The sequence below is a fragment of the Meriones unguiculatus genome, chromosome 9, assembly GCF_030254825.1.
Source record: "Meriones unguiculatus strain TT.TT164.6M chromosome 9, Bangor_MerUng_6.1, whole genome shotgun sequence".
NCBI lineage: Eukaryota > Metazoa > Chordata > Mammalia > Rodentia > Muridae > Meriones > Meriones unguiculatus.
This window is the reverse complement of record NC_083357.1, coordinates 47,491,664-47,741,227: the sequence shown is the minus strand read 5'-3', so window position 1 is coordinate 47,741,227 and position 249,564 is coordinate 47,491,664. Positions and strand designations below refer to the sequence as shown.

Here is a 249,564-nt window from a genome sequence, read left to right as displayed (position 1 = left end):
CAGAAGGCCTCAACTTTCTACAAAGAGTACATATAACCAAGAAAAGCTGGAAACAAAAGAAACAGGCCTTCCCCCAGGAAGAACACATCAATTGGTCATCCAGTAGCAACCCCGAAAACATGGACATACAAGTAACCTTACAGCCGGAGCACTATGTTTGTATTTCAGTGTGAGTGCTCTAGACACTGTGGATGATGTGACTGCAGGTAAAAGCAACCCCACATCAGAGGCAGTGCTCTGTAGGGATAGATGAAGGACATTTGCTTCTCATGAGCCTGTTTTTCACAACTCTTGTTTCTGGATATGTGTATTTTATTTTATTTTATTTATTTATTTTTTTACAGATCAGGCTTTGGACCCAGAAGCATTTTAGTTTGCTGCCTTTCTTTCCTTTTTTTTTTTCTTTTCCTTTTCTATTCTTTTCTTTTCCTTTCTTTACCTTTTTTTTTGTCCCAGTAGGCAATCCTCTCCCTCCTCTCCTCCCAGTTTCTTCCTCTCATCTCCACCACCCTTCCCCTGACATCACTACCTTTCTTCTTAGAGAAGGGGAGACCTCCCATGGGTATTAACCCACCTTAGCACATCAAATAGAACGGAGCACATCTTTTATTTGAGGCTAGATAAGGCTGTCCACTCGGGAAAAGTGATGCAAGGGCAGGCAAGAGAGGCAGAGGCAGCCCCTGCTTCTCCTCTTAGAGGTTCCACATGAGGACCAGGCTCTACATCTATGCTCTCTTGCTGGTGGTCCAGTTTCTGTGAGCCAGTTGATTCTGTAGGTTTTCTTGTGGTGTCCTTGATCCCTCTGTCTCTTTTAATCCTTTCTGCCTCATCCATAATATTCACCAGGCTCAGTCTAATGTTTGGCTGTGGCTCTCTGCATCTGTTTTCATCAGCTGCTGGGTGAAGCAACTCAGATGACTTTTATGCTAGCCTTCTGCAAGTATAATAGAATATTATTAGTAATGTGTAGTAAGTCTTTCTCATGACATGTGACTCAAGTTGGGCCAGTCACTGATTGGCTGGATGAAAGGTTTTGTGTGGGGTTTGGTCTTCCTCTCCCTCCACTGGAAGTCCTGCCTGGCTACAGCAGGTGGCCATTTTGGGCTCCATATCCCCCACTGCTAGGAATCTCAGCTATAGTCACCAGCATAGACTCCCAGGAGCCTCCCCCATCCCAGAGATGTCCCCTCAATGGTTTCAGTTCTCTCTCCCAGCTATCCCATCTTCCCCACAACTGATCCTACCCCCATCCCCCTCCAAACCCTCTCTCTCACTCAGTTCACTGCCTCCATCTACTTCTGATGTCTATTCTGGCTGAGTATTATTTCATTGTGTAAATGTACCACATTTCTCGTATCCATTCTTCAGTTGAGGGACATCTAGGTTGTTTCCAGTTTATGGCTATTATAAATAAAGCTGCTATGACCATAGTTGAGCAAGTGTCCTTGTTGTATGGTGGGGCATATTTTAGGTATATGCCCAGGAGTGGCATAGCTGAGTCTTAAGGTAGAACTATTCCCAATTTTCTGAGAAACCTACAGATTTTATTGCCAGAGTGGTTGAGTATGTTTGCACTCCCACCAGCAATAGAGGAGTGTTCCCCTTTCTCCACATCCTTGCCAGCATGTGCTGTCACTTGAGTGTTTGATCATAGCCATGCTGAACAGTATAGGATGGAATCCCAGCGTTATTTTGATTTTAATTTCCCTGATGACTAAGGACACTGACCATTTCTTTAAGTGCTTCTCAGCCATTCGAGATTCCTCTCTTTAAGAATTCTCTGTTTAGCTCTGTACCCCATTTTTATTTGGGTTATTTAGTTTGTTGGTATTTAATAGAAATTAAGTTCTTGATATAATTTGGAATTAGCCCTCCATCAGATGTAGGATTGGTGAAGATTGTGATATTGACAGTGTCAAGAGGTCCCATCTGTTAATTGTTGATCTTAGTGGCTGACCTGGAGACAAATGCATTCAAGGCAATTCCCTCCATCAGATGTAGGATTGGTGAAGATTGTGATATTGACAGTGTCAAGAGGTCCCATCTGTTAATTGTTGATCTTAGTGGCTGACCTGGAGACAAATGCATTCAAGGCAATTCTCTTCTATTAGATTACTGCATCTGATTTTATGTTGAGGTCTTTGATCCACTTGGACTTGAGTTTTGTGCAGGGTTAAAAATATGGAACTATTTGCATTCTTCTATACCCAATTAGACCAGCACCATTTGTTGAAGATGTTTTCTCTTTTCTGTTATATGGTTTTGGCTTCTTTGTAAAAAATCAGTTGTCCATAGGTGTGTGGGTTTATTTCTGTGTCTTAGGTCCTATTTCACTGATCAACCTGTTTTTATTGCAATTGTTCTGTAGTATAGCTTGAAATCAGGGATGGTGATACCTCCAGAACTTCTTTTATTGTAAGGATTGTTTGAGTTATCCTGGGCTTTTTATTTGTCCGTATGGAATTAAGAATTGCTTTTTCAAGGTCTGTAAAGAATTATGTTGATATTTTGATGGGAATTACATTGAATTGCTTTTGGTAAGATGACCATTTTTGCTATGTTAATTCTACTGATCCATGAGCGTGGGAGATCTTTCTATCTTCTGATATCTTTAATTTCTTTCTTCAGGGACTTGAAGTTCTTGTCATACAGGTCTTTCAAATGCTTGGTTAGAGTTACAGTAAAATATACATTTTATATTATTTGTGTCTATTGTGAAAGATGTTGTTTCCTTAATTTTTTCTTCAGTCCATTTATCATTTGTATAAAGTAGGGCTGCTGATTTTATTTTTAGTTAATTTTGTATCCAGCTACTTCACTAAAGGTGTTTATCAGCTGTAGACACTAAAGGTGTTTATCAGTTTCCTAGTAGACTTTTATGTATACTATCATATCATCTATGAATAGTGATACTTTGACCTCTTCTTTTTCAATTTTATTCCCTTGATCTCCTTTAGTTGTATTATTGCTCTGGCCAGAACTTCTAATACTATATTGAATAGATATGGAGAGAATGGACAGCCTAGTCTTTTTGTTGTTTTTTAAAAAAGGGGGGTGGCTATATTATATTTATTATTAGCCCTAAGATTATCACGGCGTATTATTTAACCTGCTATTACAAATAATGAGACACAGACACCTCTTAGATTTATAATTGCCTTATTAACCTTGGGCTGAACATATATTTCATTTACACTGTCTCAATATCCTCACCATCCATTTCCCAGCCCCCGTCCAATGCCATCCACCCTAATCCTCCTCATTTGGAATACCTTTCTTTCATAATCCCACGTTAGTTGCTTATATTTTCCATTTAGGCCTTTTCGCGCCATTATTGGAGTCCTTCCTCTGCCCACATGGTGTTTTCTCCAAGCTAACCCATCCTGGCGTCCTCCTCCTTCCTCTCTTCCCATCTATCTGTTCTTCCCATGATTCCTCGTGGGATTCTCCCAAGCCGGGAACATTAGCCATGCCTACCCCTACTGCCCTGCCCAGGTATAGGCTATTTAGTTAGCTGATAACTATAATGATTTAGGAGGTTTACACAGAGAGGGTCAGTAATTAGCATCAGACCAACCTCCAACAACTTGTCTCTGATTGTAGTGGAATTGCATTATGTTTCTCTCCATTTAATTTGATATTGGCTATTGGCTTGCTGTATGTTGCCTTTATTGTGTTTAGGTGTGTACCTTGTTCCCCTGATCTCTTCAAGACTTTTAACATGAAGGGGTGTTGGATTTTGTCAAAGGCTTATTCAGCATCTAATGAGATAATCATGTGGGTTTTTTTCCCTTCAGCTTGTTTATATAGTGAATTACATTGATGGATTTTCATATATTTAACCATCCCTGGAATGAAGCCTACTTGATCATGGAGGATGATGTTTTGTGTTATTGATTATTTTATTGAGTATTTTTGCATCACCCTACATGAAGAATATAGGTCTCTTTCTTTGTTGAATCTTTGTGTGGTTTTAGGTATCAGGTGCTATAGCTTCATAGAATGAGTTTGGCAATGTTTCTTCTGTTTCTTTTTGTGGAATAGCTTGAGGAGTAGTATTGGTATTAGCTCTTTTTTGAAAGTCTGGGGCTTTTTTTTTTTTTTTTTTTTTTTTGGTTTAGAGACTTTTGATGACTGTCTCTATTTCCTTAGGAGGTATAGGCCTATTTCAGCTGTTTACCTGATCTTGATTTAACTTTTAAGTGGTATCTATCGTGAAAATCATTCACTTTGTTTAGATTTTCCAACTTTGCGGAGCACAGGCCTTTGAAGTAAGACATAATGATTCTTTGGATTTACTCAGTGTCTGTTGTTATAGCCCTCATTTCATTTCTGATTTTGTTAATTTGAATACTGAATCTCTGCCTTTCACTTAGTTAGGCTAAGGGTTTTCCTATCTTACTGATTTTCTCAAAGAACCAGCTCAAGCTTTTGTTGATTCTGTGTATTGTTCTCTTTGTTTCTATTTTATTGATCTCAGCCATTAGTTCAGTTATTTTCTGCCATCTGCTCCTTTTGGGTTTGTTTGCTTCTTTTTGTTCTAGAAGATTCAGGTGTGATTTTAAATTGCTAGTCTGAGATCTCTCCAAGGCATTAAGTGCCTTCATAAAGAATTTTCTTCTTACCTCTGCTTTCATTGTGTCCCATAGGTTTGGATATGTTGTGCCTTCATTTTCATTGAATTCTAGAAAGTCTTTAATTTATTTTTTTTCCTGACTCAGTGGTCACTGAGTAGAGAGTTGTTCAGTTTCCATGTGCGTGTAGGCTTTCTATTGTTTCTGTCATTGTGGAAGTTCAGCTTTAATCCATGGTGGTCTGATAAGATACAAGGAGTTATTTCAATTTTCTTCTATCTATTTGAGGCTTGCTTTGTGACCAACTGTGTGGTCAATTTTTGAGACGGTTTCCTGAGGTGCTTAGGAGAAGGTGTATTCTTTTGTGTTTAGATGGAATATTATGTAGATATGTTAGGTCCATTTGATTCATAATGTGGATTAATTTCATTAGTTCTTTGGTTTCTGTCTCCATGACCTGTTCCTTGATGAGAGTGAAGTATTGAAGGCTTTACTATTAATGTGCGGGGTTTGATGTGTGATTTAAGCTTAGTAATGTTTCTTTTATGAGTGTGGGTGCCCTTCTATTTGAGATATAGATATTTAGAATTGAGACATCATATTGGTGGACTTTTCCTTTGATGCGTATGAAGTGTCCCTCCCCATCTCCTTTGATTAATTTTGGTTTAAAGCCTATTTTATTAGGTATTAGGATGGCTACTCTAGCTTGCTTCTTGGAAAACCTTTTTCCAGTCCTTCACTCTGAGGTAATGTTTATCTTTGTTTTTATTGGGGAATTGAGTCCATTGATGTTGAGATATATTAGTAACCAATTATTGTTAATTCCTGTTATTTTGATGTTGGTGGTGGTAGTGTGTGTTTCCCTCCTTTGGGTTTTGCAGGTGTGGTGTTATTATTTCCCATGTTTTCTTGGGTGTAGTTAACCTCATTGGATTGGAGTTTTCCTTCTAGTATCTTCTATAGGGCTGGATATATGGATAAATATTGTTTAAATTTTGTTTTGTCATGAAATATCTTATTTTCTTTGTCTATGGAGATTGCAAATTATGCTGGCTATGGTAGTCTGAGCTGACATCTGTGGTGGCTTAGAGACTGCACTATATGTGCTCAGGCTCTTCTGGCTTTTAGAGTCTCTGTTGAGAAGTAGGTTATAATTCTTATAGGTCTGCCTTTGTGTGTTACTTTGGCCTTTTTCCCTTAGTGCTTTTAATATTCATTCTCTGTTCTGTACATTTACTATTTTTCTTATTAAGTGGCAGGAGGATTTTCTTTTCTGGTCCAATCTATTTGGTGTCCTGTAAATGTTTAGTATATTTATAGTCGTCTCTTTCTTTAGGTTGGGGAAGTTTTTTTTTCTACGACTTTATTGAAAGTATTTTCTGGGCCTTGGAACTGAGGGACTTCTCTTTCTTCTACTCCTATTATTCTTAGGTTTGGTCTTTTCATAGTGTCCTAGATTTATTGGATGTTTTGTGTTATGAACATTTTAGACTTAATATTTCCTTTGACAGATGTATCAATTTACTCAATTTACTTCTATGGGTGAGATTCTCTCTTCCATCTCTTATAGTCTGTTGGTGATGCTTGTGTCTATAGTTTCTGTTCTCTTCCCTAAGTTTTTCCATCTCCAGTATTCCCTCAGTTTGTGTTTTCCTTATTGCTTCTATTTCCATTTTCAAGTCTTGAACAGTTTTATTAATTTCTGTCACCTGTTTGATTGCATTTTTTTTATTTCTTAAGAGATTTATTCATTTCCTCTTTAAGAGCCTCTGTGATCTTTATGAGTTTTAATTTAAGGTCATCTTCTTGTGCTTTGGCTGTGTTGGGATAACCAGGGCTTGCTGTAGTGGGATAGCTGGGTTCTGGTGGTGTCATATTGCCCTGGCCCTTGTTGTGTTCTTACACTGGCCTTTAGCCATCTAGTTGTCCATGGTGTTTGTTGGGTGTTCCTCATACCGCCTTTTGGAGGCAGACAGAGCCTTGGGCTTAACGATGGAGCTCAGGGAACAGAAGGCAGCTCACCTCTGCTGGCTCTGCCCCAGGTAGAGCTGGATTTTCCTTGAGCCAGGCAAGGAAAATGCCTGGGGCCCCGCAGGCCTTCCTTGGATGGTGGGCAATAGAACTGGGGTGGGGGGCAGTGTACAGCTCACCTACGCTGGCTCTGTCCCAGGTGGACATGGCAGGCAAGGGACTGGATGCTCCTTTAGTCCAAGGGGCCTGGCAGTTCCTGGGACCCTGCAGGTGGCAGATGGGGTTCAGGGGAGAGAGTGCATCTCAATTCTTACCTCTGAGGGTTTTGTTTCACTTTATTTCCAGTTTTGCCTCAGTTTGAGTCCTCTTTAGTGATTCCATTTTACTTTCATGTCTTAAACTGTTACATCATTTCATTCCACTCTGTTCTTCAGATGCCATTAAGAGATTTATTCATAATCTCTTTAAGGACCTCAAACACATTCACAAGAGCTTTTTGAAGTCTTGTGCTTCAGCTCTCTCACATTTCTCAGGGCCTATTGTAGTACGGTCACTGGGTTCTGGTTGAGGTATATTGTCTCTGCTGTTACCGGGATTTGGTGCTGGTGTCTACACATCTGCGTTTGGGATGACTGTGACTCTAGGTGTGGATAGCTGCTCTGTTGGGTGACTGCTCCATTCCTTGATTTCTGTTTCTGTTAGAAATATGAGGTAAGTATGGGTTGCCTGGTAGGGAGTGATTCTAAGTACCTTCTAGGTATGGATACTGGGAATCCCAGGTAGGTTTTGGGAGCTGAATGAGGATGGACCCTCATTCAGGGTAGCTGAGAGGGTCCATAGAAAAGAGGAAAACTGTGTCTACTGCAAGGCTCAGAATAGTCCCCAGGGTTTGGAGAGAAGACAGGGCCCTGCAAGTGCTCTTCTACAGGCTGGAGAGATTTTAGTTGACAACAAGAAGAGTCAGAATCACCTACCTGAGTCCGGGCTTTGTGTGGCAACTGGGGAGTCCTACTTTTACATTCAACCTTTTGGTGTTTCTTAGAAAAATGTATTTTCTGAGTCTACCTTATTTTATATATTTTATATAGAGAACATGATGACTTCCTATTCCATTAATTTTTTTCTGAAAATAGCATAATTTCAATTATTATTTAGGGCTGAATAACATTCTATTTTGTAAGTATATAATATTATAAAATTATAATATATAGTATATATATTATATAATCATAAAATTTTATGTGTTTACCTGTTCATGCACATTTTGACTGATTCTTTAACTTGCATTTTCCTTTATTTGTTAAGAGATTTATTCATTTCCTCTTTAAGAGCCTCTATGATCTTTATCTCTAATATATTCTAACTTTAGTTCTCTTTCATGACTCTGTTTTTTATTTATAAATACAAGGTCTCATGTAGCCCAAGATGGCCTCAAACTCACTATTTATCTGAGGACAACCTTGACCTCCTAATCCTCCTGCCTTTGAATATGCTGGAGTTACAGGTATGCCACCATACCTAGTTTTTGTGATGCTAAGGATGAAATTCAGGGTTTCATGCATGCTAAGCAAACATTATACCAACTGAACTACACCCAAAGCACAACTGGCATATTTTTGATAAATTTTCAAATTGTTTCTCATAATTATATTACTAATGAACTTTTCCACCAATAGAGTACACATATTTCTCCATCTCATCACACACCCCTACAACCTCATCAGCATATAAAGGATTGGGTTTCTCTGTGACATTGTGATGTTTGTGTTTACATGAATATGGGTGTCTAGTTTTTATTTTTAAAAAACACTAATTGGGTATAAAGGAACTCACACACAGCTCACAAAGAAACTTCCCACTAACATAAACCTTACTTATCCATTCATTTGTTGATAGATGCCTAGGCTGGCCCTGTATCTTAGCCCTACAGGTTCACGGGACCCTCAGAGACCACCAGGAGACGACTCAATGCAATTGCAAGAGAGCTTTATTACGAGAGCGATCAAACTCAGGACCCAAGTCTCTCTCACACAGCAGTAGAGAAGTGGGACCCCGAGCTCTGGGTAAACAGGATTTTTAAAGGGAAAGTCTGTGAGCCGGGGGTTTCCATGGCAGCAAGTAGGGGGGCACAAGCCTTGGCGTTACAGAATTGGGTGAAGTTTAGCAGGGCGGGATGACCTTTTCTGAGGCACATAATCACAATGGCTAAGGCATATAATCACAATGGCTATTTTTCTAAACCATATCTGAAACATTGGGGAGAATTTTCCCACCCGATTCTCAACCGATTCCCATTGATTATTGCCAGGGAGTTTGTCTCTATTTTCTATGAAGCATTTATTCTGTTATATTTCCTGGAGGCTGTTGCTAGGAGAGTTAACTTTGTTTTCTGCCAGGTGTATATTCTGTGATATTTCCTGGTACCTGAATTAAGTTCCCAGTCAAGATCTTTATTTTAAAATGGATTTTTATTCAGGCTATCTTAAGCTCTTCAACAGGAGACACGGATAAGCAGGTGTCCATTGTTGAGCTTAGTCTCATTTTTTTTTAAAATAAGTACTCATTGATAAGCTAAGATTTTAGAACTTCATATCTTTGCTGCATCCCAAGTAGTCTAGTGAATTGTGCTTTTGTTTTCATTTGATTCAAGAACTTTAAAATTTTCATATTGATCTCTTCATTGATCAATTGGCTATCATTTGCCTTGATGTGTTTGTATAGCTTCTGTAGCTTCTCTGGTGATTTTTAGTTTTACTCCACTATGATCTAATAAGACACAGGAAATCTAGCTCCTCTTTAGATAAAAATAAATCTGCCTTATGACCCATCTACATCACTCCTTGGCATATACTCGGAAGACTCAACATCCTACTCCACAGATACTTGCTCAGCCATGTTCATTGCTACTGTATTCACAATAGCTAGGAGATGGATACAATGTAAATATCCTCCAACAAACAAACAGGAATAAAAATGTGGTACATATACATCATGGAATAGTATTAAGCAGCAAAAAATATGAACTTTGTAGGTAAATGGATGTAATAGAAGATCATGTTAAGTGAGGCAAAAAAAGACTAAGAAAGACAAGTGTCACATGTTCTCTCTCACTGGAGACTCCTGGCTCCAAATCTTCAGATGTGAGTATATATCCTGAAGTAAATGAAGAAATCAGGAAAGAAAGCAGAAACTGTTGGAGGCAGGGTGCAATAGGGAGTAGAACATCAAGGTACATATTTTATGATGGGAAAATGAGAACTATGAGTGACTCTGATTAAGAAAGGGATGTGGAGATAAATACAGAAGAATTGAGAATAAAACAACAGTAAGGATATAAAAAAACCCTATAATACGCATAAATCTATATATAAGTATACATATACAGTTTAAATGAAGACTTAAACTGACAATGTTTCTAGACCACCCAGCAAAATCCCAACACCAAGCATGAGAAGTTCAGTTGTTGGTCAGGGTTGTTCAAGAGACTCCTCAAAGCTTTACAGACTATTGCTATTGCCTTGATTGTTCTCCAGAAATGAAAGGTAAGTTCCTATTGCTAAAGACACCATGCACTTCAGATGTGGGGCACAGAGGCCCCTGAGCTAGAAATAACGTGAAATATACCTCCTCTCACATACACCCAAAGGCTCGATGCAAGTTTCCAAAGGAGGGAAGCAGCCAACAGTTCTATCCAGCTATGGTGCCTATGAATGGACCACAACATCATCATGATATAACTCTGAGGGTACAGTAGTGGCGCACATACCTCAGCATTAACCAACAGCTCTCTAATTGGATTTAAGACCCACTCAAAAAGAGGAAAGTCATGCCTCGTACTGGAAACCCAGCCAATTCCACAGGGGTGGTAAAGTAATAGGAATTGGAAAAGAATCTACAGTTGCCATTTACTAAACTAGCATAATTCCTAACTAATTCTAAATATTTGTCCTTATACCTACAAATATCTATAGTCCTTATCTCTTATCAAGAAAACTTCTCTTTCTGGGTTTGGTGGTGCAGGCCTGTAATTCCAGCACTTGGGGAGGCAGCAGCAGGTAGACCTCTGTGATTTCAATGTCATCCTGGTCTACAAAGCAAGTCCAGGAGAGCCAAAGGCTATAAAGAAAACCCCTGTCTCAAAAAAACAAAACAAACAAACAAAACAAAACAAAAACCCCTTTTATTTGCAACAGAGAGAGACCATTGAAGAAAACCACAACCAATCAAAATGCAGAGTTATGGAGCTCAGTTCCAATGGATACAGCTACAAAACAACTCCCATACATACCAGGCAACATTGGGGAAGAGGAGTGAGAAAGACTGTAAGATCCAAAAGGTCAAGAAATTTGATATAGGATTGTGTCTCCTAGGAATGTCATAAGTTACACCCTTAAAGTCTCATCAGCATGACTGCATAACATGAGCTGAACAAAGACAAAAGCAATAAACATGTTAACATGTATGGGGGGCACTGTGTAGGTCTCAACACTACACAAAGACCTACAATCAACTAAGAAAGGCTGAGTGGGAGAAATAGTCTTCCCCAAGGAAGAGTGTACCAATGGTTATCCAATACTAAAAGGTCAGCCCTGAAAATATATATACAGGTAATATTATAGAGACTGGCCAGAGTATAGTTATATATTTAGAAATATACATGTAAACGTATATACATATAGACATATGTAAGAACAATTAATGAAAAAAGGCCATAAATTTGAAAGAGAGCAAATGGAGTATATGAGAGGCTTTGTAGGTAGGGAGTGAAAAGGAGTGTTGTAATTACATTGTAATGTCAGAAATAAAATACATTTAAAAAATGAAATTGGAACCAAGTGTACTTTATTCAGGACATCTGAGATTTAAAAAGAAAAAAAAACAATGCTTCTTTTCTATCTTGTAACATTTTTCACAAAGATGTGAGTTCAAACTATTTGTATGGTATCTCAACTCTCTCTGAAATAAAAGAAAAAGAATTGACTTCTGCTCACAACGTTTTCTGTCTTGGAGCAATTTTCATTGCCTACTAAGTAGAATGTGTATTCTACAGCTTTGGGTTGCAATATTCTGTAGCTAGCTGTCTGTTAAGTCCATTTTATTCATGATATCATTTAAGTCTGAAGTTTCTCTGCTGAGTGTGTGTGTGTACTTCAGCACATGTGTATACATGATCTACTCATTGATATGAGTAAGTTGTTGACACTTCCCAGCTTCACTTGTGGCTGGAAGGGTGGGACTACAGAACAAAATTTGCAACAGTCATTTCCATCCTTATAAAGGGGTGTTTTCCTACAGACATTCTCTTATCCACCAACATAGTGTGGGGAATATCAGTTCTCATGGGTAAGATTTTGCCTCCTTGCCCTGTGATCAAAAACTTGGTTCTGCCTATCTAAATGTCATATGTCTCTCTTTTTTTCTGCCTTTCTGTCTTTTTAAGATGCCTCAGAAATCTAACAGAAGCCACCCACTATTTTGTATTTGTACCCACTGTTACAGGGAGCCCACCAGAGAGCTACTCAGACACAGTTTATAGCCAATTGAAAGTCTTTATTCAAGCTGGCTGGGACTATACTGGGGCATTTGGGACCCAAATGTAGCCTCAAACACTTAAAGCAAGGACTTTTTTTTTTTTTTTCAATGCAGTTTATTCAGGAACCTTGAACAATCATTGGACCCTGGAGAAAGCCAGCCCACAGCTTAAATAGCCTCTGGGTAGCCAACCCCAGTGTGCCACGTGGGCAATGCAGATAGGTCCACATACATGGAAGCAAGCCAGATTCTCAGCCTTAGCCAAATGTGGAGTTGTTTGTGACAGAGAGCACTAAAGCAAGGACTTTTAAGGGCAAAAACCACATCTTGTTATCTCACTCTGTAGCTGTGTGGGGGTGGGGTATGCAATCAAGCAGTTTAACAGAAGTCAAAGCAAGCAGTTAGCTGGACAGGGAGGTCTGCACAAGTAACCAATTTAACAGAGCCAAAATAAGTTAGCTGGGGCATCTTGACCTTGGGTTTCTAGAGTGGAGTTGGGTAATTTCCCATGGGATTTTTCATTAAGGAGGTAAAATTCTAGTCAAACTTAAAATGGTATCAGCAATAGTACAATATGGAGGAACTCTGCACTATCTTTCCCTGTCACATGTCCCACTGATTCTATGGACATGAGTCAAATCATTGACTCATCCTGTTCTGGGGTCAGGGGGCATAGCTTGTCCTAAAGAACAGTAGTTTAACTGAGTTTATTCTCTGTTTGATGTAGTTAGTAATGAAGTTGAGGATGCAGGGCCTACCAATAGCTTTCTCAGAATAAGAATCAATGATCCAGCTAATGCTGGTCCATTGGGACCAGGTGAAGAGAAACTGATACAATTATCTGATCTATGTCTACATTTTTAACGGTTTTTTTTTTTTAATGACGTGGCAAGGTTTTTCCAATTATTTCTGATTGGTTGGCATAGGCAACAAATTTTGCCTAAAGCCATGCAAAGCCCTCCTTGTTTCATAAAATAGGAGTTCAGTTCTGTAGGAGTGCCTCTGCAAGAAAGTCACCTCTGCTCCCCTGACTAGAAATAGAATTCCTCAAATGGTCTAGCTCTATGTCTATCTGGGAACTGAGTTCTCTAAAGTTTTGGTCCTCAACAATCAAGGCTGAGGTGCCTATAGCAGTTGTACTGGCTTTTCCTATCCATACTAGGATCAGGAGCAGAACAGGGGCCCATCTGGCTTACTTTCATTAACCCGGAGTCAAGACCAATAGGAGTGTCTTAGGATCACTATTGCTGCAATGAAACACCATTACCAAAACAACTTGGGGAGGAAAGGGTTTATTTGTCCTATACTTTCATCTCATTGTTCATGGTTGAAGGAAATCAGGACAGGAGCTCAAACAGTATAGGAACCTGGAGGCAGGAGATGATGAAGACCATGAAGGGGTGCTGCTTATTGGTTTGCTCAACCTGTTTTCTTATAGAACCCAGAACTACCTGACCAGGGGTAGCCCCACCCACAGTGGGCTGGACCCTCCCAATCAATCCCCAGCCAGATCTTATGGAGGCATTTCTCAGTTGAGGTTCCCTCCTCTCTGATGACTCTAGCTTGTGTCAAGTTGGCACAAGTGAGCCAGCACAATGAGCTTTCTCTTCTTCCACATTGTGGGCATAAACTGGGGTGGGGTGGGTAACATGGATCAGTATACACAGAGGGAGAGTATGACTTTCCAGTGAGTTGGAGGAGACACATTTAGTACAACCATTCGCACAAGCAAACCAGATATCCTCAAAGGCATGGAAAAATATGTAGTCCTCTAACCTAGCATTGGTTTGGGTGCATTTGAGCAAGCATTGTAAGGTGAGAGAGCAAATTATAATTTGGGGACTTGATGCAGGTACCTTATATTTGTCAGGACAATTTACCACTGTTAGGATGTGCATAAAATTGCAATCCCTGAGCTGGGTGTGGTGGTGCATGCCTGTAATCCCAGCACTCAAGGAGGCAGAGGCAGGTGAGTTCGAGGCCAGCCTGGTCTACAAAGTGAGTCCAGGAAAACCCAGGCTACACAGAGAAACCCTGTCTCAAAAAAAAAATGAAAATGAAAAAAAAATATTGTAATCCCTGAAGGCCCCCTTTTTGAGCCAGTCTTCTTCAGAACCTAATTTCCTGACCCCCATCCCTCTCCTTGATCCATATCGCTTCACCTGTGGAAGGAGCATAAGAAACCAAAGGTCCACTCGAAAGGGTTTCTCATCCCCAGTTTTTGTGAGGTCCCATATCCAGGCTTGAGCCTATGACGAGTATGTATCTCAGGTTAGTAAACTCTGGCTAATCTTCTCTTTAAAAGGTATGAGGTGCAAGTGACAACCCATGTGTCGTCATCTCCAATGGCTTTTTGTTTTAAGTTGGGAGTTACAAATCCAAGGCATGACACCAGCCACCAGCTGGGGTGGTGAGGATGGCCCTTTCAGATAGGTCCCAGGAGACAGGCACCAATACTCTTTATCCAAACCTAGTCTCCTGGTTAGAACTGGTAGGTGGGTTCAGAGATGAGAGATGGCAGAGTTCCCTTCACAGTCTTGTCAGTGGCCTGGTGAACTGCCTGAGAAGCTTGCACGGACTTGAGAAGACAGTGATTAGAAGATTCTGACTGGGGAATATTTTGGAGTTTGGGGAAGATGGGAGGTGGTCTCTCAAACATAACTTCAAAAGGAGTAACTCCTCCCAGTAAAGAGTACATCAGGCCCTGAACAGTGCAAAGAGGAGGAGATTGGCCAAATTTTCAGCAGTTTCCAGAAATGGTTCATGCCCTAAAGATACTTTGTCAGCTTCTTCTACCAGCAGGGCAGTGGCTGCTATGAGCCTTATACATGCTGGCCATCTGGCTGTGACCAGATCAAGTCTTTTGGACAGGTATGCCACAAGTCTTTTCCAGAGTCCCAGGATTTGCGTAAGGACCCTTTTGGCAATGCCTCTGGCCTCATCCATGTACAAATGGAACAGCTTAGTGATACATGGGTTGGGCAGGGCCGGGGCAGACACCAGGGCTATTTTCAAGGCATTGAAGCCCACTGCTTATTCTCAGTCCATTCCAAACGCTATGTATCCCTGGTACTGGCATAGAGGGGCTTGGCTATCTCAGGAAATGCCATTTTCTTCACCTGGTAGCATCTGACCGCCCACGGAAATCCCTGCACTCCTTTTTTTCCATGTGGGAGCACGGATCATGTACACACTGGAGCAGGATGCTCTGTGGATATTTTTGTTTAAATCCAACAAGACTGCACTCGGGGCTTCGTCAAACAGTGTCGGTTAGTTTTTGAACCCTTCCTTGTGGTCTGTTTCCCTATTTACTCTTCTCTGTTTCCCCAAGGGCAGTGATAACCACACAGGAGAGATTCTTTTCCTGTCTGACTTTGGCCCACTCTCAGCTGCTGTAAACTTTGTGAGCAATTTCCAAAAGTTGAGACTTACTCATCCCTTCAAATCCCTCTCATTTCTGGGACTTTCTCCTTATGTCTGGGCCAGCTGCATGACAAAGCCAGCATTAATGACTCTCAGGTTTGGGGGACATCTGGCTCTGTGAGGCTAACTACCCAACATGCCTCACAGAGCCTTTCCAGAAGCCCAGTGGGCAATTGGTCAGGTCCTTGAGTGACCTGACTTACCTTGGATGAGTTGATAGGTCTTCTGGCTGTCATTTTGATGCTTTCAATGTTTGGTGAAATCTTCCAATGTCCCCTTACCTTTGCTGGTATTGGGGTCCTGGGGTGAGGTGGAGCATGGAAGGATTCTCTCAGTCCAGTCCCCCGCATCTGACAGAGTCCTACTGCTGGCCCCAGACACAACTTCCACTTCAGCAAGTTTCGGGCTTGCTCCTGCAGGTATACATGGTGACCAGGAGCTAATGACATTGATCCCAAATCAGCCTCTATGTGTAGAGAACAGTTTCCACCAGGTGGTAAGGGCCTGTGGCTTCTCCCAAGCGAGACAGTTTGAGGTCCAGCTGCTTACAGGTTGAGGGAGCAGAAAGAGAAAGAGTAGGTGGCTCAGGGAAGTGTTTCCTCCTCCTCTACACACTCTGCTTAGACAGTAGCCCTCCACCCCTACACCAGGAGAGGTGTGTGTGTGTGTGTGTGTGTGTGTGTGTGTGTACATATATATATATATATAATATATATATATGGACTGTATATACACATATATGGACTGTACTTTGTTTCTTTAATTTTGGCTTGAAGTTTATTTTGTTGTACATTAAAATGGCTACTTCCTATTCCTTGTTCCTGCTTTTTGATATATAATGTTTCAGTTTGATTTTCAGTCTGTGTAAACCTTTGTCAGCAAGGTGTGTTTCTTGCCGGCAACAGATGGCTGGATCTCGTGTTTTGATGTAACCTGTTAATGTGCGTCCTTTGACTGGCATTAACCCTTAGGGTTATTGAGAGAGGTTTGATGGTTGCTGTTAAGTTTGTTGGTTATTGCACCCTCCTTGGCTTGGTGTTCTATGCTGCTTTCTCACATATTCATTTTAGGACTCTGTTGGCTTCCTCAGTTGGCCATGTTTGATGCTTTCCTAGCTCTCAGGGATCGAGTGCTTTTATGGGATTTGTTCTTTCTTACACTCTGTGTTGAGCCTCTGTTCCTTCTCTTTCTGCAGAGTTCCTTCAGGAATTCTGTGACTCTAACTTGGCGGTCATGGACAGCTTCAGCTCCTGTGTATTTGCAAATGCTTGTCTCACCATAGGTTTTAAATACGTCTTTCTTGGATGGCATGTTGGTTGGGAGTTATTAACTCCTTTTCAGAGCTTGGTACACATCACCCTGTGCTTCCCTGGTTCTCAGGTTTCTGCTGACAAATCTTTCATTATTTTGATGAGTTTGCCTTTGCAGGAAGTGGGCCTTTCCTCCCTCTTTGTGTTTTTAAGATTGGTCCTGTGATCTCTAATCACTTTAATGATGCTGCTGTCTTCAGGAGGTCCTTTTCTGGTCATGCCCATTTGGGGCTATGAATTCCTTTTGTGTGTCCATGTCTTTCCCCGAGCTTTGGAGGTCTTTGTCATGCCTGGTTTTCCCTTTATTGCTCTTTGGCTATAGTGGCTTCTCAACCTCATCTTCTATCCCCAGAACTCTTTCTTCTGCTTGATAGCAGAGGACCAAAGTTCTGTGATTGACACTTTCCACCAGCTTTCATTTGGTGAGCTGATCTTTTCATTTTCAGCCTTTGAGTTTGATTTTTAGTTTTCTTGCTTCATTATTACTTCATGATGTTAAATTTCTCACCCATTTTGTTAATATTCTCATCCACCTTTTTGATTTTCTTATTTAGGTCCTGAACTGAATTCCTTACTTCATTTATTGGCTTGTTTCTTGTGGAGACACACGATATCATATGACTCTAATCTTCCATCACCTTCCTCTGAAAAGGTAGACTCTCAAGTTGGGACAGAAAACAACTGTGTCTGACATTTGAACATTTGTAGATTTATGCCTGTAAACTAGGGACATTTTAATGCTTATTTCTAAATGTGTCAACATATCAAAATTACAATATCAGTGCATAACATTCATTTGTTTGGCCAGAGTCCTGGCTGCATAGGTGGTATTATTTGGTGTTAGATAAAACAGTATGCCTGCCATCAGCTTTTCCTTAGTGTACCCCTGGACCATAGTCAAAGCCCGGGAGCTTCCTCCATGGCACAATTGCAAAACTTCTGTAAACTTCTTGAGCCATGTGTGCTCTTGGAGAGTCCAGGAAGCTGTGACTACAAAGCTGGTGGCCGGCCTGTGAGGCAGTTTCATGGCTGCCTCCAGTGAGCGTGCTCTCCTGTATAGTACTGGGTATATCACACTCACCCTCACATCATGGCAAGCGTCCTTGAGTGGAGACCAACCTCACATCGCATGGAGCTCTCTTTGCCCAGCCTGTATGGCATCAATGGGCAGCTCATATCTACCAAGTAATTTTGCAAAATATTGGCCCCATTGAACTGGTCTTCAGAGTTTTGGGAGCACCATGCCAAATAGACCAACTATCAGGAATACAGTGTGCTCACCGCAAAGCTGCACAGGACAGACCATGGGAGGAAACAATGAAACAGCAACTTCAAGGTGTCTTCAAAGCTAAAGAGCCAGTCATGGGCTCTGAGTGGACACATTTCCAGAGGCCACAAGCAGCACAGTCCCTCCCTGCTGTGAAGGAGCTACTGACCTGAAAACCACTTTCATCTGAGACTCTTCAACTACTGATGCCATACATAAACTTTTTCTTATCAATCTCCTCGTGTTGTGTTGAATGTATGAATGTCTTAGTGAGTATGTAGCTGGCTTGGGATACAGTTTATTAAATAAAAGGAAATGCGTTAACAGTAACTTGGACCCTTCATGCTTAAGTTCTCAAAGTACCTTTTCCTGGTTCTGAGTTTTCTGTGGTTTCACTGATCAGCTCTGCATGCATGAATAGGCTCTGTCTTTTCCTTCCTTAAAGTATACAGTGTTTTCATATCAGTGTAGCCATGAAATTCCTGCTCAGTTTTGAATGTTATATACTCCGTAAGTGTGCTGAATTACCCTAGAAAGTTCTACAATTTAAATATTAATAATTAATTGATTGATTGACTAATAACCAGACAAGTCCTGATGAGGATGAACTAGAAAGAACCCAGTGGGCTTGGATTAGAAGCAGCAGTAAGAATACATGGTTTTCATCCATCTTGCCTCCTCCTAGTACTCCAGCTCCAGGCTCCCATTGGTTTTCAGCAGCCACCTCCACTCACCATGGACTCCCAACTGCTCCTGTGCCACAGATAGATCCTGCTCCTGCACCAGCTTCTGCAAATGCAAAGAGTGAAAATGCACCTCCATAAAGAAAAGCTGCTGCTCCTTCTGCCTGGTGGGCTGTGCAAAGTGCTCTGAGGGCTGCATCTGCAAAGAGGCTTTGGACAAGTGGAGCTGCTGTGCCTGGAAGGAGTCCCCACAACTCTATGAAATTAGAGCAATATGTAGAAACCTAGATCTTTTTAAACCCTGACCTATTCTCCATATCTCTTTCTATAAAGCGCGTAACTGAAAATAAAAGCATTGACTTGAAAAAGCAAACAAGCAAAAAAAAATGCATGTTTTCCAGTATACTGTCATACAGAGATACAGACTAAGTCTGTATTTCTGCATACACCCCAATATTTCCTGCTCTGTTCACTTGGGAAGTTTGTGAATGCTTACAGTGTCCATAGCAACATGGACACCTTCCCCAAGTAGTATCCAGATTGTGGGGTCACAATAATAACCCACTAATGATTCAGAGATTCTAGGGAAATGGCTGATTCCAGGGCTTAGGCGGAAAAAAATAGAACCTTAGAACATGTTGCTGTGCTAAAAGGAAGAAAATCCTCTGAGAAAAACAAACACAGGCTGTCAGGTGGTTCAGTGGGTAAAAGGCTTGCTGCCAAACGTGACAATCTTTTGTTTGAGCCTCAGGACTCACATGGTGGAAGGGGTGAACCGGTTCCTTGCGTTGTCTCTGATGTTAATGTATGCCATGGAGGGAGCATGCTACCCCTTACATGCACACAATAAAAGAGCTTAAAATGCAATCAAATTTCAAAAAGAAATCTTTTACATAGGAGGACTCCTTGGGCTGCTGTGGGTGATAGTGCAGAGCTATGCCACCTCTGCTGCAGGCACTCTCTGATCCATTACAGCATTACACGCACTAGCTAAGAAATGAAAACAAAGTGTCTAACACTCAAAAGTAGATAAAGAAACCACGAGGTACTATATAATTGTAAAAAGAATAATGCATTCATTGTGTTTAAAAGCTACGTAGAATCATTTTGAAATGGACAGCAATGGGGAAATGTCAGGCATGTAAAAACCTTCCTGTGCAGCAGGCAGAGGAGAGACGTGGAGAAGCCGTTCCCTTCAGAGCTGCAACACTTACACCTGATCCGTAGTGGTATGCCTACAGGACATCACGTTTAATATTTACATGTCAAACTCTTTTGGGGGGGGCATATGCTAATGAAGAGGTTTTCTATCTATTGAGACAACCTTGTACTAGGAAATACAGGCTCTTGACTCAAATTTAAAGAGAACATTTAGAACTAAGTTGCCCATGACCTTTGATGTCCTACTTGTCAGACAGCTAAGTCAGCATCTGGACTCCATTGCTCATTGTTTGCTACATAAGTTCAAATAACACTACAGACCTCTCTCAGCCCTGGTGGAGTACTGGTCCCAGGCCTGTTTCTATAGATACTCAAGTCCCTTGTGTAAAAGGAAGTGTTTTTATATGACCTTAGCACACCATCCAATGCATCTTACATAAGCTTAGAGACCACACTGAAGCAATGTAAATAATTGCTGTATTGTGCTGCTTATGGAGTAATTACCAGAAGGAGAAATGTGTGCCTAGTACACAAAAAAGTTCTCAAGTATTTACAGCACTGGGTGAATGCAGAAGAACTAACTCCCAGATAAGGAGGAGAAACAGCATCATTTCCCAACATGGTTGTGTCAACTGCCACTGTCACTATGATTGTCATGGCAAGAATTCAGGAAAGGTTTTGGGTTCCAGGAAGAAGATACAGCATAGCTTGGTGCAGGCACAAGCACGCTGTGTGTGTGTGTGTGTGTGTGTGTGTGTGTGTGTGTGTGTTTTCCAGGAAGGAAGCGCACAGGGCATGACAGTTCTATACTTCTTCCTTAATGAAGAATTGGTTGATTTGGCCGGAAGGGTAGGAAACAAAGGTAGGCAAAAAGTGGGATGGTGGGTGAGGTTAGGCAGGTCCCTGTAGAGGGGGTCGACCCTGCCCGTTTCCAATCTCACCCTCAGGGGCTACACCATACTCACAGGCCAAAGCCCAGGACCAACATGAGGTACAGGTCATTACGAGTGTGTCCTTGGAGGTATGGACAGTGAGGCCCATGGCATTCCAGGTGAGGCACAACAGTCCTACTGATGGTCGGTGAGAGACTGGGTCACTCTCGCCTCCCTGCTTCTTCCTCCAGTAGGAAACCATTGGGGCTGCTCTTTAGCTCTGATTTGCAAGGCATCTTGGGAAGGGACGCAGTGACAGCCCAGTGTTCCCAGGCCCTAGCCCCTCCTCCCTCCCCCCACTTCCCATGCCCTGTGCTGCCCTGGCTGTGAACTTTTTTTTTTTTTTTTTTTTCTGGGAGATGCTTCAGTAAAAGAGAAAGAGTGTTTCTTGGCTGCCAGGCACCACCTCCTTGCTGTCCTTTTGACAGCCAAGGTCACATGCTCCTCAGCTAAAGATTGGGCAAAAAGGACATGCCTGAGACTACTGATGTGCCAGCAGGAACAGTGTCTTTCCCAGCGTACCAGAGCTGGGAGAGGGCCTGAAGTGGGGAGGCCGACAGACATGGGGGTGGGCACAAGCCCACACTATGGTTTCTGACTTTGTTTATGGTTTTAGTATTTTTCTCACGGTAGAAACCTTATGTTACTTTCAGTTAATCAAAATAATATGCCAGGGGCTACGGTGATGGCTCAGCAGTTAAGATTTCATACTGTTCCTGCAGAGGGTCTGATTTTGTACTCACAACCGTCTATAACTCCAGCCCCAGGGACACAGGCCCCCAGTGCCACTGTACTGACATGCACAACTGTCCCCACCGGAGACACACATACACGTACACACACACACACACACACACACACACACACAGGTAAATAACTAAAGGTATTTTTTAAATAATATGCTAAATATCACCGACCTTTGGATTTTTAAGGGTTTGTTTAGTTGTGTATTTGTTTGCATATATTATTTGTATATTGTTTATATATATGCAGTGTGCACCACCAACGCTGTCCATGAGGCGATTTGAAAAGAGATTCTCAAATCATCTGAGGCTGGAGTTACAAGGGGTTGGACCATCCGTGCTGAGAACCAAACTCAAGTCTTCTCGAAGAGTAAGAAGCTCACATCCCCAGCACCTTGAAGAAAATTTAAAGGCAAGCATGTTTGCACACATTTGTCCTCAGCACTCAGGGGGACAGCCTTGAGTTCTATGCCAGCCAGGGCTACACAGTAAGACCCTGTCCCAAAATCAAAAGAGAAGAGAAGGAGAGAGAAGTTTATTCATCTAAAAAAGAAGAATAAGATATGTCATTTGCAATATATGGGATGCAGCAAACTTGGACCATCATGTTAAGTGAAATACGCCACATTCAGAAAGAAAAATGCAACATGTTGCTCATCTGTGTAACCTATGTGCAGAACTATATGATACACATGGTGCAAAATCAAAAGGAGCATAACTTGCCAGGAGGTGGTAGTGAAGGCCTTTAATCCCAGCACTCACGTTCAAGGCCAGCCTGGTCTACAGAGCTAGCTCTAGCACAGCCACGCCTGCACAGAGAAACCCTGTCTCAGAAAGCCAAAAAGCTAAAAAGCCAAAAAAGAAGAAAGAGAGAGACGGAGACTAACTTGGGAGGAGAAAGGAGACTAGTGAGAGGAGGGACAGGAGAGGGTAATTAAGTGTGAATGTGATCAAATACATGATGCACTTGAATGAAAATGTCATTGTGAACTCACCATTTTGTTCAATAAATATACTTTAATAAAAATTATGAAACTTACCTCTTATATTATAAAATATTATCAAAATTATAAAATTTCCAGAGCAATTACACAGACTTAATATTTCTTTTTTTTTTTTTTAAGATTTATTTATTTATTATGTATAGTGTTCTGTCTGCAGGCCAGAAGAGGGCACCAGATCTCACTAGAGATGGTTGGGAGCCACCATGTGGTTGCTGGGAATTGAACTCAGGACCTTTGGAAGAGCAGATGGTGCTTTTAACCTCTGGGCCATCACTCCAGCCCTTAATATTTCTTGTATCACAATAAAAAAAAAAGCTGACTGAAACAGATTTCTGCCCATCCATTTCTTGTTTGAACCGTTAAGGAAGTTTTTAGAGTTCTAAAACCTTGTGGAAATGAAACATCCACAGGCTTAATGTCTCAGTCTCACTGTTCCCTGGGGCTTCTGTTTATATGGTAGAGAATTGTTTCCAGGGCAGGCTACACTTCACAAGGCTTTGACAATAGTATAATTAGAACTTATAATTTAAGCCAACAGTTTGTGTGAGTTTCATCTTTTAAAATAGGATTGTTTCGCTTATCTTCAGCCTTAATAACAACACTTAATTATACACTTAATTATATAAAAAAAGCAACGTGTTTCTCGATGCTACTGTGCAAAGGCCATATTGCACGATTTTTTATTTTTGTACTTAGTAAGAAGACTAAAATTTATTGTCTGAAAAGATTAACTAGAATTTTTTAACAAAATTGGATTGGTTCTGCTCTTCCCCAACCTCCTGTGTTTTCCTAAAACAGACCATGGCTCTCAAATTCTGCCTGTAACAACAAAGAAGTCATAAAGTGTTCAGCCCAGTGTTACTTCAGAATAGAGAAAATGAACTTTAAACCACTGCTTGGCTGAGCCTAGCTATAGGCCTGCAACCCGTGCTGCCCAATATGCTGAGGCAGGGGGAGACTAAGTTCAAGACCTGTCTGGGCTACAGAGTGAGTTCAAGGCCAGCCAGACCACCGTAGTGAGACCCAGTCTCAGAATATGTGGTAAAAAGAGAACTTGGGTTGTAGCTCAGTGCAGAGTGCTTGCCTAGCAAACACAGAGCCCTCAGTGCACTCCCCAGCGCCATGGACAGAACAGAACACAACACAACAGAACAAAATGTTAAATGAAAAATAAATATATAAAAGTAAATGAAGGCAGGACCCAAATATGTTTTTCTGCTACTTTGGGCTTTTCAGACCTCCTTCCTGCCATGTGGCACCTGCCATCATGTGGCTGAATTCTGTGCTTAACTCAAGTAGCACACATTTGTTTTGTTTTGTTTTGTTTTGTTTTAAATCCTACTCCATTTCTTCCCTAGGCTGCTGCTGAGATTGACAGCTTGCCTGCCCTGTAGCTTTCTCTGAACACTAATCAAGGACCTCAGACATCTTTGAGAGTGAGTTTTAAAAAAAGTAAACAAGTGAAAGTAAAACAAACCAACATGTTTATTACAATGATACTCGCATATAAAAGACAACTCATGCCACTTTTTACTGACTTTCTATTCACTTTGTATCCCAGCTGTAGCCCCCTCCCTCATTCCCTCCTAATCCTGCCCTCCCTCCCTCATCTCCAAGTCCACTGATAGGGGAGGTCCTCCTCCCCTTCCATCTGACCCTAGCTTATCAGGTCTCATCAGGACTGGCTGGATTGTCTTTCTCTGTGGCCTGGTAAGGCTGCTCCCCACTCAGGGGGAGATGATCAAAGAGCCAGCCCACAAATTCATGTCAGAGACAGTCCCTGTTACCCTTACTAGGACACTACCCTCACTTGGACACTGAACTGCCATGGGCTACATCTGTGTAGGAGTCCCAGGTGTTCTAGGTTATCTCCATGCATGGCCCTTGGTTGGAGTATCAGTCTCACAAAAGACCCCTGTGTCCAGATTTCTTGGTTCTGTTGCTCTCCTTGTGGAGCTCCTGTCCCCTCCAGGTCTTTCTATCTCCCCCTTCTTTCATAAGATTCCCTGCACTCTGCCCAAAGTTTGGCTATGAGTCTCAGCATCTGCTTTGATACCCTGATGGGTATAGTCTTTTAGAGGCCCTCTGTGGTAGGCTCCTGTCCTGTTCTGTGTTTTCTCCCTCTTTCAGTGTCCATCCCGTTTGCCTTTCTGAGTGAGGATTGAGCATCTTATCCAGGGTCTTCCTACTTGCTTAGCTTCGTTACTGACTTTTTGTAATTTAAACTTTTAAGCTGTTATTCATTCTATAGATTAAATGAATTCCTGAAGAATACTGACTTAGTCTAACAAAATTGCCAATATCACAAAAGAACTGCCAGCAGTTATTCATCCAATCCCTTCCTTGCCCTACAAGTGAAAAACAGTATCCCTAATTCATTTCCAGCTATGCTCACAGCCCAGGTTCTACTTTGTTATGTCCAGTGATGCTTCATTGTCAGTTAAGTCTACCTTTGACCAAGGCAATATATGGATATGCAAAAGCCAATTTATGCATCCAATTGGCTCATAAAGGAAGTAAAGTACTGCCTGCTTATTTATGCTACAAAAACCACCAAAGTATTTCATTCCCCCCTCCCCTCGCCAGGAAAAGGTGTTAGAGCTCCCACTCATGACAGGCACCTTGATTCCAGAATCCCTCATAGGGCTCTCTACCTGGTGCACCTCCTGACATCCCTGAGGACTTGCCTTTGGTAAGGAGCGGATGTTTTGCCATCCCCATTCTTCAGCCATTTTTAGAGGAACACCCCTCACAAAAACAAATAAGCAAAAGCATGGGGAGCCTTAGAAATGTCACCTTGGGAACCAAAAGAATTGTGACCTGAGCGACTTTAATATCTGCCACTGTAATCACTTTTCAAAATACGATTGCAGGAATGTGTCCCTTGGTGTTTCACCGTCCACAAAGGTGATCAAACATCACATATTTCAACATGTGAAGTGCAGCCAGAGCTCCACTAAAAACCTCTAATTTACGGTAATAAAGGTATAGAACCAAGCAAGCAACACTTGTTTGGCGTGCCTTTAACCGCTACCCAGAGAAGCAAGTGCTCAATGAGTGCACAAAGAAAACAGTGACAGTAGAGACAAAGATGGAGAAGTTTCTCAAAAGGAACCAGTGCTGGCATGGACACAGCACTTGTAGAGGGTCTAAAAGACTGAGCGTCCTTGGTACCATATGGAGAAAATGACAGTTTACATGACTGACTGAGTTCCGATGGTGTCCTCATCGAACAGTAAGGGAGCTTAGCATTTAAGTTTGAACTTATTAATGTTATTCAACTTTCTCAGGAAGACTTCCACATAGACCTCATTTACATACCATAATGTTATCCATGCTGCAGCAAAGTACAGAACACTGTCCATTTTTAAAGGACAAATAGCATTCCATTGTGCAAGGAAATCACATTTGCTTTATCCCTTCATATGCTGATGGACATCGATTTCAAATCCGTAAGTTTTCATAAATGTCTTCTATTCTCTAGGTATAACATCTGTGGGAGACTAAAGATAACGCGAGTTCTTATGTTGCAGGGTGAAATGGTATATGCATGTTAATTTGATCTTGTTATTTTTCATGTTGTTAAATTTTGTTTATTTTCTTTTTGGTGTTTCTATTTGTTGAGAGGTGGTTTTAAGTCTTCTACCATAATTGTGGATTTTTCAGTTTCTCTTTTCAGTTAGACTTTTTGTTGGTTCATTTAACTTACCTAGTAGCACGTTTTACATTTTATGTGTATACATTTAGAAATTTCACTTTTGTCATACTCACTGACCTTTATTTCCCTTTGTCTTTTGTGTGTACAGGTGTTTTAACTGCATGCATGTCTGTGCACGTGTGTGTAGTGCCTGTGGAGGCCAGAAGAGGGTGATAGATCCTTTGGGACTGGAGTTATGGACAGTTCCGAACTGATATATGGATGGTGGGAACCGAATTTAGTTCCTCTGTGAGAGCAGACTGTCCTCTCTAAACCACTGAGCCATCTTTTTTTTTCTTTTTGCAGGAACCTAGCATTCCAGACTCTAAGAAAAACTCAGGGAGTCATAGCTGTTTCCTGCTGAGGAGGGTCTTCGTTGAAAAGGGTAGTTGTGTCTGTTAAAAGGGGGGCTGTGTGTCCTGTGAAGAAGATTGTCCTCTGGACACTTAGGAGTTTAAGCTATGATAATGGATCATGTGATTGTTGTTCTGCATTTCTGAAGATTTTTGAAAAGTAATTGTTAGAAAAGCCCATAACCAGATTTGGTTACAGAGTAAAACTGAGAAATTGCTCTTGGGGTGGGATGGGGTGGGATAGGGTAGGGTGAGGTGGGCCGAGGCAGGAGAGGATTGGAGCTGGGAGAGACAAAGTGGGCCTGTGAGAGGAGGTGGGCATAGAGTTGATTCAAGGTGATAGAAACTAGTTCCTTTGTCAGGAGTGCTGAACCGTGATGAGCCAGCAGAAGCAAGGGGAGTTACAGAACATCAGAGGAAGGGAACAGGAGGAAATAGAGGACTAAGGTAAAGAACTGTATCTGTGGGGAAGAAAGGGATGAAACTTGCAGCCTGTTTCTCCATGTCCCCTGAACAGTCTTTTTTTGCAAACAAATGGAGCTGTTATAGGGGGAACTATTGGGAGAACTCACATGAAACATTTTTATTTGGCCATAGATTGAAGGTCAGTAAGTAAAACGTACGTAAAAGAAATGAGCAGGAGGATAGTAAGGAGGAATGAAGGGTAGGAGCCAGTGGGAGGGAACCAGAAGCCCCCACACAGGAGAAGGCTTAGGGTTGAATTTTTGTCTGGCCCACGTCTCCAGGGACCCAGCTCAAACCTGTCAGGATTTGTTGGTACATAAGTTTCATCATTCTCGGAGGAGGGCACAAATTTTTTTTATTTTATTTTGGTTTTATTTTATTTTGTCCTACACAGCTGGATCTAGTGAGGCCTACACATACACAAAAACCTACAACTGGAATGAAAAGCAGCAGGCTTCTCCCACCCTTGTTTTGTAAGAAGGCTACCATGCAACTTACTCTAGTGAAACTGTGCCCCATCCAATGGAACTACTTGAGCCTGGGGATGTCTTGCCACTCAAGTGCATTGTAAATTTAACCCATTTTACTCAGGCAGTAATTTTTTATAACCAGTTTTTTTAAGATATACCTGATTTTGACTATTATTTTACATTAAATAAACTTTAAGTTTACTTTAAACTTGTTTTGAGTTACTTGCTCCAGGCTTAATTTTGACAATATATTCAGAAGGCTATATAACGAGCTATATAAATTGTTCTCTTTCTCCAATCTTGTCTCTGTAAGTGAACTATGTTTGTACTTAGCATGACATACCATTACACTTGGTTACCTTAATTATCTTTAATAATTTACAGTTAGTAACTTACTGTAAGGATTTTATAATTTTATACCTTAGTTAAGTTTGAGCCTCAAAAATTATATTTTGAAGTAAAGATCCTTTAAAATAAATTTTAAACCACAAATACAGTCCACAAGAGACCAGGTTTATTTTACAAAAAAAAAAAAAAAACAAAGCAAGAGTTTTTTATGACTCAGTTTCTCCAAACAGATAAAGCTTAACAAAGTTAGCAAAGACATAAGTGATCAGACACACATCTTTAAGTCATTGATCAGACATACATCTTAAGTTTTTGTTAACCTGAACAGACCATCATAACCTTAAGAATTTATAAACTATACTCATCAAACACATGCTGTTCCTAAGTACTATATTCCATAAGCCTTGTTCATGGTTTTGTCCTCATCTGCTATTTTTTACTCTCAGAACAAAAATCAATCCGAATCCAAAATCCCAATCCAAAACATCCAAGGATGTTGCCTCCTTATTGTAGGAAAAATAAAATAAAATAAACCAAACCTCATTTATTAGACAAATGAGGCTTGGTGTTGCCTCATTTGTCTAATAAAAAAGGAGATAATAAGCAGAGGGTTTAGTAGACCTGTGAGTTCTATGGGTGCCACAGTAGTTCATTAGTAGCATGTGGTCTCTGAAGAAACTCTTGCATTTGCTGAGACATATGCAAATATATAGAGAAGTATATTTTCTATTATTTTTTGTTAACTATAGCAAGTAACTAGATATATTCCAAATGTTCCTGTGTTCAAATAAGTATATATCATCAAATAGCACAAAGAAGTAAAAATCACTTAACTATGGCTACAGCATCAATACCAAAGATTCCCACTTGAGTCCTTTACTAATGATGTACTCCCTTAACGTTCAGCTTTTGCCTTCCTGACCAGAAAGAAGTTTCTGTGGTTTGCTATTTGTATTTCATGTTAAGGTATCAAATGAGTTGGTGATGGAAACAGGCCTCTGAGTCACTGGGGAGGGAATATCTAATTTCTGTTTTTAATGTGCATGTGTGTGCTGTGTATGATTGTATGCTACAAGTGTGCAGTGTCCCCAGAGGCCAGAAGAGTTATCAGATCCCTTGAAGCTGGAGTTAGCTATGGGTTGTGGTGAACCACCAGCTGTAGGTGCTGGGAACCAAACTCAGGTCCTCTGGAAGAGTAGAGAGTGCCCTTAAATGCTGGGCCATCTCTCAGACCCCTGGAGGCTTCATTTTAAGTCATGCCTGGGACACTTTAAAAAAAAAATCACTGGGGGCTGGAGAGATGGTTCATTGTGTAAGTGCTTTAGATATAAGCTTGAGGGGTTCCTGTGGAATCCCTGAAACGCACACAAAAAAGCCGGCCTAGGTGAAGCTACACAAGCCTATAATCACGACAGTGGGAAATCTGAGACAAGAGGATGGGTCTCTAGAGATTGCTGGCCAGTCTAGGCAATTAGTGGCTCCAGGTCCAGTGAGAGACCCTGTCTCAAACTAACCAACAGATGGAGGGCCAGAGGAAGACAGCCGCTGTACGGTATGCATGCTCGCGCGCGCGCGCGCACACACACTCGTTAAACACTCATAAGAGCCGATAACTCAGATTTTCCGGGATCCGCTGGCTACTCTATTTGACCCTCCCAGTTCTCATTATAAGGGCTTGGTAAGAAGCAGAACCTAATCCCCTGAGATCCGCCCACCTCGGATGGCCGGGTTCCGACTGCCCTTCTTCCTCCCTCGTCCGCTCCGCTTCCACGTTCGCCCCTCTCTGCCCAAGTCCTCCATCCTAGTCCCACCCCAGGCTGTGCACTTGCGGTTCCCGACCAAGAAAATTTCAAGCCCCTACTTTCTGCAAAACAACCACTGGACACAGACAAACCTACACGGCTGCACGAGGCTGATGACTCAAGCGCCTCCACCTCAGTGCTCCGGGCTCTGACGTACACCAGGCGCCGGAAGCGAGGGGTCATTCTTGGACGTCATCTTGCTGCGCGGAACGAACGGTTGTTGACAGGCCGCAGAGGCGGCTAGAAGGGAGCAGCGGGATCCTATCATGCCTAACTGGGCGAGCTGTCCTGGGCCGAGGCCTCTGGGCTGGGGATGAAAGAAGCGGATCAGATGCAGAATCTGGAGGGCTCCGGGGCCGGGCGGTCAGTGGGTACGCAGACGGGCAGCATGACGGGTGAGTGCGGGGCCTTGCTTCCCGCTCGTCTTCCCTCCCGCCCTGCCCCTAGCTGGCGCCCGGGCTGCCCTGTGTCTCCCTCCCTCTCGATACCCTACAGGCACTGTGTCTCCCTCCTTCCCCTCTGTCTCCCGCCGAATACCCTGTCTTTCCCAGCGCCTCTTGCCAGGCCTTCGGCTCCCTGTTCTCCTTGACAGTCGCGTTTCCCAGGCTATGCTGCCCAGACTCCACAGGTCGCGTCCTGCCCTGTATTCCCGATGGCAGGACCCAGACTCAGTATCACGGAGCTAAAGAGCCTGAAATTGTGCTTTTGCTTTGATTTCCAAATAACCCGCACGTGATGCTTCCCTCAAGTTTCAACTTATGATTGAAGATCAGGCTCGTACTAACTATTGCCCCTTTAACAATGCCCTGTTCCAGCGGGGGTAGGGTTGGGGACCTTGCTTCCACGACCAGTCAGAGTTGAGGACTTGCCTCATTCCCCCCCCCCCCCCCGAGCTTCTGTGTCAGTTGTATTATTTTACCTGTGGGGTAAGCTGGAGAAAAAAGGAGCCAACTTTGGAAAGAGCCACCCAAGGTCACTGAAAGTGAGGTTGCTAATGAAGCTACAGATTCGGATTCTCCTACTCGCCAAGCCATTTGTATCTCACTAGTGGCTTTGAGCTTAGCTCCCATGATACTGCTACTGAAATTCTGAAACGCTTGCCTTCTCTTTTGTAGGTCAAATGCCAAGGCTTTCTAAAGTCAACCTTTTCACCCTGCTCAGTCTCTGGATGGAGCTCTTCCCCGGAGTAGAAGCCCAAGGGCAAAAATCTCAGGTATAACTTGTTTCTGTAGACAGTGTTTACCCTTGGAAAAGCTGTAGTCTTAAGTTTTATTTCATAGTAGCCATCATAGTAAAATCCAGCAGGTTAGACTTGAGAAATAGCTTCACAGCGTGTTTTGTTATTCATAGTAAAATCCAGCAGGTTAGACTTGAGAAATAGCTTCACAGCATGTTTTGTTATGCTCATAACCCACAGAATAATAGCTCATGTTTTCATGATGAAAAGTTACTCCTGGTGTATTCCGTGATTATCAGATATTAATAGTTTCCTTTAGAGACATTTAACAGCTTAACATGTGCATTGTAACAGTCAGGTTTGTTAGTAATTAAATACGAAATTTGAAAAACCATTTAGCTTTATTATCCACATTCGATCTCATTGTAATTCTATTTATACACTTATAAATTGAGTTCTTTTTGATACACAAGTTCTTTTAATTAGTGAAGTGTAATGTATAACTTTCCATTATGAAACTTCCTCATTCTGATAAAGAAAACTGAGATAAGGCATTCTGATTAAAATACTTCCATGTAAGTTTTAGAGTTGCAGCACTTCATTAGAAACAAGGGTTGATTGAACTTCTAGACTTTTTAAACAAAGGGTTCTCTTCTGCCTCCTCACCTGAGATTTTTGGCATTCATCTGACAGACACCATGTAAGTTTTGTTTGTTTAAGTGAAATACGTTGGTTTTGTTTTAAATATTTTTTTTCAAAAACCTGTTTGGGAATCTGATTCATTCCTGTATCAGTTTAAGGCTTTTAAATTAAAATCTAACTAGACATAGAAATAATTACAAGGGGCATCAAAATAAATCCTTCTTTTCTGAAAGCCAGCCAACTTGAAAAGAGGCTTGACCTAGGAAAGTTTACTACTTCTCTCTCCTGAGCCCTCCCTGTCACAGTTCACTGTGTTACTGTCTTCCCAGCTGCACTTACATATTTCCCACTATCATAACTGTCAAGCCACAGTGACAGGCTTTATTTCTTAGCTGTAAGCCCTGGGACCCAAGGCACCAGACTGAGGAACCCTCAAAGTTACTCTAGCATTGTGTGCTAGTTTGAGAACTTGATTATAATTTTTAACATTGTTCTGTATGGAAAATGTATTTTAAATACTAGACAACATGAATCATTATCATTATCACCTGTTTGTCATCTACTGTCAGAAAAGTGTATGTGGATATTAATTTCATTAGTTTAGTTTGGGTATCATGGCTGCTGCAGAGAAGCAAAACAGTGATAGAGTTGGGGAGGAACAGAATGAAAGGAAGCACATGGTGCTCTGTTTTCATCTTTTTTTTTTTTAATTGAAACTGAAGATAATCCAGTAAACCCGCAACATTCAGACTACATATGCTTTCAGGAGGGTTCTCTTTGTTCTAGTTAATATACTTAAATAATTTTTCAAATTTTCTAGCCTCCTTTCTTATATAAACCAGGACTACATGCCTAGTCATGGCACTGTCCATAGTAGACTGGGCCCTCTTATATCAATCAAGAAAATACTCTAAAGGCATGCACACAAGCCAATGTGATAGACACAATTCTTTAATTGAGGTTCCCTCTTCCCAGGTGTCTCCAGTTGTTTCAGGTTGACAAAAACTAACTACACAAACTGATAGAAGCTCCAAGATTCAGTTTGACATGTAGCTGCTTAAAGTATTTCTGTGAGTTACCCAACATATTACTATGAGTATATTTTCATTATTGTAAAATGAAGAAAAATCCTTTCTACCACCTAGAGACTGTTGACATTTCTATTTTGTCCTTTTTCTTTTTTCTTTTACTTAGTTGAGATATTTAATTCTGGATCTTTTTTTTTTTACTAAATATAAAATACATATGCTGTGGTGTTATTTGTGTGCATGGGAGCAGCAACTTGGCCTAGGGTTTTAAGAACAGCCAGTGGTTCATAACCAGCTTGCCTGGGTTCACATTCCAATTCAAGCTCTTGCTACTTTGTGTAACTTTGAATAAATTACTTTAGTTTCTATGTCAGCTTCCATTTTAGTACAGTGGGAAATCCCTAGTACATATAATAGGTTTTGTTTTGAGGTCCTGGCAATTGAACAAGAGCCTTGAGCATCAAGATAAGTGCTCCAGACCCTGAGCACACTCCTAGCCCACCATGTGGGATTCTTATAAGCCATGAATGCATTGAAGTCATAATGGTCCTAGTGCCTCGCACTGTTTTAGACTGTTTTAATTATGATTTTGGTAAGTTGTATAGTGCTCTATTATATTGATGACTTTCATTTTTTATTTATTAATATTTTGTATTAATTACAGTTTATTCAGTTTGTATCCCAGCTGTAGCCCCCTCTCTCATTCCCTCCCAATCCCACCCTCCCTCCCTCATCTCCCATTATCCTTTCCAAGTCCGCTGATGGGGGAGGTCTTCCTCCCTTCCATCTGACCCTAGCCTATCAGGTCTCATTAAGATTGCCTGCATTGTCTTCCTCTGGGTCCTGGCAAGGCTGCTCCTTGCCAGGGGTGTTCAAAGAGCCAACCACTGAGTTCATGTCAGAGACAGTCGCTGTTCTCATTACCAGGGAACCCACTTGGATACTGAGCTGCCATGAGCTACATCTGAGAAGGGGTTCTAGGTAATATCCATGAATGGTCTCAGAAAAGACCCCAGGGCCCAGATATTTTGGTTCTGTTGTTCTCCTTGTGGAGCTCCTGTCCTCTCCTGGGATGACTGTTTTCATTGTCACTTTTGCAAGATTTAATATTTAATATGTTTGTGAATGTGACTGGTGTCTGAGTTCTCCTGTGCTATCAAATGCTTACATTGTTCCGCAATAAAAACAATTTTAAAGTGTCTAATCAATGATTGAAAAAATTGTCTATGAGAGTTATGATAAGGCTGTGGGCAATTAGTAAAGAGTTTTAAAATAGAAGTCGGAAACCATCAATATGGCTGACATTTCTGAAGACTTTTCTTTCCTACTGGTTCATTATGTGACTCTTTAAAAGTAGACATCCCTTGCTTTTCTCTAGACGCCCGAAGTACCTCTCTCACTCAGTTCTGCTTAGTATGAAGTTTGTTACCTTCTTTTGTGGTGTATGGCCTTCCTGGGCTTTTCTAGAACTGAAGCAGTGTAGCGTTAAAGTGATGACAGTGATTTGACTTACCTAGGAATAGCTCTGTGACCATGATTGAATTGTTTTAATTTGTTCCCATCACAATTTTCCTCATTTGTACTATGGAAGTAATAGCTTTTATAGAAATAATTAAATGAAAAACTCAAACCTTTTCAAAAACTTTCATTAAGCTACAATGAATGGATGAATCAATTAGAAAGAAAATTATTTTGAAATGTCAACTATCTTCTTGGTACTTCTATTCCACACTTTTTAACACCCCACCCCCAAGCATAGACACTTAGGAGACATTTGATACCTCTTAAAAACTCATTTCTATAATTAGCATTACTGCAATCACCCTCACTCTTCACCAACCCCATCGTGTCTGGTATCTCTTGCGCTGCTTGAACAGAGATCTCATTCCCAGCCTGTAGGGGTTTATAGCCTATTCTTTGGAAGTTGTTCCATTTCTGAGAGACAGCATTTGTTTTGTAAGGGTAAACTCAGCATTCACCAACATTGCCGTTCTTACTTTAAAACTGCCACAGTTTGTTTCAGCTACTTTGGGTCTTACAGGTTTCTATAACACCACCTCATCATTCTCTTGCCTGTATTCAAAAGTCCTAAGGTCTGTGAGGGTTGCTTCCAGAGCAACTAGCTAGGCCAGTGGCTGGCATCGAACAAAGGGTCTGTAAGCACTTACCGAACTAATGGTTAAAGAGCCAAGCTCTGTTACATTCATTCATTCATTCATTTAATTTTTGTGTGGATGGGTGTTTTGTCTGCATGTATGCTTGTGTACCACATGCTTACCTGGAACCCGTGGAGGACAGAAGAGGGCATCAGATCCCCTGAATTGGAGTTACAGATAGTTGTGAGCTGCCATGTAGATGCTGGGAATCAAACCTGGGTCTTCTGGAAAATAAGCCAGTGTTCTTAATTAGTGAAGCATCTTTTCAGACCCTAGCATCCATTTTAAAACTTCTATTTTGCTTCAAGTTTAGAGAAGACATCCCTATATTTTTATTACTGCCATAAAATTATCATAAAGTTGACGACTAAAACAAAAATTTTATTACCATACAGTTTCGGAGGTCAGAAGTCCAAAACAAGCAGGGCTGATTTTTTCCTGAAGGCTCTAGGAGAAAGTATATTCTTTGCCCTCTTTTAGCTTTGGAGAATGCCTGCATTATTTGGGTTGTTGGGCTTTTCTGATTTCAAAGCCCTTTGATGGCCTGTTGATTCTTCCTCATGTTGTATCTCTCTGACTCCCCTGCTGCCCTCATTTGCTTACAGTGGCTCCTGGGTAACATTGGGCCCACTGGATCATCAGTATGTTGTTTTATTTCAAGACAGATGGTGCATATCTTTACACCCACCTGTAAAATTAACCCCTTTTAACCATATAATAGCATAGCTGGAGAGACAGGGTCAAAGAAGTCCCTGTGGACACCACTATTCAGCCTACCATAATCCATATGTAATGCCTTTGATTCATAATTCTTTTATCTTCTGGACTCTATTTAGTCCTTCACCACCTTTGGACTTTTCTATTGCTTAGAACTGTCCTAACTCTGTGACTTCAAAATACAGTTTCAAGCTTATAAAGGCCTTCCTTGCTAGCTTAGATGTAGCCTGAGTCTACCCAAACAAAGTGAGACATTAATACAGAGCTTCATAAGGGGGAAAATGATCCAGAGGGATCCAGCCCTTAAATACTTACACATAGAAATTCATCATATTCATCATTTTCTCTCAATCTGATTCTTATTAGAAAAATGAAGAGGAAAACCGTGGTCCCTTAGGAGATAATGAAGAATTGGCCAGAGTATCTACTGACAAAAAACAGGTGAATTGTTGTGATTTAAAAAAAAAAGATTTATAAGTTCATAATAACAAAGCAAAAGGAATGGGATTAAATTCTGCACAAGACCTCCATGTTCAAAGGAGTTTCTCAGATTTCTCCATAAAGGCCTCTTGTGTATTGACAAGTCTGTGTGTCTTTCCTGTTTGAAAACTTCCAGTGGAAGTACTCTGTAATGTTCTTTATTTTAATTTTCGAGTGTAACTTCTAATCAGATGTGTTGAGCAGTACCCCTGCAGGTTCTTTCACATATGTGTATCTTGGTTCTTATGGCAAGAATGCAAAGCCTGGTTGCTCTTTATCTGGGTCATTTCTGAAAAGTTGAGGGTTGAGGTAATATCTCCCTTGGGGACAAACACCAGATTGGTTCATTGTTTGCATTGAAACACTAGGATCCTAACCGTGATGTTCCTCTCCTAATATCATAGCCCACTGTGTTTCCAAACTACCATTGGGTCCCAGCTGCGTTCCTCCCTGTGGGGTGGAGCGTGTGGACCACCACAGACATGCTTCTTACCCTTGAGATGCCCTGGCCCACGAGCCAGGAACTTCATGTCTGAATCACTGGCAGTCAGACCAAAAGACAGATTTCGTCCTCTGTCATTCTGCCTGGGATTTCCTTGTCACCCTTAGCTTTAGTTTCCAGAGATGGTTGTTATCATATGCAGAGCACAACATGCGTGTGTAGTTTGAGAAGAGTTGTTATTTTGATGCCTGTATTTGATAAGTTTCCTGATTAGTGAGTGAAGGAGCCTCTTCACTGTCTGATGTGATTTAGAAATAATTTGCCTTAGAATGCTTAGATGCTTTCAGCATAAGAGAAGCACAAGGGAAAATTTTAGCAGATCACCTCAGGAAACACACTGACTGAATGAAGCATATGCAAAAGGTCCTGTTCTATCATGGTTTACTATAAAACTGACTAAAATTACATAGAAACTTGCTGAGATGTGTGTGAAGTGAAACAAAGCCAGGGTCCAGAACAACAGTTCCCAGAAAGTCAGTGTGCTGGGGCTGCAGTGAGTAGAAGTCTCAGGTGGAGTACAATTTGGGCTTCCTGTTTTGTTTGTTTGTTTGTTTGTTTAAATTTGGGGTGAAAAAACTACATGTCAAACTAGATATTTATGAAAAACTCCATCGTAAACTAGATATTTTGTCCTTATTTGGAAGGGAAATGAATAGTGGGGATTTTCAGGAGGGAGCGGAGTAAATTTTGATTTTTCGAGACAGGGTTTCTCTGTGCAGCCCTGGCTATCCTGGACTTGCTTTGTAGACCAGGCTGGCCTTGAACTCAGAGTTTTACCTGCCTTTGCCTTTATGTGCTGGGATTAAAGGCATATGCCACCATGTTTAGCTATTTTTATGTTGTTTTAAAAGGACTCAAAAAAGTGATAAAGTTGGCCTGAAGATTATTCTAAAAAGAGGTTGATAATGTACTTCCTGTATCTTGAGTGTTAGAGACAGCTGTTTGTTTCTGGTTTATTTCTGTCTGCTGACAGTGGGAAGTCAGTGTCATTCAGCTGGGTTGCAGCCACTCCACTGGCCAGTTTTAACAGCACCAGCTCTGGTACCTAGATCCTTGGATAAAGCGTTTTTCCTTGGTTGCTTTCTAAAATGAACAGTTTTGCAAACAGACTTGTTAGAAGGAGAAAATAACATACACTTGGTATTCGAGGGCTGCACAATTCTAGAATACTTTGGGATAAAGAGGGGAAAGGTTACACAGTGTAGATTTGGAATCAAACTCATGATGTTTTAGTTTGAGCTTCTGCCTTAGTATCCATGCTATCTATTCAGCCTAAGAACTGCAAGTTAGGCCAGGTGGTAGTGGTGCATGCCTTTAGTACCAGTACTCAAGAAGCAGAGGCAGGTGAATCTGTGAGTTTGAGGACAGCCTGTTTTACAGTGTGAGTTCCAGGACAGGCAGGACTACATAGAGAAACACTGTCTTGAAAAACTAAAGAAGGAAGAGAAGGAGGTGGAGGAGGAAGAGGCGGTGGAGGAGGAGGAAGAAGAAGAGGAAGAAGATGATGACGATGATGAGGACCAGAAGCAAGTTAAGGCTGTCCTGTGCTATATAATGCAATCTCAACCTCAAAAAAAAAAAAATGTAATTTTAGAACTGAGATTGTGTCTGCTTTAGTTTGCCATTATTATCTGTGGATCCTTCAGAATTATGTTTAAAACCCATTTTTTTTCCAGTTTTCTTATTTTTCTTTTATACCTTATTTTTCTTAATACCATTTTGAAGCTTATAATTAAGTAGTCCTAGCCTGTATGGTATAATAAATAAGTCCACTGACTTGGATTTTGGCCTTTATCAGGTTAAAGTGAATTGAAATTTCACTAGAACAAAGTAATAATAGTTACATATGTAACTGATTAGTTAATAGAGCCTTAGTTTTGAAAGTTTCTCATCTAAAATCAATATGAAGCTCTTAGGAATTCTTTGTGTACCTAAGTAGAAATCCATTTTTTATGCAGACTTTTTAGGTAAGAACTAAGCATAGCTTTCATCTCATTAGAAAACCAAATGTTACTCATAAAAGCATGTAAGATGTTATAATTAATAATTTATTATTTTATGTCTTAATTAGGTGAAGAAAACTGGTCTTGTGGTGGTGAAAAACATGAAAATCATTGGTCTTCACTGTTCTAGTGAAGACTTGCATACTGGGCAAATTGCTCTTATTAAACATGGGTCCAGGCTGAAAAACTGTGATCTTTACTTTTCAAGAAAACCATGTTCTGCTTGTTTGAAAATGATAGTAAATGGTGAGTACAGATAAGGTGTTGCTGGGCATTTAGCTTCTTTTATCTGAGAGAAGATGAGGGAACACATCTCCTAAAAACACAGATAATGTGGGAGTGGAAACACCTGTTTGAAGACCATTTAACACGTCATAAGAGGGAGTGTCTGAAAGCAAGAATTCTGGATGAGCCTTGCCCTCTAATCTGCTAAATATCTCTTGGTAAATTACAGGTTGATGCCATTTTATAAAGGAATGCCAAACTTTCAGTGGCTTGAGACTGTGTATCACCCTTTCAGTCACAGGTGCTGCTGAGCAGCAGATTGTTTTGTCCACGTGGTTGGTTTATAGGATGAGGCATTGGTCTTCCCCTGCTCTCATCATCCTAAGGCCTCACTTGAGTCCTCTGTCCAGAGAATGCATATCTACTTAAAAATCCTGCTTGGGAAGGTTGGCTGGGCTTTGTAGCTCAGTGTTGGAGTGCTTGCCTAGCATGGATGAGACTCTGTTTTTTTCCAGCATCACAGAAGAAATAAAAAACCATGACTTGGAAGTCACATACATTCTTTCTGTTGGTTTCCATTGTGGGAGCTGTAGGCTCTGGCTGGGCAGCTGTCTTCCTGACCTAGTTTCTTTTCTGTTTCTGTGATAAACACCATGACCAAAAACAGCTTGGAGAAGAAAGGGCTTAATTGGCTTACAAGACCAGATCAAAGTTGATCATGAAGGGAATTCAGGGCAAGAACTTGGTCCAGGGGCTGCTTACTGCCTCGCTCTCCATGGCTTGTTCTGCTTGCTTTCTTACATGACCTAGGCCCAGGGCTGGCACCATCACAGTGTCCTGGGCCCTTACACACCAATCATAATCAAGAAAATGTCCCACAGAAATAACCTACAGGACAGTCAGATGGAGGCGGTTCTTCAATTTCTTGAGATTCTTTCTTCCCCAAATATGTGTGAGTTTGTATTGAGTTGAAAAGAACTAACTAGCACACTCCCAAAGGTTACTATAAACCTTAGAAGAGTACACAAAATTTTACTATGTAGACACCTAACTGTTCTAATTCTGCTTTGTAGATAGGCAAATATGCAGATGATGGTATCATTTTAAACAATGTATCTTACACATGGGTACCTGGTAACTGTAGAAGAAAGAAGACAACAAATAGACAACCTTTCTCTCAGGGGTTGCTTGGTATCAGATGAGTGACACAGGCTCGAAGTGATGCAGGAGGTGTCAGTGATCCTGCAGGATGCTGTGTTTTGAAGGCTGCAGCACAAGCTGGATCTTCATGGCTGTACTAGTTACTGTTTGTTTCTGTGATTAACTACCATGATCAAAAGCAACTTATGGACAAGCTTATTTTGGCTTGTGGGACCATTGATGGTGAGGGAAGCACAGCAGCAGGCAGGCGTAGTGGCAGGTAGCTAAGAACTGGAAGTGCAGTAATTCTGCCTAAGCCCACCTCAGTGAGTTAGTTCCTCCAGCAAGACTGTACCTTGTAAATATTCCATAGCCTCCCAAAACGGTGCCACCAGCCAGGCTAAGGGCTCAAATATGTGAGCTGAAAGGAGACATGTCCCATTAAAACCACCACAGTGGGTTGGCTGTAGAGCAGGGGTCCTCATGGAGGCATGCAGCAAGCTTCAGCATTTGATTCGGAAAGGTCATCTTGCAGACTGGTGTCAGATGGAGTGTGTCAATCTGTCTGTCGCAGCTTCTGTGGAGAGCTTGGGAAGACTGGTAGCCCTTGGTTTTGTCTTACGGAACAAAACACGTAAGAAACAAGAAAAGTCAGCTGTTCCATTAGCCCTTGGCTGAACACACGTCATCTTAGTGGTCTGCTTGTATGAGAGCTGGTTATAAAGTAATTCCTACAAATCACAGTGGGACAGTTGCCTTAAGGACCATGTAAGGGATTGAGTTTGGAGTGAACTGACCTGCTTTCCTCATGTGTCCTAGTTCGGTTTTCTATTGCTGTTCTATTGCTTATGAGCCCTTCCTGTTCTTGTAGGGAACCCAAGGCCAGTTCCAGCACCCAAGTTAGGTGGCTCACACCTGCCTGTAACTCCAGCTCCAGAAAATCTAGCACCCTCTTCTGACCTCTGTGGGCGCTAGAACTGACATGTACAAACAAAATAAAATTTTTATTGCACATAAGTGAATAAAACAAACATTTTAATCTTGTTGAGATGAAATTACACAGGATACTAGCAGAAATTTTTCTGTTGTAAAATATTCATATTTAACAAGCATTTGGTGCTTACATAGCAATTTCATTCAACCTTATAAGAAAATTAAAATACTTTTTCATGTTTGTTATCCAGTTCCTTTTCTTTTACAAGTTGTCTATTCATATTTTTTCTCCCTTACGGTTTTATTTTTATTATCAGTATGTATTCTTATTAAAGAGATAATTGTGTTTCTATGCAGTAAAGACTACTTACTTACCTTTCTGCTGTCAAACTGAATGAAAGTATTCCTCAAGTTTGTTTTCTCTTCAGTTCATAGGCTTTTACAAGATTGGTGTTACCCCTTTCATCATTTTATGTTCACTTGTGAATATTTTTCTTTAAAAAATTCTTTGTAGTTAACAAGAGCAGTGTGTATAAAAATACCATGATGAAACTCGTTACTTTGTATGCTAATTTAAAAGTAGTTAACAAAAACAAGGTTAGAGAAAATAAAAGCAACACTTTTTAAAACAGAGACTTCTTGGTGGGACTCTGATGACTGTGAGGTGCTCCATCACATGTTTCCTATCTTGGTCGTCTGGATGAGGACTCACATTATTTATTTCCTATTGTGGTAGCTTAGAGTTGTTTTTAGTTCAAAGATGCTGCACTAAAGCACGGACATTTTTCTCTCTGTAGAAGGTGGCTTTTGAGAAGAACTCTGAATCTGGGGCAGGAACATTTTTAGTGCATAAATGACTTATAATTATTTAGAATAAAGACTCTAGGCCTTACTAGTATTAGCTGTAACATTTCCAGAGGCAACCATGGCAACATGGAAAACCTTGTGTATCATGCTCATGCTGAGCTTTCAGTCACACTTAGCAAATCTGGGAGTTCTACAGTGCCACTCAGGCTTTGTGAAGGGTTGGTGAGCACTCTCCTGAAAGGGCCAGCTAGTCAATATTTCAGGTTTTGTAGGCAGCGTTGTGGCAGTCAGCTTTGCCGTTCCAGACCACTCAGGGCATATGTAAATGAATGGCTGTGTCTTTGAATAAATACATCTGAAATTTTAATTTCTCATCTCATATAGAATATTCTCCTGTAAAGCCTGTATTTAATCTATCAGCTGAAAAAGACTATTTGTAGGCCCATTTTGGCCTGTGGGTATTTGTTAGCTAACCCTCAGTGACGGTGTAGGTAGATGTCTATTTCAGGGTCAATGATAGACTGGATTTAGATAGAAAACCTCTCATTTAGCCAATAGCAAACCGTGACCTTTTCTATTTTTATATTTTAGCTGGAGTTAACCGAATTTCTTACTGGCCTGCTGACCCAGAAATAAGTTTGCTCACCGGGGCTTCTACTTCTGAAGATGCAAAGCTTGATGCCAAAGCAGCTGAAAGATTAAAGTCCAACAGCCGAGCTCACGTGTGCGTCTTACTGCAGCCGCTGGTGTGTTACATGGTGCAGTTTGTAGAGGAAACCTCTTACAAATGTGACTTTATTCAAAAAACTGCAAAAGCACTGCCGGGTGCTGACACTGATTTTTATTCTGAATGTAAACAAGAAAGAATAAAAGAATATGAAATGTTATTTTTGGTTTCAAATGAAGAAATGCATAAGCAGATACTGATGACTATAGGTCTGGAGAACCTGTGTGAAAACCCCTATTTTAGCAATCTAAGGCAAAACATGAAAGACCTGATCCTACTTTTGGCCACAGTAGCTTCCAGTGTGCCCAACTTGAAACACTTCGGATTCTACTGTAGCAACCCAGAACAGATAAATGAAAGTCACAATCAGAGTTTGCCACAGGAAGTTGCAAGGCACTGCATGGTGCAGGCCAGGTTATTGGCTTATCGAACTGGTGAGTTCAATGCTTAGTTCATAATGGGGCTGAATGGCTGGGTTTAAGTGACACTGGAGTAGGGTTGCGTCATATCGGTGACAGGGTTCCTTGACCCCTCAATACCAAAGTACTGCTGTTCCAACAATGTAAAGAAGCTAGCAGAACCCTATGGATTCTGTGTTCTTATACTCAGCACTACATTAAAACCGGGACCAGGAGACTAAGCCCCTTTTGCTTCTTGCATGTATGATTCCAGGATTCACTAAGTCCCAAAGTAAAGATGATACAAAAAGAAAACCAAAATCTTTTATTTTTATGTATGCCACAGTTTTTTTTTGTAGGATTTTAATTTTAACGTACACTAGTGTTTTGTCCGTATGTATGTTTGTGCATCACTTTGTGCCTGTTGCCCTCAGAGCCCAGACAAGGGTGTTGGATCCCACGGAACTAGAGTCATAGACAGTTGTGAGCCATCATGTTGGTCCTGGAACTCAAACTCAGGCCCTCTGTAAAAGCAACAGGTGCTCTTAACTGCTGAGCAATCTCGCCAGCCCTTGTATTCTATTTTTAATAAACACTTAGCATTCTGAGGATTTAAAACTACAAATTTAGAAGGAAAGAAGGTAAAAATAGGGCCTTTGGGTTGTGTTTCTGTCAGCAAGTTAAGCACTCAGTCTTACTCTGCTGTACACATTTGTAAAAGGAAAATGTTATGTTATGTTCTCTATTTTGGAAAAATGTATCATCTGAACATTATTTTCATATCTTACCTAATATAATGTTTTCCAGTGTAGAATTACCAACTTTTAAAATTCAACTTTGAAATAAGCTGGGAAAGTCCAGATAGGAGAAACGGCAAAGTAAGACTTATTTGGAACACATACTATAATAGGAAGGAGTTGTTTATTTATTTATTTATTTGTTTGTTTGTTTGTTTGTTTGATAGGGTCCTTTGCAGTTCAAGCTCCCTGTGTAGCTGAGGATGACCTTGAACTTATGATCCTCCTACCTCCACCTCCAGTATTCAAATTACAAGCATGTACCTCCTGGACCTGCTTTATGTTGTGTTGAAGAGGAAAGAAACCTAGGGCCTCATGCAGGCTAGGCAAACACTAGCTACTGAGTTACCACCACTAAGCTACTTCCCTTGCCCAGACAATTTCACTTATCCCAAGAAAGGAGAAGAGAAGGGTGCTCAGAAAGGCCTGAACAGATGGCACTGGTCTTTTAAAGACCTCAGGTCGAGTACACAGAATGGATGGTCTCAACCAACAAGTACAGAATCTATAGGTCTGGAGAACCTGTGTGAAAACCCCTATTTTAGCAATCTAAGGCAAAACATGAAAGACCTGATCCTACTTTGGCCACAGTAGCTTCCAGTGTACTTGAAAGGTACAGATGTTCTAACCTACCGGGATCTAGTCAACTGGCTACAGCCTAGGCCTTTAGAAGTTCTGCAAGGTGTTCTGATGCTCAGCAGAGTTGATAATCATTTAAAGTCTTTGTGTCATAGAGTTTATATACTGTAAATTACAATTGTAATATACATATGTCTACTCACTATTCAGTTTTATACATAAATCCATGCAGATACACTTGATATAAAAGGTTTTTCAAGGAAACATTTTTGACAGTGGGTCTTTTTGCAGGGGAAGGTTCTGGAACTCAACTCCTAGTTAAGGTGCAACTTGACTGTTCTGCCCATGTGAGCTCTACCAGGGGAGAATCACTGGCATAATTACCATCTTCCCTAAGAACTAAAGAGTGTTTATGGCATGGGCGAATCTTTCCATTCCAAAATCAATGCTTCGGGGGCTGGGTGGGTGGCTCAGCAGGCAAGCATGGGAACCTGAGTTTGGTCCCGAGCACACCCCACAGGGTGTGGCTGCAAGTGCTTATTCCAGGGCTGCCTCGATGGCCAGCTAGTCCAGCCAATCAGTAAGCTCCAGTAAGAGACCAAGGCTCCAAAAGTCAGGTGAAAGTGTTAGAGCACAAACATACCCAACATCGGCATCTGGCTTTCAACAGACACACAGTCCCATATATACCCATATACACATGGGCACACACACACACATGGGCACACACACACACACACACGTAGGTCATAATCATTAAAGCCCTTGGGGCAAGTGTAAAGACGTTTGGGGATGTTAAATAAGATGTGCATGTGCTGCTCTGGCAGGCACTCCCCACAGTGCTCGGTAGACATGCTGTTGAGGACAGAAGTAGACAGGAATAACCCCCAAACTGTTGTGATTTGCTGAGGCAGATGTTAGTGTGTCAGAGCACCAGAAGTGCAGGTCCCTGGCCCTGGCCTCCTTTCTCTGGTTGATCAGCCTTCTTATCAGGCACCCAGCAATTTTGATCAAGTGTTCAGTGGAGCACACTTAGGTCCACACCAGTGTCAGCATAGAGCTATAACAAAAGCTGACATGTAGGTGCCCGCTTGCTAGCTCAGACAGTAAAGGGCCTTTGCCAAGCCTGCCAGCCTAAGTTACAGCCCAAGCCCAGCATGCTGGGAAAGAAGAGAACTGCTGCATGTCTTCTTGACTCCTCCAAGTGCACAGTGACACGCAGATAAACACAATGTACATGCATGCACACAAATATTTTAAAAATTAGAGAAAAAAATAGATGTGCCTGTAGATATGAACTTGAGACTAAATTCTCTGACTTCAGGTGTCAACAAGCCTCAGGAATCTGTTTGGTCATAAACTAGCCTCTCCTTCAAAGCTGTGCAGAAAAAAAAAAAAAAACTTAAAAATAACCAGATTACAGACAACAATTTCATAAGAATTACAGATAAAGTACATGCCTTTAATCCTACCACTCACAGAAGCTGAGGTAGGAAGATTGCAAGTTCAAGGCCATCCTTGGTTATCTATCAACATCCTGTCTCAAAAACAAGACAAAACTGAAAAACAAAATTCAAGAAAAGTAATGAGCTCGTATAATTAGCCTTTGCCAACCACAGAAGTGCTGCCTAAGGGAAAAATTTTGTTTCCTTCTTGACAAGGGCCAGTCTACCCCAGACTAATAGCAGCTCCAAGACCAGAATTCTAACACAAGAAAGATGTTGGTGCATGAGAAATATTTGTTTTAATTTATGTATACATTAAGTCCAGCTTTGCCTAGGTTTTTATTTTGATGGTGATTATAATATTATAATTTCCACCACTGCTGTAAAAATGAGCATAAGGCATTCATGTATATTACTTTCCTGCAAAGATCTAGGAAGGAAGGAAGTGTTGCTACCAAATCTCTTCCCCCAACACTAGAGAAGACATTACCATATAGCCCTCAGTGTCATAGTCACCTTCTCTGAGCTCGGCTTCCTCATCCCTGCCACACCCCATTCAGCTGCTAGCTGCTTGAAGATGGGACTTTCATTCTGTCCATGGCCCAACAGCCAGCCTTTCACCACACTTGGTACATAGACAACACTCAAAAAATAGAAATCATTTTTAGGGAATTCTCACTATCAGATAGATGGAGAAAAGGCAACGAGGTTGGGTTAAAAGAACTAATAATTGCATATCTAGAAATGGAAATTTTAGTTATCAGTAGGTAAAAATGAGATCATGTATAAAAATATACTTGCACAGAAAAATACATGTTTTGTACTATAATTTTGAAAACCTGAATATGCTTGAATTGTAAATAAGAAATTTTATTGCATAACTATAGTTTTAAAGTTAACTTTAAGGCACCCTGGTTTTTAATACAATAGTGGCAGGGCTTTTCTCTGTATTGTCAATAATGGAAAAGTAGATGTTTGAATGCGCTTTCATGGGAGAGCTTCAGCTTGAAGGAAGGTATAAGGGAAGACAGTTCTGTTCAGCCCTCAGCAGTGTGAATGGCCCTGGCACAGATAATTTTGATTTCTCTGTAAATGTACCTACTTTTTTCCCTTGCTGTGATTTTTGATAAATACTATGGTTTTCTAATTCATTCAATTTTGTCTTAGAAATTTCAAACTCACTCTAATGTAGAAAAAAAAAACCAACAAGACCTTCACTTGAACTCCTTTTTAAAAACAATTTCTATAAAGTCAATTTTCCATGATTGGAGTGTAAAAAAATGTTATAAAAAGATAAACTTGATCTTAGCAAATGGTTAGCCCACTAAATTCTTCTTTCAGGAACTTTTTTTTCATTCAGCTTCATCGTCTGTTAGAAGTGGCCGTTAGATCCTGACCTGTTGGGGGAAAGTGAGTGAGGCTGGGCTGTTAGTTACAGCTCGAGTTGAGTGTGTCACTGCCACTTGAGAAACTGCCACAGGGATGCCATGCGTGAGGGTGGTCCTGTCTGGTTACTTGGTGCCTCATTCCTGTATTCTACACCTGAGAGGGTTTGTCCTGAGAGTGTTGTGTGGTTGGGGCAAGATATTGTTGCGGCATTTATGATGTGTGTTACGATAAGTATGTTTTTGTGATTTGGGAAGTATGGACTCACGAAGCTGACAGCGTTGACCTTTACTGAAATAAACATCCTGTCTTTCAGAGGATCATAAAACAGGAGTTGGCGCTGTCATCTGGGCAGAAGGGAAATCTGTAAGTATGAAAAGCATTATTTAAATATTGAACCTGGACTTTGTTCAATCAGTCTTTGAGGTACTGCAGTTTGATTGAGACAGGGCTTTGTTGCCCAGACTTCCTTCAAACTCCTGAGCTCAATCCATCATTCCCTCCATCATCTGCATGGTAACAACTATAGCTCTTGCCTGTGAGCTATTTTACTGTACTTGCTGGCTGAGATTAATGCTTTTGTATTAATGTCTTATATTAAGTTGTATAAACCTCTGTCCCTCCATCAGAAAATATTAAGGTTCATCCAGTTAGCAAACATTCATTGAATACCTTCTGTGCATTGGTTGGACACTGCCACCATGAGCACTGGACAGTTTAAATTCTTTCCATTACATTTTCTTAAAAAGAGGAAGGGGTTTATTTCAGCTTCACTTTCAGGTCACACTCTATCATTGAGGGAAGTCAGGGCAGGCCTCAAAACGGGGCTGAAGTAGAAACCATGAAGGAATGGTGCTTACTCCTACCTTTCTGTCTCATGCTCATCTAGCTTTCCAGTATCACCCACCTAAGAATGCACTGTCCACAGGGGGCCTTCTCCATCAATTAGCAGCCAAGAAAAGGTGCCACACACAAGCCCATAGAGCAGTTTGATAGAGGTGGGTCTTCAGCTGAGGTTCATTCTAGATGATTCAAGTTGACGGTAGAAACTAACAGTGTGCTAGGCCTCTCTTTAACAAAACTCTTTACAATCACTATGCTTTGTCATCTGCACTCTCTTTACCTAAAACTTTAAACTCACTCACTTTCCAGAGCTTCATATCTCTTCTACCCTTTGCTCACCCTTACTGGATGAGCAGTAAGTAGTGAGCAGCAGCCATTACACAGCTTGAATGCTGTCCTAGCTTGAAACACCCTCTATCAAACAAGTTATGTATCATGTCTTTGACTTCAATGTCAACCAAGTTCTCAGGGTATGGGAAGAATGTAGCCAGACTGGTTTTCTACAACATCACATTAATAGCACATAGCTCATCTCCAGAAAGACTTCTTCATTCACATGAAGTCTTATGAGCCAGGCTTTCACTCCCTAGGTTTTTCATAGCACTTTTATCTTCCAAGGTCCCACCAGAACAGCCTATCAAGCTCTACTTACAGTATCCAAGGAGTTTTCTGAGCTAAGTTATAAACTTTCCCACAGCAACCCAACTTTAAAGGCCTAAGGACCATACAGTTGGGTCTGTTACACCAATGGACCTAATTCTCAGTTCCAGTTCTCTGAATTACACTTTCCTTTAGGAGGGGCATGCATGTCAGAAAACAACTTTTGATAGTCGTTTCTGTCCTTCCACCACATGGATCTCAGGGACGGCAGCAGGTGCTTAGCTGGCTGAACTATCTCACCAACCCAAAGAAGGGGATTTAGATACCACAGTTCCTGTGTTCATGGTCTCATAGAGAGTTGAAAAGACACCAACATGTAAGTGTACATATGACTGATATTGCAGGCACCTGTGCTCGGCCTGAAGCAATAAGAGAGATACTTATAGAATTTTGGAATGCTGTTAGTCTTGAAGAGTGAGTGAGAGGTCATCAGAGGAAGTCAGGTGGGTCAGGAGGAAAACATACAGAGGCAGGCATGGGAGAGACATGATGGTAAAATAGATGTGACTTGGCATGCTGGGTGCCAGAATCATGTAATGTGAGCAGAGCATGACACTGGGCCATGAAGCACTGTGGATCTGTGAAGAATGTGGACTTTAGTCTTTAGGAGTGTGCATGCTCCATTAGTACTAACCAGTGGAATTAAAAGCCATCCACATATATAACTTTAACCTTTCTAGGAGCTGCGTTTAAAAAGTTAAATAGGTAAATGATGAAGAAAAGAATTGGAATCAACCTAAGTGTCTATCTGCTAATTAGCAGATAAACAAATGCACACAAGCATAATGCTATTCATCCATGAGTCTTGTCATCTGCAGCAGTGTGGATGGACCCAGTGATCGTTGTGTTAAGTGAAATAGGCAGGCACAGTAAAACAGCTCCATCTCACTCCTGCCTGGTGTACATGGCTAGAAACAGAGACAGGGAAGAGGAATGTGTGGGGGATGCATGAGATGGACTGTGAGGACTAAGTTACTATTGGACAGGAGTAAAACAGGAGTAAGGAGTGCCAAGCTCTGCAGAGCTTGTACACAGTTCATTGGCTAGAGGATAATCAAGAAGGAATGAGCGTGAGTGTTGTCACCATCAACAGTAGTCATCAATAGGTAAGTTTAATCTGACTTTAGCATCACATCTACCCATAGACAGGAATCAGTTAAAAATAAGCAAAATTAATATTTGTATCTAGTCAAAATATCAAAATATTTCTACATATAAACAGCATAAAATGATTAGTGAAATAGTCCACATTTTTATATCAAACTACTGTGTATATTTTATACTTGCAACACCTAGTTTAGACTAACCATGTATGCCTGCTGGCTATCGTGTGGGACAGTACAGTCCAAGAATATTCTAAATGAGAAAAAATGATTTGCATTAGGAAAAGAAGTTAGACAAGGAAACAGTGATTAGGTGAACGAAAGGGATGATGAGAACTCAAGAGTTATGGATTAGGAGGAAGGAGAATTAAGAAGCGTTTAATAACCGCACTACTATAAGCCTACATTTTCCTTCAGCCAAGTCACGTGACTCTGCCTCTGCTTCAGTTTCACAGGCTCCCCAGTGCAGTCTAGCCAGCATACCGCTCACTGTCTTCCCAGCAGCTCTTTCAGCAGTGGCCACACCTCACTCCGGGTATTCTAGCATGTGGTAGTCATCTTGTGATTCGGAATTCACCTTCAAAATCCCGTTTCCTCTCCACCCTACCTGGTAACTCCTGCTAGAATAGGCTCTCCAACAAAAGTTCTCATGGAATTTGGTATGATTCCTACATGACACATACCCCAGTTAAAGTTGTGGCCAGTCCCCAGCTGCTCCAGCTGAGGCTCACGCAGGTTGCAGCTGTGTCATGAGCACTGTCCCCCCACCCCCCACCCCATGGCTGTTGGTTAAGTGGATGCCCAGCAAGCCTTTTGGCATAGCATCAGGTTCTACACTGCCTTGTGGAGAACTGTATCCATTACCTCGAGAATAGAAAGGCTGCATAGGAAAGACATGCAGAAAGACGAGGTTGGTTGCAATTCAGCTGTGTTATGTACACTGTGACCCGGAACACTTAATCATTTTGACCTTGGTTTTCTTACAGGTGAAACAGGGACAGTGATTACTCTCCTGGTAGTTTCAGGGTTAGGCAATGAGGCAATGCTAGGAAGACTGTTGTATTTTAGAAGGTGCAAAGGTCTGCATTTTTGAGGCCCCATTTTGACCTCTAGTGAGCACTTGCATACATTTATGCACAAACACAAATCTATTCAAAAAGAAATGAGATCCATGCAATGTTTGACGTTTGGTGAATAACGATGAAACACTGATGTAGTATTTTACAGCTTTTGTTGGCTCAGATAACAGTAATTCTTGTTAAGCTTTCTAGTGATATATCTGTTGTTGCTACCACTTGCATACTTAGAATAGGTTGATGTGTATATTGAGATCTATAGATGTCTATCATAGATTGAGATCTATAGCATATTCTAAATTACTATAGACACTGTCAGTGATCAGTTGTCATCCCAGTAGTTGATAAAGCATTGATATTAACACTATTATATCCTTGACTAAGAGAAATAAGAAAGAGGCAACCACGTGATTTCTGTGATCGTATGTACACAGAAGAGATACTCAGAAACACGGAAGGTTAAAGGAAAGTACATTTTTTATTTTCTAACTAACTCACACAGCAGCTTTTTAGCCCAACAACAGAAATGGTTCAAATATTTTTAAATTTTTTGACTTATTAGCCAGTAGTGCAATACAGAGGGCAAGGACACCTCGGGCACTTCCAAATGTCTCTGTGTGCCTCACAGTCTGATGTGAGCTGTGGCGGGGGAGGTTGTAGGCAAGTGTAAAATGTGGCTTTTCATTCCTAGAATTTATTATCTACTTAGAGAGAACTGTCTGGAGCAAGTAAAATGATTCATAAGTTAAGGACAATGGTATTAACTGCTAACATCAAAGAAACCCTGAGATCCTATCTGAGGAAGACGTCCATAAAATGATCAGATGCTCTATTTGTATTAAATTGTTTTGTTTGTTTACTTGTGGTAGGGAGTGTATCTGTGTCAAGATGCACAACTATTTTCTCTTACCATGTTGATTCCAGGATGGAACTCAGCTCACCAGGCTTGGTGGCACATGCCTTTGCCAGCGCAGCCGTTTCTCCAGTTCACACCTTGTATTTCTCGATGGTTCCATTTGTTATAGAAGTGGAGTGAGTCTTCTTTACATGAAGTATGAGGGCAAAGTGCCTTTCAGAATGCTGAAACTCACACGGTGCTTCTAATGACACTTGCAGAGAAGCTGTGATGGAACTGGAGCGATGTACTTTGTAGGATGTGGTTACAATGCCTTCCCTGTTGGCTCTGAGTATGCTGACTTCCCGCACATGGACGACAAGCATAAGGACAGAGAAATACGGAAATTTAGATACATCATACATGCCGAGCAGAATGCTTTGACATTTAGGTAGGAGATATTTTTAGCCTTCTTTCCTTGAAAATATAGTAGAATTAGTTGAAACTATTTTCCTTGTGTTGTTATTTGTTTCCTTTAAAAACCCTAAGAGATATTTTCAGAAATAGAATTTTGATAAAGCTTGGTTCTGCTCCTGTACTAGAGGCTGTGTATGGTCACAGATTCCCTAGCTCTTTCCATTTCTTCAGAAATTCTTTCTTCTTACTCTATCTGGTATGAAAATACTGGAAGTTTGTCCTAAGAGACTTGCCCAGGTATGTCCATATTTGGATGTTAGAATGTTTTCTAAGTTTAGAGCACATCTGTTATATATATGAAATACTGTCTTGGTTAAGGTTTCTATTGCTGTGATGAAACTTCATGACCAAAAAGCAAATTGAGAAGGACGGGGTTTATTTGGCTTACATTTCCACATTGTAAGTGACTTCCACACTTCCACTGATTCACTGAAAAAAGTCAGGAGAGAAACTCAAACAAGGCAGGAATCTGGAGGCAGAAGCTGATGCAGAGGCCATGGAGGGGAGCTACTTACTGACTTGTTCCCCATGGCTTACTCAGCCACGTTTCTTATAGAATCCAGGACCACCAGCCCAGGGTTGGCCCCACCCACAGTAGGCTGGGTCCTCCCCAGTCAGTCACTAATTTAAAGAAAATGCCCTAGAGGCTTGCCTACATTTTCTCAACTAAGCCCCCTCCTCTCCAGTGGCGCTAGCCTATGTTGAGTTGACATAAAAGCAGCCAGCACAAATACAGACTTTATTCTGAACTAAAGTGTTTTAAAGAGCCTCTGTTTGAGAGGACCAGGGCAGGATGTCAGCTTAGGATAGTGTCTTTTATATACGACAGGGAAGTTGCACCCAGGAAGTCCCAACAATATTGCTGCCTAAGTGAGGCCTGAACAGTTATGCCACCAACTGACATGTCAGTTTGGATGGGGAAATTCTCACACAGCTTCACCCCTAGAAGAGCAGCAGCAATTGATAGCCGCTGAGACACGAATCAGTCTTGTCCAGTGAGGAGCCATGATGGGCTAGCCAGTCCTCAGAGCTCAGCACCAAACACACGTAAGCGACACTGACTGGTCTCGGCAGGTTGTTTATAAACACATGCACACACCCATATAGTCAAAGAATAAGAGACTGTCGATTTGAGGAATGGGAGGAATTGGAAAGAGGAGGGGAGGAGAATGCAGTAACTGCAGAGCTCATATATGAGATTCTCAAAAGAAAGTTTACAGAGTGCTGTTGGAGATTACAGCTAGAACTCCCTCCTTCTGACGTCAGCTTGGTTTAGTTTGCTAAACTCCTCCTCAGCACCTGCCCTTAAGGGGTGGAGAGAGTACTAAAGCCTGCGTAGAACTTGGCTCCTTTCTCAGGGTGCTCCAGTGCAGGGCATGTTGTATTAGTTATTTTTCTTGTTGTCTGACAAGAAGCATCTTTAAAGAAAAGGTCTATTGTGGGCCACAGCTTGAAGTGGCACAGTGGATTGCTGTGGGGAAGACATGGCGGCAGGAGCTCAGGCAGTGTGTGTAGCCAGGAAGCAGAGTAGGCAGAAAGAGGTGGGGCTTGGCTATAAAACCTCAAGGCCCAGTGCCAGTGACCAGCTTTCTCCAGTGTGAAACTTTGGAAAAGTTCTACAACTTTATGAAGACATGAAACTCACACCATACATGCGAATAGGTTCCATCCTCCTAACATGAGGGGTTCTATGGATGAGGCAGAAAGTTGTGGCATCCAGCTGCTGTGGACAAGAGGGTACTAGCTGGAAAAGCTATCTGAGCTGAGCTGGAGAGGATTGCTGGGTCATGGCTTTGAGGAGAAAACCGTCCTTGCTTCTGACATGCGCTGCCTTCAAGAAGAGGAGCTTAGAGATGTTCATAGACTAGAATGTAGCTATGAGACGAGTGCGGTGGCGGGGGGTTGGGGTAATGGTGAGCCTTGAGGGAGCTTTGTGGGAGGCAGTTGTGGGGGTAGAGACGGTGTGGTGTTGATAGAGCCACACTGCACAGACTCCTTAGGTAGCAGGTAGCATGTCTGCATAGGGCCCCTGCATCAGCTTCTGCTGTTCTCGGCTTGAGCAGCAGCAAAACTCAGCTAGCAAGATAGAAACAGAAGGTGCATAATGGAGGACAGCTGGCCGAGAACAGTTAGCACGCAGGGCCTGGAGGGCCACACAGCCCTGCAGCCACGCTCGAGAGGAGAGCTGCCGCTGTGCACACCAAGCACACTCTCGACTCCTCCCATCTGCCTAAGTGCAAGTTTACTTGCTGTGTTCTGTACAAAGGTTTGAAAACGTCATTGCCCACTTAAAAATGTTATGACTGAGGAAAGTTAAGAGAACTGTAGCTCAGAACTGGGCATTAGTACTTATTCATTAAGAAAGCATCTAACAATGAATGGCCAAGTTAGAGCTTAGGCTTTTGGCTGCCACGGTGGCCTAAGGACTAGTCAGACAGTTCCTCGGCTCCTGCGGAACAGAACTCTATTCTCCAGTATCACAGGGAAGTGCGTATGCAGAAAGGGCCTCCCCATGTGCATCGTCCACTTCTCCCTCCTCCATCCTCTGTCCTCAGCTACTTCTTAGCATAATGTCAAAAATACCAATGCAGACAATGAATTTTAGTTATGATTGTCATATTTTTGCCTATTTTAAACATGTGCTAATTTAGCAAGATATGGCTGAGTCATTAATAGTAATACCGCAAATTTGTTTTGCAAAACCTCAGCTTTAAAGTTTAAGGATTTCTCTAAAAATGAACTTGCTTTTTCATAACATCTTTTGTAATATTTTATAACTTTGTATAGGTGTCAAGATATAAAGCCAGAAGAACGCAGCATGATTTTTGTGACAAAATGCCCTTGTGATGAATGTGTGCCTTTAATTAAAGGTGCAGGCATAAAGCAGATTTATGCTGGGGATGTAGATGTTGGAAAAAAGAAAGCAGACATCTCTTACATGAAGTTTGGGGAGCTTGAAGGTGTTCGCAAATTTACAGTAAGTACATGCCCTTTTCCCAAGGTGTACTTCCTGCTTGGTAACCTGTGGAACATTGTGAACTAGTGATTTTTATTGTTTTTCGGAATATGAGTGAGTTATCACACTGAGTTTATTTTTATGTGTACAAGTTTAAACTATAAATGTTCAGCCAGGGATCACTGCCCTGCACATGCATTTACAACTTGAGAGTTGTGTATTGGCTTTTGAAGTCTTAATGCGCTCAGGGGGCTCACCATCTGTCCGGCTTGAAACGGTGGATAGAGGTACAGCCAGTTTTACTAGTCATGCCGTACAAACTCACTGCACACATATTCTCATGGGAGAAATCAGAGAAAAGGCACTGTCTCATGCTTAGGGTTTTTCTAAAGGGTTAGAGGAGGTTTATGGAAACACAGAACTGTTAACATACTTCTTTCTACTTAGACTTAAAAAAGGGTTTTACTTTGGAATATTTGCAGGCACACAGATAAGTTGTAAGAATTCCACAAAAATTTTTCCCAGGGGTTGCTGGCGTATAGATCATCCTCTGATTCCTGATAGAGCACAGAGTTAAGAAGGAAGGTGAGACTTTGCTGCATCGAATGTGCGGTTCCATCCGGGGCCCCTGTTTATCCCGGTAATGCTGTGGAAGGCCGTCTTGTGCAGGATCGCTGATTCCTTTTTGTGTCATCCAGTACCCTAATCCTGGCACCCAATGCCTCATTAATAGACTAGATTTTTAGTGAGTATGAAAGTTTATAAAGAACTGTATAGAAATTTCAGCTTTATATTCGTATTTTATAGCGTTTGAGCATGGGGGAATCAAAGCATACATGTACTGTATACATATGTGTGTTATAAAAGCAAAATGTGCTCACCATAGAAGATTAGGAACACTCCAAAAGTATGTGTCATTCTATAACTTATACCACGGGTCAACATGTTGCTATATTTTCTGTGTTGTTAAGAGTTCCTAAAAATTATTTTTAATAGTCAACCTGAACACCTAGCTTATATAATTATTTCCTTTGTTGGATAACTACATTGTTTCCATTTCTATAGCTATAAAAAGCCTTTCAATAATTATTTTGAAATGAAAGTTTAGAGAGAGTTACTGCTTTTTACTGTTTTGCTCAACTTAATAGATTATGGTGTTTTGGTGTATTTCATATATGCCTTTATTGAAAATTGTTTATTTAAATCTCATCCACCCTCTATAAATTCATCCTCAGGTGTGTGTGTGTGTGTGTATGTGTGTGTGTGTGTGTGTGTGTGTGTGTGTGTATCATGTGTGTGAGCTCACCAATGAATGCCCATATAGACTGATGGCAGCTCTCTCTCTCTCTTATTCTCCATCCTGGGGCGCTTACTGAATCTGGAGCTCGCCATTTCATCCAGACTGCCTGGCAGAGAGCCAGAGGCTCCACATGTCTCTTACAGGCAGCGCTCATCACTGTGCCTGGCATTTCTGTGGGTGCAAGGTTGCTGAACTCAGGCCCTCCTGTTTATATAACCAGAACATTACCCACAGAGCCATCTTCTCACCCTCTGTCTCTTTCTTGGGGCTAACCTGAGCCATCCTATTTTTATGTGACCAAAGTTGGGGCCACATTTTCATTCTTTAGTGCTCAGACCTTCTTTAGTTAGTATAAAACTCAGTAGACAGGATGGGGAGGTACATCAGTGGGGAAGAGTGCTTGCTATGCAAACATATGGACTTAAGTTTGGATCTCTGGAATTAACGTAAAAAACAGGCATTATTGTGTGTGCCTGTAACCACAGACCTGGGTTGAGGAAGAGATGAAGGCAGGAGGATTGCTAAGAATTGCTGGCTACCAGCCTGGCTGAAAAATGGAGAGCTGCAGGGTCAGTAAGAGACTCTGTCTCAAGGGAATGAGGCTTGTCATCACTGGCCAATAAATGGGCACACACACATACCCCACCACCACCACCACCAACATCATCACAGACATCTGGTCTGTCAGAAAGATTTCTGCAGCAACCAAGGCACCTTCATGGAGCTCAGTAACAAAGCCAAGATGATCATTGTGGTCCTGGGCACCTAGAAGTCTCCCCATGACCAATCAAAAAGGCCGTGAAGGTGGCCATTAATGCAGGCTATGTCCACATTAACTGAATATGCTTATTATAACAAAAATGAAAAGGGAGAAGCCATCCAAAGAGAAGGTTGTGGAGGGAAAGGAGCTCTTAGTTGTCAGCAGGCTGTGCTCCCCCTGCGTTCTGAGAGAACTGCTGAAGACCCTTTGCATTTGAAACTGGGCTGTTTGTACTTCTGTCTGACTCACAGGGACTTGAGCCCACAAAGGAAGTATTCTCCCCAAATGATAGACTCCGTGTTCTCACCAGAAAGACAACTTCTTGGATGTGTGTGAGGCCAGGAAAGAACTGGTGAACTGAGACTTAGTGAAAGCCCCAGGTGTCTCAAAGTTCAACCACTTCCAGATTGAAAGGTTCCTGGATAAGCCTAGAGTGAAACATAAAACAGGGGCCACCCAGGCTGACTGCCAGCCAGACCTCAGCCAGACAGGCTGGTCTAGTGCCGCCACTCCAGGGGCATCAGCACCACAACCTATGTAGCCCCTGGCTCCAGACGGGCCTTGGCCAGGCCAGAGGACCACTGAGTACTAGAGGATCCCAAGATTGAAGCGACCACTGCAAAGCAAAAGAAAAGCTCAGCCCAGGTTCTGATCTGGTTCCATATCTAGCAGAATGTGGTGGTGATCCCCAAAGCTGTGACACCAGCACATATACATGAGAACTTTGACTTCCAGTTGAGTGACAAGGAGATGGCCCCCATCCTCAGCTTTAATAGAAACTGGAGGGCCTGCCTGCTGCCTGAGACGGTGCCTAGAAAAGAATGTCCCCACCACACAGTGTTGGCGCCAAATCACCTGATGAGAGCGCCTGGTGGCTCCCTCTCTGCTAACTTGCTCTTCTCTCCTCTCCAGTCATTCTGACATCACGCTGTGGTGGCCTTGGTGGAGGACAAAAATCTAAGTGATGCTGTATCTGAATTCCCGTGCTGAACCACAGCAAGACTGCTGCAGAGAAACGTGACTCAGAAACATTTCTTGCACTAATAGGATCTGACCAAATGTTTGTCAGACACCAGGAACTCTGTTAACACTGGGAATATAAAGATAAAATTATAAAAATAACAGTAGTAAGAAACATGGAAAACAAAAGAGAAAACCACCTCAGTAGGTCCTGGAGCAAGACAGTCTGTGGTGTTCATGGCCAGGCAGCCTAATTCTGTCTGACCGATGTCCCTGGGAGCAGGAACAGTTGGCAAACATTTCTAGTCTTCCATTTATCAGCTACAGAATGAGTATAAAGGATTCTTAGAGCCCCTTTCTTCTCTGAGGATTCTTCTCTGATTCTGATTCTGGATCCAGGTAATCTGTTAGATCAGATTGAGGATCATTAAGGTCATTGCCTTAGTAGACATGGAGATTGACACAGACATGCTAACTCCATTTCTTATACTTTTAAAAGCTCTTTTGATATTGAAAAGCAAGGTACTAATATGCTGTTTATTAACTCATTTTAAGTATATAATTTGTATCTCCTACAGTGGCAGTTGAATCCATCTGAAGCTTATAGTCTTGACCCAAATGAGCCTGAAAGGAGAGAAAGTAAGTATTTCTAAGTATTCTTTTGAGACTACGGTGCTGAGGAGGGAGGGGTAGCGAGTGACTTTTTAATATCAGATGCAGGATATTCTTTTCTAAAGATCAGATTCATTCCTTCAACCAGTCCGTAAGTGTGTGCTGTTATGTGAGGGGCTGTGCGAAGTGCTGCTTGCTCCAGTAACATAAATGACCATGTACAAAGTGAAGCTATAAGTTGCATTTGTTAGAAACCTTGAGCAACAGCATTGTCTTATACCAGCGCAGCCGCTTCTTGGGAATGAGAGAAAACTGTGGAGAGGGCCAGGTGATGAGCGCCCTCTAGAGGAAAGACACAGTGGCCAGGCTGTCCAGAGAGTGGGAAGACTGTTTATGTCAATACCTTAATCAAGCAAAAATTACAAGGGCGTCACTAGTCTTCATAGTTGTTATTTGCATAGTAAGAAAAATGATACTGAGTGCAATATGTCTTTGAGAGTTTTTACAATTCCATAAGTGCATAATTTTGAACATGATGCTATGCAGTTTTATTTTAAAATAGTGGCTCAGTTGTGATTGTTGGGGTTTTAAGTAAATGGAAGTCTCCTGTATATTTTCTTAAGAGCAGCAATAATTTGATTATCTCAAAAAAAAAAAGAAACCAGAAATACAAAGGTCTCTATGAAACATGAATATCTCATTTATTATTTAAACCCTGGAAAAATACATAACTACTACATTTTCTTTTTTAAAATTTATTAAAGAATAAAAAAATAAAAGATATGACACTGATCAAAGGTGTTTAAGGGCCGGTGAAAGTGTTGTATGGTCAGGAGAGGGGGAGCGTGCTCAGTGTAGAAAGTGAGAGTGTTGTGTGTTAGGAGAGGAGGGTGCTCAGTGTGGAAAGTGAGAGTGGTGTGTGGCCAGGAGAGGGGGGAGGGTGCTCAGCATAGAAAGGGAAAGAGTTGTGTGTTAGGAGAGGGGGAGAGTGCTAACTGAGAAAGTGAAAGTGTGTGTTAGGAGAGGGTGGGAGTGCTCAGTGTGGAAAGTGAGAGTGTTGTGTGGTCAGGAGTGGGGAAAGTGCTCAGCGTAGAAAGGGAAAGTGTTGCATGTTAGGAGAGGGTGGAAAGTGCTCAGTGTAGAAAGTGAAAGTGCTGTGTGGTCAGGAGAGGGGGAGAGTGCTCAGTGTAGAAAGACACACACGTTCCTCTATCTTTGTTGAAATTAAGAGCATCTGTCCATCAAAAGATCCTACTAAGAGGGTGCAAAGGCAAGCCATGGAACAGAAGACATGCACCACTTAAAAGCAGCTAAGGGCCCGTGTCCGTTTCCCACACCTGCGTCTCAGGAGGAGGAGGACCTGCTGCCGGGGAATCCTGGGAGTGGAGGCCAGGACAAGGAAGGCTGCTGGTCTTCAGGCACTGTCCTACCACCAGTGTTTGCTTCTTTGTGACAGTTCATGAAGCTCAGCTTATATTTTGATGCATTTTTAAATAAGAATTTGATATTAATAAATAGTATGGTTATCTCCTTTTCAACCACGGAACAGCTTCATAGTGTATAATTTACTTACCATGAATTCACCCCTTTAAAGAACAGAACTCACTGGCCTTTGTGCATTCAGAGCTGTGTACCCATCACCACAGTGTAACTTCAGAGGGTTTGATTACTCTACAAAGAAATGTGATGCCCATTATAGTTGCCCTGTCCTTCCCACCCCCAGCCCCAGTCAACCCCAGCAGCCTTACAGATTTGCCTCCACTGGCCATTTAATATGCATGGGCTCATATGGGGTGTGGTTCCCTTTTAAACTTCAATTCTGTTAAGAAACAGGAGAGTCAGAGAAATGAAAGCTAAACTTCCACTCTTGCCACATGAAGCTTGAGTCCTGGCCATTTCGAGCTGCCCAGTTGTCGATATGGGAAGGGGCAATCTCAGTGACAGTGGCCAGAGCACACACAGAAGGGAGGTGGGATCCTGAGTGACCTTCCCAAGAACACTATGCTTTAGAAACAGCCCAAGTAAAGCATTATTTTAAACATACTAGACTTCCAAGATAATAAAGGGAATTCAGGGACCCATATTCCCCTCAGAAAACAGAGGAAGAATCTGTGTGATTAGCAAAGTAAGCGAAACCAGTGTCAGAGGAGACCCAGGACAGCCATAGACGTGGCCACACAAGTCAGTGGGGGTCTGCTGAAGGTGGAGAACTGAGCCTGAGGCCTCCCTTAGGTTTCCAGCTCCTGAGGAGGCCTCAGGCTCCTGCTCAGGTGTCCCCAGGGCTCCCACAGCAGAGGCAAGTGCAGTTTACTCAGAGAGGATGTTCATCAGTTTAGAGCCACAGCGTGTATGTGACAGCATAAATGAAAAGCCACAAGCGTGGAGGGTGAGCCCCACGAATGGAGTGAATAGAAAGCTCGCTCACTGCACTAACTGCGCTGTTAGGCAGTCGTCTGTACCAGAGCTACCAAACAGATAGGAAAATGTAAGTGAAAGAGCCCATTGACAGGGCTGGAGAGATGGCTCAGAGGTTAAGAGCACTGGCTGTTCTTCCAAAGGTCCTGAGTTCAATTCCCAGCAACTGCATGGTGGTTCAGAACATCTATAATGAGATCTGGTGCCCTCTTCTGGCCTGCAGGCATACAAGCAGGCAGAAAGAACACTAAAATAAATAAATTGATTTTTTTTAAGAGTCCATTGAAATGTGAAGCCACATGTGGTGGCATATGCATCTACTTTCAGCTCCAGGGAAACTGAGGCAAGAGGATTGCAATTTGAGGGATAGCATGGGTGGTAGTATGAACAAATTATTATGAAAAGGGATCAGACAATTTTGAAAATGGAATTTGGAGAATTGAAAAACTGGTTGTTAAACAGTAGGTGAAGTAAGATGCTGTTTTATAATAGGCACATGTTAGTACTTAAGGGACACAGCTTAACAATACACTACCTGATCCCTACTTCATGATGACAAGCTCTTACCTCACTAATGCTCAGGACTAAATCCCAAGAATTAAAGATTGGGGAAAAGATAATTTAGAAGGTGGGTTTTCTATAGAAAATTATAAATAATTTTATGACCTGGAGTAATATATTTTATTATATATTATATACTAATATATAGTATAGTACACATGTACAGATAAATGCTGATTATAAAAGAAAATAATAAATAATGGATAAATTAGGATACATTCCTAGCAAAGACTTCACCAAGCACTATTACAAAGGAAAAATTAAAAAGTCGGGCATGGCTTCCAGTTCCCCTTGGGAAGATGACTCTGGGAGTTTTATCCAAAAGCTAGAAGCACAGGCTGGGAGGGAACTTTCAGGCGGTAGGTGTGTTCACTGGGGAGTCACAGGTGTGCGGTTATGCCAAGCTCACTGGGTTCTGTACACATGTAGCTTGTGGTGCCATTAAAGCGGCTAGTAACCAAGAGCTGGGAAGAGCCTGAAGCTCATGCTTCTGAGAAGGCCAACTTCCTGTCCTTGGAGCCTGTGAGTGCGAGACCCAGTCTCACTGCTCACAAACAGTTCACGCCTCTCTCAGGAGGATAAGCAGGTATATTTTGTCCCTTCTAGATGAATAATGACTGCTGCACACTCCTCACCCCAAGAAAGTTCTGTGAGTTATCTGCTGTCCACAGCTGAGTGAATCCAGCTTTCAAGGCTTACTATCTGTGAGCTGTGTAGAATCAGTACAGACTGAAAGCATTTTAGAGTGTGGGATGTTGCGATGGGTGAGAAGTTGAAGGTGGAGGGAGATAAAATGCACATTCCTTTGCCATAAGCATGGTTTGTCCTCCCAGCCTGAATGGCGAGAAAAGTCCCCATGGGCTCTGTGTGTGCTTCCTGACATGAAGTTATTCTTGCATGCTAGACGGTGTATTGAGGCGCAGGTCTACAAAGGAAGAGCAGCGCAGCAGCAAGAGGCCACGTCTGGAAACCCGCTCTGCAGGCCGGGCTACACTGCAGTGACCTGTGTGCTGGCTTACTGCACCTCTCAAATTCGAATGTGGGGTTGTGAATGACAGAAAAGCTTTTACTGGGCTGAATTCTAATGAGCCTATGAGTGATGCTCTCAATGCGTTTCGATGTGTTGCTTCTGAGCATACCAGGTGTTCTTTCCTTACACTAAATAGGATAGCAGCAGCATGAGACCAGTGGAAAACTGACAGGACCTTTCGCTGTTCATCTGAACTCTATGCAGCTAGTTTCAAAAGGGCTCATTCACAGAAGGGGATCTTTTGACATACAGCAATTCCTTTGACTTACAAGGATGACAGTTGGTAAACTGCTCCAGGAAATAAAATGACCTGGCCATCTTTTAAGACTCCATGTGTAGCTAACCAAAAGGCTGAATTACCCTGAATCCTTCCAAAATCTGTTGAAATTGACTCAAAGTTGTGTCCATTCTCTACTTCGAGTATGTAATATAAATTGCCTGGGGATTTATGTCAGTCATGCAGTGTTGTGAGAGCACGAGCATGGCCCCAAGTTCCCTCCCTAGCACTACAAGACAAATAAAATGTTAATCTCATCTAAATGTGTTGTTGTTGTTGTTGTTGGGGTCTTGACCTTTAGCCCGGGCTCTTCTCAGAAATCACCTTGTAGTGCAGACTAGTCTCAAGCTCACGGCTGGTCTTCCTTCCCTGCCTAGACTCCCAAGTGCTCGTTCAGACTCGGGCACTGTCATGGCCAGCCTCTCGAAGTTCCCAAGCGCTCGTTCAGACTCGGGCACGCCATGGCCAGCCTCTCGAAGTTTTGCTGTATAGGTTCACATTAGCTTGTTGGACCATGGTGCAGTTATGTCACTGGTTTGGGTGGTGACAGAACGACACTCTGAGGCAGTTCTGATGTTTGATATCGCCAGTGGTAACTAAATGGTCACTAGTGGTAAGCTTCAAATTTGATGATTTAGAACTAGGAAGATAGCCCAGTCAGTAAAATGCTTGCCTTTCAAGCATGAAGACCTATGTTGAGTCCCCACAGAACCCAAATTAAATTAAAAGAACAAAGCTAGGCACATTGGCACACACTTAGATCTCTTGGGTTTGCTGCTGGCCAGCCTAGCCTACATAGTGAGTTCTGGACCAATGAGATACTATGTCTCAGAAAACCAGGTTGCTAGCACCTGAGGAACAACAACTCAGGTGCAAACTGATCATGATATGAATACAGAAGACTCATTTGACCATTAGTACCAGCTCCTGCACACCTCCCAGCCCTACACCTAACCACCTAACATCAGTGCATCATGACTTTGAAGTTGAAGAGAAGGCATTTTAAGAACATTTGCAAAGCTCAGAAATATCCATATTTAAGATAAAAATGAACATCTCCTGAGTGGGTGGATGAAGAGTGGGTCTCTGATTCTTGTGTCTTCTCTTGGGGCTCTTTTCCTTCTGTTGGTTTGCCTTGTCCACCTTCGGTGTAATGGTTTTGTTTTATCTTATTGTATTTTATTTTGTTTTTAAAATCTGATTATTTGAAAAGAGAAAGAAAAAGGTGCCAAAATTAAGCCAGCAATAAAAAAAAGTCACCATCTTCATTCTAAATTTGATAAACAAGACAAGCTTCCAATTAATTAAGGAAATTCTGTGACAAGCCCTTCCCCTGGCCAACAATGAGGGGAAATCAATACAATTCTACAATTCAAATGAGGACAACTCATTATGGATATTCCTGCTGATGTAGTCACTGGTTGAAAAGTAAAAGAAGCTTTATTTTTAAACTCATAATCAAAATGTCCAAATTGTACACACAGATATATTTGGCCCTCTGCCATGGAGCTCTTATTGGGAAAAAGCATTCAGACTCCTAAAGGTTTAAATATCTGTCCAAGGGTTATTGATTCAGATTCCCAGGTGTGATGGCATTGGTAGATGGGGCTGGAGAGATGCCTCTGGTTAAGAGCACTGGCTGCTCTTCCAGAGGACCTGAGTTCAATTCCCAGCATCCGCATGGCAGCTCCCAGCTCTCTGTAACTCCAGTTCCAGGGGATCTGACACCCTCACACAGACATACAGGCAAAACACCAGTGCGATAAAATTTAAAATAAATTATTTTTAAAAAGCCCTCCATCTACTGCCTAAAAAACGTTTACACAACTGCTTTTATTGTTTTATGTGAATCCTAATACCACATTGACTGGTCATACAGTACTTTAGTTATGAAACAGAGATTTGAATGCTTGACATGGATAAAAGAGTCAGTTCCAGGGTTGATACCTGTGCTGATACCTGTGCTCGTATGTCAATCATTGTCTTGAAGTACAGGTCTACTAGCTGGGTCAAGGTGGAGAAGCCAGTTCATGGCTTTGATATAGGGACTGTGTCTCAAATATGACAGAGCTCAGAATTTCTTTTTTTCTTTTTTTTTTTTTTTTTCAATGCAGTTTATTCAGGAACTTTGAACAATCATCTGACCCTGGGGAAAGCCAGCCCACAGCTTAAATAGCCTCTGGGTAGCCAACCCCAGCGTGCCACGTGGGCAATGCAGATAGGTCCACATACACGGAAGCAAGCCAGATCCTCAGCCTTAGCCAAATATGGAGTTGTTTGTGACAGAGAGCACTCGCCATCGGGAAGGTGGAAGGCGGAAACCAGCTCCATCTTTAAGGTGCGGCATTACGCAGCTCTCTACAGTTCCCCCTTTTTGTTTTAGATGCATCAGGCAAGAGTAGAGGTCTGATCTCTGATATTAGGAATAAATTGGGACTTTGTACCGATGTTCCTTTAGGTGTCATCCACCCAAAGAGCATCAGACCCGTCCGATACCTTTTTCTCAGAGACAGGACCTGGGGCATCAACCCGCATGCAATCAGACATGCTCTTCTCTGGGTCGAAAGCAACTGACCCTGAGTGCAGTGCTTAGTCTCACATCCTGAGCGTAACATTTTAGCTCCCATGCTTGGGGAGACTGTCCTGCTTCAATGGCTGTAAAGGCCTGAATGATCATGGCTGCATTACGCTGTTGTGAGACTCTAATCTTGCATATACACCACAGGCAAACCAAAGAGACCAACACCAGAAGGCCTGCTAATGCTCCCATGCCCGCCCATTCCTTCAGATGATTCATGGCTGCAGCAATCCGTGATGATAATCCTGTGGCTAGTCCCGCGTCCACTCTGGTAGAATATATCGTGACAATGGCCACTCTCAGCTGCTCCATCATAGTATCGAATTCTCCAGTCCAATTACCTAAAATATAGCTCGACAATTGTTTAGACAGATTTGCAGCACAGGAAAAATTCTCATGTTGTATGCTAGTGACTCAAAGTCCAGCATATTTTCATTGACAGCCAAGTTGAGCGATTTGCCATAGGGTATCAATTTGCTCCTGCATGAGGTCAATCCTCTGATTGAACACAATCAAGCCTCCTTTTAGTTGAGCATTAATTCCTTTTTGTACATCTAAGGCATGAGCTACATTGGCTAAAAGATTATTCAGGGTCTGAGCAGTCTGCACAGCATGACTCATGGCTAATGCCCTGGTGGTAGCTCCAACAGCTGCCAATGAGATGGCAGTAACAATGGGGGCTGTAATTCCAAGATCCCTTTTCTGTCTGAAGAGAGTCATAGCATGAGGGGCATCAACGGGCACAGGCACCCAACGAGGCGTGCGAATAACCAGGGCATACCTAAATTCACTAGCATTCCAGCATTGGGCAAAAAAGCAAGTATCATTACCACAATTACTTGGCTCTATCTGGCTAATAATGAATAAAAATGGGGGATATAAACAAACAGGTGTGGGCTTATAGGAAATATTATGAGAAGCCTTAACCCCCTCGTTGGAACATCCTGCATCAGTTCTAGAACTAGCAGTGGTGGTGTCCGAGGTCTGAGTAGGTTCAGGAGACCATTGCCCCCAGGGGCGAGACCTGCTCCATGTAAATTGACTAACTCCATGTTTTCCTCCACTTTTGAAAGTCATTTAAGGTTCTTAAATTATTTTTTCCTTTTTTTTAAAAAATTTTTCATCAATTACACTTTATTCATTCTGCATCCCCCCATAAGCCCCTCCCTCCTCCCCTCCCAATCCCACCCTCCCTCCTCCCTCTGCATGCATGCCACTCCCCAAGTCCACTGATAGGGGAGGTTCTCCTCTCCTTTCTGATCTTAGTCCATCACTTCACATCAAAAGTGGCTGCATTGTCCTCTACTATGGCCTGGTAAGGCTGTTCCCCCCTAGGGGGAGGTGATCAAAGAGCAGGCCAATCAGATTATGTCAGTCCCTCTTCACATTACTATGTAACCCAATTGGACTCTGAACTGCCCTGAGCTACATCTGTGCAGGGGTTCTAGGTTATCTCCATGAATAGTCCTTGGTTGGAGTATGAGTCTCTGGGAAGTTCCCTGTGTTCAAATTTTCTTGTTCTGTTGCTCTCTTTGTGGAGACCCTGTCCTCTCCAGATCTTACTATTTCCCAGTTCTTACATAAAATTCCATTCACTCTGCCCAACAGTTGCCCATCAGGCTCAGCATCTGCTTTGATAGTCTGTAGGGCAGAGGCTTTCAGAGGCCCTCTGTGGTAGGTTCCTAGGTTGTTTCCTGTTTTCTTCTTCTTCTGATGTCCATCCTCTTTGCCTTTCCGGATGGGGATTGGACATTTTAGTTAGGGTCCTCTCTCTTGCTTAGTTTCTTTAGATGCACAGGTTTTAGTGGGTTTGTCCTATGTTGTATGTCTATATGAGTGAGTATATACCATGTGTGTCTTTTTGCTTCTGAGACAGCTCACTCAGGATGATCCTTTCCAGGTCCCACCATTTACCTGCAAATTTCATGATTTCCTTATTTTTCATTGCTGAGTAATATTCCATTGTGTAGATGTACCACAATTTCTGCATCCATTCTTCAGTTGAGGGGCATCTGGGTTGTTTCCAGCTTCTGGCTATTACAAATAAAGCTGCTACAAACATGGTTGAGCAAATGTCCTTTTTGTGTACTTGAGCCTCTTTTGAATATATGTCTAGGAGTGGTATGGCTGGATCTTGGGGAAGCACTCACTATTCCTAGTTGTCTGAGAAAGCGCCAGATTGATTTCCAGAGTGGTTGTACAAGTTTACATTCTCACCAGCAGTGGAGAAGGGTTCCCCTTTCTCCACAACCTCTCCAGCATGTGTTGTCACTTGAGTTTTTGATCTTGGCCATTCTGATGGGTGTAAGGTGAAATCTCAGGGTTGTTTTGATTTGCATTTCCCTAATGGCTAGTGAGGTTGAGCATTTCTTTAAGTGCTTCTCTGCCATTCGGTATTCCTCTACAGAGAATTCTCTGTTTAGCTCTGTTCCCCATTTTTTAAGTGGATTACTTGGTTTGCTGCTTTTCAGCTTCTTTAGTTCTTTATATATACTGGATATGAGTCCTCTGTCAGATAAAGGGTTGGTGAAGATTCTTTCCCAATCTGTGGGCAGTCGCTTTGTTTTGATGACAGTCTCCTTTGCTTTGCAGAAGCTTTTCAGTTTCATGAGGTCCCATTTATTGATTGTTGCTCTTAGAGCCTGTGCTGTTGGTGTTCTGTTCAGGAAGTTTTCTCCTGTACCAATGAGTTCTAGGGTATTCCCCACTTTTTTTCTAGCCGATTTAATGTGTCAGGTTTTATGTTGAGGTCTTTGATCCACTTGGACTTCAGTTTTGTGCAGGGTGATAAGTATGGATCTATTTTCATTTTTCTACATGTAGACATCCAGTTGGACCAGCACCATTTGTTGAAGATGCTATCTTTTTTCCATTGTATGGTTTTGGCGTCTTTGTCAAAGATCAGGTGTCCATAAGTGTGTGGGTTTATTTCTGGGTCCTCTGTTCGGTTCCATTGATCCACTATTCTGTTTCTATGCCAGTACCATGCAGTTTTTAAAACTGTTGCTCTATAGTATAACTTAAGATCAGGGATGGAGATACCTCCAGAAGATCTTTTATTGTAGAGGATTGTTTTAGCAATTCTGGGTTTTTTGTTATTCCATATGAAGTTGAGAATTTTTCTTTCCAGATCTGTAAAGAATTGTGTTGGTAATTTGATGGAATTGCATTGAATCTGTAGATTGCTTTTGGTAAGATGGCCATTTTTACTATGTTAATCCTGCCAAGCCATGAGCATGGGAGATTTTCCATCTTCTCATATCTTCTTCTAATTCTTTCTTCAGAGACTTGAAATTTTTTTCATACAAGTCTTTGACTTCCTTGGTTAGGGTTACTCCGAGGTACCTTATGTCATTTGTGGCTATTGTGAAGGGTGTTGTTTCCCTAATTTCTTTCTCAGCCCTTTTGTCTTTTGTATACAGGAGGGCTACTGATTTTTTTGAGTTAATTTTGTATCCGGCCACTTTGCTGAAGGTGTTTATCAGCTGTAGGAATTCCCTGGTAGAGTTTTTGGGGTCACTCACGTATACTATCATATCATCTGCAAATAATGATAATTTGACTTCTTCCTTTCCAATTTGTATCCCCTTGATCTCCTTCAACTGTCTTATTGCTCTAGCAAGGACTTCCAGAACTATGTTGAAGAGATATGGAGAGAGTGGGCAGCCTTGTCTCGTCCCTGATTTCAGTGGGATTGCTTTAAGTTTCTCTCTGTTCAGTTTGATGTTGGCTATAGGTTTGCTGTATATCGCCTTTACTATGTTTAGATATGTGCCTTGTATCCCTGATCTCTTCAATACTTTAAACATGAATGGATGTTGGATTTTGTCAAATGCTTTTTCAGCATCTAGGGAGATTATCATGTGGTTTTTTTCTTTCAGTTTGTTAATATGGTGGATCACATTGATGGATTTCTGTATATTGAACCACCCCTGCATACCTGGGATGAAGCCTACTTGGTCATGGTGGATGATATCTTTGATGTGTTCTTGTATTCGGTTTGCGAGTATTTTGCTCAGAATTTCTTAGCTGCCTTAAATAGAAGAAAAACTAGCTGTTTAAGAACCTTCGCTTTTTGATGCAATCATAAACTTGGGATGAGTTTGAGTGAAACAGTAGGAAACTATGCTCACAGGAAATAACAGGGAAGACCCCTTTTGATGGTGGTCACTGATCTAGAAAGGTCAACACCCATTCCTCTCCTAGGGAAAATGCACCAACTTATTTGGGTGGAGGAATGGCCCCTCCTCAAGGAAAAACTGTCTGTCCTACAAAAAATACCATAGCAGGCATATTGAGCCATCTACTAGCTCTTGGAGTGCCCCCTTATTTGTTGTAAAAACAAGAAACAATTTTTTTAAGTTTTTTTCAAGATCTTGAAAATAAAAGTTATTTAACCTAAAAAGAAAATCAGTTAACTATCTGATTCTGATATCTAGAAAGGTGCCTAGCATAGCACAGACACTCAGTAAAGTTAGTTTTTAAAGATGTATTTTGGGGGTGGAGAGAAGGTTCAGCGGTTAAGAACACAGGGTGCTCTTCCAGAGGTCCTGAGTTCAATTCTCAGAAACCACATGGTGGCTCCCAACCATCTATAATGAGATCTGGTGCCCTCTTCTGACCTGCAGGTATACATGCAGAAAGCACATTGTATACATATTAAATAAATAAATAAATAAATAAATAAATCTTTAAAAAAAAGACGCATTTTGTGTATCTGGGTGTTTCTCCTACATGCATGTATGTATGTGCTAAGAGTTCAGAAGAGAGCATTGGATCCCCTAGAATTAGAGTTATAAATGGTTGCACATCACCATGTGGGTGCTGAGAACCCAATGCCAGTTCTCTGCGAGAGCACAGGTGTTCAGGATGCTGAACCATCTCTCCAGCCCCCTCAATCAGTGTTTCAGATTCTTTGGGTGACTTGCTAGACCACCTGGACTTCACAGATGGCTATGCAAGAAAAGCTCCCTAATCTCAAGCTGCGAATAGTCCAGTAGGAGATCTAGCTTGGAACTGGTGGTGCAGAAAACAGCTGGCATATAGGCCCTGGCCAGCAGCAGCAGCAGCAGCAGCTCCCGACACTTATTTAGAGACTTGCACTCTTGGAGCTCAGCCCAGAACCCCCAGGGCCAGCAAGCCAGATTTTCAAGGGTGCCCCAGAGGATGCTGGTGACCTTCAAAGCTGAGAGCCCACATTGTGGGTGTAGCTGTAGGAACAGAGGTGACAGAGGAAGGCAACAAATGTTGGGCTGGGGGATTGGGAGGCCCTTGTAGACAGGGAGGTGCTGAGCTGTCTCAGAGTTCAGGAATAAGACGCTCTGAGAGGACAGGCACAGATGGCCTCCAGTAAATGGGCATAGAAAATGGCTGGGCAGCACTGCAGGGCCTGGAGAGCTGTGCCCAGAGCCCATCTGGGTTTGCAGAAGCCACGTGTTGACTCAGTCTCCAAAGTCCCAGACCGGAGGCTTCGTTTGGTCACTGCAGAGATCAGTGTGAACCAAGCAAAACAGTGTCTTCGCTGCTTCCCAAGAGGAGAACAGTTTTAAAAGGATCTTCAGGAGAGAGCACCCCTGCCTGGGTGGTCCATGTTCGTCAGCCAAGTCGGCATGGTCTCTGCGTTGTATTGGATTACTACTGGAACTTTGGTTTTTGACTGTGGCTTTTCTGTTTTTTCCCCTCAATTTATCAAGTTTGAAAATATTCACTCATAAGGCTACCTTTTGATACATGAATGGTTCTGCCTTAGGATCAGCCACAATAGCTTGCTTTTGACACACTTTGGGGCACATTCCATGAAACACCAGGTTTTAGGAGTCTTGGTATTACAGGAGAGCAAGGAAGGCACTTGCCACCTTGAGTTGAATCCCTAGAACCCAGCAGATGAAAGGAGAATCAACTCCTGCAAGTTTTCTTCTGGCCTCTAAATGAGCACACGTGCACACAAACACATGCGCACACACACACATACACACAGTGAGGGGACAGAGTTTATCAAAAGAGTATTGGTAGCAGTGATAGTTGCCACATGGCACTGAACTGAATTGAGCATTTTCCTAAGGGGAGGAGACTCTGCAGCTGCTCTAACCTGGAGCCTGGGTGGCAGCTGGGCCCAGGGGAGCTGGGATGGACCAGGGGTTTGCAGTTTTCTGGCTCCTCTGTGGCCCAGAAGAACCCTCGTTGAGCACTGGGCCTACTGAGGTAGGAAGTGTTCTCACTTGAGTCAGGAGGACCTTGAGGGAGACACCGTGTGGTGCCCGCTTCTATCCCATCCCCCTTGGAACTCCATCTGGTTCCAGCTCTGGGTCACATGATATTCACTTACAGAACTTCAAGTGCCCAAGTGCCCAGCCCCATGATAGGTGCCCAGCCCCATGATAGGTGCCCAGCCCCATGATAGGTGTCCAGCCCCATGATAGGTGCCCAGCCCCATGATAGGTGTCCAGCCCCATGATAGGTGTCCAGCCCCATAATAGGTGTCCAGCCCCATGATAGGTGCCCAGCCCCATGATAGGTGTCCAGCCCCATGATAGGTGTCCAGCCCCATAATAGGTGCCCAGCCCCATGATAGGTGCCCAGCCTGATATGCGACTGAGTCTAACTGGCTTTGAACAGTTTTCAAAGAGACAAAACAGAAATCTCCACTCACAAAGTAGAGTTGAGAAAGTGTGATTTGCTCACAACAGACCAGGCTGAAAGCAATCTTTATTTTCCAAGGAGGCCAGTATGCCTTCCCTCCAACACGTCAGAATTCAGCTTTTTGCTGGTGTACACACACACAGACACACACACACACAACCTCGATCACAGTGTCTTAGTGCGTGGTACCACTGGCATGTGGGTCCAGGTAGCTGTGTCATGGGCCCTCTGAAGTTCTGGAGCTGTGCTTTGGGGACCACCCTTCCTCACCCACCCCAGATTCAGGTGTTACCATGTGGAATCTTAATTGTATGTAATTTCCAGCTTATGGAGCTGATTTTGAAAGCAACTGAATAGAAACTATCAGTATTTGACTGGAAAAAAAAAAGTTAGACCCCAGGACCATCTCACTCTGTGGGACCATGGAGCTGGAGCTTTTCTGTAATTTATTAAACTTTGAGGATAACGATTCCCATTGTGTGATGTTGAGGAGGTTTTTTATGAACTAGGTTTGGTGTGGAGTGGTGAAGACAACTGACAGAGGCAGAGATGAGAGGAGCTGCCCAGAGGGCTACAGACTAACCCAGCTGCTCAGAAGAGACGGAGCTACTGAGCAACCTAGCAGGGACATTGTCCACCCTGTCAAGTTACCCGAGGTTGCGTAGCATGCTCCAGGTTTCCGGCTTTCACTAGCCACCACCCATGCTGGGATGGCCATTGGTGATACAGTTGTCTTTGAGTCGCTTCTTCTACAAACCATGCTTCTCCCTCATTTCCTGTAAGTAACCCCAATAAACTCATTGGCTCACCAAGCTGTTGGCATCTGTACTTTGTTGTCAGTTCTGGAGAGAATGAATGTCATTCAGGTCTCCCTAGGAACAGCATCTCACAACAACCTCCCTTCAGACAGGCTCTCTAACTGGCTGACGCTCACAAATTAGGCTAGCCAGCGAGCCCCAGGGAGCCTTCTGTCCTTGCCACCACAGCGCCGAGATTACTAGCATGCACCATTACGCCTGGCATTTGTACATGGGTTCTGAGGTTCAAACTCATGTCTTTCGACTTTCAAGGTAAGTGCTTTCCCACCGGAGCCATTCCCTAGTGCCATCCTGGTTTCCTCTCTCTGCCCAGACAGAGGACTGCTGAGAGGGGTACAGTGACTGGATGTCTCCAGGCTCTTGTTCTCCTGAAGGCCTCCACCCTCACACTGCAGCTGCAGTCTCATTTGCGTACTCTCAGAAATCCCACGCAAATGTAGAGTGTGTGTGCGCGCTGCTGAAAGGTTACATCCACGTCTGAGGAGAAGCCCAATGTCGCCAGCTAACAAGAGTCTACCCACCCTCACAGACAGGCAGAAAGCCACATTTGAGATGATTATATATATGGCAAGGATAAATCTCTCTTTCTTGACTGAAGTTGCTGCCAAAGTGACAGGTGAACCCCAATTCCTGTCTCTGCTCCCTCAGGGTTGGCCGGAAGTAGAAAGGTAGGCAGGCATCCAGATGCCCACCCAGGTGTTCTCTAAAGAGCCTTTCAAGACTCTCTGGAGCAAGCAAAATAACAGTTGAGTAAATGTGCACCATTCACTGCAGTGAGCATAGTTTGGTTTTGCTTTGAAGAGCTGGGGCTGGATCCTGAGGCCTCACAAACAAGCACCATTGAGCTACATCCTGACGACCCACCCTCTTTACCTTCCATAGCGCCTGCTGTCTCCCAGGGGAGTTGCTGACTCTTGTTACATACATGCTAAAAGAATCAGTTCAAGTACCCAATGCATTTATCATAAGCATTTATGTAATTATCCTGTTTATCTATGCCTTTCCTAGAATTGAATAGAATCTTCCTACATGGATAGACTACACACTGTTTGCTTCTGTGGCCGCTTGCTGAGTCTCATCTAAGGTTTTTCTAAAGCCAGATTTTTTTTTTTTTTTAGAGTAGTAAAGCTTTGGTGAACCCAGGGGATATCTTGCTCACCCTGGGGCATGCATTCATGTGGGCCACTGACATCAGCTAGCCAGGGGTTAGCACAAAGGACCGCAGGGGTTCTGGGTGTAATAATTTTCTATTATTGGCGATCATCCTGGACTTTGCTGGAGTGCAGCTCTACCCACCAGGCGCCCTTTGCATCAGCCAGAAACATCCAGAAGAGCAGGACCCTTACACGGAATGCTGTGCTTGGTGAGGGCCCTGTTCAAGAAGCAGTGGATAAATACACCCATCCCTGTGTGGCCATCTCTTCGGGTCTTCTCCAGGTGTGACTGGTCACTCAGGCTAGGTTCTAAGGCTCTGAGGAGGAAGCATGCCTCCCCTTTTAAAATTACACTGGGATGGACCTCTACACCAAATTGATATTTCTGTGGAGTAGCCTCGCCCCATCCCTCCCTTCTCCATCACTGGTCTTTAGCAGGGACACAGGCCTCTTTGTCTCATTCTCTACCACATGACTACCCATCAGTCCTTGAAGATGGTCTCTGTGTTCCACCATCCCATGACAGCCTCCCACCCATTCTGAAGGCTCACCATGTCTGTATGCAGAAGTCTGCAAAGTGACTGTAAAGGACTTGTCACTTCAGGGGTTTCATTCCACAAGGCAATGTAGGGGTAATTTCCAACCTAGTCAAGGAGATGGAGCCTCAGGACAATGGATGTAACCGCTGTTGGACTGCACAGCCCCTGAACCTACTACCCCAAATTCATAATCTGCATGGAGGTCATGACTCTTGTCCAGCCTCTCCCTCTGACGTCACCTTTCTTCTCATGTGGAACCGTTTCCTATGTGAGATGATCCCAAGTTTTACCTTTCCTGCTTTCACACTTGTCTTAGTCACTGTTCTATTGCTGTGAGGAGACACCATGACCATGGCAACTCTTATAGAAGAAAACAGTTAATTGGGGATGGCTTATAGTTTCAGAGGTTTAGTCCATTATCATCATGGCAGGGAGCATGGCAGCGGGTAGGTGTGGTGCCTGAACTGAGAGAGAGAGGGAGAGAGAGAGACAGAGAGACAGAGAGCGGGAGGGAAGGAAGGAGAGGGAGAGAGGCAGAGACAAAAATAGAGACAGAGACAGGATCTGGCATGGGCTTTTAAAACCTCAAAGCCCACCCCTAGTTCCTCCAACAAGGCCACACTTAATTCTTTTCAAATAGTGCCACTCCCTGATGGCTAAGCATTCAAATATATGAGACTATCGGGGCCATTCAAATCACTACAACACTGTTCACCAAAGTGCTTTGTCAGTGCCTCCCTCAAGAGGCAGTGCAGATTTCTCCATCCTTGACTTTGTGGTCAACAGCAAGAGGCAGAGATGACCCAATCCAGTTCTGAGATCAGCAACCCGTAGGCTTCTCATTGCTTTCTGTTTGAGACAGGGTCTTGCTGCATATATAGCCCGGGCTGACCTTGAGCTGGACATCCTCCTGCTTCAGCCTCTTAGTGCTGGGATTGCAGTAGGGCATCCTCAGGCAGGCTCTCCATTCATTTGTTTGCACTGCAGCTGCCGGCAGACACTCAGCGCTGTCCAGGCTACTGAGCTGGAGAGCCTTCCTGGGCGTGAAGTTGCTGTGCTTTGGGGAACTTGTTTTGTGCCACTTACTCAGCTTTCAACAAGCAAATCCCTGCCATATTCCTGTCCCTTCCATAACTGGAAGCCCGGGCTGGCTTGCTCGGCACCCTCACCTTCATTCACTCACAATGTTTTCCACTCCTAATAAGTCAAGCCCTCCTGGTCCCCACAGCCTTTCCCCATGGACATCTCTCACTTGCCAAGGAGACCCCTGCCGCAGGTTCTTGTTTCCCACTGCCTTGGTCCAGCGCTGCCCCATCCCCACTCCCCAGCTCCCTGTCACACCCATGTGTCTCTTGCTTTGTCTTCTTCCACACCACAGAGTAAACGGCCACTGGGCAGCTCCTTCAGAAGGGTCTGGCCACTGGCTAGAGAAGCGTGAGTGTGCGGGACGGGAATGACCTGGATCTAGATATGCAGTTACTGCGAGAGTCCAAGCGCAAGGTGACACAGACTGGCAAGCACAGGGGCCAGCAGAAGCCCTTGTTAGAGTAGCTTAGGGTTTTCCACCTCGTTTCTCTGTTTAGTTTTTATAGTGCGGGAAGGAGCCCGGGGCCTCCAGCATGCCAGGCAAAGTGCTAAGTGAACCATGAAGCTACATTCCCAGCTTAAGGGTTTTTGATTGAGGACCCAGGAATGCCACTGTGTTTTGACCCGTGGTCGCATTTTACCCAGTCTTGCAGCTTGCTTAGCTCCTTGTCAGCTTTGCTACATGTGCTGCGTGAGCAGACCTTGCTGCGTGAGCAGGCCTTGCAGAGTCCCAACATGCAGTCATTTTATCAGTGGGTTTCAGCTCAGCCACACAGATCCTGTCACCTACAGAGTCCCCAGGACTCCAAAAAGAGCATTGTTTTAGCCAACAGAGGGCAGCATGGTCCAAAAGTTGAAGGCGAGGCCATTTGGAAGAGTGACTAACTTGTCTTAAGTATCACTGGAAGATTCTGGAATGCAGATAAGAAAGGGGAGGTACAGCTCTGCCGAAACCCTGGACCCGTGAGAGCCTGCGAACCATCGACAGGCAGGTGCATCGTGAGCTCCGAGGTCATGGGACTCTCAGGAGCCTTGGAGATGAAGTCGTCAGGGTGTACAGATTCTAAATGCAAAGTCAGGAGATGCAGACAAGTGAGGGAACATTAGTGTGCTGTCACTGGAATGTAGGATCAAGGAGGGTGCGAGCTAAGAGGAGACAGGGCTGTGCCAAGAGGCTGCCTCTGGGTTGGGATGTGGCTCAGTTAGCAGAGCACTTTCCTGGCAGGAGTTCCCTGGCCTCAGGTTCCACCCTCAGTACCACAGTCTCTGTGGGTGGCAAGGGGAGAGGGTCAGGAGGCCATGGTTGTCCTGAGCTACCTAGGGCATCTGAGGCTGACTTGGAATCCATGCCACTCTATCAAAAAGAAAGGCTGATTCTTTCCCTTTCCCCGGGCTGGCATGGGGTGTCAGATGGGCACAGGACATGATCCCCTGCAGAATGTCACCTGCTGTATCTGGCCACACTGAAGGCCGGAAGGCCAGGAAGAGGATGTCAGGAGGTGGGAGGGTAGCGAGGGTGGGTAGTGGGCTCCTCCAAGTGTGAGGAGGTGCAGCTCAGCACTCACTGCAGTGTTGAGGGTAGAAGCAGGGGTGGGGCAGGCAGGCTGCAGACAGAAAGGTTTTCAAGGTGGGCTCCAGTGAGCCAAGTGAAGCGCAGAGGAGAGGCTAGTGAGGTCAAGCGGATGCCTACGGACCCCAAGGCCGACAGGGCTTCGGAACAGGGGATAGGTGTGTGTGACACGGGGACAAAGGGGCAGTGCAGGAAACAGAAGTCAGTCGGGAAGTTTTGCGGTTTGAGTAGGACTCTCAAAGGCTCAAGTCCCAGGCCAGCAGTGTGGGGAGGCGGGACTTCTGGGAAGGGACTGGATCCTGAGGTGCTGATCTCATCAATGGGTTCACCCCTCCCCCCAATGCCCCTCCCCCCACACCAACCCCTGTCTCTCTCTGCTTCCTGTGAGGGAAGCCTTTCCTCTGTGTGTCCTTTCAATCGTGTTTCTGCCTTGCCTCACACCCCAGGGATTTTGTCACAGCGAGGGAAAGCTGACTAACACAGGGGTCCACTGTGGGCCCACTGTTTTAAATCAAGAGTTTGGGATTATGGTCAAGCATACGAAAGTGCTGACTGACAGTCGGGAGGAGAGGGCTCGAAAACAAGATGTGTCCAGAACACATCTGGTACAGGAAGGCCTTCTAAGGAGGAGCAGAGAAGAGACTGACACTCACCTAGAGGTGGAGACACAAGGAAGTAATGTAGGGACAAAGTACTTGCCCTAGTGCTGCTGGGATGGTGCCAGGGAATAGCAAACCTCAGAAAGAGGAGCGACCTTTCACAGTCTGGGATTTCTCACACGGAGAGAAATGTGGGTGGGCACAAACACTTTCATTATGCTGATACTCAATTGACCTAAAGGTGCAAAAGAATAATTGGCTGGGGTCGTCTGGCACAAGTGTATGGAATAATACATAGCACGAAGGTGCATGTTAAATAGAATTAAATAACAGAAATATCCAAGAGATAAAACAGGTCACAAGGCAGTGATACAGCTCCGTGCTAGAGCGTGTTCTAGCTCTAGAACATGTGCGTGGCCGTGGGTACAGTCTCCTGCTCTGGAGACCAAATAAAGCATACTGAGTCTGTGTTCATATTTTGAACATTTCTATTGCTATTTCATATGCTGTGTGGCTTGTCCATTTAACTAATAGCCAATGATCTTAGTGTGTTAATTCACAGATATGTGCAAGCACCACCATAAGTAGTTCAAAAATTTGTCACGTCAATGAGAACCCCCCATACACACCTTTAGCTGTCTCTGCCCACACCGCTGTCTCACACTCTACCCTCAAGCCTCAGCCAGCCCAGGAGCTTTCTGTCTCTAGATGTTTCTATGTCGGACTTTCTATGTGAACAGTGTGTAGCTGTGTGTTGACTGGTTCTTCCGAAAGTGAAATTCAGCTATAAAAGGAGCATATCATTTGTTTATCCTAGTCAGGTTTCTCTCTCTGTGTGTGTTCTTTCCTTCCTTCCTTTCTTTTTTATTTAGATGCTTGATTGTTTTCTAATGAGAGAGAGCAAGAAAGGATGTGGATTTGGGATGGTGGAAAGATAGGGAGGACCTGGGAGGATCTGGGGGAGGGAAGTCACAATCACAACATAATGTATCTATTTTCAATTAAAAAAAAAAAGACGTAAGGTTATGCCATAGGTTCTGCCTTCATACACGGCTGCGGTGCTGTTGTTTGGCCTGTTATCCAGGTTGGTGCAGGGAAGGTCCTTACCAGGTGCTACTGGCTTGGCAATGGACACCGCAGCCTCTAGAGCCTGTGAGCTGATGCATTTCTCCTCCTTTCACACGACGAGAGCTCATGTGTTCTGCTACCAAAGCAGAATATGGGTGAAGACGGTGATCTTTTGTGTCTGGCTTCTTTCACTTAGCGAAGACTCACGTGGTATGGAATAGACCTGTGCATCATTTACTTCAGCAGCTGGGATAGTTTGTGTGGCTACAGTAGATTTAGCCCATTTACCAACAGACTGCCCTCCTCCCAGACTTTAGCCTATCAGAATGCCTCTCTAAACATTTCCTCATATGAGTCCCTGTGTGGCTGTGTACATCTGGGAGTGAAGCTGCTGAGCCATATGATCAGCACTGTGATTCACCGTGGGGGGAACTGCTTGGCTGGTTTCCATCACGGCACATCCTCACCCACAGCGTGAGTTTCAGCCTCTCTGCATCTTCCTAATGGTTGTTACCTAGCAATTTGATTCTAGCCATTCCAGTGAGTATTAAGCAGTCTCTCCAGTATCTTCGATTTTAAGTGTGTGGGGTTTGTTTGAGGTCAGCCTGGAATTCACTATACAGTCAAGGCTGGCCTCAAACCACAAATCAGACTTTTTGTCCTTTTTTTATTTTTGTTTGATTTGCATTTAGCTCCCTGGGCTCTGGACCTTTTAATTGTGACCTCTCCCCTTGCTGTCAAGCAGAAAACAACACCAGCCCGAAACCCTTTTCTCCTTGCTTTCTTAAGAGCAAGGAGAAAAAGATAAAGAGTGGGAGATGTGGGAACAAAGGCTGCAAGAGAAGTAGGGCCCAAAGAAGGCTGTGTCCAGCTGTGAGTGTCACCACTTGTCCCTTCCCAGGTGGCTGAGCAACCCAGGCCAGCTCCTGGGTTGCTTTCACCTCTCTGACTCCAGGGAGGAGAGGGGACATTCTTAGCACTCAGGTACTTTTGCTGCTCTGTCCTGAAGTAGGTAAAGATAAAGATAAAGAGCTTTCTTTATCCCAGCAATAGAAAAGGCAAGACAAAGAGCCAGCCTACCTCCATTCCACAGCATCCTTTATCCCTGCCCCAACATTCTTTCTGTATGTGACCATGTTTTCAGTAGACAAAGTTCAGAGGTAAGCATGGCTGTAGGTGGGGTCTTCAGAGGCCACCAGGAGGGGAACTAAACGGACACTGAGAGGAGGTTTGTCTTCTTCTTTTCAATAATGTGCCATTGCATACTGGTCATGGGAGGTTAGTAACACACTTCTCACCACGTGACACATCTTGCCAAAGAGTGTCACCATTTATTTAGAGCTGTGGAAAGAGCCTTAACGATGGGGCCTGAGTCTCTGGATTCAGCCAGAGTGGGAAAATGGATTCTAAGAGTTCCCAGGTGTGTGTGTCTGTGTGTGTATGCACAGATGTATGCATGCATGAGTGTATGTATACATTGTTATCCTTGTGTTTCCATCCCTTGCAACTTGAAAAGGTCTTGTCCTACAGAGGTCCGTTTACCACTATGGTTTGGTGCTCCTGAGCTAAATAAAGATTCCTTTAAGATGAGTCAGAGTGCAAACCCTTCATAGGTTGCAGAAGAATTAGGAGGGGCAGGAAATCTCAACTTTGAGGGGGTGAGCCTGCAGGATGGTGGAGCAGGAAAAGGGCTGGTGGGGAACTGGCAATGGAAGATGTCCATGCTGAGAAGCTCAATAAGAAGCAGGGAAAGGCGGAAGGGAGAGCCTCGAGGTCCAGGCAGGTGGGGTACTGGACTATGTGACATGTCTCTCCCAGCCTGGATGAGCTGAGGTGATGAGGGCACATAGAAAGCGGCTGCCTGTAGACTCAGTCTCTGCAAGGACAAATGGAAACCAGTTATCAGCTAAAGAATCTGAGTTGAGGTCTCAGAGGATCGAGGTCACTGAAAACATGCAAAAAGTGTGGAGAAGCAGAAGCTGGCTGTGTCGTGAACACGCCCACCGTTTTCTGTTTCCTTTGGGGCAGGTCCTCCTTTTTCTAAGTGAGCAGTTTCTTCTAAACTAGACTTTGAACAACCTGAGCAGGAGGGAGGTATCCAGCTCCAGCCTCAAGGGCTAAGACTGATTGCCTTTGAGCACAGGAGTGTGGACAGGACCCCAGAGCCAAACAGACCCCTCAGGGCAAAAGGTGACCTGTCTTTGTGCCCTGCTAGAACTGGCACCAACCAAGCCACTTACCCACCTACTTCAGGACAGAGCAGCAAAAGTACCTGAGTGCTAAGAATGTCCTCTCTCCTCCCTGGAGTCAGAGAGGTGAAAGCAACCCAGGAGCTGGCCTGGGTTGCTCAGCCACCTGGGAAGGGACAAGTGGTGACACTCACAGCTGGACACAGCCTTCTTTGGGTCCCACTTCTCTTGCAGCCTTTGTTCCCACATCTCCCACTGCTTATAGGGCAGACCCAGCCTCACTGTCACCCCGGCACCCCGGCAAGCTGAACCCTAAGGATTTCTCATTTTATGGCAAACTTGCCTTCTGAAGTTCATAAGGACCTCGGAGAGGAGACCCTTTCACAAGGCCTTGCTAGGAAAGGGATAGCATCTGGCCCATGGGGCTGGGGCCAGAGAGAGACCCTTTCCCATATGGAGGTTCAGGGGTGCTGTCCACCTTCCTTGCTTTGGCCTTTTCATCACGTACATTTCCCTGGCTGTGGGCCACATGTTCCACCTGGATTCAGATGGGCACAGCAAATTGACAGCTGGGCAAAGTTGCTGTGCCCTGCTCAAGGTGAAGGTCATAGCTGAAGCTGCCAGGGGCAGCCCAGCCAGCTGTGGGTGTGCCCTGTTCTTTCCTCCCACACCCCAGGCAATACAGAGTCTCATTCATCCAGGCAGGGCAGGGCACAGCCACGTGAGTGTCACACTCTGTGCCTGGAGAAAGGGCAGAGGCTTTCTTTCCTCACAGAGACAACAGTCTGCAGTTAGGACTTTGCCCTTCCTCTCAGTCCTGGGTCAGGAGGGCAGGCTGGGGACACAGAGAAATCCTGGTCTGTGGTCAACTTCTCTGGCATGCTGACACTGCTTTTGTTGATTTTTTTTATTTTTTAATTTTTTACTGGTTTTATTTGTTTGACAGGGTCTTGTGTGTATCCCAGGCTGGTCTTGAACTTGCTATCTAGTTGAAAATGATGACTTTTTGATAGGACTACCTCCGCCTCCTGAGTGCTGAGGTTACAGGCATGGACCACCATGCCTGGTTGATGCAGTGATTAAACCCATGGTTTCCTGCTTCTTAAATGTACTAACTCGGTTTCACCCCTTCCCCAACACTCCCTTTTTGAGACAGGTCTGTGCTGCCCAGGCTGGTCTGGAGTTCATGAACTCAAGTGATCTTCCTGTTTCAGCCAACAGTCAAGGCTGTAGGTGCGGACATGGCCTGTGTATGCTTTTTTTCTAAATGTTAACCCATTTTGTGTAGTGATAGGGTTACCAAGCCTTTGTTTAGCATGGTTAGCACGACAATGTTGCATGTGCGCAGGTCTGGGAAAGCCCCAGATGCATGGCTTTCAGCAGCTAGGAGTCGACCCGGTATAGCTAGATCTGGGCTCCTCTCTTCTTGAAGGGCCTGCCTGGAAGGGAGGCGGAGGCCTGGCCTTCTGGGGATCACCCGTCTTCCACGATTCTGACTCTGGGGTTAGAACTGGCTTTGATCCTGGCTCTACTGCCAGCTGTCTGATCAGGGCCCTTCACCCTTCTGAGGCTACGTTTGTTACCTGTCACGGGAGGTATGGCTATGTCTACAAGGCCCAGCATAGACAGGCATAACGCTGCTGTGCTTTAATCATGGTAGTCAAACACAGACATTCTTCATATTTCAAAAGCCAACCATACTCCTAGTCAGATCCATTTTCAGTCTATTCCGTTAACTCAGGCTGACCAAATGTAGCCTTCCAAGGTCTCGAATGCTTCAGACCTTTATCCAATGGTGAGCTCTCCTTAGGAATGCCAGTGAGAAAATGGTTGTACTCACCACAATGCAGGTAAGCAAATAAATAAATAAATAAATAAATAATAATAGTAAACAATAAGGTGCTAATTGCCTTCAATACCTTAAACTAGTGTGATCTCTTAGTGAAGCAACTATGTTTTCACACTGAAACAGTTGAGTGGAGAGTGTGAGGGGAAGGGGACCTGCAGGAGGGGGGTGGGAGGTGAGGGTCAGGGACATAATCACAGTGCATGATACACACAAGAGGATGTCACAATGAGAGCCATTATTTGGCACAGTGACTACAAACTAAAGACAACAGTTGTGGTGGGTTTGACTTCTATTCTCTTTATTATAATCATTCTGAGTCCTGTGTACTTTTCAGGTGTGGCTGCAGCCGCAGCAGCTGTGTCTGCTGGGAAAGGCTCAGCAGCCAGCATGGCGAGCCATGGAGACTTTGAGGTGCTCACACATCATTCCCCAGAGGCACCACAGGATGCGAAACGGCTGAGGCTGGGAGTCAAGAACATTTACAAGGGGCGTGTGCTGCTTCCCAGCTTTCTCCAAGAACAGTTGTAACATTGGGCAGATGCCTGGCTTTAGCCCAGAGCCTCATCCCCATCCAAGAACACCATGATCTCATTCCCACTGGCCACATTCCAGGACTCTGACTCTGGGAACCTCCCAGGTCTCAGCAGGAGAACACCATGTGGCTCTCAACACCATGGCCTTTCTCAGGTCAGCAAAGAAACTGGGCCTCAGGTGGCTCTGGGTGTCTGTCTGCCACGTCCCTCCCTGGAGCTGGAGAAATTTCTTACCACCTCCATATCTATGTTACTGACAGTGGCTCCTAATTGAAGCAGCCACCGTGGACTTAGTGCCTGCTCGCTGGTGCTTGGCCCTGAGATGTGAGCTGGGCCTCCTGATGCAGTGCACAGGATGGCCGCACTGGGGCCTCAGTGTGGCCTTCAGGCCTTTTCTGTTTAAGGACAAGAGCCCAACTGCTCAAATAAAGGAAGAAGAATGAGACTGAGAGTGTGTGGTAATTTTATTTATTTTAACTGTGCTTCTTGTTAAATATGACCTTCTCCACATTCAAGTCTTACAGCATTTGCAGTGACATCGTGGCGGTGAGCTCCAAGTATCCCCTTCTGAGTGAATAATTTATAAACTCACATCAACACCCCAACTACCTCATTCACCGCCTCTCAGACTCTGTAGCTTTCTGCCCAGCAGGTACACAGCCATGATAAAGGGATGCTGGGAAAGAGCCAATTCAGATCCAGAGAAAACAACTGTTTTTAACTGAGATAAAATCAGAATATGTCCTTGCTTGTGTCCCAATATGCTATGGAAACACATACACCATTTTTTCTCAGGTAATCAAATAAGCAAAGCTAGAAGGGTCAAATTCTAAGGGACTCTGTACTATTGGGGAAAATTTTAAACTAAATCTGATTCCCATGACGGAAGGACGTAGGTCACCGGGGGCTGCATGGGAGCAATACAGCTGAACCCCATCGAGAAGCAAAGTGCCCTTCCAGGGAATTCTCCGGTGAAAACCCACTACAGACATTTATACCGGAGAAAATACTTCCCTTCCTGTCTCTGGGTGGAGATATATATAGCCAAAGACAAGAAAGACAGCAGTCAAGTGCCAAGGAAATTCAGGACATGAAGAGCAAATAAGCAATTGTAGCGTGAGTGCCTGGGAAATATCCACCTGAATGTCTGAGGATGAAGACAAACCATGGCCTTACCCCATGGCCTTACCCCATGGCCTTACCCCATGGCCCTCACCAAGAACAAAGCAAGACAAGACAAACAAACAAACAAACAAACAAACAAACAAACAAAAAACACCTTTCTGTCCCTGTTAAGGGGATACAAATGAACATCTTTGTTATTCTAGCACAAAAGAGGGTATTTGGGACCAACTTTTTAACTGCCCATTGACGACACTGATAGGCAGTCACAGAATGACAGTTTATTACAGAACACACTGACAAGAGAGAACCTTTGGTCATTTGAAAACAATTTTTATGCATGACTCACTTGCCTCTCTGCTGATGGAAGTCTACTACAACCTTCTAGCCCCATGGTTCGTGATTCCACCTCCCGTGATCCTGCCTCTCAAAACAGTCACCCCATAACAACAGCTATTAAGGAAACATCCTCATACTCACTGACCCTCCCAAAGTACCTAAAGCACATCGGTGACTACCACCACTTGTTTGCAAGTCTCCTCTGAGTGAGCCACAGCCCATGAGTGTTCTCTGACCCTGTGGCCCTTGTTGGTCTAACTTGGTCCTTAACTGCTCCCAGCCTAGCCCTCAACAGTTGGAATGGGCACGGGCCCTGGAGCAGGCATGGACACAATGAGAGACAGTGAGCAGAGATTGAGCTGAGAGTTGGGTACCTGCTCCTCTGGAAATTAAGAACCACTTACTACAGCTAGGAGGTAGCAAGCAGGGAATGAAAGTGCACTCAGAGCAGATAATGCAGCCCTGTCTCCTATCTCTTCAGTAACTGAAAAGCCTGTCTAAATCCCTCCCCACTGTCTGTCTCAAGAGACACTTATGCTCCTACTTGATGGCCAGGGTGACCCAGGGTCCAGCTCTGCAGTTACACTTGCTTTTATCAAGGTTTAATATAATGGCTGATTCCACAAGCAATCACAGACTTGATTAAAATGAATGTATTACTCTAGGTTGATTTTTTCCATTCAAATATTTATATTCAATCTACCTTAAACAATCGATTGAGAAAAACAGGACCTTCAAAGCCTTCCCAAGAGCAGAGGCCCTGAAACAACACTGTACACACTGGGCAAGGCAAACGGCTGTCAGGGCGGGACCCATCTTCACGGGGCTGCTTTCTTCAAGTCTCGAATCTGTTTGATCAGGTAGTTCTTTTCGTCAGTGAACTGCTCATCATCTGTCCTTTCTTTCTGGAAGCTGCTCAGAAACTCAATGAGTTTGGGCTGATTTTTTAACAGAATCTCCACGATAGGCTGCGTTTTATGGGGGCTGGCCACAAACACCTAGAAAAGAGGGGGAAACATTTGACCAATGCCTTGCTGAAGCGATCTGTAAGTGACAGGAATATGATCACCTGCCTTGGGGACTGTGCTCCCTCAGCAGGCTCTAAGCAGCACAGGCTCCCCTGAGAACACTCAGGAAGGAACATTCTCTAGCACTGCTACCCATAATAACTCCACCCCCAGAAGGACAGCAGCCCACACTCCCATCCAGCAGGTCCAGACCACAAAGTGCTAAGGATCTGGTCATTGGCCTCCTGGCTACACAGTATAGCTCCCAGTAGTCAGTGGAACAAAGAAACCACAAGGGTGATTAGTAAACACCTCGACAGGGGTGAAAATGAAAATAGAGAAACTGCACTCAGGCAAATCATTATTTTTTATTAATTACATTAAATGCCTACATTCAGAAGAAAGTGCTCCATTCAGTAAGCTAGACTTATACTATAAGGAACTAGGAAAAGCAGCAAACCAAAGCAATAAACAAAAGGAACAGAGACAGGGGAGTTGCCATGGAGAATGATTAATGCCAGAAACTGGCCCTTGGGATGAACTACTTTACAAGCCTCTGGCTAGACTGTCAGAGACTTTGGTTATGAGAAGCTAAACCTCAATGGAGAATGGCTGACGTCTGAGTAGTGCTGCAATGCAGATGATGCACTAGTTTCTTGTCTCAGTGCTGTGGAGGCAGCTGCACCCACAGCCATAGTAAGACAGCAAGGCAGGTCAGCCCCTCTATCCTTTCACCCAGTCTCTGACTCCAGCCCATTGAAAGACACAGCCTACATTTACCTCAGCCAACCTAATTCAGGGAGGCGCTCGCTGATGTGCCCAGAGCCTCATCTCTTCAGTTATTTCAGCCCTGTGAAGTGCACAGTCAATATTACCCAGCATGGACAATTAAGAAAACTCTCAAGAAATAGAAAAGTTCAACAAATCTATTATAAGATAGATATCAACTCAGCAACTAAAACCCACAACAAAGAAAAGTCCAGGCTAGCTGACTTCCAACAGCAAATTTCTACCTAACATTTAAAGAAAAATAAACACTAGCGTTTCTCAATTTCTTCAAGGGAGGATCATTCCAGTCCATTCTATGAGGCCAGCAATACCTTGACATGAAAGCCAGATAAAATAATGAAAGAGCTCTCAAAGGGCATGTCCTTTATGAATGAAAGGGTAATCCCTAAGAAAACACCGGCAAAGCAAGCACACTGTATATTCACAACTGCATATTCAACAACCATGAGGGACTTAGTTACACATAACACAGTCAGTGAAGTTCCAGATGTATTGTTTCCCGTACAGATTCATTTACATCCTAACCCAGAGCATCCAAGGGTGCCACTTTCTACAGAAACACGGACATATACACCAGGCTAAGTCATACTGCACTACAGGACCCCAGTCTAGGACTTGTGACAGAGAGATTCAGATAAGGAGGTACGTAGGCATGCAGAGAGGAGTACATCACATGAAGTCAGGGAATGCAATGATGTGTCTACAAGGAGAGACTGCTGGTAGTCACCAGAAGCTAGAAGGGAGAGAGGACTGAAGATTCTCCCTGAGGCCGTCTAAAAGAATCAGTTCTACTGACACCTTTTACTTGTACTTCTGGTCTGCAGAACTGGGAAAGAATACACTTCTGTTCTGTCTGGCCCTCTGTGGTACTCTGTTATAGCCCTAGGAAGCTAATGTCACAGTGAGTGACATGGTCATCCATTGTTTCAGAATTTGACAAAATTCAATATTCTTAAGATAAAAACCATTCCACAGGACAACTGAAGATCTATAGGCAAAAAAACACATAAAAGTTTGGACCTCACCTCACGCCTATACAAAAAAAATCATTAAAAAATGAACCAAAGGCCTACACGTAAGAGCTAATAAGATGTGTGAAGAAAACTACAAAGGACAAATTTACAACCCTGCCTACGAGAACAGAAGCTGGATGAGCTCTGCTAACACGCTTCTCCAAAGCACACTGTTAGGAGGGAGCAAACACCTGCAAGACACAGATCTGACTGACCTCAGGTCTAGACTACAGAGAGAACTCGAACAACTCAGCAACAAAGCACAGTCCATCCAGGAGGCCACAGGCTTGAGTAGAGCTTTCTCCAAACAGGAATAAATGTGACCAGTAATCCAGGAAAGAAGAGCCTTCAGGCAATGTGGATCACAATATGTAAAATGAAAACAAGTATACCACTCACAAGTGGCCTCGACAAGCTAACGCACAGCAGTGCAGCAGCTGTGCAAAAGCCTGGCATCTCCCTGGGAAGCTAAGCAGCGAGTGACTGAAAAATCCTGCCCAACACAGGGAAAGGGTTTGTTCAAGTACACACCTTGCCCCAGTGTCCACAGCAGGAGTAGTCACTAGCCTCACATGGAATGGCCTGAGTACCCCCCACCTGAGGAATGCATGACCACAGGGTCTGTCAAGGCCATTACAAGGAACAATATGTGGCTCAGGCCACAACATGGATTTTACTCCATTTATACAACCTGTTGAAACAGGCAGATCCCTGGAGTGAAAGCAGATGGAGGCTGCCAGGTGCTGCTCAGAGGCCGGAGAAAGACTGCTTAGGGGCGCAGGGTTTTTTCTGGGGTGCTAGAATGTGTTGCCATAACCCCTCAGGGTGACAACACTAAACACTGAGCTCTGCCCTTTAAAATAGTCAGCATGTGAATTTTTGTAGACATGGATTTTGCTACAATAAACTTAAAGTTGTTACTTACAAAAAAGGTACTTCAGGCTGGTTTATACTGTTACACAAATGCCTGCTGTTCACAGAAGATCTCTGAGTATGGTTGGAATTGCCACATTCTGGCCTTTTCTGGTTGGCATTTTATAAGAGAGCTGCTGAAGTACTAATTACAAATTGCCTGGCATTTTGTGGCAACTACACAAATAGCTCACAAAAGCGCTGCTTAAAAATGAAGAAAAGGCTAGGTACACTGGGCGAACCACGCTTCTTTCAGAAGCCTGGTAGACATTACAGGCAGGCATGCTGGATGAGCTCCAAAGCCCACACCCCATACCAAAACCTAGCAAAAATGTTCAGGTTGTTTGCAAGCTTACACATTCCCCGGTAATTTTTGATTTTGTTCATGGGAAACTGTTCACTGGCCTCTCATACTGCCACTGAGGACTTCCTGGGTAGGTGGCAGGACACTGAGTTGCCATGAAAGAGGCCCCACAGCGGAAGCTCACTGCTGACTGACGCACACAGACAGCTGTTGCTGCTCCCCTCCTAAAACATGCTATTTTAAAAGAACTTCTAAACAAAAGAAAACAGCTTGTGGCTTTCTGAACTGCTATCTTATTGCCTGCATTCCCCAATCTATATAACAGGTCTCAGAAATGTAATTTATAGAGTTTTCAAGCATAGAGAAAAGGCAGTCACCACAAATATTTTTAATCCAGGAAACAAAATATTTTGTTTTCTATTCAAATGCTTTTTAAAAAAATTAAATCTTGCATACATCTTTACTGACCTCATCTAAATTCTTTTTACCAGGAAGGATTTGAGCTGATAAGGCATGGGAGGGCTTGCTCCAGCTCTGTTGTCTGTTGGAATAACTTTGCACCTGTGACATGGAGTTGCCCAGGTACAAGTTCATTCCATAGAAGTGTAAATAAAGTAACTGGTTCACACCCACACACCCACACACCCACACACCCCACTACCACCAGTACCAAATGGTAATCTCAGGGACAGCTAGCTTGCTTCTGTTAAAGAATGACTGGCCAAGCTCTACAAGGGAGGTAACCATGCCATGGCTAACTAGGCTCATTGAACACCAATGCAGGAAGTGAGGGTAGCAGAGGCCAGCAGGCTCAAGTTGAGGTTCCTCTTAAGATTCCTAGAACTGCTTGTAACCCTTCTCAATGACACTCTGTTCTGTACTGCTCTGATATGGGGTGCAGGTGAGAAACCTGGGAAATAATATGAAAGGAAGGCACTTACAGGGCTGGAATTAAGCTTAGTGGCAGGGCACTTGTGAGCCCCTGGGTTCCATCCCAGCACCACAGTAAATAATAAAAAACCAATCCTCTGAACTCCTCTACTCGGACATAGTAACTGTGAACGCTGGTCATACAGCCTTCCATTTTAAAGAAAACTGAGCTTGAATGTTTTTACACACTGGTCTATATTCTGTTCTTTTATTTAGTTTTCTTTTTCTTTTTTTTTTTTTGTACCAGGGGTTGAACCTACGACCTTACACTTTACAGTCAAGCACTGCACCACTGAGTCATATCTCAGCCCTCTTTTGCCCAGTTAGGCCTTAAACTCATGATCCTCCTGGTCAGCTTGTGGAGGTGCTGCCATTACAGACCTGGACAGAATCTTTGTCTATTAGGAGTTGGTCTCCATGTGAACAAAAGTCAGGGTAGACTCTGGGCTCTGGCCAGCTGGTTTGTGCACACTGTATGTTCTCATCATTACTCGTCTGGGAGACTGCTTGCTGTGCTCTAGGTGAGGCTTAGAGTGCTCAGGCAGGAGCTGGCTACAGGCTGGTGCCACCTGTGCCATGCCACATGCAGGCAGGTGATGCCTTGGTTAGATCTGTCTGCTCTTAGCCACAGTCAAGAGCAAGGAAGGGGAGAGTTATGCTCAAAACATTCCTCATCTGTGCAACAGTTTCAAAAGTGAACACACATCAAGAACCCAGGATCTCTCTGACTTTTCTTGTCAAGTTTTCCAGCATTCTTCATACTATCCTTGAATATTTCTAGGAACTTCCTTAGGGATATGGAATATATGAATTTGATTTATACAAATCAAGCCTTGCAGTTTTGTAGAATGGATATCGAGTTTTCCGATGCCATTCAGGTTTTAAAATTTTTAGAACCAGTTATATTGAGACATGATTCACATATGAAGTAGTCTGCTCACTTAACATATATATGTACACACACATATATATCCCAGTGATTTCTAGTATGTTCACAGTATGTGTTATTACAGTCAACATGAAGACACTTTTGTCATCCCAAAGGAGCCCAACACCCATCGGCAGCCACACCTACTGTGCCCCACCTGCCATCTACCTCCCGCAGACATTGCATATCCCTGGCCTCCTGTGAATCAGTACAGTGTTCTCATGACTTATCCATGTTGTGGCATGCATTAGTTTTTCACACACTCTGACTGTCAAAACATAACTGAGTTTTGAGAAGGATTAAAGGATGCAATTCCTGCTTGTATGTTTGACAGCCACTGTAATTTCTCACTACTTTATTGTTACCACTTTTCTTAAATTATCACACAATTGTTTCCCCAAATACCTGATGTCACAGTAAGGCACACGAGGAGATGAAGTTCAGTGGTACTGTGAATGCTAATAAATTTGTCCTTGAATATCCCACCAACATGGCGTCCTCAGCCACAAAATGAGGGTTCTTCAACTGCTCAACCTCAGGAGGCTGAGGGGCACGGAGTCCTGCCAGGGAAGCACTAACACAGAGGGCTGGGATGCTGGTGTTGCCCTTGCCTGGGTTTCTGACACATCTTGGAGATTTCACACAACTGCTCTCCTGACTGTCGCCACAGGACTTCCCATGTTGCAGCTGCACTGTCCAGGGCCACAGACTACCTGAAATGGCATCTCACTCGAGTCCCTGAACTCAGGCAGGTGATGGAAGGGGCACTACTAACCTGCAAAAGCATTCCTAGCAGCGTGCCCCACACACTCTGCATCTTTATAGGGCTCCTTTTGGGGGGGGGACCATTCACAAAGGCATGAAGAAGTCTAGGACTCTGCTTTTCTATGGAGCAAAATATTATTTTTGGGAAGTAAAAAAATCAAGTGCTGAGGTGCAGGTAGGCCCAGTTTACACACACACACACAAGTAAACAAGTGACCAGCTATTTTTAAATGTTCCTACTCTGTCCAATGACTAGGGGAACCAAATTCGGATTGTCTGGGGGCCGAAGCTATTTCTAGTTTGCCATGTAATAAATCTTTCTATAATCATGTATTTCTGAACAAAATTAAAGAACACTAGCTCACATCTCATATGACAGGGTGCACACTTGCAGGCACAGGGTCGTGTGTCACACAGCTTTCTGCACTGTCATTCCTCAGGGCTGTCACTCTGATGGTTGGTGTTTCCTGGAATTACACATTCACACTTTTTGTTTCATTCTATTTGTTTACTTCTTATGTGAAACCCAGAGAAGAAAGTTAGGGAATAAGAGCACACGTGTCATCTCAGATGCACACAAGCTGCACATCGCCAGCCTGGCTTGCTTTTAACCCATCCCTTTTCTCGCCTGAGATGATCACTCTCCTATACCTGTGTCTGTTTCTTTAACACAGGCAGCAATACAGCAACTGCAAAAACATGAGCCTAGACAAAGTCAAGTTTCCACACTTAAAAAACTCATGCTCTTCACATGTGCTGATTTCATTCACTCTGTCTGAGGCTTAGCCACATCTCAGGCTTATGATCCAGCAAGGCAGACCTCTCTACCCTGTTCTTCAAAATGGCCACAGGTGACCTTATGTCTTCTTTACCAAGCAAAGTTTGAATCAGCTTGTAAAGTTTCGGAAAAAAATCTGTTAGGATTTCAAGTGGAAATAAATGAAACTTGTAAATTAACATTTTAATTATCCTGGTGGCCTTTTGAACAATAAATATCTGGTAGCAGAAACACTAAGTTTTTAACTTGTGAAAGCAACTATAAACTTATAAACTTGCCTTATAAATTGCTATGTTCTTCACTAACAGACAAAGAATTCTGTCCATGAATATACACTTTAAGAGCAAAAAATTCCCAGAGCTCACTGAGCTCTCATGCGTACCGCAGACATCAATTATGAGAAGATATTTTAATTTGAGAATGACTCTTTATCTCACTGCACGGTACTGGGGTGCAGGCTCTCTTGTTGCAAATGTGAGATTTATGAATTTATAAATTCATATGTAAAGGCCAGAAGCAAATTTTCCCAACTGTAGCTAGCACTCAAGTAATGGTTTAGATTACTAGATTAGATTAGATTACTAGAGGAATATAAACTAAGTTTTCAAAACAAAAAAGATTGTTTAATTTTCTCTTACATGAAGGAAAGGAAAAAGCAGAGGTCTTGCCATTTGAAAGTTGGTGAAAAACGGATTCAGGCATCAGCTCTTTACCTTAAAGACATGGAAGGCTTCGAACTGGATGTTGGGGCTTTTGTCTCGAAGCAGATTCATCATCAGCTTCAGGTTCTCCGGCTTGCTGATGTACTTGGTCATAATGGCGAAGTTGTGGCGGTCCAGGATCAGCTCACCTAGCAGCTGCAAGAAGACACGAAGCCAAAGCCATTATTTGAGTCTTCAAATCTAGCTCAGCAAAGCTGCATGAGAACCCGAGACTGCATGAGAGTGAAGAGCTGTGAGGCACGTACAGAAAGGCGACGCCAGGCATGGCAGCTGTTGTTATTTCTTTAGTCTTTCATATGTTTTTGTTAATGTTCGTTTTCCAGTCACTCACTGACAGCCTGATCTACATCTATGTCCATCACCTTGCTTCCCAGCCATGTACCACTCTTAAAACTTTCAGGCAGAACACTGGCTGCAAAACTTCCTGTAACAAAACTGACTGCAGTTTCCCTTCCTCTCCTGAAGGAATGCACCTTCCGGTTTACCGGAAGTGTTTGTGTTAAATAAGTCTCATCTTTTTATCAGATTTATTTGCTTTGTCTGATTGCAAGCGTGTGTACAGTGTACATGATTGCTGCCTACGAAGGTCAGAGGAGGGTGCTGGATCCCCTAGAAGTGGAGTTACAGCTGACATGTGGGTCTTGTGATCAAACCCGAATCTTCTACAAGAGCAATATATACTTTTAACCACTGACTTTTATTTTGAAACCTGATCTAAAGTCAGAAAAATAACTGAACACCCTGAATCTACATCAAATATGCAGGAAGGTTTTTAAAAATTGCATAGTGGTGTGTGTTTGTGTGTGTGATAGCAAACACATAGGGCAGAGAAACTGGTGGCAATCAGTTCTCTTGTACAGTGCTAAGTCCCTGAAATTAAATTTGGGTCATTGGGCTTTGTGGCAGGCATGTATACCTGCTGAACCATCTTAGGGCTCAAAAGTTTTATAAAAAAGTAAACAGGGCTAGAGATACAACTTAAGTGTAGAGCACTTACCTAACATGTGTGAGACCCTAGCCTTAATCTCTAGCATGGAATTTTTAAAAAGTACTATCAAAATATTTCCTGGTGACAAATCGATGCTTCTGAAAAGGCAACATTACTTTGAAGCGAAGTTAAAATACTCAAAGTGAGAACAGTTGCAACTTCTCCAGCAGTGAATGCACCACTGTCTCTACAACCTCCCTCTTCTAGCAGCACAAGCTTCTACCACTAGACAGTTAAGAAGCGCACCGCACAATTTACATGGAAGATGCCCCTCTCACTTTCTGGATTGTTCCTGAAATCCTAAGAACAGCATGCTTACTTAATGGACAGATGGTTAAGAAATCATGGATGAGAAGAAGAAAGCATAGCAAATAGCAGCTAGGTCTCTCAGAACAGAATTCTAGGTGTATGTGCGGGTATTATGGGAAGAGTTGTCTGTTAGGAGACAGCCATCTTGCTTATTTTGTCTAGTCAACAGTAAGAAACACACTCGTGATAAGAATTAGCCATTTGCCGGTCCTGCTGCTTACCGTCCTGGTGAGGAACTGTGTACTTAAACTTTATTGGAACCTCCTTGTCCCTGGAAAGCTGCCAGGGCTGTCCTGGAAGCTGCCTGTGTTCCTGGTTTCCCGATCACACAGCCTGTTCTCTGGCCACCACGTTTGGGGAGGTCTGCAGGATGCACACTTAGTTCTCTTCTTCCAAACCATCACATCTTTATCAGTGGGCACAATTCTAACACTGATGTCTCCTGTAGTTTTCTGTCTGGTGTACAGACCCACCTAGATATTGCTGGCTGATTAACTTATCATCTTTAAACCCCCTGTTTTTTTCCTTGTTGGTAACACTGAGCCCTGTCAGCTCCTGATGTCTTCCTAAGCCCATTTTCCCTTGTTTGTTTTCAGAGCAAATTTTTCAAGGTTTGCCAATTTTCCTGTTTTCAGTGACTCTTGAAAATCCAGCTCCCCATCTTTACTACCAGTTTCCTTATTCCAAGTACTCCCTCTCTTCTCAATGAATAATTCCAAAATCACAATGATCTCCCTCAGTCCTTATTAGTCCTGTCTGCTCAGCAATTAAAATGATATTCCTGAAAATCTACTCTACTTATTAATTCTACTTATAAAGCAAATTAATAAATGTCTCCTTTCCAGGAATTTAGGGGGGAAACAACTCGTTAGGATGGCATTTTGAGTCATGCACAGGGAATCATCTCTGCATCCTCCTTCATTTCCTCACTGTTTTTCTCTTAAATTCTGAGGAATACTATCACTCCTCTGTCTGTCTGAACTGTTACCTCTCATGTCTAGTTCTGAAGATGTGCTGAGGGCACCCCTCCTCCTGCATTTGCCTTTGGGCTCCTACTTGTTTCCGGTATACAGAATTTCTATGAATCTGCTGTAAGGGTAAGCCACAGAAGGCATGTGGCTACCTTAGCAAGTAGGATCTCCCTCTCCTCAAAATCCAGGAAGGCATTGTATTACAGCATGAGTGTAACCCTGTGAAAACTATGGGAACCCTGTGAAAACACGACTCTGAAGGTTTAAAGCCTACCCTAGGAACACAGTTCAGTACTGGAGTGGTCACCTGAGTCATTCAGGGTGAAAACAGAACTCCCTGCTCCCACTTCCTGGTTCACCTGAATTCCCAGCACCATTCCTTGCACTTCCTGGTTCATCTGTACTCCCAGCACCCCACCCCTGCCCCTCACTTCCTGGTTCATCTGCACTCCTAGCACCACCTCCTGTACTTCCTGGGTCACCTGAAAATTCACCCAGTAACACAGGGAGCTGTTTGTCTCAGCAAATTATTTTTTATTTTTAATTTTTAAAAATTTATTACAATTTATTTACTTTGTATTCTAGCTGTAGCCTCCTCCCTTATCCCCTCCCAACCCCTCCCTCTTCTCCTCCCAAGCCCCCTCCCCAGTCCACTGACAGGGGAGGTCCTCCTCCCCTTCCATCTGACCCTAGCCTATCAGGTCTCATCAGGACTGTCTTTCATAGTCGTCCTCTGTGGCCTGGCAAGGCTGCTCCCCACTCAGGGGGAGGTGATCAAAGAGCCAGCCACGGAGTTCATGTCAGAGACAGCCCCTGCTCCCCTTACTAAGAAACCCACTTGGACACTGAGTTGCCACGGGCTACATCTGTGCAGGGGTTTTTATCTGGATATTTGAACTTCTTTTATCTCCCAAAGAGGCTTGCAAAAGTTCTCAAACAAGCACTGCTGGAGAGAGAGACAGGAGTGTTGCCTTCCTGAACACTTAGCTCAAAGGGCTTCTCAGCTTTCAAGATACCTCCTTCTTAACTATAAAGCCCACAGAGCTTTGCATCTCTAAAAACATATATCTGTCTACCCAGTAAACACACAATAAAATAATGTAAGACAAACAACATAGTAACAGAGGAAACTTCATGCTGTGAAATGCCTGTGTGGCTTTATTTCTTGGTCTTCTATCCCATTCCATGGGTCTACTTGTCTGTTTTTATTGCTATAGCTCTGGAGAATAACTTGGAATATGGTATGGTGATTTTTCTGGCTTCATTCTTTTTCCTCAGTGTTGCTTTGGCTATCTGGGATCTTTGGTGCTTTTATACAAAGTGTAAAGTTGTATTTTTCTATTCTGTACAGAATGAAGAAAATGTGGTATACATACATAGTGGATTTTTTTTTCCTTGAGGCAGTATTCCAGGTTGGCTTAGAACTCATTATGTAGCCAAGAATGATCTTGAAGCTCTGATTTTCTATCTCCCTAGAGCCAGGATCACAGGCATGTGTCATCACACCTGGATTATGTAGTTTAGGTAACTGAATGCAGAGCTTTGAGCACATTAGGCAAGGACTCTACTAAGTTATAAATCCTGCCCTACAGTGGAATTTTATTTAGTCATAAAGAAGAATAAAGTATGTTTTTTTTTCCTGAAAATGGATGCAAATGGAGACCTCCATAAAAGTAAAATCATCAGAGCAGAAAGATAAAAGCCACCAGTTTTCTTTCATTCATACAGACACATAAAGTCGCTTGTATGCATATATGCCATGAAGATGAAAGCCAGGACTAGAAAACTAAGGGGAGTAGAGAGAAACAAATACGGTCAGAGTATATGATATGCTAGCATGTAAATATATTTATGAAACCTGTACTACATAAAGTATGCTGCAATAAAGTTTTACATAAAAATTTACAAACATACAGATTTTTCTTTCTTTTTTTTTTTAGTGAGGAATTGTTGAAGTTAGTTACATTTATGAGTTCAATTCAGATTAAGTCATTTCAATTTTATCCTCTGCTCACACAAGCTTCAAACATTAGCCAGGTGTGGTGGTGCACACCTTTAGTCCCAACACTTTGGAAGCAGAGGCAGGTGGATCTCTTGTGAGTTTAAGGCCAGCCCATTCTACAAAGCAAGTCCATGACAGCCAGGGCTACAAGAGAAACTATGTCTAGAGATAGAGAGGAAAGAGAGAGAGAGAGAGAGAGAGAGAGAGAGAGAGAGAGAGAGAGAGAGAGAGAGAAAGAGAAAGAGAGAGAGAGAGAGACCCAGTTGTGGAGACATGAAACAAGTTCAAGGCCAGCCTAAGCTTCACAAGGAAACCCTGTCTTGAAACATAAGGGACTGGAGTATAGCGAAAGCAGCAGAGCACTTGGATAGCATACTCAGAGCTCTGTGATCCCAGAATCTTATACTCATACACACAATATCCACGACCTTGAGCTCAGTATGCTCCATAACTGTGACTACTATCTTTCCTTCTTGAACCATGTTCAGAAATATATTTTTTAATTGAGCATGCTCAGTAATATACTCAACCCCTAAAGTGCTTTGCTATATGGAATAGCTTAGATTTCTTTAATTCAATGAGCGCATTACTTTGGAACAACTCCTGTGTTCTCAGTTCTGCAGGTAACAATATTTTTCTATTCTTCTAATTTGGGAGGGCTTGCTTATTCAAGCTTAGTAGTAAGATGTGCACAGCATGTTTAGTTTTAAGTTTTTTGGTTATTATTTTAAACAGCAGTGACAAGGACAACGGTGAAGCAATGCAGTGCAATACTAAAGCATCACAAAACAGGGTCATTCTAAGTAAATGGAACACATCTGCATTTTACTTAATCATGCAGCTAGTGTAATTAAGAGGTTCTCCTCTGAAATGTGCTATTTTAATGAAATTGACCAGAGCCAAAAACAAGTTCCACCAAGCTTCTTTTCTAATAATAATTTTTCTTGCTAGTTAGTAATTAAATGCCAGGATTCCGAAAGGTAAGAAATAAGTTCCTAAGCTCCAGCACATGAGAAAAAGGAATGTCTCTCTTAATTACTTTTTATTGGCACCAGGACTCTAAGCATTCCAAGACCAAGAAAGTCTAGGAAACTTTAGAACATGATTGGAGAATGCAGCAGGTAGCAAATACTTTGGAATCAGAAAATGGTTTAGCACTTCAGCTAGTTCGTATCGATGAAGCTGTTTGCCACTGTAAGTGTCTAACGTCTCATTTCTTACAATTACGGGATATCACTGACTAAACCACACGGTCCATAGTTGCGCATGTGATTATCAGGACAGTAGCTACTGTGACCACAGATCTAATTCCTTGAAGGAAACCAAGCTTGCATCAGCAGAGTTCCCCCGAGTAACTCTTCTCTTACATAGAAGGGATCCAGCAGTGTTGAATAAGCCTGATGGTAACATGTGAGCCCGTCCAGCCATTCACCCTTAGCTCCCTTGCATCAGGTGATGGATGCTGCACCACTGCAGCAGCATCTCTGCCTTATTGCCCAGCACTCCAAAGGCAATTCTCCTTGAATCACCTTTTTATAGTTCTGCACTTTGACACATACTTTAGTCTACTCCTCCCGCTCCCATCTAACTAATACTCTACTTTATTGTGTCTGTCTGTCAAATCTGAGATACCTGGACTAGAAAGGAATTTAACAAGAAAAGCAGGTCTGAGTAGGTTAATGAAGAACAGCAAACAAGCCTCATGGGAACACAGAAGCATTTGTAAATAAGTAGGAAAGGGAAAGTTGCAGGTGTTTCTGAATTAGGTACAAAGGTCTGCTCCAGGTCCAAAGAGAAGAACCTCTGGGTGGGAAAGGGCCCTGGGGCACCAAGCACAGAGAACTTGCCCACTTGTGCTGTCCAGAACTCCAGTGCTACACGGACAGGGTCTCCTCTCAGGGGCAGGCGTGCGCTGCTTGCACCACCTTCATCAGCCCTCTCGTCCCAAGTCTACCTAAAGGACATGGATCCCTTTCAGAGACTGAACTTGGAAAGGTGATTCTGGTTAATGACTAGCAATATTCACGTGAACCTAGTTTGATTCACTGAACAAAGGTCAGACTTCTGGGCAGGGATATAGTACAGTGGCGCTTGTTGACTGAGGCCCTTGGGGTTCTATCCCCAGCACTACAAAAACAAATAAATTAATAATAATAATAATAATAATAATAATAATAATAATAATAATATGCCAGCAGTTCTTTCCATAGTAAGGGTCTGGCTTAACCACATTAAAATATGAACAGGGAAAGAAGACAAGGTGGGCCAAAGCCAGCTAGAGAGGTGACAATGGAGATGTGGGCAGGGAGACAATCTGTTAGTTAAGAAGGAAAGACAAGAAAGGCCAAAAAGAGGACACTAGCTTTCTGACAGCCTGAGGTCTCAAAGACAGGAAAACACTGGCTCATGTTCTTGTTACTGCTGAAAATGGTACAAGGATAAATGCTAAAGACCACACCCTCATTTTTTCTACTTCATTTGGTTCAGTCACTTAGTATCATAGGAACTCTACTTTGGCTTAGTCACACTCACACTGAATAGCCATTTCTCACATGCTGGCCCTTGGGGCACTCTCCTCAATCTTTACTATTTCAACGCCACCTCCCTCCAAGGCCTCTCTTCTACAACACTGATAAGCTCCTCTGGCTGTCCTTCTGATTGTTATATAGGCCTAAAACTGTGGCAGTGGGGTTCAGCTCAATTTTCTTAATAATTGGCTCTGTGACAACTCTGTGTGTGTGTGTATGTGAGATACACCCCTCCCACTTTTATTCCCTACTCCCACCCCCCTCCTATCCTCTTAAGCCCCATTCATCCCCACAAGTCCTTTTCCACATCCAGGCCTTTTTTTTTCCTGTGGCTACTCAGTTTAACCAGGGCATCTGTAGGCTTATGGGTCTGGTGCCTCCCAGTAGAGTTTGATGGACTCATCACTGGGTATATAACTAAGACAAGGACTCCTTGGTCAGAATTGCCAGTCATGAATAGCTAAGCAGGGAGCTTCAGCACATATCTGGACATAGGACAGGACAGTTTTGAAATCACTGCTCTGCCTGAAGGTCAGTTCCCTGCATCCCTGGCACAGCACAAAGTTTCTCTCAATGGGTCACCTTCCATTGGCTTCTATGCAATGGGAACTCAATAACAAGTGGTGACTGGCTGAATGAAAACTGACCTGCCAATTATATCAGAAGTTGGGACAGTGATAGCATAAATATAGGGGACAAAGCATGACTAATGCAAAACCACAGGAAAAGAAATAGAAAGATACAGACAAAGCAGACTTAGTCCATCACCTTAATTTAAAATGCATCAGACTTTAAGAACATATGTAGTGTCATTATCCTGACGTCACAAGTGAGCTGCCCAGCAGCTGACAGATATACACACTGCACAGCTAACATAGGATTACTAGCTGACAAAAAGTGTGCTGAAAATCCGAGTGTGATCTGAAGGACAGAGGTGCAGCGCTAGTCCACACCACATCATCAACACTGTCCCACCTGTTCTTGCCCAACCAAGAGCTGCTGTTTCCGAGCAACTTTTTCTGGAGGGGGGGACAGGCACTTAGGGCGCAGGGCTGTACTGTGTTGTCTCTTGAGCATTTCCACTGGCAATTTATGGGGATGTAACTTTAGACAGCGACTGCCTATTGGTCTTACACCGTATTCAGACTCATTTTACATTTTCACACTTAGGCCTCTGCTCAAAAGCCAACTGGTAGAGAGGACTTGCTGCCATTCCAGCTGCTCTGGCACACAGCTAGCCCCAGACATGGCTTTCTTTCCATTGTATGAAACCTTGCCCCAAAGAACTGTGACTCTTTGTTAACTAAGGCTTTCTTTCGTAGTGGGAACATTCCAGATTCTACTGGAATGTGGCCTCAGTCTGCTAACCTTCCCTTTCAGTGCTTAGCACACCTGAAAGCCACCAAGCAGGCTCACCTGCTGTGTGATGCAGGTTAGTGTCTGCTGGCTGAGTGACCATTCTCCTTGCCGCTGCTTTCCCCAACACTTCACCAGCATTTCTGATCATTAAGAACCAGCTCCCTGTGTGTGTGTGTGTGTGTGTGTGTGTGTGTGTGTGTGCATACATGCGATATGTGTATCATGAAACCAGTGTAGAGTTCAGAAGACAATCTTGGGTCTTGGTCCTAGCCTTCCATTTTGAGACAGGGTCCTTCTTGTTCGCAGCTATGAATAGAAGTCCCAAAGCAATTCAGCTCTCTAACCTCCATATCACAATAAACAGTTGTTTTCCAGTCAATACTTTTAAAGAGTTTATCATTTACTGAACTTAAAACCTTCAGGGGAACTTAAATGTTCACAGGTGTCCTACTACTAAGCTGTCTTCTAACCTAGTTGAAATTTAAAACACTACGCTTTTTCTGGCATTGTCACAATAAGTCCCAGCTGGCCCACAAGCTTCCTATGAGTCTCCTAGCTCTGGTTCCTACCCTCCTACCTCTCTGTAGGGACATGCTAGAATTATAGACACATATCCCATCGCGTTCTGCTTTTTTCTTTTCATTTCTTTTTTTTTTTTTTTGAGACAGAGTTTCTCTGTGTAGCCTTGGCTGTCATGGACTCCCTTTGTAGACCAGGCTGGCCTGAACTCAGAGATCTGCCTCCCTGAGTGCTGGGATTACAAGCATGCACCACTGCACTCAGCTCACATTCTGCTTTTTTAGTTTTAGTTTTATATGTATGGGTCCTCCTGGTGCCCTTGGAGGCCAAGAGGCTATCAGATCCCCTGGAATAGGAGTTACAGAGGGTTGTGAGCTGCCATGTGTGTGCTTGGACTTGAACATGGGTCCTCTAAGAAGAGCAGCCAGTACTTTCGATCACTGAACCATCTCTCCAGCTCATGCATCCTGCTGTTATACGGGCTCTGGATTACCCTCAGAGACAGCTCCTCAGTCCTGCTTTGCTTTCTTTCCCAGCCAACTATACCTTATTTTAACTTCTTTCCAGATTCTGTTCCAGTGAAGTTCTGCCAGCTTTTATTTTATTTTTTAGCAAGGTTTTATTTATATAATTAGACAGTTTCTTCATATAAGCACTTAAGTCCCCCTTACCTCTTATTGTGTGGTACTGAGCATCAAACTCAACCTTTGTGCATGCCAGTCAGGTGTCCTACTACTGTACTGAGCTGTACCTTAGCTTAGCTGATGTTTAAAACACCATTCTTGAGAATAACCATTTCTTCTGCTTCTTTGTTATACATGTAATTTGAGCATTTGAAGTTAAATAGCAAAGCTGTGGCTAAACTATGGTTCACAACAGTGCTTGGGGAATGGAACCTGGCAATGAAATGTGGTTGGCAAAATGCACTTTAGGAAAGTCTGTTATAATCCTGGGAGCGAAACGCATCCCTTAACATAGATGCCCCATGGTATTTCAACTCTATAAACACTATATCATACCTAACAGTTGTTGCTCCCATTCAAAAATACTAGGTTTATCATCTTCCAAACTTAAAGCATTGAGGGAACTGACAATTGGTGTTCTGTGTGCTGTACTTTGGAACTGTCACTTCCATGAGTGTCCTGCACAGAGATGCAGGAGAGGCACTAGACTGGCTCATTCTGCCTTTTGCTTCTACTGACGTGATTCCTACGGGCTCCCCTGAGCCTGCCTGACAGTCACTCCCATCTGTCACCTGCCCAGCTTCTCTTCACCTCTAAGGAGATCCCCAGGAGAGAACCCCGCAGTTCTGCTTAGTCAGCTTGGGTGTGGTAGTGAAATATCCCACACCTGAAGTCAGCATGCGTTACTGTTTTTGTTATTTCACTGCAAAGCTCAATCAGAGAATAAAGCCCACCCTAAACTTACTTTTCAGATTAAAGAACACTCTAAGTTTTCTGTATTTACTTGTGCAGAGTGGATACTGTGTGTTAACAAGATGTCAGCTTAAAGGGCTTAAAGAAATCTGGTATTACCTTTAAAGATTGTCTCTTTGTCACATAGTTCTCAGATTGCAGCAGTTTCTCATAGTCTTCAAAAATCTAAGAAAAGAAAGAAAGTCTGTAAGAACGGCAGTGTATCCTCTGCAGCAGGAGTGTGCTCACACCTTCAGAAGGTCCCCTCAGATCCAGCCCCACCACCACTCACAGGGAGGTCTCGGCAGCTCACTACTGTCCTGGACACAGAGAGGATCAGGATGGGGAGGTGAAGGGACACAGGATACAGCTGCTCATTACTTTTACAAATTAGAAATTGAGTTGAAAGATGAAATAATTTCAAATACTCCAATAATTCATTCTGATAAAACATTTATCTTCAAGATAACCTGTTCTAAAGAAATCTATCTCTGTACTTTGGTAGCTGCCCACAATTTGGGAAAAGAATGAATTACAGTTATAATGAATCCATAATGTCAGCAGGTGAGGCTTGGGTGACCACTGTCAGGCAATGAACACATCACCCCTACTGGCCTGTGGGGCATTCATGCATTCTCACAAGCAGCCATGACCATGACCCTGGGCATGGATCTTCCTGCCTCTCAATGTAGTCATTGGTCATGGGCTGGGCCCTTTGGGAGCACAGATTATAGCAGCTGGGGAAGCTTGGTACCTACTTCCCACCATTTGTGGGCACGTTGCTCAGAGAACACTGCAGGTGGAGGAGCAAACAGCTAGAAGCAAAAACGCTCAGAGACAGAAGAGACAGCCTCAGAGTGCTACATGACAGGCTTTTGTGCACACCCACCAAAACTTGCAATTTAGAATTGAGAAGTACAATTATGCAGCTCAGACTAACGTCACAACACTATTCTTCTTCATAAGACCTTTATTCTACTCTTGAACACAGGGAAAAGGCTACAGCTCAGATAGGAAGGCTCTCCCTAAAGGCTTGTATGTTGAAAACCTGGCCCCCAGCTTGCAAACACTATTGAGAAGTGATGGATAAGAGGACTAACTTCATCAATAGTTGATAAAGTCATAGTTGAATGAATTGTTAGGAGAGGAGAGATAGGTCACCAAGGGTCATGATCTCTCTCTCTCTCTCTCTCTCTGTAGATATGTGTATGTGTGTGTAGTGTACATGTATGCATGTTTACATGTTGATGGCTGTCTTCTTTGTTGCTGTACAGTATATATTTAGATATGGCATCTATTTGAACCAAGAGTCTCCGGACTCTTCCTCTGACTCCTGGCTGCCATATAGGATATCTTTCCTTTACCACATACTTTCCAACATGATGCACTGCCACACAATAGGTTCAGAAACAGAGCCAAGTGACTATGGACTGAAAACATATTCCATAATAAAGCTTTTCTTCTTCCAAGTTATTTCTCTTAGATATCTTGTCACACAACAAAAAGATGATCAACACATGGCATTTTATAATCAATATAGTCACTGGACAAATTATGTTAATTGTGAATTTAAAATATAAGTACAGTGGACCCAGGATCCCCTAGTTCTTTTCCATTGTTCCTTTCAGCCTTTCCTCCTAGCCCATCTCCATTCCTTTGTGTCTCCCACCAATGCCGAACACTTTCTACTGTAGCCACCCCATATGGCTAGGATTCAGAATGGGCAACAGCAACCAAATGGAACACCCACCCTAAAAAGATGAATAAATATCTACACCAAACACATATCCTTCCAGTGCTAGGCAACGGGCAACCTAAATGCAGAGCAGTAAGCCTCTATCCTGGGCATCTAGAACTGCAAGTTTTGGCTTTGAAGGACACAGGTCCTTAGTTGGCAGTCTTGGAACTACAAGCCTCTGAGACTGCAGCCCAGTTCACAAGCCTTCTATACTCCCCACTTATATGTGGTTTCCATCTAACAGAATAAAAGGAGCCCGTGAGTAACAAGAAAGATGTCTTAAAACCATTTACTTACAGTGTCATAATTTTGTTCTAAGAACTCTGCTACCAACACTTTATGTCTGGTTAACAAATCCTAAAAGAGAATAAGCAGTGAAGAAAAGTTACTACAACTAGTGAGCTTTATAATTCATCAAAACAAAGGAAAAACTTTGCCTCTATAGGTTGACAAAGTTGGAAAAGAACATTTTCATTTACACCATAAAATTATTTCCATCCCCACTTTAAGATCTGAAGCCCAAGTTTGATTCAGGTTAAAATAATGGTGAAACACTGTGTGTCAAGTCTAGTGTTTTAAGTAGTAAAAACAATTTAAGTGTTTAACACAACACCTAGGAGGTAACTTTACAGAATATTTCTATATTGTTTATAATAAACATTCAAAGAAAGTCTGATGATCTTTAACAAAGGTCAGTAACTGATCTCCACCCCACACACTACAGAGGCTGGCCTCCAACTCCTGCGCTCAAGCAACCCTCGTGCCTCAGCCTGAGGATAGGGGTCACAGGCTTCAAAAAGAATTCTGAACGCCATAAAGCCCGACCCCAAAAACTAATATGTGAGATTTTTCAAGCATTCTGATTTTTCATTATTTTTCTAACCAGAGTGTGTGTGTGGTGTGTATGGTATATGTACAAGCATGTGCTCAAGTGCATCTATCTGTGTATGGGTGGGAGCCAGAGCATGATGTTGGGTCCTGCTCTGTCTCTACTTTATTGCTTTGAGACAGGCTCTCACTGAACCTGGTGGCCAACAAGCACCAGTGATCTTGTCTCTGCCCTCTATAGTACTGGGGTTAACAGGTAGCTGTGTGGCACACCTAGTTTTTGATGCTCTTAAAATGCTGGACTATTTCCAGCCCCGTAGCACCTGGACTATTCACTTATTTTTAACCTTGTTATGATTATTGTGTGTGGTTTGGGAAGAGGCAATGTGTCACGGCACTCAAATGGAGAGCAGAGACAACTCTGCAGAGCTACTTCTCTCATCCCACCCCTAATGGGTTCTGAGGCCTGATCTCAGACCAGGCTTGTGTAGCACCTGATGTACCTACTGAGCCATATTTGCGCCCCCCCCAATATGGAGGCAGCTGGAGTCTGAAGCACAGCACCGCCTGCTTGCTCACAGGCGAATGGCCCATGAGGTACACACCGCCAGCTCCTAACTTACAGAATGGATCCTCTCAGAGTTGAGGATCAGTCTTACCTTACTAGATACAAACTTGCTGAAAACTGCCAAAAAAAAAAGTATGAAGGAGCTTTTGATTATCTTTAACTCACACCGAAATCATATCCCTATTTTACTTCAATGTTAGAAAAAAAAAAAAAAGCCGCATTTAATCCCTTTTATATACTTACAGGCTAAATACCCAACTTAGATATGTGAAAAATTCAATTAAAAATAAGAGTTTTTTAACCTTTGCAGAATAAAGTCTAATTCATAGTTAATTAAAATTTCCCTAACACATAAAGAAGAGACAGGCAATGGAAATGGCAAAATCCACCTACTTCTACTCTGAACTATTTTTTTAGATTTATTTTTATTTGCATATGTGTATGTGTGTACGTATGAACATATGTGTAGGTGGGGCAGAGGGTGGGGAGAGGGGAGGATATGTACACAGTTGCTGTGTGACCAGAAGAGGACAATGGATCCCCTGCAGCTAGAGCTACAGGCTGTTGCAAGGTGTAGGACAGTATGCTTGAAATTAAACTCAGTTTCTCTGGGAGATGTCATCTGAGACATCTCTCTAGCCCCATTTATATTTTCTACTTTAATAACAAGCAAATATAAGTATTTAAAGTATTTTGCACAATTCTTTTGAGTTAACTTTTTTTTAAGGTGTAAATACATGTATTCTATATAGATGATACTCTTAAAATACTGTGAAATGGTCCAGTGGTTTGCTATGCTTTGGTCATTTTCTCCATGGTGCTGAGGATCACCCACAGACCTTGGACTAAATGTCTCCAAAGGGCCCAGTGCAGTGTTGCTGCCTGAGCTACTGGGAGGGAGAGGCAGCGTTTCTTATTTCTGGAAATGAAGTCTTACTATGCTGCTCTGGTGCAGGCTGGTCTTGAGCGCCTAGGTTACAGTGACCGTTGAGGCTGGGACCATAGGGTGTCTGCACAAGAAGCTCAGTTGGAAGAAGCGAGGGCCTTGAAGGGAATACTGGAGCTCAGCCTTCCCAGCTCTGCTTGCTTCTTGGTCTACATTAAAGTGTGCAACATTGGTCCATCACACCCTTCCCGCCAGGAGGCTCTGTCTCACCACAGGCTGTGTTCTAAAACTCTGAGCCAAAATGAGATTTAGGTTGTGTACCTCAGGTATCTTGTCGCACTAAGCTGGAAGGTAACATGACTCAGTCAGGTCACTTAGCGTAGGAATTACCTAATATATCTGCTTCTCTGAGTGATAACAAAAATATACTCTTACTGATTGTCAGAACAAAACACACTGCTATTAACAAGCATCAACATGCTCTATAATAAACCTTTGCATATCTAACTGAAATCTTGTATCCTCTGACCAACTCTTACTGCAGGATCATTCTGTTTTCTGCGTCTATAAGTTCAATATCTTTAGATTCCATGTATAAATGATACCATGATCTGTCTTCCTGTTGTGTCTTATTTTACTTGACAACTTTTGGGAGTTGCTTTTTTTGTCTTCCAGCTTTGTTTTGAGCAGTACTCTCTCTTGTTTCTGCCATCGAGCTGCATATCCAGGCTAATGGGCTCAAGCTTCTGGGTGAGTGTTCTGCCTATGCCTCTCACCTCACTACAGAGGTGCTGCAATCACAAATGCATGCTACCTCATTTGGCTTTTTATATGGTTTCATTCTGAGGGATGAAATTCAGGTTGTCAGGCTTGTGTGGGCCATCTCACCAGCCCATACATCATTTATTTATTCTGTCTGTCAGTGGAAACTTAGGTTGATTCCTTTTCCTGGATATTAGAACAATGGTGCAATAATTATTCTTCAACACATTTGCTTCATTTTCTTTGGCAATAGCCATGAATGAAACTGTTAAGTCTTAATGATAATCCCATTTCACATTTCTGAGGCACCATACTGTTTTTGACAGTGTACTAACTTTACCTCATATAAACAATATGCAACAGTTTAGTTTTCTCCACATCTTTGTCTCATGTAGCCAAGGCTACCTTCAAACTCACTAAGTAGTTGAGATTGGCCTTGAACACCTGATCCTCCTGCTTTTACTCCTAATTGCTGAGATGACAGGATTGTGAAACTCAGCAAGGTTTGGCCTTTTTCTTGGAGATGAAAGGAGGCTTTTGTAGTTTCATAATTTTCAAGTTCAACCACAATGCTATGGTTGTGACCACTGTGCTGGGATTTGGAGACATGGTATTATTTTTCTTAGTGGAGCAGAGAACTGAGAACTGTCCTGGGACTGGGGTTTTCAAGGAGGGAAATGTTGTATGAAGGCTCCACTCCTAGCCTGGTGGAGGTCTTTTCGCTCCTGTGTTAGCATCCAGGAGACAGGATGCTGTTACACAGCATCTGGGGCAGTCCCTGAGTGGACACGTGAGATCCTCATCTGTAGCTGCCCCTCCCCAGTCTGGTGGACGCCCCTGAGCAGCTTGTGGAATTTCCCATGCTCAGTGTCACTGTGGGCTACAGCAGACACTGTAAACTGTGCACCTGTGGGGACCCTCTATCCACTACACTAGTCATGACTGTGAGGACTGGCTTTCCCTGGGAAGCCAAACAGCATTTGGCAGATCATTGCTGTCCAGGAAAGTTTTGCCAGATTTGTATTCCCAGAAACAGAAGATTCAGGAGGGGTTCTTCTAGAAACAGAACCTTCAAATCAAACAGGCAAAATAAATTGAAATTAACTAAAAGAAAAAAGGAAACTATAAAAAATAGGATGAAATTCTGCTGCACAGACAATGGTATAGGTAGTGAACAATGTGTCTGTCTGTCTCTCACATACATCTGTCCTTGAGTGTGTCTATGATATACACATCCACGCATACTAAAATTGAAGGATCATATCACATGTACATGTTTATGTACACATACTTGTTAATTTATTGTAGGTCATAATATGGAGTGGGCAAAAAAAAATGTGCAAAAACACTAGTGAGGATCCTACCTAAAAAGGAAACAGTAGAAGAATATAAAGGAAAAAGAAGTGAAATTTTAAATAAAAAAAGATACTGAAGTGAATTCTTTCATCCTATTTCCTAACCACCTGGTTTGACAGGGCAAAGTTCTTCACAGTATCATTATTAAGCTTTTAAAAAAATGCTATTTTCATTTTTAATGAATCTTCTTTGGAGAAAATGTGGTGCTATGACAATGACACCTGTCTGCAGGAACAGTGAGGAGGTGCCACCTTCTGAGGTGTCTCCAGATGAAGGTGACTGCCAGTTCCCAGAGGAGGAAAATAAAATTCAAAAGCTCAAGAACACAAAACTAAGAGATGGCAGAATGGGCCTTCAATCAAGTAGACTCCTGGAGGGAGACAGCAAGGAGTGGATGGCTACAGGGAACCGTTAGAAGAAGACTGTACTACAGAATAGAACCTGGAGACAGTACCACTGGGAATGCAGCAATGAAGACATGAGGGATTAAACTGGACAACAATCATTCTAGAGCAAAACACAAGGGAAACAAGGTTAACTCTCCCCACCAAACCCAAAGCAAATAAAACCCAGCCAAATAAACTCTCTGAGACCTGCTACTTAAAAGGAAAACAAAGACTTGTGGCTACAGTTTCATCCTCAATTCTGTAAAAAGACCACCTGCAGAGGCCTCTGCTGACTCTCTGCTTCTATTCCCAGGGAACTAAGCAGATCCTGATAAGAAAAGGTGCTTTCCTCCTTCCCGTGGGTTTCCTGTATCCCATTTCCATCCCTAAGTGTGAGTTTCCAACACTAAGGAGCACATTCTATCCAGAACCTCCCTCCATGGCAGGTTCTCAGAAGCACTCCCTACCAGGCAACCCAGGGACCATTCTCCTAAGAACTAGAGAGGGCAACAGAAACCAAGAAAAAAGCCACCCAACAAAGATAAGACCAGACATCACACCAAGAATTGCAATCATACCAAACCCAGATGTCTAGACGCCAGTGTGAAAACAGAGTATCAGCTGGATAATATTCCTCCACTAGAGCCCAGCAACCTTATTACAGCAGACCCTGAGAAATGCAATACAGCTTAAGTTCAAGATAAGGACCTCAAAACAGCCTTTATGAATATGGTAGTGGTCCTTCAAGAGGAAAAGAAGAAAGCCCTTAAATCAAGAAAACACAAATAGTGGAAAGGAATGACAAAAACAATTTAAGACTTGCAAGTAGAAACAGAATGAATAAAGAAAACCCAAACCGAGGGAAAACTGGAAATAAAGAATTTAGGAATCCTAACAAACCTCAGAGACAAGCCTCACCAACAAAATACAAGACATGGAAGAATCTCAGGCATTGCGTACAAGGTACAAGAAATAGGTACCTCGGTTAAAGAAAACATTAAGTATATATATAAAAAAAAAAAATCCAGGCACAAAACATCTATGAAATATGGAACATTATAAAAGGACCAAATCTAATAATAGGAATAGAGGAAGGAGAAGAAACCCAAATCAAAGGCACAAAAACTATTTCCACTAAAATTTTCCCAGACTGAAAATGAAGATATCTATCAAGGTAAAAGAAGCATACAAAACACCTAGTTGACTGGACCAGAAAAAAAAAAATTCACACTAGTACATAATAAAAACACCAAACATACAAAGAATATTAAAAGCTGCTAAGGGTTTCTCTGTCATTCAATATTCCTCTATTGAGAATTCTCTGTTTAGCTCTGTACCCCAATTTTTAATTGGATTACTTGATTTGTTGCTTTTTAACTTCTTGAGACCTTTATATACTATGGACATTAGCCCTCTGTCAGATATAGTGTTGGTGAAGATCCTTTCCCAATCTGTAGGCTGCCGTTTTGTTTTGAAGACAGTGTCCTTTGCTATACAGAAGCTTTTCAGTTTTATGAGGCCCCATTAATTGATTGTTGACAGAGAAACACTAGTCCACTAGTGAAATCTAGTTCCCTTCTCAAGGAGCTCCTTGCATTCTCCCTTGAACCCTCCTTGTTAAAAAGGGTCTCTGGGAGTGTGGATTATAGCATGATTATCCTTTTCTTTATTGTTAATATCCACTTATAAGTGAGTGATACCATGTTTGTCTTTCTGGGTATGGATTAGCTCACTCAGGATGTTTTTTTTTTTCTAGTTTCATCCACCTGCCTGCAAATTTAATGATGACATTTCTTTAACAACTGAGAAATATCCATTGTGTAAACTTACCACATTTTCTTCATCCTTTTTTTTTTTTTCATTTGAGGAACATCTACACTATGTGCAGTTCCTGCCTATTAAATCACTATGACCATATTAAGTAAGTGCCCTTGTGGTAGGATGGAACGTCCTTTGGGTATATGCCCAGGCATGACATAGCTGGGCCTTGAAGTAGATTGATTTCCAATTTTCCGAGAAACTGCCCTATTGAACATGCTCCACAGAATTATAGGGTCCTCGGCAGGTAGAATTTTTTGGGAAATGTTAACATATGTGGTCCTGTTGGAAGAGGTTTGTCATAGTGGATGGACTCTGAGGTTTCCAAGGCCCACATCATTCCCACTTAGTTCTCTCTGTTTTGATGAGAGCTCAGCTGATGTTTCAGCACCATACCTGCTTTCCCATCACTATGATACCTACCATGGTATCCATGAACTCACCCTCTAAAACTGTAATACTAAAATGAAATTTCTTCTGTTATAGGTTTCCTTGTCCATGGTGTTTTGACATGGCAATAGGAAAGTAAACTACACTTATCAGAGAAGAAGGTTTTGAAACAGATAGGGCCTGAAGCCAGAATATCTGGGATCAAACTCTAGCTCTGATTTTACTAAGTGACCTAGATGATAGATTACATTATTTATTTGGTTTCCAGTTAAATCATTTGTTAAAAATTGTAAAAAAAAAAAAAAAAAAAGAAAAAAAAAGAAAATGAAGTTATGAGATAAAATCACTGATTTCTCATGTATATTAGTCATTTTTAATTTTGTAATTAGATTTTATTAAAGACATTCCAAAATGAAAAAAAAAGGCTGCTGGGGTAAATATCTAATAACATATAAAGGCAAATCTATTAGAATAACTTTTCTTTCTTTTTTTAAGATTTTATTTATTTTACATGTATGAGTGCTCTATCTGCATGTGTGCCTGTCGGCCAGAAGAGGGCAGTAGAGGGTATAGATGGTTTTGAGCCATCCTGTGGTTGCTGGGAATTGAACCCAGGATCTCTGGAAGTGCTCTTACTCACTGAGCCATCTCCAGCCCTAGAACAACTTTTCAATTGAGACTCTAAAAGCCAGAAGGGCCTGGATAAAATTTCCACAAACTCTAAAGAGAACACAGATGCGAACCCAGACTATTATACTCAGTATAACTTTTAATTAAAATACAGAAAGGAAGACAGTCTTTGATAAAAACAAAATTTAAGCAGAATCTATGTACAAATCCAGCCCTAGAGAAGGCGATTGAAGGAAAATGTCAATCTGAAGAGGCTAAAAATATCCAAGAAAACCCAAGAAATAAATATTTCCAGATCAGCAAATAAAAAATCCACACCATAACAACAAAATAACAGGAATCAACAAACACTGCTCATGTTAACTCTCAATATCAATTGTCAATTCTCTAATTACAAGGTACAAACTAATATAATTGATGAAAAAACAGAATCTACCCCTCTGCTATATCTAAGAAACATACCTTAACATCAAGAATAGACATCATCTCAGGGTAAAATGCCAATACTCTTCAAATTATTCCATAAAACAGAAACAGAAGAGACACTGCCTAATTCTTTTTATGAGGTCACCACTCCCCTGATTCCTAAGAAAGAGAATTACAAGCCAGTTTCCACTTATGTCGATGATGCTGTTATTTAATTTTGTAAGTATATGGTTTTCTAAAGCAACAATATTGAAGGTGAATGACTCACTGAATATGTAAGTTCCAGTAGCTTCATTTGCAAATTAGCTATACTGTTTTCTGACATGCTCTCTGAACATCCTTCTGATGGTAAAAACAGAGAGTAGAATTGCTGTTGGGGATTGAAGGGAGAAAAGGGAAGGTTAAGTAAAGAGTTTTATTTTTGCAAGATGAAAGGTATCTGGAAAAGGGTGCTCTAGGACTTATGTGGCAAGAAGGAAATGTGCATTATATCATGATTAAAACAATTTTAAATTAAAAAATTAATTTAGGTGAAATATATTTCCCATGTAACAACAAAGGAGGCAAAAGATAATAAATAGAGATGATTATACTGTCAAAATACAAAACAACAGATAATAAACACAGAAATGATTATACTATTAAAATACAAAATGTAAATACACACAGATGGCCAATAATATCAAAATGATACTATATTTGCTTTATGTTACCCCATGGAAGTGTGATACTGATAGAGTGATGTGATGTCTTCCTATTCCAGATGCCTCTATCTGCCTCCTTTCCTCACCCAGTTCCTTTCTGGAGGCAGCCTCTGTTGCTGGTTTCTACACACCCCAGCTACTCTGCACATACGCCCAAAGGGGGAATTATCACCTTAAGCTGCTGTTAATGTTCAGCAGTGCTAGCACATGGTAATATGTTCCTTCTGTCTCCTCAATGGACTCATCAGAAACCATTCCACTGAGCTTGTGCTAAGTTCTTTGAATACTTCTCTGCAATGTAAAGGCTCACCTCATCTCATCCATGGCTGGCTATATTCAGGCTTAAGGAGTAGAAGTGCCTCTTTAGAGTTCAGTCCACATGAACTATATAACCTTTCTGATTTAGAAAAAAAAAAATTACCTTAAAAGTAGCAAAGGCATCTGAAGCGATATCAAATGTGGACAGCTCCACATACTTGAAGAAATCTCTGAACTGATTAGAAAAAAGGATGATTTTGGCAAGTGGTTCATGTCGAATACATTCTCTTAGCATAATCCCACAGCGTAAGGCAATCTGTGGGGCTTCATAGCTAAAGTACAAACAAGAGAGAAAACAGAACAGTTATCCCATTAACAAATCTATTAATGGATCAAAAGAACCAGCTTTCAGTTCTGATAAAAGAAACACAGACACTATTTGTCACAGTTCATTCAAAGACCATTCATTCAACCCACTGCTATGTGCTGGGCACCATTCCAGATGTTGGGGACACAAGAGCAGACAGGCAAAGGTCACTTAGTGTTTTAGTAAGGGTGTGTTTGTTGGAGGAAGAGGCAGAATAGAAACAGTATAAAGGTCATTTCCTATATTATGAAGTGCTGTGAAAACTGAAGGCAGTAAACTGAGAAATGCAGAGTGACTATTTACATGTGTGCACGTGAAAGAGTATTAGTGAGTATTTTTTATTTAGACTGAAGGAAAAGGTAAAAGTTTCAAGGCAAAAACAACCTCCGTGAATCAGAGGAGAAGATATGCCAGCATGGTGGGCTGGAGGAAGCAATGACTAGGAGTGACAAGAGGGCAGGGCAGGAGCAGATCATATATACATTTGAAAGCCAAGGCAGGCAGTTTGGTTTTAAGTGTGATGGATAGTTTAAAGCAAGAAATTAACACATCCTAATTTATGTTTTAAATAGATGGCTCTGGGGTGGGAGTGACCCAGTGATAGAGCAACTGTCTAGCATGTTAGAGGCTCTGGGTTCAATTTCCAGAACCAACAAAAACAACAATACAATGATCCTGGTTACCCGGGAATAAAGAGCAGACTGGGTGGCTAGAGTGGAAGCTGGGAAGCAGGTGAAAGTAAAAAAGGATGGCTAGCAACAGTAAGAATTGCCTAGTAAGCAGCAGAGGCATGACACAAAACTGTAGGTAGATGCTGGCAATGTCTAAAGGAAGAGCCAATAAGACTTGGTAGTACTGGAGGCGGGGTTAGTGAGGAATGAGTCCAAGTTGAAGGTTTAAGAATGAGTCCTGTGCTTTTAGTTTAACTGGGGGATGGAGGTATCATGCATAATCTGATAGAGAAACAAGTTAGTGAAGAAGTTAAGAAATTGCCATTGAAAACAAACGGGACAGACATCGGAAGAGGGAAAAAACAAGCAACAGGACAGGAGCCTAACACAGAGGGCCTCTGAAAGTCTCTACCCAGCAGGGTATCAAAGCAGATGCTGAGACTCATAGTCAAACTTTGGGCAGAGTTCAGGGAACCTTATGAAAGAAGGGGGACATAGAAAGACCTGGAGAGGACAGGGGTTCCACAAGGAGAGCAACAGAACCAAGAAATATGGGCCCAGGGGTCTTTTCTGAGATTGATAGTCCAACCAATGACCATGCATGCAAATAACTTTGTACAGATGTAGCCCATGGCAGCTCAGTGTCCAAGTGGGTTCCCCAGTAATGGGAACAGGGACTGTTTCTGACATGAACTCAGTGGTTGGCTCTTTTAGCACCTCCCCCTGAAGGCGGAGCAGCCTTACCAGGAAGACAGTACAGCCAGTCCTGATGAGACCTGATAGGCTAGGGTTAGAGGGAAGGGGAGCAGGACCTCCCCTATCAGTGGACTTGGAGAGGGGCATGGGAGGAAATGAGGGACAGAGGGTGGGGTTGGGAGGGAATGAGGGAAGGGGCTACAGCTGGGATACAAAGTGAATAAACTGTAATTAATATATAAATAATAAAAAAAGAAATTGCCATTGACCATCAACATTAGTTTGGAGATGGCTAATGCCTAAGTAGTGATGACCCCCTGTCAACAGAGAGTACCCATCTTGAATTAGGGAAAGAGACAGAAGAGAATTATATATATATATATAGATAGATAGATAGATATAGATATAGATATATAGATATATAGATATGGTGATCTGAAAGCAACAGATGAGTTGCAAAGACAGTAGAGGAGATCACTAACGAGATCACTGAGATCATCAAGTTGAATTATGGCTTCTAGAAAAGCCCACTAGAGAAACACGGTATCTACTGTAGAAACATAGGAAGACTGCACACCAGATCTGCTTCATTTCAAAATAAGAAGTCTTTCAAATGTCAAATTCAGCATCTGAATGAATACAGGACTGAGTTGTAGTCCATTGTGTGATAAAATGTCAGGAAAATGGGTAACAGCCCAAATAAGACAATTCCCGTATTGAATGATGTAATGGACAACTTTATGTTAAGTGCATGGAGATAAAGCAAAGGTAGCTGTAACTATAGAACATAAAGAAACAGAGTTAAAACAAGATTCTACCATGGTTTTAAACAGACTGATCACTTTCATGTCAATTAAACATAGTACTAGATTTGTGGTTTTAGTATTAGGCCTAGAGAGAAATATAACTCTAAATGTCTCAGTTCTTGAGAAGGTCTTCTAGCACAATGTTCTTGGAAGACACGATAGTGTGACATCCACAAAAGAACACAAAATTTGAAAGGGGATCTACAACTTCCTGTTTTCTAGCTCTAATTGTGCCAAAGGCGTTTTGGTTTTGATGGTGGATTAAGTGCATAAAACATATTTGATATAGAAACTACAAATTTAATGTGAAGTTTCACAACTTCTATTGTGAATGCCAATTCTAACTATATCGAATTTCATTAAATTGTATAAATTTGGGGTCTGGTTTGTTTTGGTGTTTGCTGTTTTTACTTATTTTAAGTGCTTTTATAATATAAAATTTACCTTAAAAATTTAAAGAGTATAACATAAATTAATTTGTGGCAAAAGACTACATCTTCAATAAATGAAAAAAAAATGTCTGAAAACAAAAACTAAATAATTCTTAAATAAAACTTCGAAGAGATAGCTCAGTGGTTAAGAGGACATACGGCCCTTGCAAAGGGTCTGAGTTTGGTTCCCAGGATCCCTGCCAGATGGCTCAGAACCACTGGGCAGCTCCAGGGGAGAGCCAGCACCTCAGCCACAGGCACCTGCACTTGCGTGCACCTTCCCACACACAGATGCACGCATAAACATGAATGATAAGTAAATATAAGAACACCCAAAGCATTAAAAGTTACCAAAATTTACAAACCACTAATGATATCATTTTGTTGAGTGATAAAGGACAATGTACTCTTTTTCATATATCCACATTATTTGTAGGAAATTCAGACAGGAAAACAAGATTCTCTTTACTACACATTAGGAGGTAGGCTACTTTATAACATTTAAGTTTAAAAATACAATAGAGGAAATAGCAAAATATGTTCAGGGTGATACACTAATTTATTTTCATTTATGCTAAATGATAACCACTATTTAGTATTATTTTAGTATTCCCTTGTTAGCTTACAACAGCACAAATACCAATATATTCAGATAGACATAATTCTCTTTAGACTATACGGAAAACCAATTTATGTTAGCAATCTCTTTTATGAAAGGAATTTGAAAATCAGCCTACTGGAATTCACGATATTAGATATAATATAGGAGGGTTATTAAAGATATAAAGAGGGGCCTATTTTCTTAAATGTCAAGGAAAAACAGCAATTATACTTATCTAATTATAAATAAGAGTATTAAAGATACTATAAAATAGCCTGGCAGTGGTAGCATATGCCTTTAATCCCAGCATTTGGGAGGCAGAGGCAGGTGAATCTCTTGAGTTCAAGGCCCTCCTGGTCTACAGAGCAAGTTCTAAGACAGCCAGTGCTGTACAGAGAAACCCTGTCTCAAAAACAAAACAAAACAAAACAAAACAAAACAAAACAAAACAAGAGGCTGTAAAATAAAGGCCATTGGCCTAATGCAGTGACGTTCAACCTTCCTAATGCTGCAACCCTTCAATACAGTTCCTTGTGTTGTAGTGACCCTAATCATAAAATTATTTTGTTATTATTTTATAACTATAATTCTGTTACTGTTATGAATCATAATATAAATATCTGATATCCAGGATATCTAATATGCGACCCCCAAAGGGGTTGTGACCCACAGGTTGAGACCTGCTGGCCTAGAGAAAGAACAAGACTAGATAAACACAGTACGCAGAATAATTAAAATCTACACTCACTGGCTAAGGTACCTGTGGGCCTTCAGGCCACCAGTTTTATGTCCCGTCTCAGTCCTTGTATCCCCAGGGGATGAAGTTCTAACACATGGCATGTTCCTCATAGACTTAGCACCACTAACGCATCTCTCAGCACTAGTTCAGTGCCCAGCCTTTGTACTCTCCCTCCTTTGTACTCCCACAGAGCTGTCCCTGACCTCAGATTAGTGCTTCTCTTATTGCACATCATGTCACACTGTAGAAGTCACTACAAGTCAGGTCTACCACTTCATTTCAAACAACTTAGTTTCTGGGGATGTGTCTCACTCATCCTTTTACATTTTACCTATTCTTCCCAGTCCCCAATGGGTATCTAAGACCTAGCATGCTTTTTCAGTGTAAGCATATGATGAATGCAATGAATCTCAAAGTCAGGCTTATACAAAGGAGGATGATCCCCAGACAAGATCTCTCTTTCTTGAGTTTAGTTTCTGAGCTGAGACCATCTATAAAAAGTTTCCACTCTAAATTTTGGGTATAATTAGTTCTATTTTTCCTTTCTTTTAATGGAGTTTATTAGAACCATCTGTGATGCACTGATGGTTTATTTTTGAGAACTATGAGAACATTTACAAAGTACTCCACTTGGGAGAACACTTTCAATTCATCCCAGCAGTTTGCCCCCAACAGTGGGAAATGTCATTCTCTGACACATCAACTCCTTAAAGTTAGGAATACAAGAGGATGTTTGGGAATTTTCTGATTTTCCTCAGTACCCACTATGGGATCTATAACTCACACACATCATTTAAACCTGACAATCCTGACCTGCTAAGTTATTGCTTACTATAGAAAGAAGTGTCCTATATGCTAGGTCTGTCCTAAATTTCAAAATTAGTCTTTATCCTACCTAATTTGTTCTCTTCTTAGATAAGCTTTCTAGTAGCAGAGCCTGTGACTAAGTATGCTGCATTTCCCACAATAGCAAGCCTAGGGTAGATCACCAGTAAAAATTAATCACTATTTTGTAAAACTGAGTCATTTTTTCCTGACTTATACTTCAGACAATGTGAACCCTAACTATCTGTGTCAGTATGAAAAGGCACACTATTCTACATGTATGCTCATTAAAAAAATACAGCATATCAGAAGATCTTTTAAAACTTACTGGAAGCAAAATGTAAGAGCAAATGTCTCTAGAGAAAATAAGCTTTACTGACCAGGAAACTCTCCCTGCTGGCTAGGTTAGACAGTGCAGAAAGGTATTATGAAGGCTGTTATAGGAGACATCAATAGTCTCACCCACCAATGAATGTTGGTATGTTATAATACCAACCTGGCTGGCAAGATATACCCATTGATGCAAGAGTAGTATGGTAGTTATGAGGGTTACCAAGCAATTTTTTAAAGTTAGATATGAGCCCTGTTCCATAGAAAGTATTTAAATGACAGTGTAAAACTATGAACAGAGAGATTATAGGCTCTCCAGAGGACAATTTCTGTCATTATTAATTGGTCATATTGTTAAACTGCCTTCTAAATGTTTGTTTATTGGTTAGAGGAGTCACTTTTTGCTGTGAACAGCAGTGAATACAAAGTTTCACATTTGGTCAAGGCATCAAGTACACATAATCATAAGTGTTCAGTTCTGGCTAAATAATCTATATTAACTCTTTAACCCTCATCCAAGGTTCAGGGAACACAGTGAGACAGTGGCCAGACAGAATATAAGAGTGATAGATGTGGAGGAAAGCTGTGCAGACTTACAGAGACATGACATGGCTGCAACATACATCAATTCACAGGACCAGTGGTTATCTGCCTAAGACTTGCATATAATCAAGCCAGTAAAAATTCTACTCAGAGGCCGCCCCACCCTTGGCGGAGGAGCTATTAGCAGCTGAGGGTTCCTGAAGGAAGAAGAGTCAGTCTCTTTTGGGAATACGACCACTGGTAGTTTGCCCATGCCTCAGTGGATGGCCCCACACCTGTGTGCATGTGGACAGCATTAACTGGACTCAAGGTATGTTTTATTCCTGTATTATGGGGTTATGAATACCAGAAAAGCAAGGCACAAATTGATATGATAAAAATATTTTATACAAATACTTAAAAATTTTAAAGACTAAATAAAAAGTAATATTTACATAAAAAAGAATAAAAAAGATCAAATGTTTCAACTGGTAATGAGTGCAATGATTGTTACATACAAAGTGCCAGAAGAAAGTTCTTATGTAAGAACGTCTCAAGAACAAAGACTGTATTATATAAGGGAAAATGACTTGCTGTTACTGGTGGGAACAAACAATGCCATGTGACAGCCCTTGGAAAATGTCTCAGAAAATGCCATTTACCAAACACTTGAATACTCAATACTCAAGATGGTCTGCTTCTTATCAAGAAACATTTGCATAATTTAAAAATAATGAACAAACTCTGCCTGGCATGAAGGGTTAGGAACAGTTAACAATTCAGTGTGAATAAGAATCTGGAATCTAGACTACTGTCTCCAAGAGCTACTCCTCACCAAAAGAAGCAGAATTCAGACCTGTGTCAACAGATGGAAATTGAATTTGGTAGATTTTCTTGGATCAGAAAGCAAAGAAGTTCTTTCAAAATATTTTAGTGAGCTCAAAAGATTTTGCCTAGAAGGACCATAGTTAACTGAATGTTAAGAAAATTGTGCACAATAAGTGAGATATATGGGAATATTACATCAGTTAATAAAATACCAGAGGAGTATGCTGGTCTGTGTGAGAGGTGATGAAGACAGATACAGAGAGGGAGTCAGGAAGGACTGGAATCAATGGACACTGGACATCAATGGAAAATTTTTGGATAATGCCTATTTATTCTCCAAGCTGAAAATAAAAATACACATTCATTCTCCCTCTCTGAGATAAATTCTACTTGAAAATAATAATTACAATGGACGAAAGTGTTATTATTAGTTGTTCTCTAGTCAATGATTGGCTAATTTTGAAAATCATCTTTCTGTGACCCATAACAAAATGGCTAAATACTTCTCACTGGCTGTTAAACAATTCAAGGTAAGGGTGACAGGAAACCTTATCATCGTTTAGATGTTACCATCTGAGCCTCATGTTCAGCTCAGCATCACTGAAGGGATGGCTCCTGATGTGATGGAATACTGACTACATGGAACCAACAACAAAGCATTACTGCCAAAACAAAAGTTCAATCTGAATCTAATCAAGCCTTTAAATAAAAATATTAGCCTAGAAACAGGTACTACAGGAAAGATTTACTTTCACTATTATTTTTAAAACCTATTTATTATTATTGGGGGGTGACAATACATGTAGCATGCATAGAGGCCAAAGAAAAACCTTCAGGAGTGGGTTCTCGCCTTCCACCGTGTGCTGCAGTGCTGCAGGGTTTGTATTAGGCTTGTACAGCAGCACTTTCACATGCTTAGCCATCCCCATGTTGCATTATATAACAATTTAAATGATTCTCTAAGAAAGCAGTCTGACAACTCACAATAGCTTGGTTTGTAGGAAAACTTCCTTTTCGACAGACTCATAGCATACAAATATATGGGGTGGATGAAGTGCTGAATGAGAGGAATTTTTTGGCTAAGAAAAAATCACAACCAACTACAGTAAGTAGACTTTGTTAGATACTCATTTTAGTATGGGAACTGTAGAAGAAAGTTGAGTGTAAGCTGGGTATTGGTTGTTGCAGAATTTTTATTAAGTACCCTGCAGTTACATGAAATTATTATTGAGATGTTTATTACAGTGTTCATGAGTTTGCATTAAAATACCCCAAATAAAAAGGGGTAGCTGAGGAGAGATGGTGTACACCAAGCTAAACAGTGATGGCTAAGTGACAGGTACATGAGGTCTTGCAGTTGTTACTTTTGTAGATGTTTGCAAATTTTTGCAATGATCTTTAAAAAACAGTTTGGGGAGATATGTGTGGTTTTAACATTATATAGAACATTTAGTAGCCATGATTTCTTTATGAAATACTGAGAGAAGTTTAATGGCCTTGGAGTGCCATCTGTCTCAGCCAGGAGAGAAATTCATTTAGAACGAAATAGTCCTTTAAAAAGTCTATTTCATAAAATGTGGGCTCTAAATTCCTTATGTACAGCACCCAGATGAGTCTTCTTGCTACACAAGTATTAATTTATTTCTTTGTGACATTTCTTATGGCTAGACTTGTGTTCAGTGTAGCATATGTCATTATCATGTTTCTAAATAATGTCAATTTGATATATAAATGAACAATCAAGTTACAGCCTAAAGTTTTCAAGGACCTTCACAGGAGGTAATTTAGTTAAAATGCTGAGGCTTTAACAAAGGGCTAAATGTAAAGTGCTCCTTCGTTTACTGGACAGAGCCACTCCAGCCAATGTTCTTCATTACCTACCCTGTCCTCAGGAGCACCAACAATTATTCCCTCTACCTTAATATCTGAATTGCCCTAGTGAATGAGAATTCCTGGAAAGAAACTGACTGACTGATTAAAACTGCAGTGATGTGGAGAGGTTTCTATAGTGCAGGTCCAAAGCCTTACCTAGCAGCTAGAGTTAGTTCCCTAAATAGGCATTTCCTTGGCCACCTCTGTGTCAGAACATCCTGTGACTAACAGATAAAAATATTTTGGAATCTATTTTAGTTACTAGATTAAGTTGTAGACCGCTAGCTTCCATCAGTCCAAAAGCTAGGAATGTCATCAGATAGCATTTGAATCTATAGGAGAGATCTTCCCATTTTGCTCTAAATCTGATGTATTTTACGATTTTCTTTGCTTGTTACTATAAAACTTTATGAACTGCTTCCATGTAGTAGCAGTTTCCATGAAACTGGGGTAACCTAGCTTCATGATTCTTAGGCCATTATCATGTGACAGTGCTGAGATTTCTCCATCTTGTATTCTTGTTGAGACCATTTTAGGTTTAACTAAAATTTGATTTGATCTTCTTTACAAAAGGCCTTTTGAAAAATTACCCATCTCTATGCTAGGAACCCAAGGTCAGGAAGCCCTAGCTAACTTATCTTGACTTGTGTTGCAAACCTTCCCCTCCATCTAACTGCTTATCTTAGTTTTTGTTAAACTGCTTGTTTTAGAAACAAACAAACAAACAACCCCCCCCCCCCCGCAGCAGTCAAGTGCGATATCAGGACTTGTTTTTTGCCTTTAAAAGCCTCTTCTCTAAATGCTCATGGATACACTTAGGTCCCGAATACTTGAACATAGTCCCAGCTGGATGGGAAAAAAAAGACTTTCTACTGGCTATAGACTATATCCGAGAAGTCTCCCCTGGTGGGCTCCTCAAAATAGTCATTTAAATTTGGCTTCAGAATGTCTTTTTTACTTTGAGGTGAAAGCTGTGTTTTTTGAATTGATGTCCATCAAATCTTCTTTGGGACATACTAGTGCTTAAAGGACATAAAGGACTCAATTAAATCTGAATTTAAAATGTGTCCCTTCACTATAAAGTTTTCTTACCTTAAGCAATACCCTTACTCTCTGGGTTTAATCTCATTTCCCTACACAATGATGACAGTAGCAACTAGTCCACAGAGTAGTGCTGGGTAACTAGTCCTGTGAATAATTACACTGACTGCAGGCCTGGTACAGAGCAAGCACTCAGTATTGCATCTACAAGAGAGAATGTGAAGGATTAAGCCCAAAGTGAATAATCATTATCAGATTATAAAATCTGGAGGGGAGCCCCTAAATTGTTACTGATGGAACTATTCTAGGAGATTATGGAACACACTCCTTTTTTATATTTAGTATTTCCAAGAAGTTTAATGTTTCTAAATAAACAGGTTGTTACCTTTGAATTAAAAAAAAAAGTGAAATAAAAAAAAATACCTCCCTTATTTAGTACCATATCATCACTGAAGTGTGGTTCTAATTTTGGTCCTCGTCTTCACTACCACCAAGCCATTTTTCATGCTGCCACCAGAACCCATCAGGTATAGTTCCCAAGGAGGCTGCAGAATGGCATTCCAGTTCCTTCGTAGGAAATGGAAGGCTCTAAGTAACCTGATCTCTGCTTTTCCAGCTCTATTTTATACTTCCCTGACTTCTAATCTCCAGCCACACCAGAATTCTTGTCATCCTTTGTGCACACAAACTCTTTCATATTTTTTTTTTTACCTGTTTGTGGGAAAAAAAAAATCAATGAAAGAGTGAACTTAGAAAGCAAATGTCAGAGAGGGAACTGACCTGAATTATCTGCCCTGAAATATCATGTGACAGTTCTGTTGAGTCATTCCATTTTGGGTTCACGTGCTGTAAGAGTTTAGTGTTCCCTAACCAGTAGAAAATACAAGAGCCTTTTCTTTTCAAGAGCTAAGAAAAGAACTCTAGCAAACATGACTTTGCATCAGTCCCAAAGCAATAACAGTATACTTCTTTGTTCAACAATGCATAGTCACTGCAAAGGCAAAGACCACAATGTGATCAGTAGTAAAATTTAAATCTGTGATAAAGTATATTAACAGGACAAGGCAAGGGAACGGAATGCTGATGGCAGTGGAAAAACTAAAAAAAGAAGTTTAAATTTGATAAGTGGAAAAATTGGGAAGGCCCATTATTTGTAACACAGAGGTAAATGTATGATTTATGTATAGTTAAAGATGTATTTTTTTTTTAAATTTCAACAAATAAAAAAGAATGACTGTCATTGGGCAAGGAGACTAAGAGATGGGGAAGAAGCAAAGAGATCCAGTTCATTGATATAGCTGATTTTTAAACTGTGTTATATATCACTTTAACACAATTAAATATTTATAAATTGACAAGGGAGGAAGGTGACACAAGTGAAATAGACTTCCTGTAGCCCCACAGTACTGGAAACAAGAATACTGCACAGTAAAATGAGCTGTGTTGGCAAGAGATACGGAACAGAAAGGAAGGCCAGGGGAGGAGGACCATCACCTGCTGTTTGCATGCACAGAGCACCTAGGCCACCAATCTTTCAGATTCCAAGTAGTAGCCTCAATATGCCCAAGACTCATATGAGTGGACATAAAAAGCAGTAATCAGGGATTCTATTTTCCAGTCTGAAGTCAGTGTTTTTCCACCTCCTTTATAGCTCTGTATAAAAAGAGCAGCATCTACTGCATCCACACATAGGTACTTACATCTCCACTGTGGCAGATGTTGGCACTGCAAGAATGCTTTCCCCTATTGTTTAAGTTGGGGAACTAAAATATATATGAATGTGCTGGCATGCATACTTGTGCATGTAATGAAAGGACAGAGCATCATGCAAGCAGGAAAACAGTATCTGGGCAGTTAGGAATAGGAAAGATAAGGAAGCAAAAGAAATATAATAAAAAGAGACATGGAGAGCATAAAGGAAGAGGAAAAAGAGGTAAGAAATGGAAACAACCCTGAGGAGACCAGGGCACAAAGGACTTCTTTTAGGCTTAAAGCGTTTAGAGCTAGATCTGGAGGGCTACTCTTACACACATCAGACACTACCCAGGCAGTTCCAAATGGGGCCAATGAGGCATACTGCATACTTTACAACAGCTTTGTCAAACTCCAACCTATTGCTTAAGGAAACGAAGTACCTACCCTTTGAGGAGCATGGACAGGAGGTGAGGGTGAGAACTGATGTACTCCACAGTCGGATAACGTGTACCGATCTGTCTTCTCAGGATGTTGTTGAATATTTGGGTCACATCCTTTTTCCCCTGTTAAAGAAACGTGTCGCCATTAAATGACATGCTTTTAATGGATAAGGTGGATGGCATGTGGGATACAAACACACACTGTCATTGAGACAGTGTCATCTGTATAAAATGCAGAACCAGTAATTCACGGTTCTCATTTATCTTTACAAAGTCCACTAGATGGGTGCAACTCTTTACCACCTGTGTACAGTGAAAAACTTGGCAATCAGGAAGTCTGTTTATACAACTGGAAATCAAAAAGCCCAGATATGTATAAAGCAGCAGCAAGAATTGAATTTTATGCTTTTTTTCCTTTTAGCTCTCTCAAGAAGACAGTGATTGATATTTTGAAATCTTCATAAATGAGAGAAAATAGATGAAGAACATAAGTTATGACTAAATAAAATATTAGTAAGAGTCAAATTGCTTTTACTTCACATCTAATTCTGGGTAATATCTAATCCTTCACTTTATCTACTCATTTACCTTGAGCCTTTAAAAATGCTTTTTAAAAATGAGATGTAAAATTAAAATGTGAGTTTTCCCTATATAATATGTAACTTGTGTGTGTGTATGTATGCATGTGTAAAACACACAAACACATAAGTGTCTATACATATGCATTTATATTACCTTTATGATATCACACATAGGAGGAAAAGAGACTTTTGGTCCTAATTGTCTCAGTCAGAGAAACTACGTAGCCAATCTTATTTATTTATTTTTTTGGTAATTTATTTTTATTTTATTTATTTACTTTATATCCTGATTGTAGACCCCTCCCTCATCTCCTCCCGGTCCGACCCTCCTTCCTTTGTTCCTCGTCTCCTCCCCTAGTCCTCAGAAAAAGGGAGAACTCCTCCTCTACCATCTGACCCCAGCGAGTTTTATCAGGATTACTGCCAATCTTGAACAGTGCTTTTTTTTTTCTTTATTTTATTTTATTATTTTTATTTTTATTAATTAAAGTTTATTCACTTTGTATCCTCCCTGTACCTCCCTCAGTCTTCCCCTCCCAATCCCACCCTCCCTCTTCCCCACCCATGTCCCTCTCCCAGTCCACTGATAGGTGAGGTCCTCCTCCCCTTCCCTCTGATCCTAGTCTATCAGGTTTCATCAGGAGTGGCTACAGTATCTTCTTCTGTGGCCTGGTAAGGCTGCTCCCCCCTGAGGGGGAGGTGATCAAAGAGCTGGCTAATCAGTTCATGTCAGAGACAGTCCATATCCCCATTACTATGGAGGCTACTTGGACACTGAACTGCCATAGGCTACCTCTGTGCAGGGGTTCTAGATTATCTCCATCAATGGTCCTTGGCTGGAGTATAAGTCTCAGAAAAGACCACTGTGCCCAGAGTTTTTGGATCCGTTGCTGTCCTTGTGGAGCTCCTGTCCTCTCCAGGTCTTACTATCTCCCACTTCTTTCCTGAACTCTGCCCAAAGTTTGGCTATGAGTCTCAGCACCTGCCTTGTAACCCTGCAGGGTAGCGCCTTTCAGAGGCCCTCTGTGGTAGGCTCCTGTCCTGTTCCCTGTTGCTTAAGAGTTTCTGCACATCTTACAACCTTGGTTGAGTATGATTCTGTAAAAGAAGCCCTGAACTGGATCCATGTTTCATATATAAAAAGAGGAGGGCATAAGAATGTTACCAATAATTAAGCACACCAATTATCCTGCCCTTCGTCTTTCAACTGAACCAAAGGCTCTGATAGTCTGTGTTCCTTCAAAGCATTTTCATCCTGCAAAATCAGCTACCAAGAAGTGACACTACTCTACTCCCTAAGTTCCTCAGTATGTCCCTTGGGCCTAGAGAAAAGTGCAGAGCCCTCAATAACATGGTCCCTGCCTATTGCTTTGCATTCCTGCATCAGCTTTTATTGTTCCCAGCTGACTGTGTGATGAATACTTGCACAGTATTCATCTTTAGTGTTCGTGCAAATTCTGGTTCAGGTTGCTCTTCTGACCTACATACTGTTTCACTGCCTATTTTTTAAGACTCAATTCAGGATATTCTCTGTAATAGACAGTAATGAGTCTTTACTGTCTATAGTTTAATAATACCCTTTGCCTACAATAACTGGTCCCTCTTCTACTTGAATACCTCTACCTCCACCTCCTGTCAGAGCATCAAGCCTTTAGTGAGTACTGAATCTGTGCCAGAAACTTATGTTAACAGCTTTGCATACACTAGTCAACCTCTATAACAGCCTGATACTATGGACTGAGTGTGGAACTAAAAATTAATGTGGAAGAGCCAGGATTCTATCCTAAGTTGATGGAGTCCAAGTTCTCAGTTCTTAGCCATAATCTTAAACTGATTCCCAACACATAAGATAGTACATTGAAAGGAATGGGTTTTGTTTCTAACTTCCTCCTTGTACTGTTAAATCTAAAGAATATAAGGCCCATTTGAATGTATTTATTATGGACTGGAGTATACTATGCTCTCAAAACATACCTATTAGACTGAGCTTTTACCTTAGAAGTCTGCTTCACCAGATACACAGGCCACCCATGTATCTCCTACCACAAACATGAAACTGATCCCTCTCACTTGTAAATTTGGCATGGTTTAGTACAAGAAACACTTAAAAAAGAGAGAGAGAAAAACAACCTTAAAACCCCAAAAATGAGACCTAAATAATACTATTCATTAATAACTCAGTCTTAAAACTGCCTTGCCCTTTTCAGGATCTCATGTATTCCAAGTTGGCCTCCAACTTGCCATAGCAAGTTGATGACCATAAACTTGTGATCCTTCTGCCTCTACCTCTTAAGTTCTAAGATGACGGGTGTGTGCCACAACACCACACTGATGTAGTACTGAGATTGCAACCCAGAATTTTATACATGCTGGGTAAGCACTCTACCTGATTTCCATTCCAAGCTGCTTTAAGCATCTAGTTTTATAAAATACAAACAAATCAAAGTAACACAGGAGCTGGACAGTTGTGTTAGAAATTAAGAGCACTTGCCGCTCTTGCAGTGAACCTAGATTTGATTCCTAGCACCCAAATGATGCTTTAACTCACCTCTAACTCTAGTTACAGGGGACTCAATACCCACTTCTGGCTTCCACAACAGGCGCTCATGTGATACATATACAAACATGCAGGTGAACACTCATACACATAAAATAAAACCAAGTAAATATTTTAAAAAGAAAAATAGTAAAGAGAAAAAATCTGAAAGATTAACAGCATTTACCTCATGAACAACAGAATATATGTAAGGTCCCAAGTCTATGGTAACCTCCTACACATACAAATTCAGAATTCACTTTAGACTTTAAAAATTAAGATAGAAATTAAGAAAGAAGGAAAATCCCTAGGGTCTATGATTAGGCAAAAAGTTCTTAGCCTTGATAGTAATGTGAAAAAGTAATATACCTTTACTCGCTGGGAGGCAGAGGTAGGCAGATTTCTGTGAATTTGAGGCCAGCCTGTTCTACACAGTACAGTACAGGACAGTTAGGGATATGTAGAAAAACCCTATCTCAAAAGAACACACACACATACACACACACACACACACACACAGAGAGAGAGAGAGAGAGAGAGAGAGAAAGAGAGAGAGAGAGAGAGAAAACCGGGCCTAGAGAGATGGCTCAGTAGTGAAGAGCACTGAATGAGCTTCCAAAGGTCCTGAGTTCAATTTCCAGCATCTACATCATGACCACAACCTTCTGTAACTCCCGTCCTAGAAGAACAGCCTCCTCTGTGGATACTGCACATACATGATGCACAGTTAGACAGGTAGGTAAAACATATGCATAAAAATAAATATTTTGTTTTAAAAACAACCATCCATCCAAACAACAACAACAACAACAAAAAACAAATAACTTTTGTTCTCAAGAAGATTCTGCTAATAAGATTAAAGATAGGATACAGAGTGGGGGAAAATACTGCAAGCCACATCTATGACAAAAGATCAGTATCTATAGGATAAAGTCTTAATTGGTAAAAACATGAAAAGATATTTCACCAAAGAAGCCAGATAGCTAAAAACAGGTACATTAAAGATGTTTGAACATCATTACCTTCAGGAAGTACCAGGTGAAACCACAATGAGATATATATTCCTCATTCTGACAGATCTATCAGAGTGGCTGAAATGTAAGCCAAAGACAAGAAATGCTAGTGAAAATGAAGAAAGTCACATTCACACTGTGATGGAAATGTAAAACATGGGACAGTGAGATGGCTCAGGGGCCAAAAGATATATGCACTTGCTATAGAACTGGGATACTTGGGACCCACGGAGGGAACCAACTCCTGTAAGTTGTTGACCTTCACACTAGTGAGTTGGCAAGGTGTGCCTGTGTGCACACACACATATACACAATAATGGTAATACACACATTTAAAAAGGAAATCTAGAATAGCATAGCCAATCGGTGAAATATTTCAGTAATTTTTAAAGAAACAAACAAACAAAATAACTAACTACCCCATGAACACAGTTTCATTGTAGTGTTCATGATGGGGAAAGAAGGACATGAATGTGTGGTAGCCAGGGTTTGAAACAACCCATAAATTCTTTAGCTGTTAAATGGTTAAACAAACTGTGGTCATCTCTGCTAAAGAGTACTTAATAGTCAGCAACCAAAGAGATACATAAACACAAATTCGATGCATCTTGAGGAATCGTCTCTGTTACGACAACCAGTTTCTATGTTACACACTAGATGGCTCCATCTATATGAGGTTTTTGAAATAACAAGTCACAGAACGAAAAACAGTCTAGTTTAGAACAACTAGAAGTCAGGGATGTGGTGATGGATACAAGTGCGTGTAATTAGAAAGTGGCACAAGGAGATTTTTGTGGTAGTGGAAAAGATCCACTTTATCATGTTACCAGTGTAGACATCCTGGCTGTGTTAGTTTTACAGGACATTATCCTTAAGAAATGCCGGTGAGATCCATGGAGTTTCTCTGAACTATTACTTATAACTGCTAGTAATCAACAATTATTTCAAAACAAAAAGGTTTAAATTTTAAAACACGTTTTTCCTTGTTGATGATTTTTTTTTAAGAATAACAAAACTCAGCATGTCCCCCCTCCCCCAACACACACTTATGTTTTTTCCAAGACAGGGATTCTCTGTAAAGCCTTGGCTGTTCCACAACTTGCTCTGTAGAGCAGGCTAGCCAGCATCCATTTTATACAGACACAAGAACTTTATCCCAGCTCCTACAACAGAGTTGGTAACAACTTCTGGGTAGGGTAAGCTCACATCTGCAATCCTAGCACTCAGGAGGTTGAGGCAGGAGGATTGTCATCATGTCAAGATTCCCCTGGGATACACAGTGAGTTTCATAGGAATGTGGGCTATACAGTGAGACTTTGTCTCAAGGAAACAAAACAAGACAAAACAACAACAACAACAACAACAACAAAGCAAAAACATTAGCAACAATGAATGTGTCTATCCAGCCTGACAATTTGATCTCAGTCCTTGGACTCACAAAGTGGAAGGAGAGAACCAAACTCTGCAAACTGTCCTCTGATCTCCATGCCCTGGCTATGGCACACACAGTACAAATAGATGTAATAAAAAAATGTAGTCTAACAACTTGGTAGAGATAAGAAATTGGAACATCAAAATGTCAGCAATGATTAAATATATGAAATAGCTACAGCTTTCCATTGCTATCATTTTCTTTCACAGAGAAAAATACTAAGAAATTAGGGCAAAAGAAGAAAAGAAACTAGAAAAATTAAGGAGTTGGGGTTGGTTGATTTAGGGGATGGAAGAGACAAGGAAATAGAAAGCTGGTACTATAAAATCAAATTATTTCTTCCTTTAAAGGAAAACCACCATTCCCAAATGAAAATTTTAATAAAAAAGTAGGAAATTAATCTTGTAACCCTATGATGAACCCAGGAAAGGGGACTTGCTCAGTATGCACAGGCTCTGTCTCAGCTACCCTAGTATGAGAAGGATAGTCTTTAGAATAAGTTGCTGCTATTATTTTAAAATCTTCAAAAATGTTCATACAGCCTGAATCTCATTTATGAGGATTTATATTTGTTCTACAAAAGAGGCACATCTGTAAGCATAAACATAGTTTTAAATAAAAGTAGTTCTGTGGTATTTAAATCTTCCTAGACTCTACAGGGAAATATTGCAGAATAAATACCAGCCCTGTTTGAAATGTCACAAGACTGTGTTTTTCATGCCTCCCAGTAAAATGCCACAAGAACATTTCCACATGGCATTCCAGTGAACAGCAGCAATGAAGTGCCACCGAATTCCATCCAACTTTCACACAGAGGAGAGTATTCTTCTAGTTCATTAGCAAACGTGTGCTGAGGCAGAGGGAGCCGCTGTGGGTAACAGGAATAAGTCCTGCTACCAGAAACCATTTCTTAAAGCAGACCAGAGGGTCCAGATACAGAGGAGTAATGAAAATGGGAAGGCAGAAGCAGTCAGAGAAGTAGAAAATAGAAAACCACCAAAATTGTTGATTACAAGGAAAGCATATTCATAAATGAACCAAAAATTGCTGCAAAAATTATGATTACACAGCATATAGTTAATAGATTTTTCAGTCTGAAGAAGCATTTATTAGCTGGCAAATTTATAAAAGCTCAGCAGTTATTTGTTTAACAAATTAATGTACAACATGTGAGAGTGTGTCAACTGAAAAAAGCAAGAAAATGAGAAAAGAATTTAAATAACCAAAAGTAACTGCTGGTAAGTGCAGAGACAAGAAAGGAGAGGAGGAGGTTAAAAAATGTTTGCTTTAAAATTCTGGGCACTGACTTGTACATAAAACACACATAAAGAATTCTGGGCCAGCAGGATGGTTCGGCATGTAAAGAGCCTGCTGGGAAGCCTGATGACCTGAGCTGGATCCTTAGAAACCCCACAAAAGTGGAAAGAGAGAATAAATTCCTCTGTCCTCTGGCCTCCACACAAATGCTGTCACACGCATGTCCACATACACATACATGATGCATATGCACACAAACAAGTAAAATTAAAACTATTTTTTAAAATTCTCAAAATGTAGCTATTGAAGACAAAACAACTCCACTTTGTAGCAGATAAGGTAGTAAATAAATATGAAAGGAAACTCAGTGTGATTAGTTATTAAGAAACTGCAAAGTAAAATGGCAGTGAGATAACACTAGCACCCAAATGGCTAATGTTAAAAGAACAAGATAGCAACTTCCAAAAATCTAACTCGTGGGTACTTTAGGTGAAACAAATTCTGTTTTCATTTTAAAAAACAAACTATACACAAGTAGATATTCAGAATTTACTTACAAATTATAAAACTGGAAACATACCAAGTATCCCCCACGTAAGGAGTAGATAAATGGCCTATGCAGTATCCATACAATGAATCCATCAATAAGAAACAATATCCTGGTCAATGGCTGAGGTGAATCTCACGTGTAATCACTGAGTAAGAATGTTACAGAATTAATATTAATATTAATATTTCAGTCACATAAGAGGTAGCACTCCTTAGGTAAATTCTACTTTGCATAGCTTCATGTTTCCTAAGCAAGTTTATTAGTAAATCCTTTATACCATCAATTTTACTACTTCAGGTTTCTCCTACATCAAGCCAGACTCAAAAGGGCTACACACAGCTTGTTCTTATCTGATTTTTCTGTGCAGGTAAAAATGGGGAAACAAACAAACAAAAACAGGGCTAGAGGTGTGTGGAAACATGACTACTGAAGGAAGCTGGGGGTAGGAAAAGAAGCTAATTAGCCAAGGGAAGGAGAAACTTTTCAGATGTTATAATTATCCTCCACTACAGACCAATGCACTAAAAAGGATGACTGCTATGGTTGTAAATTAGAGCTGCCATGGCTTGTGCCGACAGACTCATGCTGAAGCTTCAGAAATAGTGGGTGCTGGGAGATGAGGACTGTTGGGGTGCTAATCAAGAGGCCAGAGGCCTGATGGATGGGTTAATACTTTTCTTGAAGGGACAGATTAGTCACCTCAGGACACTGGTCTCCTTTCCCCCTCCAGGTCAGGACTAGGTCCCTTCAACTTCCTAGAGAAATGAAATTAGGATGAGGTACTTAACCAAAATAAGAAAATACTGGTCCTTGGACATGTTCTTCAACATTTTAACATTTTAGCTAGAAATGGTGAATCAAATGAACTCCCTTACATGTCATTCAATCATTCATTCAGCAAATAACTGCTGGTGAATTACTCTATCTCAAGATTCTGTTAGAAATAACAGCAGCAGCAAAAGAGACTAACTAGAACAGTATGTGATACTACGACCGTTTTTTTTTAATTCTTTATTAATTACACTTTATTCACTTTGTATCCCCCTGTGGCTCCCCCCCTCCTCCTGTCCCATCCCAATCCCTCCCTTCCTCCACCCTCTGCATGCATGCCCCTCCCCAAGTTCATTAATAGGGGAGGTCTTCTTTTCCTTCCTTCTGATCCTAGTCAATGGAGAGAAATCTTGGTTGGTAAAGTGTTCGCATGAGGACCCAAGTTCAATTACCAGAACACATGTAGAGCTGGATGGACAGAACTGACTCCACCAAGTTGTCCTCTGACCTCTACAGGGAAGGCTTGGACCTTCAGGCTTTATGATTTCAGCCTTTCAAAGTAATAAAATCAAAAGGAAAGAAAGGCTTTAAACAGGGCGAAAGAAATAATATTTTTAGGTACTCCACTTACCCTGCGCACCCCATACCACAGTTCCCCAGCCCGCACCATTTCCCAAGACCCACCCCAATCTGCAGCCCCTGAGACCAGCATGGATCAGGGTGGTGCAGGTACTAGCCTCCCCGCCTCCTTGCCTCCCCCATCTACTGGATTGCCATAGCCTGCCAACAACAGTGGCTAGGTTTCCCCTAGGCCCTCTGTGCTCCACTTCCCCTGAGCACCCAACAGATCAGAGAGCAGCAATTCCCTGGACCCACCCTGATCTGAGGTACCAGACACCAGCCTGGACCAGGGAGCAGCAGTAAAATCAGAGGACTGGGGCCATCTGGGACCACAAGCTCTACTTACAACCCCAGAGACCACCACCAAGCCTGCTAATAAGAGTCAACCGAATGGCTAGAGGTCAGCACAAGAACATCAGCAACAAAACCCAGGGCCATATGACACCACCCCAGCTATCCTACCACAGCAAGTCCTGAGGAACAATCACACCGGAAGAACAAGAAAACAATCTTAAATCTGAGGTTATGAAAATGATAGAGGCCTTAAAAGAAGAAAATAAATAACTAAAAGAACTGCAGGAAAATACAATCAAACAGGTGAAGAAATTGAATAACTCCCTTAAAGAAACACAGGAAAATAAAATCAAACAGGTGAAAGAACTGAGTAACTCCCTTAAAAAAATACAAGAAAATACAACCAAATGGGAGAAGGAAATGAATAAAACTGTCCAGAACCTAAACATGGAAATAGAAGCAATAAAGAAAACACAATCTGAGGCAAACCTGGAGATGGAAAACCTAGGGAAGAGAAAAGGAACTACAGACACAAGCATCAAAAACAAAATATAAAAGACAGAAGAGAGATTCTCAGGTGTAGAAGATATGATTGAAGAAATCGATACATCAGTCAAGAAAATGTTAAATCTAAAACGTTCCTGACATAAAACATCTGAGAACTCTGGGACAATATGAAAAGACCAAACCTAAGAATAACAGGAATAGAAGAAGAAGACTCCAAACTCCAAGACCCAGAAAATATTTTCAACAAAATCATAAAAGAAAACTTCCCCAACCTAAAGAAATGCCTATAAACACTAAAGAAGCCTACAGAACACAAAATAGACTGAACCAGAATAGAAAATCATCCAGTCAGATAATAATCAAGACACTAAATGTACAGAACAAACAGAGAATATTAAAAGCTGCACAAGAAAAAGGCAAAGTCACATATAAAGGCAAACCTATCAGAATTATGCCTGACTTTTCAGCAGAGACTATGAAAGCCAGAAGGGCTAGGACAGATGTCATGCAGACACTAAGAAAGTACAGATGTCAACTTAGAATACTATACCCAGCAAAACTTTCAATCACCATAGATGGAGAAGAGAAGATATTCCATAACAAAAACAAGTTTAAACAGTACCTAACCACAAACCCAGCCCTACAGAAGATACTAAAAGGAACCCAAGGAGGCCAACTACACCCAGAAAAAAACAGGAACAAATAATCCCACAGCTGCAAAACCAAAAGAAAGGAAGCACTCACACACACTCTACCAAAACCAACATCAAAATAACAGGAAATAACGACTGCTCATTAATAATATCTCTCAACATCAATGGGCTCAACACCCCAATAAAAAGATGCAGGCTAACAGAACAGATACATAAACAGGACCCATCACCCTATTGCATACAGAAAACACACCTCAACAATAATAATAGTCATTAACTCAGAATAAGGGCTGGAAAAGGGTTTTCCAAGCAAGTGGACCCAAGAAACAAGCAGGAGTATCTATTCTAATATCTAATAAAATAGACTTTCAACCAAAATTAATCAAAAGAGATGGGGAAGGGCATTTCATACTCATCAAAGGAAAAATTGACCAAGATGATGTCTCAAATTTGAACACATATGACCCAAATAAGGGTACACACATTTGTAAAAGAAACATTACTAAAGCTTAATTCACACATTAAACTCCACACAGTAACAGTAGGAGGCTTCAACACACCTCTGAAACAGATGGAAACTAAATGGAGAAATAACAAAATTAGCTGAAATTATGAGTCAATTGGACCTAACAGATATTGACAGAACATTCCATCCAAACACAAAAGAATATACCTTCTTCTCAGTACCTCATGGAACCTTCTCCAAAATTGAGCACATACTTGGACAAAAAGCAAGCATCAACAAACACACACACACACAAAAATTGAATAACACGTTGTGTTCTATCAGACTATAATGGATTAAAGCTAGACTTCAACAACAGCAAAAACAGTTCTATAAACTCATGGAAATTGAACAACTCTCTACTTAATGACCACTGGGTCAAGGATGAAATAAAGACATTAAATACTTTCTATAATTCAATGAAAATGAAGGCACAACATACACAAACTTATGGGACACAGTGAAAGCACTGCTAAGATTAAACTTCATAGCTCTGTGTGCCTTCATAAAGAAAGTGAAAAGAGCCTAGACTAAGAACTCAACATCTCCCCTGAGAGCTCTAGAAAAAAAGGAAGAAAACACACCCAAGATGACTCAATGGCAGGAAATAAACCCAGGGCTGAAATCAATAACTTAGAAATAAAGAAAACAATATAGAGAATCAACAAAACCAAGAGTTTTTTTTTTTTTTTGAGAAAAATCAACAAGATAAAGAACTCCTTAGCCAAACTAACTAAAATACAGAGGGAGAGTATCCGAATTAATAAAATCAGAAATGAAAAGGGGGATCATTCAGGCCTTTACAGCCATTGAAGCAGGACATTCTCCCCAAGCATGGTTGGATACCATAAAAAGCTAAAATGATACGCTCAGGATACGAGGCTAAGCACTGCACTCAGGGTCAGCCGCTTTGGACCCAGAGAAGAGCATGTCTGATTGCATGCGGGTTGATGCCCCAGGTCCCGCCTCTGAGAAAAAGGTATCGGACGGGTCCGATGCTCTTTGGGTGGATGACACCTAAATGAACATCTGTACAAAGTCCCAATTTATTTCTAATATCAGAGATCAGACCTCTACTCTTGCCTGATGCGTCTAAAACAAAAAGAGGGAACTGTAGAGAGCTGCGGAATGCTATGCCTTAAAGATGGAGCTGGTTTCCGCCTTCCACCTTCCCGATGGTGAGTGCTCTCTGTCACGAACAACTCCACATTTGGCTAAGGCCGAGGATCTGGCTTGCTTCCATGTATGTGGACCTATCTGCATTGCCCCCGTGGCACGCCTGGGTTGGCTACCCAGAGGCTATTTAAGCTGTGGGCTGGCTTTCCCCGGGGTCCGAGGATTGTTCAATGTTCCTGAATAAACTGCATTGAAAAAAAAAAAAAAGAAAAAAAGAAAAAAAAAAAAAAGAAAAGGGGGATACAACAACAGACACCAAGAAAATCCAAAGAATCATTTAAATTATACTTCAAAAACTTATAAACCACAAAATTGGAAAATCTAAATGAAATGGATGATTTTCTTGATAGATTCCACTTACCAAAGTTAAATCAAGATCAGGTTAACAGTTTAAATAAACCTATAACCCCTAAGAAAATAGAAGCAGTCATCAAAATCCTCCAATCAAAAAGAGCCCTGGGCCAGATGATTTTAACAGAATTCTACCAGTCTTTCAAAGAAGAACTAATACCAATACTCCTCAAACTATTCCACAATACAGACACAGAAGGGACATTGTCAAACTCATTTTATGAAGGTACAGTCATCTTGATACCTAAACCACACAAAGACCCAACAAAGAAAGAGAATTTCAGACCAATCTCCCTTATGAACATTGATGCAAAAATGCTCAATAAAATAATTGCAAACTGAATCCAGGAATACATCAAAAATATCATGATCAAGTAGGCTTCATCCCAGAAATTTTGGGATGGTTCAACATATGAAAATCCATTAATGTAATACACCATGTAAGAAAACTGAAAGAAAAAAAAAAATAAAAAACATGATCATCCCATTAGATGCTGAAAAGGAACCCAATCCAACCACTTCATTTTTAAAGTCTTGGAAAGATCAGGGATACAAGGCACATACCTAACACAATAAGGGCACTATACAGCAAGCCAACATCAAATTTAAAAAACTTAAAGCTTTCCCGCTAAAATCAGGGACAAGACTTGCACCATATCTCTTCAATATGGTACTTGAAGTTCTAGCTAGAGCAATAACTCAAAAAAGTCAGCAGCCCTCCTTTCCACAAGGGAAAAAATGGCTAAGAAAGAAATTAGGGAAACAACATCCTTCACAATAGCAATAAATAATATAAAGTATCTTGGTGTAACTCTAACCAAGCAAACAGGTGAAAGAACTGAGTTACTCCCTTAAAAAAATACAAGAAAATACAACCAAATGGGAGAAGGAAATGAATGATCTGTATGAAAAGAACTTCAAGTCTTTGAAGAAAGAAAATGAAGAAGATTTTAGAAGATGGAAAGGTCTTCCATGCTTATTGATTGGTAGGATTAACATAGTAAAAATGGTCATCTTGCCAAAAGCCATCTACAGATTCAATGCAATTCCCATCAAAATTCCAACACAATTCTTTACAGACCTGGAAAGAGCAAACAGTTTCGGATGGAAAAATAAAAAATCCAGGATAGTCAAAATAATTCTGTACAATAAAAGAACTTCTGGTGGTATCAACATCCCTGATTCCAAGCTATACTACAGAGCAATAGTAATAAAAACTACATGGTATTGATACAGAAACAGACAGGTTGATCAACAGTACCAAACTGATGACCCAGAAATAAACCCACATTCCTAAAGGCACTTGATTTTCAACAAAGAAGCCAAAACAATACAATGGAAAAAAGAAAGCATCTTAAAGAAATGGTGCTGGTCTAACTGGATGTCTGCATATAGAAAAATGCAAATACTCATATTTATCACCCTGCACAAAACTCAAGTCCAAGTGGATCAAAGACCTTGACATAAAACCAGAGACTCTACACCTATTAGAAGACAAAGTGGGGAAAAGTCTGGAGCTCATTGGCATAGGAGACAACTTCCTGAACAGAACACCAATAGCACAGGCTCTGAGACCAACAATTAATAAATGGGAACATGAAACTGAGAAGCTTCTGTAAGTCAAAAGACACTGTCAATAGAACAAAAAGGCAGTCTACAGATTGGGAAAAGATCTATCACCAACCCCTACATCAGACAAAGGACTAATATCTAAAACATACAAAGAACTTAAGAAACTAAACATCTGGGTTGATCAATGGAAGAATGGATACAGAAATTGTGGTACTTTTACACAATGGAATACTACTCAGCAATCAAAAATGAGGAAATTATGAAATTTGCAGGCAAATGGTGGGATCTAGAAAAGATCATTCTGAGTGAAGTATCCCAGAAGGAGAAAGACAAACATGGTATATACTCCCTTATATAGACCTACAAGATATGATAAACATAATGAAGTCTATACACCTAAAGGTGATAAACAAGAAAGCAGACATGAGGTAAGATGATCAATCCTCACTTAGAAAGACAAATTAGATGTGCATAGGACATATGACAGGAGTCTACCACAGAAGGCATCTGAAAGACCCTACCAAGCAGCATTTTAAGACAGATACTAAGACTCATAACCAAACCTTCGGCAGAAGGGGAGTTAGTATGACAGGGAAAGGATAGGAGCCCCACAAGGACCAAATATATCTGGGCACAGGGTTTTTTCTGAAACTGTTTCTCTAACCAAGGACCATGTATGGATATAACCTAGAACCTTTACTTGGATGAAGCTCATGGTAGCTCAATAACCAATTGGTTTCCCATATTAAGGGGAACAGGGACTATCTCTGACAGGAACTCAATGGCAGGCTCTTTGACTCCCCACCCCTGAAGGGAGAAGCAGTTCTGCTAGGCCATAGAGGAGGACTTCGCAGCCAGCCCTGAAGATACCTGATAAAACAGGACCAGAGGAAAGGGGAGGAGGTCCTCCCCAATCAGTGGACTTGGAAAGGGGCAGGGAGAAGCTGAGGGAGGGAGGGTGGGATTGGGAGGGAATAAGGGAGCGGGATATAGAGTTAATAAAATGTAACTAATAATAATAATAAAAAAAGAAATTAAACATCAACAAATCAAATAATCCAATTAAAAATGGGGTACAGAGCTAAACCAAGAATTCACAATAGAGGAATCTTGAATGGCTGAGAAGCACTGAAAGAATTGTTCAATGTCCTTAGCCATCAGAGAAATGCAGATCAAAACGACTCTAAAATTCCATCTTAGACCAATCAGAATGACTAAGAATAAAAACTCAAGTGACAGCACATGCTGGTGAGGATGTGGAGAAAGGGGAACACTCCTCCATTGCCGGTGGGAATGCAAACTTGTACAACCTCTCTGGAAATCAATATGGTGCCTTCTTAGAAAATTGGAAATAGTTCGACCTCAAGACCCAGCCATACCACTGGGCATATACCCAAGAGATGCTCCACCATACAACAAGGACATTTGCTCTACTATGTTCATAGCTACTTTATTCATAAGAGCCAGAAATTGGAAACAACCCAGATGTCCCTCAACTGAAGAATGGACACAGAAATTGTGGTAGATTTAAACAATGGAACACTACTTAGCTATTAAAATAAAGATATCATGAAATTTGCAGGCAAATGGATGGAACTAGAAAAGATCATCCTGAGTGAGGTAACCCACAACCAGAAAGATGCACATGGTATATACATACTCACTTATAAGCGGATATTAGACCTATAGTACAGGACAATCATACTATAGTACACAGACCCAAAGCTAAGTAACCAGAAGAGAAACTGAGGGGGACATCTCTTTGTCAAGCTGGAGACCTGCAATAGAGTAGGCTCTTTGGAGGTGACTCTAGCTGAGACTCCTAACAGGGAGGACAGGAAGACTGAAGTGATCACCTCCTAGCCAGGCAGGACCAGTGGAAGGAGGGGAACGATCCACCAACAAATCCTTTGACCCAAAAATTACCCTGCCTACAAGAAGTGCAGGGATAAAGAAGGAACAGAGATTGAGGGAATGTCCAATCAATAATTGGTCCAACCTGAGACTCACCCCACGGTAGAGAGCCAGCCCCCTACACTATTAATGATGCTCTGCTCTGCTTGCAGATAGGAGCCTAACATGACTGTAGTCTGGGAAACTCCAACCAGCAGCAGATCGGGACAGATGCTGGGACTTGCAGCCAAGCATGGGGTGGAGCTTCGAGAGTCCTGTGGAAGTGTTGGGGAAAGGTGGAAGGACCTGGAGGGGACAAGAACCTCACAAGAACATCAACAGAGACAACTAACCAAGCCCCATGGGGGCTTACAGAGACTGAGACATCAACTAAGGATCATGCATGGTCTGGAACTAGGCCCCCTGCAGTTATATGACCCAAGGGTAGCTTGGTTTTTATATGCCTGGCAAGCTGAGTGGGAGAAGGGGTGCTGTTTCTACCATGGACTCTATGGTCTGCTTTTGGATCACTTCCCCCTGACAGGGCTTCCTTGTCTGGCCTCAGGGGATGAGGGTAGGGGGGGCTCCCCTTTTCTGGGGGAAAAGGGAGAGGGGAAGAGGAAAGGTGAGGAAGGGGGTACTAGGAGGAGAGGAGGGAGGGGGCACCCTTGGGATGTAAATAAACTGAAATAAAAATGAAAATTAATTTTTAAAAGAAATTACATTTTTATTATTTATATTATTTATGATATATATCATACAGGATACTATTTTTAGGGGATAAAGATTTTCATAAATTTTGGACTATGAAGCAGATGAACAGGGTGATTAGGCATCTGCTTTGTGAGGCTTTCTGTGGGGGTGAAGATAAGACAAAAGAGGGTCTGGAAGCCCTGCTGGGCCCAGTAGACATGGGTTACGATGGGGCAGCAGCTGCACCCTCTGAGACTCCACCATCTCATGATCTAGTTAACTCAACTTTAACTGGTTCACCCTGGTTCTGTGTAGAGATGTTGGTACTGTGGGAATGATAAACAGCTTGAAAAAGGCTTTCTTCCTGCTTATCACCAGATCCTTCCTTGAATGTGCAACACCAGTGAGCAACATGCAGTCAGGAACTTGTGCTACTCTTGCCAACCAGCCAAGCTGTACTAACCAGTTCTCTGTCACTCTTTTGTTCTTGTGGTCTATAAAACTGAGTCTGCAGATTGCACTTAGCCCTGGCTTTTCAGGTGGCAATCCTCACTCTTGGCTCAAAGCTCCTTTGCTTACCCACTCTGGTTGATAGTAGTTTATATCACTTTGATTACTAGCTTGACATTAAGAAATGATCACTAGATCCCAGTGCAGTTTTTTCCCACTCTGGGCTGCTTTCTCATTTAGCCTGAACACTAGACTTTTCACCTACCCCTGCTTGGCAAGGCATTCCTGCCTTGAAAGCAAATGACCTGGCATGAAATATATTTTTAATTCCTTGAGCTCTTTATACTATGTATTACAAAATATAAAGTTACCTAAGGCTGTGTCTTGAATAGTGGCCAAATGTGGACCACAGAGCTCTGAGTTTGATCCCAAGCCCACAATAACAGAGGCCTTGACAGTTTAGTCGTAAGTCCCATTTTTTTGTTTTGTAAGACAGGGTCTCACTGTGCTGCCTGGCCTAGCAGTCAATATGTACACAAGGCTGGCCTACAACTCACAGAGTTCAGGTATTTCTTCCTCCTGAATGCTGGCATTAAGGAATAAGATGAAGCCACCAGTTACACTATTTCACTGCTTTTCATTGTTTTTCACAGAGAAAACAATAGTTTCTATTTGTCTGTCTTGAGGATGTGCAGCCCTGTATGGGGTTGATCTTTGCTGCTGGAGGCTGGGGCTCCTAGGGCAATCTCAGGAAGCAGGTACAGAAATGCTTATGGAAAATTCATATCCTAGGGCTCTGACCTTGTGCCAGTGGATCCTTTACTCTAGTGATCTCTAGTGAAGGGCTCACTGAAGTTTCCCCAAAATGAGAGAGCATGCCACAATCCCCCTATTGGTACTTGAGAGGTCAGCAATGTCATCACAAACAGGGTGTGGGGTCACTGTCCCTCATCTGTACTCCAGGATCGTCCATAAGGCCTCTGTCTGGACAAAACAAGGACTCAGTCCTTAGACTCTGGATTGCCTTCCAGATAATCCTGTAAGCTTAGTTGACTTTCAGCAACTCTTTGTGATGTTCCTGACTGAGATGCTGGCAACTGCTCTGGACATCACGTGGCTCTTCCCTTCCTGTTTAACTGCTTCTCAACTTACTGGCTCCTATTTTCCTCCATTTACTACCTGGGTGTCGCTCAAACTTGCAGTCTTGGGCATTCTCTAGTATATGCTTGCAGCCATTCCTCCCTGTGCTCCAGTTCTTACTCTAAAGGGGGCTCTGTTCTAATGGGGTACAGGAAATGTCTGGAGCTGCCGGAGGGAAAGCTGTGTCAGCTTCCCTGGGCTTCTAGCAGTCTCTCGGAACCCAGGAAAGATAGGTTCTTCCTTTCTTCCTTCCTTCTTTGGCCTTATAATAAACTCACATGGTTCTTTTCTGTTAGCAAAGTTAAGGCTTAAAGGATTAGATGAGAATTTATGGCTGAGTAATGAAATTTCCTTTTTAAACTCAGGTCTGTCTCTTAACTATTACTTATTGAGCACAGTTCTTCACTACTGCCTCCTTCCCCCATTACTTTCTTCTGGATTCTGGAAGGAGAAATGAATCTGTCACGCAGACCCCTGAGTTAGTTTCTGATGTCCAGAGTGTTATCGCTGCTTCTGAAAACAATACTGCTGTCAGTGGAAGGGCTGAACCACCTGCTCCTAGGTTTCAGACCCTGTTAGCTATCTTGCTCCAGAGATATGGTATTGTCTTACCATGCTGAGTGCAGAGCAACATCCAGTGTCCTTCACTCAGCATACACTGCTCACACCAGTCCCTCTAAGAGCTCAGGGATAACAAGGGTGAAGGCCAGCCCCACTGAAACAACTTCTCATCTTCAATCCACCCAGTCACCTTTTCCTTACACTCTTTCCTTTGGTGATGTTCTCAAGCCATCTTTTTCCCTGTCCCAAATGCTTCTCGATTTCTTACTTACCCTATTAGCCTTCTGCTGAAGAAGAAATCCCTCCTATTTCTTATCGCTGCTCTCCACATAAGGGAATCTAAGTCTGATGCTTTCCTTTTAGTCACTGCCCAGAGACTGCATACATCCTGCCTCACACCCACAAGGTGGACTGTAACAAAAGGTTATGGCTTTGTTCTTTCTCTGCAAGGAATGTTTCCTCCCCTGGGCTATCTGGCAAGAGCAGCAGCTCATCCCTAAACAGTATTTTTTTTCCTCCCAGTTATAAAAACATCAGAAATTCTAGTCAAATGACTGCTGTGCTCTTCAAAGACACACACATGAGAGGGTTTTATTTGTAGAAATGCTATGACTATCACTCAAAAGAGCCTAAATTGTCTACTAAACAATTTATTAATTCCCTTTAAAAACAAAGCTTATTGAAACTTCTCTCCCCACCCCTCGTCGACACAGTTTTCTAAGTAGCCCCAGCTAGCCTAGAACATGTGATTCTCTCATCTCAGCTTCCTTTCTTAATTGTGAGGTTATAAGTGTACACCATCATGACTGGCTAGGATACCTTCTTTTATTCTACCCTACATTCAACCAACCAACCAACCAACCAACCAACCAACCAACCAACCAACCAACCAACTCAATTAGCCCCATTTTCAGAGGGCTGCTAGAAGGAATATGACCAAAAGTAGGCACAGCACAGCATGTTCAAAGTGCCATGTAACACTGGTGATAGGAAGGAATGCACCAACGAAAATTCCAGGTACCTCATAGTTTTGTTCAGCAGTAGCTCAGCTGAAGGAAACACAGTCCTAGCACCCAAGCTACCTTCAAAGAGAAGGGGCTTCCGAGTGCTACCTATGCTGAGAGACAATGCTGCAGGCTGCTGGGCCTTGCCTGCAGTTCAGAGGTGTGCAACACATTTCAGTAAGCAGGTGAAGAAAGCTTTCCTCACAGTACTGTGTACAGTTGACGGGATGCTAAAAATCTAACTGTCCTCAACTTAAATGTTTCTTACCCATTCATTCAAGCAAAAAATACTCATTTACTAGGGTTCGGGGGAGAAGGATAGCTGCATGTACTTGAGTGTCTCATTCATTCACTGCTATGTTGTAGGCATTGTGCTTTACCACAAGAATGTAAGTTAAGAACTATTTGCTATTTGTTATCACAACAATGACCTCATAATGACATTCTGTTTTTGTTGTTTTAAAACAGTGTATCACTATGTAGCTCAGGTGGCTTACTAGGTAGAGAGACAAGGTTGCTTTTTCTTAGCAGGCATTAGCTGGTTATACTTCTTTGTCTAGAGATGGGCCCTTTGTGAAATCCCCGCATGTCTGCTGTTAATGCTCAGAGCTTTTATTCTTCCTATCACTCTTAGTACTTTGAACTTGTTTTGTCACTGTAGCTGATATTGTATCTTCCCTGAGTCTTCAAAGCACAATCACTCTTAACATATTTCCTCCAGCATCCCACTATACACTAGGTTTATCTTTAACTAATTCAAGCAAATCAATAGTAATAAGAACTTACAGTGTGGCTACTCTCAGGTAAATATACAAAATATGACAAAAAATATAATTGTAATAAAAAATGGAGACTCTTTCTTATTCAAGACTACTGCCCAACAACAACTAAAACAAATAAAAACGGGCCTGTTAAATAGTTCAGTGAGTGCAAGTGCTTGAGTTGCATCCCTGGTAGGAAGAGAGAATCAACTCCTGAAAGATGTCATCTACCCTCCACATGTAAGCTATGTTATGTATGCACCTGCAAACACACACAACACCATCACCACCAATAATAATAATAATAATAATAATAATAATAATAATGATAGTAAATAATGATAAGCTTCAGGTTATAATAAAACAATTCAGTTTATATTTCACTTAAGTTGGAGAGGAATTGAAAATACTGACATTTTAAAAACATTTCATTTATATTTAGTTTTATATAATGTAACATTTGTACATGTCTTTTATATACTTTAATAATGATGAAAGTGATGTGAGTTCCTGCCATTGGGCTATATAAATGAGAATATCTATGCTAAAAGAGTTAATTTACTAGCTGTACAATCAATAGGAAAGGCTGGACTCTAGACAATTGCATCACCAAGTTAAATATTTTCCACTACGCCAAGCTTCTACTGTGTTCATGATATCTAATTTTAAACCAAATAAAATAAGTATATGAACATTGAAAAAGTATACTTTGATTCCATGCATAGCCAGTTTGAAAGAAAAATGGGAATAAGAGAATTAACAAGCCAAGCACACAGAAGAAAAGACTATGGACTAGAAAATTTCAGACAGGGAAACAGGATAAGGGAGAGAAAGACAGTCAGGGTATCTGAAAGGAAGAATGAGCTGAAGTCTGGGTCCTTTGAGGCCCTCTCCAACACACATAAGATTTTACAATTCCACCAGTCTTGCTCTATACTTTTTCTATCCATCTAATCTATCCAGGAAGCCAATGGTTAGTATTTCAGATTCTTAGAACCCTAACCTTTTATCAGTTGAATTACTGTAAATAATTTCCTTCTACATGTCTATGAATAAAACTAAAAACAATTTGCTTAAGAAAATGTACATATCTTGTGTCTAAAAAAAAATCAATGAGAAAGAACCACTTACCTGGAACTACCAAGTATACTTGTAAAAAGAAAGGAAGAAAGAAAAACAAGACGGCTACTGCCTAAACAGTAAACACACAAATGTTCCTATGTCTATATCATTCACTATTCTGTAAGATATACTATAATAAATAAGATAATAAACAAAATATAATATAGCATATTAGTAACATGATTAATGATGAATAGCAATTATATTAATACATAACGCATATTTACTGCTTCTTTTTATCTAACTGTTTAAGGAAATTAGGTTAAACTGCTTTCAAAATGATGTCAAAACATACTACCATATTGGTAATTAATAAATTATCAGTTTGGTATAATATTTTAATGAGAATAGGCTTGGTAGATACTGTTTTTGAACTCCAGCACCCACTTAGTAATTTCTTGACTTTGGGAAAATTACTTAAAATCCTAAGTCTTGGTTTGTTTATTTATAACATGGGATGGATAGGGCCAGTGAGATGGCTAAATGAGGAAAGGTTCTATGAATCTAATTTGGTTTCCTAATCCTAAAAGGTGTCAGGAAAGAACCCACTCCCAAGAGTTGTCCTCTGACTTCCACATGTGGACCAGGACACATAAACACACACACCCACACACACCCCCAATAAGTGAATACAATTTAAAATGGTAGGAATAATGACATATTTGCCATAAAGGTAGTTCTACAAATGAACTGTATGCATGAAATTGTACCTTGTACACAGTAACTGTTATCTTTTTATCTCTTGTGGTGGTCATCAACCCAGATGCACAAAACTTAACTACAGTATGTCTTTTTGCTTACTGTAAAGGCTTTATGAAAGCCGTTTAATATCATATGTGGACATCAACTGTTTTAAGTCAAGTATGGGTGCTCATTATTACTGCTAAGAACCAGGACATGCATCAGTCATTTCAGGTCAAAAAGGACACTCATTATTTACTCCTGAGAAATAGGAGGGACAGCCTGGCATAGATCCTTCACCTCAAAGTCTATCAGCTGCAGGTCAGCTATGAGTGTCACCAGCAGTCCACTGCTGTAGAGCTCCTGTGCCAGCTGAGCCACTGCTTCCGTGGGGGGCTCCTTGTCGTTTGTACCACACAGAATTTCCTTCATTGCCTGCAGAGACTTTGACACTTCTTCTGAGGCCTAGTGAGCAGAAAGTATGTTAATAGTTAAAAAGAATACAAACTTTAGGCTTTAAGGGAGCACACAGCTCCCCCCAACACACACACACACACACACACACACACACACACACTTCTTGTGTCTTGTGTATTTATAATCAAAGGTCATTTTCTGCCTAGCAATAAAAAAATAGTAGCAACAACAAAAATAATAGTAAGGTATTGTTGTTTTTTAATCTTAAAAATGTTTCAAAAATTTATGTGAAAAGATCCCTAATATTTCTTATTAGACAATATAACTAAAGTCTCAAATGATATTCATAATCTTGGTAGAAACTAAAAAGAAAGTGTATTCTTGAAAATTAAGTTGAGTGTACTGAGGACTTACCAACTGCTACAAGTCTTTAAGTCTTTTGCTAAGGTTTTTCAATGAATTCCTACTGTCTTGATCTTCTAATGGCTCAGGCATAAAATCCTAAGTTGTCAAAATTCATAAGCTTTGACATACTTATTCATTCTACACACTCATACTTTTTGTATTTGTAAAACTTAGAGCAGTTTACTACAGTTCAGGAATACTATGCAGATACACAGAGACAGAATGTGGATTAGTGTCAGAACCTGGGGAGTGGGGTGTGAGGAATGACTACTAATGGGTGCGGATTTCTTCTGGGAATGGTAGAAATGTTCTCAAATTAGATAGTGGTGATGGTTGCACAATCTTGTGTATTATAAAAACCCAGAGTTGAGAAATTATATATGAGAAATATCTCGAAAACTTTCATTAAACTAGTACAGTTGACAAAAGAAAGCCTAACATATTTAACAATTTGTATTTCAATTAGGAAAAAAGTTATTTTGGTTCACTTTCTATTGTAGTATAACAGTAATCAAAAATGAGAAGAAAACGAGTGGAATAAGACAAATTATAAAACAATAACTTATGTCAGCATGGCACTACTTTTTAAAAGGCATTTATCAAATTTTGAAGCTTATTATAGTTTAAAAATAATTATAAAGAAAACTTCTCTATTGTGAGCATAAGCCAAGAGACCATATTTTCAGCACCCTGTCACTGTGAGTGTGCCTTTTTACCTTTTTGTAATTCACAAATTACAATAATATACAGCTTAAATATTCCCCCAAAGCCTATGTGTTCAGTGGGGCAGTCCTGGAGGCAATAGGACCTAATGGGAGGTCTCTCCTAGTCACTGGAAATATGCTTTTGAATGAGATTGTAGACCACATCATCTTCTTTTTTTTTTTTCTTTCCTTTTCCATCCTACCTGTGTCACTTGCTTCCCACATGATATGCTGTCCCTACCAGCAGCTCCAGAGCAGAGACCACAGACTCAAGTTTCTAAAACTCTGAGGACAAATAAACTTTGCCTTTTTATAGCTGAAAATATTATGTATTTTGTTAAAATGTCATCTAACTTCCACAATAATGACTGTTTTACTTTTCGGTATTTTCCTTACCTTTGTGTTACATGGCTGTAGCTAGTCCTGTAATTTTGAAATTTAAAAAGACCTGTATCATAGAGATGCTGGCATCTCTACTGCTCCACTCACACGGGTGCTGCAACTTCTTGGTTCCTATTGTTTGTGGATCTGGGAGCTGTTCTCACTGAGAAGCTGTGAACTACAATGCAGTGTACATTCTCACACGTTTCTCCTGTGTGCATGTCCAAGAATGTGCCCAGGCTCCGCTAGTGGGACTGTAGGATCTTAGCAGATACTTATTTCCTACTCATCAGATAGTCCTAAATGTATCTCCAAAGCTCAGAGGAATGTGCTTTGTCGCTTGCAGTGAACAGAAGTGCTTCTGCTCTGAATCTTTGTCAACAATCTATGAATGTGGATGTGCTGTGCCTAATTAACTGTTTCCCAATTATAAATGAAAACAAGTTGTTTTCCTTTTGTTGTTTGTCATACTTCATGAAGGTTAATTTTAGTTTCATTTGAATCAAAATTTGGCTCAATATCTCAAAGAATATCAGAATTAGAATAAGATATTTCTCCAATTCCTTTGAAGATTTAAGGTTTTATCACATACTGGGACAGAAGTATACTATGACCCTAAGGTCTTTTAATTTATAACAGGTTATTTTGAGTCTAGTCACTGCAGATAAAACCAAGTATGTAGGACTTAAAATTCCTTCTGAAGGATAAACATAATCCTCCCTCCCTATGAAGAAGACTCACTTGGTCTGACCTCAGTGTGAAATGAAGTGTGCCAATTCTTTCTTTCACATCTGTCTTTTTGTCTTGCCTTTTCCAAAATGGCCACGTTGTCTTTCAGAATCTTGATAATTTCTGATGGATTTTTGTGCCATTTACTAAACAAAGGCACTCTTTTCATCTATCAAAATCACTTCTTCTAATAGAAAATGCTAATAATAAATAATTGTCTTATTAACAATGATGCAATTAGTCATTGAAGAATATTATAACTATAGCACACACACCCATAATACAACAATAAAGGACATATATCTTGAAGCTTTGATATCTACAGAGACTTGGGGTGAGTCAGAGGCTCTGGACAGTAAACCAAAGGTTCAGTACAACAAACCCAATGGTTCCTACCTGCCTATGAACATAACAGGGAACAGACTTAACAATTCTTCATTAAGCTTTTACATGGGATACACACATTTTAACAATTGCTTTGTTTTGAAACATACCTTGTCTGACTTTTTGTCTTGCTTTTCCAAAATTGCCAGGTTGTCTTTCAAAATTTTCACAATTTCTACTGGATTTTTGTGTGATTTACTAAACAAAGGCATTTTTTTTTCATATAAAAATTGCTTCTTCCAATATGGAATGCTAAAAAGAACAAACAATCCAAGTTAAATAAAATGGTAACTTTTAACTTTTAACATGTCTAATTGTTATATCGTGGCACAAAGTTTTCAGTAATACCACTTTAATAATTTAAAACATTAAACTTATCAAGTTGAGTTTCAAGTTTGATACTAAATTTAAAAACATATAAAATATTTTAAGAAAGATGTAATTTTTCTATAAAAACAAGGATTTTACAAAGATAGGGAGTATTTATTGAGAACAGACTGGTCTTTAAAACAGACAGGGCTAGGATTCATATTACTGTGAAAAAGCAATATGAAAAAGTATTGTACCAAGTATACTAGCAATCCAAAACTGCAATTTAAGTCTTAAAATCCTCACTGCCATGGTGGAGGGTAAGGAGAGTAGGCAAGTTGTCAATTTTAGAGGCTGACAATACTTGTTCCATAGACTAGAGAAATGGCTGTCACTGCCTGACTGCACTAAGAGAAACAAATCTTATAATCTAATGGAAGGGTCCATCTAGTAAAAGAATAGCCATTAATTTATATCTTTTAATAAAATACTTCAAGGTACTAAAAATATGATCAAATACAGTAAAGGTCCCTATGACTCAAACACACAGAGATGATTATCACTTCATATATATTCCTTTTACAGTTTCTCCACATACAAAGATAAACATATGTTTATGCAAAACTAGACTAATATCAAGCATAATATTTGGCAACTTTCCTGTGTTATACCCTGAATATCATTCTCTAGGCATGATTAATTCTACTACAGTATTTAAAATTTTTATCTTATTCATTTTTTATGTATGTGTAAAATGTGTGTGTGTATGTGTGCATGGATTATAAACATGCTTAAGCCATAATGCACATGTGGTGGTCAGAAGACAAATTTCAAGAGTCAGTTCTCTCCTTTCACAATGGGTTTTTGGCAGAACCTACATCATCAGGCTTGTATGGCTGTTTTAATCCATACCTTACCAGCCCTATGCCCACATTTTTAATAACAATATCATATTAATTATATAAATATGCTATAATTTATTTTATCAGCACCTTATTAGTAAACATGAAAGATTTTTCATTTTGTCCAATAATTGTAATTAGTTATTATTATACCTAAACAACACACCATTGACAGCAGCACCCTCCCCCGGTGTTAGAACACTGTACCAAATTCCTCATCTCACTAGATTCCTATCTACTTCCAGTCTTTTCCCAGAATCTCTGACACATGAGCTACTTTATAATTATCCAATAAATTCCTTCAAGTTACAACACCAGTATTTGTTACCTGCAATCAATAATTCCAGTGGAAGACATAATTTAAATAGAAACCAAAACAGCTGCTCTGAACTCTGATAATACAACAGCAAATTTAAAAACATTTCTGCTTTCAGAAGCTCCTCAATGAAGGCAGGGACTGTGTGAGGGGAACTTACTAACTTTGAGTCCAAGGGAAAGTTTGTATGTGCAGGCAAAACTCTCAAGTACATAAAAATAAACACACTAGAATTTTAAAAGATATCAAATGCATGTATAATCGCTCTCTCTCTCTCTCTCTCTCTCTCTCTCTCTCTCTCTCTCTCTCTCTCTGCAGTCTTACTTCACCAGTGGAAACAACCAGAACACTTAGAATTTCAACTAAGTACTTCTGGACCTTAAAACAGTACAAGAGAAGATTTAGAAATGCAAACAATCAGTTACATGTTCTGCACAGGAACCTTGCTGAGCCATGAACAAGCAAAACCCCTCTCTGTTCTTTAGACCTTTGGACTATGGGAAGGGCAAACACTTGAGACACAACAGTACAAATCAGTACCCCTTAGCACAGTGCCCTTTTTGGAAACATTGCCAAAATATCTCAGGGTACTGTTGACTGAAATAAGTGCTATATCAAATTCATGTAATAACATTTTATAATTAACCCGTACTTTGAGGGAAATCAAGATACTCCCTCAAGTCATAAAGCTCTGGGATTCCACCTTCCAGAACCCCAGATAGCTAATGCAGAGACTTCCCGAATGCCCATTTCTTATCAGATTGGCCAGGCCACCCATCCCCTTTGCACACAAACCTGACTGCTGACTTTACACTGGACACTGTTTGATATGTACCTAGTGCATGCAGTCACACTCTTTACCTCAGAGCTCACTTAACAGTGAGCCAACTGAGACTTAGAACCATTTGCTACATAAATACATGCACAGGCTAGCCTATGGCTCAGTAGTCTAGTGTGTACAACGCCCTCCGTTCATTCCCAGTACTGGGAAAACAATACTTGAGTTCCCATCTAGTCTTGATAAATAGACTAAATTCAGAGGTTAATATTTGTGACTATCACTTTTCTATTTTTAAATAAATAAAATAGGGTAAGTAAAATCAAATAAAGTTAAGCCAGAAAAGGTTAAAAAATGATAATGATAATATTTTAAAATTTAAACTGATGGCAAAGGGTAAGTCAGCCACTACAAAAGGATAACAGGGCACAAAATCACAATAAAAAAGATATAATGGCTCATGCCTTGTCTGAAAAATATTTAAGTTCCATCACTTACAAGGATTTTGCTAGTAAAGATTAATGATAAGATAGAAATTTAAGTTTGTTTTGTAGCTTTTAAAAGAAACAAATAATCATCTTTCAAAAGGCACATTCCAACAGAATGGCCTTTTAAAAACAATAACAGAAAAATATCCTCAGACTGGCCAGACCCTTATAGAACCACAAGAAAATAGACATGGTTCTGGGAAGAAAAGTATCTATAGCTTCACAATTAAATCTCCTGCTAACATTATTTCTGTACATACAAATTATAAACAACATCTATAAATATAAAGCTAAAAAGATTAAATGGAACCAAGCCCACAAACAGCTCGGCAAAATTAATACTAAAAATAAAAAATGGAGCCAGGCAGTAGTGGCTCACATCTTGAATCACAGCACTTGAGAGACAGAGGCAGGCAGATCTTTGTGAGTTTGAGGCCAGCTTGGTCTACAGTCTGAGTTCCAGGATAGCTAGAGCAACACAGAGAAACCCTGTCTCGAAAAACAAAAATAAACAAACAAAAAGATTCTTGAAAGGAAGCCTTTATATTTGTTTGGCAGGATATGTGGGAGGATGTGACTCTAAAACTATAATTCATTTGCATGAGAATAATAATAATAATAACAATGATAATAATAATAATAATAATAAAAGAATTAAAAAAGTTAAAAAGCAAACTACCCCAAATAGCTCCAAGAAAAGAAACAGTGATAGAAGTAGAAAGAACTGAATTGGAGACAAGAAAATTTCTCTGGAGCTATTTCATCCCAGGACTGGTAACACCCACCTATGCTGTGCCACACTTCAACCCATGGAAGAGGGGTGATCACCTGGGCACAGCCAGAATGTGCACTGCACCAGGCTCCATAATTAGGTCACAAATGGATTGTGACACAAGCTAATCAAAATACGAAAAAGATGAGAGATAACATTGGTGAGAATATCACAAAAGAGGACTCCTATGTGCTGGAGCTGGAGCTGGAGATGTAAATTGCTATAGATAGGTCAAAAAATGGTATGGAGGTCCTCAAAAAAATTACAAGTAGAATTACCAACCAGTTGGTCAATGTCAGGAGACACTGCTTCAGGAGACATGCCCAAAGGTACTAAACTCAGCTCAACATAGAAAGGGACACTTGAATCTTGTGATCCTGGCAGCATTGCTCACACAATTAACACACATAATTAACAAGTCTACTAATATATGAATAAAAACAGACACCACAGTCAGCGTTAAAAAACAGGAATGAGATAGAATCCCTAGGATCTACCTAAAGGTAGAAGGTGAAAACCAGTTCCATAAGCATGACCCACTGTGGTGCTCGTGTGCACACACACACACACAAACACACACACACACACACACACACACACGAAACTGAAGGGAAGAGGGTCATATCATCTGTGACAAAATGGATGGATCATTACTGAAATGAAAAGACAAAACAACTGAACTCATAGAAATTGAGAGTAGCATGACAGCTGACAGAGGTGGGGAACCGAGAAGTAAGGTAACATTTCAGCTAGAAAGAAGGCATTATTTTCAGATCCATTATCATAAGGTGACTAAGAGCAGTATAATATAGTCTATATCTCAAAATAAAATTTTAATAGCACTTCTCTTGTTGATATTTTAAGCTAAATGAAATAATATGTTCTAATATAAGGAAAGTTATTTTCTAATACTATTTTATTTAATATAACAAATTATAGTTTTAATGTTCTAATAAAATGGTTAAATAATAATAAAATTTTTATTTTCATCACTTTGTTTTGTTGAGATGGGGTTTCTCTCTGTAGCCTTGGCTGTCCTGGAACTCAGGACAGAACTCACTCTGTAGACCACACTGGCCTCAAACTCAGAGATCCACGTGCCTCTGCCTTCTGAGTGCTGGGATTAAAGACATGTGCCACCATAGCCCAGCCTATTTTTGCCACTTTTAATTATGTGCATGCATGTGGGCCTATGTGTGGGTCTGTGCATATGAAAAGTGCACAAGCAGTAAGATCTTCTGAAGCCGGAGTAAAAGACCTTGATTAGCCACCCATTACGGGTGGGGAACAGAACCCAGTCCTCTATAAGAGAAATACATGCTCTCAACTGCTGGGTCATCCAGCCCCTAAATAAAGTATCTTTAAAGAAGGAGAAAGCAATGCCCCAGTTTTCTCTCTTGGGAAGGGTGAAACAAAGCAAGCTCTCTGGCTCTTGCTGGAGCATCCTAATGTGTGCTATGCCCCAACTCACCTGTCCCCCAGGTTCTCACTGCTCTCAGTTATTTACAGTTCCAAACATTAACTGTATCATATACTCCACTGCATGTTTGCTTACACACTTGTGCCAGGTTTCTCCAGGGCAGTGATTTCAACATTTTTTTTTTTTTACTAGAAAGTATAAACAGTATTACAAAATCAGTTATTCCTAAAATTCATGATTTGATACAGTTCAAATCACAGGTTAAAAAACACTCAACTGAACTTATTAATGAATAGCAAGTAAGGATGAAAGATTTGGCTTTCTTATATTTCTGCAAATGTAAAGTGACACTATGGACTTCAGTATATTAAGCTTGTTTTCTACTACTGTATTTTTCCCTCAGCCCAGTAACAAATTTTAGAAATATTAGCAAGGAGGGAATGAAATGCAATGAACAGATAAATGGGAAATTATCAGAGACAGGTACTAATACAGATAAAACTTTCAGCTTTAGAAGCAATGAAATAAATCTTGAAGAAAGGACCAGAGTATTGCTTGTTACAGAGTTGTGGTGAGAATACATTTTTTTAACAGAAATGTTATGTGACTATGTCTTTGTTTTGACCCCAGGTGTGCAATATGGGGCTGCTTCAGACTGTCCACAGCGGCTTACTAGGATTTGCTTCGTGCTCTAGGAGGAACATGATTTTGCCAGCTGAAGACAGATTTCATTTGGTATTCTGGGGACTCTTCAGAGCGTATAAAAATGCCAGAGCCCCACGAGGGGAAGCTGATGCTCCTCCTCCTGCTGTCCTTGTGGTTGGTTGCTAGATTGCTGGCTGCTGACTGGAGCTGTCTAACAAGGAAGATCAAACTGCTCCCAAGGAACTCCATGCCCCTAACCTTCTTTCTCTCCTACCTAGTGTTGTGGGGTTGGAAAGGATAGGGGTGATGCAAAAATAGAAAAAAAGGACCCAATAAATAGCCCCAAGTCTGTCTACACAGAGTGCTTGCTTAGAACACTATAGACCCAGAGTTCTATCATAGACCCAGAGTTCTATCATTCGCAGTACAGTGAAAAAAAACAACTCAAAGAAAAAGGCTGCAAAGTCAATGTTGCTCTATATATACTACAAATACAAAACTGTGAATTTCTATACATAAAATAATTAAAACTTCAGGCAAATGAGAATTCTGTGCTAGGGATTCAAAGGAGAATTGGTTAGCATTACTCTAAAAGAATGCCAACGAGGCACCACGGTAAGAGGAGGGTTATTTGTTCAAGCCCAGCCTGTGCTTCATAGCAAGACCTTGTAAGTTAACCAATTAAACCCCAACTCTTTGAAAAGAAGAAAAAAATCCTCTAGAGAAATGACACATAGCAGAAAAACACAGAGGAAATGTAGTTAACGAATACATAGTAAATGTTTAACCACTTTCTTTAACTTAAAACTGACCTAACAGCTGGGTGAGGTGGTATTCACTTGAAACCTGAATGATGGCAAAGTGGAGATGTGTGAATGCCAGGCCCTGCTGACCGCCAGTTTAGACTAACACGTGAGCCCTGTCCAATGAGAGACCCATTTCAACAAGGTTGACAGCCATTCTCAGCCACACCTCGGTCCTTTGGTTCCACAGGTGTGTGTGCATGTGTACTTGCCCACACATGTGCCCACAACACATATATGCACAAGGAGTTAATACAGTTAATAGTGTAGCCTCTGGGTAGCACAGTCAAAAGGTTTAATGAGTGGCAACTGCATTCATCATGGAAACACCTTTCATATAGTACTTAAAATTACTAAACAACCCTTTTTGTTTAAAGTTCACACTGTGGAATCCTTTTAACCATGAGTCATGGAGTTTCATGAAGAGTGGCACGTGGCTCAGGTTCCAGACAGAAAGCCAAAAAGATCATTTAGTTCTGTGCCCAATGAACACAGGCAGGGAGACTGTGTAGTACATTTTGCCAGCACTCCTAACTTTCTGTCTGAGAGCCACTAAAGATGGCCCAATGACAGTCATTTGAGCAATTTAAAAGGAAAGTGGGTATGAGAGGCATTACATGTCCTTGTTGCTATCTTACTTCAAATACTTCAAACGGGTATAAATGTCTGTCTTGGGTGGTTAGTGAATATTTTTAGGCCTTTTTTTCTCACTTCCAACTGTGCTTTTCAATAGCAGTTCTCCATTCAAAGGTCTCACCACGATTATGAAGGGAGTGATGAATCTACCTCTGAAGCATAAATAAATCTCAGGAATTGAACAAACACAAAAGCATCTATATGACCTCAACTGCCAACCTGTTACTTAAAAAACCTGAACTTAAAATTAACCTTTTTTTAAACTGAAGTTTATTTTCCAGTCAACGGTGAATAAGATGATAAAGCGTGTGCATGTTTGTGTACTCATGTATGTACATGTGCATGTATACGTGAGACTGGACACTGAGTGTGGAGTCTTTGGTGTGCTAGATAACTGCTCTGCTACTGAGCTATGCCCACAGCCCCAGACAAAGCCAAGTTACTCCTCTGTTGCTGTTGTGGTTCTGGAGAGGGAGCCACGCTTCACCGTACCCTCCAAGCTACACCCCAGTCTTCCACATGCACCTATCTCAAACAACTTCAATATAAACTCAGCGGTCTGATAGTCTCTTATCTATATCCCCAAAGGACCCACAGACAGAAATAAATGCAATAAAAACACACTAATGGCAAAGGACTAGGCATGTAAAGATCTGTTTTTAAATTCAGTGGAGGTTATATCATGAGTATGTACAATGCCAGTGCTGATTGAACTGTCCTTTTCAAGTAAGTAAATTTGATTAGATATGAATTAAGACTGAAACGTACACCTAGAAGTTCTATATTTGGTGTGTCTAAGGATGCCCCCACCAAAATAAAAACTGAATTGCTGTCACATATTTAAATTACAAAATGCAATACTATAGTTAGATATTCCATAGCTCCAGCTAATATCTATGGTAAAATATCTCCCAACCTTATTTCAATTTTTAAGGATGTACCCCAATGTCATTACCAACAACTGAATTTTATACCTTAAAGCTGATGCACAAAAGTGAAAATCAGCAGACTACCAATAATGTATAAAAAAATGAGGTAATTCATAACTCTAGAGCAGTGATTCTCAACCTTTCTAAAACTGTGACCCTTTAATGCAATTCCTCATGTGTTGACCCCAACTATAAAATTATTTTCACTGCTATTTCATAACTGTAATACTGTTATGAATCATAATGTTAGGCAATCTACAGGCTGAGATCCATAGCTCTAGAGGTTGAAATGATTAATTTGAATGATCTCCTTCCTTTGACTTCTTTGGTAGAAAGATTACAGGTATGCCACCAGGCCTGGCTTGACTTAGTTTTTATATGCTTTGTTTTATTAACAGTGTCTGTGGAAGAAAACATATTTCTAAAATGAATAAATTAACAGAAACAAAAAACTTGTGCGAAATGTCTTACGAATTCTCATTCATGTAGACACTTTGGTCTGACTTTCATGAGAATAAAAAGTCTTTAACAAGACTCATGTCTTTTAGTAACTATACTTTATCTCTAATGCATTATGTTACACGATTTTAAAAGTAGAATATATGAGATTAGAAAGACATAAAACCAGTAACATTTTTACTGTGAGTTTAGTAGCTTGTTATTGTCCCAGAAACTCATTCATTTGGTTCACAGTAACGTATTTGTTGACAGGTTCAGTCATTTAATGGAGCTAAAATGTTCTACATTTATTAACCATGAATATCTATTAATGAGTGATATTTTATATTGAAGTTTCACAATTTCAATTTATAGTAGAGATCTGCAGTCAAATCAGTATTTTTTCCAAACCAGCAGCAATAATGAAAACATTTAAGCTCACTGAAATCCTCAAATGGTCTTCTTTATAACAAAATGACTAAAGGCTAGTGAGATGGCTCAGGATAAAATTGCTTGATGAATCCAATGACCTGAGTTCAATCTCTAAAACCCCTACAGTGGAAAGAAAGAATCAATAACCTCAAATTATTCTCTCACTTTCATACTCATGCCATGGTATGAACATATGCACACACACACACACACATGCACAGAGTAAATGTAAAAAAAAGAGAGAGATTCATGCTCCAGTATTTTCCAGTCTCCCCTGCAAGCACTACACAGTGTACACAACACTGCATTTTGCTTAGTTCTGGTTCATAGGTATACTGTGGAAAGCATCAGTAAGCTCTGCACTTATGTACTGTCAGTCTGTAAAGATATCACCAACAAGGGTAGATATGAAAGGGATTCAGCTGAAGCTACTTCTTAATATCACCCACAATAGATTTAGTTTTTCTGGCTGAGATATTAATAATCCTTTGTCTTTCCAAGTTGGAAGAGACTTGATGAGTCTCTGCTGGAAACGTAGGCTTCAGAGTTAGTATATTTTCTCACTTATAGACAGTACAGATTTCTGTTTAAGTCACTTAAGTCATTAGAAGAGTGAGTATGGCCTAAGTAATTTGTTTTTCTTTAAAGCCAATGGGCTAGTTTCTCTAAGTGACAAAATAAATATGTAGGTATGTGCACACACAGGAAAGTGTCCAAATCTACTTTAATTTATGTAATAAATATTAATTAAAAACCTATTATAGACCACTTGAGACTACTCAAAATTACATTTAAATTATTCTGAAACAGAATGAAGAGTGATCCAAGTAAGCGTAGCCTACAAATATTCATTGTCTCACTAAGTGTGTTGATGATATTGTTAACTTTCATATTTTATATATTTTGAGTATAAGCACTTTAAAGAAATTTCTAGGACCAATATAACTGAACTGGATAGATAAACCTGTATACAGTGAGTTAATCTGAATTTTTCAAGTAGGCCACATATCTTCATATTGCTCCTAGTACACATATGAAATATCTCTTTGACACCTGATTTCTGACTTCAAAATGTCTCATGTATTCAAGATTCTTAACACATGCTCAGGCGTCCCCTCATCACCAACTTCACTCACTCAGGAATGCCATGGAGATATACAGCAGTCTTTTCTTTTTCTCTACTAAGTTAGGACTAGTCGTCTTTCTTCGTTTTGCTCACATTTCAGATTTCAATCAATTCACTTCAGGGCATCTCTTTGTCATAATGGAAAAGGTGTGTCCTTAAGCCCTTATATATATATATATATTTTCTTTCGATACTTTGAGAAGCCTATTCTCTCTCTCTCTCTCTCTCTCTCTCTCTCTCTCTCTCTCTCTGTCTCTCTCTCCCTCCCTCTCTGTAGTGGTGCTGGGGAAAGCATGTGAGTGAGCGTCTTCATGTGTGTATGTGGTCAAGGATGTTATGTATGAGCAAGGGGTATGCATATAGGTGTGCATGCTAGTGGAGACCAGGGTTAATTCTACTTCTCTCCACCTTATTTCACTGAGATAGGATATCTCCCTGACCCTGGAGCTCAGCAATTCAGTAGGACTAACTGACCAGCAAGCTCTGAAATCCTGTCTTCACCTCCCAGCACTGGCATCACAGGGGTGTACTACCAAAGCTGGATTTTTGGAGGGCATTGGAGAGTCACGCACTGAGCCATCTCCCCACCCTCTCCATTCCACTTATGTAGACCAAAAAAGCAGGCCAGGCCTCAGGAAGTAACTCTTTATCAGGTGCCTACTATGTGTTACTCACTGCACTAGAGCTCAGAACTGGCTGCACAGAGAAGTAAAGGCTAGAAAGGTACCTATACCAAGAGAGATCTCTGACAGCAATGTCGGATTGGATACTACAAAAATTGTGATCAACTGCAATTCAAGTACCTAAGAATCCCATTTAAGCATCTTCCCAAATGTACTGACCTTGTATTAAACTTGCTTTTCTTTAAGCATTGATATGCAGCAAAAATAAAAACCTTCCCATGGTTGTTTCACACTTAATTTTGGTGCTAGACTGATTTTCTATCTCTCTCAAGGTGACAATGGTCTTTCTGTATTGTGAATAAAGTATATTCTCAGCCTAGAATAAAAGCCTAGTAGCCACTTGATAAATTATTTCTCAATTTATGGAAATAGGTTCTTCCACTCAACAGTCTGCTCACAAACGGACTTCTGAAATAAAGTGTTTGTAAACTGGAATGCCTTGGTCTGTCTTTCTACATTTACATTACTGTGGACTTAAGAAATGGTGTCATGACTAAGGTAACACTAGCAAACTACTAAAGCAATTTCCCCCTGAAGACTGCCAAGTTTAATGTCAAATTTCCATCCACCTAAGGGGAGTACTGATATAATGTAAAAAAGTAAGAGTACTGACTTTAAGTATATGGCAGTTTGTTCAGAAGTTTCCACAGACCAACTGTGTTGCTTCTTATATACAGATCAACAAACTGGAGGGAAAAAAATAAACCACAAAACAAAACCTGTTTCACAGGCTTCTGTACATGTAGAGGAGCTACTGGAAAAAGCAAGACATCTTATGTCCAGGCTTTAAGCCTGTCATGTGTTTCCTGGCTCTCTGCAGTCCTCGTTTTAATTATTTTTTTCCTGTCTTAAAAGACTCAATTGAATCAATAACTGAAGGCACATATTTCTTGAGGCTAGAACAGGGTAGAATGAAAACTTTACTTAAAATAGCCATCTTTATGTAACAAATGTATTTAATAGTTAACAATAGATACTTTCTTCTACAAGAAAATAATCACGTGCTTTCTATGCATGCCTTTAAATATAATGCATATGCTTACATCTGTGTATATGTAGCTGTAGAAATTATACAATATCCTATTATACAAGATTATACAAATGAAGGCTTTATTGAAATATGACTAAACATAGTAAGAATTTCTTTTCTTAGCTCTTTTATAAATATACAATTCTATTTATATTTTCTACAAAAGAACTTGGCATCACCATAAGAAAAAAAAATAAGTTTAACTCTTAACTTAGAAATGTATATTCATTCATCTTAAACCATTGGTAAATTTTATAGGTAAATTATCTCCTTTTTATTTTTCTTACAGAAGTTCAGAGAAACCAGGTGTCACTTTGTATTTAACAGTAGCATTTAATGTTTAGATTACACGCACTTTAAATTAATGCTAGCAATCATTTAAGTTGAGTTATGGTAGAATTATGTAATCCATAATTACTTATAATATCAAACAGCATTTACTGATAATGCACAGAGAGATAACTTCTACATTCTCAGGCACTTGGAAGAAAAACATGAAAAACAGTACACTGCCACTATAAAAACTCATTTCCAAAATAAGATATTTGGTGGACACAGAATAGTTGGTAAGGATTCAAGTGCCTTAGGCAACAGAGAAGTATTGTTTTGTAGTTGTTTTTTCAAACTTCTCCTAGTAACAGCAGTTTATCATGCACAGAAACAAGGCAACAGTCTAACTTAAAATAAACATAAGCATACGTAGAACTCAATTGTACCTTATGAATTCATTTTCCTCGACCTAAACCAAGACACAGTGCTGATACTCACCAAGGGCTATAGAAACTCCCCGGCTTGTCTAAGCAACAAAAAGCAGACCCATGGTGAGGTGCTGAAGACAGTTCTTTTCTTAGGTTGAAAGCACTTCAGATGAAGTAGACTTTCTCTTCCATTTAATAAAGGATACCTCCTCCTAGTCAAGTGTGCTGGAGAAAGGACTGCACAATTCTGTCCTGACTTTCTGACTCTGAAGAGTAGCAGTTACCACCGGAAAACGTTAGCAGAAAACGATCACTTGAACACTCACAGAGAGCTGCAGTAAATTTCCACTCTGCTGGCTCTCAGATTCCAAGCCTTCCTTGTCTCTTAATCTGTCATAGGCAGTTCTGTTTCTGGTCAAACCAGCTTGCTTATTCGTTCTCTCCTTCTCTAGCATGGGGTTTGAGATACACACTACACAGTCACAGCTCCTTCTTTTTCTCCCTCCCTCTCCTATTGTGTAACATTACAAGAATGCCTGCAAGGCAATTAGGCAGAGGCAAAATTAATTCTTGGGCAAAAAGAAAAGTCTGAAAATAAACAAAAGAAAAATTTGCCATCACTTTACTCCCGTTCAGTCTCAAACCAATTCCTGGATGGGATTTTGTCAAATGATTAAGCTTCCTGGACCATAGTGCTTAAAGATGTAAATGAAGATGCACAGCAACTGGTCATTGACAGAAATAAAAACAGATTTGTCTGCTAATGGGTTGGCTCCTCAGGGAGTATGTACCTCCCTATTATAATGAGAAAGCTCAGTGAAGAGATACATGCAGATACTACCAATTAAACTAAAAGCTGAGACAGCAAGGGAAACTTCAGTGTTTATAATTCAATTTTAACTGTAATTTTATAAAAATGCAATTAATTTCTCGGTGTATTATGTTTTCAAATGCAGATTAACACTTGCAGTTTTAATGAAAAATTATAAGAACACAGAAAAATAGAGACATCAGAAATCTAACTAGAGCCTCTTAATGTTTTATTGCAAACTAGATGCAACTATTTCAATGGAAAGTTCTCCTAAGCATTTGTGGTCAAGCTCCATTACACCTTTTCAGCGAGATTTAAAAGGCCACAGAGAATATATAAAAAGTTCTCACATCCATAATAGTACAGTAAAACACCTTAAAATTATTTCTTTTTCTGCACAGCTTGGAGTCTAGGCACTGGGGAAAGTAGAGTGGAAAGGTGACTTGGATGGCATTTTCAGGATTCTTTGGAATTGGAGTTGCCAGGAAGCCAATTACAGCTCTTTCGGAGTTGCATTCCAGCTCCCAACCCCCAATATGTATGAGTCCTTGGTTTTTCTCCCAATTATGAGTCTAACAGCAGTAGTATGGGACCTATTACTCATACACTAATCCTTCTCAACAGAAATAAAGTATCTCTAAGAGTATGAGTTCAATTAAAGTATAAATATTTCTAAATAGTTGTCTAGATGCCTGAAGAAAAATATGTATATAAAATTTGGCATTAAAATTAAGAGTAGACAGTGTTCTTCTTTCATTCCTGGGTTAGTGGGATGGCTAGGCAGATGAAAGTATTTGCCATCAAGCCTGATGAGCAAAATTCAATCTCCAGGACCCATGTGGTAGAAGGAGGGAACTAAGAACTGCAAATTATCTTCTGACTGCATGCAAAGAATGGCACATATGCACACATATACACAATAAATACTGTGTTTCATTTACAGTAGTGAACTTGGGAGATGATATGTTTGTTTTACAGTGATGAAATTCAAGTCCAGAGGCTTGTAAATGTTAGGCAAGTGCTCTGTTATAGTGCTGTATTCTCAGCTAAAACAGAGTTTTGAATTTTAAATATACTATTATATAGTATACTATAGATACCTAAATATTTCTTATAACCTAAGAGTAGGTATCAAATTAATCTAGAGATTAGCCAGCAAATTATTTTTCCAATCCATTTTTTAAAATATTTATTTATTTGTATGTATATGAATCTGCATGTACACCTGCATGCTGGAAGAGGGCATCAGATCACATCGTAGATGGTTCTGAGGCACCATGTGATTGCTGGGAATTGAACTCAGGGCCTCTGGAAGAGTAGCCAGTGTTCTTAACCATTTAGTCATCTCTCCAGATCTTTCAATCACATTTAAAATTTTTCATTTTATTTCCTAATCTGTAAGTCTTCTTTCATTTTCTTTTCTTTTCTTTCAAAAAGAACCTCACTGTTTAAATCAATATGGCCTTGAACTCCTGTCAGCTTGCCAAGTGTTGGGATAACAAACACAGTTTTTATTTTTTAAAGATGTCAAATGCAAATTATTCTAAATGGATAAGGATCATTAAGTACCTCATACCGTGGATATACTCTCAAGAGTCCTACATAATCAAAGAATTCTGAATTTATTAAGAGTGGTTCTTAGAACAACCGCAAGGTAAATGCTTTAAAGTACCTTTAAAATTAAAAGAGCTTGTATGAATCAACAACAGCTTCAAAATTCGCCATAGAAAGTAAGGTCCACAGAGGTTAAGGATGTTGTTCAATGGCAAAGCACTTAACTAATCTATCCAGCAAGTACACAGACCTAGGGTTCCATCCCAGGATCTAACACCCCTCTCACACACTGATATATGTGTATTATATGTGTATATAATTAATAAAAAGGCTATTAGATCACAAAGACATCTATTTTATTCTTCAAACGGGGGGGGGGGGGCAGCAGGACTCCTTTTCTGACCGTAGCAATAAAAACAGAAGTTATTTTAAATTTTCAATAAATATCAAATGTCCTTTTAAAAAGCATATTAATACTTTCGAAGTAAACAAAACAGAAATTCATTATTATAAAGATTATTCAGATAAAGAAGAACTAAGAGTAAAACTATAAGGACTTTTGCTTCATGCTATGATGAGTAGGGGTGGGGTGAATTTTCCATCTAAAAAAATTAAGAAATAAGCAACACAAAGAAAACATAGTTTTTAGACACTGGGCACAAGAAAACCCAGAGTGATACAAAATAAGTTTAAGCATTACCTCATCCACAGTAGAGAAACTCAAACACTGCAGTAATCTCCCTGGGTAAAGAGGCAGTTAAGAACTATTAAAAAAAAAAAAAGTGAGCATATACCATGCCTGTCTTTCTGCTTCTGGGTCACCTCACTCAGGATGATCTCTTCTAGTTCCATCCATTTGCCTGCAAATTTCATGATTTACTTGTTTTTAATTGCCGAGTAGTATTCCATTGTGTAAATGTACCACAAATTCTGTATCCATTCCTCTGTTGAGGGACATCTGGGTTGTTTCCAGCTTCTCGCTATTACTAATAAAGCTGCTATGAACATGGCTGAGCAAATGTCCCTGTTGTATACTTGAGCATGTTTTGGATATATGCCTATGAGTGGTATAGCTCGATCTTGAGTTAGCACTATTCCTAATTGTCTGAGAAAGCACCGGATTGATTTCCAAAGTGGTTGTACAAGTTTATGTTACCACCAGCAATGGGGGAGGGTTCCCGTTTTCTACATCCTCTTCAGTATGCATTATCTCTTGAGTTTTTTATCTTAGCCATTCTCATGGGTAAGGTAAAAATGACAGCCTACAGATTGGGAAGGATCTTCACCAATCCTATATCTGAAAAAGGTTTATATCCAGAATATATAAAGAACTCAAGAAGTTAAACAGCAAAAAATCAAGTAATCCAATTAAAAAATGGGGTATAGAGCTAAATAGAGAATTCTCAATAGGGGAATATCAAATGGCAGAGAAACACTTAAAGAGATGCTCAGCATCCTTAGCTATCAGGAAGATGCAAATCAAAATGACCTTACACCCATGGCTCAGTAATTTTAATCCAGCACTGGCTGCTCTTGCAGAGACTCAGGTTCAATTCCCAGCACCCACATGGCAGCTCACAACTGCATATAACTCCAGTTTCAGAAAATCCAATGCCCTTCTCTGGCCTCTGTGGACAACAGGCATACAGTTTGTGCACAGACATATATACAGGCAGAGAAGATACCAATATACATAAAACAATTAAAACTTTTAAAAATAAAATCATAGGTAAGGACTTTTCTAGAGGGTCAGGAAACAATAGCAAGAACTGACAAGTTGAACTAAGACATATTAAAAATAATTGTAAAAACACCTAGAATTTTATACACTTACTAAAAGAAGCAATAGAGAAAAAGCAAGAAAATTCCAGAAATGACTAAAACAAAACAGAAGTTGGAATTTTTTTTTTTTTTTGTCTGTCTGTTAGGAGAAGGAAACTGTGATTTCTGAAGAAAAATACAAACTCAAATATTTGAAAACATATAATTTTCTGTACAATCAATAAATCAAAAAGATAGGATATTCCCCCTATAAAAATATATTCATGTGTAAAAAACATCTACATATGCTTATATACATATAAAGATGAACATACAAATTCAATTATGTTGAATCAGGAGAATAATTTCTAAGTAGGAATACAATAAGTGAACTAAGACACATACACACAAAATATATAATTTTAATGTATAATGTATAATGAATACTTTCCCAGACATCTTGTGGATATTTGAGTGCTTAAGTAGTAGTGAACCCTATTTTGGTTTTCTCCTATATGTACATATCTATGGTAAAGTTTAATTTATAGATTAAATGATAATAATAACATAATAAAATGAACAATTATAACACTGAATTTTAGTGCAACTGTCAGCATTTCCTCTCCTGCACTTCAGGCCCTTATTAAACAAAGGAAAGTTACTTGAATGCAGTGACCATGATGAAGTGTGGCCATGCTGGACAGAGGGATGACTCATGTCCTAGATGGGACATACAATGAGAGAGCATGAAGTTTCATTACTCCACACAATTTAAACGTATTAATGATTTATTCCAGAATTTCCTGGTTAATACATTTGAACCACAGTTGAGCAGCAGGAAAGAGGACACCAAGTAGATGATTATTCTTCAGCTACAGCTTTATGGAAAGTAATGTAGACAGCTCAAATAGTAATGAACATAGTCAACCCCAATGTACATGAAAACACAACTCAGAAAATATTCTAATAAAATTAAAAGTAAAAGGGAAAAATAATCTCAACAGAAGACTTTCAAGGCAATTCTATTTTATGAATGCACTTTTTATTTTATTTTTATTATTTTATGTGTTTATAATCTACCATGTGGGTGCTAAGAATCCTCTGGAAATGCAGCCAGTGCTCTTAACTGTAGAGCCAAATCTCCAGCCCCAACAATGATATTTTTATTAAGAAAATTTTGAAAAATTCAATAGCCTAAGAACCAGGAAATTATAAAGCAATAAATTACTTATAGTTATAAAATGAAAAATGTGGGCCACATCAGCACAGAAATGTACAAATTATTTTTGTTTCATTTTTTTTTTCAGTTAAAGCAAAGAAAAACTACAGCATTTTACACCTGCACTGTGCAATACAGAGGAACTCTTCAATGGACCCAAAGAATCCACATATATTCTTCTTTTTACTTTTATTTAATTTTATTTTATGTGCATTAGTGTGAAGGTGTCAGATCCCTTGGAATTGGGGTTACAGACAGTTGTTAGCTGCCATGTGAATTGAACCTGGGTCCTTTAGAAGAACAGACAGTGCTCTTAACCACTGAGCCATCTCTCCAGCCCGTCCCACATATATTCTGAGTGAGTCTCCCACTCACCCCGCTCCAGCCTCATAAGGGGGACTCAGGATCTATGCAGAAGCTATTACAAATTGATACATGGTTTTGGTCAGGAAGAAAACAAGGTAAAGGAGATTAAACTCAGGAATTTCTCTCTCTCTTTTTTTGACTCTATCCTTCATTCTTTCTTATGAAGGGGGAGAAGGGTTGGAAAGAAAAAATGGGATATAGAAATAATACAGGAATAATAGGATAAAACTGTAAATTATTGAATCTACTCTTTTTTTTATATTTTCTTTTTAAAATGTTTATTTATTTATTTATTACAATTTATTCACCTTGTATCCCCACTGCAGCCCCCTTCATTATCTGCTCCCAGTCCCACCCACCCTCCCTCTTCTCCATATGCCCTTGAAGCCTCACTTCAAAAGAAAAAAAAAAAAAGAAAATATCTGTGTGGAAATTGCAGTGTGCCACAGTGTGTTACATAGAACAACCTCTTGTCCTATGAGACATCCTTACTTGCAAATATTCATTGCAAGGAGCCAGATGGTTTGAGGCCTCTGGCCTCTGCCTCACCATCAATACTAGATTCTCACTGAGACTCTTCTAGAATATCTCACTACTGCCCTATATCATGGAGATCTCTTAGCCTGGGATCTGCAGGACCAGCCTTTCAGGTGCCGCAGTAATTCAGACATGGGGTAGATGTTTCAGCGGGCCAACTCAAAGCCCTGGATCTGAGTCTGAGTAGAAGCTGAGTTGGTCAGCCTACCAACTCTCCTGTGCCACCAGAATGAGCTTTTCTGATTTGCTCTCGTGAAGGTTGGGACCAACTCTCCTATTCTCAAACTGGGCCTGCTCACCAGGGCCAGCTCTACTGTGTTGCCCAGGCAAGATGCAGCGCCCACTCTCCAGAGTGAGCAGCAATTAATTTGCTTGCAGCTCTTCATCTAGGGGTGGACCTTGTGAAATTTCCCCCTTTATGCATTGGCATGTCAATTGGTGTTGCCATTGTTCAAAGCTTGTTTAGGTGGCCATACTGTTGAGACTTTGTGGGTGCACTTTTCTGTCATATATAGAAGACACTATCTGGTAGTAGACATTGAATCTACTCTTAAACTGTATACCTATTGCTATTTTCAAATATTTTACATTGATAGGGATTATTGTATACCAGTACAAAATTAAGGATGACATTGATTTAGATTATTATATATGTATACAGAATTAAGTTTTACATTGGTTTAGATTATTGTATATTGATAAAAATTTTAAGTTATTTTTGATACACATATTGTATATATGTTTCAGCTCTTGTATAAGGTATTATGCCTATGCAACTTGTTTTAAAATGCAATGTAAAATTCTAGTCCTTTTAAAAGCTTCTATTACAAACTGTTTAGGATAATTAAGTAATACAATGAACAAGCAGACAATCAAACTCATGATCATGTTAGATACTAAATACTAGTCTATTACAAAAATATGCTTCCTAGGTTGAACAGATAGTAAGTAGTTAAAAATAAGCAATGTTTGTCTACTCAGATAAATAGATGATCTTCAAAAACCTATAGAATATGAAATGTAAAAATATCTTTTTTTTTTTAAAGGATGCTTTTGACAATGAGACATGTCAGCTCCTGGCAGCAGCCACAGCCTACCTCAAAGAAGGTATTGGGGTATCAAAGAATACCTTTGCTTCAAAAATGGCAAGACAGTCACTGGGCAAAACTGCCCTTGCTTCATCTGCTGATGCTATGTAGTATGGACAAACTAGACACATAGAAAATGTCGACTGCCGAAATTTACCAAGACAAGGTAGGTAGTCCTTCATAATTCCTGCTTCACACAAAGGTTTGTTAGAGATACTGGGCCAGAAGGCTGAAGAAGTTGTCCCATCATTACTGAGAAAAGCTGGGTGACTGTGCAGGCAGCCAGCTTCTGTCACTTCTGTATTTTTAAAAGCTGCTTGCCCTGAACTTCCTGCATACCCAGGTAACATTTATTCCTTATCAAGTCTGTGATGGGGTTGAAGACTAGATAGTTATACTCTCACAATTAAGCTTAAGCTATTTAAGATAAATAAAAATGTTTTAAAAGACATTTTTAGGTCTGTAGATTTTTTTACATTGTTAAATGTAAGCTATCATAAAAAATTATTTGGGTACAGAATTCTGAACTCACCAAGATAGGATAGACAGTACAGATTTCCTCTTAAGTTGTCAAATACAAATGGACTGACTGGACATTATAAATGTAACTCATATGATGGTGTTTCTGATTGTTTCATAATTGTTTGTACTGTATGTAGTTTATTATTGTGAGAGAGAGAGAGAGAGAGAGAGAGAGAGAGGCTTTTTATTTAGACAAAAGAAGGAAATGTTGGGGGTTGGTCTGGTGCTTTGTATATTTAGATGCTAAATATAGGCCCCCAAGATCTGGTTGCTATTCAACATAGCACATTCTCACTATATTAAATGATGTTGTATAAACCGTGATCCCCAATATTCTTTGATTGTTTAAAATAAAGAAAGGCTGGAGCCTGTAACTGGGCAGAATAGAGGTAGGCAGAGCTTCAGTTCCCAGGCTAGAAGGCCTTAGGGACCATGAGGCTAGGAAAGTGGAAGAGAGATGAAAAGAAATAAGCAGGAGAGAAGGAGTTGCCATGGGGCAGAATAAACCATGAGCACTTGGCCATGAGGCCTAGCCTTATGAAGCAGATCCAGCCAGGACAGGATAGACACTGGCAAGTAACTTGGGATATAAGCCTGGGAGGAAGCCAGAGTAGCTCAGAAAATCAGTTCAAGGGTACCTGCCCAGTTATAGTGCATTTAAGCTAATTAAATAAATCATAGTCTCTTTGTGTTAATTATTTGGGAAGTAGCTAGGTTAAAGAAAAACTGTTGCTTTATTAATTTCATGTTACATATGCACATGAAACAAGTAAAAGGAAAGAGATATATAAAGGAATTTAAACAATTCAACTAGCCACCAAAGTGTGGAAGGCAGACTGTTCCTAGTTGGCTGAACAGCTCATAATTTAGCACTTCCATCCGTGTTTCATAGTTCAGTAGCAACAGAGCAGTGCATTCTTTATTGTAACATGACAAACTACTCCAAACTTAATGGCTGAAATGCGTATTGTCCCACTTGTGACTATCAGGAATTTGAAAGGTGCTTCATGAAGTGTTCTGGCTCAAAGTATTTTCTGAGGTTTCTGGGCATCTGGAAAGGTTGTCTGGATATTATAGATCTTCTACTATGACTCCTCATGCAGCCTAAAGGCTTCCCCTAGTCCTCTATCCCAGAGCTGTTTCCAACAGGGCATAAACCTCCCACAGAGAAAGTGTTCCATGTGGAAAATACAAACAAAAAAATAAAAAGGAGAAAACCTATCTCTCATAAGTCTCAGAATGAGGCTGTCATTTCTGCCACTCTTGCAGACCAACACACCAATTCTGGTACAGTGTGTGTTGGTGGGTTAAGCATTAAAGGTAAGGATACCATCAGACAGAAACACTGTTAAAAAGCTGGCTATTATACCCTCCGACCCTTTGTAAGGTGATGCTTTATGTAGAATTCACTCACTGATTTCCAAGAACCCTAAAACATCATCAGCATCTCTCCCTCTAACTCAGATCCTAGTTTCAAGCTGTGTTTTCTCAGGCATTCTCTTAAATGGTTTCTTTTGTGCTATGACCTTGGAGCATATTCTATGACCTCGACAACAGCCCTTGGCAAATCTGGCCATAGCTCATCATTCATTATTTGCTATTGCTGCTTTTACACTACAAAATAAAGTCTGGTGGCCAAGCAACTCACAAAGCCAAACTATTTACTGTCTAGCTTTTAATAAAAGATAGTTTCTTTATTTTTCTGTGAGTATAGGTGTTTTTTTTTATTATGCCTAAGCTAAAGAAACAGGTTATTAACGTAAAAGATTTCTTTTGGTCAGATAGAGATATCCTACATAAAATCCTACTCAGAAATGGGAATGGGCCAGGGATATTCAGTGGTAGAGCATGTGCTTAGAAAGTTATGATACACTGAGTTCAACTTCTTGACTCTGAAAAAAGAGAACATCTGAGCAGGCCACTGAAATCCAGCCAAGTGTAACTTCATTCAAAATTTTTATATATGTTTGTACAAATTATATATGTACTTTTGAATTTATTATCTTTATGTGCATGTGTCTGTCTTATGTGTGGCTGCCTGCAGAGGTCAGAAGAGGGCATCAGAGACCCTGGTGCTGGGTTCTGGTTGTGAGCTGCCTAGTGTGCGTGCTGGGATCTAAACTCCAATCCTCTAGAAGAGCAAGTGCTCCTAACTACAGAGCTATCTTTCCAGCCCCTATTTATGTATTTTTAAGGATAAAATATTTCCCCATGGCTTTTTCAATCAACCTTGGTATTCTTCATCTCCTTTCTCAACTCCCAATCCCCACAAAGCTTTTTCTCGTTTCCCTCTTCAAAGTATTTATCTCTCTCTCTGAAGCTCCTTCCTTACCCTACTGTGGTCCCTTTTTACTTTCCTGGTTTCTTTGGTTACTCCAGAATATATACTCATAACTAAAGATTTGGAACTTCCAACTACAAATAAGAAAATCATGTGGCATTGTCTGCTATGCCCTGACTCTCAACGACCAGAGACTAACCAAAAAACAAAAACAAAAACACCTGGTTTCAAGCACTTGAGACTTCAAGTTGTTGTTCAGGGGAGTCCAAAAAACTCCCCAAACAATACAGGCTATTATCATTGCCCTTGGTTGCTACCCAGGACTTGAAGGTAAGAACTTAATTACTGCAGATAACACACATTTAAGACATAGGGCTTTGAGAATTAAAGCTTCAAATGACCTGGACACCTCTTCCCTGAGGACTGGCTCTTATGGTATCAGAGGGTGTTATGAACGCTGGCAAGAAAGATGTAACCAGAGGTTCTACTCAGCTGGAAAGCCTATCAACCACAACATGATTAGAACAGTAAGCTCTCCACAATGGTGCAACAGTGGCACTTTTATCTTGAGGGTAACAAACAGCTGTCTAACTGTATTTGGAGCCCACTCAACAGAAGGGAATTCATGCATGGTACTGTAAACCTAGCAAATGATCAGTGACTGGAATGGTCTTAGACCTGAGAGAAGAATCTCAACTACCATTTGCCTAAACCAATATACTTTCTAACTATATTTTAAATATCTTTATGCCCATAAACAATGTAGTTCTCACATCTTATCAAAAACAATTTCTATGGGGAACTGTTTCTGGTGGAGACAGAATGGAGTCATAGCAAGGATACTACACCTACTGCCTGCTTAGGTTGTGGGATAGACACCCACAATCACTTATTCTCTGCATCCAGTTGTGTAGATCTCTGTAATAGTGTACATCTACTAAAAAAGAGTGTACAACTTTCTAAATACTCACAAAATTCTCAAGAGCTAACAAAAAATGTAGAAAAGAAATCCAAGCAGGCAACAGCTATAAGTTCCCTGGTAAGACTCCATTCTGCCCCCACCAGAAACAGTTCCCCAAAGATAAGGTCACCATCTTCGAGGCTCTGCTCTTTGAATCATTCTTGTTCACGAATGTTAGCATGTGCTGAGCAACCTCATTGGCTGCATACCACTTATAAGTCTGGGAGGAGAGGCATCACTGCATTTTGTACATTGTATATTCATTAAGTTCAAGGTAGCATGAATCTTCAAAACAGATTTCTTAGAACTTGACAGGTCTCTTAGGAGTTTTACTTAAAAAAAAAACAACAACATTAATCTTGAGATTCTGTTGAAATGGCTTAAATAAGAACCATTTACCTGAGTTAAAGAAGTCATATTATTTAAATGAAACTGCCAATCACACTATTAGTCCACAGGGCAACAGGACTCAAAGGAAACTCAGAGGAACCTGAAAATACTTCTAATTGAAAAGTCCTCTGGAGCACCTTACTAAGTATCAGCAAAGTATTTTACAATTGAACTCTCAGCTTATCCTCAGAACTTTTTTTCCTGACAGTAACCTTGACTGCAAACAGTTTCTACCTACCACACCTCTGTTGTTGATGAAACCCAGAAACTTATGCATGCTGGGAAAGCACTCTGCTACTAAGCTAAACTTCAAGCCAGGAAAACAGGCACTTCTTAAATTTTATATTATTACTGACTGACTTCCTTTTTATATATACTGATACTTGTTTGTTTTTGAGTCATTTCTAATTAATAAAGCCCTGCCTGTCCTAGAACCACTACATAGTCCAGGCTGGTTTGAACTTGCAGCAGTCTTTTTGCCTCTGACTTTGAGTGCTGGACTACAGGCATGCACCACCATACCCATCAGTCCTTTCTTTAACACACTTCTCTCACATTTTGCTGTGAGAAGCAAGAATAAGCCAGGCAACAGCTTCAACTCTCTGGATGGTAATTTGCCTAACCATATCACCCAGTTCATTACATACCTTTTCTAGTTTGCCCATTACTATAATGACAGTGCTATAATGATCCTCTTGTCTCAGTTTTTAATTAGATTCCCCCAGGTTTCCTTTGAGCCCTAATTGGCAACCTCATCAAAGGACAGAAGTCTACAGTTTCCTTAAGACAGGTACTTTATGCTTTCACTCAAGTGGATCTGCAAAACCCACTACCAACCATCTACTATTGACCTCAAAGCTACATCTACTTTAAAAAGTATTTGTTCTGTGGATGGAGAAATGTCTCAGTGCTTAAGAACAATGACTGCTCTTCCACAGAACACATTGCAATTCTTTTTTTTTTTAATTTATTTTTTTATAAATTACAGTTTATTCACTTTGTATCTCCACTGTAGCCCCCTTCCTCATCCCCTCCCAATCTCACCCTTCTCCCTCATCTCCTCCCATGGCCCTCCCAAAGTCCACTGATAGGGGAGGTCCTCCTCCCCTTCCCTCTGATCCTAGCCTATCAGGTCTCATCAGGACTGGCTGTATTGTCTTCCTCTGTGGCCTGGTAAGGCTGCTCCCCCTTCACGGGAAGGTGATCAAAGAGCCAGCCAATAAGTTCATGTCAGAGACAGCCCGTGTTCATTTGGACACTGAGTTGCCATGGGCTACATCTGTGCAAGGGTTCTAGGTTATCTCCATGCATGGTCCTTGGTTAGAGAATCAGTCTCAGAAAAGATCCCTGGGTCCAGATTTCTTGGTTCTGTTGGTCTCCTTGTGGAGCTCCTGTCCCTTCCAGGACTTTCTATCTCCCCCTTTTTTCATAAGATTCCATGCATTCTGCCCAAAGTTTGGCTATGACTCTCAGCATCTCCTTCAATATCTTGCTGGGTAATCTTTCTGAAGCCTCCTGTCCTATTGCCTGTTTTCTCCCTCTTCTGATGTCCATCCCATTTGCCTTTCTAAGTGAGGACTGATCACCTTACCCAGGGCCCTCCTTTTTGCTTAGCTTCTTTAAGTGTACAGATTTTAGTATGCTTATCCTATATTATATGTCTAATATCCACTTATAAGTGAGTATATACCATGTGTGTCTTTCTGCTTCTGGGATAGCTCACTCAGGATGATCTAGTTCCCACCATTTGCCTGCAAATTTCATGATTTCCTTGTTTTTAATTGCTGAGTAGTATTCCATTGTGTAAATGTACCACAAATTCTGTATCCATTCCTCTGTTGAGGGACATCTGGGTTGTTTCCAGCTTCTGGTTATTACAAATAAAGCTGCTACAAACATGGCTGAGCAAATGTCCTTGAGCAAATGTCAAGTTGTATACTTGAGAATGTTTTGGATATATGCCTATGAGTGGTATGACTGGGTCTTGAGTTAGCACTATTCCTAATTATCTGAGAAAGCACCAGATTAATTTCCAAAGTGGTTGTACAAGTTTACATTACCACCAGCAGTGGAGGAAGGTTCCCCTTTCTCCACATCCTCCAGCATGTGTTGTCACTCGAGTTTTTGATCTTAGCAATTGTGATGGGTGTAAGGTGAAATCTCAGGGTTGTTTTGATTTGCATCTCCCTGATGGCTAAGGATGTTGAACATTTCTTTAAGTGTTTCTCTGCTATTTGATATTCCCATATTAAGAACTTTCTGCTTAGCTCTGTATCCCATTTTTTAATTGGATTACTTGGTTTGTTGCTGTTTAACTTCTTGAGTTCTTTATATATGCTGGATATTAGCCCTCTGTCAGATATAGAATTGGTGAAGACCCTTTCCCAGTCTGTAGGCTGTCGTTTTGTTCTGACAACAGTGTCCTTTGCTTTATAGAAGCTTTTCAGTTTCATGAGGTCCCATTTATTGACTGTTGATCTTAGAGCCTGTGCTGTTGGTGTTCTGTTTAGGAAGTTGTCTCCTGTGCCAATGAGTTCAAGGCCCTTCCCCACTTTTTCTTCTAAGGGGTTTAGTGTGTCTGGTTTTATGTTGAGGTCTTTAATCCACATGGACTTTAGTTTTGTGCAGGGTGATAAGTATGGGTCTATTTGCATTTTTCTAGATGTAGACATCCAGTTAGACCAGCACTATTTGCTGAAGATGCTATCTTTTTTCCATTGTATGGTTTTGACTTTTTTGTCAAATTCAAGTATCCATAGGTGTGTGGGCTTATTTCTGGGTCTTCTATTCGATTCCACTTATGCACCGTTCTGTTTCTATGCCAGTACCATGCAGTTTTTATTACTGGCACTTTGTAGTAAAGCTCAGGATGGAGATACCTCCAGATGATATGTTGTTATACAGGATTGTTTTAGCAATTCTGGGTTTTTTATTTTTCCATATGAAATTAAGAATTGTTCTTTCAAGGTCTGTAAAGAATTATGTTGATATTTTGATGGGAATTGCATTGAATCTGTAGATTGCTTTTGGCAGGATGGTCATTTTCACTACGTTAATCCTATGGATTCATGAGCATGGGAGATTGAGGGGCGATCCAAGATGGCAGCGACCAGCACGCATAGTATGTGAGGGGCACAGGATCTGAAACTCCAAAATTGGTGAGTGGAAGAGCAGCTGAAGCTAGAACATCCACATTGAGGCTTGCTGGGCAAGAGGGGACAATCCATGAGCTGGGACAGTTTGGATCCAGGCCACCTGTGGATGTCTCCAGAGACTGAGAGTATCTAATATTCATGCCCTGCCCTTCCTGTTTCCCCAAGCACTGGCCTCCCTGCTTGGCTGAGACTGCAGTGATTGCCCCAAGCACAAGCCTCCATGCTCAGTGACTGAAAAGGCACAGACAGGCTGGTCACCCGGAATGGGGGGAAGCTGCAGCTGAGGTGGGGTGGTGGCTAGTCCCAGTACAAACCTCTGCACTTGGAGACTGGAACATCACAGGCTGGCCTTGTGGAGCTGCCTCTGGGATGGGGCTATTCCAAGTAGGAGCCTCTGTGCTAGGTGACTGAGGCTACGTCCCTGCCTGGCGGCCAAAAACTGGACAGCACTGAGCTGATGGATCTCCTACACTCTCATTTGCCCGAAGGCCCCAATCTGAGCATAGTGAACAGGGGGATCCTCTGTGCTTTCTGATTAGGCCTGTGAGCGAATGAGTGTGCTTTTAAGTGAGTGCTTGCAGAGGCCCAGAACCAGGGTCCCTCTATGCTAGCAGCCAAATATCTGATCCCTCCCACCCACAGCCCTACTGTGGGGAACACAGAGATCCTTGGGACAGCATTCTCAACATTGAAGCCCTTGTTCTGTGGGTCTACCAGTGTAGTCCAGGCCAACAATACCTGGAGCCCAAACAGATCTGAATACCAGAAGGACAGTACAACAGGCCTGTAGGCTACTGAGATATTCAAAGCACCTGTGCATGCGCATTACGCCTGCCAACAGCGCCAGCACCCACACACACCCCTACACATTGCAATTCCTAGCACCCACAGACTTTCTGCAAATCCAGTCTAAGGGGATCTTATGCCCTCTTCTGGCCTCTGTAGGCATTACATGCAAGAGGTAGACAGAGATGTGAAACACTCATATCCATAAAATGAAATGAAATAAACCCTTCTGGCAGCATCTGTCTTAGTCTGTCTAAGCTTCTACTATGGCACACATAGATTTTCCTATCCTGGTTCTGAAGGCTTGGAAGTGGAAGATCATCAGTGTAGCAGATTCACTAAGTGGTATGGGTCTGCGTCCTAGTTTAGAAGTCAATCTGATCCTCCTTCTATTTTTACATAGAAAATTAAGCAAGCTTCTGCAGGACTCATTAAAGAATCCTGATTCTATTCATGAGGGCTTGACTTGTCATTTCAAATATTATCTCACTGAGGTTTAGGTTAAAACATAGAAATTTAGGGGTGGATGCTGATCTATTGTATCACCCAACTTAGTTAGCAATATTAGCATCATTCTACTGCACAGCAGTTGTCCCCATTTATAAATTGAAAACACAGAGTTTAAGATTTATTATCTCACATGGTGTCTGAATACCAGGAATTCCAGAGTATTAGTGGAATTACTTTGGCTAGGGTTTCAACCTAGAGTTGTTTCTCAAGTCATATGGCTACCAGCTAAGGAACTATAGTTTCTTGCTATTGAAACCTGGTTATTGTTTGGATATGAAATATTCCCCAAATAGGCTTGGTTTTCTGGATGAGGATATAATCACAAAGAAGTGATATGATTTTCAGGGCTCTGACCTACATTAATTGCTTGATGATTTTAAAATGTAATGGCATTACTGAGAAGTATTGCAAAGTAGGAAATGAGGCATAGTTCATTGGGGGAATGTGCCTTGGAAAGACATCCTTGACCTTTCCTTTCCTCTTTCTCTCTTTCCTGGCCACCAGGGACCAGAATCTCTGAGCGTTTGAGCCAAATAAATCATTCTTCTTTTTCTCTCCTCAGGTTTTTGTCACAGTAAAAACCCCAACTAAAAAGGCCTCTCATGGAGATGCTCATGACATGGTAACTTCCCTTAGAGTCAGTGATTTACAAAAGGAAGACAAAGATTGAAAATGTGGTATCTTTTATAAGCTGCTCTTAAAAGCAGTATTCTACTGTCTTCTGTTTGGTGTGCATAGGGCAAACAAAAGAATATAACATTAGGCCCTTAGTAAGGACTATCCTAGAAGCTGGCATTCCTGAGAATGTCAGTTTCAGGTAGTCTCATTTATTGCACCTAGCACAGAGAGAATAAGCATCAATAAGGAGATTGCACTAACTTCAAATACTTTTAACAGGAGCAAAACACAACAAAAATACACAAAATATTGTTCAGGAAGCCCTCAGACAACATTGGTGTCTCACTGTCCTGAATAAAAAGGCTCTGAAGATAAGGGTGCTGCCACCAAGCCTGAAGGTCTGAGTTTCATCCCAACAGCCATGGGGCAGAAAAAGAAAAACAATTACATAGGTACCCTCTGACCTCCACACATATATACAGCTTACTATACCCACACCCACTCTCCCCCCTAAACACACACACATGAAATAAATATAAGAAGATGTTTTTTTAAAAAGAAAGTCAATTTCAAGTTTATAATTATGTACCTCTAGTTCAAAATTACTTAGAAGGCAAAGAATCAGGACTCTTCAAAAGGAAACATAAGCTTCCTTAAAAATTAATGTGTATACTTATGTGTATATGTTTATGGTATACACTTTAGTGGAGTTAGCATGACATGGGCTTATGGTGCTCCTTGTAAGAGCCAAGCACTACTGTGCCAGGCATGGGAACCTTCCCCTGAGTTGTTGGTCCACAAATAGGGTATTCCAAAGCAATATAAGCTATTCCATTGACTTTGGATGACTTCCAGATCTTGAAGGTAAGACCTAACTGCTGAAGACACCATGCACGTAGGACACAAGACTCGAAGGAACTGGCCTAGAAGCCTCCTGCCTGTATAACTTGCTCTTATGATAGAAGAAGGTCCTATACAAGCAGCCTTAGGGAGAGGAGCAATCAGTAGTCTCACCTACAAACCACAGCAATATCTGGACTGGCAAGCTACTTCCAGTCATTTAAGAGAGGTACTTTCGGCTTGTGGGTAAACAACAACTATCTAACTGTACTAAATAAAATTAACTCAATGGGAAGGAAGTTATACCCAGCACTATAAACTTAGCCAACTATCTATGGGTGAAGTGGGTATAGACTCTAGAGAAAAACCTATTACTGTCTAAATTAATGTAATTTTAACTGCATTCTAGATACTTATCTTCTTATTCACAGGTAAGTGTGATGATGGTGATCATTCCTCATCAAAGAAGCATCTTTTTAGAACAGAAGTAATTGAATACAGAGAACAGTAACTGGTCAACATGCAACACCCATGGGTCCCCAGCCCCAATTGCTATAATTGCAACAAAATCCCCTATGCAATGCTTGGGGAATATCAAGGAAGAGGGGGTGGAAAAACTGTAAAAGTCAGAGGAACAGAATGCCATTTGATAGTGTTGCTCACACATGCAAGGAAAGTGTACCCATGAACCCTCAAAAATTTGGTTGCCTGAACAAGATACGCATAATGGCAATACCAACGGCATCTAATGTGAGTAGGGAATTTCTACAAGGTCTAGCTGAACAGCTACTGGTGAAAAAGGGCAGCGTAGGGAGACTCCATTTTCTCCAGGTACCAGCTCCTTCGTAGATTAACCAATCCTAAGTGGTCAGCTGTGAACACATATACACACAAGCAAAGCTAAATGGATTTAGTAGGTTATATCTCTGTGTGTGTGTGTGTGTGTGTGTGTGTGTGTGTGTGTGTGTTTCTGTATAATAAAATTTATGGTATACAGATGTAACAATAATAAAGAGAACATGAAACTTGAGGAGAGGCAAGGGAGAAGTCAGAGTGGGAAGAGATGGAAAGAATGAGGTAGATGTAGTTCTTGTGTATAAAGTTCTCAAAAAAAAGTTAAAATGGGAACATAGCTCAGCGATAAAGAGCCTGTCTAGTACAAGTGAGGTTCAAAGATCTATCCTCACCTATCTTCACCATAACATTTTTATATGCTAGCAACAAAAACTGATTTCATTTCAAAGTACATACTTTCTAACTAATATGTTTTTTAATTTTTGTCACCTTCAGCTCTTTTTTAATTTGTTTTTATGTTTATTAATTACAGTTTATTCACTTTGTATCCCCCCTGTAGCTCCTTCCCTCCTCCCCTCCCAATCCTACCCTTCCTTTCTCTTTCCCACCTGAAGCCCTTCCCCAGTCCACTGATATGGGAGGTCCTCCTCCCCTTCCCTCTAATCCTAGTCTATCAGGTCTCATCAGGAGTGGTTGTATTGTCTTCCTCTGTAGCCTAGTAAGGATGTTCCCCACTCGGGGGGGGGGGGGATCAAAGGGCAGACCAATCAGTTTCTATCAGAGACAGTCCCTGTCCCCATTACTGTGGAGGCCACTTGGACACTGAAATGTCATGGGCTACCTCTGTGCAAGGGTTCCAGGCCATCTCCATGAGTGGGCTTGGCTGGCGTATTATTCTCAGAAAAGACCCCTGTGCCCAAACTTTTTCGATCTATTGCTCTCCTTGTGGAGCTCCTGTCCTCTCCAGGTCTTACTATCTCCCACTTTTTTCCCTGCACTCTGCCCAAAGGTTGGCTTATGAGTCTCAGCATCTGCCTCAATACCCTGCAGGGTAGAGCCTTTCAGAGGCCCTCTGTGGTAGGCTCCTGTTCTGTTCCCTGTTTTTCTCTCCTCTGATGTCCATCCTCTTTGCCTTTCTGAATGGGGATTGAGCATCTTAGCCAGAGTCCTCCTTCTTGATTAGCTTCCTTACGTGTACAGATTTTAGTATGTTTATCCTATATTATATGTCTAACATCCACTTATGAGTGAGTATATACCCTGGGTGTCTTTCTGCTTCTGGGATACCTCACTCAGGATGATCTTTTCTAGTTACCACCATTTACCTGCAAATTTCATGATTTCCTTGTTTTTTTTATCACTGAGTAATATTCCACTGTGTATATGTACCACAATTTCTGTATCCATTCATCAACTGAGGGGCATCTAGGGCTGTTTCCAGCTTCTGGCTATTACAAATAAAGCTGCTACAAAAATGGATGAGCAAATGTCCTTGTTTTATACTTGAATATGTTTTGGATATATGCCTAGGAGTGCTATGGCTGGATCTTGAGGAAGCGCTATTCCTAATTGTCTGAGAAAATGCCAGTTTAATTTCCAAAGTGATTGTACAAGTTTACACTCTCACCAGCAGTGGAGGAGAGTTCCCCTTTCTCCACAACCTCTCCAGCATGTGTTGTCAGTTGAGTTTTTGATCTTAGCAATTTTGATGGGTGTAAGGTGAAATCTCAGGGTTGCTTTGATTTGCATTTCCCTGATGACTAAGGATGTTGAACATTTCTTTAAAGTGTCTCTGCCATTTGATATTCCTCTATTGAGAATTCTGTTCAGCTCTGTACCCCATTTTTTAATTGGATTACTTGGTTTGTTACTGTTTAACTTCTTGAGTTCTTTATATATGCTGGATATTAGCCCTATGTCAGATAAAGGGTTAGTGAAGATCAAAGGACTGCCCAATCTGTAGGCACTTGTTTTGTTTTCAGAAGATGGAAAGATCTCCCATGCTCATGGCTTGGCAGAATTAACATAGTAAAAATGGCCATCTTACCAAAAGGAATCCACAGATTCAATGCAATTCCCATCAACTTACCAACACAATTCTTCACAGACCTTGAAAGAAAAATTCTCAACTTCCTATGGAATAACAAGAAATTGCTAAAACAATCATCTACAATAAAAGGTCTTCTGGAGGTATCTCCATCCCTGATCTCTACCTGTACTATAGAGCAACAGTAATAAAAAAAACTGCATGGTACTGGCATAGAAACAGACTGATGGATCAATAGAATTGAATAAAAGACTCAGAAATAAACCCACACACTTATGGACACCTGATATTTAACAAAGATGCCAAAACCATACAATGGAAAAAAGATAGCATCTTCAACAAATGGTGCTGGTTTAACTGGATGTCTACATGTAGAAAAATGAAAATACATCCATACTTATCACCCTGCACAAAACTAAAGTCCATGTGGATCAAAGATCTCAACATAAAACCAGACACACTAAACCTGTTAGAAGAAAAAGTGGGGAAGAACCTTGAACTCACTGGCATAGGAGACAACTTCCTGAACAGAACACCAACAGCACAGGCTCTAAGATCAACAGTCAATAAATGGGACCTCATGAAACTGAAAAGCTTCTATAAAGCAAAGGACATTGCTAACTAATTTTAACTAAGAATTTTGATTAATTCTAAGAAAATTACAAGTCTATATGTATCCAAATCACTATGCATTCATTAAATTACTTTTAAAACATATACTTTCCTACTTAAAAATTCATTTCTAAAAACTTAGGGATAGTAACAAATACAACCTTCCGCTCTGTTAACCACAAAGCTGTTTTATCCAAATATTTCCTAGCACTTAAAAATATATACAGCTATGTTTCACATAATCATATGAATATTGTAAACTTTACAAAGAAGTTCCACTACTAACCAAGTAAACAACTAGTTATATCTTACATAGCCATTTAGAAATATTATCATTTTTACAACACATCATTAGCCTATGGCAATTTTCTTTTAATCTGTTTCCCTTTCTTTTGGCCTTGTTAACATTATTTATACAAAAACTATTTTAGGGTCCCTAAAACCTCTTCAGGGCTTTTGTTCTTCCTCTTTATTGAAAAGCTAAGAAGCTACCAGTTACCCACAAAGCTGATGAATATCCTACCAGCTTCATTCGCTAAAATTCAGAAACACATTTTTTTCTATGCACAAATGCAAGGATAAACAAACTGTGGTGTATCTATAAAAAGGAATCTTACTCCACAATGAAAAGGGAGAATAAAGGGATATATTTATTACATTATAAACGAAATAACTTCATTCAAAATAACTAAGTAAAAGAAGTGTCTGAAGCACCTGAGCCAGTGCAGTGGCACAAGCCTATACCCCAGTACCCAGGAAACAGACAGTAAATTATTTCAAATTTGAGGTCACTCTGAGCTACATAGCACCAGGCCAGCCAGGGCTGCATAGCAAGAGTTTGTCTCAAAACAGCAAAAGAAAATAAAATCCCCAGACAAGTACCTGGAGTGTTGAGGTGCAGAGTGTGTGCTTAGCATATGTTAAATCTGGAGGTCAATCCTTAGCATCAAAAGAATGAATGAATAATGAGTGAATAAATAATGATGATTTATTTTAAATTGCTGTTTTATTTTTCTCCTGGGCTCTTTAAATCTGAGGATTTGAGTGTTTTATTAGTTCTGGTAAATACTAATGATTACCATGAATATTCTTATACCTAGTCTATGCTATTATTACTTCTTTTCTCTTTAGACAGAGTCTCGTTATATGGTTCAGACTAGCATGGAATTTTCTCTCTGGAACCCTAATCACCATTTCATAATCTACATTTTCTATGGGGTTGTGAACAGCTTTTAACTATGCCTATAGGTTAGGTTAATCTCCCACTTAATTTTAAAGTTGTTTTAAAGTTTAAATTTTTTAAACAATGTAAGTTTAAAGTTTAAAAGTTATTTTAAAGATTTAAAGCTATAATTTTCATTTCTGATGCAATTGATTCCTGTTTAAATATGTCTAATCACTTTCTCAGTCTCTTACTTTACGAAAATATTTTATACTGGACATTTCTAACAACTAAAAGTGCTGAGACCTGACATAGTACCTTGATTTTTAACCTAACATTTTCATGATTTTCTTTTTCTAAAAAAAAATCACAAATGTGTAAGCATTTGTTAGAGCTTTAACTATAATTATTTTATGGCTGCATATGTTCCTATGCACAGAATTGTAATTGATTCTACCTAGTACCTACGAGTATTACAGAGTATTACAGTATTATAAAGTATTATATCTACTTTAGATTAAACTTCACTTGTAGAATTTTAGAACTGTGGAAATATTACAAATCAAAACTCTAAAGTTCAAGTAATTATAAGCTTATAGCCAAGGATTATTAGTAGAGATCTCACCTACACCTAGACCTAAAGCCTCTGTGGATGGCTTCTAACCAGTCTTCCTATTTTATTATAGGATACAAGAAGCTTTTCTCTAGACTCAGCCATCATGCACACAAGATTTATGCAAACAGAAAGGTGTTGAATGAAAATGCCATTGTAGATATTATAGAAGGGAAATGGTCTGGAAAGGGCAATGTGGAGTAAAAGAAGAAATATGAACAAAGAAAAAGAGTAAGACAAGTGAGTCAAGCCAAACCTGAGAGCAGACAATGACAAATCAGGGTTAAGCTAAGATATTGTATTAACCTTCAGTGCTAATCCTTACTCAACTACTCCAATAGGTATCTGAATTTTAAAAATGCCGTATCACCCAGGAAGCTAGGGGAAATATGAAGGGCTGGCTTGGGGAAGGGAATTCTGCAATCTCCCCAGCACAAGAACCAATACCAGGAAACAGAATTTATTTCAGCCAATGTATTGTCTTCTACAAAAGGATATGGAAAGCCTTTGCTGATGTGAGAACACTCTTTCTGTAGGCACTCTGAGGAAGTCCTCAAAGTATTTAGTGACTTCAGCACATGTTTATATGATTCACTTGTTTTGGTCATACCTGGAAAAGTTCTTCTCATTTTCTTACACTTTAATCCATTAGTTTTAATGGGCATTTTATACATTTGGTAGAGGGGGGTGGTCCAGTTCTGCCTACTGCAATTGGAATTCTATTACTTCTTCAATGGTTTTGTAAAATTCAGGTTGGGATAGTATATGTATTCTAAACCCTTAATGTACAATATAGTTAGCAATAATCAAGAGAAATAATCCAGATACTGCACTGTTATTCTCTTACCTTAGATAGCCTGTATCTTCCGCAAATCTGTTCCAATGCCTGCAGCCTTTGGTCACTGGTCAGCACAGTTCTGGCAACCAGAAAAGGCTCAGAATTAATTCTATAAAACTTATAGAAAATATTTTATAGCAAATCTGACTCAGTCTCCCACAGTTTTCAGTTACAGAAAATTACAAATTAGATTCTCTAACATAACCAACTGTAGACAAATCAAAATAAGAACAAAAAAAATCCCTACCCAACTACGGCAATAATAGCTGAATTTAAGGGCTGGCTTGGGGAAGTAAACTCTGGGATCTCTGTAATCTCCACCAGCACAGGGAAACACATTTCAGCTGATCCCATGTCTTCTACAAAAGGATATGGAAAGCCTTCACTGATGTGAGAATGTTTTCCTCTTATCACAGTTTGGTAAAGTTTAGCTCTATCATTTCCCAGCAAAAAACAAACAAACAAACAAAACCAAAACCAAACAAAACAAACAGATTAACAAAAAAAGAAAAAAATCACAAAAGAATTTTGAAATGTGACAGAGAGATCATCTTCGGAATTTCTTGCTTTTGATAATATCATGAAAAACTATTCATGTTAGGGACTTTCTTTTCTTTTTTTGTGTGTACGTGTGCACAAGATTTACATGCAGAAAGGGGTCTTGGTTTCAGGGTGTGTATGTGAAAGCCAAAGGACATCTTTGAAGTTGGTTCTCCCTTTCCATGTTTTTGTGGGTTCCAGGGATAAAACTCAGGTGTCAGGCTTGTATGGTAAGCTCACCACCGGCTGAGCCTCCATGTCAACAAAGTTTTGTTCTTTTCTACTTTGCCATACATTTTTACTTAGCCACTGGGTACAACTCTAATATTTCTCTCCAGATCAACCTAACAGTTTGTATATACATCTCTATGCCAGATAAATTCTATGTCAACTTGACACAAGCTAGAGTAACTGGCAAGGAGGAAACCTCAACTGAGAAAATACCTCCATAAGATCTGGTTGTAGGGAATTTTCTTAGTGATCAATGGGGGGACACCCAGCCCACTGTGGTTGGTGTCATTCCTGGGCTGGTGGTCCTGGGTTCTATAGAAAAGCAGGCTGCACAAGCCATGAGTAGCAAGCCAGTAAGCAGCACCCTTCCATCACCTCTGCATCAGCTCCTATCTCCAGGGTCCTGCCCTATTTGAGTTCCTACCCTGAATTCCTTTAATGATGAACAGTGTTTTGTAAGCATAAGCCAAATAAGCCCTTTCATCTCTAAGTTGCTTTGGTCATGGTGTCTTATTGTAGCAAGAGAAACCCTAAGACAATCCCTGAAGTGGAAGTTTCTGGTTTCTTTGAAGACTCAATTTTGTCATCTAATGTTTTGCTGCAAGCTGAGCACATGATGTTTTGCTGTAGGTTGGCTGTGAGAGGGCACATGATGTTTTGCTGTATGAGCTCTCTTGTGTGAGGGGTGTGACTTTGGACAGCTGAAAACATTCGTGGGTGGACTCTAAGGAGAGGACATATATAGAGGCCCAGGCAGAGTGAGACATCATTTTTGCATTGACATTGCTGTGCTGATCTTTGTGCTTTGACACAACTTTGCAGAGAGAATGGTTCCAAACAACTTTTCAGGCCAATCCAACTGAGTCTTGCAGCCTTTGCTGACTTCTTGTTGCTGCTTGGAGTTGGCCTTTGGACTGAACTGTTGGTATCCTGAGAACTGAGTTTGGCGATCACCTAAAGACTCATCAACCCTAATCAGCACAGCCCATTTCCCTACTAATCTCTTATCTAAGGTGGGGGTCAGAGATGGAAGGGAGGTAAAGGTGTTTAAGAACCCTAAATAAAGTAAGTTTGGTGAAAAGTATAAGCCTACAAATCCCCTATGAGAAACTGGGGAAAGCTTACAGCTCTCTCCTTTAGTGCATGGCTCTTGCATGAACAGCATATAAACCACCAATCTGGAGTCTGCATCTTCATCTTCCAAGCAGCCACTACAGGGTTAAATTGAATCTTAGCTCCTGATGTTCTTTCTTCTTCAAGGTGGATGTTTATCCTGTAATGTAATATAATAATTAAAAAAAAAGTTCAGATTTTAAAGTCACATGGATCTGGGTTTTAATAGCAAGTCTCCTATAATAACTGTATAAACTGAATCAAATTTCTTGAAAAACTCTCTGAACCTACAAAAAAAAAATTGGTTGCAATGTATAGACTAAATGACACAATTGAAAAAAAACAAATGCCAATATGCTTAGCATATTGTTTAAATGTCATGTCCCTCCATCTCCCCAAATTTCTTCCCTACTTTTCTCCAGCCTTTGTCTCCAGGTCCTCCCTCTCTCTTAACGGGTTTTTGCTCTGTAACCCAGGCTGGCCACAATTCACCATTTTCCTGCTACCACCTCACCAATGCTGAGATTGCAAATGTGTGATAGCACATCTGACCCAAGGGACTATTAGTATGCTTGGTGTACTTCTATGTAGTTTTGTATGTAATTTTTACTTAATTCAATCTGATAAACTTGGTTTAAATGATTATCAACATTCAGCAATACATAATACACACTCTGCTAAAAGCAACACACCCAAACCCTACTGCCAAATACACCATTGGACTATCTAAATTATGTCCAAAAACCACTAGAAAGCTCCTTTTACTGTGTGCTGATGCTCCCAAAGTGTAAAAATATAGTGTAAAAATTATATTAGATTGTTTTCAAATTTTTTCTTTCACTCTATTATTTTACTTAATTTTGTGTTTGAATATGTAGACATACAGGATTCTGAGGGTATAAGCAAGTTATCTTAAGAGAAAGCTCTCTTCTGTTGTTAGCATCCTCTCCTGCCTTTAGGTTATTCTATATATTGCTCATCTAGAGAAAGAGGGTTACTTGCAAGGACACTGACTGTCCTTGAGTCAGTCCTGTCCTATTGTTTATTTGGCTGCACTATACTACAGTCAATTTCCTAATAATGGACATTTAAAATGGTTCTAAATTTTTAACGAAGTATGATGGTTAATATTAAATGTCAACTTGGTGACATCTTGAGCCAATTAAGAGACATGACTCAGGACAGATCTGTGAGGGAGTTTCCAGAAAGAACTAAATGAGGTGAGAAAAAATCACCCCAGAAAGAATGCACTTTCCAACAACTGGCCCACATAAAAGAAAGAGAGGAAAAAGCCTGTGAGCCTTTGTTTCATGTTAGTGAGTTTGTCTGCGGCTGCTCCTAGTGACACCATATTTCAGAGCTCAGACTACTGCACCTTTGACTTTCCAACACTAAAATCCAGAGACCCTCCCTCCAAGAATCTTCCAGGCCTCGAGCACCCAATCAGGCCTGAGGCATCCAGTTGAATGGATAGAATACAAATAGCCATAGTTGGACTACCCAGCCTTTAGCATGTAAGCCAGCTGAATGAAACTTTTACAATGTATGTTAATTTTGCTGGTACCATATACCAGGGCACCCTGTCCATGCCCAGTGACCAACAGTACAGAACTGTGAAAGTTTACTTTATTTTATTATTATTAAAATAAATTAATAAAAGTTGAATGCCTGTGCCAAAGGATACATGCATGTGATTTTGCTGGATACTGCACGATGCTCTCAGTTTTTGAGACACAAATGCTTACTGATCCCAGAGATAACTGACTAGCTGAGCTAGCTGGCTAGCTAGCTAGCGCCAAGGAGCCTCTTATCTCTACCAGCCTTCTTCCCCCTAACCCACCCCACCCCCAACCAGCTTGAGTTGCAAAAGCATGCTGCTATTCTTGGCTTTTACATAGGTGCCAGGGTCTAACCGAGACCCTAGTAAACATTAGGACAGCAAGCATGCTACCAATGGCACCATCTCCCCAGCCCAGAACAGCTCTAGTTCTTTAGCACAGCTTTAATTTGAACTTGTCTTTGTGTGACTAAAGCTGGGACCTCTTTTCTCTAGCTATCATCTTATGTCCATGATTTTCCTAGATTTTTAAACTGGTTTTAATAAAAATTAGCTCCAAACATTTTGTCATTTGTCCTTGCATTTGTAATTTTTCACCATGTAAACACTTCATGGTTATAAAAACCTTGACTTATACTTGTAGACTTTAGCTAGGTTGTTCCACAGCTATTCTTTTCAGTTGAGAACTTTTGTTGAGAAGTCTGCTGCTAGCTTCTTTTCTTCCTGGAAACCCAAGGGAAATTTTCTTAAAAGTTTCCCTAAGCTATAACTTGAAGCTAATCATGTTGGATCAATTCTCCTAGTATACACACAAGGAGAGGGGAGGCATTGACTACATGGTGCTGGCCATGCTAGAATACCACTGTGTCACTGACACCTCCAGTCTAAAGGCCTTCTTGGTATATACACTTGAGTCTTCTCTATTTAAAAATGCTTCTATGGATAGAAGTTTAATTATCAGCCCTACTATCATTGTTCTTAGGAACTCAAAGATTTCGTCTTATATCTTAATCATCTCTTAGACACTGGTGATGTGACTCTAAAGCAGTACTATAGGCTATAAGGCCTATAAGGCCTGGGGTCAATCTTTTTTTTTTTTTTTTTTTTTGGCTGTCTTCATGACTTCTGTCAGTGTCCCTTATTTAGTGTGATCCCCTTTCCCTTAGGTACCACAGAGATTGACTCCATTTTTAAAAATATATATTTTTTATTTTCTAAGTTCAGAAAATTCATCTCCATATCTTTGTTTTTGTTCTTTGGGGGGGTCTGATTTTAAGATTTGGCGCTTTTTATGCCTGCAAATGTTGTAATTTTCTTTAGCTCTACCATTCAATGTTCAAAGCAGCTTTACTGGCACCTGAAATGTTTTGACTCCCAGTTCACTTTTTACTAAGCAAGGTTACATGAATGTTCTCTGCCATCTCTGGTTCATTTTCAAGTGTTTTCTTTTTCCTAAACTAGATAACAGTACAGTCAAGAAAGAGGGATGTGAATAACTTACTGATTTCTTATTTCGACAGTACTAAATGAACTGGTTTTATGTTTGTTTTATTTTATTTTCATCTGACTCCTTCTGGGTGGGAGGAAGCTTATTCAACTTCTTTTTGGCTTCAACAAAATTCTTGACTTCTGCTGCCTCTTGTTGTTGACTACCAAGTCTTCACGATCTGGAAGCCCCATCTCCATCCTTCAAGAATCCTTCTTTCAAATCATCCTCTCTCCCTAGAATCAGTGCTTTTTTTGAGACTGCCTCTTCAGCACACATGCTTTTAGGCTCTTTTGTCCAACAGGACTCATATAACTTGGTATTTCCTTGGGTTTCTATCCTGCATGGCAAGTATTTCTGCCTTCAGAGCAACCTTTTTGCCCTTTTTAATTTTACTTTTTTGTAGTTTTATTTATGACAAGCTGTTGTCCTTGAGTAAACAGACATTTTAAAAATTTTTTACTGTGAATTCAACTTATGCAATGTCCTTCATATACTTTTCAGCCTACCTTCTGACTTGTCTTCCTCTTTTTATGGTTTGGAGACAGTGTTAGCAATTGAATGTTATACCAGGCACCTTGTTTCTAAGACAAGGTCTCTCATTGGCTGGAGTTCAAAAAGTAGGCTAGGCTGTGTGGCAAGGGGCTCCCTAGAACTCACCACTTCTGCCCCCATAGCAGTGGGATTAAAGTCTGAGCCACCAAATACAGCTTTATTGCTTGGGTTCTGGAAACTGAATTCCTATCTTCATGTTTGCAAAGCAACTACTTTCCAGTTGAGCTATCTCCCCAACCCTGGAAATTCCAATTATTTGATGACATAGTTGGTTAGCAGGCAGTCACTCCCAATCTTACAAGCTTCTTTCCTGGTGGCTAGCTTACATATGCTGGAAGGTGTTATATAGGCTACTAAGGAAGAAAAATCAAGTGTTAGCCTGCTGTGACCTAGAAGGAGTGTTCATTTGTATAATGATGTCATTAATATATGGGGGGTAACCAACAGCTTTCTACTTAAGACTGAAAGTCCACTTCATAGTAGGGAATTCATGTATAATACTTTAAAACCAGGCAAGAAACCATGGCTAGGGAGGTCATAAGCACTACCACTATTATTTTGCTAAAGGAACATGGCATCAAACTGCCTTCTGTGTACTTATCCTATACCCATAGGCCAGTGCAACTATCACCCCTTATGCTTCTTTATGTAGGCAAGTTAATACAAGGACTACAGCCTGGTCAAGTACAAAAAAATAAGTGACTGTGGAGTGCTTAAATCCCAAATGGGACCTCTACATCACACCCCATAACACCATCTTTCAAGACTCAGGGAACACTGCAAAAAGGAGTCAAAAAACTTTTAAGAGCCCAAGTTCTGGAGAGTGGGGGACTGCTGTGAAATGGTATCTTCTGGACATGATAAGGCCACTGCACCCATGAAATTATAGCAGCTGAAATTGTGGGCACAAATATGCGTAAGTTCAAGCCAACTTGAACTCTAGCAGGAAAGGTGAGAGACATAACCCTAGCCAAAAGTCTACGGACAGTAGTTAGTTGCTGGGACAGAAAAAGTCAAGTGTTTTTCAATGGTGTGGGCCATAGCAAGTTACCTATGGGTTAGTGGATGGCCCATGCACATACTGGCAGTACTAAAAGGGCTCAGGGGGAAAAGGAGAAGAAAAAAAAAAAGTTGGGAGGAGGATGGGAATAGAGCCCGGGATGAGTTAGAATGGAGTAGATATGATCTAACTACATTGCATTTGTGTATTTGTGTAAGAAATTACCAAAGAATAAAACAATTTAAATAAATTTTTTACTTTCTATGACTTCATGCAATTTCTTCAACAAATGAATGTATCATTCTGAATAACCTGAATCCATGTTCCTAAGACATGGCTACTCATAGCTTAGGCATAATACTTTTATTTCCGCTAAAGCAGACTTCCTGACAGTGGTTTATATTCTTTCTACATCGTCACACCACAGAACTCTGAAACCATTATTACCATCTTTTAATATTGGAGCTATTACAAATCTATTTAATGCTTGGCACTTGATTTTATATTGAATCTTTTTCCAATCATTTACTAATTGAAATTTGTTCTCTAGTATACTTCTTTAGAAAGGAGTGAAACAATAATCCTTAAATTGTTTCATGATTGAATTTTTTTGTAGAGTACATTAGCCAGGTACTTAATATTCAACAGAGAATGAACTTGTACTCCTGTTCTTCCAACCTCAACCTCCTAAGTGCTAAGATTACAAGTAGGCTACCATACCCAGAAATGCCCTAAATTTTTTGAAGCAGAGTCTGGTGATACTGTTTTTCCTTTAATAGTTTTCAAAACTGTTGCTTTATTTTCTAAAATAAAATGTTACTGCCAAAAGCACCAAATCTATGTGATATTTTTTCCCAAGTCACTTGGTCTTATTTCCTTGACTGAAAAAAGGTTAGTTTTTTTAAACTGAACCATTTTACAAGACTACATCTCAGTGTTAAGGGTTCTGGGCTGAGGTCCAGACTTTGGGGTGCCTCCTTCAGCACAGCCAGCCTTTGTTCTTCTTTAGTGTTAAGTGTTCAGGAACTGAAGTTCTGACAATTGTTGCAGTCTAATGTTTTGCTTTACAGGTTTTATTCTGACAAAATGAACACAAAGCTTACCATTTAAACCACTTTTAAGCTTTCAATTCATTGGCATTAAGTACACAATGTTATACAACCACCAATGAACTTTGGTTTACATGAAAGGAACTCTTGATTTGGCTGCCTGTCTTCGTTGTTTGTTTAATAATGTTGTGGTGATCTGAAGAAAAGTGGCCCCTATAGGCTCATAAAGAGTGGCATGATTAGGAGGTGTGGCTTATTAGAATAGGTAGCACTGCTGGAAGTATGTCTCAATCTATATCAGATTCAGATACAGAACTCTCAGATACCTCTCTAGCACCAAGTATGCCTTCATACCATCACGTTTCCTACCATGACAATGGACTAAGCCCCTGAACTAAATGTTTTCCTTTATAAGAATTGTCGTGGTCATGGTGTCTCTTTACAGCAATAGAAACCCTAAAACAGAAGTAATCCCTGGCTGACCTGGAACTCAGAGATCCACCTGCCTCTGATTCCTAGGCTCTGGGATTAAAGGTCTCTATTCCATGGCAACTTTTGTCTTTATTTTAGCTTTTTAAAATACATTGGTTTCTCACTTCTTTCTTTTTCTCTTATTGTGCCATTTGTGATATATATTCACCATTTTCTAATTTGTTGCTAAAAGTATGTCCTTTTTCAAACATTCCCTGAGTTCTTCCAACCCTCACTTATCCTTGAATGGTCTAACCACCTTACTTCTGAGATTCTTTTCTTTTTGATGTATGTTTCTTTAAAAGATTTCATCTTAAATTAGGCATGATGACTCACATAAGTAATTCTAGCATTATGGAAGCAGAGGCAGGAGGATCAAGTGTTTTCAGGTAGCCTCAGTTACAAACCAAACAACAAAAAGATTTCACCTTCACTACAATTTCTCTAAACTATAATGCTTAAGATTATCATTTTTATATGTTTTATGCCCACATTTCTCTGATGTCTTTTCATAATATAATGTATACTTTTTATTATAATTTGTTACATATTTTCATATTTTCCTAGATTAAAACAGGGCTCCTGTATAAGTGTTATGCATGAGTTGGAGTTTTTCACTTTATTGACCAATTGACCCGAGTTGTTTCCAGTTTTGGTGGTGGTGACAAATAAAACTGCTGTTTCTTCTCACTCTTCATCAGAGAGGAACAGCATCACCATAAGAGAAATGCAGACTAAACCTGCCATAACATCACACTCTATCTTCCCTGTAATAGCAGAGATTAAACAACAGTACCAAATACTGGCTGCAGCTCTGTGTGCAGAGGCGTTTCACCCAGGAGCTGTACTAGGGTGTGGACTCACTTCATCCAGGATCCAAGGGCTGCAGCAGTGTGTGGCTGCACCTCACCCCAGAGCTAATGGCTATACTATTTGCACTATATATCAGCGACAGAGGTCTTGTCCTTGCTGTGCAGTTTATTTTTTTCATTCTCACAGGCTGCTTCCCCAAGGTTATTCCACACCTTCTTCATTAGACAGAAAATAGGTATTCACTAAATACCCTTTCAAAGAGCTGAAACCCAGCCACAACAATGGTCACATCATAACGTGCAGACCATTCTGGTAGTTCCATGGGGTAGTTCCAATTTTTTACAGGTATAGTTCTAGGAGACCTTGCAACTTTGACTTCTTTTCCTCAGAATTCTACTAGAAAAGGTCAAGATAGACTTATTTATTGACATACCTTGATAAGCTGCCTTCTAAAAAGTGATGCGAACCTTCCTGAACCAGTTACTAAACACTTTCATATTTTTATATCCTAGAGGTATTTATCTTGGAAAGTTTTAAAAACAATTTCACTGATTCTCTGTTCATCATTTTTACAAGCTGTTGTTGTTCCTTCTCCCCCCCCCCAAAAAAAAAAAGCTGTTTTCCTTCTTATTTTGTATTCTTTTCCATCTGGTATTGTTATTTACTTGCAAGAAACAGACTGAAAAAATACAGACTTTTCTGCACCAATGTGTGCAACCTTTTGACATTACAACACAATGCAGTCAACTACGAAGTCCATTCCTAAATGTGCAACCAAGTTACAAAGAATACCAACCTGGACCTGAGTTCATTATATGTCCCTACCAGCCTTTTTGTTTTAACTGAGATATATTTTAAATGAGCAAACATTTATAAATATAAAGTTTGTCATTACTCTCAGCAAGCAGTATTTCCTCTTGCTGAGGTATTCCCACTTGCTTAAGCATCATTGGATGAACTCTATGGACACATTCAGGAGGGTGAGTTTGGCACTATAACCCAAGGTTATATAAATTCTCCAGCTTCATTTGTTTCAGTTGACTTTGAAATGAAACAAAAAACTCACTAGCTAGTTGGTCAGATTTGTTGATTTAGGCTCCAATCCCAGCATGTGTCAGGCAGAGATGCACTTAAGTCCCAAACTAACCTGGACTATACAGTGAGACCCAGTCTCAAAAACAAAACAAGTAAACATACAAACAAAGTCACTGAACATGGGGATACACATCAAATTGATAATGCCAGCACTTAGGAAGCTGCCAGCCTAGGCTACATAGCAATAGTCTGTTTAATCAATTCCCTCATCTGTTCAACCACCTAATTAGGCTCAAACTGTTATGTTTTGCTATTCTCCTCCAGAAAAGTAAACTTTCTTTGTTGTTTTAAGACTCATTATATGTCCCAGGTTGGTCTGGACCTCAAGATCCTCATGCCTCAGCTGGAATTATGGGCATGAGCAAACTTGCTCAGGTTATTTGTAGCTTAGTTATTAACTGCAAGGTTAGCTATTCCTGGGAAAAGGAACTACGGATCTGCAGACAGACATCTTTTTTTGTTTTGAAAAGTCCAAATGGTACTTAACATTATTCTTTTTACAGCTAAGGAATTTTTTAAAAAACAAAAACAAAAAACATTTATTATGTGTGTATCCATGCATGTGGAGGTCAGAAGGCAACTTGTGCGAATTGGCTCTCTCCTTCTACCATGTGGGTCCTGGGATTAAACTCCAGTTCTCAGGCTTGGTAGCACGTACTTTAACCCACTGAGCCATCTTTCAGGCCCCAAAAACAGCATTCTAAAACTTACTTTCTATAGGTTTACATAACTCAGGACATCTGACAGTCTTTGGATGGTATCAAAGTATAGGTTGAGTATTTGCTGATCTTACTATATGAATGAAAACAAAATAATCTTTAACTGGCTCAGAAATCATCTCGGTTTTTTTTTTTTGTTTTTTGTTTGTTTGTTTGTTTTTTGTCGTTGTTTTTGTTTTACCTTCAAAACTACAAGAACTGGCCTAGAAAACAAAACACAGGCTCTGGGGGATGGAGACCCCACACATTACAAAGACTTATAACCCCTTGAGTCTCCCTTACCTCTCTAGAAAAGCTCTTTGCACTCAAATTCTTCACTAAATGGTCTTTGCTGGCAGCAGTTTCCCATCTTCTTTGATTTCTGTCTTTCCAAATCTTTTTCCTGCCCTGAATTACTGGGAAACAGTCAGACCTAGATTAAGTAACAGCATCAATTACTTTCAGAAGAATGTCCTTGTTTAGTGGGAACCACTGCTGCAAACACAAAAAGTACGAAGTTCTTTCTCCACAGAGAAATAAGAGGCCATCACATACTTGCGGGGAACAAATTCGAACCCCATACCTTACTCCTCAATGTACCTGTCAGGAGCCTCACAGAACTACCACAAATGGTGACAAAAGTGGTGAAATTATTACATGAATCTGTGTGACATATAAAAATAACTTGAAATAAATTAAGGCACAAAATTCAACTATTACCACTTGTAAATATTTGTCTTCTAACAAAATTAATTTTATCTTTCCATTTAGGGATGTGGTATATGTAAATAACATGTCACAAAGCAGCTACCTTAGTTCATAAGATGAAGCTGCATGATGAGTAGAAACAGGGCACCTGAACAGCTAGTATTCTTTTACACAGAAGAGAGATAAAGCTTATTCTCAAAGACTACATTTACTTTTTAGTATCTCTATCATGGTACCCAAACAATATCTTAGTTAAAATAAATTCCAAGCTAAAGAATGTAAGATTTTTATCATGAATATAGTAGCATATAAAAAAAAAAAAAAAAACAAAACCTGTTTTACTGAGACTATGTAGACCAGATAAGGCACAACATTGGGAGCTTCCAGACCCAGTCTCCCTGCACTGCACACTCAAGGATAAAATGTTGAATTTAGAATACACAAAGAACAGAAAGACATTACAGGAACTGCAGCTATAGAATGGTTATTAAGTTGGACAAAAGGAAGAACTTCATTTTAAATCTGAGCCACACAGAAGATGCTCACAATAATAAGATAACAGAGGCAACACAGGAGAAGTATGGACATACTCAGGTCTGTCAAGACTATCCGAAATGTGTCTTTAGTGCAAGCAAAAATTTGACATATAGGTCTTAGTTGCATTAAAATGCTAGTTTAAGGATCAGGAACAAATGAAACTGGGAAGTTAAAAGTTGGCCAGGAAAGGATCTCTATATTCCTCAACAAAGTAACAATGCAACAAGGATGACAAGAGACTTCCCAGGAAGCCCTACATTCACTCCCGAGTACCTAGTGGGACAAAAGGCAATAGAGTTAGGATGTAGATGAGAGATCAAGTGCTTGCCCAGCATGTACAAGGCCAGGACCTTGATCTTAAGCACCATGAGAGAAAGAGGAAGGTCAAATATATACTTCTTAAACATTTTTTTTTATTCTTTTAAGCTAAGCAATCTTGAGTCTGAATATCCCACTATGTTTAGCACACAGGTTTATGAAGATGCTCATCTCTTGAGTAAGTACATGCTCTATCATGAGCCATGCTCTCAACCCTTTAAAGTGCTAGAAATATCTTAATAAGAATTGATTTTAGAAACTACCATTTTGGGAACAATTTGAATTTACATAAATATCTGTATACTCTAAGTATATTTTCTATCAGCTTTCTGGATTCAATCAATATAATCCATTATGGGGATAAACAATGCAATTAAAATAAAAAGATTGCCAGGTGAGGTGTCACACCCTATAATCCCAGCACTCACAAAGGCAGAGGCAAGCGGATTTCTATGAATTTGAAGCCAGCTTGGTCGACAAAGTGGGTACAGGAAAGCCAAGTCTCCACAGAGAAACCCTATATCAAAATAAATAAATAAATAAAAGATTTAGAACTCTAAAGGTCAAAATGACCAATGGTCTTTGTGACAGTAATCTAATCAATGAAATCTTTAGATTTTAAAGATGTGTCTCACAGCTCAATTTTCACATGTTCTAGCCTCTGTCCCAAACCTTTCTGCAAATTACGACCACTGGTATACCAAGGAGGTATTTAGACTTTTCTCCTACCATTATTCACAGCCAATCTAGAGGCAAATACATTTTCCTTTACAAAGTTGTTCCCTAACTCTTTTAAGAATAGGAAAAATAAGTCGGTGTATTTATGGACCAATAACAGTAATATTTACTTTGCTCATCAACTCAACCTATAGCATGAGTATTCACCTTTTTTTAAAAAATAAACTAAGAAAGTCTATTTCTTTTTCTTTTGCTGGTTTTGTTTAGTTATTTCTGTCACAAAATATCCCCATACTGAACTGTTGACTCCGCTGAATCACCAGCTAATCTTGAATAACTGCAAACTAAAGTAAAGGTACTGGGGTAGGTCTTGGCTTCTCCTGTTCATCAAAACTGCCAAAGCTAATCACAAAATATTTGTCTCCAATGGCTAGATTCTCAGATCTGGCAGCTTCTTTCAAAAGGAAAACAATGAATGCTTTCTACTTCCTTAAGTGGGGAAAGGTGGGAGTCTTAGGTTTTTTTCAAGACCTGGAGAAAAATGGGAAGAGGAACGTACAGCGTCTTGTGCTTCCCAGCCTGCAGCAAATTCAAAACAGAATCCATGGTAAAACCAGCACTCATAGCACAGCAGATCCAGGAACGCTGTGGTGGATTTCTTACGGTTTTGGTTGTGGGCTAATGTTTAAAACATATTCAATACATGTGAAATTTAATGTGAAGCTCTGGGTGCCAATTTTAACTGTACAGAAGTTCACTGAGTTGTATTGATATTGGGTTTGGTTAACTTTTGGTGTGTGAATTTTTTATTTTCAAAGTTTTTTTTTATATTAAAATTTATGAAGTAAAAAATAAGCTCTTGAAACAAGTAAAGGTTCTATGATGCGGCTTTCCTGGAAACCGAGAACTTAGGCAGTGGAAGCAGAAGGATGGCTTCAGGGCCAGCCTGAGCTACGTATAATTTGAAGGGAATCAGAAGGTTGTCTCACACAAAAAATTGGTAAAATTCTACTTCACTTCCCGTTTCTGCAGCCAACGCTTTTTAGTCTTTCGGGTTGTTGTTTTTTTTTTTTTAATCACTGAAGGGATGCTTACCGAACACTTAGGAAGAAAACTACTCTCACACAACCTAAAGTCCATTTATGCCTTAATCTAAAGGGCCACTCCCGAGAACTCTCCAGAAGGGCAACCGTTCAGCAATAGGTCTCTGGCAAATTGACAAAAAAAAAGGGGGGGTTCTCTATGACCCGGAGGGCAGTGAACGTCTCCCTTCCAAGGCCGGTTTTCCACTCTGCATCCTGCAGCCAGCCTCCTTTAATCACGACAGAGAAGGACGGTAGGAATCTTCGTGCCACAAACACTGCTGAGAGAACTCTCGGCATCCAGGGCATCAAGGCCGAGACCTTCCGCACCAAGTCTCTCAGCCAGCAAAGCCAAGCCTGGGCGCACCGCCACCTCGGCTGCCTCCCACACCCTGGGGAGGCTCCGACCGAGGAGTCCCCGCTAGCGAAGTCTCCCGGTCACTCCCAACACTTGTCACCCTCAGGGGTCTCCTAGAACCAGTAGCTACACACACACTGGCAGAGCGGGAGAGGGACCGCTGTAGCCACACACAAGATGGCAGCTACACACCTACCGAGGGACCAGCTGCGCCACCACGCCAGCGATGCGGCTCTCTAGACGGCGGAGAGTCCTATTGGCCGCGGCGGACGGCGCGAGAGTGGCCGAGAGCGTCGCTGGCCAATCAGGAGGCGGCGCGCTCCGAAGGGCGCGGGAGACCGCGGGGCACGCCCAGGACGTTCGAGCCGCTGAGCGGCAGCGGCTGCAGCCAATGGGCGCCCGGCCGGCGCGGGGAGGGCGGGACGCGCTGTGGCCTTGTGGGTCCCGGGCTGTGGCAGAGGGCGCGTCTTTACTGGAGGCTGAAGTAGGCTGTGCATGGGGCCAGCCCGCCTCCGCCCGCTGTCCTGGTAACAGAAGCGGCAGGGAGGGCTCTCAGCTGGCTTTTCTCCTCGGGCTTGGGCGTTCACTTTGGTGACTGGAGGTTCCTGAGCAGCTGGACTATACGGGCTGTGGGGGCGGAGTACAGTAGAGAGCGCAGAAGCAGTACTCGAAGGACACTGGTCCGTCCCACAGGTAAGAGGGTTACGCAGGGCGTGAGTACGTGAAGTTATCTAGCAGTCCACCCACAGCCTGACATCGGGAAAGTCGGCGCAGAAGGCTGTGTGTTAACTTGCGGTAGTCCTCTGTGTATTAACGGAGAAGACCAACGTGGAGGTTAACTCAGGTTTAACCTTAGATTAAAGTTAATCTAAATTAACTTTAATTTAATCGGAGCGTGAGCTCTTCAGGCTGGGCTGCCACGTACAGTATGACATGCTTTCTGTTACTCAGAAGCCGTGTTCCTATTATTGTTGTTGTTGTGTGTGTTTAATAGGAACACATGGAATAATTAAAAACTGCCTGACCCCTGACTGACTCCGTAAAATGGCATGCCTGTCAGAGAACGTAGAAGATAGTGGTGTCTAGCCTTTTTAGTGTTTTTTTTTTTTTCCTCCCAACTGAAAAGGAAACTTAGATGCAAATGAAGTTGGCTTTATTTTCTGCAAGATGAAAGCTTGAGACCGGAAGAATACCAAATTTTAATAATTCCACTGACCGATGGTGGCTTATGCCTTTAATCCCATCACTGGGGAGGCAGAAGGAAGCAGATCTGAGTTCTCTCCAAACAGAGTTCCAGGACAGCCAGGGTTGCGCAGAAAAGCTTTGTCTCAAAAAGCAAAACAAAACAAAAATTTCGCTGAGAGTGAAATAATTTGTCCAGAAGATAAACTGGTGGTTTAAATTTTCTTCTTAATATTTTTTTTATGTTTTTGCATTTTTTTTCCAGTAATTGGTTTTTCCTTTCAAGCCACACTGGTGAGAGCTCGTTCTTTAGTTTGTGGTTGTTTGCTGTCTGAAAGCCCAGTCTAGTGGAGGACGACCTTGAACAGCTGGTTATCCTGTCTCCACCTGCCCTTTGCTGAGACCACAGGCTGTTAGTGCTGATAAAGTCAGTAAACCATCCTGGAAGGCCACCTGGCAATGTGGCTCTCGGCTGTCTGTGGCCTTGATTTACAGTGGAGAGGTGGCATGTCTGAAAGTACAGTTTGTGGTTGGTGTGTACCTTTTAACAGTTGGTGTTTCTGGTGAGTCTCATGACCAGTGTGATACATACTCCTTTTTGATTTACAGATTTTTTTTTCAAGCTTCTAAGAATTTTCGGTAATCTGAGTGTATAACCACCTGTGGTGTGTGTTAAGCGTGTTCTGGGGCTGAGGCTGTAGCTCAGACAGAATACTTGCCTTGTTTGTGCTAAGCCCTGGTTTGGATCCGAACACCTCATTGAGGCCAGTGTGGTGGCACATGCAGTTAATCCCAGGACAATGAGGCGAAAGGGTCAGAAGTTTAAGGCCACCCTTGCTGTCAAAAAGGAAAAACAGAAAAATTGTATTCTACTTGGCACTCAGTGGACAATAGCTTATTTTTTTTTCCTGTTTTGAGAAATTCGTGGTCATTATCACCTTTTTCTGTTATTTTCCCCATAAATTACTAAATATGATTTTCAAGGGTATTAAATGGTTTTCCTGTCAGTCTGTTGTGTTATTTTCACCTCTGCAGTTTAGGAACTGTTTTCATATCCATGATACTTAATTGGTTATTTTTCAGAACTGTACATTGCTTTAGCCCTGTGAGGATATCAAATACATTCATATTTGTTTTTAAAATATTAAAATATTCAGTTCTGATAAGCACAATTCCAGCAGTTTAGTGGGCTTGTTGCTTCTCATTTTCACAATACAACCTTGTGCATCTGTGACAGAACTCTCATCTCTTTGGAAAATTTCCTGCCATCCTTTTGTATGATTTTGGTTGACATTATCTTGAGGTTTTCATATTTCATTTCCTCACAGAGGTCTCCCCGTCTATCTCTGTTCAGAGTTCCCTGCTAGTTTTATTTATGATTAAAGTCTTCTAACATTCTTCTGGTTTATAGTGTGGAAAAGATGAAAATTTACCATGTATTGACTAATACCTTAATAATTCAAAAAAAATTTTTTAGTTCCATCACTAGATATATATCCTAAGGAAATAGTCAGAAAAATTCGCAAAATGTTTATTCCAGTATTATGTGTGACAGTTTAAAAAGTAAAATCTAAATGCCTGATACAAAACTTTGTAACAAAAAAATAAAAATTAAAAAAATAAAAAAACAAAACTTTGTATCAAGAATTAATAATTTCTTAACAATTTATTAAAACCTTTAATGTATGAAAATCATTATCCAAAGCATAGAATATAGCCATTTAATAACATAAAAATAATATTAGTGATTACAGAAAGAATAAGTAATATTTTGTGAGCAAGGAAAAAGCATACAAACTAAAATGCAAGTTTTGTTTTAAAATTATATACTGAGAGGATAATTGCTAACATTTATTGAATTCCTCCAATGTGTCAAATATTATTCTAAGCGATACTCTTATCCTCACAACAGTATATAAGGCAGTTACCATAACTATTCCTGTGTTTTTAAAGTGTCTATAAAGCATTAAGAGGAATAGCTTGTTAATTAGTAATGCAAAGTAAATTATTGGCAAAGGATTATAGGTGATTCTTCTCTGCTTTTTCTAATTTTGGTGTTTTGTAGATTTTTTTCAGTTAATGTATATTTTCATAATGCTTCATATTATTTTTAAAGATAGAGTTGTTGTTATAACAGTATTTTTTTCCTCATATTATTTTTTCTTTGTAAAAATGCACCATTCTTATTTTCTCTGCAGAATGTTTCATGTGTTTGTGGACCAAAACATGGGATTAATTTTGATTTTTAAGAAGACATTGTCAGTAGTCCTGATCCAGCTATCAATTTGGCATTGATGAAGATGCTGTGCCTGTTTTTCTTGGACTAGTGGTTATTCTGAAAGTCCCTTCAAGCACAGTTTCTATTTGAAAACTCAAGTATCAAAAAAAATATTACGAAACAGTCTAAGGATATGCTCTATTTGAAGAATACAGATTTCATAGAGACTCCAGTTGGACTCCAGTTAATCTCCAATCAGAGTGTTTTTTTTTTTAATTAACTTAATTTTGAAGAACTTTATATAAGCAACACCAAAAGATGGGAGAAAAAAATGGTAGGTCAAAGAAATCATTGTTAAACATTGTGTTTAAATGTTTGTAGACATTTGTTCATTTGTTCTAAATTGTATAATTTCAGGGTTTTTCACCGTCAGTAACTTATTTTTCTTCCCTCCTACCCCTTTGGTGTGTGTGGTGCCCATGCACATTTGTGCAGCTGTGTAGGTGTGTATGCTTGTGGGTGTCAGATATCCAGATTGGGTATCCTCCTGTTTCTTTCTTTCTTTCTTTCTCTTTTTCCTTTCCCTCTTTTTTTTTTTTTTTGAGACATGAGGCCTGGGGCTCACAAATTTGCTTGAGCTGACTGGCCAGTGAGCTCCAGGCAGTCACCTGTCTCACCTTTCACAGGATTTGGATTACAAATACATAACACCATACCCAGATTTTGACATGGTGCTGGGGATCTAAACTTTAGGTCCTCATACTTGCATGGTAGACACTTTCCAGACTGAGCCACCTCTCCAGCCACACTCTCTTATACTTTGAATGAGTCTTTATGTCCAATATTTAAAGACCATTTGTAAAATAACAGCTCCATAAATTATGGCTGTCTTCCAAACGATGACACTTTTCATCATATAGTGTATAAAAATTACATTTGCTACTATTTTTACTAATATCATTTAATCGGTGTTTAACCGTTGAGAATTTTTCAGGCTTGCTATGGTAAATCGAAGGTTTCTGAAATGTAATTATTCACTTAGGGATTTAAATTTGTTATTATTAGTCATTGTTATTATTAGTCCTTCTAGTTATAGGGTCACTTTGTTCATTTTCAAGAAAATATGTGCTAAGCATCCAAAACTTAAAAGCTACAGTTTTATCTGAGATGCTTTTAAAAATAGTTCTCTATTTTGAAGAATGACTAACTTAGCAATTACCTTGATGAGTTAAATATTCCTTTTTTTTTTTTTTCCCCCTTGAGACAGCTACTGTGTCATAGTGGTTGTACAAATGGCTGTAATTTACTTGTAATTTAATTGGGGAGATTGTGTGTATGTGTATCTGGAGACTAGAAGTCAACGTTGAGTATGATTCCTCTGGTACCACCCATCTTGCCTTTTCTTTTTTAAAATTTTATTTTTTGTCAGGGTTGCTCGTTGTCTTATGGTTCACCAAGTTAGCTAGCTGATGGGCCAGAAAGCACAAGTTCAACCTGCCTCTTCCTCCTCTGGATTAAAATGTACATCGTTACATCTACTTTTTGTTGTTGTTTGTTTGTTTTAAAACATGATTCTAGCACAGGGATCTTTCCTGAGACTCATACTCCAACCAAGTACCATTCATGGAGATAACCTAGAACCCCTGCACAGATGTAGCCCATGGCAGTTCAGGGTCCGAGTGGGTTCCATAGTAATAGCAACAGGGACTGCCTTTGACATGAACTGATTGGTCTGCTCTTTGATCACCTCACCCTGATAGGGGAACATTCTTACCAGGCCACAGAGGAAGACAATGCAGCCACTCCTGATGAGATCTGATAGACTAGGATCAGAAGGAAGGAGAGGAAGACCTCCCCTATCAGTGGACTTGGGGAGGGGCATGCGTGGAGAAGGGGGAGGGAAGGTGGTATTGGGAGGGGAGAAGAAAGAGTAAACGTTTATGGGGGGATACAAAGTGAATAAAGTGTAATTAATAAAAATTAAAATAAAAAATATTTTTAAAACTAGCAATAAAAAAAAAACATGATTCTAGAGATTGAACTCAGGTCCTCATGCTTACAGGGCCAGCACTTTACTGACTGTGCTAGCTCCTCAGCTTTCATCAGGGAAGTCCTTAAGTAAAAAATGATAGCGGAGATCACAGTGACAGGTGAAGGGTAGTGACACTCTCATTTCACAACAAGACATCACTAGCTGCACACCCAGTACCTTTGTGCTATCAGTTAACATCTACAAACTAAAAGCAAGTGTCTTGCTGTTATTGTTAACATGTGTATATGATGTTGGATGTAAAACCCAAGCCTCACACCTAGTAAGCCAGCCTTCTACTGCTGAGCTACTCCGCAAGCCACTTGAGTGTTCCTTTAAAGATAGTTAGATTTTCTATATTCTCTAAAGGAAGCTGGGGACTCTCAAAGTTCTCCCTCCCCCATTTTGCTGATTGTAGACTCAGAGCTGTCTTGGAGAACCACCAGGCCTATGCAGTGTTTTGACATTGCAACATAGTCTTACCTACAAAAGTTGAGAACATCACAATTGGGTTATGTAACAACAACAAAAAACTGAAAAACAGAGTCATGACCTTTACTACCTGATGTTGAGCCGTGTTCACAGTGAACCTGGGGCATGTGTGGCCTGGGGCCCATCAGGACAGCCCTGTGTCCCAAAGCTTCTCCATGTATATATAAGTCATTATCACAGTGTTTATTCAGTATCTCATAATTAATTTAGTGAATAACTTTAACAGCTGGTTTTGTGCATCAGTTTGATACAAGAGAGGGTAATCAGAGAGGAAGGAGCCTAAATTGAAGAAATGCCTCCATGAGACCCACCTGTAAGGTATTGACTTAATTGGAGATCAGTCAGGGAAGGCCCAGGCCTTAGTGGGTGCTGCGGTCCCTGGGCTGGTGGTCCTGGGTTCTATAAGAAAGCAGGCTGAGCAAGCCACAAAAAGCAAGCCAGTAAGCAGCACCCTCCATGGCCTCTGCATCAGCTCCTGTCTTCAGGTTCCTGCCCTGTTTGATTCCTATTCTGTCTTCCTTCAATAATGAACAGTGATATGGAAGCATAAGCCAAATAAACCCTTTCTCCCCAATTTGGTTTTTTGATCACAGTATTCTGTTGCAATAATAGAAACCCTAACAAAGACTTTTCAAGTCTTCTTGTATAGCAACCTTTATCTTCTTTAAAGTTCTTACCCTTCTTTCATTATGGATATGCCCCTGCAGTAGTCATACTTAGCTGAAAAGAACTAGGTTTGGACAGACAGAAGTATCAAGTGATACTCTCTCCTTCGGGAGGCTAGTAGCAACATCAGTGCACTACATTGGTCTTCAGCTACCTGTTTATACTCCAGCATATACTCAGCTGTTTACGGTTTCAGATTATTACTGCTTCTTGGTCTTTTAGTTAAGGTCAAGTGTTCTTATTGCATAATAGATTACAACTGAAAATTCACAAATTGTACAGATAAGTGAAGATCAAAAGCAAAGGGCTGAAATCATTTAAAATGTAGTAATTTATACCAGATTTTGTATTTAAAGTGAAGTGAAAGTCATTCATGTTCCTCCTTACATTACTCAGTTAGTCTCTGGGCAGAGACATTGTGAATAAAGTCAGTATGAATTGTACTATACTTATCCTGCAATATATGGCTAATATCTACTCATAAGTCAGTATATACCATGGGTGTCTTTCTGGTTCTGGGATGATCTTTTCTACTTCTATCCATTTGCCTGAAAATTTTATGATTTCCTTGTTTTTAATAGCTGAGTAGTATTCCATTGTGTAAATGTACCACAATTTCTATGTCCATTCTTCAGTTGAGGGAAATCTAGGTTGTTTCCAGATTCTGGCTATTACAAACAAAGCTGCTATGAACATAGTTGAGCAAATGTCCTTGTTGTATGGTGGAGCATCTTTTGGATATATGCCCAGGAATGGTACAGAACTTAAGAAACTAAATAACAAAGAGGACCCTAGGGAGGATGCTTAATTGTCATTCAGAAGAACAAATAGAATAGACACCAGAAGTGGTTGAAGAGAGGGAACAGGACAGGAGCCTACCATAGATGTCCTCTGAAAGACTCCACCCAGGAGGTCATTGAAGCAGATGCTAAGACTCACAGAGCTTAGGGAGTCATAGGAAAGAGTGGGGGAATAGAAGTGCCTGGAGGGGACAGGAACTTCATTAGAAGACCAATAGTGCCAACAAATCTGAACCCAGGAGGACCTGTGGAGACTGATGCACCAACCAAGGATCGTGCATGGAGAGGACCTAGACACTCTGCTCAGATGTAGCCCATGGCAGCTCAGTCTCCATGTGAGTTCCCTAGTAAGGGAAGCAAGGACTGTCTCCGGCATGGACTCTGTTGCCTGTTCTTTGATCACTTCCCCCTGGTAGGATGGCCTTCGCCAGGCCACAGAGGAAGAGGATGCAGGCAGTCCTAATAAGACTTGATGGGCTGAGGTCAGATGGTAGGGGAGGAGGGCTCCCCCTTTCTGAGGAATGAGGAAGAAAGGGACTACAGTCAGGGTGTAAAGTGAATAAATTATAAAAAATACATTTAAATTTGAAAAATAAAGTCAGTCTGATAGAACAAGAATGCCATAAAAAACAGTGCTTAATTTAAAACCCATAACGAATGCATGTGAGCTGCTTAGTTACATTGATTGTTGTCCAGGTAGATTGTTTCAATGTTTTCTTTGATTGGCTCTGTTTTCCTAAGTTTATTAATTTGTGTGTGGCATGCTGGGAATTGAACCTGCTCCCCAGTTCATGCTTAGCATGCTCCACTAAGCTATCGCCTCAACCCCTGCTTTCTTTTTTTTTTCTTTTATTTTTTCTTATCAGTTACATTTTATTAACTCTGTATCCCAGCCGTGTCCCGCTCCCTCATTCCCTCCCAATCCTACCCTCCCTCCCTCATCTCCACCGTGCCCCTTTCCAAGTCCACTGATAGGAGGGGACCTCCTCCCCATTCAACCGATCCTGTTTTATCAGGTATCCTCAGGACTGGCTGCAAAGCCCTCCTCTGTGGCCTAACAGGACTGCTCCTCCCTTGGGGGGTGGGGAGGTCAAACATCCAGTCATTGAGTTCCTGTTAGAAATAGTCCTTGTTCCCCTCACTATGGGAAACCAATTGGTTACTGAGCTACCACAGGCTACATCTGGGCAGAGGTTCTAGGTTATATCCATACATGGTCCTTGATTGCATGTCAGTCTCAGAAAAGACCCTGTGCCCAGATATATTTGGTCCTTGTGGAGCTCCTATCCTTTCCACATCATACTAACCCCTTCTTTCATATGATTCCCTGTACTCTGCATGAGTCTTTGTATCTGCTTTGAAAAACACTGCTAGTTAGAGTCTTTCAGCGCTCAACCCCTGCTTTCTTAAACTGTGTTGCCATAGTCTCTCTAATCAGCTCCAAGAGTAAGCAGTTACTCTACTTAGTCTTTTTGTTTCAAGTACTTCTTGTCAGAACAATTCAGTGAAAACATGGTGGCCTTTCTAGTAATATTCCACATGAGGCACAATAAAGCACACCAGGGGGTTTTGATCAAATTCCTTTGGGCATCACTGCGTCTGTCCTCAGACCATGGCAAAGTTGTGTATGATTCCAGAAGATTTTGATACTACAAAGGGTATTTTTATTTATTCTAAATTTTTCTCTTGAAATTTTAATTGACATGAAATTGTAACTATAGGGAACATAAAATGTGTGAATGAAGATATATATTGAATAATGTTCAGATTTGGATAAATATACCTTCTCTCTTAAAACAGGGATCCAATAACTTTTGTTTTAATTTTATTTTTCAAACATTATTTCGTTTTTGTGGAAACACTTATCTTTGAGCTTTTAAAAACACAATGTGTAATCTGTAGTCACCCTTTTGTCCTGGAGACCACCAGAACTCCTTTCTAACTGTAACTTGGGACCAGCTGACCAACCTTTCTCATCCCCCCTACAGTCCCCTCCCTGTGAATAACCACTGTTCTGTTCTTAGCTTCTACAAGATTAGTTGTCTCATAGCCAACATGAGTTGTAATCATTTCCTTCTTAGCTTTTTGTCCCTGACTCACTTCACTATACATAATACCATCCAGTTTTTTTCCCCCTGTATTGTTACAAATGACAAGCTTTCATCTGGTGGCTAAAATAGTATCCATTATGCATGTATAGCTTTTTTTTAAAAGCAATTTTTAAATATTTCTAAATCCTTCCCATTTGACTTCTGCCTCTAATAAGGGTAAATCTCTAGTATGGAGTACTGACTCCCTTCATGAAGGAAAACATTTTGACAGTAACCCATTGCATGCCTTTAGTAGTTTTGCCTTTTAAAAAGCATTGATTTGTGTTGGTTATCTATCAGTGATAGTTTAGTGATTATAGGGACTCAGAGAAATCCTACTTCACTACATATTTCTGCACTGAAATGATCTGATCTCTAAAATCCCATAGCTGAAGCTTAATCCCTAATACTATGATTTACACATTAGCTTATTGAGATAGAAGCTGTTAGGTCTCCAAACTGTGTGGCTGAGGATGTCCTTAAACTTGTGATCCCCCTGCCTCTACTTTCTGAGAACTAGGATTACAAGTGTGTGCCACTGTGTGTGGTTTATGCATTAGTAGGGGTCAGGCCCATGGCTACATGCTGGGCAAGCAGTCCATAAAGTAAATTACTTCCCCAGCCGCATTTGTCCATTTTATAGATTTGGTCACACAGCTTAGGGGGCAGCTATGCAGGAATTCAAGCCAGATACATCTGAGCAAATCTTGTTATGACTGTTCCCCTTCTTTCTTTGAACAGTTCCTCCTAATGCTATCTGAAACAAATCATTCCTATTTTGTGGCTTCAGCATGCATTAGTATGCTTTTGTCTCCAAAATTTGCATATTTTTGGATCAAATTTTACTCAGATTATACACAATTTACACAGTGAACCTTCTGAACTTCCCGCCTACTTTTATACCTTCACCTCAATAGGTATTGTTACTATCCATACAGTTGTCTGGTGTAGAACAATATAAGTCATTCTTAAGTCTTTCACAGCTGCCTGAGTGATCTTTTCTCTGTGTAGCCCAAACTGACCAGGTCGCCCTCAGACTTGTAATTATCCTTCCTCAGTTGCCCTAGCCCTCTGAGTACTGGGGTTACAGGTATGTGCTACCATGCTGGCTTCTAAGTGGTAGAAGATGCTTATCTAATCACAGCACAAGATGCTTAGACCCAGCCCTCTTTCGCCTGAGTAGCCTTATATATAAAAGTAAAGTTACTTAGCACAACCTTGGTTACATGGCCCCTCCTGGACACTTAAGTACCACTTGTCATCCATTTTGTCCTCTCAAGTGTCTTTCATTTCATACCTTAAAACCTTATAGCTATTCTCTGGGGAATTAAAAGTAGGCTTCATCTTGTGGAGTATGTATCAGAAACAGCACCCCTCCTGAGGCTAATTGGCAGTAGTCCTAATTAACGAGAGAGCTGCTTTGGGAAAGTTGACTTTCCCAGTAGGAGTTGAGAATCAGAGTACTTAACCTCTTTTCTATAGAGATTCCACTTCCATTGTCAAACTTGGAGGTTTAGGGCTTAGTTTTTAATAAGTTAAGTTATACGTTTTATGTAACTGAACTAACACCCTAATGTTCCCAATAACTACTCAAGTGGCCCTCCTAAACTACAGTTATTATATCCTTTTTTAAAAAGATCCTATTAATGTTAAGTACCTTTATATTTTTGTTGTTGTGTTTTTGTTTTGAAACAGAGTTCCACTATGTAGCCTTGACTGGCCTGAAACCCACAGAGATCTGCCTGCCTCTGTTCTTGACATTTTGGAGTTTTCTGATATGGTTAAATATAACACGAGAGATTTGGCTTTTGTTAACTTTGATTATTTGTGTTCTTTGTTTTTAACTTGAAAAAATGTCTTAAAGCTTTGGCTAAGACAATAGTTTCCTGTATATCAAAAATGATGGCCCTTACTTTTTGTAAATTCCTTGTAGAAACAAGGTAAAGTTAATAAAAAAAAGACTTTAAAATTATTTTGTTAGTATTTTTAAGTATGTGTTAGAGAGAGACAGAGATAGGGAGAACGAACGAACATAAGTGCAGGTGCCTGTGGAGACCAGAAACACCAGATCTCTGAGCTCTCTGGAACTGGAGTTGTGAACTGCCTGACATGAGCACCGGGGACCGAACTCAGGTCCCCTGGGTGAGAGGCTGAGCAGTGTACCCTCTTAACCACTGAGCCACCTCTCCTGCTCCTATAAAAGAGGTTTTTTTTAATATTTTTTATAAATTACTTCATAAAAAGTAAAATTGTCAGATATTCAGCTACTTAAGTGGTCATTGAAGTGTTTCATTCTGAAATGATCCTCCTTCTACACACAGTAGAGCTTGTGTCTTGGAAATGCTGAAGACCCATGGTATCTGTACATATGCCCCACTGTGATTCTGACCTGTTTTCCACTTAAGAAACAGTGTCACTGAACTTTTTGATTTTTTTTTTTTTTAAGATAGAATGTCTTATAACATATGCTGGCCTTGAATTCACAATGCAGCCTTGAAATCTTCCTGCCATTAGCTCCCAAGTGCTAGGTTTTTAGGGTGTTCACACCACATAAAGTTTTATAAAGTACTGAAGATAATAAAATTCAGGGATCAGACATGGGCTGCAAGCACTCCTTTATCAACTCAGCTACATCCCCAGCACCAGTTTCTGGTATATTTTAAATTTAGTGGTAATAGGCAAGACACTTAGGTCATATTCTTGATGTCTAGTTCTTTGTAAGGAAATATAATTAAAATCTTTTTCCCCCCATCTGTGGACATAGAAGGGGGCAGGGAGGAGATGAGGGAGGAAGGGTGGGGTTGGGAGGGAATGAGGGAGTGAGCTGCAGCTGGGATACAAAGTTAATAAACTGTAACTAATATTAAAAAAAATAAAAATTTAAAAAATATTTTTTTTTCCTCAAGAATAATGATAGACCAATTATTTCTTAATTTTTGTTTAAAAATTACGTGTTTTTTCTGTAACTTGTGCTTTGGGAAATTGGTGTATTTCTATTACACTCTTAGATTATTCACTTTTATTTAGGTGATGCAAAGACTTTCTGGATGGAGCTACAACATGATGGTAAAGTTGACTTTATATTTGAAAAAACACAAGATGTGCTACAGTCTCTAAAACATAAGATAAAAGATGGGTCTGCCACAAATGGAGGTATGAAAAATGAAAACTCCTGATGCTTTCTACTAATGTTATATACTGAAAATGTAGTATAATTCTACTATTGTTTATTACAAACAGCAAGACTCTAATATAAGTTTTATCTGCTCTATGCATGCTCTGCTTCTACAAGCTTGCATTTCCCATACATCCTGTAAAAGTGGGTAAACCTGAGTTAGATAGTAGCTACGAAAGATCCCTTCTGCCATGTGTGGCCCAGAACTCCTATGCTTATCTGGGCTTAAGCACTTCCCTTCCTTTATAGCCTCCCTAGTAGCTGAAATCAGGCTACTTTTTCTCCTCTATATATACTTTTTTCTTTTGCATCTTCAGTCTTTGAAGTGGGCGGAAAGGATGGTGCATAATAATAACTGCTTCATATATAAGTTTGGCGTAAATTCAAGTTTTATTCATATATAAGTTTGGAGTAAATTCAAAAGAGAAGTTTTGTCTCTTCCATCATTTAGAGAACTGGTGCATATATGAGTCATTAGTGGTAGAATGCATGGTCAGCATGTGTAAGGCCCTAGGTACTAGCCCAGCATACAACAGCATAAAACCTGCCTGCTTCAAGCTTTCTGTAGTAATATATACTGTTTTACCAGCTTCACACAGAACTTACTATGCTAGTTTTGAGGAAGCAAAATTTTAGTTTTTTATTTTTCTATGTGTTTTCATCCCTAGTTGATTGTAGAGCATGAGGCTGTAAATGTAAGATCCTCCTCTAGCTCATTAGGCTATAGGCTTGCAAAATAAAGATGTCCCCAATGGTCAGCACTTTCAGTTGCTCTCACCAGGTGGTCTGTAGCCCTTGATATTCTAAAGGAAAACCAGAAGAAGGGGACTAGTAATGGGAGGGGTTTTGTTTACTTTTTGTTGTTGTTTTTTATTTTACAGTTTTGTTTAGAAATGGGAAGAGAAGCATTCTTATGTTTCTTAACCTATCCTGAAACAGGGTTATAACTGTGTGAGAGAGATGAGGTAAAGCCATCCAATAATGCATATGTAGATTTAGCTGAGATACAGGTTTAAAGTTTCTTTGGAAGCAGGTTCCTCATGTCACTGCCAGGTTTTTTTTCTCTCAGCACACTATCCTATGCTAATGGCATTTCAGACACTATTATTTATTGTTTATTTATTCAGACAATATTGTTTATTTTTTAAAGACACTTTAAATTTTTTAAGATTATTTCTCAAACCTTTGTGAGTAAAATACATGTAAATTTTGATAAGTTATTAGTCTAAGTCTGGTGAATACAGCTCTATCAGTTTTAGTTAATTGACCTTAATAGCTAACTTCCCAGCCTCATTTTCTTTGGTTTCTATGGCAGATGATAATAAGGCTCTCTTTGTGAAGGTGTAAAAATTAAATGTTGATTGTTTAGTATTGTAGCTGGTAACCTAAATAGAAGTGATGGTAATTGTGTTTTAACCCCCTTCTCTCTCTCTCAACAGACTACATTCAAGCAATGGTTTTAGTAAATGAAGCAACTATTAAGAACAGTTCAACAGTGGAAAAGGGTATGTCCAGTCCTATTATTTTCTGTTCTTTCCTTGACAGTCTTAATCTGTCAAGTTAAAGGTGCTTGAAATGACACATAAGATTCATATTGCTAATTTTATGAACCACAGCTTCCTTTATGAAAAGTCTTACCCCTCCAAAGACAGGGAATACACTCCTACCAAGTACCTAAGAAAAATGAAAGTTTATGTCTTTTCTTCATAAAACGTTATATAGAGGGCAGATAAAATTCTAAGAATCTAAAGCACTGTAGACCTATTTTCCATAAAGAGCACTGTTAGGAAGGTACATTCCATTATAGATAAGTTAGGTAATAGTTTTTTTTTTTTTTCAGCTTGATTTCAAATCATCAGTCTTCTAAGAGCTAAGCATACTCAGTTTAAGAAGATCAAAGATAACAAAGAAAAACTTTATTCATAAGGCTTCTGATATCAGATGTGTGTATTTTCCACAGCAAGTTTCCATTTTCCAGTAGCTGCCTGTGAGGTGACACATGTTAAGCAGTTAATAGCCCAAGAATGGCCCTTACTTGAAATGTCTGTCACAAACCCTGGGCCTCTGTTACTTCTGGGTGACTCAGCTGGCAACCAGGGGTTTCTAGTACCCACCATAGGATTAATGATTTCCTGGAGAGGTGGTTCAGTGGTTAGGATTGTTTTCTGCTTTTCCAGAGGACCCCAGTTCAGTTCCCAGCACCTATGTTGGGCATCTCACATTCACCTGTAACTCTACCTCCAGGGGCTCTGACACCCTCTTCTGGCCTCTGTGGGCATCTGCACTCGTGTGCAAATACTCTTTTACACAGAGATACACATATATACATATCATATGAAAATAAATCTCTTAAAATTTTTGCTATAATAGCTCAAGAAACTCAAGGAAATGCATTTCATCCTGTTAGCGTGAACTTATAACATTTATGAAAAGTGTTATAAAGGATGCAAATTAACAGCAGGATGAAGAAGCATGTGGGAGATGAGGAGCCTGAATGCAGGTACTCCAGTCTCAAGTGTGGGGAGTATGCCACCCTCCTAGTATAAGGATGTCTCAACAACCTAAAACCTCTTACTCCCCATTATTTAGGGCGTTTGTGGCGAAATCATTACATAGGCTCAAATGCATAAATCATTGGCCACTGGTGAGTGACTGTCTCCCGCCTCTCTTCCTGAACTTGGTTCAGTCTGAAAATTCCAACCCTGTAAATATGCTTTGTTTTTGTTTGTTTGTTTGTTTGTTTGTTTCCTAGTGGAACAGCAACCATGTTAAAGTTCCCGTGGGATTCTAGCTAGGAGTCGTCTCAGTAGCAATCTAGATAAACATCACCCTGGAGGTTCAAAGCGTTTAGAAGTGTTTGGAACTCAGACCAAATGTTATAATAGAAGATTCTGCTCTCTCCCTGTCACTCAGGAAATTAAAAGGATTGTAATAATTATATCAGGAACTAGGGGAGACCAAATATACAATTCTTGTTACGCCAGATATACTAAGACTAAAAAGACAGTTTGAAGTGATTTTATTAGTATTGTCATTCCATAAATTTTAATTTATCATAACTTTGCTTTATGTGTTGAAAGTGCATTTATCAAATTTTCACTTATACTTTTAGATAGTCTCAACAAACTTTGCTGGGTTTTGCTTTATTATCAAAATTTGGAGGCTTAAAGTTTTTTTTTAACTCTATCACCAGTGTATTTGGGGAAATTTTTTCTCATTTTTAATTTCAGTGCTAATGTGTATTTTTAGGATAGATTCTCTAAAAAAAAAAAAAGAAAAAAGAAAAAACTTTTTTCTTTGTCTGGGATTGGGGTCTGTAAATTACACGCATAAAGATATTTTGCGATCTAGAACGTATACAGGTGTATTAATTATAGGGTGAGGACACTTCTAGACAAACAGATGGGTTCTTAGAAGAGATTGGAAGAATAGAGATGCAGATGGGAATTTTGAAAGGTAAATGAGCCCTAAGGAAAATAGATGTGATAGATGTACTATAGATGGAAATAGTGCCTGTAAGGGCATAATGCTAACATCCTGTTATTTTTGTATGATAAGTCAGCCTTCCTGATCTAAACTCCTGAAAGAAAAGATTTATAACTTTCTTTTTTTTTTTTCTTTCCTTCTTCTTTTGAGGACCCATTTTCGAATAGTTAAGAGAAAATAGATTCTCAAAAGAAAAAAAAGCATGTGTTGATTCTCAAACATTTCAGCATGAAACAGTCTTTTGCTACTGTATCACCTCTGCACCCTCTCAGGATGAACACACCCTTCAGAGATTATAGTAGTTTTATAGAAGAAGACAAGGAGGAGGAGCTGGTAACAAGGAATTAATCCTGAGAAATATTTCTTTTCCTTTCTAAAACAACTTATTTTCAACTCAGTTGGGTTTTTTTGTTTGGAGTCGTCATCAACAGAAATGCTATGTCATGATTTTATGTTTTATATAGTCTGTTCACTTGAATTGAAACAATTTTATCAAGACAGATAACTACCTGCCAGTATAGAAGAACAAAATGTCTGGTGTTAAGATCAAAACAAGCCAGTCTCTACTCCCTAGATACTGATTAAACTACTAATTGCCTTTTCTTCCCTTGCTTAGTTATAACCGTAATTACATGCTGTTTCCCCCACACAAAAGAACAAAGAAAAAATAGAATGGGGTAAAAAGATATATAAGGAAATTAGAAACAGCAAACAGACCAAAAGAGGTAATCAAATGCCTTAAATCCTGCCTCCTCCAATGCATAGTTGTACATCAATGAGGAAGCAAAAGATAACTAAACTTAACAGTTATGACTTTTAAAGGCCTTAAAACCCTATGCCATTTGTTTATAAAATACAGGCAAAACTGCCAATGCTTAATATTCACTTTAAACAACTATGATTTTGATTAAGTTGATATCAAACTCATTCTCCAGTAGTTTTTTTCATCAGTTTTAAATTCTGAATTATTTTTTAATGCTTTTGAAAATGTTGACAATCTTATGCCTGAGTCTCAAAATCTTAGTGTCTTTATACATTTTAGTGTTCTGTTTGGATAGAATTTCTAATCAGTGAAGATATTATTTGACTATTTTAGTGAATTGTTTTTAACTTTGTGTTTTTCTTGCTCGGATTTGTATTTGTCCCCTGTAGATGATTTGCCTGTGACTCAGAATGAACAGGAAAATAAATCAAGTGCACCTCCCTCTACATCATGTGAAAACTCCCTTCCTGGGGACTGTACCATTCTGTATGTATATATTATCGATGTTAATACTCCCTTATATGCTGTGTACTAAATACCCCTAAGTAATTAACCCCTTTTATAAAATTTAGCGTAAGATGTCTGGGTTTTATTAGTCAACTGAAATCTGCCAAATCAACTTTGAGAAGAACCCCCAGATAGTTGGCGTGTTAAAATTGCCTCCAGTATCAGCTCAGTGTTGACAGCAGCTTTAAGAATATTGCATAGGAGAAGTTGTGCTGTGTAACCCCTTCTCCCCCACTGAGTTCAGTGAACATTCCTCAGCTTTCAAGAGACTTGTACATCTCATATTTGACAGACACTGTGGCCAGCACCAAAACCTCCAAATGTTGCTGAAATTCCCAAATTATTGGTCCAGTCTTTTTTCTTCAAACTAAAATTAAACTGGCCCTTAAAAAAGTTTTTACTTTTATGTCTGTGGAGACTGTAGATAAAAACTATTACATGTAATTTGTAGTTATAAATTGGAAAGACATCTTTAGGGGTTTTTTGTTTTGTTTTGTTAGGTTTTAGCTTTTCAGATAAGGCCTCACTAGGCAGCTAAGACTAGCCTCGAATTGTGACCTCTGCCTCTCAGTTGAGATGTCAATGTAATTTGATCTAAAAAAATTTTAATATGCACATGCACAAATCTAAGTTCACATTCTTATAACATCCCTCACTGTAGCTCCAAAGACTTTGCTTTTAATTAGAAATGGTATAGCATAAAACCTCCTCAGTTTTTAAACACAGACCCAATCATTCTAATCTAAGATGTTTCACAAAAATTTCTGCCCATAACATTAGAAGATACTCTAGGTAGAGAATTAGTTTTTATAATAAATTGTAAATGTTTTGAAGTCATTGTGCTCTTTGGGTTTTATAGGCATGTCTAGGAAGATGGAATCTTAATTGAGAAAATGCCTCCATAACATTTGCAGATCTACAGGGCATTTTCTTAATGATTGATGTGTGAGGGCTCAGCCTACTTTGGGTGGTGCCATCCCTAGGCAGGTGGTCCAGGGGTGTACAAGAAAGCAAACAGAGCAAGTTCTGAGGAGTAAGCCAGAAAGCAGCTGCCACTATGTTTCTGCCTGATTTCCCTGTGTGATGACTGTGCTCTGAAATTTGCAAGCTGAGATAAACCTTCCTCAAGTTGCCTTTGGTCTTGGTACTGTCTCACAGCAGTGGAGACTCTGAGATAGTCATAATATATGCCATGGAATCACATGGATAGCTAATCTTTATTACCTCTAGGCTGCGGTTCTTTTTATTTCTTTTTTCATTTCCCTTCTTTAGAGATAGGGTCTCATTTAGCCCACACAGGTCTTGAAGTTGCAATGGAGCTGAAGACTAGCTTGGTCCTACCTCTTCTTCCCAAGTTTATGGTTACAGGAGTACATGTAGGTTTTATTTTTACAGTTCATTTTATTAAGGACTGAAAGTCCAACTTCATTTTTACTTTTTTTTTTCCTTGTGGTGGTGTTTTCTTGAGACCAGGTTTGCCTTGATTCTTGAGATCTTCCTCCCTTACTCACTCAAGTACTTGACAAAGAAGCATGTGTTTTGGAAGACCTAACTTAAGTTATACAAATAAAATATAATTGTTCTAGATGTTTTTAATTACTACTTCTTTACTTTTTAAATTTTTTACTTGATCATGCTTATGTTCAACAAATGATCTCAAAGATAATTTTTATACCAATATTAACAGTTTTACAGATATTTTCAAAGCAAATCCTCTCTCTCCGTTTCTTCTTTTAAACATGTTCTGAATATCCCTTGATGTGATCTTTTGAGGTTAAAGTTATAACTGATGCTCCCCTCCCCAAATTACTTTTGTTCCCCAAAGGCATGGTTTTCACATCTTTGAGAAGGATGGTTTTGAGCTAGAAGACACACAGAGGACCTGGAAGGGATAGAAAATTCATGAGTGTTCACCCCTCCTAATAGTCCTCCGAGGAAGTCTCAGGAGGGCTGTGTTGTTTGTGCCCAGCATCATAATGTGCGGAACAACTTTACATTCTCCTGGCAGTATGGTGCTTTCTCCAGGAGAAGTTGGTGTTTGTTTGTTTGTTTAGTTTTGTTAGTTTTTTATCATTACTGTTTTGGATATCTGACCTAAGGCCTAATGCACGCATGGGCAGTATGGTGCTTTCTCCAGGAGAAGTTGGTGTTTGTTTGTTTGTTTAGTTTTGTTAGTTTTTTATCATTACTGTTTTGGATATCTGACCTAAGGCCTAATGCACGCATGGGCAGTATGGTGCTTTCTCCAGGAGAAGTTGGTGTTTGTTTGTTTGTTTAGTTTTGTTAGTTTTTTATCATTACCGTTTTGGATATCTGACCTAAGGCCTAATGCACGCATGCTAAAATGCACTATATTCCTGACCTCTCAGGCTTTTTAAAGGAAGGCTTGGCTCATCATAGGGGTGTGACCTTATGCTTACTAGAAACTATGTCAGACTTTAGTTATCTTCTAGTACAGAAGTTTGGATAATGTTCTTATTGTGAGATTTCTGTAGTTCTCATTTGGTTCTTTATAAGAAAATATATTCTTAAATAGTCTTATATTCTTTTTTTTATTAATCCATTTTTTTATGTGGATTTCTGTTGACTAGTAATTCCTCTTAAAGGGATATAAGAATAATCAGGAACTCGGTCAAAGATTTATGTCAGGATTTTCATCAAGGCACTAACACAGAAATTGGAAATAGTTCCAAAATTTAAAGATTGACAAATCTTTGATAGTTTATTGTTTTACCCATTAGACTGAGATCCAGAAACACCAAGACCTACTTCATTAATGAAATCATGTCTGTAGCCAGTTGAAGGAGGTTGTCCCCTGAGGAAAAAAAAAAATGGCAATATTAACAAAAATTGGTTTCTAATAGTATAGACTAACAGGAATGACAGAGATAGCAACACACCATGAAGTTGCCACTCACATCACTGTTCATCATGTGAAAGTGCCTGTGTTTCAGTGTCTATTACATAGTAAACACAGGTATGTAATAGACATATTGGGGATTTTTAAGACAGAAGTAAATAAAATACCTGTTTTTAATGTATAGTAAACACTTAGTAAAATAAAACTCATGTTCTTTGTAGAAGTTTAAAAACTGAGTTAAAAATGCAAATTATTTTCATATTTTTCCCCCTTAAAGTGAATACCAGTCCCATTTTCTTTCATTAGTTTGCTATTTTTCTCAGAATGTCAGTAAGATTACATATTGGTAGGGGAGGGTCAGCTAAAATTTTTTAGTTGTAGGCACTGTAGAGAATTTTTAACTAATTCTTCAGCTAGCCTTAGTTTTGCTAGGCAAAGACTTAACAAATCACACATGAAGAAATGCAATTCTCATCACTTAAATAAGTGCAGGCTCTCGGTGTGCTGTGTCAGAGCCTAGTAGAACATCACAATTACCATTAGGCTTCCTGTAATTGTCTTAAGTTAAACCTGACCTTTAAATGCCTTGAGAATACCTAAAGCATTTCAAAGTCTAGGCTCTCTTACTGTTATCCAAGAAGGTTTAGTACATAACAGTCAACTTAGTTTACAGTGTTTTTAGAAATGAAGTTAAACTATCCATTTGAGGTATTTACTAATAATTTATATATTCTAATAGATCTACAGTATTCCTCCCCGTGAACAATAAGGCTGAAGATTTAGGGGAGAAGGAACCCCGTTTGAGTGTACCTTTCCATCGCCATGTCTGCTCCAGTGCTTGTCTGAGGGAAAGACCACTGTGTTTGAAGGAAGAAAACCCTCTGCAGCTACCAATCAGATGTCACTTCCAGAGACGACACGCAAAGACAAGCTCTCGTTCTTCCGCCCTGCATGTGAATTATAAAGCACCCTGTGGACGGAGTCTAAGAAACATGAGGGAAGTGTTTCGTTACCTACTTGAGACAGAGTGTAACTTTTTATACACAGACAACTTTTCCTTCAATACTTACGTTCAGTTGACTCGGAATTACCCAAAGCAAGATGGAGTTGTTTATGAAGTGGACATTAGTAATGGAGTGGAGTCGGTGCCAATTTCATTCTGTAATGAAATTGATGGTAGTAAACTTCCACAGTTTAAGTACAGAAAGAGAGTATGGCCCCGAGCATATTATCTAAACTTTTCCAGCATCTTTTCTGATTCGTGTGACTGCTCTGAGGGCTGCGTAGACATGTGAGTACAAAGACATGACTTTTCCAATCGTCTTCCAAATGTAGACTACTTGTCTAGTCCTACTGTGTTCCAGTTCGTCATTCTGTCTGTCTAAAATGTGAGCACAAATTGTCTAAAATAGATGAAAAGATGTTCCATCTCATTAACCATAACTGCCAAAAATAGTAATTTGAAAGTTATTTCTTCAAAGGAAGAGTATTTCCTTTTATATGGTACCATAGTTGTAATAGCAGTTACAGTATCATTTATGAGTGTCTTGAATGCCAAAACACTAAATACATTCCCATCATCATCACAAAAACCTGTGTGTTAGGTAGTATATTTCTGTCATACAAGTAAGGAAGTTAGTCTCAGAAATAAATTCAGAGAAGTCACAGAGCAGACAGATTGGAGAGGCAGTATTTAAACCTTTGTTCCTAATTTTTATCTTACTTGTTATAGTTTGCAAATTAAGTATTCCTGACTGATTTTTTTGGAATGTCAGTGTGCTCACAACTACCAGTGTCTAACCATTGTATTGACATCCCATCAAGAAAGTGAAAACATGTTCTAATACATCAAGATCTTGAGAAGCATTTTCTTTTATAGACATGTAATATATATGCATTTGTAGGTTTGCAGATAATTGGGTAGATTAGTATTCTATGTTAATATGTTAACTCTATGCAAATTCAGCTACCTATACTAAGCAAAAGAAAGGGGGGTAATATAGGTAATTCCCTCATTATCTGAGAGGTATACTCAAAGACCCCCGAATGCTTAAAATCTTGTATTAGTACCAAAGTGAGTCTTTTGTGCTTTTCCACATACTCTGAAGCATTACAAGTGTGACACGTGATCTGATAATCAATATAGCTGTTGTAGTCTAAAAATAATGTGCTGAAGGGATGTTTCAGAGGTTAAGAACACTGGCTGCTCTTTCAGAGGACCCAGGTTCAGTGTCAGCACCCACATGGCAATTCCCATGCAGTGCCAAGGGATCCACTTGACCTCCCTGGGCAGTAAGCATCAGGTATGTAAGTGGTACATAGATATACATGCAGACAAAATACCCATATACATTAGTAATAATAATATAATAATAATAAACATTAGGTGGAAAATTCCATGTGCCCTCAAATCATGAGTGTTAAACTGCATACTCCACTTGAAATGTGAATCTTCTCTTTGTCTAACCAGTTAGTGACTTACCAGCCACATTGATTAGCAGATCAAGTGCCATGCTTGCAATACATCCAAGTAAGGCGTATTTCATTTAATAGTGGCCCCAAACAACACAAGTAATGATATGCAAGAAAATAAAGCATGCAAGGACAGATTAATTCTGCTATCACGTGGCAGTGTTTCAGAGTATATGGGGAAAGCACAAATAAATAGGCTTTGGTAGTAATGTAAGATTTAAAGCATTCAGGGTCCTGATAGGCCTCAGACAATAACTATTTAATTAATCTACAGTAGAAGAGCAGAACTAAGGCTGTCAACAAGTGAGCATCTGCTGAGTAAAACATCCATTTTGAAACGTAAAAAACCCTCTAGTTAAATGTCTATTTCATGATTAGGTAGCTCAGTACCGTTTATATTAGTTGTAATAAGCTTTTGATTTGGTTATTTTCAGATACACCTGTTGTGTTTAGGGACATTTTCATAAAGTCCTTGAGCAAAACCCCTCTTATAAATAAAGTACACCATTTTTTATTTCATTTACACTTTTACCAAGTCTCATAACTTTGTTATTTTTTGTATTCTAACTTCTCCATCCACTGCCTTTCTTTTAGAAAAAAATGTGCATGTCTTCAGTTGACAGCAAAGAATGCCAAAGAGTGTCCCTTGTCACCTAATGGAAAGTGTAGTGGCTATAACTATAAAAGACTGCAGAGACCCATACCTACTGGGTAAGGAACTGTAAGGACTTGTTACAGTGTGTTTGTGTCTATGAAGGATGCTGCTTTTTATGTCTTGTGCCATTGTGTGCACACATGGAAGCCAGAGGTCGAAGCCAGGTGTCTTCCTCACTCACTGTCTGCTGTATTTGTTTTTCCAGATAAGGCTGATCACTGAGCCTGGAGCTTCCTACTTTGGCGAGACTGGCTGGCCCCCAGGACCCGCCTATCTCTGCTACCCTACCCCAAGCCAGGGTTACACATGTGCTCCACCATGACCAGCTTTTATATGCATTCTAGGCATCTGAACTCAGGTCCTTATGCTTACAAAACAAGCATTTTACCCTGATCCACCCCTGAGAGTACTTTTTTATTTTGGCTTCCAGTCTTACAGGTTTTGTTTATTACTTGTTTCTGATACTGAAAATCTAGATTATTAAGAAATAATAACATGAGAGCATCATATATTCTTAGAAATGGAAGTCAGTGACCACACATACATCAGCATATACTCAAACACTCACTCATCTGCTTCACGTCTGGCTCTTCAGGGTATGAGTGACTCTGAGTAGGCCTTTTTCCATTAAAACATATGCCTTCAGCAGTTGGGAGGCAGAAGCTAAACGATACTGAGTTCAAGACCAGCCCGAGCTGCATAGGGAAGCTGCTTCAAAAACTAACGAAGGAGCTGAGGAGCTAACTCAGTTGGAAACAGGGTGAGGACCTGAATTCTGTACCAGCACCTACATAGAAAACTATCTATGCCTGTTAGCCCAGTGCTGTTAAAGGCTGACGATAAGGATCCCTGAGGCTTGCTGGCTCTGGCTTGGCTTCAGGTTCACTGAAGGGATCCTGTCTCAAGGGCGTAAAGCAGAGACTGGTAGAGCAGACACCTGACACCCTCTGGCTTCTGTGATTGTGTGGGTGCATGCAACACATGCACGAGTATGATTACACACACACACACACACACACACACACACACTCATAATATAAAAAATATACTTATTAAAAGAAAAAGTAAGTGATGGAAGCTAACTTGACAGTTGATAATTTTCATCCTATCAAGATTAATCCTAAGAACTAGAACTAGAAGCGTTGATTCTAGACGTTCCTTTACAAGTTTCAAAAGCTAACGTTTCCTGTGTCCTGAGCAACATGTAACATCACGTAAACACTGAGCTGTGGATGCTGATGAAACAGCCCTGTGGGTTAAGCTCTGTCATATAAGCTTCTCATTTGAGGTTGGGAAGATGGCTGTTCTTCAAGAGGGCCCAAATTCAAATCCCAGCACCCACATGTGTTTATGGTCAGGTATAACTCTGGTCCCAGGGATCCAGTGCCCTCCTGTGGTTTCTGTAAGCACCAGGCATGTGCATGGTGCAATTGTGCACACAGTCTGAAATAAATAAAAACAAACTCCGTTTTATTTTTTTTTTAACCTACACAATTATTTATTAGTATCATCCAGGACTCATGTTCAGTATTCCTTCTAAAATTACATAACTGAACACAAATGTGAAGAACACAAGATATAATTATATAACAGCACTCCATAACAAAAGCACATAAAAAACACTGGCACTTTAAGAGAACGATAGTCTCAAAAAAACCACATAATTGTCAAATTATGCCCTAAACATAATTAAACAGGTTAAACATGATTAATGAGTGAGTTTGGGTTTTATAAACAAAAACTGAATGGACTGGATGACTGGTACTATCCTTGTATCTGATTTATAGATGACAAATCACAATACAGGAAAATATACCCTTATTTTAATCTCAAATATGTTATAATTTTAAGAAAAGCTGGCTCAATTAATTGAAAATACTTTAAACAGTGAAGTTTCCTGATCAATCTATATGTAGATGGACGAGCAAAAGCATTATAGCCAGCGTCCTCATCGTGGCCTTCACCTAGACTAATGGCAACAGGAAGTTTAGTCTGGCAGTCTTATATTTTAAACTCATGCTTTTGGGGATACATCATTCTCAGGTCTTCTTTTGTAGGGGAACTGTACAATATAGCTGCCATTGCACAGTAACAGTAGTTAAAGGAGTCCTTGTGTAAGGATTAGAGCATTTCAAATTAGTCCTTCAAGGACAGATTTTCCGATTCTTTATTCTAATAATCTCCTGGTGTGACAGAACTGATCACCTTCTTCTTTGCCAAGTGGACTGTCTAGGATCCTTTATCTAGCTGATGATGATTCTGGAGGTTTATCGGTGGAGGAAAATGCTACCTACCCCATCACAGTATGCAGGTGTGGAGGCAAAAACTTTTTTCAGCTAACTATATGAAAAGATAAACATTACAATAATCCATGTGACACAAAATAGGCAAAAGCGAAAGACTAGCTTCCCCTTAAGAAGAAAAAATTTCAGATCTATGAAAAGGAAAACAATACTAATAAAAAAATTGTATTTACTTAAATGCATTCAGAATGTCAACAAAACAGCTGCAATATTTTTTTGCAGTTACAGAGTAGTATTCAGGTAACAGAACGACAGTTGTCTTTCTATAGGCTACATCACAGACAACTGAAGATGGAAACAAACAAACAAACAAAAACCCTACTGTCTCCATATGTAACTAATTTGTGCTGTGATCCAACAAGAAGCTGCTATAAATTTCTGTGCCCATTTACAACCCCTAGACTGTACCAGGCAAGGTTAGTGGCCACTGAAAATGCCACCAGGACAGGGCTATCTAAAGGCACATTCTATAATGTGTTAACTCTACAAAACAACAACAACAGCAAACAAATCTTACACAGCCTTATATTTCAGTCTTTTTCTTTGAAAGAAGTGAGCTGTATACAGGGAGTTTAAATGCTTTATAGACCAAAAATAAAAAAACAACTGCGCTTGAACCAACTTATTCATCATCTTCTCTTTCCTACTCTTTCCTCATCCTCTTCATCTTCCACTTCCTTCTTCTTCTTGCTCTTTTTGGCCTTGACCATACCATTTTTCACGGTGTCAGGGTTTCCTTTAGCTCTGTAAGCAGCAATGTCCTTTTTGTGCTTCTTCAGCATGGCAGCTTTTCACTCATAGGGTTGCTTGTGGTCCGCAGCAATGTCGTTCCACATCTCACCTAGTTTCTTTGCAGCATCGCCAATGGATAAGCCATGGTGCTCTTCCTTGATTTGGGGTGGTATTCGGGATAGAACAAGAAGGCCGAAGGAGGCTTCTTGGATGCCCTGGGGTTCTTGAACTTTCTTTTTGGTCTCTCCTTTTGGGGGGGGATGTAGGTTTACATTTCTTTTTTATAACGAGCCTTGTCAGCCTCTGCCACGTCTTCAAATTTCCCCTTTTCTTTAGCAGATATGGTCTTCCACCTCTCTGAGCACTTCTTGGAGAACTCTGAGAAGCTGACAGAACATCCGTGGCTTCTTGTGCTCCTCCTGGCAGGTCTGCACAAAGAATGCATGTGAAGATGTTTTGCCTCTTGGCTTCTTAGGATTTTCTTTGCCATGTTTAGTTCATTTCCGGCTGTGAGGCACAGAGTCGCCCAGTGCCCTTCTGGCTCATGCTTGCCCCAGTGCTTGTCTCTTTGGAGCTCAGTATACTGCAATGGCTGTGAGAGCAGTAGCCAGACCTAAACTCCATTTTAAAAACAGAAACTGTAGCTAGTAAACTCAGGCAATCTAACCTTATGCTTTTGCACTTACTTCCCTCAGTTTCATTATTAGTTAAGTGAAGTAGCATCATTCACTTATTTTGCTTTTTGAGCTATCTAATTTATATCGTCTTATGTGTGTTGTTGCCAGCATTTATGAATGCAACCTATTGTGCAAGTGTAACCGACAGTTGTGTCAAAACCGAGTCATCCAACATGGTCCTCAGGTGAGGCTACAGGTGTTCAAAAGTGAGAAGAAGGGCTGGGGAGTCCGCTGCCTGGATGACATTGACAGAGGGACATTTGTGTGCATTTATTCAGGTAAAGCGAAGATTTGTCTAATTCCTAGTAGGATCTGTATAATCTAAATATATGCTGTCCTAGTCAGAGCTATTGGCATTTTAGCCAGGTACAGAAACAACAGTATGTAGGGGGAGCGCCAAAGGAGACAAGACTGAATCTTGGTTCCTGAAGAGCTCAGATGCCATAGGTACCAAGTATATCAGAAAGGAAAAGCTGTTTCACCAGGGCTACAGATGCTCTGGAGTGAGGGGAGAAAATATCTTAAAATAACTAAATAAATGAGCACTTACTGACGTAAAAATAATCAGAAACCCCTTTTTGATGTAATGACCACTTACTGAAGTAAAAACAGTCAATCAAAACCCCCTTCTTGATGTTTCGTACTGTTGCTAGAATTTCACAAGTTAATATTTATACTGGTTATTCAAACAGTCACTTTAAGCCTCTCACTCAGTTTCAGGGCCTCCAGAGTAGTTAGTTGGTCACACACCATTTGCATACTCACACACTTCCCAGCCTGCCTAGGTGTCTGTCCTCTGTCTGCAGACTAACACAGTGAGGCTGCTTCTGCACCGTGAGTGGTGTCCAGGAAGCGTTATTGGTGTGCAGAGCTAGAACATGGACCCGAGGCTGACCTAGAAATACAAGTGGGAATAGCTAACCACAAATTCTAACTTGATATGGGTAATTTGACTCTTGAAAGAAGATATATTAATGAGACAAAGATTTTAATATTAAACTGAGTTTGAGCATAATAGTAGGTAGATGTCACAAATTTTAAAGAGTTTAAGATTTCAAATTTAAAAAAAAAAATTAAACACCTTTACTTTTCATTGTCTGCAGTGCTTTTTGTTTTTGTTTTACCTTTAAACTTACCAAATTTAAAATACCAAAATTGACTGGTGTTTCTTTCAGATAGCTAATATTAAAATGTTAGACAGTAAGTCTCCCATTGACCTTTTTTTACCATCTTGGAATGGTTTTCTTGGATGAGTTACCTGTGTTCTAGAATTTCTAGGGTGGGCTTATCTTTTCTAGAAAAAAGGCGTACTTAGCACAGAGCCTTTATTTACAGAGAAGACAAATGCCTACTTGTTAGCAGTTTTCTGTTTTGATCACTATCTGTCTTATTTCAGGAAGGTTACTGAGCAAAGCCACTCCCAAGAAAACTAATACTGATGAAAATGAAAAAGAACAGCAGAACATTGTGAAAAATACATTTTCCAAAAAGAGGAGACTAGAAGTTGTACGTGAAGATTGTGAAACACATCCTGGAAGTTGTAAAACTGAGAAATGTCCTCCTGAGTTTAGCCGTGATCTCAAAGCACCTGTTGTGTAAGTAAAAACACAGGATGACATGGCATCCCCCCTTACGAATTAGGAGTGTTTGGGGTTTTTCCCTCTCTTTCTCTCATCCCACCACCCCTTCCCTAAACATCACCTTGCCTCACAATATCACAATAAGTTTAACACTTCTAGAAATCCAGCATTCTTTTTTTTTTTTTAATCCAGCATTCTTACCTTAAAATTCTAGCCAATATAATTTTCTTTTTGTATCACCATCCTATTTAGAAAGCTTTATTTGGTCCCTTAATTTTTTTTTAAAAAAAAAAAAACATTTAAAATTATTGATATATAATGATTACCTTTCTTTCCTCCATTAAGTAACATAGATGTTTCTTTTTAATATTTTAATTTTAATCTTATATTATGTGTATGTGCGTTTTGCCTGTACCGCTTGTGTGCCTGGTGCCCTCAGGGGCCAGAAGTGTGCTTTAGTTCCCCAGGGACTGGAGTTACAGATACTGTGAGCAAACATGTGGGTGCTGGGAATTGAACCCATGTCCTCTGGAAAAGCAGCTAGTGCTCTTAATCACAGAGCCACATCTCCAGTCCCTACAATAATGGAAGTTTGTGAAGTAAGGATATTACCTATATTTAACGTCTAATAAAATGAACTTTTGGTGATATATAGAATAACTTTTTTTTTTCCTTTTTAGGGAAATGAACTATAGAAATAATGCAAGAACTCAGCATCACTCAGTCATTAGAAGCCCTAAATCCAAGAATACTGTTTTTCACTACAATGAGAAAAGCATGGTAAAAACTATAAAATGAAACTGAGCGTAGTGGCTCACCTGCAATGTTAGTGCTTGGGAGGCCAATTCAGGAGGACCATGAATTTGAAGTCAATTTGAGATACAAAGCAAGACACTATCTTGAAAAACAAAAAGAAAAGATGATGCCTTTCCAAGTACATGAACCATAATCTTTTTTTTTAGTAAATATTAAAATATTTATGCTACATAATACTATGTATGATTTATGCTACATAATACTATGTGTGATTTACTTTATTGTTTTGAACATATAGGCTATTGAGGTCTGAGATGCAGTCAAATTTATTATGTTTTTAGCCCAAATAATACCTTGACAATTGTTGTGGTTGTAGCTTACTAAAATGCCTGGAAATAGACAGTGTAAAGGGGACACATGTTGGCTGCACTCATGTCAAAGATCTTCATAGTACCAGCTTTGCAGCTTTTTAGAACAAACCTACTCTATATGTCCTGCAAAGAGTGAAAAGAGGTGAAAGAGGCCCAACTGATAAGTACTTTTTCATGACTTAGGAAATACAGCTATCTTTCTTATTTTCTTTGAAGGGAAGTATTTTCTCAGAGCCTTCCACCCCAAGAAATAAGAATGGATTTAAGCCAGCTCAAGAACCCTGGACCTCTAAAGCTGGGACAGCTCACGGTAGGCACTTCACCATGGTTGCTCACCTCCCCTGCCTTGTTGTCTCCTTTGTTTAATGCCTATAGCTCCTTTCCATAGACTTCATAACAAATTGATGGGTTTGTCATGTGCAAATTGGTAAACTGTGCTGTAAATCTGGCCTGCCAAATGCTAATTATGATTGGTGAAAGGATACTTTTTTATGTTTTTAAATAGTTGAAAAAATAAGACAGTGCATAATATTTCATGACTCTCAAAAATATATGAACTTACAAGGTGAGTGTCCATAAATAAAGTTTTAGTGGAGTATAAGCTACAGGCATTGATTTACGTGCTTCTACTTTCACTCTACATCAGCATAATTGAATAGTCACTATGGAGATCATATAACTACCAAATTCTTGTTGATTAGTCCTGAATTTACAGGAGTTTTCAGACTTCTGGTCTAGTTTCAGCAGTGACCTACTGCATAGCTGGAGGGACAGAGTGGAAGGCTATGACTATGTGGTCCACAGGTGTTGTCTGTGGCTTTAAAAGTGCTGTCTAAAGCAGACACACTTCAGATCTTTCTTTTGGGCTCTTAAAGATACATCACTCAACCAATTCAGCCCACACCACTGTATAGGATCCTCAGTGTAATGCTAGTGAGGGTATGAATCTCCTCTACAGAGTACTGTCTTTCAGAGTACAGCCTCTGCCCGGTAAATGTTACAGCTTGGGCAGACCTGGATGTGGAAACATTTATATTTTGATGGATCCCTCGGTAGAGAGCTATGGGTGACAGAGGTCTTGGAGAACAGGCCAGCCACTGCTGCATCTTCCCCCATTTCACATCCTTAACCTGCAACCCCAACTCCTCACCTGGTGTTAAAGGATAGGTTGATGGAGGTATGGCTGTGTCTTACTAGGACAGTTCTATCAAGAAAGAACATTTTTACGTAATCAGTATTATACCCTTTAATACACTTGAGCCATGGTAAGTGTGGTTGCTTTGGCTTTTTCACTATTTTCATCATTTCCTAAGTATATGTTGCAGACAGTTCAGATAACAATGTCAAAAAGCTAGAAGAAAGCTCCAGAAATCTTTAAGTACAAAATACCGTAGGATCAGTATCTACATGGTAATGATTAAACTGAGAGCCTTTATTTTAAGGAAGTAAAATTTCTGTCTAAAAAGCTTTTTTATTAACAGTTACTTATATATATGATCTAGCATAGCAGTATACAGTGTATAGTGATCATTAACCACATGGATTTGTCATTTCTTTATGTTGGGGACATTTCAAATCTTCCTTATTGGCTATTTGGAAGTATGCCATTAATTATTGCCAACATTGTTATCTTCCTGTGCTATCTGGAACATTAGAAGTTATACCTCCTATCCAACTACAACTGTGCGCTCTTTAACAACTTCCTTCTGGCCCCTCTTCCTCACAGCCTTTCCAGGTTCTAGTAACTACTGTTCTGCTCCTGGCTTTTTGAGATTAACTTTTTTTTAAAGAAAAAAAGAATACCTTCAAAGATGTTTGCCTCCCCCTCTCTTTAGAAAAATATTTACCTATTTATTTGAGGGAAAAGATTGTTGAGGTACATGTGTCATGGCGTGCCAGAGTCAGAGGACAGCTCTTAGGCATCTGTCCTTTCCTTCTATCATATGGTGTCCAGTGACTAAACTCAGAATTTCAGGCTACACCACGTGACTATCCCAAGAGCAGCTTTTTTAAACTTAGTTTTGATTTATTAAAGTTTATTCCCTTTGTGTCCCTCCTGTAGCCCCCTCTCTCATTCCCTCCCAAACCCACCATCCCTCTCTCATCTCCTCCCTGCCCCTCCCCCAGTCCACTGATAGGGGAAGTCCTCCTCCCCTTCCATCTGACCCTAGCCTATCAGGTCTCGTCAGGATGGCCAAGATTCACTTTTTAACTGAAGTATTTTTGTGGGGTGTGGCACTGGATTATGTGGGCATGAGTGGGTTTTTTTTTCTTTTAAGTACGTAAACTTAGTTATTCTCTTTCTGACATGTATTCATACTTTGTATGTTCATAAAAGATTAATTCCATAGATTATGAATACAAAAACTGACCAAGCAGCTTATCATCTTTATTAGTTTGTAAAGTACAGTTTTTGACTGGTCATTTAGTAAAAGCACCAAACATAAATGAGTACAAATCCTATGAAATGCAGTTGTTTTTGCTGGAGTTTTGGGGGGGGGGGCCCTCTTAACAGTTTTCTTAAGACCATGACATGTTAATGATGTAAAGGCTTAGCCACTCTCTTTGTTACATATGTCTAGAATATACTTAAATATAGATTCCAGAGTCGATGGAAAGAAAGCCACTTTTTAAATTTAATATTTAATCCATTAATGAGAAAGCAACATGTAGATTCATTAAAAGGTGTAATGCCACAGAAAGACAACAGGCTTTAGTAGCCGGGCACATCTCTGTGTTTCTGCAGTTCTCTGTATGAGTCAGTCCTCCAGACGTAATGTTTCCATTTATAAAATTCAAGTAATACTGCCTGCTTTTAACATGTGATAAGGGTTAGTGCTAATTAAAGCAGCTATGATTGACTTAACCTTAGCACTGTCACTCAGCCACGTATATGTCCTGACACTTCCTTTCTCACAATTTCTACTAGAGGATTCAAGTTCAAACCAAACTGAAGACCAACAGCTGATTGAATCAGACATGGTAAATATAACTCCAGGTAGCAAAGACACTTCCTCCAGGTGTAAGCACATGGCCACACTGAAGAGTGAGGACACTAAAAAGGTGCTCAAAGTCCCAGTAAAAAAGTCCCAAGACGAAGAGTCTGCAGCCTCTCAAAGCCCACATGTCTTATGTGATAAAAAGTTGCCAAGTGAAAGGACAAAGGTTCTATCAACTTCCCTGGTAGAGCTTGGTAAGGAGAGTCTGTTTCTACTGGATGCTTCAGAAGATGGAAACGTGGGCCGCTTCCTTAATGTGAGTATCAGGGTGGAGAGTCCTATTTCCTTTTTTAATTTTAATTTTGTTTTTATTAATTACAGTTTACTTACTTTGCATCCCAGCTGTAGCCCCCTCTCCCACTCCCTCCTAATCCCTCCCTTCTTCCCTCTTCTTCTCCTATGCCCATCCCCCAGTCCAATGATAGGAGAGGTCTTCCTCCCCTTCCATCTGACCCTATTCTATCAGGTCTCATCAGGACTGGCTTCTTTGTCTTCCTCTGTGGACTGGTAAGGCTGCTCCCCCCTCAGGTGGAGGTGATCGAAGAACCAGCCCATGAGTTCATGTCAGAGATGGCCCCTGTTCCTATTATTAGGGAACCTTCTTGGACACATGAGCCGCCATGTGCAGGGGTTCTAGGTTATCTCCATGCATGGTCCTTGTTTGGAGCATCAGTCTCAGAAAAGACCCGATTCCTATTTCTAAGCACTCTTCCTTAAAATTTATCAGGAAGATAGGATTAATGGATTCTAAACGTGGAAGAGGCTACCTGAGCCAGTCCTCCGTTTGTCTATCTGTGCATGCTGTTTCCCGATGTTTAATTTCTACTGCTAATGTGGGAATGACTGAGGTCTCTTGAAGATCATAGTAATTAATATAAATTGCTTGGAAGTACTTACCATTCCGTAAACATTTGCTCTAGGAAACTTAAGAAATGGCTGAGCATGGTGGCTCATGCCTATAATCCTAGCACTTCTTAGGCTGAGGCAGGAGGATTTCCTGGGTTTTAGACCAGCCTGGGCTACCACAAAACAAAATAAAACTCCCCATAAGACCAAAGAACAATAGATACATCAAGTTTTCAGGGCTATGAAGATGACTCAGTAAAGTGCTTGCCGGGTGAGCACTAGGACCTGAGTTTGGATCTCAGCCTCCACATAAAAAGCTGGTGTGGCAATGTGCAAGCCTGTAATCCCAGCACTCTTGGAGGCAGAGGCAGAAGACTTGCTAGGTCCAGTTTCAGTGAAAGATTATAGTGAAGCTTAATAGAGCTGCACATTCAACACCCTCCTCTGGCTTCCCCATGCACATACACAGACATGTGCACCTGTGCACACACATGTACACAGCACCACACAGTATGTCATATATAGACACACACAACAGGTATAATGGCACACACTTGTAATACCAATACTGGGGACTAGACAGGAAGATGCTGGGGCTCCAAGTTCAATGATACCTTGTCTCAAAATATAAGGTTATAAAAATTATTGTTGTGAAAAAGAAGGTGAAGAACAATCAAGACATCTTGACATTTGACTTCTAGTTCCACATATATGCATGCATACCTTCACATGCACATGTGTGCACAAAACATACTACGTTTTCAAATTCAGTTGTACAAATTACCAAAAAAGGTGAATAAGAAGTAATTATCATTGAAAGTAAATGATAGACATATACAAGAATATTGTAGAGGCTTTATCTTTATGGGTCTTTTGATGGTAATAAACATCAGTACTGGGAAAGCAGTGGGCAGCTAAGAAGTACAGGTATTGGGGTTACCATCATGTTACAAGCCCTGGAAAAAGGTTGCATGGATGTATTGAGAGAAATGACTAGGTTTATGCATGGCTCCTTTTCAGAGGTGTTAGTTTGGATTAGGATATAAGGATTATATTGCATATACCCTTGTGTTAAACTCTGTCAACACTTTTGCTTGTTTTTGGGACCTTCTCTGCTTGTTTGTTTGTTTATTACTGGTTTTTTGAGACAGTTTCTTTTCTGTGTAGCCCTGGGTCCTGGAACTTATAATGCAGCCACTTTTCTTGACCCCCATTCTATGGCTCTTGTTTTTTCTACTTTTTTCTTTTTCTTTCTTTCTTTTTTTTTTTTTAGCTCTGCAAATGCAAGTGAATTCATATATATGCTCCCTTTTTTATTTTTTATTTATTTATTTTTAGCTTATTCACTTTGTGAGTGTGTGTGAGTGCATGGGTGGCAGCCTACTTGCACATATGTGCTTGTGTGCTTGGGAGCCAGAGGTCAATCATGGGTGTTGTTCCCTTGGTACCATTCACCTTGGTTTTTTAAACAAGTCTATTCTTGCCCTGGATCTCACTAATGAGGCCAGCAAGCCCCAGGGATCCTCCTGTCCCTACCTCTCCCATCCTGCTAACACAAAGCTCAGTCTACATGCTTGCACAGCAGGTACATTACTGAGCTATCTTATATCCACTGTATTCACTTCTGAGCTAATAGCACTGTGCTGAAGTTCATTCTGTATCAGGACACAGGGGCTCCTGGTCCTTTCCTTTTACATTTAGTTATTTTTGTATGTGGGGTGGGGATACACATATGCCACATGCATGTGTGGAGGCTAGGGAACAACTTGGAAACTTGGTTCTCCTTTTTCACCGTGTGAGTTCCATCTCCCCTTTTTACCACGTAGTTCCAGGACGCAAACTCAGGTCGTCAGGCTTTTTGGCAAATGCCTTTACCCACTGAGCCATCTCACTGTTCCTGATTCTTCTTGTTAGCATGTTCTCCCATTATGCTTCCTTGAATTCCATTGTGTTGATTTTAGCTAGTTCCCAGTTGGCAGGTATTAAGATTATTTCCAAATGTTTCCTGTTTAAAATCCAATGTTTATTAACAATCTTACACATATATATCTATTGCCATGGTTCTATACAAAACGCTTTTAAATACAGTTTTGATGAGTCGAAAGGTAAGTGTATTTTTAATAATATTAAGTACTGACAAACAATACCTGTTTGGGGGGTTCTACTATGTGTTTCTATCACCAAGATGTGTGAGTGCCTTTACTGAATTAGTTCCTGCTGTTAAAAGCTGTGGTCCATTGTATATCACTTAAAACAATGCAATGTGTAGGAAACACTGTTATTCACATACTTTTCTAAATTTTATGCTGTGGCTAACCTCTTTGTTAATTTTTTTTTTTTTTAACAGCATAGTTGTTGCCCAAATCTCTGGGTACAGAATGTTTTTGTAGAAACACATGACAGGAATTTTCCATTGGTGGCCTTCTTCACCAACAGGTTTGTGATTAATTTTGCTTATAAAATTTAATGCTGCAGCCATTACTTTTAAAATAATAAATATGAAAAGATGCAACATAATCCCAAACATCTGGTTTTCTAAACTGTTATCTAGTCAGTAAAAATTTAAATAGTTGGGATTTCTATTCTTATTTTCATTTAGGATTAATTTAAGGAGCTGAGGACATCAGATTACATAGTTCAGGGAAACATGAGGGAAAGTGCTTATTCTATTTTGATTAACAGAGTTACCATTTTTATTGTGCATATTCATAAGCAGAATATAGTAAAAAATAACTTTTCAATGTGTAGTTTTATAATTTGACTTATTCCTAAATATGAACATATTCTTTTGTACTAATTTTTAAATTTAATTTATATTTTTATTTATTACAATTTATTCACTTTGTATTTCTACTGCAGCCTCCTGCCTCATCTCCTCCCAGTCCTACTACCCTCCATTCTTCTCCCCCTATGCCATTTTCCTAGTCCCCTGATTGGGGAGAACCTCCTTCCCTTCTGTCTGATCCTAGCCTATCAGGTCTCATCAGGACTGGCTACATCATCTTCCTCTGTGGCCTGGCAAGGCTGCACCCCCAGAAGGAGGTGATCAAAGAGCTGGCCTCTGAGTTCATGTCACAGACAGCCCCTATATCCCTTAGTAGGGAACCCACTTAGAAACTGAGCAGCCAATGGCTTCCTTTGAACAGGGGATCTAGGTCCTCTCTATGCATTGTCCTTGGTTGGAGTGTTGGTCTCTGTGAGACCCCCTGCACTCAGGTATTTTGGCTCTGTTGTTTTGCAGTTCCTGTCCCCGCCAGGTCTTTCTATCCCCCTCTTCTTCCATTTTGCAGAGAGTTTCATTTAACTTTTTTTTTTTGGGGGGGGTTGTGCCACAGTTTTGCCGTTTACTCTTTGCTGACCTCGTACTCAGTACATAGAGCCCAGAACTCTTTTGTTGTTGTTTATTGGGTTTGTTGTTGTTGTTGTTTGGTTCGTTGTTGTTTAATTGTTTTTTTTTAAGACAGATTTTTTGTGTGTGTGTAATCTTGGCTGTCCTTGAACACAGATCCTCCTGCCTCTGCCTCCCAAGTTCTGGGATTAAAGGTGTGCTCCTCTGCCACCACCACCACCACCGGGCTGGCCATGGATCCAGTCCTCCTCCCTTGGCCTCCCAAATGCTAGGATTACTAGTGTGGACCTCCATGATTGGCTAAATGATGTAGATTTTTAACTTGCTTCTTTGTACCCTCTTGTCAGTCAAATAATCCACTCTATTTTTCTCAACCTCTTTCTTTCAGTTGCTTCTTATCTGTGAGTCCCTCTGCACAGGCCCCAGTTACTTTTCTGATCAAATTGCTTTTTGTTTTGTTTTGTTTTGTTTTTGAGACTGGATCTCACTGTGTAGCTCTGGTTGGCCTATAACTCACAGAGATCCAACTACTTCTGCTCCCTAAGTGTTGGAATTGAAGGTCATCTAGACCTTTTTTTTTTTAAGATAATTCTTTTAATCTACTTCAGATTTACTCCCAGTCTCATCTTTAGCAATGTTTAAAAACAAACAAACAAACAAAAAGTATTAGTTAGTATTAGTATTAGTTAGTATTAGTTAGAAAATGTAAGAGAGCTGTACTTATGAAGAAACAGAAGGTATGGACATGTGTTAGGCGGCACTTTTTAAAGTGAAGGAGCTGTAGACTGGGGACATTGGAACACCTAACCCACACAAAACAATGGCTTTGACCCCCAGCACAGCCAGAAAGAATGGATGAGTAACACAAAGGGAAGGTGTAGTCAGTGCTTTTTAGTCTGCATGTCAGCGATCTCTATGGAAATGTATGCATTTAAGATGAATGGTAAGTGACTGACTTTGGTTTAGGAAACTGGTCATCAAATACATATGGCCACTACACTTGAATTTCTAGGAAAGGACAAATGCCAACTATCATGAAAAGGGTAAATGTTATGAGATCCTGGTTTATCACATGAACACCATTGCCAGGTTAGAATGGTCTGAGAAAACTAGTGGAACTAACCATCTACCTACACAGGGAACACTTCTTGGATAGCTAGGTGCCGTGACATACAGACCCACAGTATTGTTTGCATACATCATGTTCACAGTTGCCTCCATAGAAGGAAGGTAAAGAACCTTCCACTGAAGGACTTTAGGACACAGATCCCTCCATTCAGATAGCAAGTTTTATTTAGCTACTTACTGCAGGTTCCTCCTGGGTCAGTACAATAACCAGCTCACAGCCCAACGCAGCAATAAGTTCCATTTCAGAGGTATTGGAAATGGCCATAAGCAAAACCACACTGGATAAGAAATGTACTATCTTCCACAGTTCTTAAACATATAGGAGAAAAAATACAAGAAGATAAATACTAAGCGAAAAGATAGCAAAGTCATTGCCAAAACACCCAAAGGAAAACAAGTAAAAATAGCAATTGAAAAAGAAAGCTATCCCACATAAGAAACAAGCCCATCCCCGTATCTTCCTTAAAGTTAGAATTATCCCATTTGCTTGTATGCCACAGCCTCATGTGTGCAAAACACTATCCTCATGGATACTCCTTATATAGGATTTTGGGAGGCTTGAAATAAAAGTCAGATGACTACTCTTTAAGCCATTTGATGATTTTATATGGTAGCCAATGTGGAGAGATAATAGATCAACTTTGGGATGGTTAATTTTGTTAATATGAATATTTACATTATAGGTTGATTCATGTGTAATTATTTAGGATGATTTATGATTCTTCTTTATTTCTACTTCATAGGTATGTGAAAGCAAGAACAGAACTAACATGGGATTATGGTTATGAAGCTGGGACCATGCCTGAAAAAGAAATCCTCTGCCAATGTGGGTTTAATAAGTGTCGGAAAAAAATAATATGACTTCATATCTGATGTTTAGTCATGAAATGAACTGAACAATCTGGAACTACCTCAGTTGTCAGTGAAACTGTGGTTATCCCTTTGTTTCCCTTGGTCAGGGTATTCATGTTTTATGTCTAATTTTGTGTAATTTAAGTCAGAAACAAAATAAGAACATGCATTAAGTATCATGTTATTACTATTATTTAGTTTTACATGAGTTAATATAAACAATATGTTCTATGTACATGCCAGTGTATAATTTACTAACTTTTGTATTTTGTATGTTAAGACAAATTTACAATAAAATTTTTAGGTTTCCAAATTGTTTTGTGATTATTATTTTTAATTTATGTGCCAAAGGACCAAATTATACATTATTTTAATTACTTAATTTATTTACTTTACATCCCGCTCGGAGCCCCCTCCCTCCTCTCCTTCTGGTCTTACCCTCCCTCTCCCCCCATTCCTCCTCCCCTATTCCTTATAAAAGGGGAAGCCCCCTATCCACCCACCTCAGTTCATCAAGTCACATCAACACTAAGCTTATCTTCCCCCGAGGCCTGGCAAGACAGGCCTGCCAGGGGGTTAGTGATCAAAAAGGAAGCCTAGTCCATGTCATAGACAGCCATGGCTCCCCTAAACTAGGAAACCAACATGAACCCTGATCTGCCCACCATCTACACCTCTGTAGGGCCTATGTCTACTCTATGTATGGTCCTTAGTTAGATCTTCAGTCTCTACAATCCCCTCTGTGCCCTGGCTAGTTGGCTCTGTTGGTTTTCTTGTGGAGTTCTTGTCATCTCCAGATCCTTCTATCCTTCTCCCCCACTTTTCCTCAAGACCCACTATGCTTTTCCCAGTGTTTGGCTGTGAGTCTTCACATTCTTTCAATCTGCTGCTGAGTGGAGCCTCACACAGGACAGCTATAAACATAGCAGAATATTGTTAATAGTGTCATGGAGTTGGCTCTCTCCCACGGGGTGAGTCTCAGGTTGGGCCAGGTATTTGTTGGACCTTCCTTCAATCTCTGCTCTATCTTTATCCCTGCACATCTTGTAGGCAGGGTAAATATTGGGTCAAAGTTTTTGTGGGTAGTTTGGTATTCCCCTTCCTCTCTAGGAAGCCTGTCTAGTTAGAGGGTGTTCCCTTCAGTCTTCATGACCCATTACTAGGAGTCTCAGCTAGAGTCACCCCCATATCCTCATAGAAGCCTACCCTGTCTGAGGTCTCCAGCTTGTCATCGAAATGCCACTCCCCACCCCAACCCCCGGTTTCTCTGTAGGCCCTCTATCACCTCACACCAGCTTACCCCAGGTCTGGTCTCAACCCTCATTTCTCTCTGTACTCTCTCTCCTACATGGCTTTCTCTCTTGAACCACTTCCATTGTCTATTCTATTTCTCCTTCTGAGTGAGATTTAAGCATCCTTTCTTGGGCCTTCCTTGTTACTTATCTTCTTTGTTGTGAATTGTAGTATGTTTATGGCTAGAATCTGCTTATAAGTGTGTATATACCATGTGTGTCTTTCTGTTTCTAGGTTAATTCCCTCAGGATGACCTTTTATAGTTCCATCCATTTGCCTGCAAATTTCATTATTTTCTTGTTTTTAATAGCTGAGTAATATTCCATTGTGTAAATGTACCACAATTTCTTTATCCATTCTTCACTTGAGGGACATATAGGTTGTTTCCAGATTCTGGCTGTTACAAATAAAGCTGCTAAGAATGTACTTGAGTAAGTGTTCTTGTTGTATGGTAGAACATTTTTTGGGGTATATACCCACAAGTTGTATAGCTGGGTCTTGAGGTAGAGTTATTCTCAGTTTTCTGAAAAAGCAACAGATTGATTTCCAAAATGGTTGTACAAATTTGCACTCTCACCAGTGGTGGAAGAGTATTCTCCTTGTTCCACAACCTCGCCAACATGTGCTATCACCTGAGTGTTTTTTATCTTAGCCATTCTGATGGGTGTAAGATGGAATCTCAGAGTCTTTTTGACTTCCATTCCCCTGATACCCTAAGGACATTGAGCATTTCTTTAAGTGCATCTCTGCCATTCGAGATTCCTCTATTGCAAATTCCCTGTTTTGCTCAGTACCTAATTTTTTAATTGGATTATTTGGTTTGTTGGAGTTTAATTTCTTGAGTTCTATAAATATTTTGGATATTAGCCCTTTGTGAGATATAGGATTGGTGACGATCTTTTCCCAATCTGTAGACTGCCATTTTGTTCTATTGACAGTGTCCTTTGCTTTACAGAAGCTTTTCAGTTTCATGAGGTCCCATTCATTAATTGTTGATCTTAGAGCCTGGGCTGTTGATGTTCTGTTCAGGAAGTTGTCTCCTGTGCCAGTGAATCCAAGGCTCTTCCCCACTTTCTCCTCTAGTAGATTTACTGTATCTGGTTTTATGTTGAGGTCTTTGATCCACTTGGACTTGAGTTTTGTGCAGGGTGATAAATATAGATCTACTTGCATTTTTCTACGTGTAGACATCTAGTTAGACCAGAACCATTTGTTGAAGATGCTTTCTTTTTTTCATTGTATGGTTTTGGTTCTTTGTCAAAAATTAAGTGGCCATAGGTGAGTGGGTTTATTGCTGGGTTTTCGTTTCAATTCCATTGATCTGCCAGTCTGTGTCTGTGCCAGTACCATGCAGGTTTATATTGCTGTTGCTCTGTAGTATAGCTTGAAGTCAGAGACAGAAATACCTCCAGAAGTTCTTTTATTGTACAGGATTGTTTTAGCTTTTCTTTTTTTTTTTTTGTTTTGTTTTGTTTTCCCATATGAAGTTTAAAATTGTTCTTTCAAGGTCTGTAAAGAATTGTGTTGGTATTTTGAAGGAGATTACACTGACTCTGTAGGCTGCTCTGTAGTCATTTTTACTATGTTAATCCTACCAATCTATGAGCATGGGACCTCTTTCTATCTTTTGATACCTTCTTCAATTTCTTTCTTTAGACACTTGAAGTTCTTGTCATACAGGTTTTTACTTACTTGGTTAGAGTTACACAAGATACTTTATATTATCTGTAGCTATTGTGAAAGGTATATTTCCCTAATTTCTTTCTCAGCCTGTTTTCTGTTTGTATTCAGGAGGGATACTGTTTTTTAAAATTAATTTTGTATTCATTCACTTTGCTAAAGGTGTTTATCAGCTCTAGGAGCTCTCTGGTGGAATTTTGGGGTTGACTTACGTATACTATCATATGATCTGCAAATAGCGATACTTTGATTTCTTTCTCCTCAATATGTATCCTCTTGATCTCCTTCAGTTGTCTTAGTACTCTGGCTAGGACTTCAAGTACTATATTGAAGAGTTAAGAAAAAAGTGGACAGTCTTGCCTTGTCCCTGATTTCAGTGGGATTGATTTAAGTTTCTCTCCATTGAGTTTGATGCTGGCTATAGACATACTGTATATTCCTTCATTGTGTTGAGGTAAGTGTCTTGTAACCCTGATCTTTCCAAGTCTTTTAACATGAAGGGTTGTTGGACTATGTTGAATGCTTTTCTAGCATCTAATGAGATGATCATGTGGGGTTTTTTTCTTTAAGTTTGTTTATATGGTAGATTATGTTGATATAATTTCATATCTTTTTTTAAGTGGTACATTTTTTTCTTTATTAATTACACTTTATTCACTTTGTATCCCCCTGTGGTTCCCTCCCTCCTCCTGTCCCAATCCCTCCCTTCCTCCACCCTCTGCATGCATGCCCCTCCCCAAGTCCACTGATAGGGGAGGGATTTTCATATCTTAAACCACGCCTGCATGCCTGGGATAAATCCTACTTGATCATGGTGGATGATATTTTTGATGTGTTCTTCGATTTGGTTTGTTAATATTTTGTTGAGTATTTTTGCATCAATGTTCATAAGGGAAATTGGTCTGAAATTCTCTTTTTTTGTTGTTGGGTTTTTGTGTGGTGTAGGTATCAGGGACTGTGTCCTCAAAAATAAGTTTGACAGTGTTCTTTCTTTTTTCTATTTTGTGGAATAGTTTGAGGAATATTGGTAATACTTCTTCTTTGAAAGTCTGGTAGAATTCTGTGCTAAAACCATCTGTCCCTGGATGTGAGGCTTTTAATGACTGCTTCTATTTCTAGGGGTTATAGGAGTACTTAACTTGTTTACCAGATCTTGATTCAACTTCTGTAAGTGGAATCTGTCAAGAAAGTCCTTTTCATTCAGATTTCCAAATTTTGTGGAATACAGAGTTTTGCAGTAGGACCTAATAATTGTTTGGATTTCCTCAGTGTCTGTTGTTATGTCTCTCTTTTATTTTTGTTGATTTGGATAGTGTCTCTCTACCTTTTAGTTGTTTTGGCTAAGAGTTTGTCTATCTAGTTGATTTTCTCAAAGAACCAGTTCTTGATTTTGTTGAGTCTCTCTATTGTTCTCTGTTTCTTTTGTTGTTGTTGTTCTGTTTTGTTTTTATTTTTTTTTAATTTTATTTTTTTCTTATTAGTAACATTTGTAACTAATTTGTAACTAATACAGATTACATCTGTATTCCAGCTGTATTGTTCTCTTTTTCTAACTTACTGATTTTAGCCCTGAGTCTGATTATTTCCAGTTGTCTACTCTTTCTGGGTATGTTTGCTTCTTCTTCTTCTTTTTTTTCCTAAAGCTTTCAGATGAGCTGTTAAGTTGCTACCATGGGATCTCTCTAATTTCTTTATGAAGGCACTTAGTGCTATGAACTCTCCTCTTGGCAGTGCTTTCATTGTGTCACATAAGTTTGGAAATATTGTGCCTTCATTTTTATTGAATTTTAAGAAGTCTTTCATTTCTTCATTTCTTTCTTGACCCAGTGGTCATTGAGTAGGGAGTTGCTCAGTTTTCATGAGTATGTAGGCTTTTTGTTATTTCTGGTGTTATTGACATCCAGCTTTAATCTATGATGATTTGATAAAGTTTAATACGTTGATTCAATTTTCTTCTATTGGTTGAGGTTTGCTTTGTGACCAACTATATGGTTGATTTTGGAGAAGGTTTCTTTGTGGTGCTCAAATTATACATCTTTAACCTACAAATTTGATATTAAATTTCTGACAATTCATTGACCATTGAGAACTGCAAATGAGAAACAATGGTCTGAAGACTGTGTAAGAGATAACTTTATGCACATAAATTGAAAGTATTCTTTTTTTGTTGGGGATTAAGCCCATGGTCTCCTGCATGTAGGGACTCACTCTACCATAGAACAACATCCTCAGCCCTCCCAAGTAATTTATTACTCCATTATCCCACTAACCATTCCAGCAGGGGGCCATTCTGAACATATTTTGTGAAGATGAAACTTCCCAGTTTCCTTGTAGTGACTCAATGCACAAGACAAAAGAAACACAGAAACCTGGAAGGGAGTTAATATTTTTGACACAGAATAGAGGTAGGAGTAAAGGGAACCTTAAAGCTAGTCAAAATTTTGTTATATAACCTGAAAGGAACTGCATTAAAAATGTAAGCAACAGTTGGAACTGCAGGCAGATGAGGCAAGATATTCATAGTAATGATGGAAGGACTCTAGGCAGTTACTAAAATGAAGCAAGAAGTCTTGATTAGTACAACAAATTGTGTCTAAATGCACTGCTATGAAGCAGCCTCTTTTTTTTTTTAGGTCTCCTTTTGGAGTCCACATTCAGAAGAAGGTGTTCTTTTTTTTTTTTTTTTTTTGTTTTTGTTTTTTAGATCTTACAGTGAAAAAATTTTTTTAATATTTTTTTATTTTTAAATAATTTTATATAATCACTTGTATCCCAGCTGTAGCCCTCTCCCTCTTTCCCTCCCAATCCTCCCCTCCCTCCCTCATCTCCTCCCTGCCCCCTTCCGAGTCCACTGAGAGGGGGTGTCATCCTCTCCTTCCATCTGGCTCTAGCTTATCAGGTATCTTCAGGATAGTTGCAATGTCCTTATCTGTGGCCTAGCAAGCCTCATCCTCCCTTGGGGAGGAGGGGAAGCTCAATGAGCCAGACATTGAGTTCATGTCAGAAACAATTCCTGTCCTTCTTACTAGGGGACCCACTTGGATACTGAGCTACCATGGGCTATGTCTGAGCAGGGGTTGTAGGTTATATCCATGCATGACCCTTGGTTGGATAAACAGTCTCAGAGAAGACCCCTGTGCCCAGATATATTTGGACCTTGTGGGGCTCCCTGTCCCCTCTAGGTTATACTAATTCCTCCTTCCTTCATATGATTCCCTACACTCTGCCAAAGGCTTGGTTATGGGTCTCAGCATCTGCTTTGATACACTTTTAGGTAGAGTCTTTCAAGTGCCTTCTGTAGTACGATACTGTCCTGTTACTTGTTTTCTCCTACTTCCAATATCCATCCACTTTGTCTTTCTAGATGAGGATTGATCATCTTACCCCTGGTCCTCTTTCTTGTTTATCTTCTTTAGGTATACATATTTAAGTATGTTTATCCTATCTTATAGGTCTAGTAACCACTTATAAGTGAGTATATACCATGTGTCTCTTTCTGCTCCTGGGATATCTCACTCAGGATGATTTTTTTCTAGATCCCACCATTTGCCTGCAAAATCCATGATTTCCTTGTTTTTAATTGTTGAGTAGTATTCCATTGTCTAAAAGTACCACAATTTCTGTATCCATTCCTCCACTGAGGGACATCTGGGTTGTTTCCAGGTTCTAGCTATTACAAGTAAAGCTTCTACAAACATGGTTGAGCAAATGTCCTTCTTGTGAACTTGAACATCTTTTGGATATATGCCTAGGAGTGGTATGGCTGATCTTGAGGTAGCACTATTCCTAATTGTCTGAGAAAGTGCCAGTTTGATTTCCATAGTGGTTGTACCAGTTTACATTCCCACCAGCAATGAGGGAGGGTTCCCCTTTCTCCATAACCTCTCCAGCATGTGTTGTCTCTTGAGTTTTTGAGCTCGGCCATTCTGATGGGCATAAGGTGAAATCTCAGGGTCATTTTGCTTTTCAGTAAATATGTGTCTTTATGCCCATGGATAAGTATAGCTCTCACCCTTTATCACCTCAGAGCAAAAACAGATGGAGATTGTTATAGAAAACCACAGCTGATCAAAACGCAGCTGCAGAGCCCAGCCCCAATGAAAACACCAACACAACTCCAACACAACTCCTACCCCTCAGGATCAATGCATAAGAGCCAGAAAGACTGCAAGAGCCACAGGAACAGGAAGTCTGCTGTGAGATGTGTCTCATAGAAATGACTGAGAAGCTACAGCCTTGAAGTCTTGCCAACATGGTTGCCTAATCATGAGCTGATCAAGGATGACACCAAAGTCATGCTAACATGGGAAGGGAAAGCCCAGAAGGCCTCAACCCTCCACAAAGACTGCAGATAACCAGAGAGTGCTGAGAGCAGAAGAAACAAGTCTTCTCCAAGGAAGAACATATCAATTGGTCACCAACAGCAACCTTGAAAACATACACGTACAAGTAACATTATACAGACTGAGCAGCATATGTATATGTATATATATATATATATATATATATATATACACATACCATACACACTATGATATAGAAATATATACATATTCCTAAATAAACACACATATACAGAGATAGACACAAACATGTAGTAAATACAAGTACATTATACAGATTGTGCAGAATATGTATATATACATGTATATTAAATATGATATATAGGAATATATGAATTTTTCTAACTACATACACACATGCATACAATTGAAAACAAAAGAGGGCATGAATTTGAAAGAGAGCTGGGCTGGATGGGGGACAGTACAGAGGATGTACATGGGGGAATGTGATTTTATTATAACCTCAAAAAAAGTTGTAATTTGAAAAAAAAATCAAAAGTTGGCTCAGGGATTATCAGAAAAGCTAGAATTCAAGGACTGAACTGAAGCAGTATTTCCTGGACATGAAAGGTTCTCTACAGTCAGGAACCTAGTGCAATTGTCTCTGCCTATAAAGAACAAATCGGTCAACCTTCTAGCAAGAGGAAGTGGATCTCAAGAGCCCCATGTCTGAGGAGAATTGATAGTTGATGGCTTTTGTGGGCATAATATATTTAAGGGTATGGCACCTCGTGTTTTGGTAGACAGGAGTATGAGGACAGCATACTGTCCCCAGCATGCTAGGTTTAAAAAAAAAACACAAATAAACAAGGTTGGGAGGAAAAATGGTGAAAGGATGAGAATATGATCAAAACACATTGTTTGAAATTCTCTAAGAATAAAGATATTACAGTAAGAAATTAGAAAGACATTTTAATTATAATATTTTAATAACTAATTGCAAAAACAATTTTAAACTGAAATCTTTAAACTGTTTAAAATTTTCTTACACTGAAGAACAAAGATTTCAGACAGAAAACTCACCAAGCACCCAACAGAAGGGTGAAAACAGATGTTTTGTAGACAGTGAAGCAGTACAATGATAATATAAATGTCAAGTAGTTAAGAATTCTATACCCTGCCAAAATAGCAACAACATCTAAAGCAGACATTTTCAAGCATGTAGTCTCAAAACATTTATTTCTTATTTTTTGTTTCCAAAAGTTATTGTTTCATCTATCTGTGGAGAAAAAAAAAACAAAAACAAAAACAGAAAAGAGCAAGTTTCTGCTATGAAATGCACAGTGCTAGCAGTAGGCCAACACTAGGTAATGCAGATCAGGCTCTCTAGAGAACTTTCTCCAAGAGGATTGTTCTATCAAGAACACCTTCTTGAGGGTTCCAAGATGGTGGCAAACAGAGCTCACCATTTTGGAGAGGCAGAGGACATGAATCTCCAAAATTGGTGAGTGGAGAGACAATCGAAACTAGAATTTGGACTTTTGGGCTTTCTAAAGGAGAAGGGACACCACAGAAGCACAGAGTGCCTGTAGATTTAGATCGGGCGCGGACTTCTCTGGGAAGGAAGTGGGGCGCTTCCCTTGTCCGGGCCTCCTGCACAGGGAAACCTACACACAGCACCAGGTAGCTGAGTGCTGACCAAGACAGCAGAGACAGCCTCCAGGCCCCTTAGCAGCGGACAGCTGTAACCGCCCGCTGAACACCACCCCTCAGACACATGTCCAAGGAGCCCACACCCCAGGCCCACCTAGCACCCTCTTGCCGAGCGCCAGACCCAGGGAGCATCCTTCCTCCAACCCCACAAAAAGAGCAGCGGAGCTCACATCCCCCCAGAAATCCCACCCTGCCAGAGAGCACACACCTCCGGAAAACCCTCCCCGCCTGAGCGCACCCACCACAGGAAATCCTGCCCCGCTGTAGCCCACACACCTCTGGAAACCCAGTCTTACAGCAGCGCACACAACTCCGGAAACCCTGCCACACCAAAAAGCACCCACTGCCAGTGCCAGAGCGCAGGCCCAACCACAGAGTGCCAACCACAAAGACACAGTTCTACAGAACAATCCTTCCTGGACCCCAAATCCACACAGCTCAGTGCCTGGGACCCAAGACAGCAGAGGCAGGGCTTCAGGCCTCTCAGCCGCAGTGGAGAGCTGAGTGCACACACCTCTGGAAACCCCACCCCGCCAGAGCCACTCTTTGGCACAGAGACTCAGATCCACAGTAGAGTCCTTCCTAGATCCCAAGTCTGCAAGTGGCAGCACTGACTACATGGGA

General features: G+C 40.4%; 3 protein-coding genes and 1 pseudogene across 14 annotated transcripts; 2 read left to right on the top strand and 2 right to left on the bottom strand.

Moving 5' to 3' along the window:
- Positions 1 to 29,905: 29,905 nt before the first annotated feature.
- On the top strand, positions 29,906 to 83,522 carry Cdadc1 (cytidine and dCMP deaminase domain containing 1). Of its 7 annotated transcripts, none has more exons than XM_060391099.1 (10): positions 29,906 to 30,130; positions 30,851 to 30,948; positions 35,822 to 35,896; positions 38,509 to 38,686; positions 42,137 to 42,706; positions 47,194 to 47,243; positions 51,676 to 51,845; positions 54,659 to 54,848; positions 58,426 to 58,486; positions 83,166 to 83,522. In XM_060391099.1, exons 1-10 carry the CDS (start codon positions 30,049 to 30,051, stop codon positions 83,357 to 83,359), a joined length of 1,668 nt encoding a protein of 555 aa, XP_060247082.1. In that variant the 5' UTR covers positions 29,906 to 30,048; the 3' UTR covers positions 83,360 to 83,522. The 7 variants fall into 7 exon arrangements, with proteins under 7 accessions (XP_060247082.1, XP_060247084.1, XP_060247083.1 ...); XM_060391101.1 differs by lacking the exon at positions 83,166 to 83,522 and adding an exon at positions 72,469 to 72,512 and having other exon boundaries at positions 29,908 to 30,130; XM_060391100.1 differs by lacking the exon at positions 83,166 to 83,522 and adding an exon at positions 64,857 to 64,933 and having other exon boundaries at positions 29,908 to 30,130.
- Positions 83,523 to 83,816: 294 nt separating this feature from the next.
- Cab39l (calcium binding protein 39 like) lies at positions 83,817 to 201,319 on the bottom strand. Of its 5 annotated transcripts, XM_060391105.1 has the most exons (13): positions 201,180 to 201,226; positions 199,294 to 199,382; positions 197,606 to 197,735; positions 188,590 to 188,737; positions 186,703 to 186,772; positions 150,933 to 151,074; positions 148,103 to 148,267; positions 125,683 to 125,801; positions 113,978 to 114,146; positions 105,100 to 105,159; positions 103,185 to 103,250; positions 92,965 to 93,108; positions 83,817 to 85,823 (listed from the first exon to the last, which is right to left on the bottom strand). In XM_060391105.1, exons 6-13 carry the CDS (start codon positions 151,032 to 151,034, stop codon positions 85,644 to 85,646), a joined length of 1,005 nt encoding a protein of 334 aa, XP_060247088.1. In that variant the 5' UTR covers positions 151,035 to 151,074; positions 186,703 to 186,772; positions 188,590 to 188,737; positions 197,606 to 197,735; positions 199,294 to 199,382; positions 201,180 to 201,226; the 3' UTR covers positions 83,817 to 85,643. The 5 variants fall into 5 exon arrangements, with proteins under 5 accessions (XP_060247088.1, XP_060247090.1, XP_060247089.1 ...); XM_060391107.1 differs by lacking the exon at positions 197,606 to 197,735 and having other exon boundaries at positions 201,180 to 201,233; XM_060391106.1 differs by lacking the exon at positions 199,294 to 199,382 and having other exon boundaries at positions 201,180 to 201,216.
- A 93-nt stretch (positions 201,320 to 201,412) lies between these two features.
- Setdb2 (SET domain bifurcated histone lysine methyltransferase 2) lies at positions 201,413 to 240,284 on the top strand. Of its 2 annotated transcripts, XM_060391098.1 has the most exons (15): positions 201,700 to 201,827; positions 202,431 to 202,728; positions 204,364 to 204,717; positions 213,488 to 213,613; positions 215,075 to 215,140; positions 218,274 to 218,370; positions 221,991 to 222,542; positions 224,318 to 224,434; positions 228,199 to 228,368; positions 229,487 to 229,685; positions 230,351 to 230,450; positions 231,014 to 231,107; positions 233,727 to 234,052; positions 236,990 to 237,078; positions 239,863 to 240,284. In XM_060391098.1, exons 3-15 carry the CDS (start codon positions 204,702 to 204,704, stop codon positions 239,978 to 239,980), a joined length of 2,070 nt encoding a protein of 689 aa, XP_060247081.1. In that variant the 5' UTR covers positions 201,700 to 201,827; positions 202,431 to 202,728; positions 204,364 to 204,701; the 3' UTR covers positions 239,981 to 240,284. The 2 variants fall into 2 exon arrangements, with proteins under 2 accessions (XP_060247080.1, XP_060247081.1); XM_060391097.1 differs by lacking the exons at positions 201,700 to 201,827; positions 202,431 to 202,728 and adding an exon at positions 201,413 to 201,676.
- On the bottom strand, positions 227,311 to 227,904 carry LOC110540013 (high mobility group protein B1-like; annotated as a pseudogene).
- Positions 240,285 to 249,564: the final 9,280 nt, after the last annotated feature.

Excerpts from the sequence above, each read along its gene's own strand:
- Setdb2 (XM_060391097.1), top strand. Across the intron at positions 229,686-230,350 it reads GATCTCAAAGCACCTGTTGT|GGAAATGAACTATAGAAATA; the intron begins GTAAGTAAAAAC and ends TTTCCTTTTTAG. Across the intron at positions 234,053-236,989 it reads ACGTGGGCCGCTTCCTTAAT|CATAGTTGTTGCCCAAATCT; the intron begins GTGAGTATCAGG and ends TTTTTTTAACAG.
- Cab39l (XM_060391104.1), bottom strand. The coding sequence starts at position 151,034 with ATGCCTTTGTTTAGTAAATCACACAAAAATCCAGTAGAAATTGTGAAA. Across the intron at positions 114,147-125,682 it reads CTGTCCATGCTCCTCAAAGG|CTATGAAGCCCCACAGATTG; the intron begins GTAGGTACTTCG and ends TTTGTACTTTAG. Across the intron at positions 105,160-113,977 it reads ATGCCTTTGCTACTTTTAAG|GATTTGTTAACCAGACATAA; the intron begins GTAATTTTTTTT and ends ATTCTCTTTTAG.
- Cdadc1 (XM_060391099.1), top strand. The coding sequence starts at position 30,049 with ATGAAAGAAGCGGATCAGATGCAGAATCTGGAGGGCTCCGGGGCCGGG. Across the intron at positions 35,897-38,508 it reads TATCTACTGACAAAAAACAG|GTGAAGAAAACTGGTCTTGT; the intron begins GTGAATTGTTGT and ends TGTCTTAATTAG. Across the intron at positions 38,687-42,136 it reads TTTGAAAATGATAGTAAATG|CTGGAGTTAACCGAATTTCT; the intron begins GTGAGTACAGAT and ends TTTATATTTTAG.